Source organism: Aphelocoma coerulescens, chromosome 2 (assembly GCF_041296385.1).
Source record: "Aphelocoma coerulescens isolate FSJ_1873_10779 chromosome 2, UR_Acoe_1.0, whole genome shotgun sequence".
In the NCBI taxonomy this organism is placed as follows: domain Eukaryota; kingdom Metazoa; phylum Chordata; class Aves; order Passeriformes; family Corvidae; genus Aphelocoma; species Aphelocoma coerulescens.
Genome location: NC_091015.1, coordinates 95,713,282 through 96,001,639, shown reverse-complemented (window position 1 = coordinate 96,001,639; position 288,358 = coordinate 95,713,282).

Below are 288,358 nucleotides of genomic sequence, written 5' to 3'. Positions count from 1 at the left end.
CCATCAAGACCAAAAACACCTTAAAACAGACACAAATCATGTTTGCCATCACAAAGATTATCAATCAGGAAGTGAAATAGAAATATTTTTTTCTCTTAAAATTCAATACATAAAGAGAATTTGCAGCTTTACTTATGGAAATAAAAAAGGAAATTATTACATCACTAATATTTCTCTATGGATTGTCTATCAAAAGACTGCAAAGCTGATAAAATACCTCTACTAAATTGGAACCAGATCCCAGACTAAGATTTAAGCTTTCTGTGAATATAAGATAGAGATGAACTTGTACATTTATCACAGTTCAGGAGAAACCACAACAGAGGGTTTCATCCTTAGAGTAAGTTTCCATTTATTGTTAAATTTGCTGTTTTGTGTATCTCCCAAAAAATTTACTACAGCTGGTTGATCTTATTAAACCATGACTTTATCTAGCTGCTGTGGTCCAAGTCTTCAGCTCATCAACAGAAAATGCTCAGAAGTTGACTTTGTCCACCTTTCTTTATTATACCCACAAGGGAAAAATTATTCCTTAGGTTTAATAAAAATGCTGTGGTTCAGTTTGAGGACAATATTTAACAATGTCTACTCTGATACTGTCTCCCTAAATTTCCTAAGGGATTCCAAATGTATGCTATTAGTTATGAAGATGACATAAATGGAAGACATTATATATAATAAGCTGGCAGCAAAATAAGACCTCAGTGAACAGCTGAGTGATTGCACTTTGTAACTCAGATGGAGATGAAAAACTGTATAGTAATAAGCATTTAAAATGGCAGGGAAATGTGATCCTGTACTATTCAATTTTAAAACAAAATGTTCTGGTTCTTATTAAGGCCCACAACAACCTTTTTGGTTTGTTCTTCAATGAGGAAAGATGGCAGGAATCAATACAAAAATCATCTATCATTTACTTCAGTCACTCTTCAGCGTACGTGCCAGGCACCCATGGATCCACAATTAATTTGAAATTTCCATGTCTACAGGTGACCTGAAAATTTTGTTTATCATGACAAGCTACAGATTAATATTAACCAATGTCTAATTTCATTCTGTATTTTTTTCCCTGTATGCATTCCAACACAAAACTTTGTACAAAATTATAATCTACTGAAAGGGTATTATGTAAAATCTCAAGATTTAACAATTTATCCAGGGATTTATTAATTAGATATCCTGAAGTACATATTTTACAACAAACCCAAACTCAGTAATGAGGCACTTTTGTGTGTTTCATTGTGTCCTACTGCTGAATTCCAGATTTATTGCACACAGAAAAGTCAGGTGTCACCAGAATCAAACGTGAATTTTTAGCATTTCAGTCCCTTCCTGCGAAAGACTTTGCCCTCAAGAAACAGCTACAGTGATCACATCCTTCTCTTTAGTGGGGAAAAACCTGAGTGGGAAAAATAAAAGGTATTGCACACTAGTGTAGAAATAGTGTGCAAAATCCGTAGGGGACGCACTGAGGGATGGGTCTCTCTAAGTGCCATGTTACATGAACAAGGCCAGTCATTCATAGGAGGAGAATTGGGGATAGACCCAAATAATTTGGACAGAAGCCATTCTCTGACAATGGACCACTGTAATATAACGATAGATATACATTTAACATAAAGAGGAGCCATGGGTGCTTTGGAAGAAATTATTTTTTCTTGAGCAGAGAACAAATTTATGAATTTCCAATGAGTAACTCAAATTTTTCAAAGGTGTAGTTGTTCCTATTCTAAAGGTTGTCACTAAGTTCATGGCCAAATATTAAGTCTTTGAGCATATAAAAAAGGCAGTGGATCTGAAAGCTAGACAACAAATTGCGTGTTCTGATCAGCCTTGCAACATCTCAAAAAAAGACTTTCAAGGAGATGGCACTAAACTCCCCAGTCTCTGGTACATTCATAAGCATTCAAGCTTTCCCATTCAAATATCCAGAGCTTCTGGATATTAGTTGCCTTGCCTTTTCCTTGTCTCCTGTGGCCAACAATCAATAGTGAACCATTTTATCGTGGTGGATGCAGTTAAGTCCTGATCTGTGAAACTCTTTCATCCCTTAAGTCCTTATGTAGTCTAAAGAAGATCTTAACTAATTCAGAGCTATTCCAAAGAAAGCTGCAGGAAACACATGGTTACTTGCTTGTGAGTCAGCATGTGCACCCTCTCTGCAATCCATCCTCAAAGGCAAACAGAAGTAATAGTCGCTCACCTACTACCAAACACACAGGTATCTAAACTTTTCGAAACAATGTTTACAACATGGTCATTGTTGTCATCTGGAAGGAATGGACAGAGGCACCTGAAGTTACTTGTAATTAGGCCAAGCCTTTTGGAGAGGAGTAATGAGTTCCTGAATAATTGTTGGAATAAAACTGTTCCTGAAGAGCCAGAGCTGGGGAGCCAGGGACATACCCTGAAATATTGTGAGAGCAAATCAAAATCCGTCTCCTGGATAACTCAAGATTACTTAAAACATGGGAACTACTGCTATTGACTTTAATTTGTGCAGTGTTTGTGCATTTTGTTTTTGTTAGTCTGCTCATAGAAGGTGACCAATGCCAGTCAGTATCCTCAGGTGACTGGGGGAGACTTTGTCAGTCACTTCCACAGACCTATGGAGGGCTGAGATGGCTCTGCCTTTGAAAAAGTTGTAACTGGGATACTCTTCTTAGAAGCAAAAGCCTCTACAGAACTCAAAATGGGAGATGGAGAATGACTATGTTTTTTCTGTTTGCCAGTATTATATAAAGACTGAGGGTTATTTTTTTCCACTTAACAATAATCTCTGATATTATAGAAGTCACTGATTTTACTTCTAATGTTATTATATCTTCAATATCATTTGCTGTAAGAACTAAACAACATATTATTGAATATTTTTTAAGTGTTTAATGAGCTCAGTTTATTATCAAGCCCCGTAGATTTATCTGTATAAATTAGGGATGTTTCAAGACTCAGTCTCTCCAGGTCTGTGATAATTTAGCATCTGCTGTTTTCATATGATGCTCTGGAGTGCCAGCCTATGTACCTAAAAATATACTTATGGTTTCATGTACTCCAGATCAAGAAAATTGCCACATTTATTTCAGTCACATATAGACACAAAATATCTGTGAGGGCTTCTGAATCAGGTAAAGTTATCCCAATCTTTCCAATTTAAAAAAATGACAATTTCTTTCTGTTTCAAAAACCTGAAGAAAAACGGAGGCTGCACATCAAACTAAATAGACAAAATTCCATGTACGCATCAAGATGAGTATTTTTGTTAGAAAAAAAGCAATTACCATGAAAAACTGAGAATGCTAAATTCCTTCTATTTTCTGCGTACAGTCCAGAGAGAAGATTTATAAAACAACCATTAATGCAGCTTTTCATGAGAGCACTATGTAGGAATCAATATGCCAGCACAAGCCCAATGCCTTTATACAAAGCAGCAGGACTGCCTGTGATGGCATAGTCCTTCACAGCAGGGAAGAGATCAGAGCTGGGACCTGGCTGTTGTCGGTGGATATGGCTGTCTCAGCCATCTGCAGGATAGCAGGGGCTCTGCAAGCACCTGCCACATTATATCAGGAATGTCTCAAATCTGGAAATCTCTGAGTTCGATACCCACTGCTTTCAGGTGTCTAGACCATAGGCCAAAGCAGGCATGTCTGCTTCCTGCAGCTGCTCTTCTCTATCTGAGCATGCTGGAATTCTCAAGCTGTACAAAACAGCAGGTCTTCTTGTTGAGGGAGAGCTATCTTATTAATTTACTATAAGCAGGGTAAGGTTTCTGTGTAAAATAATAGGAGCACATTATAGGAGACCTGGAGATCTACTTAAACAAAAAAAGTTATGTTTTTTTATTTATTTTTTTTACATTGAAAGAAAAGCATTTCACCATTTTTATTTTTAAAAGTAAGATAAAATAACCCTATTCACTAAGAAAATTTCTTCTCAAACTTAGAGAAAATCACAATACTGGACATCACTGTGTAATTGTTAGTTACTGTAATACCTGGAGATACTATAACTGTGTCACAGTAGGATTTACCAGCATATACCTACTGTATCATCAGCTTGAAAGCTCAAAACCTGTGTACACATAAATTATTCTAATAAGTGGCAAGTTGACAAGGAACATCTGCTCTAGCTGGTGAACCCACTAATGTGATCCACCTGTCACTGTCTGGGTCATTATATAACTGTAATTCTGAACTACTGTAATATTTTTGGCACTTATACAAAGCTCCGAGTTGCACTAAGAGATTGAACTGAGATCGACGATTAATATACTTTTTTTGAAAAGAATGCAATATACATATTTACCGTACTCATTAAGGCCAATGGAAAAATACCATGGAAATTCATTTCAGCATGATTTTGCAGCCCTTATTTTTTAGTTAGAAGCATTTCAGAGGACATTCCACTGCATTTGCCATAAATAATAAGAAAAGTGTGGGGAGATAGTCGTCATGAAGTATTGATTCAGAGATTGTTTTAGAGCACTAGTTTTCACATCATGTCTTCCTATGTGTCTGTCTGTTTATTTCCCCCTCACTTTCTCCATACCAGCAAACCTAAAAACTCACTAAAACAAAATGCTTTCAGAATGTCAAGACTCAGAACTTAATCTGAATTTTTATATGAAAAATTCAGATAAACCAGAAATAACCTGGCTAAGGTTTCACTACTTTTAGCAAAGCATATAGTCATTAAGAAGGTAGGAGCTGACCCACCTTAAGCCTCTAAAATCAGAACATGGTTTATGTCATTTATGTCAAATGCACCTCAGAAAATAAAAGTTCTCTTGCACAAATGATGGTCGTTGTGCATTTAAAAGGTGAAATCTCTGATAACATTTCTACAGATACATATACGGATTACTGTTGTGTCTGAGGAGATGAATAACAAATCAGCATAAACCTATTAACATATTAAAGTTGAGTCTCTGGCCTGAAAACTGGAACATTTCAGCTCCTAATTTAGTTGGATAGTGTTTCTTTATCATCAACCTTTAAATGATGTTCAATATTCAAAGGGCTTTGTTTCCCTCTTACATGTATATAGTTTATGTAAAAGACAGTACATTATCAATAGTACAACTTCACCTGGTATAACCACTGGATGTGATACTAAATTCACCAAAGAAATGCACAAGCATAATCCAGAGAAAATTATTCTGAAGGTTTTACTATACCATGTTGTACGTTATCCACAGAAAGTATTTCAAATAACTTTCTACCTAGATTTTAAGGTTACATGTTAAATTCTTGGTCTATGTAGAAGTTAAAGCAAGGCAGACACAGACCCAAAATTGTTTCTTCTTCTTGTGCCCTTTTTATTTCAAAGACAAAACTCAGTATCCCACAAGTTTCTCAATCTTGCAAATTTCCAGCTGAGTAGACATTCATTTTATCCACTGAAAAAAAAATATCTGTGATCTGATAACTAAAAAATTATCAAAGATTTTTTCGGAGACAAGTTAAAAAACAAACTAAGCTACCCCAGCTTAAGTGAAAGGCGAATTAAGCTGCTCTTTACTGTCATATCTCTGGAGCTCAGTGGGAGCAATAGAAGGGGTTATAAAGAAAACACTACAAAAGCATAGTAAGTAGGGGAAAATTGGTGACTCTAATTGGGCTCCAAGAAATTTCAATTTAATACTTCTAAAACTTAAACTTCGAGCAGGTGGTATTGGATAAACTAGGACCTAAACATCTCTTACTGAATCCCAGTGGTAACCTCATAGAACACTGGGCTTGTTTCACCGCCAGGCAAGTGCCCAAACCCCAAGATATTGACTTCTCATTGGTGACAAATTTCTCTCTCCCCGTCCCACTCCTTTAGTATACCATGAAAATAAATTCAAAGAGCTTTGGGGGTTCATCTACACTACGGGTTTAGTCTGGATCAGAGATGAATGTCCCAGCTCTCCCTTCTTACTTGATTTACATGTTGAAATGATCTCAAGGCAACTGGACCAGATTGCTTTCATATGAAACTAACCCCTAGAAGTTGCTTGCCAACTGCCAATGGATGTTTAGTTCATACAACAAAATTAAAGCTACTGGGAAGTAAAAAAAATCCCTAAAACACCTACAATATGCATTTTCAGCTTCTCAGCACCACTGCTTTGTTCTAGAGCTCTGTTTCTACTGATCTGATCTACTTTGTCAGTATAACCAGTTTCAAAGTGTTAAAATTTTATCTGGAGTTCGTTCAGTGCTGGATAGCATTTTGGATTATCAAAGCTTCCAAGCAGATTTTCTTTTATACACATCCCTGAAATTTCTTTCTCATGCAGCCCTTTTTGTGTACCTTAGCAATAATCTGACAACTGATGGGTATTTCTTAACACTCCAATGTCTTTCATTAGTGTTCATGAAAAATCATTAGTTTTTAATCCTTTTAACTACAACCTCTTTGTTAACATTGAAATGTTAGCAAGATAATAATTTTTATTTTAATTAAAAATTAATTAATCACACATTTATTTTTAAAAAGGTAAAATCACACAAGCTAAAGGTACACTTAATTAAAAGAGTATATGAATTGGTAGAATGTACCTTTTTCCTTGATGTTTTAGTACTCTTAACTTTTTAAAGTTTTTAGGACAGTATCAAAACCAAACAAAATATTGTCCAAAAGATGGAAAGTTACTGTAGTAAAAAATTGATATATAATAACTATTGGTATGTTTATGTGGGAAATAATAAGGATCTTTTTTGCCTTTGTTAAATTTGCAGTGAGTGGTTTAGGAGACATGTGGACACCATATGAACAGAGAGCTGATTGGATAAAGGGACACCTGAACAACGACACCGCAGCAGCAGCAACCAATGAGTGCTTTTTTTGGGTAGGTTTTGGTTAAGTTCTGTTAAGGTTTGGTTAAGTTCTGTTGAGTTTAGAGTATAAAAAGTCTTGGTTTGTTACAATAAAACTGTCTTCTTTGGAGGTATAATGAGGTCTGTGTGTCTTTGTTCCCCATTGCTACATCTTTAAGTTGCTTCTGATGTTATTTACATTCATAAATGAAAGAGACTCTTAATCAAGATTTGTCATATACGTAGATAAGGTCCTGATATGAAAACCAAAAAATACAACAGGCTTGACATTTTTAAAGGTCCACCTTCAAATTGAAAGTCACTTTTTGCATGGAACACTTACTGAATTTACAGTGTAACTAGGGTAAGTTAATATTCCCATTCAGCCTGTTTAAGCTGTTGCAGTATTATTATCTGTATTATGCTACAGCCTGCCTGATAACATGACAATTAGATATTGGAATAATTTCACGTGTTTGAGTTGTCCCTATAAATTTTAAATCGGTGCCCATGTGCCACTTTCTGCATAATCATGGCATTCATACATAGTTTATATTTACCTTGAAGACCCAGGCAGTCCTCTCTCTGCCCTTCCTCAAGTACATTTAAAATATTGCTATTATAGGCAGAGGGGTTTTCTTTCCAAATAATGATACATTTCTAACTACCTCTTGTATTGTGCTTGTGTGGCAAGGCATTGGTAGCAGAGGGGTACAGGGGTGGCTTCTGTGAAAAGCTTCCAGAAGTTTCCACTATGTCCACAGGGCCCATGACCTTATAGAAATAGAAATTAGTGCTGAAGCTGGCTTGCTGGCAGTAATTACAGCCCTGTGGAAGAGTCCCACACTGGAGCTCATGAAGAATTCCAGCCTGTGGTAAGGACTCACATGGGAGAAGTTCATGGAGTGCTGTCTCCTGTGGCAGGGATCCATGCTGGAGCAGAGGAAGACTGTGAAGAGTTCTCTCCCTGAGGAGAAAGAAGCAGCAGAGACAGTGTGTGATGGACTGACCACAGACACCATTTCCCACCACACTGAGCCCCTGGAGGGGAGGAGGGAGAGAATATGGGAGTAAAGTTGAGCCCAGGAAAAGAGGAGGGGTAGAGGAAGTTGTTTTTAAGATTTGGTTTCATTTCTGATTTTATTATTGTGATTTGGTGGGTTATAAATTTAACTAATTTTCCTGAGTCGAGTCAGTTTTGCTCGATGGTAATTGGTGAGTGATCTCTCACCAGAAACGTATATCCTTTGTAGTCTTAACTACAGTTTATTTATGAACTTATACTGCAGCATGACTTACCAATGACAAAAAGACCCCCACACTGGTAATGGCCAAAACAAATTTCTCCAATTTTTTTTTTCTACATTTTTATATGAGAGAGAAATTTGGAGGATCAAACCAGTTGAGGTATTCCCACATATTTATATGAAAATAGGTCTGGAAGGAACATTCAGACATCACATTCTCTATGCTTAAACTCTACTATCGAGTTATTCTTTGGGTCTGAGTAAAATCAAATTGAACAAATAAAATGAGTTAAGCCCAAGTCATTTTTCTTGAGGTCCTTAGGGTGCCTGAATCATCACTCTACAGTAATCAGAGGTGGACAATTTTTGGCATTGATTATATAACACAGCAGCACTTACTGATCCTTCAATGCAGCTTTCTTGTTTTGAGCCAGTCATGCTTTTTTTTTTTTAACTTGAAGTGTAGGGTGAGGGTCACAGACCCCAAATTTTTTGCATTCAGAGATCAGATATCCCTCTGCAATTGAGATAGGTGCTTTGCAAAGGAAAGGCATTCCAGAAGTATAATCTAGAATCTTTTATCAGATTCAGTGGGAGAAACCTGTGACCTGGCCTATGGATTTCTGCATTATACAAATAATGTTTCTGGAGGAGAGAGCCTTCTTAGTGCTCTGAAGGACTTGAGTTCTCTAGAATTTTAAATTAATTTCTTAGTGCCATGCCTGTGCTCTCTGTTTAAGAAGTGTTAATTTTTCGTAACAGTTGTAAATGAAATTCTCTTACTATAAGATTTGACTGCATGATGCAGCAGGATTGAGGACTTAAATTGACTCTGCACATTAGATATTGCCACAGAATATTTACCCAGATGGGATTTCTGGGTATCACCTTCATTGTTTTGACAGGTTAGTGATAAATGAACATTGTTTCACAACTTTTTGAAAGCATATGGTGCTGCACAGTGATATGCGCTGTGACTGATACTCTGCAGACATTTTCAAAAGTAAAGGAAGCTTCTTGTTGGAACTAAATGCTGCAATGAATAGACAGAAATGTTGTAGCTGAATTGAAAATTATCAGCTAGTTCCATAAGATCAAATAGAATAAATGCTTGTAATATTAGGAATCTAAAACATCTATTTAAGCTGAAAAGGCTAGACATAAAGTTGTTTCTGAATAGATCAACAAATTATTATTTTTTTATCTCCTTTATTGTTCTGAAGTGTTTTGTTTGCAGCACATGCATCTATTTCAAACAAGGTCTGAGCATCTACCCTCACTCTATAGTTGAACTTATTTCACGACCTACAAAACCAGACTTTTATAGCATAGACAATAGCTATCACTGGTAACACTAAATTCTTGGGAGAATGAGAAAGACTGAAAGGGTAAAAACCCCTTTTGCAGGTAAAGAGGACTCCTGGGAAGTTTGAGGTGTCATGGACAGTTTGGGTACCCTAAGGGGAAAACGCAAAGAGAGTCTGAGAAGAAACACATAATCTTTCTTAATCTCAAGAAGATGCTTAGCATGCAGTTTTTCTATCAGGTAGCTTATTAAAGTTGAAAGGAAACACCAGACAAAATTTCTTTCCTCTCAAGAATATTTTCTGGACTTAATTTTGGTAACTAAACTTCTGTTTAATAATGCCCAGGGAAAGACTTTTGCCATACTGTATGATACTTGTGTTCTCAGTTACGAATGGAAAAACAAAGAGGATGTCAAAATAATTACTTGTGCACAACATGGTAACTACAAGGAGAAATCCCCATCTTTCATTCACGCTAGGACAAAATGCAGATCCTCTAAGTATCTGTTATTGATTTCTTTCATGCCACAGTGATTCTATTCTTGTTTAGCAAGAATGTCTAAATTATTATGTAAAGATAGAAGGGAATAAAAACCTGCAGTTTACTTTGGCATAGAAGACTGGTTCCCATGAAACAATAAATTTAGAGTATGAGTCATACAATAGACTATGCCACAATACTGCTTCTTCTGCAAAAGTTGATTCATACTGTACTTCATATATAGGTGATAATATAAAAAGGTACTAAATGTTGAAATTAAAAATTGAGAAAAGAAACCTAGTGATACAATATATCAAAGCTATGCAGTAAATGATTGTTGAATGACTTGTGTAATCACTCAACTTCAGAATGTTAAAATTTTTTGATGTGGTGCCTTTAATCTTGGAGATAAAAAGATGGTCTTTTAAAATTCTGTCTTACCTAACAAAACCATCATTAAGTGAGAAATCTTTAAATCACACAGAAAAGGTACTGTAAAATACCTTAAAATATCTAAGATATTTTCCATCAAAAATATTATATAGATGTGACTTCAAAACAAATGTGACTTCAAAATAAATGACAAGACAGGTTCTCTGATTTGGGTGACAAGTACACAAGACTTTTGATCACAGCACAAAAGAACTTCTATTTAAGCAATGATTGAAGATGTGCTTTCAGTATTATCTGAAACCACAGTTTTTAAAATTTTCTATACAATGATCCTTTGATATCTCAAGAGTCTTGATAAAGGAGATAATGACTGGAAATTGGAGATAAAGACACTGAACTTCCTGTTCAAAAAGAAATTCTCAGGAAGATGCTTTTACTCTGATTCAAAGACATCTTACAGAAAAATTGTATTACCAGCTCTGAATTTTAATAATGAATAGCCATGCTAGAAACTACTTTTGTCCGTTTCTCTTGTTCCTGGCTACTTTACATAATGCCAAACTTTTCAGTACATCAAAGTGAATATGAAATCTTGAAATACAGTGCAGTGTCACTGCTTGATTTTAGTAATGGAAATACTTCAACTGGACATTTCTGTTGAAAAAAGATAGCAGGAAAAGCAAAAATAATGTATTCAAAGATTTTACATGAATGATTAAAACACTACAGGAGTGGATCGTGAGTCTTTCCTGGATTTTGCAAACTTTTGTTCCATAGAAGTCACGAGTAAATAGCTCAGATTTTTTCATTATCTTCTGCATAGATTACAGAAAAAAAACCCCAAACCATGCAGTTTGAAAAAGAAATCCTGAAGAAAAAAAACAAAACTAAAAAAAAAAAAACCCAGCAAAACTTTCAGAAGGGATTTACACTCTTTAGATTTTCTAAATTTGTAAAAGAAATGTTGAAAACAACAATCCATTAAAATTCCATTTGTTTAGGTTCTTTCTGGAACTAATGATAAAAAAAGAAGAAAAAGAAAGAAAAACATCTGTGTGGACTCTTATGGCTGTGGGTTTGTTGATGCATAAGCTTAGCATTAATCCTGTGGTAATTTTATCTGCCTACCTGAGTGTCTGCCTTATAGCCCTGTTGCACTTTCAGGATTCGATTTTATGTAGGTCCAAGGCTTTGGAGCTGAGCTGGGGGGGGAGTTTAATGGATGTCCTAATCGGCTACTGTGATAGCTAAAGGCTTCATATGTACTCAGAGCTCCCAGGTTCAAGATGTTCACAGTGTGTTTAATGCCTTTGTGCTCTTTCATAGCACAGTTCCCATAACAATGCAGTGTGTGCTTGGTGGCAAAGTCCCTTCAGTAGTATGGAATGGACCTAGGAAGAAACAAAGCCCTTTCTTTTCAGTTGTGAAAAATACTTGAGCTACTGCAGCAGGGTTACACAATCTACTTGCAGAGAGGAAAAAAATGGGCAGATACAGATTGCCTGAAACAATTACCCTGAAATTACATTACAGTCCAGGGAACATATTACAGGACAGAGAAGTGACTGGCAACTGCTATGCAAAAATAGCAAAATTGTACGAAAGGGAAAGGGAAAGAGAAAGGGAAAGGGAAAGGGAAAGGGAAAAGGAAAGGGAAAGGGAAAGGGAAAAGGAAAGGGAAAAGCAAAGGGAAAACTTTGGCCATTTTTTGAGTGCTGAATTAATACTTTATAACCCAGAACAGAGTTAAACTAACACAGTTTGAAAACACTTTGAAATGTTCTGAAAATATTTGAAATGTTAACTGTTTAATGTTAAACACTTAGCATCTTCTAGCAAAATCTGTCTAGCTGAGCATGGAGATTGAGGACACAGACATAACTTTGAACAAATATTTTCGGCGCACATTGTGGAAGTGATAGTACTCTTGATTTTAAATTCATGATGCTTGCACAGATGCCTCTTTGAATCCTGCAAAAGTATCATGCCACATAAAAATTATCTCTAGTGTTTGCGGCAACTGTGTTTTTATGTCTGATTGAGTGTTCAGTAACTGCAAAACTAACTATATCAGTGTTATAATTTTAATTTCCATTCAGTCCCCTTATAAACTACTTCTAAAGTCTGGCTATGTGCATTGCTTTGTCAGGAAAAGTATCTCTACTTCAGCATTTTACCTATAATTAATGATGACATTCACCTTGATTGTTGCCAAGTTTATATTCCCTAAGAGATGGAACAAAACACACAACGTGTGAATTATTTATATTTCCATATGGAAGCTTATTGTTAATACTTTCTCAGTAATTCTTAAGCTTTGGATCTTAATGAGGAAATGTAGATCACTGGTGCATTTAGTTCAGAATATAAACAGAAGCATGTATCCAAAAGACGAAAATGCTCTGATACTTCGAAAATAAACTATAAAGAAGCCTTTCTTCCTGTACAAATTGCTGTGACAGCTTTCAGAACACATCTATACATGAACCTAGATACTCTTCTCTGCTATGTAATCTTCCTTTGCACAATGACACACTGTCAATACTTTGACAAGGAACTTCCGTAAGTTTTAGAAAAATAAAATAAAATCTCTGTTGTCTTGTGGTATCCCTCAAATTCCAGACTCAAAATCATAGATCACAATCTATGATCTATATCAGGTTGAATGAATGATAGGATATAACTCTTTACCTTCTAAGTTATAGCCCTACAAAATAAGTCCATTTTCTTGGCAATTTTGATCTGACCTTTTCTAGAACTTTGTACCCTCAGGCACACAATGTCATTCTTGGGACTGTCCTGTGCAGGACAAGGACCACAGATCTTCAGTGATCCCCGTGGGTGCCTTCCAAGCTTGGATATTCTACGATTCTATGATCCTTCCACTACTTTCCATAGTAGAGGTTATAATTATTTTCCCCTTCTATGTTTTCTTTTTTTCTTAAGTTTATTTTGTGCCTTTTGTATCCTTTTTGCACCTTGAATAATTCCCCTCAGCACAAAATGAAGATCCTCTTTTGATAATTGCAGATAGTGTTCCAGTTTTTCTTGCTCCTTATTAATAGACTGTCATAAATCAAACTCTGTAATCTGTAAATTTGTGTTGGGCAAACGCATCACTTTGCATGCAGTATTGCCTGTGTGATCTCATCCATTGCACTAAGCAGTATAAAGTAGTGATTTATTGGAATAGGGAAACCAAGTAAATTCCCTGTCTGGACTAATGTAATCGTTCCATTCTTCTGAAGGGTCAATGATTTCATGGTTAGTAGTTCTATCTCTTTTCTTTCCTACAAATGCATGCAGATATCTAAAAACCCAGCAATCTTATACAGTATATATTTAACATAATGAAAACATTTTCTTCACTCCATATTACCAAAACTTCATTTCCTGAATCAGTCAGGAAATATCCATGTCCTACATACATGTGCATGCCTTCCTGTCTGCATACCTGGAAGAGTGAATCCATACATATGAGAAAAAAAAACCCCTCTAATCCATAGACAAAGTAAAATTTATTCAAGTCATGTAATTCAGAGTAGCTAAAGACAAAACATATTGTACTGAAAAAAGCCTGATAGGCAGCTTTGTCTGTTGCAGTGGTTTGGTCCAAAATACTCATTACTGTTTACCTTCTGTGAGATAAGAATTAGGAGAAATGCAAAGCAGGCACAAAACTTAAAAGAATATAAAGAAGTTTATTAGCAGACCGAAAAAAAGGAAAAAAACAAAATAAAATCATACCACACCTTCAGAACACTTCTCTCCTCCCCGCCCCCCCTTCTCCCTTCTCCCACTGACAATGTAAAAAGACAACCCTTGAGATGTTCAGTCTGTTTACCACTTCCATAATAAACTTCTTCAGTCCATTTAGGAAGAGAAGTCTCTCTTATCCATGCTATGAAAACATTATCACAACGAGACAGCTGCCCGGGTTGGTTATCTGCTCGCACGTGAGTCCCTTCCCCCAACTTGCAGCTTTTCCCACAACTGCTTTCAAGGGTCCACTCTTGAAGGTTTTTGGGGTACAATTTTAAGGTTGAGCCGTTCAGAAACAAAAGTTCTCTTCACCCATCTCTGGGAGCATTTCATCTCTAAGAATAGAGGCCCTCCTACTTCCCTGGGAGCAAAGGGTCCTCCTCATCTTCATCTCTAGGACTATCTCTGGGAGCATCTCTAGGAACTGAGGTTTTCTCCTTTTCCATTTGGAGCAAAAGTCCTCATCTGGTTCATCTCTCCCTGTTCAAACTTCTCATGAAATTACAGCTGCGGCAGCATCTGCCTATCTCAGCGCAGGTGCTTCTGCTCTCAAGTACAAGTTGAACGCTCCACCCCCCACACCTTCATGAAAGTACAATGGGTACTCTGATATATCATAGCTTTACAACAGACTTTCAGCTTTAAGCATCTCCTCTTTCTTCTCCCTCAGGTTTTCAGCTCTTCACAGCACTAAAAGGGTTAATCTCACCTAGGCCTTGCAGCTGGAATGAAGCTTATCGCTGTTGCCCACATGATCTCTGCCAGAGAGTGGTGCAGCTTCAGCTGAATCTTGGCCGCAGTGGAGGGGGGAGCCGCCCATCTGCCCACAGCGGGGCTGTGGGGGGGTTCCACGGCTGGAACAGGCCCATGGCTCCAGGATGGCCGTGGCCCGGCCCGGCCTGGCCCAAGCTGGGCCTGGGCCGGGCCCGCTGGCCCCCGCATGGGTCCTGCAGCCACCTGTCCCAGCGCCAGAAACGAGAGAGAGAGCTGGGGGGGGCGGGGGGGTTAGTCTATTCTTAAGTGTGGATCACAGAGGCAGTCACAATTTTAAGTGGCTCAAAGAACTGTCCATATTCAAACTGGCCAGCTGATAGGTTCTGTCAGGTCAGGACCCAGAGGAAGCTGTAAGCACCCCTTTGCAAGAACATCACTTCTGGGACTATGCTTGCTAACCCATGACATCTGTTTTAGGAGAAAATTAGGAGACAAATGTTATGCACATTGAGAACAAACTATCTAAACACAGCACCATGTGCTTTACATGTCTTGACTGATGTCAGCAGTCATACAACTTGCACCTCCACATAAAATAAATAAGTATTGGCAAATTGTGTGCTGCAAAATCTGTTAAGTAAATTGAACAAAGAACACAAAAATACATTAATTTCTGAAGATATTATTCCAATAGATACAGTCCCTAACTTCCTAATAACACAGGAAGATTCAGTAAGAGACTATTAAGAGAGTATTTCTGTATACATTATCTAGCCTCAGAAATTATTTTCTCTTTAACTTGGCTGGAAGTAGCTTTGTATAACCCATGCTGGCTTTTGATCCAGGTATTTATTCCATGTAAATATTTTTCAGTTAAAACAATAAACAGTGCAAAACGATGAATTGTTTCAGATAATAATTAAAATATACACATGTAGCAACATTTGTTATTTCAATTTTGCATTCTATTGAATATTCTGCTTATACACTAGAAAATATTACACAGTGGGACAGTGTAATTGCTTAGCTTTATGAATTTCAAATATTCTCATCATTAAAAGTATGGTCTTTTATATATGTAAAGTTAGTAATAGTTGTTTCCTATACAAAGATTTAGGAAAACAAGTGAGCAAATGACAAGTGACTTGAAATTAATTTCTTGACAATCTTAGTTTTCTCCTTGTAAATCCATATCTGTTGGACATGTGCATGGGGAAAAACAGAACTTAGACTTAACTAGTCAAATTCTGCTCCACATTGCTCTGCTCTGAGAGTCAGTCACTCCCTGAAGTAAATTCATAATGTAGACTCTTAGCTGAGTATCGTTAAAATTTAATCAGATCATTATAATTTTGAACTTTAATACTCTCATCAAATGAATGTACTTCTGAAAACACATCAGGTATGGTCTAGAATCTCTATTTAGCTTCAGTTTACAAACTCCAAAAGCACCTGTTTGAACTATTGCAGTTTGGATTGACTAATGATGCAGTCTCTTTCCCTATAAATCTGTATTGAAGTTGGGCAACCAATGAAAGCAACAAGGAAGCAATTCTTCAGTTTTCTGGCAGCACATTAACTTTACCATATGAAACGATTACTGACATGAATCCATCACACGTTCTTAGCAGCAAATAAGCAAATAAGAAGGCAACATCCAGCATCTTTTCAGTCTTACAGAAAGAGTGAAATCAATTTGATTAATAAGAAAACACATAGCAAACAAAAAAGTTTGACAAGGTTTAGCAGTCCCACTGTGACTTCTGTAGTGCAGCATTCGCAGGACAACAGATACCTTAAATCATAATTAATTCAGTTGAAAAGAAAAGGTGAATTTTAGAATGCATTTTATTTTCCTCTCTTTTATGCTTCAGCCTACCAGAAAATTGAAATCTCTATCTCTGGCAGTTCTGTGGCACACTTCCAGCTTTATCTTAATGAAGAAGGAATTATTTTTGACGAAGTTCTGTTCTCCAAGTATCCCAAAATCCTCTAATTCATTTACATGAGGTAGAGAGGAAAAGAAAGGATGGAAGGAAGAGCAGTGAAGCATACAAATATTACTCAAAAAGGATATAGAAAAGTGTTTTATGCAAGGAAAACATGAGTGTTTTATGGCAGAAAAGTGTAGCAGAAAAGTAGAAAATCACATTTCCTTAAATGTAATGCTTGAAAATTCACCCGTTTATTCTTATATAAAACTATCAAACGAATAATAAGTGAATTTCACCAGTTTTGAAAATCAAATGAGAATACAAGGAAGCTGGAGTTATAAATTATTTCAAAGGAGAGTAAGTTTTTACAAACTGGAAACTGGTATTATATCCTGTCACAAGGCAGTTTTTATTTCCCAAAAAAACCCAAATGCAAGTCAATAGCTACTACAATGAAAAATTCTTACTGAAATTTAGACAAATTCCTTAAACTGACATGAGGGTTATTGGTTTCATGCAGGACAGTCTTCATAGTACCATGTGTTCCTCTGATAAATTATGGAAAAAATTATTGTGATGTCTGTGTTCAAAGAACATTGCTACTGAATGAACCAAACCAAACACAGATGCCTCAAGACCAAGCAAGCAGGACAACAGTTACATCACTTTATCCTTTATGTCTAAGGGCTACTATTCTACAAATTATATGTTTAATATTAACTATGTATGGGTGCGTTTAACTCCAGAAGAAGAATCTTACTGATACTATAATTAGTGGTACCTCTTAATAAAGTGCTGGTAGAAAACAATATTGCTAAGTCATGGTGGTTTAGCTTGAACAACAGCCAAACTCCCCCCCCAAGCCGCATGCTCACTCCCTTCCCCAGTGTGGTAGGTAAAAAGTTTTCTTCTCCACAGACTGCAGGGAACTGCCTGCTCCACCATGGCCTCTTCTAAAGGCTGCAGAGGAACACCTCCTCTTCCACGGAGGAACTTCTCCTGCTCCTTTGCCTTTGATGTACCCTCTGTTGTTTCTCTCATTTTATTTCCTTCTCCTCTTGTCCTTTCTTACATGCATGTGGTATTTTTTGCCCTTTCTTACATGCATTTTCCCAAAGTTGCTCCATATGTGGCTGATGAACTCAGGTGTCTCCTGCAGTGGATCTGTTGCAGGGATAGCTGGTACTGACTGTCTCCAGCTTTGGGCAGCTCTGGCCATCTTCCCACAGAGGCCAGCCCTGCAGGGCCCCTGCTTCCAAACCTTGTAATCCACACCAATATACTTGGTAAAAGGCTCAAAAATATTTTAAACATGGTTCTTGATCCAGCTCTTTTTAAATCTTGTAATTTGTAGATTTTATCCCACAGGAACATAATTTGATGATCCACCTTTGCATAAGACTACATCTATAAAACAAAAAATTAAAGTCCAGAATTCTATAAAAGCTCATGGAAATTATATCTGGACTTTGAATTTCTCCTATTTTCACTAATATGCAGACTTGCTAAAAATGTTACACATCCAGTGAGCTAAAGAGAGGGCTTCAGTGGATCGATGCCGTTTTTGTCCCTACAGGGTCCCTCGTGAACCGCTCAGGCGGCGCTCTGCCAGCACCCACGCGTGCTCACGATCTCACCTTCGCAGGTGGTCGTGAACAGCCGCTCACACACACGGTCTGTGCACAAACCAGAGACAAGAAGGTGAAAGGGATTCTCTGCATGCAGTTCTGAGGTGTTTAATGGCAACACCCCGAAGGGAATAGATGTAAGAACAAACAATTCAAAAGCCCGTGCCCGTTTTATCCCGAAAACTCCCAAAGGCAGGAAGAGCATCCAAAACCAATAGTCTGAGGTCTAGGGGGTAGAGGCAAGGTTGAATGGCATAACAGGGGCCAATGGGAAAAGGGATGGGAGGGGGAGAGGGCCAGTGGCCAGCAGAATTTAGACAAAGGGAGAACTTTCTAGCACACTGTTGTAAGGAGAGACTACTTTTAAGGCAACTTGAGGGGTGTAAAGAGGATTTAGCCACCGCAGCAGTGAGCTAAGCTTAAACTTTGACAATGATTATTTCAGTGTCAAATGAGCAGATTCCCAAATCTCTTTTGCAGTTTTCTGAGCTTTCAATGGAATAGAATGTCTAGTTGGAAAAGAGAAGCTAGGTTATTCAGTTATTCAGATTGTTCAGGATGTGTTTATAAAGCTCATTTTCTAATTATTCAGAAATTTCAAATTCACCAGAAACATTCATACTTATCTATGATACAGTTAAAATCTCTTCCTCAGAAAAAAGAAGAAATCCACAGCAATAATTCTTCTCTTCTCCAAGGGTGACTGGCCTGTTACTATCCAAGTTCACCATAACCGGGTGACACTGATTAAAAGCAAGAGTTGTTCTGCAGGCAATTTCTGATGTACTTCTTCACAGTTTTGCCATCAGCTTAGTTTCATGATTCCCAAGTTTACAAAAAAATCCATATAAGGTACACAGAGGCATCATATGGGAAGAGGGAGGTTTGGCAAAACTAAATTTTACCTCTGTATGCTTCGGAATTTTCCTTAATTCCTCTGTTTTGTTCTGATGGATTATGAGTATTCCTTGGAGTGTTTTATAATTGCTATACGGTACAGATCAAAGAATTTGTTATTTGTCACACATGAAATCACTCGTAAATGTAATTAAGCATCAACAACCTAATTTATTTTTTCTGATGTCAAATAAAACACAAACCCAAGTGATTTCAGTAGGAGTAGAAACCCCAAATCTTTTCATTGGGCTCAACTATTCATTTAATGATGTTTCATACAGCAAATTCTAGATTTCAAATCATTCATAAAATCTGATACTGCATATTCTTATTTCAGATTTATTTCTTTTGTTCAAAAAATTAACAGAATAATCACTTTTATTTCAGCCTCATAAATTCCACTTTGATTTTCATGGAGACAAACAGAAAGGTGTCCTGTCCTAAAGTGCTGTAAACATCAACATCTGGGATACCATAATGACATCAGATTAATTTTTTATTATGTTTTGTATGGTTTAAGGGAAACAAATTCTTGTTTAAAAGCAAGATTCAAGGATATTTTTATTATTCAACATTCTCCTATTAAAATAAGAGATATGCACTCAAAACTTCAAAATGTACAAAATAAAATCTACAAGCTTAAACAAACCTATACAAACAAACCATATAAAATTATCTACAAAACCATCAAGAAATCTACAAATAGAAAATTAAGAAGAAAGAGTATTACATAGTTAGTGTCCTAAAAATTTAGTGTGAATCCAGCAGGATAGTTCAAGTTATTTGTAGGCATTTTGCCATTTCTTAAGGCTGGAAAAGATGAAATTTTAATTTTCATAATAATATTTTTTTATCAATTTTATTCTCGTAAAGTGTATACTTTTGATTAAACTAAGACAATAATAATGTTACTACTTTGCAAGTACAACATTTGAATATGCCCATAATGCAGAGTTAGAGCCATAGAGAGGTTATTAACATAAATTGCAATTATGAAACTGATTGTCATCATTTACAACTCTTTTCAAATTACTTGACAGATTGTCATGGGAAAATTAGTTATGCAAATTTATTAATGTTTATGCAAATTGTTCGGCTTCAAGACTGAAGTAAGACTATGGATCCAATACCCTTCAGCATGTACTGTGAAAAGCAAAGGATACTTACTCATTTTACTTAAACTTATTTGAATTAATCATGGTAAAAACAAAATAATCTTATTTCTAAAATTGCTTTGATTGGAAAATGTTCCTGACTCATACAAATGAAGCAATTAATCTAGCAAAGTATCATGTAGACTGTGAGAGACTTCATTTTGGATGTGATCATGGACACATTTTGACTTAAGATCAGGAACTGTTCAGAATGCATAAAAATGAGGTAGTTAATGAGGGGAAATTGGAGAAGGATGTTATGCTGTACTTCTTAACTGCATTTTTTTAAAGTCTTCTGATTGCTTGTAAATTTTGATTTAAAATGCTTTACGTAATCATGTAAATACTTTGCAGGCTTCACCCAAGCCAAGCTACTTCTACAGCTGCTTTGCAGATTTAGACAGGAAAACACATCAGAATGTTTTTGAGATTTGACCATCAGCTTTTTTGCAAACTGAAAGTTTGCTCATTAACAAACTTTTTGCCCAAAATCATAAAGAAAAAAAGTTTAAAAAGTAAAAATATGATGATTTGTAAACCTTCTAGTTGAAATCATAAAGAAGAAAGGACAAATATGTTCAATGGGCCAATGAGTAACATCTACAGATGTTCCTGCCAGCACATGATTATGAACTTTTATTTCACTACTAAATAGAAACATGCTTGCTCTATTATAGGTTTAACTGCTACGTAATTTCAAAAAGACCATTATTCTTTCAACATCCAGAAAAATAAAAGGGTGAGTAGACCCTGTAAAACAAGACAGCAGGTTTCCTGTTCACACTGATACAGAATGAGAAGCAATGAGAATATTCCCATATTTATGTATCCTTCCAGCAAGATAATCCACAGATAATTTATGCATGTCTCCACAGAACAGCTGAAGTGTTTTTTTCTTTGCCCATTTAATTCTTCATCAAGAAAAAAGGTGTTTACCCCACCTTTAACCATCCATGTGACCAAAAAAATATACCTGTTCTCCATTTGGAGCTACTTGGGTTCTCTTTTTAATCACTTAAAAGATGTACTGTTTAGCTTTATGGTTCCTCTCTGCCACTACTTGAGAATTATCTCTTGCTGTCCACTGCCTCAGTAGAAACATATGACATTTCAGGGTGCTTAACCGTAGTGAAAACTATCAAATTTATAATGAAATATTTAATTATTCAGAAGTACACACAAACATGCCACCAGGACAGTAATAAACAGCCAAGGGCTTTTTTTCTTATACTAACATGTACATTTCGAACATTACCTGCTTATAACTCTGGAAGTCAAAAATATAAAAATAATAATCTGTAGAGGAACTGACTTTGCTTTTCATAATAAATTCAATTTCAAACCTTTGCCCATAGTTATTACAGGAAAAGAACATCTGAAGAGTAAAGTCAATTAGCTTTTATTTTGTCTGTCACCACTTATTATTCATTATGTTATACTTAGAAGTCTCAGCTATATTCTGAATCCTAATTTCCCTGTATCAAAAGGCTGAATATCAAAAAGGTGGGGAAAGAAGTACATCTGAGGACCTCAGATACGATAGAGGCCTGGTATTCCTTAAAGTCCAAGATACTAAAATTGGTAGCAATCTATGCAGGGAAAATCACAGAAAAAGGAGTTTTAAAAAATCTTCTGGAAAATAAGGTCCTAACTGAATCAACAGGTCCTTATGAAGGACTTATATGTAGACAGAAAAAAACCCCAAACAAACAACATGGTTAGCCAGAAAAATTATGCTTTAGGAATCAGGGCACAGAAAGGTAAGAGGCACAAGAGTCAGATCTGGCAAAGGTTGTTAAAACAAATAAAGATTCCTTGGTGTACAGAAAATAATTTTAAAAGTAAAATTACTATGAAGAAGGTTCTGAGTAAAGATTAAAGATAAACTTGATGTGGCTCTGAAAAAAAAATTAATATATAAATTTTCAAAATGATGCATTTCTTATTTGGGGACAAAGGGAAGATGAACTTAAGGACAGTAGGAAAAAAGAATCCACCACAACAAAACTGGAAGGAAAACAAAAACAGTTAGTGACCCCAAATTGGCTGGGACCAAGAATCTCCCCCCCCCCCCCCACATTGTTCGGTATCTGACGCATGAAATCAGTATAGAATCAAAGAGTCATTTAGGTCAGAAAAGACCCTTAAGATCATCAAGTTCAACCACAAACGTAACACAGCAAGGATTCATACAAAGATCTTGGGTTTGTTTTTAATATCTAGTGAATAATAGTTGTAGTACATAATAAAAGAAAGTTAAAAAAAACCAAACAAGCAGAGAAAAAAAACCCAGAAAGCAAAACAAACCCACCAAAATTCAAAAGAGAATTACTTGATCCAAACATTAGAACTGTTGATATAAAGATCAACAATGTGCAAGGCATTATAACAAAAATTTATGTCAAGAGCAACTATGGATATGGAAGCTAGAACAAATGGGGTTAGACATTAAAGGTCTTAGCAAAGATAATCTGATCACTAAAGTTCCTAAATCAGAAAAAATAGAAGAAATCTCATTTAATTGCACTTCACTGCATAGTTGGTTTGTGACATGGAAAGCTAGTAGAATTGGAAAAGGCAGAAAGTAATTGAAATGGATGAGAATCTACTGATAACAACCATTAACCTTCAGAGAAATACTGTCATTGAGTGAGATTCTCAGTAAGGGTGCCATTCTAAATAATGGGACATATCAAATTCATTTTTTTCAATGCCCACTTTTAATAAAAAGATTGGAAAACACTACTTGTTTTACAAGAGATTGGCATATCACAGAGAAAAAAAACCCCAACAAATCATCAAAATCAGGCTTCTTCAATCATTAGTGTAGTAATTATAAAATTGGCATGTAATTCAGGTAATAAAAAAGAGAGATTTACATGGATCATCAGAAGGAATGAAAGTCATATCTTTCAAGATAAGAATAAATGAAATATTTTGGCCTGGTAAAAGGAGCACTGAAACAGGATATACCTACTATCTATAAACATGTCATAGTAGAGAATACCAGTGTTGGAGTGAGCAGAAATTTAGAAACATGATCAAGAAAGATTGTTTTCTGACTGCAATTTCAGACGGAGAAGTGAGAGCAAAATACCCAACTACTCTGAAATGGAGCTTCCCACATCACACTGTGCAAGAGGCTTCTATTACTGAAATATTTCCTAGTCTATGAACATACACTAAAAGGCGGGAGCCTTGAATCTAAAATTAGTTTCATTTATTTACCCAAGCACATAAAGCTGGAGAAACTGGAGAGATGAAAAAGTATTTTTTAATTCTTAATCCATTTACCTAGATTAGTTTTCTGCCTTTCTTTTGGTCTTTGCTCTCTAGAACAGCTAGGACTCTTTGGTAGTGGCATTTTTCCTACTTGGTTACCTCCAGAACAAATACAAGTCGCAGGAATTTTGAAGTGCCCAGCAAAGCTTCACATTTTTTTGATTGTGCAAATGTGTTGGTTTTGTTTTTTTTTTTCTTTTGTTTACTATTTTCTAAAGCTAATATGTTCTTTTCTACTAGTTTGTCAAGGTTAACTCTTGTGTTTTGTCACAGACAGGCTCCTGCCCTGCCCTTCCTCGGTGTAGCTGTGTTCATGATGAGACAAACTGCAAGCTTTGCAGAGTTGCAGTGAAACAGCTCCCCCAAATGGTATCATTTAGCACGGAGATCCCTAAGGAAACATCGTTTAAATTCATTAAAATTCCTAAATGATTTGGAAAAACTGACCTTCGTAGTATGTATAACTTTTTAATAGCTTTTTATATAACTTTTTAATATTTAATAATAACTTTTTAATTTCTGGAAATCTTACTGAAAACCCTGCTGACCATCTACTGAGGTAGATATCCAGAAATCTACAGGTCATACTTTAGTGCTATGGGACATCTATCACGGCTGAGACTCAGAACTGTAAAGATGTTTTGGGTACTTTTTGGACCTTGGAAGATAGGCAGGATGAAAAAAATTTGTGGCTGAGAAGTGTCCATTCTTTGATAAAGCAACAAACAACCACACAGCAGAGGTAGAAATGCCAGGTAGTACAGAGGAGGATCACAGTACAGAAGGGAGCCTGTGGTATCCCAGGGAACTTGGTCTTCCAATAGTATCAACATGACAGCAAAATCAAAAAGTATCTTGACCTGTCCATGGAATATGCTGGTTCAACAACAATTTTGTCAGCAACATGAAAGTTGGTTGCTATTATTTTTTAAAGGTACAGCATTTTGCCCTTCAAGCTCATCAGTAAGTTCCCACTTCATAATGCTGGTTTCTTAAAGGCCTAATTATTTCTGAAAAAAAAAAATGACATAAAACTTCTGGTAGAAATAAAAAGATATAAACAAAGGATAAGATTATCACATGTAATTCCTATAATATTTGCCATGGATTTTCAGTTCTGTCACAGGTTAGCAAGCATAGTCCCAGAAGTGAGTCTTTTGCAAAGAGGTGCTTACAGCTTCCTCTGTGACCTAACAGAACCTACCAACTGGCTAGTTTGAATATTGACAAATTTTCAAGCCACTTAGAATTTTGACCGCCTCTGTGGTCCACATTTAAGAATGGACAAACCCTGGGAAGCTCTCTGTCTTGCTTCCGGCTGGGGGACGGGTAACTGGGCTGGGCCTGTACAGGGCAGGGACACAGCCATCCTGGAGCCGATGGGCCCTGTTCCACCCGCAGCCCCCCACAGCCCTGCTACGTGCAGACAGCGCAGCCCGGCTCCCCCTCTCCAGTGCAGCTGAAGATTCAGCTGAAGCTGCTCTGCTGCCCAGCAAAGATCATGTGGCCAACAGAGATAAGCGAAATTCCAGCTGCAAGGCCCAGGTGAGATTAACCCTTTTAGTGCTGTAAATTCCCTCCAGAACAGATGGAGCCTGCAGACATGAAGTAAAGAAAGAAGAGCTGAAACCCTGAGGGATGAGAAAGAGGAGATGCTTAAAGCTGAAATTCTGTTGTAAAGCTATGGTGGTGATGGACTATGATATATCAGAGTACCCGTTGTAATTTCATGACAGCATGGGGGGTGGAGCGTTCAACTTGTGAGCAAAAGCACCTGTGCTGTAATAAGCAAATGCTGAAGCAGCTGTAATTACATGAGAAATTTGAACAGGGAGAGATGGAAGTGATGAGGACTCTTGCTCCAGTCGGAAGGAGAAGACCTGTTCCTAGAGATACTCCCAGAGATAGTCCTAGAGATGAAGATGATGAAGACACTTGTCTCCCAGGGAAAAGGGGAGGGCCTCTATTCTTAGAGATGAAGATGGTCCCAGAGATGAGTGAAGAGAACTTTTGTTTTTTGAACAGCTCAACCTTAAAATGGTACCCTAGTAGCTCAAGACTGGACCCTCGAAAGCAGTTGTGGGAAAAGCTGCAAGTCGGGGGAAGGGACTCTCACATGTGAGCAGAGAACCAACCTGGGCAGCTGTCTCGTGATACTGAAGCCATGAGAGAATTTCTTGTGGAGATGTCTCCATAGCATGAGCAAGAGAGACTCCTCTCCCTAAGTGAACTGAACAAGGTTATTATGGAAGTGGTAAACAGAATGAACATCTCAAGGGTTGTCTTTTTACATTGTCAGTGGGAGAAGGGGGAAAGGTGGACGGAGGAGAAGTGTTCTGAAGGTGTGGTATGTTTTTATTTTGTTTTTTTCCTTTCTTTTAGGTCTGGTAATAAACTTCTTTATATTCTTTTAAGTGTTGTGCCTGCTTTGCATTTCTCCTAATTATTATCTCACAGAAGGTAAATAATAATGAATATTTTGGACTAACCCACTGCAAGTTCATAATACTACAAATCAGACCCCCCAAAGTGTTCTGATGCAACATACAATTGCAGATTGATGGATTTATTTATTTATATATCCTTGTATGGTTTTTATTTGCCATCTGTTCATTGAGCTTTTAGTTGCACATTTTCCAGCTTTTGGCCACCAAAATTAATTAATGAGGGTTTCGTAGTTATTATTTTTTTATTTTTAATAATCAAACTAGTCTATTTGTAGGGAGGAACTCCAGGGGCTGATTCTTAAAGAAGACTACCAAGTGACCTAAGACTCATACTAAAATTCTGGCAACACTATGCCTTGATTCATTCTTTTTTTGTTGAGTTTAAACACTTAATGGCAACTCACAGCAAAAGTAGGTAAAATATTTCAGTAGAAGAGAAAGTGTAAGGATATAATCTAATATTATTAATTTATTCCTAAAAAGAATTTATTTACAAAAGTAAAAGAAAAAGATGTTATTTAAAAAAAATTTAATTATTTATTAGTAGTCAATAGGTGTGAATTTCTACTTTTAGCTTAGCAATGAAAAAAAGCCAAACAGAACAACCTGCAATTTTAGTTCTTTCAATAGCTCCTATTTACTAATTGTGCCAGCAGGTATATTTTATTTGAACATAAAAACAATCTTTATTCACAATTACCTGTTTGGAGATATCTCTAGCTATTCTGTGTATCAAGTGGGTAATCATTGGAAAACAACAAAGAAAATTTGAAACACACTGGATGGATATTGAAAGTCCTGTTGCCATGTTAAAATAATAATACTAGAGAAACCTACAATACTGAATGACCCTTGCAAAAACACAGCCAGCTTTACCCTTATTTGATATCAGTGGACTTTTAAATTATTTCATGTAGACACCTTGCAGAATCAGGTCACAGATTAATCAGATTTTTGAATGTCACTGGCTGCATTAGACATGTTTGATAACACTGTGGTTCACATCCAGCAAATATACCAGCTATATAAACAGCGGCTGAAAAAATTGTCCTTTCTAAAAGACCCTAGAAATGCAAACACTGAACAGCAAATATCCACCGTGTGTCATTTCTCTTGAAGCCTGGCAGCACTTTGCATTTTCAGGGAGGTTATTTTTCCCAGTAGTTCCATCCTGACCAAATGGTGGTGGCAAACAAACAATGAACCAATACCATCAGAAGGAAAGGCTTGCAATAATTTTAACTGTTTTTTTCTCTAAGGAGTGGAGACCCAATGAGGAAATTACCAAAGCCACTGAAAACCATATTTATCCTTGTCAATGCTGAACAAAGCATTGCCTTGTGTTCCATAACAGATATTGTTAACTCACTGGTAAGGAACACTATTAAATGCAGTACAGGCCGCTCAGCTTTAACACCTTTTTAAATATGCAATCTGCTCTCTGTGCATCAGTCATGGACAGCCAGCAGTCTTTGCTAACAAGAATATAATCTCACTATGATGAGAATGATGCCTTCAAAGGGAAACACTTACAAATAAATACTAAAAACAAAAGGATGAAAGCATCAAGTATTTAGAAGTTAATTAAATAAATTATATTCACAAAAAGCCTATACCTTCAAGAAAAGAATTCCAGTGTAATGAATTATGACATGAGCTGCTAAGGCAAACCAATCTATTACCAATCACATGTTGTCTTTTCAAGTCATTCTAAGACAACACAGTAACTACAAGCACACGACTAGATTATAACAAAAGTTATAATAATAAAGAATATTTTCTTTAGTAATTATATGAAAACTTGAGGTTTTTTTAAATTTTGTCTTCTTCACAGTTTTTGAACTCTTAAACCTAACGTGTTTTGAAAATCTGGTCAATATCACAGGGAAAAAAATAAAATCTGTACCTCTATAGTTGGCAACATTCAATCAGTTTTATACATAAACAAGTCCTACTTTCTCTGTTCTGTTTCTGGTATTTCATCTGTGTCTCACTAATTCACACATCTCTCCTTCTTCATTTATACATTGCTGCATCAGTTTTAACATATAATATCTCCCAGATAGCATGCTTTTCCACACCTTGCTTAAAAATCCATCAATACCGTGTCACTTAGGGCAGGGCTTTTTTCCCAGTGCCAGAGGACTGCAATGTTTAGTGACCTTATCCACTTAAGAAGTCATCTTTAAAATTGCTTTTTCTCCTCTTGGCATGCAGAGACCTGGCTCATAGCCTCTGGCTTGAGACTCAGGGTTGTGCAACCATGTAAGCTGGTTTTAGCTATCAAAAGCAGCAACTGCAGAGTTACAGAAAAACAGTAATAGCTTAAAAGACATAAGCCCTAGGCCAAGATTTTCTAGCCTCACAGCACAGGCATGCAAGAACTAGTGGAAGGCAGGTGCTAGACATACCTGCCAGCACTTTTAGATACCAGACTGGCCAGGTAGTTGGGCTGGAATTCCACTTTTTCACTCCTGCTCTCCAAGGTGCAGATATTTCTAGAGTCCAACCTACACCCAATAAACCAAATTGATCTGCTGGATGCTGAGGCCATCGTGAGTTCAACCAAAATAGTTGCTTTATTATAATTTCTGTTGTGGGAGAGAAACCCAAGGAAAGTATATGAGAGAACGAAACCCTGTAACATCTTGTTCACTGAAAAACACATAGTTCCTGAAAGAGAAAAATCTCATACTGATGAACTGATAGCAGTTCATAAGGAATCAAAGGAAATTACTGAAGAAAACAAAGCTTGGTTTCAAAATACGTCAATACAAGCTTTGCCTGTTTCATCATATGAATTTTCTCTTCCTGCACATCTGAGCTATATGTATTTATTAACAATGCTACTCTTCTGTTTATTGATTATAATCCACTATCTCATTTTTTAACAAGTAGTACCCAAGATATTATAGATTGTTCTTAGAGATATTGATATTTTAATTAATTTTTAATTTTTTCTGTAACGGAACTAAATTTATCCACTTAAGCAAAAGTTTCCAGAAACTGCTTCCTGTAGAAAAGACCCATCACTTACAACAAATTTCATCACACTTCTTCGTCCTCATAGCAGAGAGAGCTAGTCAGGAGCAATGGAGAACAGATATACTCAACACTTAATTAAGACTTTTCCATAAAAAACACAGTAAAAACCCCAGTGTCACTGTAGAATTTTTGAATGCTATTTTTTTATTGTGCAAATACAGTAAAATGCTGCACCACTCAAACCTGTTACCTGTGAGTGTAATGTAAGGAGAAGAAATTATTCTGTGTTAAATGATTTCATGTGAATCACAGGCTTGATGATAGATATTTTATCATTTGAAAATATGAAAAGGAAATGAACAATGTAATGGCTTACCCATATGTCTTTAATTTTACTTGAAAGCTAGATGTTTTGAGGATCAGGTGTTTTGTGTGTTCATCCAAATGTGCTTTACAGTTTCTTCATTTGGCATAAAAAGAGAAATTGAAGATTTAGTTTCTATTAATATCCACCTCTTTGTTTCACTATTTCACTAAAAAAAAAAAAGGTTACTGAAGATATGATAACCCATGAAATTGTTTATAAAGCGTTCTCTACTGGTTGTGCTTTGAAATTCCTTTCATGAACTGTCAAACTTTAAATTTGGCCTGTAATACTGCATTGTGAACTCACACAAAATTGACAATTTGACAAATGTCAGCACAACATAACTTGATAACCCTGTTTAAGTTCTGTGGCACGCAATGACACAAAAGATGACATCTCATCATCCGCCATTGTTTGTTTTTTCTTTGCCAGGTTAATACAATTTTTTTTTGTTGTTGTTTTCAAAGTATCAAAGTCTCTCCTAGATAATGTACCACTCTCAGTCTTGGCTTCTTACCTTATACTCATTATTTTGGATGACAGCTTCAAAGAATATCAAAGGAAGTGAGCATTTTATATTATAGTTGATGTGAAATTTCACAGTGCAATTTCATTGAAGACTGAAATCTCACCTTTTTTTCTGGGTTTCTAAGAGAAGGTATGAACCCTGCTTTAGGGCTCAGATTGAAGCTCTTAGGGATGCAGGATGTTCTTTCTTGCTAGATTTGTAGCAGTTTCTGGTAGAGACAATGGACGTATCTTGTTCCCATGGAAGTCAAAGCTGGAAGGGATGTCTGTCCTCCTCAGCATCAAGACCTTGCTCAATCTATCAGATGCTGAGAGTTAGGTGAGATAACACAAAGAAATGAAACAAACATGATGCAGATTGAATTTACCAATTACTGTCAGCATGCACAGTTCTACTAGTTCATACAGTTATTACTGTTCTACTTGTAATAAAATTAAATGGAAGTAGCAGGGGGCACCCACACTTTCACAGCTGAAAATCTTTGGTGTCTGGTATCTCCTGAGAGACAAAGCATTCTCATCAATAACCAGGATGGAAAGATTAGAAGTAAAGCAATATGCTATTTCAATACCTTACCACATGGGAGTGTTGCCATAACCTTTTGCAAAATGTAACTTTTTCCAAATGCTGTGAGTTATAGCTGCCTAGACACCAGATGTCCAGTCAGAGAGGTTAATTAAAAACTTTTTCTGAATCTGGAGGCTCAGTAACTTGTTTTTCAGTGGCAAAGGAAAGGCAAAAATAATACATATTAGGTTATTGCACTGTTAAATCAGTGTAGAAAGATAGACTGGGAAGTTCAGTATTTGGATCAGAGAGCTCAAAGCTAGCCAAATTTCTCTCTTCATTTCCCTACCTCCAGCCTAAGGGTTTGATACTGCACAGAAAAGACATGGAGACCAAAGTTTCAATGTTGAATTTTTGATTTCTTACTGCTGGAACAATTGTTGAAGATTACATGTTCATGAGGGTATTTTAGGAAGAACAATGACAACTATGCAGACAAATTCAAATAAGTAGTTGCTCATACTCATGAATGTAATGGCCTAGGAATCAAAAAATCCCATGGTCCCAGAAATGTAGTCCACTCACATGCAGACCTTTATATCTGTCATGGAATTTCATCTTGCAGATCTAAAACCTTATTAAAACCCTGACAAAATAGGGTCTGAATCTACACTGAAACCCACTATCTACAATAATTCTATTACACAAGGTTTTCATTCTTTCACATTACTTCATAAATGCATCATGCATGTCATGGTGGAGAATGATTTATTAAGATCATCCATTAAACAGAATCATTGGGCATTCATAGCATTCAATACAACACTGCATATCCTAAACAAATGGGGTACATTGAATTCAGTGCTGTTGACCAAAAGGTCAAACTCTCATTCATGTTTTTACACCCTCTGTTTCTAACCACGCTTAACAAGAACACAAATTGAGCAGGATACTAGGTCTATTTTAGCAGTTAAATACTTCAGTCCATTTCAAACTTAGGTAAAACCATACCTCTCTTGAGAGAATAAGAACCCTGCAGTCTTTAGCACTCAAATTTTCTTTTTCTTAAATTGTCCATTTAATTTGTAGCAGAAAAATACAGCTTTTAATTTCACTTTCTCATAAAACAACCAAACAAATAAAACCAACAGGAGCTATTGCAGTATTAGTCTTTGAAAAACTCAGAACTAAGTTGTAAAAACATATACAAAGATATGTTATTCCTATTGTAACAACTTGTGCTTCAGGGTGATTAATCCCTTTGTAAAAACTAAACCAACCAGAATAGACATACATTTTGAACATATTTTCCATGAATGTAGAAGAATGTAATTTGTCCTCACTTGTATATTAATTAGATGTGTTATATTCAGCTGTATTTGGATTAGTTACCCGAATTATGTTAAATATTCTCCTTCTGCAGATTTGAATCTTCTAATATTGTACTATATAGTTAATGCTTCCATGATACATTGCTCCTTGTTTAAAATGAAATAATGCAAAACGACATAGGATGAAGTTAAGACTACATTTCTTTTTAATGTGATACTTCAATTAATTCATAAATTGTTTTAGGCATTTCATAAGTTTAAAAATCAATTTCCAACAGCATTTTTTAAAGGAGGATCCAGAGGAAAAACAACAAAAAATCAAGTCTTTAAAATCTGTTAGTAGCTAAATTACCATTCAATTTTTTTTCATACTTAGAAATATTACCAAATACTTATAATCCTTGCCTTTTGTATTACCAAGGACTGGAAAGTCATCAAAATTGTATACAGTGTGCTACTTTGGGCAAAGCAGATATATTATTTATTATTCACTCTAACAGCCTGAGGCTGTGGTTTGACATTTCAAAATATTTAGCCGTGGTAATGACATGGGATATTTCTATTTATTCCTACACTGAGACTGATCTAAAAAGAAATTAATCCATTCAACATACAAACTTTTCCTAATGACCAAAAGTTTTAGCAATGATAGCCTTGTACTCTAATAAACCTTTTCTAGGTGAGGAAATAAATAAGAAACCACTGTTGCAGGCTGTGCCAGTACACAGGGCGTGCCCTACTGCAGAATGGGCAGCAGTGGCTGTTTTTCATAGGTGTGCTGGGCATAAACACACAAACACATGAGAAGAGATATATACGTCCCACTTGAGACAATAGATATGTGTACAGAAAGGTGGAAGAGAAGAAGGAAAGAGAGAGGCCACATCAACCATTTTCATGAGCAGAAATTGTACTTGGGCTAGTGCTTCACTAATACAAAATTTTAGAGTGTTTTGAGTTTTTTCATCATGACAAGTGAAATGAGATTTCTGGAGGAAAAACATAAATGTTTTATGGATGTCTAAGGTGCAAATAGCAGGTTGATTCTGTATTTTTCAGTGGCAGAGGGTGGCATAATGGGAAACAGATCATCACAGCGATGCAAGTTGAATTCATGTTTGTGAGAAGGATTCCTGTGAGAATTGCAGCAGAGGGAGAGCAGACCATGTACAAAGCCATTTGGAAATGTCAAAGCAGTCAGGAGAAACTTGCAACGTGGCAGGAACTGCAAAAGTTATTCCATACTAAAAATACAAAACTTGGATTCTGAAGGGCAACCAAGAGAGGATCCCAAAGACTGAGAAACTGAGAAAATGCAGATCAATGGTCTTTAATGATTGGATTGAATATTGAATCTAGGCCTCAGCTAAAAAGACATCATTTGTGTCCATGGCTAATTTTTTTTTTTTTAATAAAAGACTTCAGATGTGTTGCTAAGGCAGTTTTCTTCAGGAGCTATAATTAGATTCCTGTTATTGTTTCTCCAGAATCAGATATTGCCGCTTTACATTCTGTTGTTATTTTCAAGTTTTGAAATTACATAGGTGATCAGCTAATTAACTGCAGAGATAACAGGCAGTTAGCAAATCCCGTGCACTATATTTACACAGTGGATTTAACATCAAATTCATGGTGAGTGCAATTCATGCATCATTCACGCACCACTGAGTCCCTTTGCATTTATACAGCAGTTGGTTCACTGCTCACACTGTGTCCAGGGCTTCCCTGACTATGAGGAGGTCGCTGTCTCTTAGATTAATGCTCCATTTCCCAGGGCTGTCTTTCTGTAAATACATCCTTGGTATTTCAAAGATCTCTGTAAACTCTCTTAATGGCAGTGTCTCCTGATGACTTTGAAAGAATTTCTTAAAATAATATGGCTGGGAATTTACAGAGATAAATTCCTGCTTCCTGAACTGCACTGTTCATGTTTTCAGAATAGCCTTCTGTCCTCATGTTTTTGTCCCTCTTGGGTCTAGCACAGTGCTCAGATACTACAGTTAATGGTATCGTTCAGGCAACTATGCCAGGTTTTGTTTGGGCTTATTTTAAGTCTTAGAACACTGAGGTGCAAAACAGTTTAGTTTTCCATTTCAGTCCTAACACTTGCAATACCGGTGCCTAAAAAAACAGTTTTGAAAAATATATAAATAGAAAAAATTCACCAGTGAAACTACTCAAACTGAATTTTACCTTGGCTTATTAATTTTTAAGTGCAAAAAGCAGAATATTGGAAGGGTAATAAGAAAAATCTCAAAAAAATTCATATTATTATTTTATGACTGAATTTAAAGCAGGTATAGAAGGGATATTTGAGTTTTAATTTTGTTTCCAGAATCTCAAGCACTGTATTTCATAATAGCATTTTATGCTGCATTAACAGAGTTTTATGCTGTGTTAACACCATTTTATAGCATAATGGAAAACAAATGGGTACAAGAGACAGGTAAAACAGAAAATAAACTGTAAAACTTTTTTTTGCTTGTTCCTGTGCTGTACACTGACAACATTACCAACAAAACAACAATAGCTTTTCAAACATCCTCTAATTCAACTTCATTTTGAAATGAGCATTTACTGAATCATATATTTTCATATAATGGTAAAGAGACATACTGAGATCCCTATTTTGGAGCTGAAAGCTTTCCAACATGAGCACTTAAGCTTTATAAATTTAATTTGGCTTGATCCTCAATACAAAGTATGATATATTATGAAAGGCAACTATCAAAGATTCAAGAAAGTGAAAGAAAAGAAGAGGCAAGAACTTACAGCTAGTAAAGGGGTTTACACTAAAATAGGAAAGGATTACTCTTTAGCAATTAAAATTAAACAGGCTTCCTGTTCTGCTCTCTGATTTTATTGACCTTTTCCTCAAAAACAATGTGTTCTCAGCTGGAATCATATACAGCTTTAGACATTTTTTTCAAGAAAATGTTCAGTGGGAAATGGTAAGACTCAAAGGCTAAAAAGAAATACAGGCAAAATGGAAGGTATCAACCTATTTGGACTGCTTAGACTTGGAAAGAGACAGGAAAGCAAATACAAGTCTAAATTCTAGGCACAAGAAAGGAGGTGAAAGGAAATCATCTGGTATCTAGGTACATAGTAAATAGGGCAAGAACAAAACAGCTAATAATACAGAAACAAAATTTAAATCAGACATTAAAAACCCCTACTAATTGCAAAATCCGTAAGAAATTGAGTCGTTTGAAAACATCATTAACTTCATCCTAGGATCTTTAAGAAGTTCATGAAACATGCTGGGAATAAGTGTACTTGCACTTGCTATGATTAATTTGATTTTGCGTCCCATGGAGAATAAAGAGAACTTGGCATTGAACTTTGAACCTTTTTCTCCCGTAGGTTACCTTTCAATTAAACAAGTTCCTTGATTCATCTCACTGTGCAACCATCCCAATACTCTTGCCATCCAAATGGCTGGGGCAGCACAGAGACAGTAACTGGCTTCTGGAAGCAGGGAATTAGAATAGCTAAGTTTGGAAGGGACCACAGTGGTCTTCTGGTCCATCCTCCCTGCTCAAGAAGGGTCATCCTAGAGCACATGGCACAGGATTGCCATGTGGAATTCCTTCCTTTGGCAGAGGTGCTTGGCATATGCAAATGAAAGATATTTACAGAACTATGCCTTCTTCTCTTATTATACCATGGTCTATTTGGAGAAGACTTTTTTTTGTTGACAACAGTAATGAGATGGTCCTGAACTATGTCTGAAATTTCTAGGTGTAGTAACAAATTGAATTAGAAAATAAAAAGGTACACTAAAGTGACTGAACCTCTATATATCTGGGGTCATGTTAGAACTCTTTTTAAATTCCACACACTCAGGAAATTTTACTGGTTTCACAGAATAAACAATGAATACAAATGCCATTTGTCAGATTTCTAAACAGGATATTTGGCAAAAAGACCAGAAGCACTAAATTCCACTTATTTAGTGTTAAGACAAGCAGAAATCTTCCATCAAAGAAAATCCTGGTTATAGGCAAAGCAACTAGTATGTACACATCTATCAGGAGCTTTGAATGAGAGCAGTGTTTACTGAAGGCAAAAGGCAGGAGAGCGACAGATTTATGGAATTTAATTATTACATTTATTATTACATTTTTTTCCTCTCGTGTTTCTAAAAAAGGTGATTTCCAGCATTTACTTCTGCTATTCCATCTTGACCAGCTCTCAGTGACTAATCTTTTCTCACAAGCAGCTGTCAAGACTTCAGAATTTTTTTGGGGGGCTACTGTTTGGCATCTACAGCTACCACTTTCTACAAGTCTTTTTCAAAATCTGGTGTCACAAACCAATCCATTCCACTTAGTCATCACCCTTCTTTTCATGGTTTTAGTGCCTTCCACACATCTGAATATTCACATTTTCTTTTAATTTTATTTCTCATATTATGGGCAAGAAAAAGTGGCTTATTTTTTAATTTCTCTGCTTTCCAACTAACATAAATCCCACTCTATGACATTTTTACTCTACTATCATCCATGTAGATGGGAACTGTCCATGGATTTTGAGGATTTCTCAAACAGATAAGGTAATTTTTATATGTCAGAGGTACTTTATTTCAAGAATAAATTTCCAAAGATAATATATCCTAAATAGATGCTCTATTAATAGTAAAGCACATTAATTTAAAAAAAAACAACAACTGGTTTGCATCTGAAAATATATGAAGTCACAACAATCATCTACTGTACTCATATAGGAATCATTATCATTTGATTAAAAAAGGAAAAGAAAAAAACCCATGGGAACATCATTTAGGATTCCATATTAACCATTCATGTGCATGATAATGAAAACTAAAGAGCTTTTCAAGTTTTCCAGGGCCTTTGTTTTACAATTTTCAAATTCAGTGTAAGACAAGTAATAAAAAAGAGCTCAAAGCAAAAAGGACAAAGAACTGAAAAAGAAGAAGTACAGTGTTCTTATAAGTCTCCAAAGACAGTTTTGAAAACAGCAGTACATGATAGCTTATAAAATGCAGTCTGGTGAGAATTTTGCATATTGTAAGCATTATTAAAAGCATAATTTATTTAAACAGAAAAAAAAAGAAGAAATTAAAGGATTCAAAGTGTAATTTACAAAAGTGTAAAAATTACTAGGGACATGAAAGAATTTCATATGATGGAAATGAAGAGATCTCCACTGTAAATTTAGAAGATAAAACCTGATGAATGTATACAACATAAAATACAGTAAGGTGAGGATAAATTAGGCACTTTTGCATTTCTGCAGTACAAAATCATAGGAATATTCAACAAAACTTTAAGCCAGAAAAGTTAGGATATATAAATGGAAATATTTTTGTGTTATGTTAAATTATTCTATGAAGTGTGTTTAAGTCAACAAAATAGGTTTTAAAAAAGAGACAAAATATGTCTATAAATAAGCAAAGAATACCTACAATTACCAAAGATCATCAATAATTACAAAGGTAGTGAACCACGAAATAACTTGTTCTGTAGATTGTATACCTCTCCTCTGATCCTCCTCTTCAATTTTTCTCTTTAATTTGCAATGAATGTAGGAATGCATTCTCTTACATCATATATATTTAGTGAATTTCATGTCTTCCCAAGGAAGTACTGGATTAATTTAGCTCAAATATGTCAAAATACACACCCTATTGATAAAACTTGTCCAGTCCTTTAAAAAAACCCCAATCAATGGGATTTAAAGAGGTTCAGCATATACTTAGTAGATGTAGGCAAATTCCTGTTAAAAACCTCACTAGCAGGTTGTTTACATGAGGAAGAGTTTTGAAATTGCTGTCCTTGTCTTTCAGAAACACACACAGGTACTCCCAAAAACCCCCACAACACAAAAAGCAAACCCACAGATGTTTTCTTCCACTTCCTCCTCAGGTGGGTTTTAAAAGGGAACCACATGACACAGTTACAGATGTATTTACTAATCCTGTTTCTGCACGTTCTTTCACAATGTTTTATTCAATGCCTTTGAGTGCCAAAATCAGCCAAGAAGGAAGTCTAATAAATGCCTGTAGTCCAGTAACACTGATTCCTATTACCTAGAAATCAGGAACAAACCATAAGACAAATATCTGAAAAAAATCCCGAAACGCAATTATGAGTGACTAAGCAGCAATTTGTATGGCAGTAAAAATCCCTACAATTCAAACTCGGATGCTATCCATGTGCAGTAATTAAATAATTAGATTATGTTATTGTTATTACTACTCAAACTTTGAAAATTATTTTTCGTGTTACTTTCAAATCAAAGAGATCATGGTGGACATGCTAAGAAATAGGAGAAAGATTGATTTACTGGGTTTATGATTTTTTTGAGAAAAAACTTAATCACACTGCTAAAAATAATAAAACTCCTATAGGGTACAGTTAAGGCAACAAAATAATCTTTCCAAATTAAAAAAAAAGTTTAAAAATTTTAATAACAATCCATACTAAATGAAGAATAAATACAGTTGAACAAATAGAACACATCATTTACTGATCTAATTTAAAATTCTGTTTCTATTCATGGAATGTCTGCGAACATCTTATAGGATTGTTTATTGTACATTACCATTATCTGAATTTAGTCAATGACATTTAAAGGTACTCTTTTGAATCTGAAGATTGTCATCAGATTATGATTAGGAACAGGTATTTTTGAAAATTATTACTAGTCATTATTGTTCAAGTGCTAATTAGTCATCCCTTGTATTTGCATTAATTTTATTTTTGGACAAATCACACTGTGTGACACAGCTCCATTCCCTGACAGGACTGTTAAGTTTTTCCTAGAATCTGTGTTCTGATATGAGTCTTGTAAAACTAGAAAGTTCTATGAATATGCTGTATTAAGGCTTACCTTATTTCTAGACACACAATCATTTTAAAAACTCAGGTGGGTCTGAGGAGTTGTGCTTTTCCTTTTGTTACTCAGCCTCTTGTCATGTTCAAGGAAGAGCTCTGCCCTCTGTGGCTGAACTCTATCTGTGGGCAAGGCAGAGACTTCCTCACTTTGCTTGTTGGATCCTTGTTTCCTGCACCTTTTTTCTTGCCCTTTATTTCATATGCACACTGCCCTTTGTGTATGATCTGCCTTGCTCAGAAGATTCTGACAGCTCATTCTGTGCTACATGGTTGGCTTTAACATAAGGATTTTGGCTACCACTGTTCCAGTTCTTAAAGACTGTAATTCATAATGACCTAAAGGCCTGCTGATCTCCAGGAGGAACATCATCTGAGGCTTCACACTGAATGTCAATGCATCCTTCCCAATATTGTAAATATTTTCTGTAAGCTGCCCAAGAGCACTGCTAGCGTTAGTGTTTAAGCTCAGCACATACCTCAACTGAATTTATGAAGAAGAGTATACATGCAGGATGAAACTTTTGCAGTGTATCTTAATTATACTATTGGTTTTAATTTGGGAAAGGATATGACTTCAGAGAATGGACATTGGTTTACATATGCTTTGTAAAAAAACCCCCAAACTGCTTCCAAATGTGCACCAGTGACTCAAGTACAGGTACCATAACGCTGGAGCATATGATCCCATATTCTCATTTTCTCCTGTAGCAATGTCATTGGTAAGGTTGAATGCTTCTAACAGTATCCATAAAATGTTATCAGTCTGCTGAAATTTGGTCCAAGTTTGATGGAATTACGTATGTCCACTGGGAACTGCTGTTCTCACACAAGGGAACTTTCAACATGGGTGTTGGGACAGGCCCACAGGAAGCCAGAAACCACCCTAAAAAACAGTGTATTTGCAAGGCATATTTCTGTGAACTACCATCTCCAATGTAGAGATACAACAAAACCATATTGTCTGTTAAATGTTTGCTTCTATGTATGTAATAACATATCATGCTGTTATAGCAATATATCTTATTATATCATATAGATATATACACAACTAAAATATTAATGTATAAAATATCTTGTCAGCATGGAACATGTATTTCTCTATTTATACAGAACATATAGCATATATAAGTGTAAATACAGGTAAATTTAAAAGAGCAAAGTCAAGACCTCTGCTGAACATGGCACCTAGAAAGGTGACAAGAAAACAAATCAATGAAAGGTGTTAATGAAAGGTGTGTCTACAGCACAGTATCATAAGACTGAGGAATCCATAGACAGTGAGTCCATATCCATGGATTCTTCTAGTGTTCTTTATCTTTTTAGCTGAGACATCGTGAAAGATATGGTTCCTCATTTTTCCTGGACCTGAAACAAAAAAAAAAAACAAACAGAAGAGAAAAAAAAAAAGACTGGAAGGCATACTAAGCAAGTTGCAGACAAAACAAAACTGGGAGAAGCTGTTGACTCCCTCAAAGGCAGGGAGGTCCTTCAGAGAGATCTCAAAAAATTAGAGGACTGGGCTATCACCAACCTTATAAAATTCAAGTTTTCAAGGGAAAGTGCCAGATTCTGCACCTGGGATAAGGCAGCCCTGGGTGTATGGACAGACTGGGAAATGAGATGTTGGAAAGGAGTGCCACAGAAAGTGACCTGGGGGTCCTGGTTGATGGCAAGTTGAACATGAGTCAGCAGTGCCCTGGCAGCCAGGAGGGCCAAGGGTGTCCTGTGGGCATCAGGCACAGCATCACCAGCTCCATAGGGGAGGGGATTGTCCTGCTCTGCTCTGCACTGGGGCAGTCTCACCTTGAGTGCTGGGGGCAGTTTTGGGTGCCACAGTATAAAAAAGACATTTGATTATTAGACAGTGTCCAAAGGAGGGAAACAAAGATGGTCAAGGGCCTGGAGGGGAAGCCGTATGAGGAGCAGCTGAGCTCACTGGGTCTGTTCAGCCTGGAGGAGACTAGGAGAGACCTCATTGCAGTTACAACTTCCTCATGAGGGGAAGAGGAGGGGTAGGCACTGATCTCTTCTCTGTGGTGACCACGACAGGACCCGAGGGAATGCCTTGAAGTTGTGTCAGGGGATGTTTATGTTGGATGCTAGAAAAAGGTTCTTCCCTCAGAGGGTGGTTGGGCACTGGAACAGCTCCCCAGGGAAGTGGTGACAGACCAGCCTGACAGAGCTCAAGAAGCTTTGGATAATGCCCTCAGGCACATGGTGTGACTCTTGTGGCTGGTGCTGTGCAGGGACAGGAGGTGGACTTGATGATCCTTGTGGATTCCTTCTAACTCATATTCTGTGATTCTGTGAATTCAAATAAAAATTAATTTTTGACCCAAATAAGTGATGGAATTGGCTTATGTAAGTTATCCACTAGTCTTAAAATTGCCAGAAAGTTAGCAATTTAACTTTTTCTGAGTTTATTAGGGCTTAAGTGCATAATTCAATTTAATCTCTGATGAACCTATACGAATCTGTGATATAATACATTTTAAACAGTGACTACTTAGAAAGGCAAGCTAAAAAAAAATGAGGTTATAACACTGAAGAACTTGGGCTCATTGCTGAAGCTAACTTACATAACCCCATGTCAATGTACACATAATCATGACATTGAAGTTAGTGAATACTAATTTGCTTTTGAAGAACAATGCTTAATTTTTATAGGACCCTATTAATTCAAGCATTATATCATATTTAAGTATGGAATGTATTCAAGTCATCCGATCACACCTTTATACAAGTCAAACATAAGCTTTGTTTTCAATTACTTCACCACTGTAAAAAATCAACACAAGATCAGGAGCTGATCTCATAGCAAACTGGGAGAGATTTTCATCGATGGTCCACAACTACATAAAACATGCTATTTCAGGAAAGAAATCATATTTATTGAGGTCAGATAATAAGGATATGGAAGCTACCTCAGCTGATATAGTCTAAAGTATTATTTAATTTGGAAGAGTACCTAGAATGAAAGATTATTTTAAAGGTAAATTACAAAATTAAAGACTGGTAAGAACAAAGCCCTTCCATTTCTTACCTGACGCCAGTTTCTATTACTGCTGTTTTAGGGTAGAGTTGCAAAATGTAATTATATTAATTAAGGAAAATAGAGAACAAATATTATGCAGATATTTTTGCTAAACTTACTACTTCACATAGTAGAGATGCCATGATCCTAAAAGAGCATTATTAGGTTGTGAAAGTTATACTCTGAAAATTAAGGCTAGGCTATGTTTTCTAGTACAGCTCTAATTGTGTCCTGTGCGCCTGCATTATGGCAAGATTTTAATTACCTGATCACACTTTTGCATAGGATCTCTACCACTGCTGGTGCAAAACCTTCTCTAAAGAAAGAGTAATTAATTTTTTTTGTGGATTTTCATGTGGTGGTCATGACAACAGTAGGTGAAGGCTTGATGAAAATTATTTGTCTTCTCAACATTGCTATTTTTTCTATCTTAACATTTGCTGCATTTTGCACAGCCTTGTTCCTGGAAAATACTGGATTGTTCAGAGTGAAAGTAGCTAAGTATAGCCTGTGGCAGACACACAGCATGGAAAAATTCATACCTAAATTTAAAGTTTTGCAAAGTTTGAAACCACTGAAAAGAGGATCTATTAGGTGGAAGTGTTAAAAATCCTCCATAGTAGATACCACAAGCAATTTCCCTATAATATGCCCTTATTCTCAACTGGCATCAATTAGCTTCCATTGTGGGGACTACTTAAAAAAAGAGGCTAGACAAAATTAAGAGAACAAAAAGCAGTTATATTTATTGAAAGGCTTTCAGGTACAAAGTCAAAGCCCCCAGGGGCTACACCCAGAATGGACGATGGGGTCATATGTTTCCATACTTTTATAAGTTTGGTCCATTTGCATATCGAGGGTTAATCCTCCAATTACAGCTTCAGGTACTGAAGTCCTTTACTCCAAGTTTGCTCTCCCCCAACTCCCTTCTGTTTACATTTCTTGGGGCCTGAGACAGTAAGGTGTCCTTGAGTTTTAGGCCTAGAGAGGAATTGTTTCATCTGACCAAAATGGGAGAACAGTAGCTAACAGCCTATATGGAGTTTAGAATTATACACTAAAGAATTACAGGATATGAAAAATTTAAAAGCTAAAATCCTAAGGCACCAGCATGGATCACCTCCATGGACTGCAGGTGGATCTCTGCTCCACCATGGATCTCCAGGAGCTGCAGGGGCACAGCTGTTCCATGATGGTCTGCACTACGGGCTGCAGGGGAATCCCTGCTCCAGTATCTGCAGCCCCTCCTTCTCCAGTGGCCTTGGTGTCTGTCTGCAGACCTGTTCCTCTCACAAAGTCTCACTCCACTCTTCTCTGGCTGCAATTACATCTGCACAAGAACAATTTTTTCCTTCTTAAATATCTTATTAGAGAGGTGGTATCACCACCTCTGCCTGTCTCAGCCTTGGCCAGCAGCGGGTCCATCCCAGAGCTGGCTGGCATTGGCTCAGTCAGGCATGGGGGAAGCTTCTGGCAGCTTCTCACAGACAACACTCCTGTAATCCCATCACTACTGAAATCTGGCAATGCAAACCCAATACCTACATATATATATATATAAAAAATCAATATCAGGTTTGTTAAAGGATCAAAATTCAAGTTATCTTACTTTAAGCAATTAAATTTAATTCTTATCAGGAGACTAATCCTCTTTAGTATTCTAATAAAAAAGGGGGGAAAAAAGGGAAAAAGGAATAGGTAATGATTTTGTGATTTGAAGATTCAGAACACATATGATTGAAGTATTTCTTGTTGCATCAGTTACCAAGTATGATTAAATTAGGGACAGTGAGTAAGTGCTTAAAGTTAGGCAAGTAACCAATAAGCCATGCACATGGACAGATAGTGGGAACTCCTCTCTCATCCAGGACTCATTTCTTACAAGATTTTGATGCACTTTTGTAAGAGACTGTCTGAAGATCCCTCATCTGCCTCACAATCATCGTCGAGGACAGAGACTGAACACAGGAGTCCTGGCCTGGCTGAGGTGGGAAGTCTACCAAGTGTTGCCTGCCGGTGTGCCCACTGGGAACTGGTACGCATTCCTGAGGAAAATTAGTGCAGGTCCCAATGGACTGTGCTATTCTTGTTGCCCAGGCGGGAAGTACTGCACTGAAGTGAAAAGGAACGACCTGTCCTGTACACCTGTCCTGTACCCGTTTCCCAAAGCAACAGGCCTCATAACAATGGTTGTAGATTTCCCCACCTCTTGGCCAGTTGCCCCTCATTTTTGAAAAGAACTATAAAGGGACTTTCTAAATTAACCAAGACAAGATCTTCCCACGGAAAGAAGACTAATCTATTGGCAGAAGACCACGAGGACTTCGTCTCATTCATTGGTAGCTAGTCCCCCCCTTTTCTTCCTCTCTACCCTTTTACTTTGTTTTTCTTTATCTTTCTCTCTCCTCTATTGCATTACTGTGTTGTGGGCATTTAATAAAGGTGCACTGTTTTGATTAAAACTGAAATCCCTTATGTCCTTTTACACTCTGAGATCGATAAACGAACCATCACAACCCCCGCTTGCATTAGCGGATCGTGATGACATTGAACAAGAAGTTCATTTTTGTTCAAATAAGTGGTTTCCAGAGAATGAGTTTTTATTATTCCTGTTTTTTAGTCGCAACGCATTTCTGAAACAGCACAGGTGCAGACAGGTGAACTGGAGGTTTTTTCTGTGAAAATACTTCTGTATTCTTTTCACCCTACTTCTCATTTTTATCAAAGTAATGAGGTGAACAAAACAGTATAAAGTCATCACAGTTTGCACAAACTTATAAAACGGAGAGAACATTGGCTGATTAACACCAGGGCACAAGACAAAACAACTGTTAGTTTGTCAATTATTTAGACACCTACAAATACTTGATTCATTAGTCTTTAATTTGCTCTCACAGTTCTTTAAAGTGTATTCTCTGTATGTGCTGTCTTTTCACTTTCTGTGGTCTGTATTTTTTCCAACAAAAGAAAGCAACCTAAATGATTGTTGTTTTATTAATGAATAAAAAACGTGCATCAGTAAGGCTGCAGCTCAGAAGGAATATTTAACTAATTAGCAAATAAAAGAGTATTTTTCTTGCGGGCTAAGTAATTTAAATAAGGTACTGATAATTTAGACACTACTCAGCTCTTGCTAGCAGGCTTTATAATGAAGTTATGTGAGTATTTAAATATTTCTTACTAATTGTTCCCTACACATAGTGAAAATTGCCTGTTTTGTAATAGATTAGGTGTCAGGATAACTGATCTAATTAAATTAAATTAAGATTTCCCTACCTAGCAGTGTATGTATTGTAGCTGCTCCAGGAAGAGTATGCAGCAGCTCACAGAATGATGATGTCTAAGGCTTAACTTGCAGAAGTTCGTGCAAGCCAATAAAAGTTATCTATTCTATATTTTAGTCAGCAAATCCACAGCCTATAAATACGAATGTTAATTTATGCAACTTACCACTTGAATTTACCTAGAAATCTGTGACATAGAATATGAATAATCTTTCAGGCAGTATTACTGAAGTATAATGTATAATGTTTCCCCTAGTCTCAGAATTTGTTTCTGCAGATGCTGCAGATTTGATTCTTTCAGAGCTCTATTTTAATCACATACACATGAGCAACAAAATTAATGACTGCATGGGCCAAGCGGGACTTTTCAACCAGCTGCTTGTATTTTGGCATACTTGCATGTCTGAGATTAGAATTAAGGTTTAGGTATCTAAAACTGGGGTTTAAAGTTTTGCAGACAGTAATAGCAGGAAAAGAATGAGCTCCCAGACAGACACTAATCTATCATTCTAAAACAAGAGCTGGTTAGTCATTTGTTTTTCCCAAGACAAAATGCCCTAAGGCTTTCAGAAGGACATATGACATACCTTTGCTTGTATTCAAATTCAAACACAAGCAGTGGAAATGACCATTGAGTGTCCCAAATCCACACCAGAGAGTGAGGGGTTTAGTTAAACCTTTTTTCCTTTTTCTTAGTGGCGATTATCACAAAATCAGACAGAATTAGAACTTAAAGAATTTGCCTTAGACACCAGTTTTAATCTCCTCTCCCTGGGAAGGAAAGTAAATTCCAGTCCCTTTATTTTTTCTTTCAATCTCCGTTCATCTTGTTCTCAGCCTCCATTTAAGATAATATAACCAGCTCTTCCCTATCCCCACAGAACCACACAATACACATCATACTGTTTGATTTCCCAAAAGAAATCATACAGCCTTCTACAAGGTATTTTTATCATCACTTTTTTCCTATCTTTTTTTAAAGGAAAAAATATCAACAAAGATAAGAAACATACGGTACCTAATCCCTCCATGCAATTATCTCCCATTTTTGTGAAGGCTGTAGAGAGGAAAATACCACTGCTAAAGGAAATATCTTTCCGTATTTTTGTTATGCACCTTTTTACATTAGACCTAAATTGTCTCTGAAATACCAAATGCCTTCTTGATTGGAAGGGTCACAGACAAGCATGATGTGAATTACTAATATTTTGCTATGATAAAGGTCAAATAAGAGTCTTCTTACAAGGCTTATTTATCTGATTATTTTTTTATGTTCTTCAGGGCAGATCTCAGCTGGAGTAAGCTGCCCTAACTCCAGGAGCCCTGTTAATTTATCCCAAACTGAGTAGTTCATCTTCAGTTTCTAAACACCAAGCTTTCCAAAATGGAAATAGAGATAACAATTACATTAAAGAACAGAGGCAGTTGAAAAAGAGGGTGTCTGATGTGACATTTCCACACTGTTACATGACATTTGCATTGGAAATAAAGCAGAGTAGCAGCTCTTACTACCTACGCTCTATAACCACTAAATGTTATGCCCCCCCTGCAAGCAGGCATGACACCTTTTTGCTATCTGTCAAAATTGTTCAAAAGGGGAAAAAATCGTCTGTAGCTGCAGAGACTTGTTTGGGCTACTTCCATATGCACCTCATACAGAGAGTCAAAAGGACTGTGGGACTGCATCATTAAACACTGTGTCCTCTTCCCACTCACTCTCAGTTTTGCTAATATCTCTGAGAACACAGGTTTTAAAGGAGATCTCTAGTTTAGGCTGTGGTGCCTAATAAATATTAATGCAGCAGGCTGAAGAAATTCAGAACTGGAAACTGGGGATGGTCATTTTGAGAATTTTAGAAAATTTTAGTTTATTGTTTTAATCTATTAAGACTGGATAAAATTCTAATTTTTAAAAAGTTTAAAACCTAAAGGGTAGAGGAAATTAAAGGCATTTTGTGACTTCTCATGTTCTGGCTCATTTTATATACTGTTTAACCAGTTACAACTGTGAATAAGTACTAATGCTTGAAAAGTTTGATGAACTATGTCAAATGAATATGATTGCCTTATCCTGATTCATCACATTAAAAATATGCCATTATGAAAGTGCATGCAACACTAACTGAAAACTACTGTTCTTTTCCTCAGAAGAAAGATAAAAGTTATGCTTTACAGTTGTAGACATATTCAGCTCAGAAGAAGAGTTTGTAGATAAAAAAGTTTCAGGTTATGCTTTTCAACACAAAGTGGTAGGAAAGAATAGACATGCTGCAGCATGTGACTTCACAGTGAATGTCTTTGCACAAGGAAAATTGCAGATTACCTTATTTTTACTTTTTTCAGATTACCTAGTTAGAGGATTGCTTGCCCTACGCAGAGGATGTTTTTCCTCTGAGTGCAGAATTTTACAGAGTGAATGTCATAGCAACAACAGGGTGGTGTAGCTTCATTTTTTAGAATTATTAAAAAGTTTGAAGTACATAGAGAGAGTACCCTCAGACATAGGACTCAGTCCTTGCTCTGGTCTATATCCTGTTGTCCTTGAGCCTGAAAGGGCTCATTCAGATTTTGCAATGCCTGTTTCTATTCAAAAACATAAACAGGATAATTTATGTGATCTTAACCAAAGACTAGGAATTAAAAGGGAAGCATGGATTTTCCTGATATTTTCAGTTTACTAGGCTGGCTAACAACTTCATCAAATAAAATTTTGATTTTTCTGATCACAAATCCAAGCAGAATCCTATTTGAATTGAGCTTAACCTAGTTGCTATTTATCTAGCATTAAGGGAAAAAACAGCAAAAAAGGTTTTCCAGTTTAATGTACCATAGCCTATGAAGCTATTTGTAAGCTTGACTGTACGCTGAGGATCTCTTGTGAGAGACAGACAGTTGCCAAAAAAAGATAGCAATATTCAATTGGCTACTTTTCCTACTACATCTACCACTTTTTATTTGAATTTCACAAAAAGGAAAAATAAATGGCAACACAGACAGTTTTGGGCACAGTACATCACCGAATAATATTCTCTAAGAATATTTTGCATATGTTATTTATGAATATGTTTTTATGCAAAAACTTATTTTAAGAAATGATGCGTGAAATGTACTGTACACAATGAAGGCTGACAGGGTATCCTACAAGGGGAAAACACCTTTTCTCCTTAGGATTTCTAATGTTTTGGAATATTTCAGGTATCTTAACTTGGAGACAGAAATATAATCACATGCAAAGTCTGAATAATTAAACTGGCTAGGTTGACATTGACCTTCCACTATCATAAACCATAATAGTTAATAAATGTAATATTTCATACATATTAATTATTTCATATTTCATGTCCAGAAGCCAAATTCTATTTCTCATTGCCTATGAAAAGACAAAAGATTCCAACTAAAGTCTTAGCCATCCAATAAAAAAATAACTAATGCTTGCAAACTGACTGATAATTAAACACAAAGCGTAAGAGATGCAGGGACAGTACATATACAAAATGGACTGTGCTAATTAATAAGAGGAGTTTAGCTTTAGTTATTCATGCAAATACCTCAAAGCATATTCATTTGTGTTTTGCAGTACATTTTGCAAAACAAGCAATTTGTATGCAACTGTGATACAATAGTTTGTGAGGGCCAGTACAGTTAAAACACATTCTGTGTAATGATGATGGAATCATATTTCTCCTCAGTCAGCAATAGATGTGAAAACTCCTAAAAATTACAATGATATTTGGGAACATAATTTCATGTTATGGCATTTGCCAGGTTTATATAAACTCACATTTTTTTCATTTGTTTTCCAAAAATCAAGGAACAAATTTTGACCATCTGCATCAGGCATGGTTTGGGAGTGGAAAACAAAACAAAAACAAAAACAAAAAAACCGCTTGAAAACTGAGTCCACTAAGCATGAATCACAGTCTCACAGAACTGTTAGGTTGGAAGTGACTGCTTGAGACCATATAGTCCAATCCAATAGTGAAATACTATTGTTATCCTGAAGAGATAATCTTCAGGGTAATCACAGTAGCTGATTCACACAGGCTGAATTGCTACTGTTGCTTTTAGACAAATATTAGGCTTTTTCATGATTTCTATAAAACTATAAAAAACTGTAGCACAAAGATACCAGAAAAATACTTTCTCTAGAAGACAAAGGGATGAAATAACGATTCCATAATAGTCTGTAATTTCCATAATAACCTGTTTTTTTAAATCACTTTACCAAGAGTTGTAAGACTAGATACGAAAACAAACCAGGAAGGTAGAAAACAATTTTCTCTTTTGAAGATGAGCTCCCAAGATTTCCTGTCAAGTGGTCAACATTACAAAAGAAGTCATATTCTTAAACTTCAGACTTGGCTGCATTTTTATCTCAGTTGTAAAACTTTTCAATTTATGTGGTCAAAAATTTCTTGAAACAGTTGCCCGTGTGTTTTCATTAGTTTATTTTCCATAATATAATGGCAAACTCACTTAACAGCTTCTGTGGAAAAGGTTGTTCCTTCAGAAGAAATATACATACAACTGCATGTCATCAGGAGACACTTTAAAGAGGAGGACTTCCTTTATTTCCTGAACGTAACAAAATTACATCTACACTTCAGAAAACTGACCATAAAATAAAATATATCTGTCATAAAAACTTTCTTCTTACCTTAATCCCTCAGGAGATTTAATCTCAGAAGAACTACTGACATTGTTTTGTGGTTTGGGTTTTTTTTTACTTTTCCCTGCCAGTCCAATTTCTAGAATCACCCATTCAGATTTCTTCTTCAGCAGTATTTTTGATTTAAAAAGCTGATAAGTCTGAAACCAAGTATAGTCAAGGAATAACAGTGTTTATTGTCACTTATGACTGGCTGTATCTACACAAAGCAGCTACTTTTTTTACGAGATTATTTATGTTGAATTCCTGTTTGGATGCATAAACACTGACAGCCAGTGAAATGTTCCTTAAAAATCCACTCATCCTTTCTAACTCCCAACTTCTTTTTAGTTTGTTTTCTTTTTTTTGGTTATGGTTCTCAAGGCTCCTACTAGATGGCAAAAAAAAAAAAAGAAAATGGCAATACCCGTAGATGTTCTACACTGATCTTAATATAATCATTTTTTGTTACCTAATGGTGCATCTTCTATCTGGGCTTTTAAACAGCTTTTCCTTAATGCTAAAAGAAAAGAATTTTTCATGATGGGTAAAAATTGTGTCAGTTGAAAAACTACCTAATTTTATTTTTTGGGGGGTGAATATGCATTTCTGCTTAATGCATAGGCTGGTTGTTTCTCCATTTTACAAATGGCAGTTAAGACATTACTATTGGTGGAAATGCTTTTAAAATCCCCTTTTGTCCCTTTTACCCTGCAAAGACAAAATGATGATAAATTTTAACCTCTCCTTTTCCCCACATTCTTTTTTCATGCTAAGCTTTATATACTATCTAGAACTTTCGATCCAAATTCACCTCTTTCTATCTTCTCATAAGACTTACTAACCAGTAAAATTTAAAAGGATTTAACTATTCCTCTTTGTCCATGAAGGGGCTGACCTAAAGAGAGTCTCAAAGTTTGTTTAAAAAAAAAAAATGCTTGAGAAAATATTTAGTAACATTTACATCCTACATAGAGATTTCATAGAAAAATACCACATTGTGAAATCTATGAAGAGTCCAGAGTCCAGATTAGTAGAAGACAGTATGGCCTCTCAAATTAGCAATTTTACTGACAGCATTTTAGACAAGAAATAAATTCAGAAAATACTGTATTATATTTTGATTCCAAAACCTGAAAATTATCTTAAGTAAACCATGACAGTGAATTATCATACAGTGTATAAATTGAGCTGGAAAAACTGTTAGAAGCAAATAATAAATTTAAATATAATTCATTTGCTTTTCTGAATTTCAGAAAGCTCTCTGCCATTGAAGTTAAGTGAAAGAAAGAAAAGAAAACATATTCTGTATCATCACTTTCTCTCACCGAATGTTTTCTTTCTCTTATCCCATCTCTTCAGGTAATAATTTGAAAGGCAACACTTCTCCCTTTGTTGATTTGTTTCTTTGTGCCCCTTTCTACCACAATAACTAGAGGAAAGTACCTTACTAAACTAGCTGATAGCTCTAAAAGCAACCAAAAGCATTTAAAATCATTACCACCTTTACTCCTATTTAGACTGTGCTTTCTCATTTTAATTTAATATATTTTACATTTTTGGAGGATGCAAAATGGGAAGATTTTTCAAAAAATCCTGAGCAGTTGAAATAACATAAGCTGAATTAGAAGTCTAAATACTGAAGATGAGTATTTATTGAACAGCTGGTAGCATTTTTGAGTCATATTTTTCCATGGGAATTTTAGAATGAATAGTTTCTAAAGGATTATAATTTATAATGACTGATCAGAATATTTATATACCATAGCATAATACCACCAATTTTTACATTTGAACCCTTACATGGAACAAGCAAAATAGAATATATATCATAATATGAGAGTACTTGAATTTGCATTTAAAATTTATCAAAGTATTTGGAGTATTATTTATTATGCCCAATGGTAAATCTGTACTTTCATAATGGAATGTTCGGAGTATGAGGCAAATTAGAGCCACTGTGACAGAGACCTATTACAAACCCTACGACAAAAAAGAATGACAATTGAGTGTACATTACACAGGTGCTATAACTACCACTCAACTCCAAATTGCTTTTTGACTACCATTTGCATACGGTTTTTATATGTTGTATACGGTATTACAGTATTGTTGGACTACTTTGGGGTTTGGGACTCCAAATTAGACCAAGCGGATTTTCAAGATATTTAACTTCCATAGGTGCATTTCCATAATGTAGGATTTATTGCCGAAACTAAACTTTGCATTTTCCAAGTTAATACTTCCTGAGATTTGGGGACTTTTAGTCAATTTACTTAAAACTGGTAAGATGACATTTTTATTTATTCACGCCTTTTCTTGAAAATTTCCAGAAATATTTGATTAAAATAATCAGTAGAAGTATATAAAGCATATAATATTTCTATAAACTTTAAAGATACACAGTAACAACAAAGTATCTTGTAAAGCTGTAGTTCTTCTGTCCACATTAATCATTGATTGATTACCCTTCACCATTCTTATGTATCACAGGGGAGCTCCTGAAGGGTCATGCTGGATTTCCAGGTACTTTACACTGAAGCCATACCAGAGACCTCAGCACAAGGGGTAATCTCAGTTAAGTTGCCATCTTTTAATGTTTCAGTCAATTCATGTGATTTTTTTTTTTTTTTTTTTAAGTAGTGAAATCAAAAGGAGATAGATACCCATTAGAAACTGCACAGGAACATGGTGACCTCAGGTCTACTTATCAAGCTGGACTGAAAACTTGGAATGGGGAGGGCAGGTATGAAAAGGTAGAAGAAAAGAAAGCAGGTTTACTTTTAACGTTGACACAATATTGCAGTGAAGATTTCAACTTTGGTTACCAAATGCATGATTTTTTTTTTCTTTCATATATCTTAGACAACTTGCTCATTCTTTTTTTCAGCATACGATACCCCTGGATAAGCAAAAAGTGGACAAGAATATAAAGGCTCCTGGAAGAGTTCTGTATTTTTGATAGACTTTGGACACACAGATTTAAGGAACTACAGAACTGACATGATGGAAGACTGGTGTAAGAAATTTTATATGCTTGTGGAGGACTATCTAAATAATGTTCCTTCTTTCTGACCCAGTCTTAGGACAGGCCAAGAAGGCTTTCACCACAGAAATTACTGCTGAGTTCATTCAAACACCTGCTGAGTTAAAGTCAGTCACTTGTTCAAGTACAAAAGGTGAGAGAGCTGTAACCTCTTAAAATTGGTTTGAGAAAAAGCAAACAACCCAGAAAATTGGAAGTTTTTCTCTTTGTCTTTTCTAATTGTAGATTGCGTCAACCCTCTGAATTTTAATGAGATAATTTTCATGACCTTTAAGTGAAGCTGGCTTATAAGCTTTGAGCACTTGAAGTCTGCATGCTATTCTAGACATAATTTGAACTGTAGCCTGGAAAAACCAAACAGAGAAAATAAAGCTAAATCAGAGGTCTCAACTTTAAGCACAGGGCTCAAAAGAGGGTTATACCAATCTGAGTTATGAAATAAAAGGTTATTTCATCCAAAAGAAACTGCCTCCATCGACATGCACATTAGGATTCATACTGCCACCTCCTGATGAGAGTGCTTTTCAATGAAATATATTTCTGTAAGCTTAAAGAACACTCCAGAAAGGACCAGAATGTCATTGCCCCAGAAACAAAGGAAACCAAGGTTTGTGGAAAAAAAATCCAGAAGGTCCATATTCCTTCAACAAAAAGCTGACATGACAGGTCATTAAAACCCACCAAAAAAAAAAAAAAGGGCATATTATTTCCCTCCAAAAGCAAGGAATAATGACTTGGAATTACTTCCACTTTTAAGTGTAGCATTTCAACAGAATTCTTTAACCGAACTTAAACTGAAGTCATGGTCTTTGCTAGCTACTACTTACAATACTTTCTAAAGACCTCCATTTGAAACTTGCTGTCAATTCTCTGCAACGTTCTTCAGTTTGGACTAGACCCTGATTTAATCCCTGTTCCAAAGGCAACAAGAATTCTTCAGTTTGGCTGCACTTGAAAGAGTGTGGTCAGCCGGTCGAGGGAGGTGATCCTCCCTCTTTATTTGACACTAGTGAGGCCACATCTGGAGTGCTGTGTCCAGTTCTGGGCTCCTCAGTACAAGAAAGACAAGGAGCTACTAGAGAGGGCCCATTGGAGGCCACAAAGATGATTTGAGGTCTGGAATATCTCTCTTAGGAGGAGAGACTGAGGGAGCTGGGTCTGTATAGGGAAGAGAAGACTGAGAAGGGATCTCATCCATGCATATAAATGTCTCAAAAGTGGATGGTGCCGAGAGGGTTTTGCCAGAATCTTTTCAGTTGGTTCCTCGTGACAGAATGAGGAGCGGTGGCCATAAACTAAAGCACATGATGTTCCATCTCCGTGTGAGGAAGAACCTCTTTACATCGAGGGGGGCAGAGCACTGGAACAGGCTGCCCAGGGAGGTGATGGAATCTCCCTCTCTGGAGACATTCCAAACCCACCTGGGCACATTCCTTTGTAACCTGCTCTGGGTGACCCTACCTTGGCAGGGGAATTGGACTGAATGATCTCCAGAGGTCCCTTTGAACGTTAATGATTTTGCGATTATCTGAAAATGTTTAAGCAGAACATGTTTTGGAAAGGCTTTCTGTTCATGCAGCCACCTCAATCCTCATTTACAAATACTCTAGACCTTAGAATCTTTCTGGCCTCCCTTTTATTTATCCATAATAAGTCATAGACACATAAATATAGTTAAACTGAAATCCTTCTGTGATTATAATTTGAACCTAGATAGTGGGTTTTGCCCACAGATATGTTCAAATATAATTTTTTCTAATTTCTGCTTCTTTATTCTTCTTTGTGTTGCCATTAAGGGAAAGAGATAAGGTTGTCTTAAACCTGTTAAGACTACCTTCTGAGTTGATTTCCTCCTTTTTTTCCTCTGGGTATTGTAGATTTTTCAGGATAGCCTTACCTCTGAATTTCTTAGGTTGAATGTTTGAAACATGAGATACCATCCTTATCTTCTTTTTACCTTTCAGCAGTGACATGAGTTCACAGTTTCATTATTAAGGCTAAATGGTTTAGTTGGGAACTCCTTCTGTTTTTAAAAACTGTACAAGATGTCAAAACCAGGAAACAACAAGCAACCCAGATGAAAACAACAAGCAACTCAAGTGATCAGAAGATTTATAAAATCAACTGTAATTTCTCTCTTTATTTTATATTTCAGAGACAGCTCATCAGACCAGTACAAAGCACTCAACACAGTTTGCTATAAAGGGATTTTTTTCTCTTGCAGAAGTATCCAAGAAAACAAAGTGAAATTGAACTTCAGGGGGGAAGGCCTTGTTCAAAATTGTTGCACTGGATTAAAGCCGTGTTATACTTTCAGATGACCACAAGCAGACAATACACTCTTATGAACCCAAACCCTAACAGAAACAATTAATCCACATTATTTTATTTAGTTAATTAGCGGTAGACTTACAGGGTTATGGACTGAGAGGCATTATATGTGGAAAAAAAATGCATATGCATCCTTAATTCTATCTGGACACATTTGCACAATATTCGAAAGGCAAAAATAGATCTCTTCTCACAAATAGGCTAAAGGTAAAGGCTTCATCGTGCATGCTCTCTAAATTGTGTGCCATCACAGCCACAGAATTAGCATGACAACCAACAGTCTCTGCTTTGAATGATACCAGAAAATGCTCTTGTAGAATAACAAAGATGTGGTCAGTGGTTAAGTCTCTCCCTGCCTTGCCTTTTTGACACTTTCATAAGGTACTTTCCAAAAGTTAAGATATACTTTGGCATGTAACTCTGAGACCAGTGCTGTGAGCCACAGAAGCTGGAATTATTAGATCCACCTGTGGAAACTCTCAGCAAGTTTCCACAATCTCCCACCCGTCTGTTCACCACAACTGAGCATTTACTGTGTTATGTTGCTAATTATTTAAAGCACCTCATAAATGCCTTTACAGTACTTTCGCCAACAATTTGTTCTTGCCTACTGCTCTATTTTCTTTATTAATTATCATGTTGACAAGCTGTCTGCTCAGTTCAATGGATCATCTTGGGAGGAGAGACAAATTTAGGAACACATCAGCAAATATTTTAGTGTTTCAGTATTAATTTCTATTGTCTCTAAATATCTCTGGGAAAGTGGATTACTTCTAATTTTTAGGTAAGATATACTTACTTTAAAATGGCTGAGGGATTGATTTGTTTCATTTTTGACTTGTCCATGAGCAAGGTGTGAAATGACAGATAAATACAAATTAAATCAAGATCTCTGCACAATTAAGTGTGGGGTATGTAGAACTCAAAGCAGCCTAAGTGACCCAAGAATAAAAGCTCTTTAAATAAGCCAATTGTTTAAGCCTTTTAACTGTTACATGGGACATAAAAATTATGCTGTGTTATACTGACATGTTGCAACACCTAGAAAGAATGAGTCTCGAAAATCAGCCAATGTGATGACCTTTCAAGTGGAAATGCAAGCTTGGATTAAGCTAGGCTCAGATCCAGCCAATAAAATTTAATGAGCATGATAACAGTAGACCCAGTTAAAGTGAGTTGCTGACTAATTTCTTCCTATGACTTACAATGGCTAAATAAAGCCACTACTAATAATTTAAATTACTTTCAATTAAATGCAAACACAAGGAAGTAATTAAGTTATTATTTTGATGGAAATAAAAGATTGTCACAGATGTCAAATTTCTTTAATGGTAAGTGTTATGGAGATACAAGATACCTCCCTGATATCATCTCTGAAAGGAGAGAATAATTCCCAATTCTGAATCCCTGGTTTTTTAATACATAAACCCCTACCAAGCTAAATATCACATATTTTAAAAGCATGTTTCCTGCTTGCTATACCTCACGGTATAAATTAAATGAAGACTGAATATTATGTTTCAGAAGATTATGGATATGACAAAGGTTATCATTATTCAAAAAGTTTTTGGAGAGGAGAAGAAGTTCAGGTCTCCATCCATATTACCATTGCTATACTTAACATTGATGAACAGAAACCAAAAGAGAAACACTTTGAGAATTCATATGATTTTAAACAACAGAAAAGAAATTACTGCCATTGATGACTCTACTAACAAGCTTTACTGACAAGATAGTTGCATACATGACTAGACCACTCCAAAGCATAAAAGCCCTGGCAGAAATTGTAAAGATTAATTAGGTAGACAGACATGCTAGCTGGGATGTTATGTTTTAATTTAAACATGCCTTTATGCCATCAGTACAAACCTGTATTTTCAAGCACTTTTGACTTTCGTCCTTACATTTTTGTTTGCAAGAACCTCACAATAAAGTTATCTCATGCATAGGAAGCATAACTCTCATACTTTTCAGAGGACAGATATAACTAGCTCATGATTTCTCTAGTTACAAGTAATGACTGCAGAAACGCTTAAAGACACCCTTAAGTTTCTTGCTCCCTAGATTCTTTTGTAAATTCCATCTGTAAAATAACTGAGGGGGGAGATATCTAGAACCCAGATGGCAGATGGAAGAATCCCAGTTAGAAAAAAGGAAAAGACTGACACCATTATTGTGTTTAAATATGGAACAGGGGCCCAGGAATGCTGCAAAATCTCTGTCATTGAGGGCATCCAAACATGATTGAGCCAGGCACTGAGCAACCTGCCCTGACTGAGACAGCAGTTCCTGTTCTCAGCAGGAGCTTGGACTGGAGACCTCCAAGCGTCTTTATCATCAATCACTGTATTGCTGTGACTTTTTGAATGTCATCCTCCCTGCCTTGCCCAAATTAGAACCACCCACAGTTTGTGGAAGGTGGCCTTTATACCACCACCATCCAGTTCCTTGCTTCAGACTATCACTACCATGGCTGACTGGCTTATCACTGACCCAAGGCACATCACCACAAGCCTCATGGGTGTGCTTTGTTCTGCTGATCACAAGGCAGTGGCCCTCACTTTCTGTCCTCTACCTGGCCATGCCCCCTTTGCTATTCTATGTCTGGGGTAGAATTGGGTAATAAACAATACTACTAAATGTGAATGCACAGCCTAACAGCCTGCTGTCTGAAAAGTATTGTTGGGTTGTCGAGATGGAAATGATCCATGGAGTTTGTCAAAACAAGATTGCTTTGTTATAATCCTTTGCCCATTCAGTACCGGTAACTCATGCACTTGTGAACTCTAATCTTTATGGAAACATTAAAAAAATGAATTTTTCCTACTTCAAACTCTCAGTAGAAACTCAAATTCATAAGAGATTGAGATAAGGGGTAAACTAGCCTGAAGGAGTCCTAAATACTGGGTTTCTAGATACGAGGATGCCATGCAAAAGCTACAACTCTGATTCAGATTATTTTTTTAAGAGACTAAAACCTTCTGCTCTGCTAAAATTATCTGCACAAAATTGTTCTTTGTGTGGCATTATGTACACAACTATTTCTTCCTGTGAACATTTCCAAACCACACACATTTATGCATTCCATTGTAAGATTAGTTTTGCCTTGCATAGGTGCTTATACCCAAAAAGCAAACACACCTGTAATTCTTCTAGGCAGAAACTCTCTAGGCAACATACATCTGTAATGGAAGGCAATTTCTCTAAAAAAAAAAAAGTTTTTCAAATATAATAGTCCCTACACCTGAAGGTAATTCTTTTAGACTTCAACAATTATATTGATTTCGCTGAGTATGGTGAAACTTTCTGATTCCACAGACAAAAGCACTTCTTTTGAAAATAACATTTCCTAGTCTTGTACAGCCTGCACTTCAGCAGAGTAAATGAACAGTTTAGTCCAATTCCAGCTGAACAGGTGAACCAATTATGGTATCACATTATGAACTGACAAGTTCCTATAATAGCATTCCTAGCAGACAAGAATAAAGAGATGAAATCTAAATTAGTCACAGCCTTAGGCTTTCCCTTCACAACTAAAAGGCTACTAATGGGGCAAGCGACAGAGTATTACCTGATCCACCTGTTTATTTGGTTTTGGTTTTTCTTCTTTTCTAATAGACTATCTTCATCAAAGGGAAAAAAAAAAAAAAAAGAAATAAGGTAAAGAAAAACAAAAACACTTGAGGCTGAACTGAATTCACCTGATGAAGAAACAGAGAAAAACTTTGTAACAAAAAGATGGAATAAAACAGTACTGTATTTTTGAGATAAAATAGAAGGGGAAAAAAACATAGGATTTTGAAGGTCAGTAAATAAATTATAGACATGTAGTAAATTCATAAAATGTCTCAGATCTGTCACAACATTTAAGACACATATTCCTCTTTTATATTTTTATGAAAATCTAGACATTAGGTTCTATATCAATGGTAAAAAGAAAAGTAATTTTATTTTGCATATGAGTTTTCTAAACAGATTGAAACAGTGATTCTAGACCATGATGTATAGACACAAATCTCCTATACCTGATAGCTCATTCCCACTGAAGTCAGTGAGGTTTCAGCAGCAAGGCACAGCAAAATCTGTGCTGCACTGGGCTCCATAAGTCTTATGACAGACTTCACTTGGGAGCTTTGCCATAAGAGAACATAGAAACTATCTCCTTACATTGGTGTTACCATGATGGAAGCCAGATTTTTCCTTCAAACTGTTCAGTAGACACCAAGCTGAGGCAACTATCACTGCAGCATCTTGTGAAGAACACCAAAAGGTTATCTCTCTTCTGCTCTGCTTTTGCTTGGCTACATTGCTTTCCCTTCTGCAGTCCAACCTGTCCTGTCCTGGCTGGACTGGGACAATTCCCACTGTCCAAAGTTCCCTTTGGACACCTCTATTTCCGCTGGCACACTCAGTGCTTGACTAAAAGTTTGGAATCTACCCTCACTTGCTTATATCATCTGTCCTCAGGAAACCTTCTTGACTTGATTCTCCCATTCATAAAATTGGGATCATATGGGGATTCCAGACATTCCATTCTTGGCAAAAAGGTCTGGATGACAACTGCTGTTAGGATAGAAGGCTAAACATACATAGGGTGCATGACTGAAAAGCCAAAATTATTTGAGAGATATTTGTCACCAAATTGATCATGTGTGAGAGGAAGACTGTCAGATTTCAGAACAACCAGAGAACTACCAAGAGACTTTTGACAAAAGAAATCAGCATAAAGAGAAGCATAAATGAGGCATGAAAATCTGTGGCTGGCTGTAGAGACACAGGAGTAGCAGTGACTGCAGACATGGTCTGACTGTGCATTCCTCATTGCACTGCAACCCTACAAAGGGGTGCAAAGGAGCCTTCCCAAGGGTGCTGCATCTGGCTTGGTGCTGGCAGTGTGGGGCAGCATGTGAGACCCCCATCCTAAGTTGCCTGGGGCTGTGGGGATTTTCTCACTATTGTTATGTTGACAGGGTCTGAGGAGCAACATGAGCAGCAGCTAGGCTGGAAAGATACCAGGGACATAAGAATAAGAGTATATAGGGTCACAAAGGGGAAAGAAGCCTGGAACCTAAGCGTGCTGAATGGGGGGAGAGGAAGGTAAAGACTTTTTGGGATTACTTCTATAATAATGTTAAGAAATGCATTGTCTTAACAGCTTTAAACGTCTAGTATAATGACTTATTTGTTTCATTACTAATGCTGAATGCATAGTTCATTGAATGCCATTTAATTACCAGTTTTAAATTAACCCTTATCTTGCTTCAATCCTAATTTGAATTACACAAAAGCAAATATCTTTCTGATTGTATGGGTGAAGAAGTAATGAGACCAGTAAAAGGAAAAGTGAGACTTGGCCAGAGACAGGCACAAGACATACTGTAGTTTACCTGTAATTCAAACCCTTACCCTCTGTTTTCCATGACTGTAGATAACATCAGCCAGGAGTAACAGAAATAATTTAAATTAGCTTGTTCAATGCCACAATATGTTTGACAAATTCAAGATGTAGTGGCTGCACAGGTTTGGACAGATCACCTCCAGACACGCTCATGCACACAGAGTATTCCTTTACAAGGACAAAGACAAGGAAAGAAAAAGTAGGAAAGTTTACAAATAGGGGTCAAGACATTTGTCTCTAGAGACTTCAGCTACTCCTCCATTACCCATAAAAAGAATCTGTAAAAGAAAACTGCCCAGGAACGTCATGACCAACTTGCAATAGACAAGAATTTTTGGAAGTCTCCAGCTAATCGTGCAAATAAGGTGGGGGTTATTTTGTTTGGACTTTTTTGTCAAGTTTTGCGTGCTAGCTCAAAGAGAGCCCGGAGGTCTAGCCGCAACCTGACTGCACTATGGCAGGCACAGACACACACAGAAGCGCAGGCAGACGCGGGTGCGGTCCTCACCTGAGGGAGCCGTCTCTGAACAGGGTGTGAAGGCACGCAGGCAGAGGCAAAGAAGGGAGAGAGAGTGGACTCTCCATGTAATTTCTATGCAGAAGGTTTATTGAGGTGAGGCAAAGAGGGGAGGAGGTGGAGAGCTAAAGATCGGAGGGTGTCCAGGGATTTTACAGTGGGGATAGGAAAGGCGGGGATAAGGGATACAGCAAATGGGATACTTGACAGGAGGCAGGGTTGAGGGCAAGGGAACAAATGGAAAAAACACAAAGGAGGAATTTAGGGAAGGAACCAATGGGATGTTGAGTACCACAGAATTTTCTAGAATTAATACATATTAAATTTGGGGAAATGAATATTAACAAACTTATACATAGAACGGGGAGGAGAACATATGAACCTATCACATAAAAATATGTAAAGTGCAGAAGTGGAGGATTAGGGGCTCTCACCCTAACTGCAGAGTGAGGGATTATGCTTCAGTGCCTGACCACCACAGCTTGATGTCTGTTGGATCTTCAGGGGTCAGGGTGGCTGCAGCCACTTGCACCACCACACTTTTTTGCTATTTTTTATTGAGAGCCAGAGGGAATATCTTCAACTTCTTCACTGAACTCTCTGAATGAGAAAATGAAGTCTGGATGTTGTAAGAAAACAGCCAGCTTTAGACGACTGGAGGATGTCAGAGGACCTCAAAGACACAGCTAAGAGAGTGCCCATCAAGAAACTTGCTCAAGGAATTTGAGCAAGAAGATAGGGGATCAGAGACCTTTGGATCCAGCAGATCAAACTTCTAGTTCATCAACCACTGAAGCCTGGAATAAAAATACTTATCAGCTGTGATCTAGATAGGATCAGACACCAATATCTACATATAGGCACACAGGCATAAAATTTGCTACATATTTAATAATTTTAAGTAGGTATATATAAATGTATTATTGTAGGAGACAGAGGAGTAGAAACTCCTGCAATTAAAGGAGGCTTTGATTTACAACCCTGGAAGAGACTGTCTGGCTTAATTGACAAAGATTTGTGGACTTTAAGCAGCAGGATTACAAACTTGTGTTCCTATCATTATAAGTAGAATTGTACACTGGGTGTTTTGGTGAAGGGTTTTAAAATATAATAGTGTGATTTTGTATAGTTTAAGTTAAGAATGTAGATGGTATAAGAGAGACAACTGTGTGTACGTGACATGAGAAGTTATTGGTCAAGACATAGCTGCATTGCAGTGAGAAGTGCCACAGGTGATAGGTCATTAATCTAAAACAAAGTGTCGTTTTAAGTATCTATTGGATTAGAAAGTTATAAATTACGATGTAACCCTAAATCTTGTGACTAGTCGCCATTACTCGGATGTGTTGTAAAAGCTCACGCCTCGACTGACGCGTTTGTTATTTTAAACAATAAATTTGTGTAGTTGCATAGTCCCATCCCTTAAAGTTATTTTCCTCCGACACGTGAAAGCGCAAGAAGCGGGTTTTCCCATCCCTGGTATTTAAGCTTCATAATGCTAAACACACTTTTTACCACTAAAATTATAGGCTAGTGTTTCAGTCTCCCTCATCTGAATCTGTAGTGGTGATGCACTTCATGCACATGGTGTGACCCTTGGGGATGGTGCTGTGCCAGGCCAGGAGTTGGACTCGATGATCATTGAAGGTCTCTTCCTACTCCACTTATTCTGTGATTCTGTGGTTCTGTGATAGTCAAGTTTTTCAATATTACGTTAGTCTTGTTAAAAATTGAGAGTTTGCAAACAGTTTGATGGGGCACACATTAACCTACACTATAGTGTTGTCCAGCAATATCAACAACAACAAAAAAAAATAGAATAGACTACAGCTCATAAAAAGGTAGGCTTTGAACTGGCCTGTGGACTATAAATTATCTACACTTAATCTGTTTTTGTTAGCTCCCTTCAAAACACAATTTTCTTGGCAATAAGTCTGACACCCACTCACCACCCACCTCAAAGTACAAAACATGATCAGTTTTCTCAAGAATCACCAAGCAGCCCATTTAATGTTTATTTCAAATAAATATGTGATCTAGTAACAGCTAACATACAAGAAACAAGACTGAAGTTTGATAACAACATGATGAAAGAGTAAATAGCCTGTGGGCACAGCAATAGAAAAATGATTTATATCTCAGCAATCCATGGTGAAATAGGAAAGAATAATGCATTGGAAGTCAGCATGTAACACTGTCTTGAATTGAAAAGAAACATGATAAAATCATTTGCACTGGAATACATTGACTAAGTCTCTCTGTATCAGGTCATGCCATCTCATTATGAAATGGAGTACATTAAAATTAGAGCATTAGAAAATTTGATTGACCCAAATATCCTGCTAAGCTATTTGCCTCCCACAGTCTTTTCTCTCCACTAAATTTCTGAACATTTTACTTCATCACTCTGGTCCCTCCACCTGCGTAACCTACTTCCTCATTGATAAGTAATGCCTACACTCAGGCTTTTGCAGCACCTGGCAGCCCCTAGGTCAGACTTCTGAAACTCATCTAAAAGGTCAGGGGCACAGCACCACTCCTCTGTATCCAGCTTCAATAGCTCATTTAGGAAAGGTCATTACTGTTATGAAATAGAATCATACCATTTCAAACTTTAAAGCCATCAGAATAAAAGCACTGCAGTTTGAAGTTAAAAAAAAAAAAAAAAAAAAAAAGACCTACAAACAGCAATGGAAGCTGCTGAAAGCATTTTTAAAGCATTTAAGTGGTACAGAAAAGGGAAAATCCACTTTTTTAGCTAGATGATGGATGTAACTGGACTTTCTAGATGCAATAGGATCTGTAATTCTGTTCAATATAACATTCAGAAGTGAAAAAAAAAGACGAATTCAATTACTATGATGAAATTCTGAAGAGATTTTGCAAGCTTTTGCCATCAACAAAGCAAATGTCTTTATTGGGGCAGAAAAAGTTAGAAGTGGCAGATTTACTTCTGATACAAGGAATTAATAACCCAGGAGAAAGATATGTGGAAATCTGTTGTTAGGTACAAGTTACAAGAAAGTGGCAGCTGTGAATATGTATCTCTATATTCACATTCATGATCTACCTTAGAGCTGAGGTAGGACCAAGTAGTTTCTGGCTCAGCGGACTTGCACCACTTTGTCTGACTAGCTGGATAAATATTCTGCTGGTTAAACACTGAGATCCATACCAGTTGCCTTGAAAACAACAGTTAGTCCAGGCAACAGGAACAAATTAGAATTCAAGAGTATTTTTGTGACCAAAGGTAAAAGGGGGAGAATTGGTACCAAAAGGGTTAATTCCATTTTCACTATGCCTGTGAAATTTTAGCAGACAAGCAAGGCATGCAAAAGCTGCTTTCAGCAAGGACAGTTGGAAGATAAGAGGAAGACATCTGGCTCAAGAATGCGCTGACAGACAAAACACAGGACTGAATCTCTGGAAGTTGGGGTGGGATTTATTGTAATGGGTAAAATGCATGTAACAACTGTATATAAGCAATACACTTGTAAAATCACATGTCCACATAAGGCTGGGAGTATCCCCCGTGGGACCTCAGGCCTGAATAAATTATGTCCCCTTTAACACAGCTTTAGTATTGGAGAGTCTTATTCAGATTATTTCAGACATTTGGTAACACATTTGGCATATGATCTGTGACTTACTTATAGCAGAACTTGAAACAAACCACAATTTATAAAAAGAGTTAGATTTGTAACAACACTTAGAAGTAATTCTCAGATAATTTTTATTTAATTTTACTTACTTCCTAAGCAAGAAAGATATAGAAAACTGCCACTATGGTATTTTTGTTTGTTCAGAAAGAAAAAGCATTGTCCCTTAACACAGTGTATCTTTTTAAATCACTAAGGTTGAAGTCACCTGTCTCCAAAACTGCACTAAACAGCCAGGTACACTAGCTGTATTAGCTATTTTTCTTATAAGAACAGCCTAGCAGAATTTATAGGTCTATCTTTAAATGGCAAGTGGCTTACTGGCAGTGAAATGGTCACTATATGAAAGCATAGCAGAACTCAGCACCTGAATGTGAATGATTTTATACTTCATAGCTTTTCCAATATTCTCTAACTTGCCCAGAAGTGTGAAGTTTCTGGTGGAATTGGGGCATTAATTTTGTGGTGAACTTTTTTGTATGATCTAATAGTTCATAAACCTCTAGTAAGCACAGGTAGGTTACTTAGGTTACAAAAGAGAGCTCTTCACAGAACTGTCATGCATCAGCACATCACCAGTAAAAGGAAGACTGTCAATAAAGACGTGGAAGAAGCCTTGCTGCACAAAAAAAAAGGTGGCACTAGTTGAATGCATAAGATAATGTAATTCTGCTTAGAAATGATACAGAACATTTACTTCTACTAAATCATATCTGTATTCTAATCAATAAATTAGACAAAAATCATTAAAAATAAATTAATCTCTTCAAATATAGTCTACAAATTGAATAACAATTTCAATATAGAAATGTGTCATTTATAAAACATTTTCAAAAAATTTAATATATCCAGGTTACCTTTGCAGATTGTAATGCATACAAAAGACTCTAGTACAGGATAATTCAATTTTAAATATAGTCTTTACAATGATTCTTAATTTATAAAGTATTTACTGGAATTACTAGGAATTGGAGTGCTGACAAAGAGGCAGATAAGTTACATTTTTCATGCAGATGCAAACTCGCATCCCTATTGGGAGTTCCATGCTAAAACTGACTGATCAATCTTTGTATAAAGCATTTTTCTGAAGATATTAAAACATCTCCTTGATCCTTAAACTCTTCAAAGGGCAGTTACATACAGATCATTAAGTCAAAAGAAAGAGGAGGAAAAGTATCTCAGATTTATACTGTGGTAGGAACATCTTGTAAATTGCTGCTTCTGTCCTATGTCTATTAAGCACTTTGACTTCCTTCACTCAAGACAAAGGCAACAGATTCACAACTAGCTAATTACTCTTAAAACCACAAAAATCTAGAAGGAAACAAGTAACAATAAAGCATAAATTGCAGACATAGCATTAATTGTGTATTCTTGCATGCACCTTTCAAATGCAAAGAGCTTCGGAGCAACCATTTCTCCATGTTTCCTCAAACTAAAGTATTGTTTTAGCTGCCTCTTGTACCCTGACAATGGATTTAACCTACCAAATTAACTGAGGTGTTATGTTGTTACCTCAGTGTTGTTTGCCTTTGATGAAAAACAACTTGATGCACAGCTTGTACATTCCTAAAATACATCTTAACATCCCTATGTTATAAAATCAGGGCCCAAAGAGTAAAATAGTCATTGTTTCCTCTCACACACAGGAATTTATTTTAGTTCACAGCATCTTATTTTCAGTGGACAGGACGTAGAAGAATAATTTAGTGATGAATCACATCTCTGGTTGAAGTATTTCACTCCCCAGAGCAGGGCATATAGTATTTCATAAAGCACAAATGATTGGATGTTTCAGAACAGAGTTCTGAGGCTGCTCAAAATTATTTTGGGTGCTTGCAATAAATAATTCTCCTATTCTGTAACAACAGAAAAAAATGATGGCTTAAAATCAGTTTTGCACAGCCTCCTGCTCCAGCTCAGCTAGAATACAGTATTAGAATTTAAATTCCTTGTTTGTACCAAGGAGTGAGAAAGTAATAATTAGTCAATTTTTTAAGAGATCAGGATAAGATTTAAAGGTAGTGCATACTAGATTAAGTTCAATTTGAAAAACTAGATAGAGAAGTAGCCATATGACAACTTCTGACACATTGGAAACTGAATATAATTTTTCCAAATAAAATTTACTGAACAGTGAAGAAAGATAACAGTTTTGATATTGTGATATTGTGCCAAGTTGCTTTTGCAGTGGATATTTGGGGGATCTTTCTCACAGGCACATACCTTATAAGTGTTGCTTTTATATTGTTTTTTTTTTTTTTTAATATTTTCCTTGTTAAATTTGAAATTTTTTTCTGCTGTCTCTCATGGAAAATTCACACATGCCAGTGGATGCTTTTCAAGTTCTTCTAAATTTGGATTAGTCTACCAATTAGATTAGCCAAAGTACCTTAAGCTGAAACTAAAATTACATAATTCACAAAATCGAAATTTCCATAAACGCAAATCTCATCTGAGCTCTTAGTTGTACCAGTCTTTATATAGCTTTTAACTGTCCTTCATTTGTACTACTGTTTTTAAAAAAAGTGACAGAAATATTGGTCTTCATTCCAGATTTACCTGTAGTTTAGTAATGGTGTCTTTATTCAGGCACGACAAATTATTAGTGTTCCTTAAGTTTATACCACTGTGCATAGTTCTTTTATTCCAGCTACACAGTGTGATTCTTTCACAAAATTATTATATCTCAAAAAACAACTATAATATACTAATATTAATTTTTCAGCTAAAGGAAAGCTAGTTTATACTTGTCAGAGTTAAGAAAATCTGCTGCAATTATAACTCTGCAGTTATGTGGATGTAGAACACCTACAGCTCCTCCCAATGATTTAATTGACAGCACAGTTCATAGTATTTTTTCACATCTATTCAGAGGATTTCAAAACTGCTTGTGAAGTTTTGATTGTGAGAATTAATGATGGTGGCGTGCACATAAGAATTTCTACTCATGTGTGAACAGCAAAGCTGATGACACCTGAATGACAATATTTCTTCACTTTATTTTAACAAAACTAGAAGATTTTACTCCTACTCTACCTTCCATCTTTTAGAATCTCTTAATATTTGAAGAATTTTAATCCACAGTGGAGCTGCTATATAAGATGAATCAACCTTGTTTAAGATTGCATTTCAACACAGAGTGCATTTTCCTGGACACAGGAAATGAAACTATTCTTATTGTTACATATCTTGTAACAGATATACAAGGTACACCAAATTCTTAGAAGGTATTAAATATTATTCTTCATGCTTCCAAGATATCTCTTCACTCTATTTGAAATTAGGATTTCAACAGTATTTTATTCTTATAAGTATTTCTTTGGTTTTGATACAGTTTGTTATACATATTTCAACCTGATCTGTAATTTAAAAGATCTTTCTTCTGCTGCTCAGAAAATTAGAAGAATCTAATTTAGAAGGAAAAACCAATGGAGATTCAGGATTTTTAAAATATGAAGATCTATAAAGTATTATTGTGTACTGGTTGATATGTCACTACATCTAATTCCAGAACTGCAATGACAATTACTCTCAGCTCGTACTAAAGTAGAAGAAAATCAGAACATTTGGAGCAGGCATGGAAAAAAAAATAGGACAATTACAGAAATTAAATGAAACAGAGGAACAAAGAGACAATACATTTTCAATAGCATTTTAGGAAGATGATTCTTTGTTGGTGTTCGAAATGGTATAGCGTTAAAAAGAACCTTTGACATAGATCAGCTAAATTAGACTGGGATGTTTATGGTGCAATAAACTTAACTACAAACAAATAGAATGAAACAGAAGGTCAAGAGCACAGACAAGAAAAATTACTATAAAACTTGAAGATTTTAAAATAAATGTTGCATCCATTTAAATGTTCCTACAACTTAAAAAAAGGTAAGATGTATTTGAACCAATTTCTACACTTCAATCTGTATTTTATATCTCCCCTCTCTCTAATTTTTTAACCCACTTTTGACATGGTACTCTTTGAAAAGATTTTCACCAGATCTTCTTCAAGTATTTCTAGTCTAGGAAAGAAATAAAGCTTTATTTTCAAAATGGATAGGGGGTCTTGTATTTTCACTTTTCTGTAGGTTTTTTTCCCTTCTCCTTTTCTGTTTTTCACTCACAGGTCACTATTCTCAACGTTTATAAAATTATACAGTGTTATTTTATATTAAATATACAGAGCATATACACATACTAGGAATATTTGACTCTTCATTGAACTACACTACCAAGACTCTGGGCTTTTGCACAAAGTATTAAGAAAAAGCTATCTGGGAGAATAAACTTTTCTATAGAATTCTATTTGATCTACATAAAAAAATCCTGGAAACCAGAAAATCTGTTTTTCTAACAATTCACTCACTAATCTGTGTGGAATAAACACACTTTCTATACAGAATTATTTTCAAATTCACAGTTCTGGTTCTTATGCGCTATTTTTTTGTGTGTGTGTTTCATTCCTCTCCCCAACCTCCTTTAGTGTATTTTATATTCCTAGAAAACAATGACAAGAATTTAGAAAAAAACAAATGTTCAAGGAAGCAATTGTTTCTGTTGAAATTGTGATATTATTTTTCATGCTTGTTCACAGAAGCCAGGATCTCATTTAAAATTGTCAGTGTGGTTAAGTTCTATTATCAGACTTCTCTGAACTCTTCCAAACAATCAGCTAAACTTGTTCAGTGCCGCCTGTCTTATTCAGCAGATTTAGACTAGATGTTATTCTACTATTCTCTTTATTATAAACTTTCCACTTTCCACTCTAATAGCACTCCCTGTTTAATGCTTTATTATGAACAAAATTTCTACTTATGGTAATTTTATTTAAATTACTGATGCTGCAAAATTTTATCCACTAGTTTCAAAATAATTTAACAATTTCAATATTAGAAGGAATATCTCTGCAGGACATGTGTGATGACTTTGGGGAGATTGCAGCACTCAGTACAATACATCTTACATGACTTTCCATCTGAAGAGCTGCTCTGGATGTTTGTAGCTGATAGAGCTTACAATTCAGGCTATTCAATGACCTTAGCTTCTTAATCCCCGATACATTCTTACTCTGCAGAAAGGTACCTTGTGACAAATACTGCCTGTTAATATTGTAACAGGATTTGATCATCATCAGTATTGTTGCTAAAATGTGTTAGAAAGTTACAGAAATGTTACCTCAGATTCTAAGAGCCAAGAAAAAATTAACAGAAAACCTGGATGGTTTTTTGTTGATTTTTTTTTCTTCCCAGAATACCAATATCAGTTTCATGGAATGTGTTTTTGGTATGCAATTATTTACTATATTAAAGGATCAGTTTGCTTGTTTGTTTAATTTAATACCTCCAAGATCATTTTTCTCCATAATTCATTGTTTCTTTTCATAGGTAGGGTTGAACAGATGCATCTTAAGACTTCACTGAAGTACTCTTCAGTCTACTGAATGAGTACACCGTATATTTCTGGCATGCATATTCAAGTATATCAAATTATAAGATACTTTCTATAAATACATATACGGGTAATTTTAAAATCTGCTTGCCAGACAGGAAAACAATCATTTAAGTATGTGCAAAACCCAAATTCAGAAAAGAAATAAACATGGATGCAATGAATTGGTTTCAGAACTGGAATGCATATTCATCAACATATTTTACAATTTTCAAACATCCTACCATTAATCTCCACATTGATGAGCTGTCAGTCTGTTTAAGATTTGTAATCATAAACCCACTTATTTACATAGATGGTAACTTACGCAGTCTAAGACAGCTCCTGAATTTGCATATTTCCAACACTGAATTTAACAGCAGTACATTGAGAAACAGTAAAATTAACAAGGCTTCAGTTTCCTTTAAACCCATTTTTTAAAAACATTTTTGAATCAGGAGAGTTTGAGTCTAACAGTCCACATCCAAAAAATCCACACGTTTGCTGGTAGACAGCTGTATTCCTTAGATCCTCATATCTCTAGTGGCTGTACTATCTGGTTTGAAACAGGGAAGAAACAACAAAAAAAGCCCCTCACAGAAAGTGAAGAATGACACAGACATATAGGCTTAATGGATGAGATAAGTAAATTTTATTAGAGTTCCTCCCCTAACTAATAACTTCTCAGATTACTGGTAAATTCAAGCCCAACAAACTATTCTGAGTACTTTCAATGGTAGGGCATTTGGATTCTCATTATTAGCAATTATAATGGCTTATTTATGACCCAAAAAGCTCAGCAAATGTCAAGTAAAAAATAAATAGCTTCACTGCAGTCACTATCACTAAACTTTAAAAATTTATGTAATCAGTGGAAAATATATGAGGGAAAATCACTAAAACAGCAATACTCCAACCTTGCAGAAACAAGATTTAATATTGAATTTTTGCATGCTATTGAAGAATGTCTACACCCCCCTTTTCCAAGCTATATTCCTTCCAAGGAACAGGCATGATAATAAATGAAAATGTCTTATAAGTTTAATTACTTAGAAAATTCTCCCAATAATTATGTAGCAAATATTCTTTCAATCTTGCTCCTAGGCAAACCATTACAAGAGGAATACAGTCTGAGCATGAGAAGAAACCCACGATCAACTATGTTTTGAAGAAACTTTTCAAAAGACTTCATCAGCTGGAGCCCTGCTGCCTACTTAGAGAGAGCAGCATAAATAATCAGGAGTAATCTTTTCCTCAGGTCACCAGCCTTTGTGCTTGAGGAAAACAGTTCTGGTTTGGGTGGTTTGTTGCATTTGAAATTTACAAAACCAAGCAGTGCAAGCCTTGGACAACAACTTGAAAAAGTAAGAAGGAGGAAGTGTAATAAACAGCCAGATATGGAATCAATCATGTTATTTCTTAGAGTGTTCCACTTGAACAAGTCAAAGAGTACTAGATGCGTCAGATTCAGGAGAAACACTGAAAATAATTTTTTCACTGAATGTAGGGATTTGTCTGCCAGTAGAGAATACCCAGTAGCTGAAGTTTAATCTTTGAAGAGATATACTTTTAAGAACAATTTGGTTGCTTTTTTTCAGGGTTGACACTTCAGTAATGGTATTCCAAGTATTTCCACTATACTTCTCCTTTTTATGAAATCCTGACGTGTCCTGGATCTTAGTGTGATCTTGTGCCAATGTGTACCACAGATTAATTCATAACAGCTCAGGAAAAACTCCAGTGCAGAAGACAGAGGTTATACCTTGAGAACCACCAACACAAGCTCCACCTAGGACTGAAACTACCCAAAATGGAAAGATATTTTTACAAAGACAAGGCTTAAATTTCTTTGAATTTCAAGGACAGCACAGACTAACAGTAAAAGTACTTTTCTCTATGGTCAAAACTCACCAGAGCACTTGAATAATAGTCTGGGCTTCTTGTTATTGGGAAGATCACATTTTGAGTCGCATTCTTACTATCAAATGCAGTATTAAATTTAAGTATATTAACAGAAAGTACATTTTCTCTCTGCTTCCAATGATAGAAATAACTATTAAAAATGCTTTCCCTAACTATGTTACCAAGAGTTAACATTATGTATGCTTATATTAAAATATTATTGATTCCAAATTATGTGCTTGCACTTACTAAGAGGACTAACTATTTGTGTTGGTTTTGCATGGCCTGGTTTTTGGTAGCAGGGGAGCCACAGAGGTGGCTCCTGTGAGAGCCTGCTGGAAGGTCTCACCATGTCCAGCAGAGCCAATCCCTGATGGCTCTGAAGGAGGACATGCTGCTGGCCAAACCTGGGCCAATGAGCAAGGTTGGCAACACCTCTGTGACAACATATTTAAGAAGAAAATCAAAACAAAGTCACACAGTTTTTCTTCCAGCCAGAGAAGAGGAGGAGGTGAGAACATGTGAGGGAAAACAACATGGAGATACCAAGGTCAGTGAAGAAGGAGGGGGAGGAGGTGCTCCAGGTGCCAGAGCCAAGGTTCCTCTGCAGGCCATGGTGAGGACCATGGTGAAGCAGCTGTGCCCCTGCAGCCCATGGGGATCCATGGGGGATGCAGAGATCCACCCACAGCCTGTGGGGGAGGTGCCCATGCCGGAGCGGGTGATGCCTGGAGGAGGCTGTGATCCAGTGGGAGACCCAGTGGAGAGAGAGGGCCTTGCTTCCAGGCTGGAGCAGCCTGTCCTTAGAGGACTGCACCCCGTGGAAAGAGAGACCCACGGCTCAGCAGTTTTGGGAGGGCTGTGTGCCCGTGGGAGGGGCTCATGCTACAGGAGGTGCGGTGTGGCTGCTGCTCCTGAGAGTGGACCGATGTCAGAGAGGTTCAGGGAGAACTGCCTCCTGTGGGAGGGACCCCACGGCCCACAGGAGAGGACTCCTCTCCTGGAGCAGTGGAAGGAAATCTCGGTGATGAACTGACTAAACCCCGTGCCCTGCCTCCCTGTGCTGTCGGTGGCAAGGAGGGAGGGGCTGGGGGGAAAAGGTTTTTTAAGGGTTTATTTTACTTCTCACTATCCTCCTCTGATTCTGTTGGCAGTAAATTCACTTTGAAACCTTAAACTGAGCTTGTTTCACCCTTGAAATGTTTTCTTCCGGTCCTTATCTCAGCTCATGAACCCTTCGTTATTTTTTTTTTCCGTCTCCTCTGCCCAGCTGTGGCAGGGGAGGATTGAGCAAGCGACTCTCGCGGGTGCCTGGCATTGGGCCAGTGTCAAACCAGGACACTATTCCAACCTTTTTGTCTCTAAAGATGATGCTGAAAATTTTTGCTGCATCAGAGAAAAGGTGATTACATTTTGAGAACTAATAATGTGCAGCTGCAATCGACTAAAAAAAATTTCTATTGGTATTTATTGCTTGTTTTCTAGAGTTTTATATGTTCCCCAGTCCTTTTTCAAAACTGCAGAGTATTTACACCATCTTCTGAAAATATATACATGTAATTGGAAAGATAAAAGAATGTAGTGAGATTCTTCTTGCATGAAAGGTTTTCTCCTGTGCACAGTCTTAATGTTTCAACAGCAAATCTTAAGAAGAAATGCATTCAAAAATCCCCACAAGCTTTTTTCACTTCACATGTACACCTGTCTCTCCATATGTACAAGTACTGCAGCTCTAAAAATAAGCTTAGACAGAACACTATTTTAATGTCATCAAGTAAAAAAGACATCAGCAGAACTAACTGTTTGAATCAGTAGATGCTGTTTCCTGAGAGTACTTTCTATGCAACAAATCCCTCCACGGCTCAGGTGAAAGGAAGGGCTATTTTTTTATTTCAGAAGTTTGGGCCTTAGCAGAATACAATTGGATTACACAAATGTGTAAGAGTGTTTACAGCCATTTTTAGAGGACTATCCACACAGGACAGGGGGAAAAAATACACTTTTCACCTAACTGCTATGGGCCATCTGTTTCTATCCTGACCTGAAAGTGTCAAGAAGTTCAATATTTTAGTACTATGGGCCTGAACTACTAAATATATTAAAGTAGGTATTCTTGTACAATTTAGTTTATGTACTTCCAGATCCTAATACATGAAAGTAACAACACTGACTCTACCACTTTAAGCACAAAGAACTATGTTCTCATATCCCAGTTCCTCAAAGTCATTCACATGTGTGATTTTTCATTTCTTTTAAAAAAGGCATGGATCTTTTGGTCCACACCACTGTTCAGGTCTTGCAAAGAACACCCTTCAACAGGGATAAAATAGGATAATTTGAGCTGGGCAGCTTCAGTATCGTGGCTAAAAGCACATGGAAAGGAAACAGCCAAAGTCCAATGCTCTCTTAGTTTGGGTCTAATACATGCATGCTCTTCCTCTCTAGTGTACACAGATGTACTTCCAGTTTTACTAATGTATAAAATGTCCTGTAATTGAATATTACAATTAACTGTAGTTAATTACATATTCAGATCATCAGATCTTTTTTCTCATAGACTAATTAGAAAACCAGATTTGACGATTAGACCAAGCTTGGTGTACTAAGAGTATTGCAGCCTTCCTTTTCCTATCCAAATTCACGATTCAACTCAAGGAAAAAATTTTTAAAGAAATGTGTGATGAATCTTTCCTTCTGTGCTCCTTCAGTTGAATCCATACATTTTCCTGATTTTTCCTCATTTCCATTCTGTAAAATTTTATCAGTATATAACATATACCCTGAGCACCCCACTATACAGAGAGATCAGACCTTATAGAAATCCCTACAAAAATGTCAGTACCCAGCAAGTACACATTAATGCCTACTTTTATATTCAGCATGCACTTGAGGGAAGTAGCTAAACTGGATTGATTTCATTCATGTTTGACATCACATATGCTGACATAAGTACAACTTGAGTGATACAGAGAGCTTAATCAGAAAAAATAAATAAAGAGTAGACTTTTTGTTTATTAGTCCATAAACTCAGGGAATTTAAAACTTCCTTGTAAAAATTTAACAAGACTTTCTGTACTCGTAGCATAAGGAAGCATTACCAGAAAATTCAGAACCTCCTGATGGAAATAAAGGTCAAGGCTCACTTCCATTCATCTTGAACACTGTGCCAAGTTCTCTACATACCATAATTCATCAAATAATCTAATTAACTTGTTTAAAATTATAATTAAGTTAGGCATACTTAAGGTCATGCAATTACAGGACTGTGAAGAGAGTTTTACACCAACAAAGCAGCTGCAATCCAAATGACAAATCACACATCCTCTAATAACTCTCCATTTCCAGACAGCTATTAATAATGTTTTCTTATAACCAAGTTAAAAGGGAGTTTTGTTGCTTTGCAAGTGCTGTCTGTTCAGAAGTACCAAATATCAAAATTATTAACTCAGGACAAGGCTTCTTGATTGGAATTTGGAATCATCACATCCCAAAAACATAAATATTGTCATGAGACGTTGAGCTTTCCATTTCCTGCTTCACTGCTGAATTCACAGTGATTCTGTGTGCTTTTTTTTTCAGGAGTTTTTTGGTTGGTTGGTTGGGGGGTTTTTTTGTTTGTTTTGTTTTTGTTTTTGTGGGGTTTTTTTTGTTTTGTTTTGTTTTGTTTTGTTTTGGTGTGTGTGTGTATTTTTTTTTTGTTTGTTTCTTTGTTTTCCTTCTGGTTAATATTTTAAATTATCCTTTTCTCACAGTATGAGAGGACATACATTTGTTAGACTTTATGATTTTAGGATGTAGCCTCAAAAGAAGTGAAGGAAAAACTCCCAACTTATCTAATAAAGAAATATAAAAATCTGCCCAGCCCCTGAGCTGGATAATTTCACCAATATATGATGCTTTATCCATGGTGAAGATGCGCTGCTGTTCCTAAAAGGGATGGAGATGAGTAGCATGAAACTGTTTTGCCGTATTATTTTAGGCAGAGTCAACCAAGCTGAGGCATAGCAAGACCAGAACAAGCAGACTGTCTGACAGTAAGGGCATTGCTGTGTCCAGAAACCCATGTTCATGGAGGCTGTCTCAGAAATAAACAGAACAGAAAGAATGAGTATATGGTAGCAGTAAGAGTGTTGAGCTCAATTTTGCCTGTATATGATTTTGAAAAATTTGGGTTTGCCTGCTTACTTCTGTTAATCATCAAAAAATATTTTTTTAATTTTAGTAAAGTGCATCTGTCTCCTTTATCTGTCCCATGCTTTGTCATAATGTCAGACAGAAACACAGAAACACAGTCATCCAGGAGGAAAGGGAAAGATTCTTCCATGTAGGAAGTTCCAATGAAAGTGAGGAGTGCGGCCCTGAGGAGTTAGCTTTGCATGCATCTTTCAGAAAGCTAGTACTAAATTTACCATAAAATGATTTTGTGAAAATATAATTTTAAATTGTCCTTTTCTTTGTAGAATAATTATTTTTCATATTTGTGGAGATTTTTTTCAAAAATAAGTTGGTCTTGCATTTTTAAAAGTAAGAAATCAAATTAATTTGATTAATTTGATTTAATTAGATGGTAATGAGACCACAAAGGTTTAAGATGATGTATTAAACTCAAGCACAAATACTAATGAGAAATTGACCAGAGTACAACCTACCAGTTAGAAAACGTAAAAGGTTTCTCTTTTTTTGCTACATCGACCAGGAATACATTTACATCCACAGGGTACCTCCCTTTAGATCAACTCATGCTTTTATTATGGTCTCTGTTGTAACAGCAAAGGTGCAGATTTCCAATAAATGAAAAAATGCCACATATAAAAACTCTTGAGTATCACAGCTCATGACACAATTTTGTTCACCCATAACTGTCCAGACTTCACTTTGCCAATATTTTAGTGACTCTCCTGGGTGTCCAAGAAGTTAATATTACAAAGCAGGTTGTTCTGGGGTAGAATTAATTGTCTTCACAGGAGCTGGTATGGGGCTCTGTTTTGGCTGAACACAGGGTTGATAATACAGAAATGTTCTTACTATTGCTGAGCAGGACTTACACAGAGCAAAGGCCTTTCTGCTTTTTGTACTGTTATGCTGGCAAAGAAGTTGCAGGTTCATGGGAGGTTGGGAGGAGACAGCCAGGACAGGTGACTCCAACTGACCAAAGGGATGTTCCAGATCAAGTGACATCATGCTCAGTATATGAAGGAGGAGGGAGGGGAAGACATTTGGAGTGATGGTGTTTCTCTTCCCAAGTCACCATTATGTGTGATGGGCCCTGCTGTCCTGGAGATGGCTGAACACCTGCCTGCCCATGGGAAGCAGTGAATTAATTCCTTGTTTTACTTTGCTTGTGTGAGTGACTTTCTTTTTCCCTATTAAACTTTCTTTATCTCAAACCATGTGTTTTCTATCTTTTACCCTTCCTGTTCTCTCCCCAAACCTGCTGGTGGGGGAGTGAGTGAGAGCCTGCACAGGGCTTGGTTGCTGGCTGGAGTTAAACCATGGCAAAGGGTCACTGAAATTCATCCTTTTCTAATGCCTTCTGAAATGGTCTTTGTCAGCAGAAAGCATTGTAAACTGATTCACGACAAATGAAGTCCAGGAAGTAGCAAACAACTTGTATTAAAGAAATAGGTAAATACTGTCCTTCTTGTCACTGGGACACCACAGTACCTGTATGCCTATTTCAGTGAGAAGAAATACTGGCATCATTGAGGAATGTACTTCAGCAACAGCATATTTCTTACTATTTAGTATTTTCAATACAGTTTTGTTCTTATCTCAGAAATCTTACAGAAGTGTAACGTAGCGTGCAGATGGTTCAAGCACAGATCATATGAGACACAATAAGCATCTGCAGCATGTTGGGTGGTACTTGCAAAGCTAATGTCAGGAAAAGTGAGATTTCTTCTGCAGGAAAAGAGGAATAATGTCAACCAACAACAAAAAATTTAAGAAAAACCCCAAACGACAACAAAACCACACAAAAACCAACAAAATGCCCAAGCAAATGAAAAAACCCCACTATCTTTATCTTCTTTCTACTGCTTCCCATTTACACTGCAGTGATCCCACCTTTGAGGCAAAAGACTCCAGTATCACGTGCTGTTAAGGGGCTCCAGAAGAATGGGGTGAGAAATCCCAAAGGAAAACTTGGAATCAGCAAGAACAGCAAGTCTAGCAGTAATAGCCCCTACTGGAAATATAAGCATTCTGGTCTACCTGGTAGATCTTCAAAGGCCATATCAGCTAGGAAAAAACCTTAACTTGCTTCCTAGAAAGTTCCAAAATGCTATTATTTTTCTACTTGGAAAGTAGAAATTAATATGAGAAAATTAAAATAATGAATAACATAGTATTTTCTATCCCTTCTGTAAGATTTACTTTTTCTGTCTCTTATTTTCAATTTCCTGTCTTTCATCTTTTTTTTCCATTATTTCTTTCTCTTTACCAGGCATTTGTCTTTTTTCATATATGTAGCTCAATTTCTTCTTTTCAGCTTTGGTCAGCAAGTAGGTACTCATAGCTGAACCTCTCCAAATGCATCACATAACTGAAATATAGCTTCGAATTGCTCCAAGAAATTGGAAAAACATAGTGTTCTCTCTCTTTTTTAGGACTGAATGTCAGGAGCATATAAGCTATTCATCGGCCAGGGTCAGACAAGAGCATCCGAGCGGTCTTGGGAATGGAACAATACCCTGCAAGTGTTCTGATGAGAATTTTTTAAGATGTTACTTATATATTAGGCACTGGGAATATCAATGTTTTACTCATTGCTAATGAAATGCATTTATTAAAAAATATTTTTTCTCTTATGTTATTACAAATTATACTGTATTACTAGAAGGTGTAAATCAAAGTTTAGAAAGGGTGTAATTGTCTTTTTTTTCAACAACTCTATTTATATAAAGTTAGTGTAAGTATGTGGGTTGAAAAAAAATGCATGTACATGTACTTTTATAGAAGCAAGTAACTATGAGTTTCCATAGCTTTATGATCCCTTCTTTATGCATTTATTCAGAGCTCAGCAAGATAAAGTACAGGAAAACAAATGTAAAAGTATTTAACTGTTTGAAAGAAGATAGTCCTATTTTATATATATCTTGATAACACTGCATATTTGTCTGCAGAATTCCAAAAAATAAAACAGGATATCATGAATGGTGAAGTTTACCCAGAAACATCTAGTCCTAGAAAACATTTCATAAGCTGTCCAAACTAGAGTGATGTGGATACATGCACATCTGCAGGACAAACAGTTCAAAACTAATGGAGTTCCTCACCAGCTGTTACAAAATCTACCCCTTGCACTCCCACTGCTGGAAGCCCTAAAAAACCCAAAAGACCCCAAACATCTTCTCCCCCACAAAACAGCAACTTTCTTGAAGGAAAAGTTTATTCAGTATATTCACACAATGTTAAGGGGCAAAAAAAGTTTTCACTTAAAAGATAAACCTCCACTACCTATCTTTTCTTAGTTTGGATTTCTGGGGTGGATGTGCCATAGAATTAAAAGCAAAGGATCATATTTCATCATTATAAAAAAAAAGTCCAAGAGCCATCAGCACAGCAATACTTGAGTTGAAATGTTTATTCTCACTAGTTTTTTCCATGAACGTTAATAATTTATGTACACTGCACTCCCTTGGGATCTTTTAACACCAGTAAAAACACGTTATCCAAATACAAGCCAATTACATTTAACAGCAAAACTGCTAATGTTCCTAAATAAATGATTACTCAAAAAGCACTAGATTATTTTATGACACTTTGCAAAAAGAATAACATTTTTTTTTCATTTTAGATCAATCATTCCTGCTATTGGTGTCAAATTAGTGCCATTTAAAACCTGTATCTGTTTGCCTATAAAAGTTTTAAATACCATAAGAGGTATATTCCCTTATTTTCGTACTTATTTTCATTAATAATCTATAAATATGACTGATTCAAGTAAATTAGATATAATTTCCTCTCCTTCCCCATCCCCTCACCCCAAACCAGTGGAATCTCAACTATTAATCTAATCATCTTCCGTCATATGACAAAAGGATGCCAACAACATGTTTTGCTGGTGAGTTCCAGAATTACAAAAGTATTTTTATCACCAGTACATATCTTCAAAAGACAAGGGAGAAACAGAAGCACATCCAAGTTCAACTAGACCAGGGAAACCTTGGTTCACACCAGGACTGGAAATGAAAGAGAGGACATGTCAGAAAAAATCCCCACAACAACATAAGTTTAGTTCTCCACTGACCCACAAATTTTAATTTTTTAATTTTATAGATTCAGAAAACATGAATAAAAACAGCCAATCTACTGACAAAGAAAACCAAATTTGGAGGAAGGGAACTTATTTTCTTTCCTCTTTAATGTGGCATATCCACAATTTATTTAATATTTTGTTGTTTGGGTTTTTATTTTTCGGTGGGGGTGGGGAATGTTGTGTTTTGTTTGGTTGTTTATTTTTATCGTAAGTGGCAATGTGGTTTGTATTAGATTTCCATTTTCATTTTCATTTTTCACCAATATCTTGTATAAAACTAAATATCTACACTATAACTTGCTGAACATCTATTTTCTTCTGGATCCGTTCAATCCAAAAGTCACCAGCTTCTTGTGAACATAAGGTAGCAAAGAGGCATCATCTCAGAGTAATGATGATCTGAAAGACTGATTACTAGCAGCATCTGCATATCCAGGTGACTCCTCTAATATCCCACACTGTTTATAGTGAGAAGGTAAAAATTTCACTCTCATTCAGGTCTGAAGCCACCATCTTTTATTGTCAGCTCTGAGAATACATCTGAGCGGGTCAGGTTTTTTACAAAAGAGATTAATTTTAACTCAGTAGTTCTCAATATTTCAATATAAATTTTGAGGCCTGTTTAAGGTATCATTTCCTCTCTATGGAATGAAATCAAGTTATTCTTTATCAAGAAGCATTTGATTTCTCTCTATATGTAATGTCTCCTATATTTGTTCAATTACTCTTTAGAAATAGCAGGGGGCATGTAATTCATACAGCCCATCAATAATGAGGGCAAGACTGCCTTAAGTTTAATGGCTTATGAACAGGACAAGCAGTTGCAGTTAAATTCATACAGAGGGACTGAGAGGAAATAGACCATGGAGGGCAAACAAAAATCACTATGGAAATGTAGAGTCATCAACACATACATCTGCCATTACCATGAAGTAGCTCATTTTACAGTCTAAACATATTTCTTTCTGCCACAATCAAAAAAAATTTTCCTTGTAATCGATTGCAAATACTCACTGTCTTCAGCCCTTTGAGTGCTGAGTTTACCAACCTGATAAAAGCCAAAATGCCCTTACTGGAATTTGCTTAGGCAAATAGGATGCACTCAGGATTAAATGCTATGTGCTGTCAGTACCCATGGGCATATGACAAGAAATTTTCTGAAGGAAGTATTTCACAGGCATGGTTCAGTCAAAGCACCATCCACTTCTAAAGCAGTGGATTACAGTCCCAGGAACAAAGTATTACGTCAGAGACTTAACTGTGGGTTTATCTGACCCTACCACACACCCATTAGCACAGACCTTATCACAAAACAAATGAGAAATAGACTAATATCACAAATCAAAAGTGTGCACCAACCACATTGGTTACCAAACTGAGCTCAGGATGTTAAATACAGTTTAAAAAGTATTTCCTTTTCGGGAACCTTTGACACCAAGGAGAAACCTATAGTTCCAAATAAACTAGAAATTTTTAGGAAGATCTTTTCAACTGACTATGTTCTTGACATGACTTGATACATTGTGGGTCATGAAATCGTAGAATGGTTTAGGTTTGGAAGCAACCTTAAAGATCATCCAGTTCCAATCTCCCCTGCCATGGGCAGGAACACCTTCACTAGACCAGGTTGCTCAGAGTCTCATCTAACCTGGCCTAGAACAATTCCAGGGATGGTGTATCCACAGCTTCTCTGGGCAACCTGCTTCAGTGCCTCACCACAGTCACACAAAAGAATTTCCTCCTTTCTAAACCTACTCTCATCCAGTTTACACCATTCCCCCTTTGTTCTACCACTATAGGTCCTTGTAAAACATCTCTCCACCTTTCTTGTAACCCCACTTCAGGTACTGAAAGACTGCTCTGAGGTCTCCCGGTCACTTGAGTTCTAATTCTTAAATATATCCCTAGCAAAGTATTTCCTTTTATTTTGTTATGGTAACTACTGAGAAGTACTCAAGGTACCTGAAACTGTAGCAGTTATAAAATTGTTGTTCTCATCATTATCTAAGCCAGTGGGAAAAGGAGTGGGAGGAAGCAGCAGATCTGATTTATATACTCTTCACTTTTTTGCTCCAGCAAAACCTTTTGTCGAAGTTACGGCACAGGAACATGTCTCCCTTGAGCTTTTATACCTGCAAGCAGTACAAAAACAAATGCACTTTCCACTGGTTGTCCAGCACTCTTTAATCCAAAGACCGGGCCTCTGGGGTACCTTTCCCAGAACAAGGAAGAGACTCAAAATTAAGTGCTGGCAGTATACAGACCGGGATCCAGATGGTTTGATCTCATTTCTGGACATACTGCCACGTGTTATCTACATTTCTCATCAGAACTCGTACTTCGCATATTCAGAAATACATGTTGACATGTTTAAATGAAGTTGTTTTTCTGTCTAGATATTTGGCAGTGGGTCATCCTCTTTTGTCACCATATGTCAGATAAAACTGTCTTCATGTTTGGGGATTCCTGAGGGTTTTTAAATTTCTCAGCATTTACATGTGCAATAAGAATGTTTGTGCTTAATTTCTTATGTTTGTCCATTTAGAAAACACACAGCCCTACTGAAACTGCACTTCTTCCTCCTCACCCAGGGAAGAGCTGCCCTCACTATGTCATTGCTCAACAAAAAACCCCAAATGAGCATGCAGGAGTCCATCATGTAATGGAAACCACACAAATGTCCAGATTGTCCCTGAGCACAGTCCATTGATTTATGACCAGACGTCTAACACTGAGATAAAGCTACATGTGTGGGATGACCCCTATTCTGGGTGTGTGAGGCCCAGAACTGGAGGGTTTCCTCAGACATGTGCCTCCTCGTGAAAAGTAAAAGTGATTTTTTGCCAAGCGGTTGAAAACTCAAGTTCTTCCTCTAAATCTGCATTTCATTGAGTTTCTCATCATGTGTATGAAGGCTAAAAATAATTTCCAGAGTAAAATATATAAGCATTTTGGCTGTAAATCAGACAGTAGTTAGCCAAGTAGCTATAAAAATAAAATTAGAAAGATGAACTCCAGTTGATCAGAAAATAGACAAATAAACTTAGCATAACCTGATAATTCATGTTGACTGAGTAAATCTCCTGACTAGGAATCACCATGGTTTTGCTTTTCTTTCTGGTGGGGTATTGGGACTGGAGGACTGACTTTTCTCTGAATATTTTGAATTATACAACATATATAATCACAAGCCGACAGCAAATACAAACCTCTAGTTTTACATTTACGTCTCCAAAAATGCCTTTCTTTTCCTTCCCTTCTCTGCTATCTAATGTCATTTAAATAATCAGATTCTTCTGGCTAAAAACATGTGAGCTACAGTAGTAATCAATATCCTTGCATTTTAAATAGCACAGGTTAAGGGACTTTGACATTTCCTAAGCACTGTGCCTCTTCTTTTAAAGCATGCTTTCATTATAATCAAAGTACATGTCCTGTCCTCATACCATTCTCTTCTGTCATCTGTATATCACAAGTTTTCCACTTGATCACATTAAATAGTTTTTGAAAGAGGTTATATAAAAGATAATGCACGTATCGAATTTTTTTTCTGTGTGGATTTTAAAGCAATCAGTCTTGCAATAAACAAGAGACTCTCTTGATAGGAACTGTTAGTATTTGTCAGGCATATTTCCCTAAAAAGGGTTGACATGATATTAATAGCAATCTGTCCTTCTCCCTATCAATCAGGAATTGCAATCAGCCACAAACACACCCTCTAGTTCTCCTTCAATCAGGGAAGCAGTGCAGAAACTCAACTGCAAGTATTTAATAAATGCATAAAGGATAAAATCCATCAGAAATTGTTGGGGCCACACCATGATACTTCTATTTAACCTAGAATCTTTCTTTTTCTGTGAACAGTTTTATCATTTTATCAGATTTGTCAAGCATTAGCACAAGCTGCCAGAGGAAGTGGCTAAGACATCATCCCTAGAGGTATTTAAAAGATGTGTTGATGTGGCACTGAAGGACATGATTTAGTGGCAGTCTTGGCAGTGCTGGGTTAATGGTTGAACTCCGTGATCTTAAAGATTTCTCCAAGCAAAATGATTCTATGATTTTCTGTAGGTCTTCATCTGAAGGAATGAAAATCAAATCTAGGGCCATCAAATCTAGGGCAGAGTGTTTTGGCGAGTTTTAGGTTCACAGTTATTAAGAAAAAGAGAATCAGTGTTGAAACACTGATTAAGTTACCACTTAGCAGTAATGAAAATGTATCTCTTTTTTTTAAGTGCTTTCTGGGAATGGAAAAGTAGGTTACCTCTCAGCACTTCCCAAATAAACTCTGCAGCAAAGCATAAGAGCAGATTCCCCATTTCCCAGCAGTGAGGTATCATTAAAAAAACACCGTGGATTTTAAACCAGGAAGCTTAAGGTTTTTTGAAGAGCTTAAGACATTAGCAAAACAGTTGTTTCTCCCAATGGTATGTTTAAACAAGCAAGGTACTTTCAAAGTGTTACTGTATAGAACAGAACTTCACTTATGTATGCATTTGTGATGCCAAATACAAGCTTCTGAAATGCCTTGAAGATAATCCTTCACTATCAAGGAGAGACGTCACTAGGTACTACCAGGACTCAAGTCTCAGGGCCATATGCTTTGATTCCCCTATGGGAAATTTCCTCCAGGGACTGAAAATCCTATGAAATATTTAGAGTATGATGAAGTAAATTAATTCAAGGAAGTTATTATTGCTTGCAGTTTGCCTGTGATGAGAGCTGGGACTGCATTTTCTTTTTGGAGCTTGGATTTTAATCTATGTTAATATTAACATCAACAGGGTAGTTAATGAGGCCCAAGCTCATTTTATTATCTTTCATCTGACTGGCAGGTTTAAACAATAATAGAATTTTTTAGATTTAAAAAGACCACTGAGTCCAACAGTTAATCCAGAACTGCCAAGTGCACCGCTTTAACCATATGCCTAAGTGTCACATCCACATGTCTTTTTAATACCTCCAGGGATGGTGACTCAAACTCTTCTCTGGACAGCCTGTTTCAAAGCTTGAAAACCCTTTAGGGTTACTAGAAATCAATTATTTGGGGCTTTAGAAACAACATGAAATAGTTTGGGGGTAAGGATTTTATTTTTATTTTTCCACCAGGAAGATTACCCTAAAACACAGTAATACATTCATAGTTGATACATCACATCCAAGAATCAGAAGAAATATTTGTTCAATTTGTTTTAAATATAAGATGCAGTAACTATAACCTAGACTTAAAGTCCTCAGAGATCCTCGGGGATCTTTCTATTGGCTCTAACTTGGTAAGTCTATATTACTACTGATTTAATTGTAAAATTGTTGTAACAATCAGGAATATGTACATATTCCTTAAAAGAAAGAAAAGTATTTTAAAGCCAAAGCATTTTAAACCAGAGAATTTTTAGAATGAATTCTTGAAAAATGCAAGGTCAAAAAATTACTTTTAAGGTATTGCTACCTGCAGCACAATTCTGTACTCCAATTGTTGCCCAGTGATTTCACTGCCCTGCAAAAAAAAGCGTCTAATAATCTAATAAATCTAATAATCTAATAAAGGTCTAAAGCATCTAAGCTGAAGTATCATAGCTCTGATGCTATCAGAGGATGTTATTCTTGAGCTAATTCATTTTGGGACATCAGAACAGGAAAGCAGTTTAATGTTCAGAGTAAAAAAAAATGGTTTTTGGTAACCTTGGAAGCAAGAGTAGAAGGAGTTCTAAACTCTGAAATTGTCAAAAATTGAGTTTGGGTAAACCATAGAACACTAGTTCTCCAGAAGAAATGTGGAAGATGAGATATGGGGATGTGTGTGTATCAAAATATAAAAAATTTGAAGTTAAATATTTATCCTACTGTGAATATGGTAATACAAAGTTTCTCTTGCTTAATGTTAGGTGTCTACTAAGTATAAAGTCTTCCTATATTTGTTACTTCTTAAAAGCTACCAATGATCTTCCGACATGTCTCTTTCAAATACTAGCTAAATATTCTAGAAAAGGTTTAGGGTTGAAGTTGTTTTACTACTTTTGAACAAAAGATACAAATGCACCACAGAATTGTCATTAAAGAATTGAAATATACCTAAAAGAGAAAGAACTAAAAGCCAGAAAAAGAATTTTCAGATGAACAATTAGACCCAAGTAAAGTAAATTACACTGACTTTTTAACATTAAATTCCAAGTCTTAAAAATATCAGATTAATACTGCTTTGATACCATGCTAACTAACTGACTTTCTAAATTATAATTATATTTAGTAAGAAATTTAAGTCTCACACTTAATGTATCAATAAAAATTATTTCAGTCCATATTTTGGTAAGTTATGATAAGCATATTATTTTGAAAACACTGTATAAAAATGCAATAATTTAGAAGATTATTTTACAGGAGTCATACAGGATGACTTATTCTACTTAACATGTATACTGTTTTAGGAAGACATTAAGCTATTCTGCACTGCTATTTGTCTTTCAAGTTTACTTTTCATCTGCTAGGCAGCTAAGAAGAAAATATGTCTTTGTCTCTGCCCTTGCTTTCCTTGGCTCAGTGTATTACAAAAATCATATATACTAACAATCATATGTATTTAAATATTCAAAGTGATTTTACTTAATTCTAAGAAACGGCATCTGGATATAGTGGCACCACTGGGAATGCACCATATGCCTAAATTGGGAAAGTACCTGTAGTCTCCCTGATTGTCACTGAAATGCTCCAACTTGATGACAGAAAGAGCCAACAATGTCACTTTACAAGCTTGTAATACTCCACGGCAAGAAAGTTTTATTCTTAGAATGGTATCCTTTTGTTCTGAGGCAACTAATGCCAGCTGTGCAATCAAATGCTAGAGATAAGTCACAGACATATCAAGGTGATTGCACCTGAACCCACAGGAATATTTTTTATTCTTTTTATCTGTATGTTTCTTTGAAAATAATTTTGAAAATTGTCATACTTCCGTAGCTTTAAAAATAACTCATTTATTAAAAAGATGTGTAATTTTTCTGTAAATGATTACTATAATAAATGTGGTGCACTTGAAGGACAGCATTATCGAAAGACACAGAATGCAAAATAAAATATGGTGATTGAAGTAAGAATCAAAGCCTATGAAGTCCAGTAAAACAGGATCAACATTTAATTAAATTGGATTTCTCATTCTGGAATTGAATGATAAATAGCATTAATGTATTTTACAATGCTTTAAATCATGAAACATTCCCATATTTATGTTGTTATCAAGCATGTCTAGACATGACTGCAATGAAGTTCTACGTTTTACCCTTTTAATTAGGGCTTTTTACTCTGCTTTTGCTAACAGCTCTGGCAAGAGTAATTTGCTTTAATCAAAAACAAACGTATGTATTAAAAGTTCAATTAGAAATTCACTGTCGTTGTGGCAATACAGTTTTTGCATTTAATAATACTGGGACTGAATTTGACCCATTGTTTGTCATTTGTATTAGAGGGATCGAATTAGTAGACTGCCAGAAAAGTTACCAAGAGACAAGCCAAGAAACTAATGACCAATTTTTCATGGAGTCGGTAAAGACTGAGTTAGCCAAAAGCAGCCTGTATTTTTAGCATGGCAAGCATCTAGGTATGCATCAAAAGTAGAAAGAAATTAAAACCAGTGCAAAAGAAATATCAAGTCTCTATCAAATTCATACATTTCATGGCTCTAGAAAAACATGCATTTTGTTCTATATGCAACATTTTCATACTGGAAATTTACAACTGACCCCTGCATTTTTTCCTCTTCTTTTTTTCTTTTCCATGTGTAGATGGTTTCTTTTTAATATTTTTTTGCCTTCCAAAACCACAGAGAAGTTTCAGAATGGCATAAACGAGTCTGCCTCACCCTCATGCTCCATCCTCATTCACTCACACTGCTGATCCCAAGCTGAAACTTTGGACACACAAAAAAGAATCTCACCTTTCAGATGCAGACTGTCAAACTAAATCAAGTGTCAAGCAACATTTCCTATACACTGTAAACACGAGGAATAATTAAAGAAAAGGACTCCTAGAAAGGAAACAAGCTTTGATTCCTCCTGGAAAGAAACAAACTTTGATTCTTTGCCTTTGAAGCCTGAATCTCTTCAGATGAAGTTACTACAGAGGAACATTCTAAAAAAATCATGTTTTGTAAGAGAACTCAAAGAATTCAAACATCTTGGGTAGGAAGAAGCCAGATTTTAAGGTAACAAAGGGTTTTTTCCTGTGACAAGAGGGAAACTGGAGGTTAAAATGAGCTTGGGTTACCAAAACTGTGCAGAGCACCTGTGTGTATGTTGTTGGTTTTTGAGGCACAGCGGATGTGCACCCTTGTGAATGTACCTACCACTGTGTTTGCTTCAGTCAATAACAAGGAGCAGATCATTTCAGGACAATTCTTGTAAAAGGAATACAAAAGAAAGACTCTACAATGAAATATTGTTCTCCAAGGCCATCTCAGCCAGCTTGCCAGAACATCTTTACGAGAAGAAACTGCAAAAGCAAATATATCAGCCATTTTCTACCAGATATTTTAAGCCTTGAACAAAGAAAACAAACACCCATATGGTGGCTAACAATTTAAAAATGGACTGAAAATCAACAATGGAAAAGTGAGGACCCAGTTTAAGCTTGTGAAAATAGTGTACACAGAGCTACTCTGGACAGAAAGTGGTGGGAACAAAAATGACAAGAGGGATTTTTCCTATGAAACAGAGAGTAGCTGACTATAATGGAGTTATTTCGACTATAATGGAATTATATGGACTTTAATGGAAGTTCAGATGTCTCCACCACATAGAAAAACATGTCTTTTTATGTCAACCTACTAACACCTCATCTAGAATCATGCACACACCATCTCTTCCTCTCAAATCTTTGTCACCAATAAAATATAAAATATGCTTATAAGCATAAAAACTTCGAAAGCTTACCCATATTTTAACTTTCATGCATGTTTGTGTGTGTGTGTGTGTGTGTGTGTGTGTGTGAACAGTAGGCAATCTTTATTCCTATTTCCTTGCCTTTTCCTATATGGGAAATGTTGCACTTTTAATGATAACTAGAATATAATAGTTGTATTGCATTTTAAAAAGCAGGTATCTGTGTTTCAAGTTAAAAAACCTTCATTTTTTATTCTAGGGCAGCCCTCTATAAACCTACTGGTATGTTTCTGCCAAAAAGCTGAATTTCCTAGCCAAGTTTCTTCTGAGTGTGAAACTCTGTTCTAGCAGCTCAAACTATACACCCTGTAATAAGCAGAGCTTGGTGGAAATAACTTTAAGCTCTCTACCAATTAGTTGGGAGCAGGTTATTAGATGCAGAAAATCATTCATTTTCCTAACAGACAATTATGTTGTTGTTACATTTGGTCTTACATGATCCAAAACTTTATGTTGCTTAATGACTGTTTAGACCATACATGGAACTGGTCAAAATATGAAAAAGGTTCATAGAAAATTTTAGTTTCTGGATCTTTCAGTCTGAGGATTGGGAATTTTTTAAGTCAAGAAAAAAGACACTCAGTGGAAAAATTTTATGGGATGAAGCCTACCCAAAAGTGGTGCTCAGGTAAGTAAAACCTTGACTACCTCTGCCCAGGTCTAACGTCTGATGAATCTGGTATGTCCCAGTAAAGCAAGCAACATTCAGGCAATTGCTACAGGAAAACCTTTCTGAAAAACTCTCTACCCTATCTGCCCCTGTTTAACTATTCATGGCAAAGAAATAAAGATGAACAATGAAGTTTGAACAATTTTAGATGCTTATACGATGTTTCATTATAGTAACAGCTACATGGTTTAGTTATGGCAAAATCCAAGAAAATTTGCCTGGGGTGACCAACAAGGCCATGAGCTGCTTATGCCAGCCACCTAGATTGGAAAGCAATTAGTGGTGGAAAGAACAACCCCTTGGGAAGGCCTATGTCCAAGAGCAAGCAGAAGGCTGAACCAAATCCACTGTGTGTAAAGGGCTGGCCACCAGCTAGGAGCCAGACTCTTCAACTACCTGGAGCAACTACCTCTTTCCCCAAGTCCATGGGGCTGTTTACTTCTACCACTGTGCAGAAGTAATTTGATAGAAGTCTTTGGGTTTTATGTCTGAGTGTGTAGAACACAAGTCATCATACACATGGTAGACCAATCCCACTTATTATATAGTACTATATAGGTTTTAAGTTGCTGAGTGGTGTAGTTCTGCTCTTTTGGCTATCTCAGCCCTAAATTCTCCCATGGCTGAATGAAATCTTCATCTCTCTCTCTCTCCCTTTCTTTATACCTTTGGAAAACTTACATCTTGATTGAGCAGCATAAAGTATTAATAATCATAATATTGACAGTAATTAAATATTTCATGTCTGTGCTCTATTAAGGTATTACCGCAGACCTCTATGTTCAAAACTCACAGTTCAGCCTCATCCTTAGGCCTTATTATAATACTTACAACATGATATAACACTTCAGACTAGATAAATTTGCAAAGAGAGGATATGCATTGTATAATTATAGGGTGAAATGGATTTAAAGTTGTGTTAAACACAGCAGTAAAAATCAGTTTTAATAGTACATACATTTTTCTTATTAGTTTCTTATTTATAATTTGTCAGGATTAATTATTCTTCTGTTGCCTCTGATAAGGCTACATAAAGGGTAAAATGAAAAAGTAAAAGGTGAAAACAAACTTCTGTATTCTATTTGACATTTCCAAACTTTATAGGTTGTATATGTGCAGAATAATTGCATGACACAGGCTTTATTTGCTCATTTATTTGGTTTTCTGTTTAACAAAAAACCAAAACCAAATCAAACCCAACCAACCAAAAAAAAAAAAAAAGCAAAAAAAAAAAAGGCAAAACAAAAAAAACCCCTTCAAAAACCAAACAAACCAATACAAACAAAACTCAACCAAACAAAGAAGAGTTATGCTATATTCAACATGGCAAAGCCCCTAGAGGATAAAGATTTTTTTCAAAGCATGTCACTGAAAACGTAAAATTGACTTAAGAAACTACTAAAGAATTTCTTTTTCAGCATCACTTTCTTAGCAGAAAAATGGAGGTAGAATGAAATTAATTGACAAAATCAGGTAGCATAATCAAATCATTGCTTTCTGCTTCTGTAAACCACACTGACTTTATTCATGTCTGACTGGTCCGCAGTGAACAGTCCTTCATGATCCATTTAAGCAATTTACAATGTGCAAAGTTTTCAACTTAGAGCACATAAATATAAATAGGTCAGAGCTGGTGAAATCTAAATATTCCCAAATACAACCAAATATGTATTTCATGTATGATTTTCATGAATATATGGAATTAGGAGGCCAATTATATTCCTAACTTCTTTTGAATAAATTATGCCATAGTTTTAGACAATTGTGGCTTCAAGTATGTCTCAACAGTGTCTTGCATTATGTTCAGGTTTGCAATGCAAGTGAGTCAAGAATTTAATCCAGTTCCCAAATTTCTGAATCCCAAGCAAGCTCTTTAAGTACTGCAAAATTAAACTTTCCTGTGTCTATGCAGACATCTGAAAATTAGAGTAAGAACAAACCAGCTTTTTCTGATATTTTTAAAGTTCATTTTCTTTATCCCAGACAATTGAAAAATGCAGTAACTCAAACCATAATAGGTACATTGTGCCCTGCACATCACATTTATATTTTACAGAAAGTAGGATTTTGTTGTTTTGTTATTCTGTTACTCTAAAAAAAATCCTAAAATATCTTAAATATTTCTTCTTATATATTCAACAGAGAGGTGAAGTTCATACTGAAAATATGCACTCAGATTTGCATATGGATGTTTCAACTCCCTTTCCTCCTGGCACAACATGCTGTGCATGCACAATATTGAAATTTAACAGTAATGTGCCAAAGCATTTCATTCTCCTGTAATTCCTTTCAACACTGAGATTTGTCTACTTACTTCTTTAGCATAAATCTCCAGCATTAACAATTGTTATAATAAAAGAAGGAGCAAGAAAAGAGCCAGTTTGAGCCTCTAAACATCATACATCTCCAATACGCAGTGCACTTATTTCTTAGTCATTAGAACTGACATGGTGTGTGGGACCTGAAGGATCTGTTTGCAAATGACTTTCAGAGAATTTGAATATGTAATCAAAGTAATTTATGAGCTTGCTGCAGCAGAACTCTCTTGTAGTAGCATGAACTGTATTCTCAGTCAAAAAATGTCACTGATACTGTTCTCCACAAGAAGCCTCTCTAATGTAAATGCCTTTGTCAGCATGGGGGATAGGAAAGAAGGAACACGACAAATGGGAGTTTTCGGTTATCACAGCCCTCAAGAAAAACATGAAAGGCAGAAGAGTTTTTACACACAGAGTCAACATAAAGACACTAAGACTCAGGTATTCAAATTACATGAAGATATTGCATGTCTAACTGCAGTAAAGTAATTCTACAGTAAAAAGTAAGTGGAAAGTATAAATTTAGGGTCAGAAAAAACAGATATAACTAACAATATGCTTTAGTATTTATGTTAAAACCAACAGAAACATATACATATAGATAAGAATTCACTGACAAATTACATCAAACGTGACAAAGGTTACTGCATTAGCCTTATTTTCTCATGACCCATGGATTTGCTTTGATTGATATGCAGTTCAGTTTAGTGGGGTCATCCCACTTGTTCCTTTCTAAAACCACTTCCAAAGTCATCACCATTTTTTACTTCAAATATTTTTAAATTTTGCTTAGTTCAGAAAAAGAGAAAATTTTCCAAAGTGGACTCTAAATAACATTTACCTGCAAGAAATTCAGAGCTAACTTGCTTACTGATATTCACTAGAAAAATTAGCACAAGCCCTGTGCTATATGCATTAAAACCACGTGTAATGACAACAGTAGCCAGTGGCTGCTTGCCTGTGTTTATAGAGTAAATCCATCAGAAACCTAATAATCTCAGACTCAGGATTACACCTTGCTTCCTTTCAGCTTCCACTCTTGACTTTAATCTCTGCAAGCCAAACCCATTCCATTATTATAATGATAGCTCTGATTGTCGTATTGGAACAGCTCCAAAAATTGTTCAGAGGGAAGAAATTATGGATTCTCTCTCCCAAATTTTGTTATATTAACATGGCTTGATTTGCAAAGGTTTGTGGCTTCCTGCTTCTGCCTCTCAGTTTACAAAGCCCAAAGATTAAACAGCAGTAGAGTAACCTAAGAAAGAAGGAAAGTTGATATATTTGCTTTTAGAGGGGCCCCTGGGAAGCTATTTACTCAGCTCCAGTAAAAGCAGGAAAGTGCTGAGCTCCATTTTCTTTAAATATCTCAGAGATTATCCTAGCTTTCAGAAAGAACTGGAAGTATAGTACAGGGTAAAGTATATAAAAAAGGTTTTTTGTTTTATTATGACAACTGGGAGTTAATTTTGTCTTTTTTTTTGAGATGGACTATACTGCATAGGCAGACAATTTTGTATGAGATTGTCAGCTAAAACAAACTGAAGTCATTAAAAAGAGTAGGAAATGTGGGAAACAACTCTGCATCAGTAGGGACAGGCCAGTCCAATGTAGTTAGCTCTTTTCTATTTATGACTTTGCAGGAAAATATACAGGCTTAGATAAAACCTTTTTTTTTCTGTGCTCATGTGTAAAATTCAAATTGTGATTCCTAAAGTTAGTATAACATCCTTATGCGTAGTGAAGGAAAACCAGTAAGTGGAAATTCTTGGTTTATGTTTACCAATAAGTGGAAATTCTTGGTTTATGTTTAGGTATTTTCTTCATATTAAACTGACCTTCCCACAATGTGGATGTCACAGCTACATTATTTTCTAATAATCTCTTGCCAGGAGGTGTTCCTATCCACCGTTGCTCTCTTTGATATCCTATCAAAAAAAAAAAAAAAAAAAAAAAAAAAAAAGCTATATTTTTCTTAACAATGTTTCTTCCTTTTCCTCCTCCCCTCCTTGCTATTATTGTATTGATTTACTGGGAACTTAATGGAAATTCTGCATCTATCTTCTCTTTAGTAAACACACTATTAGCTCCTTCATCAACTTTTTCATTTTCTTCTAGTCCTCAGGTAGTATATCTCAGGCAGCTCACATTTTTACTTTCGTTGAACACCTGCTTGAACGCAATCATAACATTTACAACAAAGATTTTCCAGAATCTGTTTGTCCAGAAGTGCATTTTCATCATGTGGTCTTTATATTCTCTCCATAAATCCAATAAGATAACTAAAACAACCCACCTGCCCACATCAGTAACACTTTCTAAAAGGCCCATTTCTGCATGACAGCCTGCAGAATGCTCCACAGTGAGTTTCTGTTATTATCCAATTATTACGTTTATTGAGAGATGCCTCTGCCCAAATTAAGGTGCAAAAAGGACCATAGGTTGAAGTCAATAGTATGGATTTTATTTAACAGCAAATGTGAGGTAGAGAGATGGAAAGAAATAAGAAAAAGAGAGAGGGGGAACACAAAGAGAGTGACAGAGAGAGATTAAGAAGTAAGATAATCACCCCCCTGCTGTGGGTCCACTGGCATCCCACTGATCCTCTTCTTCTGGTTTTCTCAGTGGGGCAGGGAGGGGTGGGGACTGGTTTCCTGCAAAACATATAGATGAATATACACTGGATTAATATACGTTCATGTATACATGGCAGTGCCCAAGCACCTGCCCTGTGGGGGGAGTTCTACACTGTCTTTTGCAATGTTCTCTGGATCTGTTGCAACGCTTTGGATCATGTGCAGTCCTCTGGTGGAAGACCTCAGGAATGAGTCTGTGGGGTGCTTCGGGGGTCTTTGATGATAGAAGACAACATCTAAGACATGACAGCAGCCTTTCACGTGCATGTACCTTGTGAATGTGACCTTCATGGCAGGGGTGGAACAGGGGAGGGACTTTTAAAACTGAGCCAGTTTCTGTAAGGAAGGACTCTCCAGAGGGTCTTCTTCTTATTTGGCTTGTAACCTCTAGTGATGGGGGTTCACCTGTTGTCAGAGACTGAAATATTGTATTTTATGACTTAAACATTTTCTTAAAGGACTTTAAAAACTGTATTACAAAAGCTGCAAAGAAGACTACTGCACCCTGAATGGGGCCCTGACTGAGGCCTTACACTGCTCCCTGATGAAGATAAGATAAAGTAACAACTCAGGGCTGGGGACATTCACAAAGCACAGGCTTAACACTTCCAAAGGTGGAGACCACAGCCGCAGGTCTATCAGCTGCCAGGCTCCAACAGACCCTCCACCAAAGGGTGGGGGGAGGAGAGGCTTTGGGTGTGTGTTGGAAATGCCTCTGGTCAGAGGTGCAGTGACTGCCCATCCTCCACTGTGCAGAGGAGCCCAGCTGGAGTCCTCACCGGTGGGGAGGAAGTTTATCCACAACAGAAGGGGGTGACATGGCCCATCAGAGGAGCCCCCCCCCAAAGGGGTCCCCAGACCCTGCACCAGAGATGATGCAAGAGACCCTCAGTGCTGCAAGGGACAGTGTGTCAAGCCAGCCCCTGCAAGAGAGACATGTGGGCGTTCCCACCTGGCCCACAGCGTATATTAATCCACAGAATTCTGTACTCTTCGGCGTGTGGTGTGGTGGCATGTGACGGCGTGGCGTGTGGCAGCATGTAGCAGTATGGTGTGTGGCGGTGACGGGGGACCCTCATCACCATCAGACCAGATGGAGGGGAGCAACGAGACGTCGTTGGGACCCTCGGGTGGGTGATTGCTTCCACCTAACCCCTGTCACCTCTCCCTGTTCCTCCACCCCCCACGCACACTTTTCTTTTTCTTTCTTTCTTTCTTTCTTTCTTTCTTTCTTTCTTTCTTTCTTTCTTTCTTTCTTTCTTTCTTTCTTTCTTTCTTTCTTTCTTTCTTTTCTTTCTTTCTTTCTTTCTTTCTTTCTTTCTTTCTTTCTTTCTTTCTTTCTATCTTTCTTTCTTTTTCTTTCTCTTTCTTTCTTTTCCTTCCTTCCTTCCTTCCTTCCTTCCTTCCTTCCTTCCTTCCTTCCTTCCTTCCTTCCTTCCTTCCTTCCTTCCTTCTCTTTGCCTCTCTACTATTAAATAAAATACATCCATTTTGTGATGACAATATTTAATCTTATTTGGTTTTAATCTCGTTTCTGGGAATATTTTGAACCTTCTAAGTTCTTTCTAGTTTATGCTCAGAGACTTAGCTTGCTTTGCTTTTCTGGGTTTAAACCGGATCGTAACACCTCTCTGTACCACAGGTTTCACCATCACACACCCAAAACCTCTCCTTGACCCTCTTGGTTGTGGGGAGAGAGTGTGTAAACTCAGTCTCACCAAATGATTCTGAAGGCTATGGCCTCCCCCTCAAACCCAGCCAGAGCTGATTTTCAGTACAACTGCTGGGTTTGGCTTTCCTTGTGAATACATTTGTCTCCCCCAGCCTTGTTTACTTCTTCCTAGACCTGAGATAATTGGAGAGTAGTGCCACCTTTATCTTATCTCAAACTGCCCTGGCGTCAGGTGGCTTAACTTACTGTCCAAATTCCCATCAGGAGGCATATTCGGGAGGGTGGGCTTTGATGATCCCAGATGAGCAGTTGCTCCTTTGCATCGTTTGCTACAATGGGCAAAGTCCTTTGACGATTTTAACCATGTTTGAGCCTTTAACCATTTCAGTCTCTCAGGGTTTCCTCAGCTGCTAAAGAGCACTCCTATGCTAAAAACTCCTTCAGGAATCCTGAAGTAGGGACCCAGACTGTGGAAGGTGCAGGCTTTACCCTGCTCTCCCAAGGTTATGGATAGGAGACCATGCCTGCAGGAAAGGAGACAGATCTTCTATCACTTTACAGCAGTTGCCCTGGCTGGTGTCCCTGGTGGACCTTATGACCCAATCAATGGTTTCCAATCCCCTTGATTTATTTAGAGACTGAAAGTGCCTTTCTTGCTATAAAAATATCTCCACATCAGATTTTTTGTTACCATGATTACTCTATCTTGGCTTATGCTATTCAGCAGGATTTAATACAATCTGTGAATCAAGAGGTCATAAGAAATTATTGTATTACAAGATACAGACTATTCCATCCAAAGTCAGCTCTGCATGCATACTGACTATTATACATATCAAGGAGAAAGAGTGTTAAGATTTTGTGTATCTTATGAGTTTTGATAAGAGGGGGGAAAAAAAGCAATTACAAAAATTGCCCTCTGATAAAAACTCTGCAAGATAGGCCAATGAAAGCAGGACTTTTCAGCGGCTTCTCTACAAGATAAGGAATGCACATCTGGAAAGATATATGAATGCAGCACATTCATTGCACAGATATGCTGCACAATATTCAAATTCATAGGTGTGAGGGGAAGGAATATTACTCCACAAATGCTCAGAATGTATTAAATTTTCTTGTTTCATTTCTTTTCTTCTTTGCCTCTGCCTTTGGAGTTCTTTTACTCAGAGTTCAGATTGAAACACAGTAGGTGTGGAATTTTTCTTCAGACTCAGATGTTTATTATTTCTTATTTATGGTACAGGTGCACAGAATGTGCCTCTAAGTTAACAACATGGAAATGGCCCCGAGTTCTACCTTCCAAGGTCTTTTAAATCCCTAACTGTCCAATTATGGAATGCCAACTAATTTTTTTTTACTTATAATCCAATAACTAATCATTCGGGTTCCGCACTGTGGGTTTTTTGAAGCAATATCGTATCACCCAGGCTTGTGAAGAAGAAGCAAGAAGAAGAACTAACCTACACCCAAAATCCTCCATCTTGTTACATGCATATTACTATATCCCAGAAACCTAAATTCTCTGAACCCAGGGTTCCAACAGGAATGAACTCACATTGGATGACAGGTTATTTGGCCACAGAGTACAAAACAATTACAACAAATCTCAGTAACTTTCACCTGAAACAAAACAAGCTCTAATAGCGGATTCAAAATCCTACGCAAATACATTAATATTACCTTTAATATCATCATGAACTGAATATCAGTTGAGACAAGTGGACAAAAGAATTTTGCATAATCAGAATTATTAAAGGTTTTTATGCCTCATTTTTTTTACCATTATTAAAGATTTTCTACTATTTATACTGCAATGCAGGTATGAAAATTGTGTTTCTGTAAAAAGTTGAATTCAGTTATACTCTTTCTGAAACATGTCTGCTTTTGAATTTTCCCCAAATAAAACAGTAATGGTTCTAAATTGCAAATATATTGATTCAGCTTTTGTACTGTGGACCACACAGAATACCACATAATTTTGCCCCATTTTCTTTCTTCTCAAAGCTGGTGCATCTTTACCAAAATGCAGCAGCCCACAGTATCACAGAGAATGTGATGTGATCACAGAGAACTTTAACAGAAAGGCAGTATGAATCATAGCCCTTGGGAAACATTATGACAGCTTTCAAAATGAGAAATGTATGTCTCTATAGACAGAAGTTGAATTTTGCGTGGAAATCTGTACCATTTTTATTGCTTATGTTACATTCACTATTTGCCATTTGCTTTTTGACCTTCCCGGTATTCTTTCTGCATTTTACCAGTGTCTAAAAGTTTTAGGCATAAGAATATGGGCTGTAATAAATCCTAAATATTTAATTTTAAAAATGAAACACACATTAAAGAAGTATCTTCATTTGTTCAACAAAGCAATCAATAAATGTGCTGATGGTGGAGTAGGATAATTCCCAATAGTACTAACAGAATAATTAGCAGCATGTAGATTGGGGAAACATTTTTTTCCACATCATTTACATCCCTGCTATTCTTGTTCATCACAGAGCATCCCTTCCCTCACAGCAAGCTGCTCCTTGTGCTGCTTGACCGTGAGCAATAAGATCTGATCTGAGGAGAGGTTTCAACTAAGTTACAGGGACCTGAGTAACTTTAAATCACCTCTAAGTAAGGAATATATAGCACTGAACGTAGTATTTTTCCATGCTTCAGGAAGAAAACCCTCACAGAGAGGGACAAGCATGTCCATCCCCACCTCACACCCCATGGCACCTACTAGGCACCAGCTGCCATTTGCCCGCACATGCACAAGGAGCCTTCCCTGAGCTGCTCCTCAAGGGCCCCCTGGTCCTTGTACAGAGAGACAACCAGAGCACATTCGATCAGCACCAGAAAAGAGTCATTTGCAGTCTGTAATTGGCCTTGAGCTGTTCCAGTTAAAGCACGTGGAGCAAGCAAGGCACAGCACAGGACAGCACCAGAGGCTTGGGCAACAGCCTGGCAGCTTTTGGCCAGGGGGCAAGGGCTGAAGTGTCATCTGCCCACAGTCTAATTCCTTCTCTGCCATCCACGCCTGCCAGCATCCTGTTTTTTCCCTCTCAACTGCCCAAGACACCACCAACCAGCTCCTCGGGCATTTCCCCTGCCCCTGTGAGGTGGCTGTCCTGGTGGCCTGGCTCACCTCTTGCAGGACTGAGGTGCTCCCAGACTGAGGTCCTCCCATCTCTGCCATGCCCATGCAGGGATGCCATGGTCCCAGTGAACTGCTAGCACCTGAGGGCACATATAGTGTGACATGGGCAGGGCCACGGCTGCCAAAAACCTTAGCAATCCAACCACATCTTCTTCCACCCCTAATTACTTGATCCTTAGAAGTTGACAGCAACGTTTTCCCTTCCTTCCTAAACACTGGCACACTCCTTTCATATACAGAGGGAGTCAAAGGGTTTTCTTTCCCCCACTTGCATGACATAGACTAATCCATTAAATTTCAGGCTACTAGGTTTTCAAGTAGTACCATATTAAAGTACTAGAGTTGTGTAGTGCCTGTAATAAATTCATTGCAGTCTTCTGCTGAGTACATACAGGAAAAATAGAATTTCTGTATTACAGCCATAGAGGATGTATATTAATTTACATTTAAAAGCAAACAGTTAAGATCCCTTTCAACTGATCTGAGGCAAATTCTGTCTGGCTACGTTCAGATGCACTCATCAGAAAACATTTGAATAGATACTCAGTGTCAAAGCCACACGATGAAAGATGAACATTCATAGTCAAGTCTCCATGAAAAATCCAAGAGAGGCCCATTCTCCAGTCCACCAAAAGAAGCATTTCACTGAATGTAATTGTCTAGCCACAGGCTTCACCTACAGTTCTATTAATGAACATATTCATTAACATCATGGTGTCTCATAAAATGAGAGTTCTCAGCACCCTGAGACTGCAATAAAAATAGTGCATGAGAATGCATGCACACAAACAGCACGTGTGCCTGAGTGAGACTGCCAGTGTGCTTTTATTTTGCGCATAACCACAGTCAAAGAAGGAGGTTGCAATTTTCTATTATTTTGTTTGCCAGGAAGCTCTCTTTTAGCCCTAAGACTCTGATTTCACCTTTACCAACATGGCAGTATTTGAAAATGTCAGCAGCATACAAATAAATATGTTGATAAATTCACTATGAACACCCCTTCTTCTTGGCTTTTCACACAATGGTGATTTTAAGCAGATTAGTAGTATGCACAGACCAGAGGAAGAGTCTGTATGTTTTACAACACTTAATACTTTTTACTGATTTTATGCTCAGTAATGTTATGAAGTTGCTAGATATTGATCACTGAAGACAGTGCATTGCACTTTGATTAAAATTGTCTAAAGGGAAATTCACTATTTACTACCAACAAGACGGGAATATAAATGAGTAACATTTTTATTTCTGATATTTAGTAAATCTAATTTCTTAGTTTATTTTCCTAAATAACTTTAATTCAATCCCTTGCAAATATTTTCTATGAAAAATACAGCATTTTCTAATGTCATGGGTTAGCAAGCATAGTCCCAGAAGTGATGTTCTTGCAAAGGGGTGCTTACAGCTTCCTCTGTGACCTGACCTGACAGAACCTATCAGTGGCCAGTTTGAATATGGACAGTTCTTTGAGCCACTTAAAGTTGTGACCACCTCTGTGATCCACACTTAAGAATAGACTGACCCCAGGCAGAGCCTCTCTCTCTCTCGTTCCCATTGCTGGGACAGGTGGCTGCGGGACCCGTGCAGGAGCCGGTGGGCCTGGCCCAGGCTCTGCTTGGGCCGGGCCAGGCCAGGCTGGGCCACGGCCATCCTGGAGCCGATGGGCCCTGTTCCACATGCAGCGTCCCCCTCCCTCCCTCCCTCCTCCCCCCCCCGCTACGTGCAGACGGAGTGGCCCAGCTCCCCCTCTCCAGTGCAGCCAAGATTCAGCTGAAGCTGCACCGATGTCCTGCAAAAGATCATGTGACCTACAGTGATAAGCAACATTCCCGTTGCAAGGCCTAGGTGAGATTAACCATTTTAGTCCTGTGAAGAGCTGAAAACCTGAGGGAGAAGAAAGGAGATGCTTAAAGCTGAAATTCTGTTGTAAAGCTATGATATATCAGAGTATCCCGTTGTAATTTCATGAAGATATGGGGGGTGGAGCATTCAACTTGTACTTGAGAGCAAAAGCACTTGCACTGAGATAGGCAGATGCTGAAGCAGCTGTAATTTAATGAGAAATTTGAACAGGGAGGGATGGAAGAGACGAGGACTTTTGCTCCAAATGGAAAAGGAGAAGACCTCAGTTCCTAGAAATGCTCCCAGAGATAGTCCTAGAGATGAAGATAAGGAGGACCCTTTTCTCCCAGGGAAGGAGATGGACCTCTGTTCTGAGAGATGAAATGCTCCCAGAGATGGGTGAAGAGAACTTTTGTTTCTGAATGGCTCAACCTTAAAATTTTACCCCACTAATTCAGGAGTGGACCCTTGAAAGCGGTTGTCAGAAAAGCTGCAAGTCATGGGAAGGGACTCACATGTGAGCAGAGAACCAACCTGGGCAGCTGTCTCCTTGTGATAATGTTTTCATAGCATGGATAAGAGAGACTTCTCTTCCTAAATGGACTGAAGAAGTTTATTATGGAAGTGGTAAACAGACTGAACATCTCAAGGGTTTTCTTTTCACATTGTCTGTGGGAGAAGGGAGAAAGGTGGGGGGGGGGGGGAGGAGAAGCGTTCTGAAGGTGTGGTATGATTTTTTTTTCTTCTTTTAGGTCTGTTAATGAACTTCTTTATATTCTTTCAAGTTTGGCACCTGCTCTGCTTTTCTCCTAATTCTTATCTCACAGAAGGTAAATAGTAATGAGTATTTTGGATCAAACCACTACACTAAATTGGTGTTTCTGCCCAGTTACGAACCGAACCCGCTACATCTTTTTAAAATGGCAAGCTTTTTGATAGTTTAGGATTAGTGCTAGATTTAAAGTTTTTAGTTTAAAATTCTACAGTTAAGAAAATAAACTTTTGTCTTCCCCTCTTTCCCAGTCAGGCTTGAGATATTTTTCCTGCATCATCTCCTCTGAAATCACAGAATGATGAACAATCATTTAAAAAAATCATGCTGAGAGACACACTCAGCATTGAAATTTTCAGTCTGAACACTTGAGGCTTGGCTGTGTGACAAGCATTTTGAAATCAAAGAAATTAAACATTTTCTTGATACAGAGAAATGACATCTTTAAAATAAAGTCATTCATATTTTTAGCCCTGGTCACCTTTTCCCTGTGATATCCAGGAAAATAAACCTTTCTTGTCATGATATTTCAGAAAATAGAAGGAATTAGTTGTATTAAGATCAAGTATAAGGAAATTTACTGAAAAAATACCTGGTGCTCCATGTAAAAAATGCATAGCAGTGGGACCACAGCTGAAGAGGAATTTTGCAGTTTTCACAAATAATGTCTCTTGCAGACAGTGGTCTTATTCAAGTCAAATTGTGTACCAATGGAGAAGTGATTCAAGGTCCATGTAGTCTGTTCCTACTCACCTCTTTCCAGTCACCTTTAAACCCACTTGCTAATATCAGATACACTTAAAAGTATGGCAGAAAACTAAGGCACTATTATTTACCATGGGGATTTTCAGCTGGATAGAGGGCATGCAAATTAGGAGAAACTTAGCCTTTTACAATAATTTTGACAGCTGTAAACCAGTTTATTAGGAAGTGTACAGACACCAGTCAGTAAGTCACCTTGTATACAGGGATGCCAAGGCCTGTTTTCTCTCTTGTTCAATGGAAGAGCAGGAGCTAAGCTTATTCTTTGGGGAAGTTTTGAACCAGGGAGACAGGATGCCATGCTCCATTTGTTTTGTTTCTCACAAAACAACCTAACTATGCCACATCATACAGAAAGATGAACAACACCGCAGCCACTTTCAGTACATTTTTATCACTTTATGTTTATAGCGCTATCTCATTCACATCAACAACATTGTATCACACAAAGTCTCTGAGTCAGTTAGAACTATCTCCTCTTCCCTCCCTTAAACACTTTATTAAAAGACACTTTAACTGTATGAGAGGCTTAAAAACTTGATATAACTTGATTACTCCCTGCAATCCTCAGAGACAGCTTTCCAGAGCTACCCTGTATTTGAAATAAGCATGTTTGTATGGTACTTCAAGCAATGAGAAAATCAGTTTTCTGTCTACAGAGTTGCATGAATAATGCTGAATTCTCTTGCTATTCTATTTTGCAGAATATGGATTGAAAAGTAGGTAACAGCTTTTTAGGGGAGGACATTACTGCAGGATTTATAGAGAGAAAGAAGTGTGCAGGAAGGAAGCAGCAAGATGGGAGATTCAACACAGTTCTGTAAGCACAAAATCATTTAGTGTTGTACTCTTCAGAGTCCAGGGGAACTTCAGTGACTGAACAATTTAAATAGACAGAAGGGCCTCTGGACAGCTGTCAAAAGAAGTTTACAGAACAATATAGGATCACACCCTATATAGTTTGTTAAGTCAGCACATGATCAATCTGTAACACATTCTTGTAAGTCCAAGCAGCTCTTACTGGCCTGCATTTCCCAGACGTATTTATGCACTTCTTGGCTAAGAGATACGTTCCGTAGCCTGAGATAGCAGCAATCTCTGATCTTCACTCTGTGAAGGTTTCTTCTTTACAAGTTAGTTCTTTGTTTATTGTCTTAAAAACATTAGATAGCCACTCTGCTGACAGGACTGCATGGATATTAGCTCTGTCAGTAAAGAAAAACAATGTGTTTAGAATACTGATACCCTTTAAAGTGTCTTCAGTGCAAAGCATACCTCTGTATGTACATATGTACATATTGAATAAGTACCAGAAAAACAATAAAGAAGCTTCTTTCTGTATAAACTGAAGTATCAACGTTCTTTTGAGAGAGATGTCAAAAACTCACTGCACAGAACAACAAAGGATCTGACAAAGAAAATTTTGTCTGAATAATCTGCTAGAACAATACATTAGTAGCCTTTTCAGTTCAAGCCTATGATTTCCAGATGCATGGATTTAAGGGTTACGAGCTACAGAAATTTAACTACGGATATTGACAGAGTTATGCAAGTCATAAATATTAAATAGCTTGCTTCTTGAAGAGGGGTATCCACTAAAGATAAGCAGAAGCCTCATCTACAACTTTCCCTCAGAATATTGGACCACATATTGTTTAAGGTCTTAGATCATACAGAGCACAAAGTACAGTTGTTTCATTAATCGGAATCTAACATTAAGGCAAAGAAATAGCTTATGCCATTACAGCTGCAATTCCTACGTGATAACTAAACAGCGAGTTCAGTTCGTAAACTGGGCAGAAACACCAATTAGAGTGTAATGGTTTGGTTCAAAATATCTAATACTTATTTTCTTTCTGTGAGATAAGAATTAGGAAAAAGCAAAGCAGGTACAAAACTTAAAAGAATATAAAGAAGTTTATTAACAATCCTAAAAGAAAGGAAAAGAAGTCAGACTAGACCTTCAGAACACTTCTCCTCCCCCACCTTTCTCCTTTCTCCCACTGGCAATGTAAAAAGACAACCCTTTGGTGAGGGAAGACATGCAGACAATCAGTGTGACTGATTAAGCAAGCTTCGTTTATTGGTAATACAGAGGCACTTATATAGTATGAGTATACATGCTTGTCAGTTCTTGATTGGTTTAAACTTATGAAAGCGCATTCTTGTTTCTACATAATTGGGTTAGATAAAAGGCTACATTTGGCAAGCTTCTACTATTTATGTTTTAACTTGAGAAATCAAAGTTCTTCCTCCCCTCCCATGGTCAGTACATCTTATCAGCACAGCACTGTACCTCCTTAAAACTCCCTTTTGGTTCTCAGGCTTGTTTCTCAAGCAGGCATTTTCTCATGCAGGCATTTTCTCATGCAGGCATTAGCTTGTACAGCTCTTTTATTGATCTGTACCCTACAGTGCCTTTGTGTCCTCTGGGAACAGTTCCCACTCAGCCCGGTCAGCTCGGGACACAGCAGGCTGCGGGGGCCAGCCTCTGATATCGGAGGGATCAAAGGTCTGGCTCGTGGGTCCTTCCAAGGGACCGCGGCGGTGAAGGCAGACGGCGGAGGAAAGGGGGCAGGCTCAGAGTTGGGTTAAAGCCAGAAAGTTTATTGGACCTCCGAATGGGGGGGACCTCAACTACCAGGGGGGCCCAACTCTACGCACCTGCCGATCTCGTGCAGGGGATTTTATGGGGGGGGGGGGGGGGGGGTGGGGGGAGAGACATGGGGGGGAGTACAGATCAACCAACCAGGGAAGGGAAGGGTGTGGCAAACAGAACGAGGGACACATAAGGGAACCAACTGTAACAAGGGAAGGGAGGGACTTCTTTCCCAGGACCAATCACCTGGCCCCCTGGCTAGAACTTTCCAGAAGCCTGGGAGGGGTGCCAGAGTGACAGACAGGGTCCTGGGAGGAGACAAAACTGTCATATAGGGTGATTTAAATAAAACAGGGGGGGCGCCAACTGGGGTACACCAAACTTAAGGAACATAGAGGGGAGACCCAGACTGAACCAAAGCAAACACACTCCCACACTACAGCTCTATCAATGATCCATGTCCCTGATCCTCTAACCATTCTTCAACACCTTGAGATTTCCAGTCAGTTTACCACTTCCATAGTAACCTTTTTTCAGTTCGCTTAGGGAGAGGAGTCTCTCTTGCTCATGCTATGGAGACATCTCCACGAGAAACAGTTCTCTCATGGCTTCATGTCACAGCGAGACAGCTGCCCGAGATGGTTCTCTGCTCACATGTGAAAGTCCCTTCCCTCGACTTACAGCTGTGCCCACAACTGTTTCCGAGGGTCCAATCTTTAGCTAAGGGGGTACCATTTTAAGGATGAGCTGTTCTGAAGCAAAGGTTCTCTTTACCTATCTCTGGGAGCATCTTCATCTCTAGGAACAGAGGCCCTCCTCCTCTCCTGGAAGCAACGGTTCTCATCAAATTACAGCTACTGTCATTTGCTTATTCCAGCACAGATACGTTTGCTCACAATTCCAATTTGAACGCTCTACCCCTCCATGCTTTCATGAAATTACAACGGGTACTCTATCTATGTATCGTAGTCCATCACCATAGCTTTACAACAGAATTTCAGCTTCTAGGCTTGAAGCATCTCCTCTTTCTCCTCCCTCAGAGCTTCAGCTCTTCCGTTTTTACTGACTTTGGTGTCTTTATGGTGTTTTCTTCACCTGCCTCCACCTTTCCTCTTCCTCTGACTCGGGAGAGGATTGATGTCTGCAGGCTTCATCTGTTCTGGAGGAAGCTTACAGCACTAAAGGGTTAATCTCACCTGGGCCTTGCAGCTGGAATTCGCTTATCGTTGTTGGTCACATGATCTGTGCCGGGCATCGGGGCAGCGGCCTCAGATGAGTTTTGGCCGCACCAGGGCCTGCCTGCATGGAGCAGGGCTGTGGGGGAGCCGCAGATGGAACATGGCTGCACTACAGCCGACCCGGCCGCGCCGAGCAAGGCCTGGCCTGGCCCCGCTGGGCCGCCTGCAGGCCCCCCCCAGTTACCTGTCCGAAAGCTGGAAGACTAGTGAGCTTTCCCCGTATTTGTTTGTTCTTAAATGTGGATCACAGAGGCGTGTCAAGCTTCTTAAGTGGCTTAAAAAAGTTGCCAATATTCAAACTAGCCAGTTGACTGGTTCTGTTATGTAATAGAGGAAGCTGTAAGCACCTCTTTGCAAAAGAATCACTTCTGTGGCTGATGCCCTCTTTACTGAAAACCCAAACTATACTAAACCATGACACAAGATATAGTAATATTTTTGCATTTCACATATGTCTATTTTAATTTACTTTTAATATACTATAGTCTATACAAAGACTTTCTCATAGATTTGGTTTTAAACAGTATTGATTTAACATCATCTTTCAAGGAATAGTTAAACCCTTTTTTCCTCTCCTCTCTGACCACACTGTACTAACACATCAGGGTAAAATACACAAAATTAATAAGCAATACATTATTATTGTTATTTCTTCCAGTTAATCTTTTCTTTATCCTGGACATTCCTATGGCTGTCTTCAGCCACATATCAAATTGAAGCCAAGCATATTCACTTAAGCTCACAAGGAAGAAAGAATTGAGAGTTGTAAACTGTAAGTGTCCTTATTCTGGCTGGGATAAAATTAGTTTTCTTCCTCATGGCTGGTACCTTCTCATTTAGTATGAGGATAAAATTGGTAACACACCAATGTTTTAATTGTTGATGACATTGCATAGCCACTGATAACCCATCACTCACAGCCCTGCCTCACTTTAAAACTTCAGCACTAAAAATCACCCAACCAAACAATAACCCACTACCCAGACTCTACGCACTGCAAAAGCATAGGTTTCAAGAACTGACATCTTCCCTTCTTTAAAGAGCTGATAAAATACAGCTCAGACCATTTGATCCTCATCTGTGTGACATATTGTCATGTTCAGCCTTTGCAAATCTGAGTGGGCCTGAGCGTGTGGTATTTCCCTTGCTGAGTGGGAGATCTGGGGAGTTTTCATTAACTCCTTCACTTTTTTTTTCCATATTCACCTGGAAGCAGTGTAGAAATGCAGCACATTTATGTCTAACAAGTTAATACTATACAGCAGGACCTACATACATCAATTCCCCAACATACTAAGATAACCACCCTTATGTATGTGCAAATAATCTGTAACACTAAATTACTTATATAAAGAAAGTATCATTGTATTATAAAGATTACTATAACTAGCTTATGGCATAATTGCACTTTTTCGTTTTTCTACTTTAGTGCTCACTTTACAGCTAGCATGTAAAAGGCACTTTTCTAGTATATTACAGTGGATTAGAAGCTTTTCAATAAACTGGCAAACGCCCCTTTTTTGAATGTGTATGTTTATTTTATTAAGCTTTGCCTATATACTATCGAGTAAATAGAACAAACATTAGAAAGAGCAATACAGATTTTATTAAAGAAGCAGCCTGTAGAGATTTATACTTTGGGTTGAAAACACCAAATCTTACGCTTGACTAAAAAAAGAAACCTTAAAAAAAAGCTAGCATGTTTTTCTGTTGGATTGGTGAAAGTAATCTCATACTTCTGTCTTGTGCTGGATTTTTATGTGATAAAAAAAATACTTGAAGTAGCTCTTGGACAATCAAAAGAATTCTAAAACCTCAGAAATTCAAAATCTTCCTGAAAGAAATAAGCAATATTAGACTTTTCAAAGGCTTAGCTTAAACCATTGAGGAAAACTTTCATTTCTATTCAGCTTTAAGAATTTTTAAAATTTATTTTAAACATAATTTCAATGCAAATGGTCTTAGAAATCAATGAGAAAAATTAATATTTGTTTTTATTTCCTTTTGATGAAAGTGTACACATGTCCTAGAGGTTTGGAAGTAAAATGTCATGAGCTGCCTTTGGACACATTTTTATTCAAATTGGAGATCTATATTGTTTCCTTCCCCACCTGTAAACTCGCCTGTCCCCACTTGCACAGAAGAAATGCATTTCCTTCAGCTATCTAAGTAAGATAAATATTTGAACGGTGGTGTTTTCAGAAGAGTGAACACAAGGATGTTATAGGAATGACTGTGGAGAACGGCAGGGCTTGATAGGCCACAAGACAGAGTACAGAGCTGCATGTAAAATATAGTGAAAAATAATAATAGGAAAAATAATGATTTTCCTAAATATCCAGGTAATCTGGCAATATTGTTGCTATTAAAAGAAGTTTTTCTTGAAATAGCTAAAAGTCTCCAGTGTGAATAAGCCTTAGCATGCCGTCTAGCAATCTTGATATTTTAATATCTTCCTCACATATTTTTTGCAATTGACAAAATAGGACCTTGCAAATTACAAGAGAGCCAGAAAACATAAATTATGCCCTAATCATGCCTTTGCATTCTACTTGCTATCACTGTCTGTGCCCTACATTTTCCTGCTCTCTTGCTGATGGTGTGTGCAGCCCTATTCCAAACCACAAATAGTTTTAAAGATCAAGTTTCGGTATACTGCTAATTTCCCTATATAATTCCACATGATGGAAAGCAAAGAGTTGCAAGTATTAGAAGATGGAGAACCACACAGACAGGTACAAAATAAGACTTTAAGATGGTGCTTTCTTTTTTGCATATTGTCACGTTGGAAATACTCTCTTTTTCCTTTCTCAAACAGAGCGTAAAAATTGAAGACAATGTTCATGACATTAAACTCACATGAGTAAGATCTGATACAGCTGCACTAAATTACCTAATTCCTTTGTTCTGGTCACATTTTGTGTGCTGCTGATGACTATTGCCAGGCACACAGATTCACTGTAAAAATAGTTATGCATTTTAAGACTATACTGTATTAGCAGGTTAGAACTGCCACCTAAATCTTCATAAGTTATATTTCATAGTAACAGGGCAACCCAAGAGTGCCCTACAGTGTTTATGGGTTCTCTCCTAGTGTGTTGGTCTGCTCTCAGCCTGCTGAGCATCTTTGTAGTCTGCTGGAACAATAAAAAAGGAAAAGATGGTGCCCTTCTGCACAATAATTTATTTGAAAGCATAATTTCACAATTTTTGTTCCTGTTTAAAATACAGACAAAATGCTGGAAGATTTGTCTCTGTAGAGTGTAAATCCTTTTAAAAAAATATGCCAAAACATACAACACCCTGCCTTATGCTTAATATATCAATCAGGTTTCAAGCAGAAGAGATTTTAAAAACAAAAGCAATAAACAAAACAACCAAAAACCACAAACAAACAAACAAACAACAGCAAAAACCCAATTCAATAAACAACAAACATGCCAGTAGAAAATTACAATGTACAGATATGCTTGCAGGAACAAGCGGGGAAGTACAATTACAAGTTTTAAGCAATCTAGTCAGCATAATATGTCATTTTATTACAACTGGGTGCAAATCTGTGTTTGAACAAAAAAGTCATAGAGACACCCCATATGAGAATCTTCCTCCCACATTTGTAATAGCAAGTGCAGTCAGTTCAAATTCACATACGTAGGTGACGACATAGTATTTAAAAGAGTGGAGCGAAGGAATAGAAAATCACGTACTCTGCCCCCAACCATGTCAGTCTGTTACCTACAATGAATTCTTGAAGACTTATACCCCAATTTGCAGTAAACACATCAAATGAAGAGCTACTGAGTCCTTCCTATGTGATTTATTCTCTCAAGATACAAGCAACATATGATATGTCCTTATACTTTGCCCTATCCTCCCCACTTGAACGCTTTCTTGATTGAGTCACCAAGAATTAAAAAAAAAATGCTATTCTTCTCAGAAGGAAAAGGTTCATCAGTTTTTAATCAACTCTGTTCAAAATAATCAAGAGCAAAATGTACCTCAGCTCTGAAAAATGTTGATGTTTTCCTGTAAGAATTTATTGGTTTGCCATTTCAAAGTGACTTGCCAAACAAAGAACATTTATTTATTTGAGCTTGATTGCTAAGGAAGTGATGCCAATGTGATTACACTAAACCACTGCTGTCTCTATGCATTTATGAAAATCCTTGAATAACTTTTGGGACAGTTGATGACTGCAAACAGGTTTGACAAAAGCAAGAAGGAGACCCAGTGGCTATAAAGATCTTGCAAATCTATGGAAAGAAGGTACTCCTAAAGCGGGGAAATATACAGTTCCTGACTGCAGAAAACCATTATTTGCAGCTCCTCTTTTCTTAAGCTGCAAAGCCAAAGGAATTCTTATGTAGCCTTACCTCACTTAACCTCACGCCCCAGGGTCTGACTTACTTTTTAAGTTTTTAAACTGGGGGAAAAATAGAGGTTATGTTTTGTTTTTTTATTTTAGCATATAAAAATTAGTATCCTGTCTAATTGAGAAACATTTAAAATGTAATTTTACTGTTAATTTTGGTGTATGGTTCTGTGTAGAAACAGAAGAAGAATGTGAAATACCAGACTTTTCTTTAAATAAGTGGGGAGGAAAGCCAGGCTGTGTTCTGGTCTTAATTTTGAGCTGTAAAAAAGCTGACAAGTAGAAAAAATTTTAAAGCATCACTAGGCAGTCACAGATGGTGGGGACCCCTTTCTTGAATTCATAGCAGTTCTTTAACCCAAGCTAGCTTAGACAACTGAGAGAGTGCAGAGGTAACATAGAGGCAGATATAACTTGAGACCACTTCTGCAAAGAGGTTGCTGCAGTGGATTTGTGATGAATGAGGCAGCCACACCTCTGTTTGAGATCTCCTATGGCATGTTTAGAAGTAGAAATAGTATTACAGCAAAGGTTAGAAATATTCAGAATCAATACCTGACAAGCTGAGTCCCTGAATCATTCCTGTGGCCCTGCACCAGAGTTGGTCCAGTCAGAACAAATGGTTTTGCACTGTCAGCCCAAGTACCAGACCCAGGGCTCAGCAGAGGGAAAGGTTCTGCTCCCTCAGCTTGTTGACAATTCTCCTCCTCATGCAGCCCAGGATGCTGTAATCATTCTCTGTAGTTCATTACAGTTCAGTTCTTTCCTGGTGTCTATTCAAGAATCTAGTGGAAAATAAAACCATTCCTTCAATAAAAACAGAATCGCATTTATGTTCAGACACAGTGGCCATCTGTGTAGTAGAATACTCTTTGTGCATCACATTCTGAAGCTTAGATGCTAAAGACCTCAGCATAGGGGTCTCATGTTCTACTTTGAAATGTAGCAACTTCACTTTGCTCCAGCAACAAACATATCACAGCCAGAGAGAGGAAGCCATCCTACACCCAGACAGCTGCAGCCACCATGGAGTTCCTTACAAAGCAAGGAAAACTAAAATTACAGACCAACTAAAACATCTATATTATCTAATGACACTTGAGTGTTGAGGTTTTTTTGGGGGGGTGCAATTGTGTCTATGCTTCACGGCTTTCAATGATTATAACTTATACAACTTCATTATTAGAATGAATAATTTTAGGACAATTATTACAGAAGCATTCTGTATACAAAATGGTCACACATATATTTTTAGCACCAAGCTCTATCCCATTTAGATGCTAATAAGAGAAATTCTTCCTGGATTTGCCACATAGTGTGCATATATATATATAAATGGTCATGTGAGGGATAAAACTGTGTGAGGAATAGGAAAGACTGGATTGGTTGGCCTGCTGGAAATTCGGCTTTCATTTGTAAAGCTTCTTAAAAAGGCAAATCATGACTGATCCCATAATTCTGAGTTGAAAAGTCCAGCACTGCTCACCTGAATGAAAATAAAAACTGCTTCATTTTTTTTTTCTAGACAGTACATACCACTAACAAAGTATCTGCTTCAATGCTGTTCTTCCTGTCATCAGTGCAGCAGAGCAGCAGAAAAATAAGATTTTTATTAGAGGAAGATTTTTTTCACTCACAGATAAAGTAAAAATAGAATAATTTCTGCAAATTCTTAAAATTATTTAATAAGGATTTGACCTAAATAAGGTAAGGCAGACACCAATCAACTTTTATTTTTTTTAAGTCTAATCTTACCCTTTATTTTTTGAGGTAGTTTTGTGGTTTGTTTCTTTTTAATTTGAGAGACTACATACTTCTAGAATAGTTCATACTTTCATGACTGGAGACAGATTTCAGGCAACAGATCCCACAGACAATAAACAGTTGTGGAATTTCTAACTGTAATGGAGATTTCTCAAGTGAGTTGTGAGTAATGTAATGTCTGCATCAATATTCCATGTAAAAATCACCAGAATTACATTATTGATTTGACTAAATTTATTGCTATTCTGATAATTCTAATCCATTGCATTTGAAAACAATTTTAAATGACTAGCAAAACATATTCTAGGTAATATGCTTCTGGGAGATTACTATGCTTCTCAGCTGCTTAAATCCACTCAGCCTTCAGTGTGGAGCTGCAAACACTTCTAAATTGTGTAGCAGTCTTCCACAGAAATCATCAAGAGTCCTGTCTTATTGCTTTCATAAAATATGGTTTACACCTCTCTAAGTAATTGAATTTTGCTAGCGTTATGGGCAGGCTGCATATTTGTGTCCACAAAAATACTATGCAGTCCTTAGGAAAAAGCAGTTCTTTCTATTGTATGAATTCCAATTAAAGATTACTTTATGAAATTTATGCTGGACATTTTTCACTCCAAAATGTTAATTAACAAGGAGATGAGCTTTTCTAGGAGAAAGAAAAGTCCCATAGTTACAACTGCTCTTAGAGAAGCTTGGAAATGTTTCTTGCATATCATAGAAAGTCTCTGACTGTCCTGGGGTGATGTTATGAAGCCACTTTATTCCTTAACCGTCCGCTTAATGCCCAAGGACTCTGTGCCTTTGGGATGGACCCGGGGGCGGGGCCACGGGACCCGAGTGCGGGCGGTTGAACGGCTGAGCCCAACAGCTCGGGGGCTCCAGGGTCTGGGCAGGGCTCGGAAGGGAGTGCACTGGGAGCACTGTGCTGCTTTTTGGGTTTCTTTTGTGTTCCAGATAGCTGGGAAAAAGTTCTCTTGGTTTTTCTTGTTCTTTTTTCCCTCCCTTTCTCGTTGCTTCACTGCCTCCCTTCCCTCCTCACCAGTCCGGGGAGCCCGCGGGGTGGCCCCAGCTGGTCCAAGCCCGGGGGTCTGTTCCCTCTCTGGACATTTGTTGTATTTTGAGTTGTTTGGGGTTTTTTTACCCTGTTTTGTTTGTATGTTAACAAACAGTTTGGTTTCTTTTTCCCACTTTTACTCCTTGTGACCCGTTTGTCTCATTGATGGAGAAAAAGGGGAGGAACACTCATTCTGGAGTGTTTCCTCCTGAAGTTTTGTCTCCAAAACTGAGATACTAACATATTCTAGCACCAGCATAAGTATAAAAAACTCTCTCTCTACTGCCAAAATAATAGTAGTAGTAATAATAATAATAATAATAATAATAATAATAATAATAATAATAATAATAATAGTTATAATTATAATAACAAAAAAAAATTCTACAGTCAGATCAAAAATCTGACACCTAATAAAGATCACAAATTAAAAATGCATCATGCCAAGTGCATTAATGGGGCTTTCCCTAATGTGAATGCATGCTAAGAAGTAAAAAACCATCAAATTATTTGCAGCTATGCGTGAACATATTTTGAAGCAAAGTAAATGATAGATTAGATAGATAGATAGATAGATAGATAGATAGATAGATAGATAGATAGATAGATAGATATCCACAGTTGCAAATGTGAGAATGATTTAACAAGCAAAGTAATGGGAAAGCTTCATCACACATGGTAAGGGGAACAGGTACAGGACTAACATTACAGTCAACTTGTGACGCTCAGCAGACAATACCTGTGAAAGAGCTTTTGCTCACTAATTTTTATGGGTTATGCTGAAAAACCAAAATTCACTAATTTTTCTGCCCAGACTGTGGAAAGAACAACACAATTTTTGGCTTGATACTTAACGTTTTTGGCACGATACTTAACGTTTTTGGCACAAGAAGGAGAAAACAGCATTCTTCCCACGAAACTGTAACAGTTTGAATAGCCAGTTGTATAAAACAAATCAGCATCATATCTCCCCTTGTGATTACAGTGCATGTTTAAATTAACTAAGTCATTGAGTTACTTAATCCTCTCCCTCATTTTCATTAGTCCTGTTTTGCTTCTGTTAGTGTCCTGCCAGTTTATTAAAGATAGTATTATTCAGCAAATAAATCATGTAAAAAGCTACAATATATTTCCTTAAGTCTTAAATGCAATCAAAGCTGTCATGCTTTCAAATGTTTATATTGCTACTTCTCTTCCAGGAATACCTTATAATTTCATATATCTTATCACTGATCTAAATATCACCTTGAACACTGCATTTCCTCAGCTGAGGCCAGTGTTGCTTGGAAGGCTGATGCAGACTGCTGAAGAAATGCAATGCCTCAACTTTGAAAACAATGCTTAAATAAAGGCAAAGTTTGCGTATTATGGAAATTTTAAAGAATTCCACTTTGTTCCAGTAAATTCAAGACATGACAAGCTTGTTGCCGAGTCACCTTTTCTGAACAGAAAACATGGTAGCAACTGTCAAGATATTAAGGTATAATAATTTATACATTATACTTCAAGAGCAACTTATAATACTTTAATTCCTCTGTCGCCACTCTGTCTTTCCTAAAAAAGCAGATGAAACACCACTGGAGCAGATTGAAAGCATTGTAGTTTGCAATTTCTGTGTATTCCTTGGGAAATCAAGATTAAGTGATTCACTGATGTTTAAATAAAAATCAACAAGACAGTATCAAGATAGGTACATTATTTTGCATGAACTGTGGCTCTGTGTGGCTCTGTTTAAAGACATCTGAGGCTGATTAAGAATGATGTAACTATCTGATAATTTGCAGATAACAAAGGGAAAAATATATTCTTTCATATGTTTTGTTTTGTTTTGTAAGGGTAAATTGAGATGCTGCAAGAACAAGAAGCACAGAAATTATGTCCTGGCAACCTAAGAGAGACAAGGGTCCTTTTTGCCTGGCAGAAAAGCTGAATGCTGGGATTCAAAACAGTAATAGCCTAACCAGACATGCTGGGCAAAGGTCAAAGAAGAAATCATGGCAAAGGGAAGGGAAAAGATAAATCCAAATGCTACATCTCTGAACAATGACAAGAACCCTCCCCATCTCCCAAGACCCCACAATGTTCTTTTCAGTGGTATGACTAACTACCCTTCACCTCATCTACTATGGACAACATCACTTTAACTTCTGGGAAATTCTGTTTGGGTAGAGTGAAGACAGGTAGGATTGATGCAGGTTGCTCTGGGTTTTCTGGGAGATTTTTGCAGGGAGGTAGTTTTGAGCTTTTTCCTGGGATTTTCCAGGGCCCAGCAGTTTGGTTTGAAACAACACACAAGCAGCAAGCTTGGATCTTCAGGGAAATATCTAGGTCACATGCAAAGCTAATGTTGCCAAGAAGCATAAGACGACATTTTTTTGACCTATGTGAACCAACTGAAGTAACTTAAGAAAAAATTTAAGAATAGTCACGCAAAAAACAATAAGGAAAAAAAAAATTCAATATGAGCAAGTTTATAGGAGCAGGGTTCATCAGACACTGTCTTGATTCTAGAACAGCAGCAAGGAATTACAGAGCACATTAGGCCTGTGCAGGGCCCAACTATGCATAGCAAAGACAAATAAAATGTCAACAAGCTCATATAACCTCAATATGAGTGTTCATTTGAAGAAGCACTTGAAGAAAAACTAGCTACCCCTTTCTACAACTGAATATATTGAGGCATTGGCCCTTAAATTTAGTTTTCTTTTTAACAGTTGCATCTATCATGGTGCTCTGAGGAAACATAAAGCTATCTTTTAGTTGAACTATTCTCATGCAGAGAAATCCTGGAAAGAAGCCTCAAGCAGTGGCAAAAATTTATGCTTCACAATAACCTGATCACTAAGACGTATCTGAGGAAAGAAAGCAAACTAATTCTTACAAACTCCCCTTTTTTACAGCCCTTGCATACTAGTGCTGGTTTCAAAATATGTCAGGCACAGTAGCAACTGTCCTTCCACAAATTGTTTGAAAAATTTAGGTATGTCAATGTAAAAGCAAGTAAAGCAGTAAAAAATATTACAAAACAGCCAATATTCCAGTAGCCACATGGAAAATTCAGCTCTAAAAATGTGGTTTAGTATTGCATATCTCTGTATATTCTCAAATGAAAGGAAATTCTAATTTGTAAAGTTAGATTTTCATTCTGTTTTTAGGACAAGTAACAGTAGAGGAAGGAAAATGCAGCAGTCTTTGGTATTCATGCAGATGGGCTGTTTAAAAGCACAGCTTATTTTACCCCCTGCATAGTCTTCAATCCAGCTGAGTATGTTTCTATAAATTGTATTTCAATTTCAAAGAATAAAGACTAAGCTACTGGATCCCTGTTTTCTCCTCTGAAACCTGTATTTTAAATTCAAGCTTAAAAAAGTTCACCCTCCCTGAAAGTGTGATCACATCTAATAATTCTGTTGCTGAGTCTTGCCATGCTTTGGTGACATGGTTTGTTACAATTCAAAGGTCACGTTCCACTCGTATTTACACTGGGGCACATCTGGAACTTGGGGGTGCAGAATAAATATGATGTGGATAACAAAGGAAGTTTCATATTACAATTACTTTTATAATAAATATGTAGAAATAATAAGGACTAAACACGATGCTGAATTGTAGGTAAATTTTATTGCTTTGGGCTGAAACAAAAGAAGTCTAAACAACTATGTATGTGCTGAGCTGCATTTAGCCTTTTTTGTTATTTGATTAGAATTCCAGAGCCAGATTCTGATGTCTGCCCGAACCAGTGCCCATTGGTCTCTGAAAAGACAGGCACCTTCCCACCAGTTGGGACACGGAGAAGGAGGGCACCTCGCATCCTGCCCATAACCATGCAAGGGGGTTCCAATTTGAAATCTCTTATACTCACCAGAGCACTAAGTACATTAACCCCCCTCCTTGCCACCTTTGCACCTTGTGGTGCATGATTCTGATTTCACAGAGCTCAACTGTGGATCATTTTAGACTTAGACTGAACAGAATAGGGTTCCATGGTGAAGTCATTTTCAGGCACCCAAGGATGCAGTCTCCTTTTAGAAGACAAGGCACACACCCAGAAAATCTCATGTCTCCATCAAGTGAGTGTGTTATTACTGACATTTCCTCTTTAGTGAGCTTGCCAGAGCCCTCTGTCTCAATCGGTATGTACTAGACTCCTCTCTGCGTACGCCTGGGACACTGCTGCCTCAGCATGCTCACTATGCACAAATACACTGCACAAAGCAGGCTGCAAGAATGGAGGGGTGTTACAGGCTTGTGGGGCTGCCCTTTGAAGATTTCAAAGGGGACAAGTGCAGCCCTGGCAGGAAGTTTGCCCTTATTTCTTGTCTTTCTAACAGTCACAATTTGGTCACGCTCAGGACAAATCCCAGTTTCATGACTGTCTAACAAAGGTGGTCTTCTGATCCCAAACATCAGCTGAACTACACAGTTTCACTTAAAAAAAAAGTAGCACCTTTTGTAAATGTACCCAGAGAGAGGTTTCAATTCTAGAACTGCTGAACTTCAAGTAAAATCTCTGTTTCAGTGAAGAAGTAACTTCTCTTCAGTCATGCCCAAGGGCTCTATGGCAAGATGTTAGGAGAAAAATTGGAACACGGAAACGTGATAAAATAAGAATATTTTGTGGGTTAGTTCCAAGATGGTTGTCTGCAGTTATAGCTACTTTTATTTTGTCACTATGAATTGCAAACATGATACAGCTATGGAGCAACATATTCAGGTAGATAGAGCCTAACATGTGGGGGGAAAAAAAAGAATTAAAAATAAAAAGAATATTTCCATAATTTATTTTTCAAATACCTTTCCTGAAATGATGAATATCTCAGTGTGGAAATAATATGTCATAACAGGTTCAAAAATTAAATTTATTATTCAAGAAAAACGAATCTTCCAATAACAAAATTGGCAAATCAAAAGTCCTTATAAATATATTTACATTAGAACTGCTTGTCAGTGATTAGTTTCTTTTTAGAAACCGTAATTCTTTCCCAAATGAAATATTACCTCTATTATAAAAAAGTGCATATATGCCATGGAGTCTCTGTAGTATCTTAAATATTCATCAAAGTATGTTTACATATATGAACTTCAACTTCCTCTCCAAAGTAGTTCAAGTTTTATTTTTTTGACTGGAGATTTAAGACTGAAAATCTTTTCTCTCCTAATATTTTCAGAGAAAGTAGGCCCCCTATTTTTAGACAGTATGGCAATATTATGTAATTAATTTAGATGTGAGGGTGCATACACACATTTGACTGTCTGTATTGACATTTAACTGTTCACATGATGTTCTTCTTGCAAGCAAAAAAAAATAGGTTTTTTCACTGTTTCACTTTGCTGGCAACTTCTGCAACATGCTTTTTTTTAACTAGGCCCAAGTGAAAATAGGCTCAGCAAACTCCTTCTCCAAAATAGTTGTGTTGTTACCATAAATGTCAGGATACATCCACTACATAGGATATGAAACACAGTAACCTCAGAAAACTCAAATAAAATACATTTGTCTGCTAAAGAATTCATTCTATTCTCTGTCCCTTCTAACTACTTAAGGCAACAAGTGTCCAAAGTAACCTTTATAGAAAGAACCAGAAATGGAACTGAAAAGCTGAACTTGAAAAGATTCAAAGAGGAATAAGAAAGGCCCTTAATAGACTATGGAAAATAAACAGGAGCATTTCAAGTAGTATGAAAGAAAACAACAAAACCGGTCAGAAGAAAAATCTACGCAAAGGAGCAGCCTTAAAAAAATTAAATAGGAAGAGAGTGTCATAATTCAGAAATATGACATTCAGCAAAAGTAAAAATCAAATTTATTTTCCTCTGGCATACCAACATTTAGAAAAAAAACCCAACTAGTTTTAAAAATTGTTGCAGACTTTTTTTTCAAGAAGAGGTAGCAAAGGAGGTTATTGAATAGAAAGGTCAAATAATGAGAAATCTTTGTCAAGGCTTAGACTTCAAAGTGAAAAGTATTGGAAACAGGCAGACAGAACTGTAAAACAACCAGCTTCAAATATAACACCTGCTCAACCTTTACCCACAAATACAGAGCAGACCTAGGGAAGGTATACATCTACAGCTGGACAGCAATTTCAAAATCTTTCTGCACCCAGTCTGATTATTTTGTGTATGACTAGTGAGGAAGAAACCCTCACAATATTGCTGAATTTACAGCAGAATTAGCAATCCTTATTAAGGAAAACCACTTTCCATGGGATTTGTCTATTTTTAAGGCAATTCATTGTTATGAGTTGGCCAGGTTCCACTTTTAAACAAGGAATGAGAAAACAAAAAGTTGTTTTAATCTGAGGAGACAAAGAATATGAAAGAGCTAGCATATCCTCTATTAGTTTTCCATTGAACTTGCAAGAGAACAAGCTGCAGTTCTCCATCTGGGAGAGGACTTCCAGTTACTGGGTAGAAAATAAAGTAATTTTGAAAAGCTGTGGATTTCTCTGTTGAACGCTTTTGGTGCACAGGAAGAGATAAATGGTTTGTAATGTTGAAAAGACATAAACCACTTCTTTGTTTTACGAGAAAATAAGCAGATTAGCAAATTAGTTGTTTAAAAGAAACTAGAAGGCCTTTATGTACATCATTATTCACTACCTAACATATACTTCTGCAAAAAAGTAGAGCTGCAGTTGATTTGGTGCTACCAGTTTGCTGGGCTTGATATTAATCAAAACAAACAAAAAAAGGCAGCACATCAGTTTTGAGCAAAAAAGTGATCTCAATGAAACATAGAATTTAAAGTAGGATTACAGATACACCTCAGTTTAGTCAGCCAAAGTATTAAGTATACAAGTATTTTACACATCATAATGACAATTATACTTTGGGCTAAGTTCTTGTAAGAAGGTTTAACAGTTCAGAGCATGGAAATTTTATCAGAAGTCACTCTATAACCAAATTTCCAGAGAATTTTTTTTCAATTTTATTTTAATATAACATGCAAGGCAAGTTACTGGGGGGAAATATTGATAAAGAAATAGAAATTTTTTGCCAAACCAATAACAGTTTTGTAATTTTTCTCTTAACTGTAAAAATGGTAGTAGGTAAGAAAATCTTGCACTGGTCACTGCAAAGTCCCTTTGTAGAACAGGGGGATAAATAATTTGACTGGCAAGGGATTCTGGAAAGGAACTCTAGAAGACCTCTCATCCAACCCCCACTCCAGTTACCACTAATATAAAACAGCTTGAGCAGGACATTCCAGTAAATTTTGATTTCTTTCCCCAAGGACTGAGTTTCTACCCAACATGAAAGATTCCACAACCTCTTTAGGCAATGTTTTCCAGCTTTTGACCATACTCATGGTCATACTCTTACACCATGGTGTAAGAAAAAAATTTAATCCTACTATTAATTGAAGTTTGCCAAATTTTGTGTCTGTTACCTCCTATCCTACCACAATGCACCCTAGAAATATCTGGGTCTGTCTTCTCTATCCTGAATATGCATTAGGAAACAATAAGATTCCCTTTTGGTCTTCTTTCCTTAAGACTCAACAAATTCAGTTTTCCCAGCCTCTCTTCTCATGTCCCGAGCTAAAATTCCTGATCTTATGGTGGCTTTCTGTCAGGTTTGCTTCAGGTTGTCAGTATTTTCCTTGTACTGTTTTTCTTATTCATTACTCTCATTTGAAGTAAAAGAGCTTCTTGCACCAAATGGCCTACTAAATTTATCACAGGAGTATTTCAACAATAAATTATGAAGATCTCTAGCTTTGTTAATAAAAAATATCCTCACAAGATAAGTGATTCACTAAGAGAAGAAGAAGACAGTGAAAGAATATCCTCAGTTTGTGGATTTCTAATTTTATTTTTAGTTCTAATATTATGTGAGGCTGTAGTAGAGCTATGACATTTATACTGACTGAGGACTTAACCCTGAGACAGATCTAATGTGAATCGGAAGACTACTTTTCAAAGCCAGAAAAGAATCTGGTAGCCAAGCAACCTGTTCATTTTATACCACAGAAGAGATTTGTGGCCTTCTGCAGAATTCTTCCATCATAGTCCTGTTACACATGCTTTAGTTCCTACTGAATACAACTTTTTTTTTTTCCTGGAAATGGAATGAGCGCAACAAATTGAAAAATACAATATCCAGTTACAGAACTGAATCTCAAATACTGCTTGAACAGAAACTGTAAATGAACCTAACAAAAAACCACAAGCAGTGTTTGCAGTGAAGTTGCTGCTCAAATATTTTAGTGAAACAAAAATAATTTTATGATTGTCTTATTGAAAAAATATTATTTGATGATCTTATTTAAAAATAGTCCATCAGTAACAAAAAAACAAAAATTGACAAAGTAAAAAAGAAATTATAGAGATCATTATATATTTCATTTAGGAAAAAAAATTACAGTCATCCATTGTCAGACAACATGTTATTGTCACTGTTAGATGTACAAAATATTCTTATTTTCTCCCTGTAAGTGAATTAAGGCAGGCCTGACAAATTCTAGATTTGGGGTAAAGAACGAGAGCAGAGTAATGAATACAAACCAGCAGTAAAATCATCTGGGTCAAGACAAAGTTAAGTCCAGTAAATTCAGTAATATTGGTCTGAAACTGATCTCAGGGCACAGAAAGACTTAGGCAGCCATGGTTATCAGGCAGGAGAGCAGGAAGCAGGACAGGGCTGCTTCTCGGGACCAGAGACTCAGGCAAGCCAATGGGCTCGGGGAATCCAGGCTCCCCAGGGAGACTCTCCTCTCCTATGGCTGAGCCCCAGATGCACAGTCTGGGCTTAGTTAGCATCCTTCTCAACCCACCTCTGCATCTACACTGTGTTGTTTCTCTCCTTTGTGTGCAAGATGCTGGGACAGCACCTTCAGTGGTGAACCATCACCATGTGGGTCTAAAGCCACACAAAGCATGAAAGACCGTGCTCACTAATGGAGCTATGGAGGTACAAGGTGTTGGGTCATAATGTGGAGAATTACTGTAGAAAGCAGTACTTGTCCCATGATCTGTGAGGAGAAAAAAACCCATTTCTGAAGATGACAAATGCACAACTGCAAAAAAATTAGTTTTTATTTTCAACAAATTAAAATGAATTTAGTACCATTTTAAGACTTATAATTTTAATATTTTTCAAAGCCTTTTCTACTGGACATGATGGAAGACTTTTATAGCATGCCTTCTTACTTTCAGTGGCCAGCTTGAAGGAAGAACTAATCAGTTTCTGTCTTCTTGAGAAAATTAAAACATGTCAGAGTCTGAAATTTCACAATTCCCTTTGAAATTTTACAAAAAGGAATAGTTTAAATCCACTTTTTAAATGTGACTTCAGAAGACAGGCACCTGAAAGTGGACATTTTTTCAAGATTGGCCAAAGGCATTGTTACAAAGCACATGCAGAGAAGTCCATCTGTTCCCAACAACTGCACTTACATCACGTGCTCTCCTTGCAAGAATTCACAGACTTGCCATTCAGACTGCCCCTCAAAGAGGGAAATAGTATTCAGTTATCTTTTAAAATTGTAACTATTACTACAAGATTATGGGTTTCTCACAGCAATTGCAAGCAGGACATTGCTCTAGGCCAGAGAGGTAGATCTCCTGTTTGATCCTGGGTCTTGCCCTTTCTCTGTACTTGGCAGAAGATTACTTGTTTTATCCTGTTTGGTCCTTTGGAGCCAGAGGACAGCATATAATATGTCTCCAAATACCAGACTGAGCATTCCAACCAAAAGGATATTGAAGAGGAGACAAATTGACCTAATCCCCACATCACTCAGTGATCATTCAGTGTATGTGAAACCATCAAGCTCATGTTTTCAGGAGCCTCTTCCTATTTCCACATGAAGTGCCTGGAGAATGCCTATGTCCTCCAGCTGGAAAAAGACCCTCATTCTTTTGGATTTTGAACTACCCTTGTGAGGATTATGAACTAGACTGCTCCATTCTTTTTTGACCAGTGTGTTTCTCAGAAAACACAGAGGCACAGCTATGCCCATGTAGCAGACATAAAAATTAATATATCTATCACTTGAATATCTGCAGCACTAACCAGCATGTAAAGCTTCAGTCCAACATAGAAGACAGATGTCTTGGTATGTGAATTTTAGAGTCTTTTAAAAGTGTTCAGTTTATAGGACACATGTTCAGACTATTTAAAGAATCTCATTAAGTGTCAAAGTAATTTTGAATTCTGGATTTAAATGTATATAAATTAAAAAAAAAAAAAAAAAAAGAAAATTACTAACCACAACGTAAGTTCTTATTTCATAGGGATGTAGGTCAAAGAACTAAAAAATGTTCTAACATCTAGTCCATATCTATTGCAGAAATTGCTAAGGGTTATGAAATAGTATAGAGAAGAGACACAAAGTGACAAGATTCACTCCTTTTCCTTGAATATCACCTTGTATCAGAGACAAAATAGCAGACACTGTGGATCACTGCTGACAAAAATCTCAAAATGCGAAAAGACATATTTTATTTTTTTGTTTTAATCTCTCCTCAAAAGCTATCTAGAAAGTCCCATGACAATTTTTGGTATTTAAGTAGTTATTTATCCTATGTACGATCCACTTTCCATTATTTGGAAATCACATTCCAGTACCTACATCTTAGCACCTACATTTCAGCAACGTAAAGCCAAACTTTTCCTTTCCTAACAGAGGCTCACTATTCCTCAGATCATCCCCAAAGCCCTTTCTAGCTCCGGTTAAGCAGTGTGTGACAGAAACACACCCAAAAAATCTTGATAAAATCTCAGTAGCTTCTATACTACTAGAAATTCTTCATCTGTTACATACTAAAATTACACTTACCTTTTTTCTTAACTTATCATTTTGGTTTCTCATTCATTCTGTCATTGCCTCATGCTTCTTAAGTCTTTCTACTCCTGTAGTTATTTCTGTCCTTAAAGACTAATAAGAGGAACAACACAACCTTGGGCCTTTGCCCTAGTGAATATAATTATATTTCTATTACTCTCCCCTCCAGGTGACCCTATTCTTCTATATGTTATTCTGATCCTCTTCTCTACTGAGGAGCACTTAGAGCTTTGTGTTATAAATAATGCTCTCTTACTTTGTGCTCCAAGGTCCTTAATGAAATTAAATATTAAATTAAAACTCTCTTCAGGTTCATCTCTTCCTTTTCAAATAATTGCCAAGCTGCTTTTGAAGATTTCATCCAAGGAGGTAATAAAGTATTTCTATGGCACACATTAATTTCAAGAACTACAAAAGATTGTGGCATTTTAGAGTAACACCATAAATGCTGCAGAAAAAAAAATACATTACTGGAAATACATTTTTAAGAGATGTAATTAAATTCCTTATCAAAGAATTTAGCACTGTAGCAGTCACTTTTAAATACAGAAATTAAGGGAGTAGGTATAGGTGGGAGATGAAACACCATGGAATTTCATGACCAGACCTCTGCACACACTAAAGGAGAGAGCAATGCTGAGGTGTCATCCATATATTTCCATGAGAAAACAACTGGAAGGAACCACTAGGTTTTTTTCTGGAAGAGCTCTTGTATTAGAAGACACAGAAACTTATCCAAGCTCCAAATATATCCCTTTGCATGAGCACTAAGTTGAAGGGACTTTGCCTATGACACCAAACTCGCCTCTAATGTCACTTCTAGTGGTGATGAAATACAGGAGCAATCATTCCCCAGTTGCTTCACTCTACCACAAGATGCTGAACCCAGTGATAGAGCACAAGGGACTTCCAGCTTCCCTGATTAGCACACACAGAGCCCTGATCCCCTTCCACTCTGGCTGCACCACATCCTCCCACGTCCTTGTGCAACTCACGGCCACATAAAGATTGTACTAACAAGGAATACAATCACTTGTATGTCCCTGGGATGTAGGGACAGCTTCCCTGCCCTAAGTAAACTTCTTCCCCATGCCATACAACTGGAAGTTTTGTCAACTGAAGTCAGAGGCAAGAAAAGAATTATGAAAGAACTCTGCACCACTTTTAGAAACAGCGAATATTCTCTCTTCTATTGAAGCTAACAAGAGAACCAGTAGCTCCAGAGTCTCTGGGGTGGTGTGAGCTCCCCCCAGCAAGGGATTCTGCCCACCCCACCTTTGAGGCTGACACAGTTTAGACATTATCTTTAATGTAAAAGTCAGTTATTCACTTGCCATTATTTAACCCCACTTACCAATGAAAGAACAAAAAGCCCCAACTCCCCCATTACCCCCCTGAAAAAAAAGGGACATGGGGCAATTGGGTAGTTTCTTGGGCACACCAATTATGGGATGAAATATTCAAGACATTTAGGAACCATCTGAACACAAACCTGTGCAATGTGCTTTAGGATGACTCTGCTTGACCATAGAGGTTGGAGCAGATGATCCACTGTGGTCCCTTCCAACCTGAGCCATTCTGTGACTCTGTGAAGTCCAGATTATTCTCTCAAGATGGCAGACATGGGTCTTTCTCCACAGAGACATCACAGTATTTCTGATCAACCTAAATCTTTAGTTATGATTTCATTCCATGCGCTCTGCAGAGCAGCTTGTTAAAAGAAAAGTTAAAAATAACTGAACTCTGCATTATGTCCTTATCATCTATTAATACCAACTCTCTCATGAAAACGTTTCTTCCCATTGCAATCAGACTAAAAGAGAGATTGACGTGTCTTGCATTCCATTTAGTGTGTATAATCAGTATAGTATTAAATTGATAAATCATTCTATTAGGCACAGAAAAATTCTAGTGTAGATTTTTGAAATATAAATAACTAGCACGGGGAAGAACAATTTTCAAGGAGTTTCAAATGATACAAATAATGTTTATTTGCCTGAAAAAAATTAATTAAAATAAGTTTGCAAGTGAAAACTGCTGGATCATCCCATCTCTCCTGTATCACAACAGACAGAGGAATGGACATATGATTCAGGAACAGTGTTTTTCCATCTCTCCCTCTTTTAGTTCCTGGTATTGAATAAACCATATGAAGGGACTATAATACTTCACAGAAATACATAACTATAATTATATAAGGACAACTGATCAAGTAAATAACCAGTTGTTTAAACAGAAATAAAAGTGAGCATGAAACCCATAGCAAAACCAAAGTGAAGGCACAGGAGCTGGTAAGAGAATGGCAGCAATGAAGACAAATAAGCCTGAGACACCACAAAAAAACCCAAAAGGTAAAACATGGATAAGGAAAACAGAAGGTGGGGAAATTCATACCTAGCTACAAGAGATTAATCACAGATGTAGACCCTGAGAGGAAAAAAAAAATAGAACATGAATTAATCTAAAGTGTTCATTTGAAATGTACAGTAACAGAAAAAACTACTCAGGAAAAGGAAGAACTTAGACATAGATATTGTTCAAATGGTAACTATTTCAGTTCTGAAAACATTCTTGTTCCTACTGTTATCTCAGAAGTGCCCATTAACTTTATATTTAGGCCACAAGATAGAACAAAAATTATGGAGCAAAACAGGAGGTAAGAAGGAAAATGAAGAATATTTCCCTGCCCTAAAAGACTAAAGTATTTCCAAGAGAAAACATCATTTCAATATATTATCTCTCACAGAGCAAGGTTTAGAACACTTCCAGGAAGACATTTTCCATCTGTCACCACTGACAAATCAGAGAGAAATAAACCAGAAGAAAACACCACCCACTTTCACACAAACACATTTCAACTGGGTAAATTAAACTGCAATACACACGATAGGAGGGTGTCCCCCACCCTCCATTCTGTGTATGCATTTCAAGATAAAAAACACAGGTATGCACTATCATTAATCTGAAAAGAAATCAGTCATCACAAAAGATTAGGCTGCTAAATGATATTGAAACATAGAACAGATATATGGTGGTGTAAGTCTGTAATACTAAAAGTGTGGATAAGATATCTTTATATCTAAAGAAATTAGAGGACAAAATTTTAAGAAAACTTTTTTTTTCTATGTTTGGCCCTTTTTCTTTCAAGAAAAGATAAATTATAATTTTCCACTCCAAACTTCTGTATCCTAAGAGAACATGAGGGTACAGGCTGAAGTGAGAGTGCACTCCATTTTCAGGGTGTTTGATCCGTGAGTCAGACAAGGGTCTGACCCTTGCCTGTACCTTTCTCTCACTCCTCATGCCCTGCTGTAAAGTGCTAATGTCAAATGAATCAGGAAAAGCTTCAGAAGGCCTAAATAAAGATAGGGCAAATAGAGGCAGGTCAAAGAGCCATGCGTCAATCTGAAGCTAATGCTCTCCATGTTCACCATTTATGTTTTGAGTGCAGACCTCCTTTAGCTTTACATAAAATGCAACTCTTCAGAACGTCCATTGGCTTCTGGTTGATAGAGGGCATCCTTGAAGCACTGTCAGTGCAACTGGTGGTATTTCTTTTGCACAACAAAAGTGAAATTTGTTTCGAGTGAAACAAACAAAACTGCTGCATCAATTGCACTTTGTCAGTGAGTCAGTGCAAATTCTCTTGTGATTTCAACTGGTCATTAAATAAAGGATAAATCAATGAAACATCTACAAAAACTACTGGCACCAACAGGAGTGCCAGCAACTTCACCGCATAGGACTTGTCCCAGAGAAGATAACTTAGGGTCAGGTTGCTAGATTACGAAACCAGGCATCTAGAGACATATAGTCTCTATTTCTGGGTCTTGCACTGACTCATAGCCTGACAGCAGATGGGTTACAATTGCCTCACTGTGCCCTGTAAACAGAGAAAACTTATTTTCCCAACGTCCAACAATTCTCTGAAAATGAATGGGCACCACAAATTAAATTTTTGAAGTACGGTGGTGATGCCTTTTCCTGGTCTTAAAATCAAGAGTCATACATGGTTAGAAGGGGAAAAGGGATTTTACCTTAGTATTTATTTTAAGGATCCTTAGGTGTACACGTCCAGGTCATGTGCATCGAGATGCACCCTGCCGAGTCTATCTATGTGTCTCCCCCTCCCCAACATTGGGTATAACATTATAGGTTTTACTAATTAGCAGATCTGTCAAAGATTCCCCAATGAGAGGTTCAAGTGATCCCCCCTCCCCAAGGAGCCTTCCCCTGGATGGTTCTATCTTGGTTTACAGAATGTGTTCTGGAGAGGACCTTGGGGTCTGGGGCACACTGATCTCTGGCTACGAAGCTTCTGAAATGTTTAGTCTCTTAGCTTGACAAACAAGTCCAAGAATGTAGGGAAAAGGCACTAAGAATACAGAAGTTGTAAAACGGTATAACGGGTGTAAAAGAAAAGGCAAAAATCTTCATGGCATCAGTGGTCCAACTATTTCTGACAGAGTCAATTAATCCAAAAGGGCAATGTTAGAGTTGGTGTTCCTCTTACAATAACACAATTAGAAACATCATTGGAAAGAGAGACTGGAGATGAAATTAAATAGCCTTTCTTGATTAAAATAAATTTATAAAACTGCCTAAATTGAATTTACATATCAAGTATAGTAAACATTCATTTTTTTCCCTAACAGTACTTGCATTGCAAACTTCTCTGTCCCCTATTTGCATTCCTGCTGTTGCAAAACTTTAGATTTTAGAGGTTTCATTGCAGTTACTAAAAAAATACTTCTGACCAGACCAACCCGAGTGGCTTCTCTAAAAAATAAATGAACATATGTGCTACTGCCTGTTCCTCATAGGTTTTTGTTCATATACTCAAACCCTCAGCTCTTTTGGGGACAAAATTGTCACTATGGGTAGTTCAAACATGCAGATAGCTATAAACACAAAATATGACTCACCAGTTAAGTAGAGCAGACATTATACCCTTACAAAACCTTGTTAGGCCAAACAGATGTAAGGAATCACTGGATGACCTTAACCAATTTGTTTGGGTTTGAGTTAGGTGGGTATTTCTTTGGGGTTTTTTTGTTTCATTTTGTTGTTTTTTTTTAAGGAAGGAAACAAGACATAACTGATTTCCTACATTTCACATTAGATTAAAAATAAAATCATTAAGCAGAAAACATAATTCAGGGAACTTAAAATAAAAGGTTAAATTGCTGCCTGTAAACTCACTGCTTTTTTGACAGATATTGATTTTATTCTGGTTTTGATTTTGTCTGTGTGTGTATGTTTGATATCATTTGTAATGGCATTCAAGTGACCCAATTTGCAGAGAAAAGGCTTTCTGATTGATATGTCTGGAAATGACGACTTATATTGATGTAAGTTAAATATCTGATCTCCAAACACACGCAGATTTCAAAATTCTAAGTTCAGATTCAGCTTCTGCAGGACTGAATTGATGGATGTCTTTGGTCTTTGGCAGCACCTCCAATTCTGTTTCATGAGCCAATGTAAGAAATGAGATAATTTTGATTACATGCAAGAAGAAAGAAGTTTGACAAAGACATTTAATGGAACTAGCAAGATAGAAATGGTCTGGCATAACTTGCTAAAAATAAACCTATCATTAATAAAAGTGAAAATAATCAGAAGATTCACACATAATTTTAATATTTATTAAAATCCTCTGGCAACACATTAACTCTTTTTTTAATTTTAGTAATAGCCTGTCTTGACTGAAAGATGTAGGCACTTTTCTAATAGACTGAAAGGTTTAACAGTTCTGTTGCAATTCAGAGAGCATCTATCTAACCCCTGCTGAACTCTTGTCTCTGCCTCACTGACTGGAGATCAAAAATGAAGCCCTGGTACTCTGCGCTAAACCTTGAAGTTCAAAGATCTGTGCTTTTCTGCTGTTTCCATAAAAAGAAGAGAGGCTGCTATTTTCCCTCTTGTTGTCTATTCTGATGGGTGTGATATCACCACTCATTCAACAGGAACAGAAATGTAGTGAAGAAAAAAAAGCACTTCTGGGACTCAGATTGCATCTTTAATTTTTGCTCTCAAAGATCCAGATTTGTATTTTTCCTTGAACTGACAGAGACTGAAATACCCTCTATGAGCTGTGATACAAGGTTCTCCCCAAAAATTAACATTAGCCCAGTAAAACCACATTCAATGCTTTTGACAAGGTTTCCCATGAAGAACCTCTTGGCATGTTCCTCGGATCTAGAGGTACAGGGTCTTTTTCAACACTAAGAGAATACCAATGAATTATTTTCCAGGTAAATCTTAATGAGCTCACTTAAAAGATGGCAGATGGAGAGCAATATAGCATCTCTCCATTCCAGAGAATATAGCAATCTCTCCAGAGAAATGACCTGCACAGTAGCCAACTGCAAAAGACACTTTTGAAGAGAAGGCACAGGGATGGATCACTGAGGATCACAGAACCAAGTCTTGGAGTCTTGTAGTTTTGTTATCATTTGCACACTGGAGAACATAGCTTTAAACCAATGATACTTCAAAATCACCATCTACATTTGCAGACAGATACACAGCTTCTTTTCATAACTTGTCTCTTACTGCTGCTCTGTTGGTTTTTTGTGTTTGTTTTGTTTTAAATATTCTTCTGTAAATGGGAACATCTTTGATGTCAGAATCTTCAACCTACCAAGTCTTTACATCTTAAAAATCAATAGCACTTTGTTAAGTGTTACTTAATGCCATCTTTGGGCAGAGATTCCAGTTCTCTACAACAAAGTTCCACTGTATATTGTTGGGAACCTGGGAGCATTTCTACTCCACTGCAGGTAAGATACCATCATGGTTAAACATGTTAGACTGTGTTATGTCAGCTATTTTAAATTTAATAAATTTAATAAATTTAAAACATTTAATACATTTAATACATTTAACAAAAGGATGCTCAGTGATTTCTGTTACAAAATGCTGCAACTGCTGAGTAAAATGTTTGCCGGAACCTATCATTTCTCGTCTTTCCTTTCATTTCTTCCCAACCTACACCCTCTATTGTCATCTTACTGGAATTCTGTTTTAAACTTGATTTTTAAAGGAACCTCAGGAAAGTTCTGCAAGAGTGATATTTCGCTAGAAGACTGGAGATATGTGTCATTAGAAGCAATGTGTTCAGAGAGGCTAATCAGTCTGGTTGGCTGCTCTAGATGAGCACAACTTCACTTCCATGTCAGTACCAACATAAAAGTCCCATGGGAGCTGCGAGCTTCTGCCCTCCAGGAGCTCTGTTTATCTTCTACAGCACTGTGATCATCAGTCCCCTCTGTGGAACCTATAACAGAAAGCCGAAACTAAAGAAGGCAAAAGTCCATATAACAGCAATCCTTTGGACGTGAAGTATTCCCCCATGGAAATACTTCACATGGCAGGGTCCTGCTTTGTCAGGCTGTCAGACAACCCAGGAATGTGAGAGCAAGGTCTGCTCCAGGGGTAAAGAGTACTGAGAGGCAGTAGTCAAGAGCTGGCACCAAGACTTCGTGCTGATGTGGGATGAAGTAATCTGCAGAGTTCAGGTTAGACTGATCCAACATGTTACTGAGCCCAAGGCCTTTCCTTGAAATAAGTCAGTTTCGAGGCATCCACTCTGTTACTGAGCTGCACAGACTGTCTTACACTGCTGATTAATGTTCCACTTGAATACACTGGAAGGTTTCAACTTTGTGTCATGCCTCACCAAGCACCTGAGGGGTGACTAAGCAGCACTGGCACACAGTCTGTTACGTCATTGATTAATTACACTGGCACACCTAGAACTTGTTTGTTCCCTTCAATTGCTGTTTCTCTCAATACCTTGTTGCTTCTGAGTGTGTGATATACAACAACATGACTTCATAAATGGGGGGCAATGTTTTTCATGTGAACATCATAAATTACATACATCAGCACTGCTCATAAGAAAAAACACAGAAATGAAATGTTTCATTAAACTTCCTCATTTCTTACAGCTTTCTTACCTGACAGCTACTATTATTTTATAAGGGAGTCAGATGGCAGATAGAAACTTACATTTATATTATTTATGATGGCAGCAGGCTTCAGTCCTTTTCACATTACTTTGTCATTCTCAACTCACATTGTCATTTCTCAAACAGTAGATTTTTCATCACACAACAAATCCATCCAATGACACATAACTGCAACACCCAGACAAGTCAATGCTCTGCCCGCTCAATTTCTCCAAGAAAAATTGTGGGTGAGATCTTGAAAAGCATGTCATGATAACAGTGCTCCAACTGGTCCCTTTAAGGCTTAAAAGAAAGACACCACAAAGAATTCACCCCTTGAAAATCTTATGATGTTCAGGAGTCCGAAATGCCAGACTCCTTCAGCACAAGTACTCTGAGCCTAATTTTGTGACCTCAACAGATTTTTTTTGCCTTCATGTTGACAGGAAAAAAAAAAGGGAAAAAAAAGGCAAAAAAAAAGAAGATCCAGGCTACTTGTACGTTAAAAGGCAACTTTGGTCTGCTTTGTGAAACTTCTGACCTGCTGGCTTTATGAACAGGAATCTCTTTCTGTAAGTTTAAAATAGATGCCATGTATATGTACCATTAGGTCTTGGACTTTACCAGGCATTTTGTCAATGTAATTTAAAAATCAATATGAGCTTTGGAATGATAACCCAATTAACATTAAATTGCTGAGTTTTCCTTGTCTATTTTATACAAGATTGATCATCATAATTTTTATGCTTAAATTAGTGAGATAGAGCAAATTACTTTTTATTTTAATGGGCAGCTCAAATGGTTCATTCAATTTGCATCTCCAATAGCTGAATTACTCACCTGCTTTTCAGCTAAACCTAAAAACTTCACAATCCTTTCAACTGTGTTTCTCAAGGAAAAAAGTATTATTTCTCAAATGCTTCAAGGTGGGGATGGAATCCATTCAGCCTTTCAGCTCTTTCGAGCAATCAGCACTGACTGCAGATTGAGAGTCTCGGATGTATATACAGGATTTGAACACTATCTCTGTGCACAGTTCTCTGATGTGGAAGAATAAGCTCCAGCACACAAATTCCTGGTCACCAAGCTGGGAGGCTAGCTGGATGGGGAAGGACAAGCAGGCAGAGAGAGGAATCACCCGGAGCTGCTGCTCAGAACACCTGTTTCTGGAGCAGTCCTCAAAGCTCCTTGGAGGGTCCAGGGATCCCCAAGCAAGTGACAACTGCAGCTTTGCTGTGGAGGTTGTACTTTCTCAGGACTAGGTCCCAGGGTAATTCTAAGGATCAGGTAGCAAGAAAGAGACTTACAGCTAAGAAAGATGGGGCACGTATTCTAACATTTATGAATTATTAGCTGAGTAATGCAACACCATAAAGAATACAATACTGTATTGTTCTGAAATTGTCTTTATTGTAGTGCTGTTGATAAACACAGTCTAAGAACTCTTACGATTTTCTTCAGTAAAAGAGATCCAGGGCAATCCAAAGAACTGCTTATTTTGAATGGCAAACCCAAATTTTAGTGATATTAAAATACAAACCTGAAAATGCTACATCCCTGGTTCTCAGTCCCATAGAGACCTGAAATATCTTCCAATTGCATCTGTTACTAGTGAGACATGAAACAGTTTTTGGCTTTAATTCCTTCAATTTCCTTTCAATACATTAATTTCTCTAAGGTCTCCAAACATCAGTTTCCACAACTACACCTTCCACTTAGAAATCTTGCACTTGGTGAAATTAAGAGTTCTGATGGCAACATCAGATATTGCTGTGCTCTTGCTGCCAAACAAGTCCAACAAGTCTTTGTCCAAACAGACTGCCAAATACCCAGAAATCCCATTAAAACGGCTACTATGAATGTTTAAAAAAATCGTACATAGTACACAAAAGTATCCAGCCTTTCTAGTCTAATCTGGTCCATGTACAGCTGGTCCATGGATATCCTAGATGTATCAGTAATTTTTAATGCACCTGCAGTGCAGGTACTCTCTGTATACTCACATAGGACAAATTTTTTGATACACATATTTGTATCTGAGAAACCTTTCTCACCACTCCATTTCACAGCCTACAACTCTGTTTTTGCCCTGACTGGGAAAGAAAATTCTGTAAGAGAAATCAAGACAAAAACAAGTAAAAGAAAAATTAAAACTCCAAACATGAAAATACTCACTTTTTAATGTGCATCTCTATTGCCTGACAGTTTAGTGTTTTAATGTTTTAAATGCATACATATTCTGTGTTGCTGCTGAGATCAGTATGATCCCAATTTATATCAAGTATCTATTGATATTCTCAAATGTACTGTTTTTCATTCCATCTCACTTCATGCTCCTTCCAAGACTGAAGGTAAATAAAACTGATTACACAGGTGCTGAATTTTTATTTCAGATTTCAGGTAGTTTTCCTTCCCAGGGGTAGGAGGTGCAGATTTTGAAAGCACCAAAGTTTTCATCTCTCAGATGCAGCCATTTCCAATTGTAGCACTTTTGAAGAAGGTCAGCAATGGAACAATGTTTATGCCTGATGAAGCATGTGTTCACAGTCTCATAACAGCTTCAGGGAAAAAACAGCTGCATGATATTAACTAAAAAGGAAATAGTATGGATTATTCTCTTAGGACTAAGGAGAGTTGCCCAGTATTTCTGCAAAACAACCCTTTGTCAAGCAAATACAGTGTGACCACTCTTACAGTAAGTTTTCTGTCAGTTTTTAAAGTGTTTCATTACAGTAAGGAAAGAGAAGCAATTTAGATAATTCAACCCCGTTTTATTTTTATTAATAAAACTGGATATCTGCCATCAAAATAACCATCCAAACTACATTAAAAAGATTCCACATGCAATCAGGTTTTGAATGTTAAACATCACCCAAAGTTCCAGCAGCGGCAGAACAGTATCTATGTAAAAAGAACAGAAAACATTAACAGCTGCTACAAGGGTAAGTAAGATTTTAGGAATAAACTATCACAATTAACCAAGGACCTGAATTTAGTGTTTGATAAGATAGCATCTTAAATTAGTATTAAATTCAAGGCATAGATTATTTGACAATTTTCTTTTTGTATTTACCCAGTTTTTAGAAGTGCGGAAGAGTTTGCAGGCATACAAAAGGTTTTAAAACATTATATTATTGATGAATTATTACCTTTATTTTACATTTCAATTTCTTTTCCCCCTTGAAATTTCAAGAGAATGAGATTTAGTTCTAATTTCTATACCAAATAATCCATTATTATTTTTAGCACAGGTGCCTACTACAGGTCAGACTGAAAGACTTCATTTGGGCTAAGATAATTACATTGGGCTGCTCACTTATCACAGTGTTTATGGGAGTCCAAGTTTATCCTCAGACCCAAATTAGAAGAAAATAGATCTTAATTTACAAGACATCTAACAGCAACCAATAAGCAACCAATCCTGTTAATGCCTCTCAACAATCAATTTCCATTTTAATCAGACTTACTGTCCCGGAAGATTGACACATTAATTACTAAACCGTCAAAAAATTTATGTCATCCCCTCCTGAAGAGCTCTCATGAAGTCATGTCACATCCCACCCACTCAATCACAGCGCCAGAAACTGATCTGTGACCATCAGTGTCACCTCCTAACTGCACCTTGTGATGCTGTCACAGCCCATCCCTGATGACAAAATTACTGTCCCTTTTAAAACCAGCATTCTACCCATGAGCAAACAAATCCAAGAGCTGCTGCATCAGCATTAGGCATGGTCCCCAAACGTGGACACTTCTACTTCCTCCAGAGCTTCTTTTGCTGACAGGCTGACAGAACAGCTAATTTTCTCAATGGCCTCCAGGTTGTACCCCACACATGAGTTATTAAATTGACAATACTTTACAAATTTTGAGTGCTTACAATGCAGACATTAAAGTTATCATCCTACTGCACTGGAAAGAGAGCACACAGTTGGAAATATTTTCAAACAGCATGGATTTCCTTATTACCTTACTACCTTGGTTGATAGTTCATATCAACCAAGAGACTACTCTTATGCTCCAGAGATCATATTTTCTCTTAGTTAGAATTTTCAATTAGCACTTAAAAATCCTTCCTGAGTTGTGAAAGAAACTCCTATCTCAACTTCTGTTGGAGGCTCGAAACAGATTTTTTCTTTCTTCAAATCCAACCAATGAAAACGGAACAGACTTACCATTTTTAGAAGGGGTTTAACACCTCAGCAGGCTCACAAAAAGGCTACTTAATTTCATCTTAATAAAATGTAGTGCACAGGCTTTGAAATAGAGGCAGCCTTGATTCAAGATTCAGAACTCCTCCAAAGACCAAAAGAAGGCAGAAATGCACCCTCCTCTTCTGGGGCCCCAGGGCAGTATCTGTAGCACCGAATAATGTACTGCTGTCCCATTTCAGATGGTTTCTCACTCAGAAGGGAAGCAGGTGGCAAGTGAAAGAAGAGGGGAAAAAACTGATGCATATAATGACCTTTTTGAGTCCTTAAATCTACATTTTCTCTCAAGTAACACAGCTATTTCCCAAATTAATCAAATAAGCAGTAAAAAACAGTAGCATGAGGAAAATCAGCTTGTGATTACTATATAAAATTTTGCACATTTTATGCTGAATTGCTCAGAACCTGGAAAAAATATGGTGTTATGACATGAGATGCTTGAAACCAAAACTAAATAAAACTCAAATAGCACTGGCAGGAGGATGAAAGTTCAAAATGCACATTGAAGAATCCTGATGCAGATTCCTTCACCTGCAATAAATGATCTGAATCAAATTTGTAAGAACAGGTAATTCTTGATTTCATTGATGTAAAGGTTAGATACATAGGCAACCTTGAGCATCATATATTCATTTCCCGTTACTATGACAATTTTCCCAATTTGTAAATAATTGCACAAATGTCTACAGCTAAGCTCAACCTCAAGTTGGATTGTTTATCAATGGGTGCAACTATTGAAATTAAAAGAAAATTAAAAAAAAAAAAAAATCAGAGCTGTCAATAGCATTCATTCAATTTTTCAATCATTCATTTTCAGCAATTGCAGAATGAGACATTTTCCTGAAGTCCTGAGGCTCAAACATCTCAGTCCCAAACATCACCTGTACCAACAAGCGGACCTTAGGCACAGAGGCACATCCTGAACATATCAGAGATTCCTTGTTTTAAAATACATATAGAACTTTCAAACAAAAGCTGTAGTTTTTTGGTCAACACAGCCCAGAATTTCTAATAAATACAAAAGCAGTTTCCCAAGTTGCTAGAAAGATGGAATCCCCGTCTTAATTACAGCTACAGTTGCTGAGGAACTTGCACCCTGAGGAATGTACAGATGTCATACTGAGCCCATATTTTGCTCCATTTTTTTGTATAAACATTCACATGGTGGCTTCCATATAATCGAGTTTAGATGAGTATGATTATGATATTAATTATGAAAGGTAACATAACAGTCATCAGTCTTCAGGTCTAGTCTACAGTAAATTGGCTGCATCACTTAAAATTAAAAACTACTGTGAGTTCATGCGATAATTACAAGACATTATTTATGTGAGGCCTGAAATTAATTGTGCTAAAACTCACTGATCTCTACATACAGTAGATCTACAACACCTCAAAAATATTGCTACAACTGGTCTTTCAACAAGTCATAGTCATAATACCTTTAAAATGGAAATGAGATGCAAGCAAATTAATACTAAACCTAATGTAACAAATAAATTCTGAGATCACCATGGCAACTTCCATGATGTGAATTATCTTCCATGGCATGAATTATGTGACAAAATAATTATTACTTTCATTGTGGCAATTCAATATATTTAGAATTGTGGCCATACTCCTTTCCCAAAATATTTCAATGAAGATTACATCTAGAAGATAATTTTATAGTCGCTAATTTCTGAGAGTCAAATAGAATTATAATAGCCAAAACAATAAAACTGGGTCAGTGTAAAATGATCTTAGGCTACATACTAGCAGATATGTAACATCTAATTCTGGAAAAGAAAAGACAAAAACCGACTCTTCTCTCCCTATCCTCTTTCAGGTCTGAGGAACATTATTCCCCTTGAAGTTCTGCCTGGAGCGGTAGGTAGTGATGGATGCAGCATATCTTACTAATTTTTCTACATGTCCTTCTGACTTTATCAAAAATGTTTCACACATTGCTCACACAACAAGTGGACACAGAATTTTAGAGATTAAGATAATACCAGAGATTGCTTCTCCCTGCTCTGCCTGAAGTTCTCCAGTGAACCTGCTTAGTCCCTTTGATTCCTGTGTCACACTGGAAACTACTGAGAGCTAAGTCTCTTCCAGAGTAAACCTTCCTCTGACTACAGGATAGGAGCTTCTACCCATGGACTTATATCTAATACTGGACACCCAACCTTATATCCAGCTGCAGTAGGACATAGTCTGTGTTCCAAAATCTCCAAGTTATCTAGTTGATATTTCCTTTTTCACTATTTTCATTCCCCCAATGCCAAAATTTCTCCATCTTTATAGTCTCTTTCATAAAAGGTAAAAGACTCAGCTTGCTCTTCATCTATTCAGTCCTCAAGTATTTTAATACTCTAAGCTTAAGATAAATGATTTATGCATATGAATTTACAACTTCTTCAGAAATTCCCCACCTCTTCCCATTGCACAATTTGTGACCAGTATTTCCTTTATGTAATTACATAAAACAGAGTAACTCCAACATTTCCATTATTTTTCCAAAATCTACTTTAGACTAAGAGTCCTGTCATCTAGTTTTAAACTATTTATATTCAAGCCTAATATTTGCTTAGTATTTCACACACTCTTGAAAATCATTATTAATGAACTAGAGCTTTGCTTTTTCTCAATCCTTCTACAACTTCTGGAATGAATTTAAGAAGGGGATTGCTGATTAAAGTGAGTGCAACTTATCTGGGTTTTCATTAATTTTTTTCTGCAGTTCTTAAATCTTAGATTTATGGCACTTAACATAAGAACCATCTTGATTTTGCTTAATATACAGTTCTTGTACACATCTGGCCTAATTTGTCTTCTAAAATGTTTGTGCTCTTGCTAGACTACTAACAGTTTACAGTTAAAAAAAATAATTACGTCTACTTTGCCCACTTCAGCAATTACAAGAAAATACTTTTTTTGATATCTAAAAAGCATTCTTAAATATTTTTTAAGCATTGTTCATATTTTGTCCTCTTTAAATAATATGTCCAAAATTATTTGCCTCTATTGTTTTCAGCTTTAGATAAGCAGCTCTTTGAAATTCCAAATATATTTGCTGTTTGTTTGCATTATATTCTGTTTGCTAAAAAGCCATCTAAGGTCAAGTCTTGATGTTTTCAAATTACTTGTCTGTGATACTCTGTTCTGAAAATCAATTTCTCCACATTTGCTAAGATCAGGTCTCGGTAATTTTATGACATGTTGGATGCAGAGTGGAAATAGAAAGTGTGCTTTAGAGCACATCTTAGTATTTGCTGCATGAAGTTTCTACCATTATCACTTGAAGAGAAGCCCTGTACTTACACAGCCTTTTTTCCTCTCCCGCCATTCTAATCTGTAATTATAAGACAGACTGGAGGCCTGAAGCAGTCCCTAAATTGTAATCCATCATGCATATTAACTGCTATGACATTTTCCCATAAGCAATTAAAGATTGTTTATGCTTATGACTTGTCAGTTCCTTGAACATGGTAATGTCTTTTTTTTTTTTTTTTTGGAACAAAATATGTCCTTCTTAAAAAACACTGCAATGTCCTGCTAGCCACACCACCAGACTGTGGTTACACCAAAGTCAGCAAGTACCAAGCTGACCTCAGGGAACTGACTGGACACCTCCACCATCTCTCTAAAATCTCTTTCTGACCTCTGGTGACAGCAAAAATTTTGGAAAGGCCACATGACATTTAGCACAGCAGTGACACTTGTCTAGATTTCCCAAAAATTTTAGGAAGTTCTCTTGCTTACATTATCTAGACCTACTCTGAAATTCTCTCTGTAGCAGCAGTGCACACCTGAGGTACCATGTCTGTAGGAGCTCTTGCTAAGGCAACGTGCCTCAGCGCCGCGCTGCAGACACGCTTCAGCCCAGTACGTGTTTACAAGGGGTGTTACAGACATTGCTGGATATCACACAGATACAGTGCAATGGTAAAACATGCTAAAACACAAAACTACAGAAAATAAATACTTTTTTCATTTATACATTGACTTTCATTGACCAGCTAACTATCTCTCTATTCTATAAATACTAAATGTGAGACATAAACAGTTTATTAAAAAAGTTTTATATACTTATCTGCAGAACTCAAACCAACTTTGATACCTGTCAAGAAGGAACTGGAAAAAATTAATTCCAAATATCATCAATTGCAATTTTTTTCACTGTAAGAACAATCTAGGCAGTACCAGGCTTAATCAGAGACCAAGTTTATAGAGGATCATGAGAAATGTCTCTTATATCTCACTTTTCCACTCTGCAGAAGCTGAATAGCTTTTCCTTTCTTTGGGAATACCTATTTGGATATTAGAAGCTAACTCTGGTACTAACATGAGAAAAGTGCAGGTTACTATTTTTTCTAATTTACATTGTAAGTTAATCTACCGTGGAACAATCACCATATTTTTAAAGAGCTAGAGATTATTAAGCTTTAAAAAGTTATGCAGTTTATTAAGATGTCAACATACACATACAAAATGGCTAAACACATCGTGATAGGTGGTCAGCTGGCCCATGGGTTGGACACAAAGGGTTATAGTGAATGGGGTGATATCAGATTGGTGACCTCTCACTTGTGGGGTTCTGCAGGGCTCCATCCTCAGCCCCGTCCTCTTCAACATCTTCATTACCAACCTGGACACAGGACGGGAAGGGCTACTAAGAAAGTTTGCAGACAATACAGAACTGGGAGGAACTGTTGACTCCCTGCAGGGCAGGGAGGCCCTGCAGAGAGACCTCAACAAATTGAAGGGCTGAGCAACCACCAACCATGTGAAATTCAAGAAGGGCAAATGTCAGATTCTACACCTGGGATAGGGCAACCCTGGATGTGTGAACCAGCTGGGGAATGAGATGCTAGAAAGGTGTGGCACAGAAAGGGTCCTGGGGGTCCTGGTCGACGGAAAGTTAAACATGAGTCAGCAGTGCCCTGGCAGCCAGGAGGGCTGACTCTGTTCTGGGGGGCATCAGGCACAGCATCACCAGTGGGGCAAGGGAAGGGATTTTTGCTCTGCTCTGCCCTGGGGTGGCTTCACCTCGAGTGCTGGGGGCAGTTTTGGATGCCACAGTATAAAAAAGACATTAAACTATTAGAGAACATCCAAAGGAGGGCTATGAAGATGGTGAAAGGCCTGGAGGGGAAGCCATATGAGGAGTGGCTGAGGTCGCTTCTTCTGTTCAGCCTGGAGAGAGGAGACTGAGGGGAGACCTCATTGCAGTTACAAGTTCCTTGTGAGGGGAAGAGGAGGGGCAGGCACTGATCTCTTCTCTGTGGTGACCAGGGACAGGACCTGAGGGAATGGCCTGAAGTTGTGTCAGGGGAGGTTTAGGTTGAATATTAGGAAAAGGTTCTTCACCCAGAGGGTGGTTGGGCACTGGAACATCTCCCCAGGGAAGCGGTCACAGCACCAGCCTGACAGAGTTCAAGAAGCATTTGGACAATGCTCTCAGGCACAGGGTGTGACTCCTGAGGATGGTGCTGTGCAGGGCCAGGAGTTGGATTTCTGTGATCCTTGCGGGTCCCTTGAACTTTGTTTATTCAGTGATTCTGTGAAAATAGCCTCTCATTGGAAAAAAAAACCTACACAGTGTTCAGCTACTCTTGCAAATCTTGCATCCTTTTAAATGGGTCTCTGACTGAGTCCAGTACACTTTATATAAGCAGAACTCACAATTTACACAGATACTATGCAAGTTAGAAAAATTAATACTAGAACTTCATAATAGAATTGTAGATGTATGAAGTCAGCAGAGAGACACATTTGACCTAGCCATCCTGTACTGGATGGCACTGCCACCTGCCTTCCTGCCTGCAGTAAGTTCTGTTCAGTTGGTATTGATGAATTTTAATAGTCAGTTTTAAATCCTCTTAAAACTGATTGTTCCACTGAGTAGATATTTCAGGCATACTGGACAGCTGTATTAAATGTTTTTCTTTGGGATTTGATTACTTACAGTACATTGAGTTTTAATGCATCAGCCTCTGTTAACACTGGATTGATAGTATCTTGACTGGTTGCAATCCAGAGTTATTACAACATGAATTGCAGGCTGCTGAGAGTAAGCTCTGGATTCTGCCATGTAAGTTATCATAAAGTCAATGTTCCTACATATCACAGAAGAACAGAAGAATTCCATATAAAATACAGCTTTATCATACAGCTCAATTTTCAATAGGAAATATTACCTAAAAGTAATGAATAAACACAACACATGCTAAAGTAGATGAAGTAAGTATGAAGATGAAGTAAAGATGCATGAAATAAAAAATACCATTCCAGCTGTAAGTCTTCATCTCTATACAAACCTTTTCAGTGCAGAGAACCACTATGAATTTTAATGGTTAGTCCTCCTAGTGAAAGACATTTGCTTAGTTCTAACACCCTTAACAGTATTGAATATATGTACCACAGCAAAAGGACATTCTAGAAGGATGGCACCATCACAGTTCACCACTTTCTGGTTAAGAATGCTTCTCTTTACCGTAAGCGTTGTCATCTCCCTACTATCCTCTTATTTCTCCAGTCCAGTACTAATGTTGTATTCAAGCAGTGCTTATTTACAATTCTAAGTAGCTACCTATAGTCTCAAATAACATCATTGTCTTATCAAAGGGAAGATAAAATTGATCTCTAGTTCTAAAGAGAAATGCTGAATTGCTAATAAAAAATACATAAAAATTTAAATGTAAGCATGCCAAGAGATGCTTATGGAATCATAGACTCATTAGGGTTAGAAAAGACTTCTAAGTATATCAAATTCAATTGTTAACCCAGCACTGCCAACTTCACCACTAAACCATGTCCCTCATTGCCACATCTACACATCTTTTTAATACACCCATGGATGGTGACTCAAACACTACCTTGGGCAGACTGTTCCAATGTTTCACAACCCTTTCAGTGTAGATACAAAAATGCTGCTAGCAAGGATTTTCTTGCTATTTTCTAAGCCCGTGAGAGACTGTTCTCTCTCACAGAAGAGGTAGCAGAGTTATGTAAACAATCAAACACCTGCAACCTTGTTTATGGTACGGTAGAAAAATATTTTGACAATGGATGTTTTAGGATTTCAGCCAATCACCCCAAGGGGTGGCTGATCCTTTGTCCAATTAGACTATGAAGAAAAAAGTCTATAAAAGAGTTTGTAAAATAATTAAATAAATCAACCTTGCTGCACAATTCCTGCCTGCTGGATCTTCTCTCCTCCTCCTCCCTATGGCTGCGGGACACGGTGATATACCATAGGGCCTAGGCCTGCAGTAATATTTCAGTGGAGACATTTTTCCCAATATTCAATCTAAACCTCCCCTGTCACAACTTGAGGCCATTTCCTCTCCTCCTATAACTTGTTACCTGAGAAAAGCGGCTGATCCCCACCTTGCTACAACCTCCTTTCAAGTAATTGTAGAGCTGCTTGGATGGTTTCTAACACATCAATAAGCCTTGTCTCTTTGCTGCCACATGCATCTCCATCCCCTATTTCCACTGAGATGGCAGGCCAAAGGACCTTCCGAGCACACCCTCCTTCAAATATTGGTATGCTGTTCCCAGGCTTATGTCTGTCAAGGCAGGTTTTATTCTCCTCTCTCTTCAAATTGAGTTTAAAAATCTTCCAGTGTCCCTGTTAATTCCTGAGCAATGATCATTTTCCCTCTTTGAGACAAGTGTACCCCATTTCTTGCCATCAGGCTTGGTGTCATGCAAACTGATCTGCCATCAAAAAGCTGTAGAGAGCCAGTGACACCCGGCTCAGAGACAGGTCTTGGTGTGTTGGCTCTTCCTGCTTCTTTCTGCATCACTCCCTGCAATTGGAAGGATAGAGGAGGGCACTGTTTGTGCTCCTGGTGCTTTAACCAGTCCTCTCAAGGCCCCAAAGTCTCTCATTTGCCCTAGGACTTCCTGCTGGGACTTCATAGCTGCCTACCTGGAAAATCAATAATGATAACAATCTGAGGGCTGTACCAGGGTGAGAAACTTTCTTTTCAGGTCTTTAATCTGGGCTCCAGGTAGGCAGCAGACTTCTCAAATCTGATGTGCGTATTGAGCCTTCTGTCCCCTCCAGAAAGGAGGCTCCCGTGAAAAAGATGCATTCTCTTTTTCTACAGAAGGAGTGTTCAGGCAGGGCAGAGGCCCACTTACCTTGGTAGCCAACACCTCTTTTCTAGATGAACCATCATGCTCATCATTGTTTGGTTCCACTTGCATGTGGAACCATTTTCTTCATGCAGAGGCACCATGAAAGGTGGGGCAGTCCCAGAGGAGACATCAGATGTCTGCTGCATCAGGCAGTAACTTGTAGCCATTGGCCCCTATCCTCTAAGTCTCTGTGTTTAGCCAGTCAACAAAGTAATAGAGAATCCTGCATATTGTGCACCCTTTCTACATGTTGAGCCTGTCTCAGGGAATGTCTCAGTGTGAATGGTTATAACATTTCATTATATATTGGGCTGCTGCTAGCATCTAAAAGTAATGTAGACATAATTTTAAAGTATTCCTGTAAAGATATGTTTATCTTGGGGAATATTACACAGAGAAACACTTATTTCACTGATAAACCATCAAAAAAGTTAACCAATTATGTTCTGTGGGATTTTACGTAAACTGAAATGATTCTTTACCTCCTAATTTCCAAGATGACATTCTGTCCTGTGGGACAGGAAGAGTGAGATGTCAGCATTTGAGCATCTCAATTGCAGCACTGCACTAATACAGCCCAAGTCTCACCACTGAATTAAAGAAGAAAATTTGAGATTTTTTTATATTATGCTATGTTAAATCAGTATTGATTAAAAATACTTAGCTGACTTACTATGATGAGGAAAAATGTAATAAGAAGCTATTTCAGGCAAAAATCAATAGTATGTTGTCAGCAGAAGAGAATACAGACATTTAAGTCCATTTCCATGACAGGTTTTTTCCTTCTCATATGATAAAAATAAATTGTATTATCCAGTAGCCATTCATCCACTTTCATTTCCAAATGCATTTTACTTCTTCAAATTTAAGGACATAGACATCTTCTGTACCCTAGTTTTGAAAATTTGAACTGCAAGAAACAAAAAATGGCTTTTAACTGGAGTGATATTCCTTGGCTTATACCCTGAGCCATTACGCTATTACACAGAAAAGGGATGCCATTGATTTACTCCAGTTTCATTTTTAAAGAGCTGAATGAACACTAATTATTTCTCTTAAAAAAAAAGCCCAGGCCTTTGACAAGTTGGATGTGTAGCTTTTGAACTGGCATAAAAGCATGTCAAAATGCCAGGCTGAGGTATGAGAGACTATAGAAGCTATTTTGGGGAATTACAAGGTTCTTCTATCTCATTATTTTCCATTTTGACTAGTTCTGTACAATCTCACACTGAAGTGCAGTAGTGTAATACATGTTACTATTCACCAGTCTGATATTTTAAATACTACTCTGCAATGTCAATACTTTCCAAGGGCCACATAAGGAGTAGAGGAGTTTTAAATAAATATTCTGCCCTGTTATACTGTCTGTCCAGATCCTTCAAATTCAGTTTTCCACCCCACTGCATAAAATGTATGGAATTGCTGCCTGCCTGTTCAGGCCTTGCAGTTCTGTAGCTGCATCACTCATCAGATATGCACCACTTACCGAATAAAATGCTGTGCTCAGTGACTCCCAACAGAATGCAAAAAGTTTCTGGGAAGCAAACTGCTCTCATTACTAAAATTATTACAGTTCACTCAAAAATATAAAGTAAATAGAGACTGGTCGACGATTTTACGCATTCTTTGTCTTACTTCATCACACGTGCCTGTCCTGGATAAACGAAGTAGGGATGGTTCCACTATAAACACCAAGCCTTGCTGTCCAAAAGACCCCAATAAGAAGCCAAAAATTACCCCAGTGTTAATCAGCAAAGCTGTAAGATCTAGAAGTGCTTAAAAGCCACAGTCAAGCAACAAGGCAAATGTTTTTAAAGAGTTCTTAATTAAGACACATTTTAAGTAGGACCTTACGTGAATTTTGAAAATCAGATTTTTCCAATAAAAACAGTAGAGAAAGAAACTTGTCAGTCTTCACATTTTTGGCATTTACCACCTTTGCAGACTGAGCAAGCCCTATTCAAACTGAATCAATGGAATGTTCATAAAAACCCAGGCTGCAGGTGGTGAACAAAAAACATTATAAACATCCGAAATTTAGGTGCTTCTCTTTATGCAAAATTACTTTGTAGCACTAAAAGCTGTCAAGAAGCAATAGAGTATAGTCATAAACACAAAATAAACAATGGCCCAAGTTTCAGTGTCAACTTCACAGGAAAGTGCACCAAAGCAACGAGCATGCTTCAAAAAATCAGTGGGAAATGATATTGACAAAACACCTTCTCTATGCAAACAGGAAATTTTTCAGAAAAACTCAATAAAAAATACTTTACCAGGAAATAACACCAAATTAATATTTCCACAATCTATCTTAAGTGCATGCCAACTTTTGATTTTTTCCCTTAAACAAAACCGGCACTTAAAAAAAAAGTTTTGTTATAAAAATCTGGTTTTTCAGAGCAAAATTACATTTATATAGTCACTGCATCTAAGCCTTAGGGATTCTCAAAATTAAGCTGCCTCCTCCCTTGTGAAACCTGTATTAGTATCAATGAGAAGCAAAGAAATTTATATTAAGATTTTTTCCAGACAAAAGGGCACATCAAGCTGCTTTATTGCCCTTGAAGGAGGAATAAGACATATTTCATCCATTCTCAAAAGGACATACACAGGTTTTCTATGTATCAGAAGTACTGGCTCTACCTTATGACAAGAGAGGTATATTAACACTGTGCAATGCTTAAGAATGACTTCAAGAGAAAGTGATCTTGGGCCAAAAAAAACTTTCAGAACTGTCATTGAAAAAGCCTTTTCCTCTTCTTAGAGCCCCTTCTCTCAACCTTTGCATAACTCACATTGAGACAAATATGCTCAAATCAGTAAGAGCCATCTTGGACAAAAATTAAATGCCTCAGTTCCTAGATTTCCCCAAAACTGATTTACAGCAAACAGTCCAAGAATCTGAATGCCTACAAAACAGCTGGCTTGGAGGCAAAAACAAATAATAGAGACTTGCAATTGAACAATTTCTCTTTAGGCATATGGCAGATCTTGGAATCTGCATTAAAACTATTATTTTAATAATAATATTCTCTCAGAAATCATTAAACAAATATGGCCTATTCAACTGAAAATATGTTCCTTCTCAGTTACTCAGTTTTCTTCAGAAGGAATGAGAAAAGGATACTCTTCCATTTCATCTTCTGCCTTCCTTGCACTGGATTTCCTAGCAAAGGAGGACAGTTGCCTCCCCCTCACAATTACTGGCATGGAAGTACTTTTAAGTGGGATTTAACTCTGGAGCAGGCCCTGCTTTGAACAAGTGATTTGTACTAAATTGTTTCCAGAATTGCCTTCCAGCCCATATCTTTCCATGCTTCTACTGAGCTTTACCAGTAGTAGCCCTACCAAATATCACATGAATCTTTCACTTGGAACCTTTCTAGAATCTGTGTAACCTGATAAATACCTATCTTCTCCTACCTATGGCATTCTTACAGTGTATGTACTATATCACCTCATATAGTAGAACAGATTTCAAATATTTTGAATATAATTTTCCACTGCAAAATGGATTTTATCATTTGTGGGACTTTTCCTGTCTTTAGCTGACAGTAAAATTACCAGATTTTTCAGGGAGACAGTGTTCAAGGTCAAGAAAACACACTCCTATGGTACATGACAATCCAGGAATACTTGACTCGTTTACTACCAGTTTACATTTCCCTCGCATACTTCATCTATCATAAATTCATACTAGCTGGCTACAAAAAACAAACAAAACCAACCAAACAACCAACCAACCAAAACACAAAACAAAAACCAGCCAGCCAACCAAAAATCCCCTCCATTCACTCTATCAGCATTCTAATAGTACTGTTTTTATCTTACACAAAATTTACAGGTAAATAGTAATCACCTAAATATTTCAGTGTTGACAGTAAAGACTTCAAATATTGTTAGTTTGACTCTGAAAGTGAGACTTACAGATAACAGTTGTCAGCCCCTTTATTATAACTTGGCAATTTCCACCAAGTTTGAAAGAGTGGAAATTTAAGGTTTCCACTGTGAGGAAAAGCAATGCTGTGACCCTCTCTAACTAGCCTTTCTGATTGAAGATAGTGACTATATTGCTTTGAAAAGCCACAGCACTTACTACATCTTGCAGATTCAGTAGCTCACATGATGGTGGGTGAGGAAAAAAGCTGAAAATACTGTAGGAAGGAAATACAGAAGATGGAAGATAATTGGGAAATCAGACGGTATAAATGAAGACAGGGATTGATTGAAGGAATGAACACAGAGTGGTGCAAGGGCAGAGAAACAAATTCTAAATGGAATTAGATTATTGCAGCTAGAGTGTGTAACATAAACTGTAAAATAAACTTTTATTTGGTTACTGCAGACATACTCCAGATAACAGAAGCATAGTTATCAGGTGTCTTAGATAACTTCTATCAGAAACATTGTTCCAAGTAAGTTAACACAACCTTTAACATGTCTTTTGAAAGTCTTAAGAAGTCTTTAAAACAAAAGAGTATTTCCTGAGCAACAGAAACACTAACATAATGCTGTATAACAAGGATCACTTTAAAGGAATAATCTCTCAACATTCTTAAAATTACACCAAAGAAGGAAGGAAAGGCAATTGTTCAAATAAATTATCATCTCCAAATTTTATTAAACAATTAAAGCAGCAGCAACATGCTCAGCTTCACAGAAACAAGTCTTATAAACAAAGACAGCTTTACAAACATGAAGCTCAAGCCACAATTCTTAGCTGTCATATCACTGCAGATATATTCTTGCAGTTGGAATAGTTTAATTTCTCCTCTCTGTACAAGGTGGAGCAGGATTATCTATTCTTGCACTGAGCTTCTTGTTGTCATCATGGTGGATTCAATCACCTAGAAATCAGATTTGTATAAACTCTGTAAAAAAGTATTACTGTTCTCTCTTCATTCCAGGGCACATGGCACAGCCAGTGAGTGAGCACTTTGCAGTCATGCCAGAGTTGTTTCACAGACAAGAAATAAATACAAAACTTCCAGATCCAGATCCTGTGTTTCACCTTTGACCTCTCTGCCACCTTCTCCTGCAAATGTTTGAGTATCCCTGCTATTCGTCAGGATAACAGCCCACAGAGGTGATCAATCCAAATGTTTTACAAACACTCTCCTTTGGTCAAATAGTTATGACCTGCAGGTGTTTTCTCCTCCTACAGCAGCAGGACACCCTGCATGTAATCCTCTATGTCTAGCCAAAATCTGCTGTTCCAACAAAATAAATCATAGTGGGAAGACATTTAACTATTTAAAAGCATCAGCTCTGTTTGTTCCTGAAGATTGATTTGAGGTCTTCTGGCGTTGCCACCCCCATCCATAAGGCTGGGTGTACACTACCCGGCAACATCAGCGTGACTTTGCAGGCTCTCCCTTTGGGTCACCCTGACTTGTATTTAAACACATTGTTTTACTTTTTGCTTCCCTATCACCAGTATAAACAGTATGTAGAAAAATAAATTGATGAGCTAATATAATTGACCAGAACAAATAATGCCACTGAATATTTTTATTGTATAAAGAGATTCCAACCACATAATCCAAATATTTACAAGATGGGATGAGTCAAAGTTAATTTATCATGGATACCTCTATAAAAGGGAAGTTTACAGGAAAGATTTGAATAATGAAAAAATTTCTGGCTTGCCAATTGTGTTTGGAAAAGACTGTGGTGGAGAAACACTTGGAAAAAAACCAGAGAGGTACTTACAACATAACACAGCTGAATTCGCAAAGATGTACAGCAATTAAAAGTCACATTGGTATTTGAGAGGGCAAAAGAGATTAGACACCTGGAAATATACTTATCATATGGAAATTCCAGGGAGAAGTCTTTGACCCATTTTCTGACTAGCAAAACTAGCCACCTTCCCCCTCCCCTTGTGATTAATCAAAACTGGAACAATTTCCAACTGAGTTTCACATAAATTTTATCAGAATAACTTTGAATTACTACAATTAATGTTCTTACACACACATTTTGCAATTGATTTAATGTCATTCTTGCTTCCTGTGAATGCTATAATTAGCACCACAGCATTCAGGGTTACTTGTGGTAAAATTTGCCAGCAGTAGGTCTTTATCTTTGTTGACAAATGGACAGGTGTCCTTCCAGTAATTGGTGAAGGACAAAGCCATGGCAGTTGCCATACCAAGAAAGGAAAACAAGCAAGAGGTAAGGAAGATGATTGAAAAAAGGGTGAAAAAGTCTTGTAGGAGAAAAGCCACTTTTCTTACTTCTTGCCTGAAAAAAAAAAAAAAAAAGCAATGCAAGGGACTGACTTAAGGCTTGGGGTTCTCCTAGGATGTGCTACTTGCTTTAAAGCAGTAAAACAGATGGAACAGATGCCTGAGAAATTTTTTGATTTTCATGGTTAACAGCAGAAAGACAATGAGACAGCACAAGGTGCAACTCTAAGCCAATTTTAAAACACAATTTACTGCTAGGATTTCAAAACAAATGCCACTGATAGGAGACCAGAAGGCCAAATTTACAGTTGTGGTATCATGAAAGCAGTACTGGAAGTCACAGGTTTGAGTTTTCAGTCAGGCATACAGAGGACCCTGTCACCTTACTTGGGCAGTAATCCACAATAAAAAAATACATCCCTGCCACACAGGACAGATCGAAACATGCCCAATTTAGAGCCTCAATGGTGAAGGGAGTGCATAGGTAATTACAGAAATGGCATAAGAATTCATAGAACAAGCCCTGTATTCAAGGTTACGCTCATGAGTGTTTTCGTCAGGATATTTCTGATGTCAATGTTTCCAGTACGTAGCTCAAAAACCCTTACATCTTTGCTGTCCATGCAAGCATTAAACTGTTAATGAATTCCCCTCAGGCATCAGATGTTTTTATCAATTTTTTTTTTTTTTTTTGGTATTAATCTGCGATAATGTAATTGATTCTCATTATCTTATTGTACAGCCAGTTTTAGTAACCCCATGCTGTTTGTTCAGAGTTACTGTAGGACTTTGGTATATAACTATACTCCATTACTCCATATCACAAATTTAGTGAAATAGTACATTTTAAAATAAAGTGTATAAAAAAAAAATACTAAAGTCTGTTCATTCATGTCTCCATATCATGAAAATAGAAGTCAGCTTAAGACATATGTTGTTCGATTTTCATGTTCAGTATAAAGCAGTATTTCTTCATATGAAATACTATTTTTAATAACTTATAAATATAAAATGTATTCATCCACCTTGTAGTTAGCACAGAACAAAAAAATAGTTAAAATGAAAGCCATAAAATTAATAAATTTTTAATTATTTCACCCTTACCAGTGAAGATCACCGAAAGATCACTGGGAAAATTAGGTATGGCAGCAGATGCTGGAAGACACAACAGTCTTCCCAAGGTTGCGCGGGTTTTATGCGCATATCCACATATTTTAGCATATTTAGCATTCAGTTATCCACTCTCCTAAAAAAAAGAGACATCAGTGGTTCTCAAGTTTTCCACTAGATATTTTAAGTGGAAGTCCCAGTTGATTGTTACTGTGTAAAAACATCACCAACCAAATACTTTCTTGGTTGCTGACAGAAGACATCACTTTTGAAACCCTATCACACACACCTTCACAGTGAACAGGGCAGAGAGACATAAAACATCTCTGCTCATGGCTAACATTAACTTGAACTCACTTTGTCTGTTGTTTCACACAAAATATTTCCCAGCAGAAAAAAACTTTATTAAAATCAGGAAAAAAATCTAGATGACTGGTAGCATGTGTCTGTGCAAATGAATCCTGAATGGCATTGCATCTGTCTTTTCATATGTCATTTACTCTGTGAAATATTTATTAAGTACATCCCCTGAAGTTTATTTTCCTTTTCAACCATTCACTTCTTGCTTTACACATCATCGTTGGGAGATTTTTTTACCTCTGCTTCCCTTCACTGAACTAGTAGAACATATGCACACTCAGAATTTCACTTTTATTTTGGGGATTATCTTATTAAACTTCAGTTTTAAGTTCATAAAGTCACAGATAAAGACAGTTTGAGTTGAAGTTTCCATAAGTCTTTCAAAGATTTCTCAAGGTTCTCTCACACTAAATTAACTCTCTTCTCCCAAACTATTTAAGCTGTCAATTCAGTATCATTTCAACCAACTAGGTCAGGGATACCTGAAGTCTGAACTGCAAACAGCAGATATTAAGGAAACAATCTTCTGAAGAATGAAATTAATAGGCAGAGCTTTCCTGTCACATGTTCAATTTCCCTTTTTTGTTCAGAAAAGAAAGATCCACTTTGAAGCCTGTTCTGGTCAGTAGTGCCTGACAACCACTTAGACATTCTGTACATGTATCATGAGGTTGAACTTTAGGGAGAGAGAAATTTTGGGTGTACACCCATTCTCCTAAGACAGTAGAAAAGCAAGCAAACTCATATTAAAGCCACAGTGAGAAACAAGCAATGCAGTTATTCACAAGGATCTTCTCTCTTTTCTAAATTATGTTCCATAAGATAAGTAGGTCTATTAAAATTATGATCCCAGAGGAAGAAAACTGATCAACAACCTACAACAGAACTTAATGACTAACGTTTTTCATTTTAAATAGTGAAGAAATTGGTTTATCTCAAATTCAGTAATATAGAAGTTATTAACATTTAAAAAGCAAGAGGTTATTTAAGAAGTTGCATGTGAGATGAACTTGGAAAACCTAACTTTGCAAATAAATTTACTAGATCAGCTATTTCAAGATATTGTTATTTATACTGAAAAAATTGTTTTTAATCTGTTGCTACCACTGGCTATCCCTCTAAAAAGCAGCAGTAATGACAAAACCAGCTTCTACAAAATTAGTGAGGATGTTCTATTAAATTAGCTTCAGACTAAGAATCATATTTAAAACCACATTTTGACAAATATATTTTACTCAGATTTATCCAGCTTGGAAAGAGATATACCTGCTTGGAAAGTACAATGGAAGACAGATGCAAGTAAAATTGTAAATTTTAAGCTGCCTATTTAAATTTCATCATCTTCTCTCCACTGCACTGACAGATGAGAGTGGTCTTGCCACCTAGGAAAAAGCTGAAAAGGAGCAAACTACTCCCTGTGGTGCTTCATTACAAACGTTGTAAAGTTGAAGCATGGAAGAGAAGGCTATAGCAGAGGGTCAACACCCCCAGGAAAGCAGGCTCAGCCCTACAAATTAAAATCAGTCCATCATTTTACTTGGGCTCTGCTACAGAAAATATCATGCACTCCATATCAGCCCCCCGGTGAGTTTTACAACACCAGAACAGATTGTAAATATCAAATTATTACTTGTTGAACCAACTGGCATTTTATTTGATTAGTTCCAGTTTTAATTGCTTTCTCTCACATAGTTTCTCTGTTGGGGCATATCCCACTTGCTATAGGATTATTCCAAAAGTAGCTCCTGCATATCAAGGCTTTCCCCAGGAGTTTTCTTTCATTTGCAAGCTTTGTCTACACTGTCAAGTCTGAAGGCTTTGATTACCAGAGTTTTCAGGTGCCACAGCTCCTTTTCATTGGCTACATATCTCACTTGGAGCCATGACACCTGCCAGGCTGAGTCTGTAGCAGATTTGATGTGTTGCAGGTGAACTACAAAGCCCATGCAGGTGCAAGCATTCCCAGTGCTTCCAGGACAAGCTGCACACCCGTGCTGAGCACTGGCCACCTCTGCCTTGCAGAAGCAGTGTCCACATGTGAACATATCTCATTTTGTACTTCCTGGAACTAACTGCTTCTATCTTTTCTAAATATTGCTCACTTAGTGCATATAGGTATAAAATGTGCAAACTGAAATAAACCCCCTACTGTTACACTAATTGTCTCTACCCTCCCTCCCAACATGCCAAAATAATTAAAGGAGTCTTCCAAATTGACCATTGTTTTAGGAGAAGTAGAGGAAAAAAAAAAAAAAGAAAAAAAAAAGTACATATAATAGCTTAAAAAGTGCATCAAAAGACCCAAAACAATGTTCCCAGACTAACATAATATCTGCAATATTTAGCCAAAAAGCCACATTTCAGCTTCCAGCACCAGGTAATTATATACTTGTGATAATTCTTCTTGAAAATTAGATATTTTCTCTTTTCTGCTTTCACTGACTGAAAGATTTTCCTGTACCTTCACAACCTGTACAACCCTAAATAGGTGAAAGAAATTATACTTAGCTTGCTTTTTGAGGAAAGGAATAATTATTCTCATTTAAGATGAGTCAGTCTCAAGGCTGCATATGTGATTTAGTCTCTTAAAACAGTCATGGGATAGGACCCAAGATTCAAAACACGTTCTCTGCATTAATCATAATTTTTAAACTGCAAGCCTTGCAGGATTGAAAACTAAGTAATTTTCTGCTCCTCAGTGTGAGCACCCACTGCATTCATAACTGTTAGGCAAATCTCTTGTGCAAATTCCCTTGTGCAAGCTGTCTACATAAGGAGACAACCACACACTTCTCTTCAGTGAAAATACTCCAACTCTAGACAGAAAGCATTATGAGGGTAATATTGTTCAGAATGAGAATACCCTATTGCAATGCACTTAATTTAAGTGTGAAGGAAACTATTCAACAAAGCCGACAGTAATTCCTAACATTTGAAGGTTAATTTCTGCTATCTTGGATTCCTTTAACACAGCCTTTTTTATATATTCAGATGTCTGCTATATATTTCAGAAATCTGCTATTATTTCTAACATAACTGTTCATCATTTTGAATACAAGCCAATCCAAACCAATTCATTTGGGAACAAAATTTCCCAGGTTTCCTGTCACCCGGAGGAAATGTGCCTGTCCATAAATAAAATGTGTGCAGGCTGGATGATTTCTCATACCCATGACATGCACTCTGGCATGCACTGTGAAACTCAGCCTCAGGTACTATGTCCTGTATACCCCTACATCTGATTAAAAAAATAGCATTAATCACCCACATTAGGATTGCCAGGCTTTGTTTGGAGGAATAACTGGCTTCTGATGCACAGCCAGCTGTCACAATAGGAGCTATACGGAGTTGGTGAGATTTTGCTGAGACAGAGAGGGAGCCTTTGGCATCCACTAGGTCCCCTGTAGGGCTCAAGGTATTCACTTGACCTCTGTTCTTCAAAGTGGGTGTAAGTCAGCTTAGAACACCTTCATTCATAAGCTACGATCCAAATGTATAGGAAATCCTTTTGCACCAGGATGCTACAGATTTCAAATTTTTTGGCATTCACTCCTTGTTAGTAATGCAGTTTAGAAGTGTTTGTTTTAATGAGTTAAGGGTCTTAAATACACAGAATAATATTAAAAAAACATGCAGAAGGAAAAAAAATAGTAACTTGAATAATGGTTGACTCAAAAAAGTTACCTCTATTTTCAATACTAATATGTTTAAAAAAAATTTTTAAGGGGGCTGAGTCATCTTGACTACTTGATTTTTGTAGGGAGGTCAGGATTGTTTTCTAATTTTTTATGGAGTTTTTTAAGTGGTTGGGCTTTTTATTTTGTTTGATTTTTTTTTTTTGAGGAAATGCAGCAAAATTTGGTGCTTAGAGCAGGTTTCTGACAGAAATACAGTCGCTAATGCTATTTCAGCTCAAAGCAGAGTAATTGAATAATCATGAATATGCATTCAGATTTCTGACATAAGTAATATATGAAGTTTCCAGGAGAGACTTCCTACAAAGACTGATTACACAGAAGACCATTTTAGATTAATATAATTTAGAAACAGTAAAAACCCTTTAGGAAACTGTCTTCTCTGTATTTCCCAAGGACAATATACTATATATGACTCCTGCCAGGTTCAGCTTTGTCTTGCTGTTTGACTGAGGCCAAAAGCAGGCAATAAATTAATTGTTAAAGGACTGAGCTGGAGAAATCTCTGCTACACAAATTTGAGAAAGCAGTGACTGTCAAAACAGACTGCTACTTTGCAATCAAGGAGGATCTTTTTTTACAGAAGAAAGCAGACAAATTGCACAATGCTCATAGATGCAGGCAAGTTATATCCATGTCTGACATATTTGGAGGAGGTGCATCTGCATTCTTCAAAGACACCAGCCACGCACCTACATTGAAGCAATAGATTATTATGTCCCAGTTGCTTGTAGGAACATTTCAAAAAGCAATAATATACACTGAGCAAAGTGTCTAAATATATTTGTATTCAGTCCTTCAGTTTACATAATTCTTCTATCAATCATCTTCTAATATACATGAACAGCCATAAGGCTTTCAAGATGTACATTCAAAAGAAAAAAAAATCAGAGGGCTTCTCCAATCTAACTTGAATTCCATAACCACAAAATGTACACAGTTTTCCTTATTAAATCCCTTAAAATTAGTTTATTGACTAGAATCCTGTGTTGAATTGAAGCAAATTCTACAGATATGGGTTAACCACCCAGATAAATTGACTGAAACATGTCTCTAACTAGGCTATCCTCAAAATGATAATTAGAGCACATGATGTTTTTGTATGTTTCTTAGGTTAAAGGATGAGCAATATACGAATAGAAGCAACAATAGACCTAGAGAATTTTAAAATAATACAGATTACTGAATACTACTAAAATTTGGAAATTTTTCATAAGCTGCGAGTGAAAAGACTGCAAATCAATTCAAATTCTGCATTTTGAGCATCAGTTGAAGTGATTCCATTTATTTATTTTTGCATTTGGCATCACTGGTGTAACCCAGATGAGTTAAATTGCATTGGTGTTATAGGAAACACTACCCATTGACTGTTAACATTGTCCTCCTCCACCTGTGACCCAACTAACATCCAGAAAATGTACATGATAGATTCTCTCCCAGCAGTACAGTGCAGAAGAGTCCTACGGTAACTCAGACTCCACAAAACTATCTGGAGCTCATCAGGGAACAAAACATAAATAAACATAAAATACTGAGTATCTCAACTTCTTCTTTTAATGTTCAGAAGAAACTTTAACCTGCTGATTTAAACGGAGCTACAGGACAAGTACATTCTACATGCAAACTGCTCTAATAAAGTTTGATCTACCTACACAATACAGGATTCTGTCCTGCAAAGTTAATGCTAATTAAAGTAAGCATTTACTTTAAATCACATCAGAATCTATCTGCCCATTTTACTTGCCAAGAGACAGACATATAGCATCAGAGGAAATAATTTCCAGTTTTTCCAGTGAAAGCTCTGAGACATGATAGTTGCCAATAAGAAACTTTTCAGACCTGAAAACTTTTCCTTTTTTTTCAGTCTTTCCTGAAATTCTTCTCTTTCAGCAGGAACACTAAGATCATTCACAGATGCATTTATCACACCTAATGATCTTCTTCCTGGCAGTCAAACTTTCTTTCAACTTGAATTGGTTTTCTTTGAGGAATACAGATGTGTCTGAAAAACAATATATCTGTTCTTCACAAGAGATAAATTAATGTGAAATCAAATACTGCTGTTGTTGAGCTGTCACATTTACTAGGATCCTCAGTAAATGTTTTCAGGATGTGGCTTGTCTAATAATCCAAATATAATGTAGTATCTCACATCCCATTCTTGCAGAATACTAACACACTCCGTTCACATATGTAGGTGCTTGCTTTGTGGTTCATACAATTTCTAAAGTCTACCAGTGAAAAGAGACATTCCACTGGAAAATGTCTTTGTGTGAACAATATCCTATAAATTTCTGTAGGAGCAGTCAGGGAGCAACCCTTTTTTATTGCTTTTAAAGGGCTTTTTTCACTGCAGTCAGAAGTTTCCAAGTGAAGAGATGGAAACAGAGATTAATTGCCTCATCCTTTCGGGATGTAATTCCCTTTTGGGGAGTACCATAAAGCTTAGAAACCTTATTGATGGAGCTGTTTTTTTCCATAGAAACACTGTTAGCTTCTTTGCAATAGACTTAATCAGTTCAACTGGGTAATTTCTGACTGGCATTTTATTAGTTGGAGGAGTTACATGCTGAAACAATCTTTCTACATCAGGACTGAAATTTCCTTATTAATTTGCATATGACTGCATAGTCAAAGTCTTTCAGGAGAAATCCAGATGAACTTGGAAGTTTCAGGGCTTTAATGAAAAGAAAGTTTTCCTTTAACTTCAGACAGTGTTTGAGATTTTGGTTTTGTTGTTGTTTGATTGGGTGTTTGGGTTTGTTGTTTGGGAATTTGGGTTTTCTTGGGGGTGGGAGGGGAGATGGATCTAGGAGGGTGCCTTGGCCTTATGTAAGTTCATAGCTATAATTATGTTGACTTTGGAAAGAGAAGATGGTATTTTGGGTAGTGCATCCAGCTCTGGGGTCCCCAACACATGAAAGATATCACACTGTGGAAGCAAGTCCAGAGGATCAGCCCCAAGCTGATCAGAAGGATGAAGCATTTCTCCTGTGAGGAAAGGCTGAGAAAACTGGTTTTGCTTAATTTAGAAAATAGTAGATTTCGGGGTAACCTAATTCTGGCCTTCCAGTAGCCAAAGGAAACTTACAGGAAAGATGGAGAGGGACTTTTCATAAGGGAAGTAGTGTAGTCACAGGACAAGGGGCTATCGCTTCAAACAGAAACCAAGTAGGTTTAAATTAGATATTAGAAAGAAATTCTTTACTATGCAGGCAGAGAAGTACTGGAACAGGTTGCCCAGAGAAGTTACGGATGCCCAAACCCTGGAAGTGTTCAAGGCCTGGTTGGATGGAGCTCTAAGCAACCTGGTCTCTTGGAAGGCATCCCTACCCATGGCGAGGGGGTTGAACTAGATGATTTTTAAGGCCCCTTCCAACCCAAGCTGCTCTATAATTCTATGATTCTACAGAGTAACTGTAGCACAATCAAACCAAATTATACAAACCTTTTCTTTTGAGCAGAATATTGGAAAATCTGAAAATTAGTGCAAACCTAGCCAGCCTCTTAACCAAAATACTGCACCATTCTCTGGTTCCACAGTTCTGATTATCTACCAGAGCTCAGCAGCTTTGTGCACCTCACCACAATTAAGTCAAAACCAGACGTCATTGTACCAACTAAAAGCTAAATAAAAAAGGAAAACAATGAACCTAAGTATTTCTCTGTAACTCTTCTCTCTTTAGCATATTTTAATTATTTCAATTGATCTGATTGTACAATATAAAAAAATATACTGCAAGTTCGTATTATGAAAACAAGAGTTAAACACCATTTCCATTAACTGGAGAACAACTCATTGGTTCATGAGAGGATAAACATTTTGCATTATACATGATATCAACAAGCCATCTTTGTTCATTATATTTTTCAAACTATTGATCAGTGAATCTTGGATAGCTTTTCTTACCATCTGTACTGAAAAAACCATTTTCTGAAGAGATTATTCCCTGTAGGTAGCTAAGTTAAATGTATTCATAATTCACAAATGTATTCACTTCTTAAGCCTAAGACAAGTGTTATGTCCTAATAGCCTCCACTTGCATTGCTCCAAAGGGGCTGAGTTGGACTAGACCAGCTCCACAGCAAATATTCTGATTGTTAGGTAAAAGGAAAATTTAGCAATATCAGCATTTTGCAGAAGCAAGCAAGGCATGTTCCTCCTTAAGAACCAGGAAACAGGATAAGAGCAAACATACGGGTCTGCTGTTTAGGATTATTTTTGAAACTAGGTAAGGCACAATGCTTTTGCAACCTGACTGTGAAGATCAGCATTTACTTTTCTAATGGGCTGTAAGTATTAAGACTTCATTATCAAGTTGAGATTGACTTCTGGTTTCTAAGCTGCTACTGTTCAACTGATGAAACATATCAACAAAATCAGCATACATCAGGAGCTCTTACACTCCAACTAAGTTCCCCTTGACAGATTCTCCTTCATTCACCATTGAACATGTTATAATGCCAGACCAGTGAATAGTTAATAGAGTTATACAAAGGAAAATGGCAAGGGAAAGCCTTGGACTTTCACCCTTTACTAAACTCATTACAGTGCTCTGAAGTGGATTAAAATAGCACAGAAAGCACCTTTGATCCTCTTTCAGTCACAGAAATGACCTTTGAATTTTATTGTGTTTACAATAATCTTCTATGCAGATAGGTGTGAACTTTAGCTAAATTAGTTTGACCTATTGCAAATAAAGAAAAATGATTTGCATTTAATGTTTCTTCCTGGAAAATAAGGGCAAAATGAAACCATAGAGCAGCATATCTAGAAAATGCTTAAACAGTGGCGCTCATTCTACATCAGGAATATGCAAAATTCACCAGAGAATCATAGAATCTTAGAAGTGTTTGAGTTGGAAGGGACCTTAAAGATCCTTTAGTTTCAACTCTCCTACCAATGGCAGGGATGCCACTCACTAAATCAGACTGCTCAAGGCTCCATCCAATCTGGCCTTGAATATTTCCAGGGATGGGGCAGCCACAACTTGTCGGGACAACCTATTCCAGTGCCTCACCACCCTCACAATAAAGAATTTCTTCCTAACATCTAATCTAGACCTACCCTCTTTCAATTTAAAATCATTGCCTCTTGTCCTGGTACTATTTGCTCCTATAAAAAGTCCCTCTCACTCCATTTAATAAGCCCCATTAAGGTACTGAAAGGCTGCAATCAGGTTTCTCTGAAGGCTTCTCTTCTCCAGATTCAACAGTCCTGGCTCTCAGCCTATCTTCAAAGAGAGTTGTTCCAGCTCTCTGATCAACTTCATGGCCCTCCTCTAGACCCACTCTAATGAGTCCACATCTTTCTTGTGCTGAGGTCCTGACCCAGATGCAGAATTCCAGGTAGGCTCTCACCAGACTAGTGAGTAGGGCACTACTAGTAGGAGTAGAAGGGCAGAATCACCTCCCTCAACTTTCTGGGAAAGATAGAAGTAATTTCCTTCCATAGATTTTTTCTTATGCAAAATTCCATATCAATGACCTGTCTTATTTGCATTTTGAATTAATATATTCAAGACATACACAGTAGCCTTTTCTCAGCCAATATAACAGGAACAGTGCACAGCTGCAGCCATACAGAGAAAATCTCAACTGAAGTGCACTCAGAACCTCTAGAACAGCAATTTTGGAAGTGGGATGGTCTGCACCCCAAGCACTTTACTTATTATTATGCTTTTAGTCCCCTGACACAGTTTCACTATCTCAGTGCAAACTAGAATGTGAAATTGGGTTTTGCTTACTTCTCTAAAATACCATTCACTGCACCCATATGCTCATATACAGGCTACCATCCAAAGACAGGTTGGCAGAAGTTGGATATATTTATTAGGAGAAGGATTTATCTCTCTCTGTCCTCCTTTCTCATTATTCCTTGAAGGATATGCTTTTGTCAGAGATCTGCTATTAGGTTTAAGAAGGAGCTTTGGCCCAGACACCATTACATCCCTTACATCTCTTTGCCTGTCACCACATACCCCTCAGGTATGCAGACAATACTTCTCCTGCTGCAAAGCTGTCACCATCACCTCGTCAAACCATCTTAATGAGGCCAAAGGCTTCTTTAAGACTAAAGGCTTTGCAAGCTTTATAAAACAAAGTAATTATGCAGTCTAATCTAATGCTTAGAGGTGCAAATGAATAAAAACTTTATTGACACTCAAACTGTCCTCTATAAACTATTCAGAAGTCTTTATCACTGAACACTTCTGAACACATCCATGAAGAAGATGAGAATTTTTACAGTCATTATCTCAAACTCTGCATTAACAGACCCAAGAGTCCATAAATACTTGGATGAGAATTTAGTTCTCTATAAACAGGCCTACAAATTTCTATCACGACTGTACACTTACACATAACTAAGATTCTGAGCAGCTAGCAGGGGCCACATACTACCATCTTTCCTAAGAGATTCATTTACTTACTATTAAAAGAGAATACCAACAATCTGTAAACTTCCTCACATTCTGTACAAGAATACAAAACTTACAGATGTGTGCTAGGTGATAAAAAATGCATCTGCTCAATAATAACAAAAAAATATCAAGAGGAACTAGTGTACTATTATTGCCAAAATATAAAGCTCAGCTGCTAAAAACATGCCTGTCTTTGGAACTCATAGAATCATAGAAATGAATCAGCGAATCTCAGTCTGGGTTAGACTTTTAAGGTCCTTGAGTCAAACTATTAGCTCAGCACTGCCAAACCCACCATTAAACCACGTCCTTAAGTGCCACATCCATGGTGACTCAAGCACTAGCATAGGCAGCCTGTTCTAATGTCTGACAAACCTCTTGGTGAAGAAATGTTTCCTAATATCCAATCTAAACCTTCCCTGGTGCAACTTGAGACCACTTCCTCTGGTCCTATCACTTCTTACTTGGCAGAAGAGACTAAACCCCAACTCTCTACCATGTCCTTTTAGGGAGCTGTAGACAGCAGTAAGGTCACCTCCTTTTCTCCAGGCCAAGCATCCCCAGCTCCCTCAGCCTCTCCTCCTCAGACTTGTGCTCCAGACCCTTTGCCAGCTCCATTGCCCTTCTCTGGACCAACTCCAGCACCTCAGTGTCTTTCCTGTAGTGAGCAGCCCAGGACTGGACACAGGATTCAAGGTGCAGCCTCACCAGTACTCAGTAGAGGGGGCCAATCCCTGCCCTGGTCCTACTGGCCACACTGCTTCTGACTCAAGCCAGGATGCCACTGGCCTTTGCCGCCTGGGCACCCTGCTGGCACACATTCAGCTGCTGTCCACCAGCACCCCCAGGTCCTTTTCTGCCAGGCAGATTTCCAGCCACTCTGCCCCCAGCCTATAGCACTGCATGGGGCTGCTGTGACCCACGTGCAGGACCTGGAACTTTACCTTGTTGAACCTCGCATAACTGGCGTCAACCCAATGATCCAGTCTGTCCAGATCCCTCTGCAGAGCCTTCCTACCCTTCAGCAGATCAGCACTCCTGCCCAGCTTGATGTAATCTGCAAACTCACTGAAGGTGACCTTGATCCCCTCGCCCAGGTCATTGAGAGAAATATTAAACAGGAATAGCCCTAATACTGAGCCCCAGGGAACACCATTTGTGACCCGGTCCCACAGCTGTGCTCACTGCCACTGGCCCATACTGGCATAAGAGCAAGGCACATCCTGCAACCTGCAACAGGGGTGGCAACATATTCCCATAGGAGTCTTTGTGGTAAAAACACAACTGTCTTGGTGGTAAAAACACAACTGTCAAATCAACTCCCCTGGAACACATGCAAAGTACAAGCAGCAGTTTAGTAATTTTGTTCCACACTCTAAAGTATTCTGAAAATTAAAGGGGGAAAAAAGAACACATTATTGATACTATATTGCAACAATAATCTAAGCAATTGATAGAAGCACCACCTCGTCCTACAATGTACTCATACTTTTTACAGCACCAGGTACTTTAAATCCATTCTGAAAAGCCTGAACTATTGTTCAACCTGCAGGTTATCCATCCATTATTTACAGAATTCACAAACATTCTCAAAGTGAGATGAGAGAAACTGAACACATGGGTCTTTTCATGTCCAGCAATACCAAGAGACAAGAGAAAAACTTTTGCAAGGCTGGATGTTTTGTTCTCTGCACAATGGAATACTGTGCTCTTACATATGTGCAGAAGGTTTTATTAGCTGAGGTGAAGTTTAATTAACAGGTATTATTTGAAGTCCAGTGCTATAAAAGACTATATTTTCTAATGCAACTTCATTTTCATTACAGAATTAAAAAAAAACCCCCAACAAATCCAGACACAGAAGAAGCTAAAGCAAGCCCAGGTAGAATTACATCAGTTGCACAGGATTAGGATAAAATTTTCCTATATTTCCCCCTTATTCCCTCATTGTTATTGACAATCAAGTACTGCACATTCACAGAACAGGTTCCTAACTTTAGTATTCCTTCCCTTTAAATCATAGGGTTGTTTTAGAATGGATAGATGCCCAGTGGGGAAATTAAATGGTTACCATGAACCTCTTGATTTTGTCAAAGAAGCATAAAGAACTGTTACACAGCATTTAGGCAGGGACCAAGTGATGGTCATTGCTGGAGTTTTAGGAGCTCTCCTGGTTTTTCTTCTGTTAAAGGAATTTTGCCCATACATGTTGCTGGGGGAGCAAATGGCTGGGTACTTAAGAAAAACAAAAAAGCTGGGTATAGGGTGGGGTACATCTGGCTACTCTTTTGTTTTCACCTGAGTGTGTGGGGGCAGTCGGTCTCAGAGTTTGGACAGAGAGGGAGGTTGCTTTCTTCTGCTGCTTTTCCTTCTGCTGGAGAAGCCCTGGGATCCCAAAACCCGCCTTCCCTTCCCCGCTCGGAGCCGGGCCGTGGCCGCCCTGCCCTGCTGTTGCTTCGAGCCTTCGCTGCATTGTAGCCGTGCTCGCCCGGCCTGCTCAGACCTCCAGGGGGTTCCCCATTTGGATACATCTCGTCTGCCCTCTGGGATTTGTGCTCGTCCCTGCCGCTCCAGCCTGCTGCTCCAGCCCGCCGTTCCAGCCTGCTGTTCCCGAGGGTCTGGCCGGACACCGGGATCGGCTGCCCAGTGGTTTGTGAAGCCTTTGTTCCATCCCTTCCCCGGGATCCCAGGGCCCCAGTGCCGCGTGCTCCCCGAGCTCGCTCCGGAGCGCCCCCTGCAGCCGCGGGGGAACCATCGCACCTGCCCTGCTCACCGGGAGCCGCCAGCGCCCCTGCTGGCTGCGAGCGGAACTGCACCCGAGGGGAAAGGGCCAGACAGCCGAGAAGGCTGGGACTGGGTTTGGGATTGTTTGCTGTTACTGCCATAGTTATTGCTGTTTGTTTGACTGGTTAAATATATAACAGTAAAGAACTGTTATTCCTATTTCCCACGTCTTTGCCTAAAAGCCCCTTGATTTCAAAATTATAATAACTCTGAGGGAAGGGGGTTGCATCTGCCATTCCAAGGGAGGCTTCTGCCTTCCTTAGCAGACACCTGTCTTTCAAACCAAGACAGTCATGTACCTACAAGAAAAATAATCAGAACATGTGAAACTATCTATCTTCTGCTGTGGAAAAGAAGCTTGTAATATAATCCTTCTCCCCTCACTGCAGCTGAAGGGGTGGAAACCTTAACAACAAGGCATTCCAAGTGGCTAATCAAAGCAGAAGGAACAAGATAAACAAAGATGTATTCAAGTTTTAAAAAGAACCTGCTCTTTAATCACACTCTTATACTGGGCCTGGCAGGGATGGAATTAAACCTTCTTCGTAGTTGCTCGTAGAATGCCATGTTTCAGATTTATGACTAACACGGTGTCAGTGACACACCAATGTTTTGGCTAGTGCTGAGCAGCGTTTTCACAGTGTCAGAGCTTTTTCTTTTTCTCACTCTGCTACCCTTCCCACGCCCAGCCAGTGGACACCTGAACTGAAATGGCCAAAGGAATATTCTACACCATGTAACACTGAGTAGCAATAAAAAACCTTTTGTCTTCCAGAACAGCCATTACTCATAGACTGGCTGGGCATCAGTCTGCTTATGGGAGGTGATGAATGATGGCCCTTGCATCACTTCTTTTTTCCTCTCTCCACTTTCCTTCACTTACTAAACTGACCATAATCAACTATCAAACATATGTCAAGCACAGGTAACTCTCATGATGCCCATAAATTTTACTAGTTTTTACTGAGCACGTTATATTATATGAAGGTAGAACAAATCATAGCATTCTCTAAGTTTAAAGCAAGACTGAGGAGGCTAGTAGAACCCCTCAGTAAGTGTACAAATGAAGACCTTATTTCTTTCGAAAATAGATGGGGCAAAAATTACTTTTTCTGTATAATGGCTTCCTTTCATTCTGAATAAATGAGTAACTGTAAGGAGAACGGGGATATCTTTTTTAGCATGTCAAAACTGTGCTGACTGAATAAGCATTAAAAAACAGCATTGTTTACAGAAAAAGTAACTGATGTCTTAAGTCTGATTAAATATACAAATGAGCTAAATTCTCTGATGATATGTGGACAGCTGCGTCATTTCTGCATTTCATAATGCTAGTTAACTAATATGATAAATAAGGTCATATTTATGCTACTATTTGTAAAACAAAGCCACTTCTTACAACTTCTTCCAATGCATGACACTTACAACTAAAAATGTCTAATGATAACAGTTTTCAGAGACAGATAACTAAAAACCCCTTTATTATTTTATGCTGTTGAGAAGGACCAATATATATATGCCTCAACATATGTCACAAATGAGGCGAAGAAAATTCCTATAAAAAACTGTGCTGCCCTGTCCCCCAGAGAGGCTTCACCTGGCAGCCAGTCAGGGCAGAGAAGGCTTCCATGATTAGACTGCGAGCAGCTCCCTGCCCACACACACACACAGCTTGCTGGTGAAGGCGAGTACCCAGATGCCCGCCAAAAATGCCCGCCAAAAACGGGCCTGTGAAGCCAAGTTGGGGGAGGATTTTGGGGCACATAAAAGCCGCTAACTGCAACACCATGAGGCCTGTCTTGTCTTTCTGCTTTGGGTTGCTTGGAGGGTCAGCTTGGCCCCTTCTGCTCCCGCCTTCGCGCCCTCTTCCCTGTGGTCCCGTCTCCCTGCCTGTGCCTGCTTCGCCCTGCTGTGCCCATTCCGGGAACTAGCTTGGCACCACGAGGATCTCGTGTTCACGGCCGCCGCCCGCACCCAGCTCGCCCCCGCCGTCTGCAGCCGCCGCCCGCACCCCGCCTGCGGCTGCTGCAGGAGCGCGCCTGTAACACAGCAGCCTGTCTCTGCCGATGGAAGGGACACGCAGCCTGCTGCTCTTTAAAAATCGCGCCCAGCCTGCCATGGAATCTACGCAAACGCACCGCGGTTTGCAACAGGCACGCCCCGTCTGCCAAACTGGTCCTGACAAACAGCCGGGGTTCTGTGGTAACGCTGTCCCCTGCCTTCTGTTTCTTTCCCCCTCTCTTTCTTTTCTCTCTCTCTGCTCCTTTTTCCTGTTCTTCTTCCCCCCCCCCCCCCCCCCCCTTTATTTTTAAATAAGAACACTTAGGTTTCTTTTTTGTTGTTGTTTGTTTGTTTGTCTGTTTTTTATTTTATTTCAATAAATGGTTTTCAGCTATAATATTGCCATGTTAGTGCTTGATTTTTCGTCAGAAAAATCTATCAAAAGAATCCTTTTCCATCTCCCCCTTTTATAGTGGGACAGGACAGCTGGATAGAGATGTCTCTAAATTCATCCTGATTAACAGTTATAAAATGAAAGAATTATATTTGTTAGAGCTTACAAAAGGCTATTTGAACTAGATCCTCTTGTGCTTGTTTCAAAGCAAATAACTAAATATTCTTTGATTGCAATGGCAGGACAGAGTGCAAGACTTGCAGAAAGCATAGTCAGTAATGTGTTACTACCCAAGTCAGGCTTACTCAATAGTTTCCTTTTCAAGGCTTGATTTTCAGTTACTTATGGCCTAGCCAAATGCAGCTATTTAGATATTTCAGTCAAACTCCCAAATATAAGATTTGTAAACTGAATTGCAAAGGAAATATAGTTCAAGTTTTACCAACAGGGATGTAACGTAACAAGGGTTTGACTCCACAGTAGAAATCTCCATATTTCCTCATCTTGTGGAAGATAATTCTCCCATTTGGGTAAGCTGTATTTCTCAGATTTCAGTCTTCAAAGGTTTTAGCAAGTGTTTACAGATGCATTATTCAAAAACTTCTCTGTGTTATACTACATGCCTTTGAGAGCTGCAGCATACCATGTCCTGTATTTAAAGCATATCTGCAGTGATATTGAACACAGAGCTTTAGAATCACAGAATCATAAAGCCATTTAGGTTGAAAAAGATCCTTAAGACCACAGATTCCAACCATCATCCCACCACTAAACCATGTCCATAGATGGCTTTTAAATACCTTCACGGACGGTGACTCAATCATTTCCCTAGCAGCCTGTTCCAATACTTGACAACTCTTTAATTGAAGAAATTCTTCCTAATTTCCAAACTAAACTTCCCCTGGCACAACTTGAGGTTGTTTTCTCTTGTTCTTGTTCTCTTGTTTCTATTGGTTACTTGGGAGAAGAGACCAACATGTTTTCAGCAAATGAAGGAATTGATCTCGCTGCTGTCTGATCACACCTTGCTCTTAATGTCTTTTCTCCATCCTATATCCCAAGTACAAAAGAGAAAGGTAAAGATATATCCTGCACTGAACAATGAATGCTCCCTGCTGCAGGAGCTCAGGGAGTGTAAAAGCAGCAGCTTGGTGGTATAGTTCAAAGGCAGAGGGAGAACAGAAATTCAGGCACATAGGAATCCATATTAAAATGGGGGTCAGGGGAAGACAGGACAGATGAAAAGAAAAGAGAGCAGAAAGAAAAGGAAATCAAGTAATTCTTTCTTCATGGCTAACTGGATCATTTAGTTTATGGCTAATTCTGGCTCCAGCTGTTAAAAAGCTCTAGAAAGAAGCTACTGCCAATGGTCCCACTGCACAAATCTGTGCACATGCCCTCTCTGCAGGCGTGAGCACAGTTCTGCTCCAGAGCAGGAGGGAACATCACTGCTGCTCTGTTACCACTTCTAATCTGTCACCTACCTGCGTGCTCAACTGCATCAGTCACACATCTTTAGTGCAGACCAGGCTGACAGAAGTGCAGTGAGCCATACAGATAATGTAATGGCAGATAAACTTGCAGCTAAGCCTCAGAAACCATCCAAAAGTTTATGTCTACCTTATAGTCACAGCTGCATGGCACATACAGAAAATGAGTTGTAAGTAGGAGAAGGAATACAGGAAAGGATTACTAAAACTTAATTGGCAGGTTGGTACCACTGAGATATAAAAGACTCTAGTTTTTCCCTCCTTTAAAAGCATGGTTGCTTTATTAGCTCTACTGCTATCCCTCCCATTTTGCTCCTAACCCAGTCAGGTGGATAAAGATGGAATTTGTCATATAGCAAAGAGATGAAAAAAAAAAAAAAAACCCACACTTTTCATAAGTTGATTTGTTGATTTGAAGCATTAAGTGTTAGATCATCCTGGCATGCTCACATTTTTTCTGCAGTAGAAAGGTTGGGATGAAAAAGGATGGATTCCTTGGGATATATACAAGATGTAAGTCTATGGCAGACTCAAATTTCCAGAGATTTGTTCAGAATGATGGCTCTTACTTTAATAAGGTTCTATATTTTTAGAAAGTATTATTGTCATGTTTTGATCAGTTAAAGTCTCCTGCCTCTGCCAGAAAATATGTCAGTTCATCATAAAACTTGCTGCCAAAACATGTCTTTATGGAAAAATGTTTCTCGACATCTCTCTGCAATGTATATAACCTTCCTCTATCTGTAATCCTTATATCCATATAAAAAGAAAAGACAATTTGGAAAAAAAAACAAAACAAGAGCTGTCTACATTTTAGCAGTTATATCAGGACCATAAAAAGTGGTATATTTACACTTGTATTGCTCTATGAGTTAATCAGACATCTTGAGGAACCTTTTTTTTTTCCCCTTTTCTTTCCAAAATCCACTCAAATAGAACACAGTTCTCCCTATTTTATCTATCTCCATTAAGAAAAGCATCTGTTTAGACTGGGAAAGGGTAACATTTAGGATAATAAATCACGCTGGTCAATAACCAAGCCTTGAAAAATCAGCACATTAAGAAAACACCAAACTATTAGCCCTTTTTCTTGCCTACATTTCTGTGGACACATCTTTGCAACTTGTGATGCTGCACTGGGGAACTCCGATAGTCTGCCTGTACGATGATGTTACAGAAATTATTGTATAGTTTTCCACTGTTGAATTATTCATCGTTTTCTGCTGTGGAAAAGGTTGCTTCCTGTGATGCTGAGAATCAGTTTCCTATGTACACCTATACATGTACATACTGTCCGTATCCCAAACACCACGATTCAGTTCAGTATACGAACTTAGAGACCGAAAATGAACATCTGAAACCATCACCTCTTAATCCCTTCTTGGATCATTTGGATTAATGCACCCAAACTCAGTTTAGGGTCATTTAAAATTCTTCACTTTCTCATTATCAGGCCAACAACAACAGCAAACAACCACAAAACACAAGGAAACTCAAGGAAAAAAAATGAACACCCTCCTCCCCCCCCCCGCCAAAACTAACTAAACAAAAAAGCCATCCAGCTGACTCCTTCCCCCTGTAGCCTAATCCTGATACAGCTGCAGAACTGTGTCTTGCTAGTAAACAGACAAAGCAGTGACTAAGAAAGCAGACAGATGGGCCAACGTTCACGGTCTTTCCTTTTAGAAATAAAACCATTGCTGCAATCCCTATAAACACTGCAATAGTATTCCCTTCCTTTCTGGGCATTTGATGTGTTGAAACTTGGTTTCAGCCATCACTTACAATTTTCTGCAATGGGTTTAAAAGTGCTTTACCACACATCTTTCGAAACACATCAGGGAAGAAAGGCACCCTTCTCCAAGACCCTGCAGCACAATGCCTCACTACTTAGAATTAAGTACACAGGGTGGGGATGGGGCATGACTGCCAAAAGAGTCAGCTCAGACATTTTAAGCACGTATGGGTAACTAATAATTTTGTTCTCCCAGTCACAAGGCCAGCACCAGATTTCTCTGTCCTTGTGTGAGATCTTCCTTATTTCTCCTGCATCTTTTATCCACGCAATAGTTCTGACACCTGATAGCCCCTATGCTGCCCCAAGGAATCATTTTAGGTTAATGAGATCCAGACTGAACACTCAATATAGTATTTGCAAATAAATACGGAGACCCAACTGCCAGTTTCCACCGATGCTGCTTGCACTTTAACATACCGCTGTCTGCATGCCCACTGGGAGTGTCAAGCTTGCAAAGAGAGAAGTTATGAAGGCATGAGAGAAGGAAGACCTGAGCAATATTGCACTCACTGAAATTACATTTCTAGGAAAACATGAGGGGGAAAAATAAATCTCAAAAATAATGTTTCATTTTGACATTTTATTTCAGAAGTGGTCTCAGTCTTCAGTAGCTCTCAAACATTTCCCATTTCAGACAGAAAAAATATTTTTTTGTTCCTTTTAAAATTTTTTCCTTATTCAGGAATGCTGAAGTAGCATATTCAGGTAACTGGCCCCCACACCCCCCATTTATTTATTTATTTATTTATTTATTTATTTATTTATTTATCTTTAGTCTGTTAGCAGTAGTTGCAAGGTCAGCCTTTCCTTATCCTTTCCAAATAGCCCTTCTGGTACAGGATCCTCTAATTCTACAGCAATGTCCACTACCTGAGGTTGCTTGAGATATTTGGTTGATTCCCAGTGACTCTGAAAGCTCTCCCAATAAAGTAGGCCTTACCAATTATTTACTTTTAATATATTATTTTCTCATGTCTTATAATTACCCTAGTTGTACAGCAAGCTTAGAGTTCACCAGATTTATAACATAAAGTACAGCTCCACAGCTACATTCTTTTGGCTTGTCCTCTTCTACATAATTTCATTAACTACACACTCAAAACAAACAAGTCCCCATTACTTTTTGGATTCTCTCCATGAGATCACGAACACCTTGGGTACCACCCTCCAAGGCGAGATTCTCACCAGTTTCCCTTATTTTGGGGTGGAAAGGGATGAAAACCCTTCAATATTCTCTTTTACATTGAAAGACTGAAATTTATTTTGAAGTTTTAAAACACCACCAAAGCTGGAAAATTAAAGCACATGAGAGGAACTTTAGGACAACCATCTTCCCAACACATTCATCCCTGACAGTCCAGTACACTGATAGTGAGTTACACGCAGGTAGAGGTGCAGTCCCTGTCTCAGAAGGAACTTGAATCACAGGATACTGATGAATACTGAAATATTAAAATGGGAGAAATCTTGTTGCACTCTTAGCTGTCTACTGGACCTTATATTTGATTCAAGTTAATTTTATGTTATGACATTTAAGAACATATATAGGTACAGATTTGAACCATAATGTGACTTCTAAAATAACCAAAGCACACAGCTACCAAAAAGGAGCTCTGTAACAGAAGAAATTACAACCTGTATGTAGGCTGAGCCAATATTAACATACACCAGACCAGGTCAATTTGACAACCACAGAAAATCACCCATTCATTTGTCCTGCTGTATCAGTAAAAATGCAGAAGAAGATAGAAACAGGACTGGCAGTATGCTGGACTTGCCAAAGTGTCTAAGAAGGCAAAGAACTGATTGCATACACTAATTAGAAACCTACTAAAATCAAGTGGTGAGGACAGGAGAAGGAAAAACAGAAGAAAGATGGTCCTAACGACATCAGGAAATATTGCAAGGATCTTGACATCTACCAAAAAATCAGCCTTTCCAGGTTACGATTTACTTTCATCAGACTTTGCTTGTTTTTACTCAGTGCTAAGACTATGAAGTGTATCCTGCTGGCTTTGACAATGAAGTTGGAGCGGGAGACTCTGGAAGCAATATATAACTCCATTCAAATCCTTACATCTTTCAGCGGTGAGCAGGGCAGATTGCTCCCTCGCTGTAGGGATTGCTTTGATGTTTTCCTGTTGGCAGCAGGCGGTGAGAGCTGAGGGTCACTTCCCCAGGGCCTACAGGGACACAGGCTGGGGAGTGCTCCCAGAGACGGCAACCAGGGCTAACAGTCCTTATTTTGCTTGCATCCTTGTAACTTGGGTGTTGGTCCTGCCACTTTGTTAATGGAAAAAAAAAAAAGAAAGCTTTCCCCGATGTCCTCTACAGATATAAGCTGGAAGCAGGCATTTTCTCTAAGCACAGACATAGAAATAACAAAATCTCTACTTTCAGCAGGAGCATGAGCAAAACTGCAGTTATTTGATCATTTAAAAATTATCTTTATTAGCTTTTGAAAATACAATTAGCATTTCCTTTAGTTATGAATGATCATTAATACACCTAGATGTGTCTACAAGTAAGTGTACACAAGATATAATAGCTTGAAATATAATTGGATATCAGAGCAGCATGTCTTTTTCAGAAGAAAAAATAGCTCTGGATTTCATAACCATGAAATTGAAAAGAAAGCATTTTCCAGCAAAATATTCTTGTTATAATCAAAAATGATTTATTTTACTGCACAAAATATACTGTTGTTTCCCTCAGTGTTTTTTTTGAGTAGTAGAAAGACTATTTGAAATGAGGCAGTTTTTTGGGGTTTGGGCGTTTGGTTTTTACACTGTTGGTTTCTTGTTTTGGGGCGGATTTTTTATAGGCAAATCCAGCTTTCTCTGAACATGACATAGTCATGATGTTGGAGTTAGAAAGATCAATTACGAGCTGTCAGATGCAAGACTGTGCTTGATTAGGTTGGACAGGCATTTTAATTTTGCTTTCATCTACTTCTATAAGCAGCATACAAACCATATTTCTTTTTTAATTAGGACAAGGACATACAAGACTTCATCATGAGCAAGATATTTACCCCTCATGGTTGTGGGTTTGATTTTAATAATAATAGAGCCAAGGGCTGCACCTTACATTGCTTAAGTGCTACACTCCTGAACATGTGGGGGGAAAACATGGAGAATTAGATGGAGCTTTATATAAAAAATCAAGGTTGTCTTAGCATGAAAAGTCATAAAACTCAGAATTTATGTCCTCCTTTAAAGACCCATTTCCTTGCAGCAGCTGCTTGCATCATCTCCTTGCCCTGACCTGAAGGGTAAAATAAACATTTATACTAGGAAAGCAAATTATTCTTAGTCTGGACACAGGACATCAGATTTCTGTCTAGTAGAAGTCCCCATTTCCTCAGACTAACACATATACGGGCTGAATCTATGATACCTACTTCATACGAAAAGGAAGTGGATTCCAGGAAGGACATGTTTAAATCTGGACTACTCAGATACAAATAAATCCATTCAAAATTTTTTGGTGCTGTTTAAGGTATAAATAACAAGAGATTAGTTCTTAATTGCTTTTTTTTTTTTTTTTTTCAGTTAAAATTTCACAGCTCCTGTATTCAATTTACATTTCAAAATTCACTTCTTTCTTTGGTCAGCCTGGCTCAGGAGTGCCTGGCACCTCAGTAAAAGTAGATACTAGAGGAAAAGACAAAGCAATAAGCCATGATCTTATGTTTGATATTTAATTGTAGTGAAGACAACTAAGCGGGAAGTTGCTACAGAAACTTGTGCCACTTCTGTGGAAAGAGAAGTGTATCCAAACATGTACATGAAAGCAAAATCTATCAGCAGACCAGACTGTGAAACTGCTACTTACCCTAACTGCAGGTGGTTTAAAATTACAGGTTTTAAAGCTATCATTTGGAAATAAAGCAAAGACTACTATCATTGTTTAGCATCAAAGAGCTTTATAGGATTGACATGCCATCAGCAAGTGAAGCATGCTTGCTTTAAAGCATATCAAATATAATGCAAAGCAGTCTACAATTTGGAGGGGTGGGGGAGTGGGCAGGGGTTCAGAAACAAAAAGCCCATGAACCCACATTAGGCAGCTCGCTATGTTATGTTTGAAATACAAATGCAGGTGTCAAGAACTGTACTTCTTATAGGAAAATAAAATTTCACTGCAGAACCAGAAAACCTAAAATTAGAAACCTAAAATTAAAATGGGCCCAACCAGAGTCAGATCAACTTTTGAGGTAAAAATCCAGACCACAAATAATAGAAAAAGTTTTCTCATTTGGACAGTCTGGACTATGAGATATTTAAAAGCATTACTCAAATGGAAAGAGTTAGAAGATGTCTGGAATTACAGGATGGACAGATTAACTGTTACCCCATTTTTGTCTGCATACACTGAATACTTTCTACCAGGAGTAATGCTTCCAAACTAAAATGTAGTCCTTGGTACATTTACAGCCACCAGTAGGAACTGTGGTCCTGTGATGACACTTTAAAACCAAAACACAAAGAGGTTTCCTAGTTGCTGTGAGTAAGGGACTGTAACTTTCAGAAAGAACCTGTGGGAAAAGAGCTACAAAAAAACCCTTAGAATAGGAGTGCACAATGCTTTATCAATACATATTGCTCTGTTTATTTCCATATTGACAGTAAAAGCGAAATACAGAAGATATGCTTGTAGTAAGAAATTACTGCTTTAATTATATTCATATTTCTAGATAATGGCATTTGCATGACTTTCCATAACAATTGCATTCAAGTTTGAAAGGATAGACCTGGGAAAACCCAGAAACATTGGCAGAAAACCATGACTGCACAACACAATTAATGACAAAACTCAGTAATTAATTCAGATTTTGTCTCTGCTGCATTCAAAATTCTCTGAAATGAGATACTGTTTTTCTCAACCAAAACAACAATAAACACCAGTGAAAAAGTATTAAGGTTCTAAATTATGATCACTTTCTAAAGTAAGGATTAGGATTATGTGGATTCCTGTTTGCATTCTGTTTGTGCTTTGGATAATGAGTAGATTTTTTTTAAATTTCAAATCCAGATTATGAGATTCCCCTCTCAAATTGCATGATTTCTAAGTAGCACGTTCAAGAGTATTTAAGGTACTACCTGAGCATTTCTCTAACTATTAAAATTGCCTTGAAAATACCTTGAGGAAGGAAAGAATTAATCAGAATTCAGTTTAACCTTCATTATCAGTGAGGGGAAAAAAGTAAGTTGGCTGCAAATGCCTAATATTGAGAAGTTATTAGTTGCATATCAGCAGAGGACACATTTGTCTGTTTTTCTGGGACTAGAGAAGGGAATCAATATTAACTTTTTCTAATCTGAAAAGTTGATTTTTCTCAAAAGGTCTATATACACTTCTGATATCTACATATCCCATTATTTTCCTGCTACATCTAAAGACCCACACTAACAGTGGTCTTAGACATTAATAGTACACAGCACAAACATCTGCTCTACATGGCGGGGCTGCAGCTCAGAATGAAATCTCCCAGTGTGGTGCCCTTCTGCAACAAACCATTCCTCTCCTGCAGGAAAGCAAGCCTTGGTAGCAAGCAAGGTTGCACTTTTAGTGGCAGAATTGCACTGATGGTGGCAGGTAATGCTCTTCTGGTTGTCAGGCACTCAGCGTTTGCAGCTCCACCAGGTGCTGCCCCATTAACTTGCCAGCGAGAAAAGGAGGAAGCAAAAACTTAAATATAACCTCAGGATACATCTGCAGTTTTAACCAAAGATTGTAAAAACCCACTACTGCCTTAGTATTGGACTTCTATTTTGAACCCAAAGTCATTTTATGTAACCTTTACATCAATTTGAGACACATTTTAGCTGAGTATAAACTACTGCAGGACAAGAAGCCCTGACAAGGGCAAAGGTTAGCATTCTTCTGCCTGCTTTAATTAAAAAGATAACTTGCAATGAGATGACTAAGTAAATACCAGAGACAACAGGGTAAAATCACTGTAGTAGAAGGACATCTTGGAGAAGTCTTTTAAATGTTTTCAAAGTTCTTGGATTTATTATTCCAAGACTTTTTCCAAGAACTCTCCAAGCTATTCACAATAAGAATTGGTGAACATGGTGGGAGATGGTAAGCATCCAGATGAAAGAAAAACAATAAATATTTCCTCCCCTTAAAAAAAAGGTTTAGGAGCAATGAAGATACTGTAGACCAGCCATATGAACTTAAATTTAAAAAAAAAAGAGAGAAGCAAATACTTAAACAAGGTAAGGCCTTTAGAGAAGAAAAGAAATCAGGTGAAAGTAGTTTTATCATGCTAGATAAATCTAGGTTCCTTCTATGAAACAAGTATATCTTTAAAATGTGGGTAAATAATTGAAGTTGCCTCTCTATCTTAGCAAGCTTTTGATGTGGTCGTGTCTGAGACCTAATCAAAAGTCAGTCATGCCCTTCATGAGGCCATTATAAGGGACATGCATAACAGATTGGAAATATACACTGTCTTCCTTTAGCACACTTAAATGTAATGACTCATGACAGACAGGTCTGAAGAGGTCTGTTCTACCTCCAGCATCAGATATTATTTTCATTAGTGACATTACAGGTTTAAAGCAGATGAGAGAACAAAACAAGACAAAAATGGAAAAGGACCTGAAGCTAAAGTGTCTTGAGAAAAGTAAAAAAAAACCACAAATTACGACATCTCTTTAAAATTGTAAGGAACTTTTAGTCTTGTAACAATAATTCAGTACAATTGGCTAGGTGAAAGCCCTTAAGGGTCATAAGTTATAATGGATCCCAAGATAACGCTAAGTAAAGCATCATGACTGAAAAGTCAATCAGCCTGACAACGCACAAAAGGTGAAATACAACCTAGAGGACACCTAAGTTAGTCTTTCCTTTGTACCAGCCATTAACAGAGCTATCAGAACAGTAACATCCAGTTTGAGGTGTCACATCTCAAATCAAAGGAGTAGTTTGAGAGAGCTTAACACAGTGGAGCAAGAATGTTGAAAGGATTTCAGTGGCACAATCTGTGAGAAAAGAGAATATACATCTCAGCCTGAAAAAAAAGAAAGTCTTCAATACATCTCTGATAGAGAATGCAAATTATATCTTATTCCAGCCTGGAATACAAATAAAGAGAAACCTGAGTTTAAACTGGAACAAGGGACATTTAGGCAAGCTAAGAAAACCCACTAGCTGAATAATTAAACAGTGCCATAGCTTTTCCAAGAGTGTTGTTGTAATATCATATTTGGGGCTAACTAAAGCAATTAGACAAACATTAGCTCAGGACAAGTTTGCTTTCTATTTCAGTAAAAACTGAATGCAGACTTTCAATAGAGACAGCAATACACATCTTAAGAGCTCATTTTACTGAAGTCTACAGCCTTGGCAAAACATTTCATTACTGCTTTGGAGCCACAATGTCATTGAGCACAGCATAAGACTCTCTCAGGCCTAAATCCCAAGTACTTTTTTTTTTTTTTTAATGAGCTCCATTTTCTGTACAACCCAGAGTTAAATAATCACAGTCTTTAATTTACCTATGGACATAGATTTATGCTTGGTTTCACTCACAGATGCCTGTTCATAGTCAGCATTCCCAAATCAATGAATTTTTAAAATAAACTAAAGAGTAAAATAATTTGATAAAAAAGGAACGATAAGCATTAACATTCAACCCAAAAAGCTAGAACATATTCAGAACTGTAAAAGTAGCTGCTACAAAACTCGTATGCAAAAGGCATATCATGGGGACAAATTTCAAAGTAGTTACAAAAAGTAAAAAGTCAGACAACTTTAAACTTTATTGCTGTTTTACAAAATTAAATAACAGAATTTAAGAAAAAAAAAAAAGTATTCTTCCTGACTTGTTCAGATTGCATACTTTGGGTGTTTATATCCTTTTGCACTTCTTCCCAACATACTCCTACACCCAACATCCATTCTGCATATTCCAACAATCCATTAGAAATAAATAGGACAAACTTACAAACTTGCAGCTTTGTCTGTTTTTGAGAGACAAATGCTTTCGGATAGTACTTTCCTACCAGGATGTCTATGAGAAAGTCTTGGTTTGACTTTATTTTAATCAAGGGCTTTACTTCTCTCAATTTTAGGTTCTGCGTTAAAATTTGGAGTTTTAATATTGCCAGAAAACTTTCTCAGAAATTTTGTCCCCAGCAATTCTAGTGATAACTTAATGACAATAGAGTTATCTTGAGCATTGCGAAAGTGGAAACTCATGATCAATTTAAGAAGAAAGACTGTTAGCAAATGCATATTTTACCCCCTTTTTACCAAAGTGCTTAAAGGCCTCTGTAGGCCAAGCAAGAAGAAGAGACTTAGCATAAAAGTCTGATGTTTCATTCATACCATGAAGAATCTTTTAAGAACAGAAATACCCACCAGCCAAAAGCTCATAAAGTCCTCTACTAATAGAACACTATAATTTCTAAAGCAGAGCAATTTAAGTCAAGACTTTTAGGAATGAGATTAAATACAAAGTAAAGATTTCAATTCCCAGTCAGCATGTATGCTTTTTAACAAGAGAGTGGCCACAAAAACATGGACTTTTAATAAAGAAGGAAGAAAGAAAGAAAAGCAAGCATACAGCTGCTCAAAGAGGAACGATATATTTTGGAAGTAGAAGACTGAATACATACTTTGGATTTCAAACTATATATCTATTTCAAACCTTGAAGCAACTTTAGTTACAGCAAAACATTGTGCATATCAGTGTAATATTTAGAACTGTGTAAACTAATTTGTACATCTTTGTGACTTTTTGCAATTTTCAAAGCACAGTGTTTCATGAAGTTCAGAAGCAATCTGATATACACAGAATCCTGTATTAAAATCTATATTAAAATAATGACTGCTGCCTATCCATTGACATAAAGCAACTGGGCTGGATGGACATGCCCAAAGAGTGGTGGTGAATGGAATTAAATCCAGTTGCCTACCAGTCAAAAGTGGTATTACACAAGCTGTAGTATTGGGGCCAGTCCATAGTCTGGATGAGGGGATTGAGGGCACCCTCAGTGTGTTTGTAGATAACACTAAGTTGGGTATTACCCTCAAGTTGCACCAGGGAAGGTTTAGATTGGATAATAGAAAAAATTTTTTCACTAAAAGGGCTGGTGAAACACTGTAACAGGTTGCCCAGGGAAGAGGTGAAGTCACCACCCCTGGAGGTATTTAAAAGATGTTTAGATGTGGCACATAGGAACATGATTTTGTGATGGACTTGGCAGTGTTGGGAAAATGTTTGGCCTCAATGATCCCAGAGGTCTTTTCCAACCTAAATGATTCTATGATTCTGCATCTCATAGCTGTAGCAACCTTCCTCACAGCACCAACTGAGAAATGTCATCTGTCATCCAGAGTGACAAACCATTCTTTAAACATATTTATTATTAATAAATAACATTGTACACATTTTTCAAAGCCTGGCCACTCTATATATCTTACTCAGTTGAGTTCACACTTCTTTATCAATTACCCTTGTACTAGACATAGCATGACAAGTGGAAGATGAATGGAAGCAGCAAAGCCAAATTCTGTAAGCTAGACACAGCACAATGCCTTGATGAATACATAAGATGAAGACATTATTTACTTTGGAAGTTAACAGTAGTATTAGAGTAAAACATCAGAATAGCCATGTGCCCTGAACCAGATGTGGCATGCTTCTAGAGCTCAATGGGTTGCTTTCAGGAATAATTCATATTCATTCCTAGTTCCAATGCTGTTACAGGGCTGTGTTGCTATAGGATATACTTGAAGTGAAGCCTTCATAATCTCAGAATGAAGTTTTTGAAAAAGCACTGTTTTTCTCAGAATTAAATTATTACATGAACTGAAAGTTCATTCCTAGGAGATGACAGTACTCTACAATATTGGAAGGACAATAAATGACAGTTTAGGAACACCAGTCTACTACAAGAAGGTTCTGTGATTTCCTTTTTTAACCTTATTAAAACCTTATGCATTCTATGACTCAAACTGGGATCTTAGAATTCAATTTTTTTGTATGCTGTTACATAGTACCACAGAAACCATGTACAAGCATGTTCATCAAGACATCTTTCACTACTTCCAAGTCATGCACTGTGAATGCTTGCTACTATATGATGCTCAATATTCCAAAACATGGGTTTATCCATCTTGAAAGCAAAGGCTGAGCCAAAATATTGCTTCCTGACTTTAGGCACACACTTCTTTATCTGGATTTTTTTGCAATCCTAAATTCTTTGTCTCCATGGACTACAACAAGAGAAACAAATGTATTTAAGACTAAGAAAAGCCACCAAAAATCAACATTATTTTCTCTTTTCTTTCATCACCTTAGTCACAAGGAACATTGCCTTGATAATAACTAATATCCTTATGCATTCTACAGTCTTAAAATAAATTCTTCCTATACCTACTATACAAAATATTATGGTAGGAATGGGGTTACTGATGAAACAACAAAATCTTAAAGCAAAAGAACTCCTGAAAATCTTCTGTAAGGTTTTCCCAGATGGAATATAGTGAGCATGTCAGAATCCAATGTTCATAAGTTAGAATAATGGAAATAAAGAGAACTATTGATCTGTTCACAAAATAAACCCACATCTATATACACACACATCTATAATCCATGCGCCTCAGTGGAAACACTGTCAGACACAAATGATAATGTGAATTTGGGGGTTGATAGGACAAAGTATGCTTATACTTTTGAGAATGCACATAGGGCAAAAGTAATGGGGATGGGGAAGGGGAGGAAAAGGGAGGAGGTAGCAGAGAGGAAGTCCAGATACATCTGAGTGTAGAGGAAGTATCAAAAATAGCAAAAAAATTCTCTGAGAAATTATCTGCTGTTATTTCACAATTGCCATACTTAGAAATGAGCTTAAAATGTTTCCCACCTGTTTCAAACAGGCTCTTGAAGCTTCTCCCATTGTTTAGAGATTACCCAGGATGGCAAAACCTTGAGGTAAATGCAAAATTAGAGGGAAGGCATATTTCTTTGCTACAGTAAAGTCCAGCTGATCTTCAATAGGCTGGTTTCCACCCAACTGCTCTCCATTTCCAAGCCAGAACATGACACTGGGATAGCCGTGGATCTCCTACCTAGCTCTATATACTATACAACTGCTTCTGGTATTTCCATCAGAATCTACTAGCAGTCTCCCATCACTCAGTGCTGTTACTTAGAAACTTTGGATTTAGGACTCTGAATTCACGATTTTTAATAACACTGCAATGTGGGGAGTTTTTCTAACTATTCCATAGATGAGCATGATAAAGTTATGCTTTCATCCAATGGAAAACTCTTCTTTCCTTCATTCCTAGCCTTTGCCTTTACAGTAAAATTCAGAAAACTAATCAAAGTACTGAAAAGTCAGTATTAAGCTGTTAGGCTGGAGATTAAAAAAAAATATATATATCAAGAGAGTAAGGAAATGAAACTCATTTAAAACAAAGCCCCAGCACAGCATTTCTCTTCAGTGTTTCAGCACAGCTCACTTTTCTGTAGTTTAAATGGGTCATCACAGTTGCAAGATATCAAGTTGTAAGAGAAAGACAGCAACACAGTGATTGCCAGGCATCAGAATTACCATGGGAAGCTACTTTAGGGTGCTTAACCAAACAAGCACATTGTCATTCATGTGAAAATCCATAACAAATGTTATTAGCATGCTTTAGAGTCACTATTTCCTTATTACTACAAGCTCTCGAAAACTTGTAACACTACTCAGTTAGAACTTTGAGGAAGTTTGATATATAAGTGACTGTTAAAGCATATTTCTCACTTGTTATTCCAGACAACAGACCAATACTTGGTGATACAAAGACAGACATATTGTGTTTTCTGAAACATTTAACCTTTACATCAAAATATTCACAAATAGCCTCCAAAATGGTTGTTAAAGCCTAATTTAACAGGAGAAAGAAAAAACATAATGATCTTGTTCTGAATTATTGTTAAATACAAATTTTCATCATGCTTCCATCTTCTCACAAATTGTCTCGGTTTTGGAGACAAAACTTCAGGAGGAAACACCCTGGAATGAGTGCTCCTCCCCTTTTCTTCCACCAATAAGACAAGTGGGTCACAAGAAGTGAAAGTGGGAAAAAGAAACCAAGCTGTTTATTAACATACAAACAAAACAGGGTAGAACTGGATAAAAAACAAAACAAAACAAACCAACTCAAAATACAACAAATGCCCAGAGAGGGAACAGAGACACAGGCTCGGACCACCTGGGGCCACCCCCACAGGCTCCCTGGACCGGTGAGGAGGGAAGGGAGGCAGTGGGGCAAGGGGAAGGAAAGGGAAAAAAGAACAAGAAAAAAGACCAACAGAACCTTTTCCCAGCTCTCTGGAACACAAAGGAAACCCAAAAAGCAGCACAGCGCTCCCGGCGCTCCCTCCCGAGCCCTGCCCAGACCCTGGAGCCCTTGGGCTGAGCCGTTCAACCGCCCCCTCCAGCCCCTGGCTCCGGCCCCGCCCCCGGGTCCCTCTTAAAGGCACAGCGTCCTTGGGCACTGAGCGGAGAGTTAAGGAATAAAGCGGCTTCATAACGTCACCCCAGGACAGGCACACAAGTGATGAAAGTACAAGGTTTACAGTAATATTTTTAACTTAAGATTAAGCAACAGTTGAGCAAAAAAGATGGGCAATGTTCGTTTAACAAACAAACATACATGACTGAAAATTCAGTTCATTTTAACACTATGCAAGTATTCTTTTTAAACCCCGCATTGTTTCCACTGGAGACATTTATTTCTTGAGCTTTTTTTTATTTTGGAAACATTTATTTCTTGAGCACAAGACATACTGTGCCCACATAAAAAACATTTATTCTTATTCTCCAGCAGAAAATCTGAAGTACTTGCTCTTTTCTGGAGATTCAAATGCAAGGTAGTAAATATCACTCTTGTCTCAGCATAATGTATGCAGTTCTCGCTTCTCAAAATAATCACTATCTTTTGAACAATCCTAGAAAAACCTTCTGCAGTGGGGTCCATGTCACTCAAATGCTGTGGCCAATGTTACAAAACTTCATCCTGTATCATGCATACCTTGTGCAAACCATGACAGCCTGCTTGGCTAACCTGAGCATCCACTGCCATGCTTATTCTAGCCTCTTCAATTGTTTTGACAGAAACAGCTCTGCCAGATGGAAAGGGAAGCTAGATCAAGGTAGAGGCACAACTGTAGACAGAGAGTCCTAGACCTAAACATCATCATTATGCACAAATCTTACAACAGTAGCAAAACCAGCAGATTTCAGAGGACAGCCTGCACATTTAGGTGGAAATTTGAATCTGTTTATACAAATATTTCACTGTTATGACTACTTATTTTGACTTATTCTTTTCAGACAAAGTACAAGCTGTCTCTTTCACTTATGTTCAGTGCATTCAGTATCTCATGCCTCTTTACCATTCCAAAGTGATACACACTGACTAATAATTTACTACATAATGCTGCCTTCCTAAGTTCACTGTACTATACAAAGTGTAGGAACAGCATGCACCTTTTTCTATGTGAATTTCCATCTTAAGCAAACAAACCTTTACCGCATTCATTTTATTGAAAAATTAATACAGTTACAGGCTGCATGAGAGAGAGTCGACAATTAAAGCATTACTGTTCCTTAACTTTCACGTATGATAAGAAAATTTCCATGGTGCCAGGAAAATCCCCTTTGCAACATTATAGCTAGACATTAAATTTAGCACTTTTTATCATTTTATAGTCATTTAAATAACAATAAACCATACAAATATATGTACCTATTACATATGGAAGGATGGCACAGTCACATGCTACAAACCTTCGCCCACGCACTACAAATCCTCTCATTTTGTTGGATGCTCAGTTGGCTTGGTTTTCTATTTGGTGTCCCAGTAAGCCTGAAAAACACTAAGTTCATAAATATAACCAAACTCAGTTTTGAGCAGGATAAAACCTTCCTGTATTGCCAAGGGAGAATTTAACTCACTGGTGTTTGCTCAAAATGCTGAAATAGCTCAGGTCTCATAGCTAGAGTTTCTGAAGGACATAGCCAAATTATTTCTGTCCAGCTTCACATTTCATGAGAACCCTGTTTTATAGTCCCAATTTAAACATGATTATATTTGGTGTTTGGCTGGATGTACCACTCTGAAAATTGAGTTTTGATTTAGTACAATCATTTTAACTAAACACAACCTGTGGTTCAGGCACAGATGGATTAAGTGTGATACCTCATCAGCTAGTAATGCAATGTTAAGACTAAATTTAACATTCAAAGCTGATACTTTAAATACGTTCATTTCTCCTTGCACAGAAAATCATATACACAGCTACATTTGAATTTTTCTTGCCATCACAATCAATCCTGATCTTCATCAGAAAAGTAAGCAACTTGTTCAGGAAAGATTACCATCTGTAATCAGCACACATAGTATATGTTCTTCAGCTGTCAGCTAGAAAAAAAAATATAAATTCTATAATTTGCACTAAAAAGTGAAAGACTCTCTTCTAAGTTGCCAATTGAAAATATTTTTTTTACTGATCCTACTTAATGTTTTGTTTTGTCTAGTTTGTTTTTTTTAAAAAAATGCTTATTACTCCTTAGAAGAACAACATTCCTTTTGTCATATTGTCATAAATATTGCATAAATACTAAAATTATACTACTTTGCCCTGCTAAAGGAAAATGCCAAGAGTTATAGGTGTATTTACTGAGGCTGCAAACTATAGTAAGCATCCTACCACCTTAAGCAGATATTATAAACACAGAAATGATTCAGCATCAGGAGAAGTCCAGGCACTAGCTTCAAGGTTAAGGTTTCCCAGGCTTTGCATTGAAGAGCCCCAGTAATGAGCCAGTCTTACAAGACTTATGGTGACCTTGCACTGAACAAAGCAAGCCGCATCCTTCTCCTAAGGATCTCACAACCTGCATTTTATACTCATTCATACTTTGTTAAAAACATAGCTGTCAAAAATTCACAATTAGCATTGCTGTTTTTCAATAAGTTCTTCATTTCGCCCCCCCCCCCCCCCCCCCACCTTAGACTTCAACCAAAATCACACAAAAGAGAGTAGAGGTTCTCTACACTGACACACTATTATCATGACTAAACCACAATTTTGAAAGATAAAGGGATTGAAGTTCCGGGTTCCATTTCACAAAGATAACTTTTAGGATGGTTTGCTCCAAGATACAGTTAACAGTAAAGTGTGGAATCTTGAATACACAAATGCATTCAAACATCTTCAACGCTCCATGTGGCCATAGCTATAATTAATCTTTCTATATTCAGAATTAATTCCCTGTGTTCTGTGTGTCTATTAAAGCTTGTCTTTAGTTTTATATATTACACTTGCCTCAGTCTCTAAGTGGGGAGATTTATTACACTTACTTGTTGAAAGACTTTCATTGTTCATGCTGTAGTTTGATTCATCCTCAAGTTTGTAAAGGTCAGCTGCAAACCCACAAACAGCTTGACAAACAACCAACCTTTGTAGATGAATACCAGATTTATGTGATATTATATCATTGTCATACTCTTGCAATTTGCAACAATCTAGTTCATGACGTGTCATTTAAAGATATGCAGGTCCTGAATTATTCATGGCTTCAACACCAATAAATTGTTCAGAACTATCCTCATTTCTTGGATACCTGTTCTCATTTAAATCATTTCAATTTCAAGTAAGCAATGGACAATTCAAACTGATAACCAAGATCACATCTGAATTTGAGTTTTTATTTCTCCATTACATGATCTCCAATAAAGTAGTTCAAAAAAAGGTATTCAACTGAAGTTATCTATATAATGACCATATAGCATAAGTTAGTTATATATTGATCACATTTTATTTATATCTGGAAGAAATAAGAGTGCAACATTATTGCAGCATTATAGTGGATATAATTTTCTTTTACATGTGTATACATACACATACACACCAGCCAAGAGCTATTTAGCATAAGTGTTGGGCTCTTCATACAACTGGAGATTAGCAGGTCACATGAAGAAAACCTGGCAACAGTAATCAATGATAATTTTCAGCTTACATTTGATAAAAACTGAAGGTTAACTTAGGAAGAAAGATATGCTACAATGGTAAAAAAGTTGGGCCTATGCCAGGTCTACATACCTGATCCATTAATTCTATATTTTCAAGCTTTTTCAATAGGAAAGCCGCATTCTTTTATTTATATTTTTTGACTGAGAAAAAGAAACACAAAACAAGATTTTACTTCTTTGATATGTGAAGCGAGAGAGTGAAAGTCGGACACTACATATTTATGTGCTTGCTGGGAAAGCTCCAGCTAAGAGTACAAAGAAGTTTCAATGATCATGGAATCATTTGACTAATATTTAGGATATTTACAATTAATACTTAGTTCATTGTATTCATTGTTCTACTTTTTTGGGGTTTTTTTTGTTTGCTTTTTTTTTATTGTAAGGCCTTGCATCTGTACAGTGATTAGTATTTCTCATAGAGCTTGCTTTTGTTTTCAGATGTCACTTGACCAGTTTCTCAGAATTGCTGAATGGATTATTGGTCTCACTTACTGTATGCTTGTGGTTGACATTGATCACTGCAGAATCCTTTGAAAGTGCTGTATTTCTTCAGTATTAAATTGACATCTTTAGACATTGCAGTATCAAAAAACCAACCAAAGAAAAGGTCTGAAATATCTGCAAAGGTTCTACCAGCAGCAACATCAGAATAGCTTTTGGAAATTGCTTAACACAAGTAAATGCTCTTAACAGCCCTGAACTGTGGCCAGCAAAGATTTTAAACACTAAAATAAGCCAAAGTGACAAACACATGGAAACAAATGACACTTCTTCACCTTCACATTACCTTTATATGAAGAAATCAATCACTTCCAAAAGAAACACGACTATGGAATTTCCTTGAAGGTTCATTAAAAGCATTGTACACAGCATTGACTTTAGGTTCATAAGCACTTGCAAGCACTCTATCCCATGCCCAAAAGCTTGGCTGTTACAAAAGGAGAGGGGATGGAGAAAGGAATACAATACATTGATACTATTGTAGTGCATATGCTATCATATGCTATCATTTATGGGGAAGCTTATTTTGTGGAGAGAAATTGATTTCCAACCCACGCTTGGTTTTCTCAGGAGCATAGAGATGACTTGAATTTATAAATTTACTAATGCATATTATCTCGTGCCTCCCCTTTACATTGTATGTTTTAATCCTATTCATTCTGAAGTAATCCTGGGACATATTTTTTATGCATGATAACTGCATAGTAGCTTTTATGGAAAGCACAAACTTGTTCTCATTTGCATTAGGAATATTTCATAGCATAAAAGGTAATCGTAAAGTTCTTTAGTTTTATCCACAGCAAGCATAACATTCCAAAATTGATTATGTTTTTTTAGGAAACACTTGGTGCTCTACCATTTTTTATCCCAGTACTCCAAATTGCTTCAGTTCATAATGATTTTTTAGAAATAAATAAATAACAGTGACATGGGGCTTTAATTTGTCAGTTTCTTAAATGTCATAAAGACAATTTACTCAACAAGACCAAGCTAGCATTGGTCACAATTACAGACAAAGATCAGGGGCACACCTAACCCATGGTTTAGCTGTTAGGTTATGCCTTTGATACATAATAACAAGATACTTAATTTCAGCTGAAACTTCTAAAAGGTGTCACTCGTTTTCAGCTTTCTTTTGCCATAGATTTCAAGCACAGAAGAGCTGACTGTCCAAAACAAAAAAACAAGGGTACAAAAGTTTTGTAATTAAAGGCAGAGGCAACTGTTACTCTTCTTTCATTAGCTTGCTAGGCTTCCTACCCGGAATAACTGTCTGACTGCAGCGTCAGAGGAAATCTGCATCTCATGGGAGACACAGCATGGCCAAAGAGCCAAAAGAGTAAGAACCAGCTGATTTAGCTTTTAAGACACATACCATTTTCAGAAATTAAAAACTTGGGTTTGTGATATTGCTTGTTTTGTGATATTATTGGTTTCATTGTTTTGCAGTACAGAGTCAAGAGCAGAAAAAGATGGACAAAAAGTCAAATTCTCTACTAACCTCTTCAGATAGGTCAGCTGGTTAAGGACACTCTTATTGTTCCTTTATTAAAGGAAAAACACTTTGAGTAGGCCTTTCAAACCTAGCAAATGTTGGCAGAGCACTCTTGGCTAGGTACTAAGGTTATTAGTGATAAAATGTACCCTGAGGCTCAGGCAAGTATGTGCATATATTTCAAGCTTACTGCTGTTACAGAAATTGGCAGCCCTGAGATCCAGCTGAATAAAGACTATCACTCTCCTCCAGATTTTTTCATTACTAGACTCTCCAGTTCCATTCCTTCAATACTTTTAAACCATTTGTTCTCCACACAGCATTTTAATATGCTTCTGTGACAGGGTACCCTAGAAAGGCACTACTATTATTGCAACTGCACCATACACCACTCCCTTCTACCTTAAAAAAGTAAAAATTAAAAAAAAATCTGAAGTACAAAGAACACAACTTTAAAGAAAGAGGTCACCTTAGATCTCTGTACAGAGAAAGAAGCCATTTCTGGAAAGCCTCAGCCACACAGAACACTGCTGCCACACCACTGTCCTACCTGCTGTTCCAATTCCACATACTGGTATTTTGGTTTTTGGGTTTTTTCTGCAGAACAGCAGTAGAACTAATAGAGAGCACACTCCTGGCTCAAACAAACAAGTTATCATGATCTTAATGTGTTGTGCTGCCAGACTGAAGTAGCCATCTGCCTGCATGCTTTTAGCCTACTTCAATTACGAGAGAACACAATTTAGCTTAATCTTCAGTGTAAAAGCTAAATGTGGGATTACATGATTTAGCTCAAATCTGAAACTAAACTGCATTATCTCTCAATTTGACAGGCAAAGCATGCACCCAACTAATGGATAGCAAAGGTTAGCTGAAGGGAGGAAACTTGTTAAGCCATTACAACTCAATCATGCTAATGAAAGGTTTAATTTAATGAGCTTTACAGCATATCTGCAGCCATAAGTGAAGTTAAGGATGCATTCAGGAACAAGTACTCCAGCTCAGATGAGGTACAATAATTCACAAAGCTGTGTAGTTCATTCATGATGCCTGACAGATCATATAACGTTCATATATATTCTAGGATGAAACATAGCTAGTTTCTAAGTTGAAAAAACCTGAACAAACATGTACAATATTCAACCACAAATGACCCTCTCTTTTTCAGGAAGCTACTAATCTATGGTTAGTAGACTTATATGTAGCTCACAAAAGATTTATTAAGCTTTCAAATATGAGGATCCTGTTTACTCAGCAAATAAAAACTACATCTAGTTTTACTGCAGAGAGTACATGGTTCCAGAGTCACATCCTGTGTTCAACAAGGTTGTGGTGAACTTCCATCACATGCTGAGACCATAAAATAATTGGTACCTGTAAGAAACGACAATTTTATTTTACACGTTTCTATACTTAAATTCAGCACACAAGGCATAACACGCTGTGTAAAACCATCCTTTACCAATTTTTAATCTGAATTTTAAAATATAAAAAAAAGGCAGCTCCTCTAGTATTAAGCTGCTGCACCTAGAAACAATTATGTTTCTTTCTAATGATTGCTATTTGCTCAGATACATTCTCTGAATTGAAATACCTGAAACTTTCCAACAATACAACATTTATATTGTTGCAGTGAAAAACACCACAACTTATTCTAGCATTCTGGTTGATTAATAATATGGCAAGACTTATTTTATTTTTAAATAAACCATAGCATTCTTGACCAAGTTCACCCTAAACTTACTTCACAAGCTTCAGCTACAACACAGATGATGCTGTTCCATTATGCCAAAGTTGTTTGGAGCCAAATTATGATGGATTATCGGGCAACAAGAATTAAAAAAAAAATAAAAGGAGGCAAAGCTTCTGTTCAGAATGAATACTGATAAAGCTAGAAACCACCAATACATATTACTACACCTGCAGAAAACTCCACTGATTGAGGATCCTGACAACCACATAAAAGAATGCATCTGTGCATTAATATTTTTTCATAAGAATACGTAGCTACCCCTTAGAATAATAGCATTAGTGTCTCAATTTTCCCCCACTTAAAAAAAAAATCATTAAAACCAAAAAAAGAAATTAACAAAACAAAACAAAAAAAGAAACCAACAACCCCAAACTTAAATATCTTTCAATAACCAAAACCCTTCCTTCTTCCTCTATGGGGGCTTTGCTTAAGTTAGTTGTTATCCTCCTGGTTTTTAGGTAAAGATACTTGCAACGGCATCTACCTTATTCTAGTATGATGAGTTTTGTTGGAACAAAACACATTTTCTAAGCATGAAATATTCAGATTCCTAAACACTTTTTTTTTTTTACAGGGTGCCTCAACACCATTCCTTTTCCTTGCGCCAGGTGTAATAGTCTTGCAACTTAATTCCATTGTTTTCTGTTTCGCATTTCAATTGTAACTGAAATGGTACAGTGTGAAAATTTTAACTAAAGCATTGATTTTCTTCTTGTTTTCCTAAGAGATTGCTTCCTTCCTAAAAGTTAGATATACTGGAGCTTGCTCGCTAAGCATTCCTAACAATTAAAGCATAACAAATGAAAATTGTTCAAAGAAAGATGCCATTAAAGAGCAATTATTCAGCATTACTAGTGCGTGTGAAATTATAAACAGGCTTTTGTGTTATTTATTCTTTTATTTACAGAACATAGCAGGGAACTTGTATGCTGCATTGTTCCATGTCATAAAATTTAAAGTTATAGTCTCCATTTCTCATATTAATTGCCCAATTAAGAGCTCAGAGATTGTCTCAATATTACCTGATCTACAGTGAAGAGCAGATTATTTCATGTTGAGTTCATCACTGGAAACAGCATTTGGGCAACTGCATGGGCAAGGCTGGCTACTTTGCTTTTGAAAAGAAGGAGACCCCCAAAGCAACCAGAAGTATATAATTAAATTTCAGGCTATTTTTTCAACTAACTAACTAACTAACACACCCACAGACAATTCTTTTTCTCCCCAATGGGTACAAAAACATCTCATGCCCAACATTAATTCTAAACTATTATAAATCTTACATTATGTACTACATCTAGACTTTTCCAGTTAATTTATTAAAACTCTACCTTTTGTTTGTATGACTACCTCCTCTTTGCCTAATAACATGGAACATTTTGCCATGTTGTACTCTTTCCAAAGCTGAAAGCATAATATAAGTAATAACAGGATTCATCACAGTCCATCAGGGATAGTCAAGTTTCAAACAGTGGAACAAATTGAAGTCATTTTAATGAGGATTTCTGGTGAACACAAGTGATGATTTTCTTGGGTATAAGATCACTAGGTATGAGCATCCACTAGATATATGAGAGGTCCTTTGCTGCCAAGATTCCTCAATTAAGAGAAGTAAAAAAAGAAGACTTCAAATTTAGCTGTTGCATGCCAAAGTAATTTGCATAATTTAAAATTTAAATATCCAACAATTGGCCAAATTAAGTTCCATCTTGTCAAAAATCATTTTGGTTTATGAAAGCATGACTGACCTTGAGATAACTTGAGCAGCTGCACTTGTCCTTGAAATGCTTCAGCCAGAATGGATGTCCTGGGCGGGAGCAGCACTAGCATGGGAGTCCGTAAAGTCATATGGAATAGACCACATCTCACATAGCTCACAAACATCCAACACCTATCTCAAAGACCATGTTTTTGTAATGGCAGTCTACTCTTCCCTTCTTACATACTCTACAATTTTTATGGAATTTACCAGTAAATTTGCCTTTTCTTGCTTCTGTTTCTACACACTGCAATGTATATATTCCCAAAGAAGCTTAACACAGCACTTGCAGTGACTGGAGCTTAAACGCACATATGAACAGAGTGGGAAGAGCAGGAGGAATTCTCCCTCTTAAACACATCCCAGATAAGGACCACCTTTATAACTTGAATGCCTGACACTGGTTATTCTAGAGCACATTGCAGTAGCTTTTAGAAAAGTTCCTCCTAGCCCAAACCAAAATTTTTAATATATGTTCAAGCATGTGTATATGTACCTTTGCAGGAGCAATGAAGACTTTCAGAAATCCACCTCTAAACCCTATACTCACAGGTTGCAGAATATGTGGCTTGATCTTTCTGAATATTTGAATATTTGACTACCCAAATTCTGCAGTAAAATCTCTGAATACTCAACAGACAGCCATCTACAACACTTAAATACAAATTAATGCCAGGGTTTGAAGGCAGTTGTCAAGGTCCCTTAAATCTTGGAGGGTTGAGTGGGCATTAAGAAAGAAACTGTCTCACACGCAGTTAAAACTAATAAAATTAAGCAGAGGTTTCTAAAGGACAGAATATATATATTCTAGAGGATAGAATATAGAATAAGATACAACATTTTTTTTGGTAGCATTAAAATAAAGAGAAAAAAATTTTGTATTATTCAACTCAAATTGTTTTATTACCTTACAGAAAAATTATTACGAAATCCAAGCAATATATGTTCTATAAAGCACAGAAAATCACAGTTAAGAGTCAAAGTATTTTCATATGATGCAAAAGTTAAGTGCAAAGTAGTAATATAGATTCTAACCAATAGCATCCATGAAAAGGAAGTTTGCAGTAAGTCTAGAAACTAATCCTCGTGCTCTTAAAAATAGAACCTCTGTCAGTTTCCAAACATTTTTAAAAGGACTAAAAACACTTGAATACATCAAAGACCAGTTCTGCTTAATTTGTTCAAATTCAGAGCTCAGGCCAAAATTGTTGTGTTACAATGATGCTATGTATTAATTTTCTGTATTACACCTTAAAAATCTTTCAGTCACATTTAACTGATGCGTTTGACTAAAGATACAAGATTTCTTAAACTGTTAACACATTTATTGGTTGCAGCTGTAAGACCCGCAATGTTATTCTTTTAGAATGTCTTTTTAATTAAATCCCTCATGACAAATAACTCACATTAATAAGATGGTTCCACAAAATGATCGACAACATACTTAATGATGACATTTAAAGTTGATTTCACTTGAAAACAGTTGTCATACTTCATATATTCTGTCTACAGATGATTTCTACATCAGGTGTCCCCAGCTTTCAAGTGCAATTACTTTTCTCTTATTGCTAATAACAATAAGCTCCCAAATTCAAACTTAATCTAAAGGATATCTTCTGCTTTAGAAGATAAAAACACATAACATCTAAGGTCCTAGAAAATATAGAGCAGCTATTATTTTGTTATTTTTTATGTATAACTGTTTTATATATAGGACAATGAATGTTTCAAGTAGGAAAACCTGTCCTCCACTCTTTCATATAAAAGCCAAAGTTAACTAGCTAGAGCTAAGGGAATTGCTCGGAATTCAGGAGAAAATGTTTGTATTTCCCTCCCCAGCATTATCAGTGGAGCTAAACACTTGCAGTATGTCTATTGATATCAACAAGACTTCATTTGCTTTACTTAGAATTGTAGAATCATTTACTCAGAGTAGTAAGTCTTTTCCTTTAGGAGACTAATGTCTGACTGTAGATACTGAAGTGTTGGTATTTTGGCCAGATACGAAAATAAAAAGTCCTCAAAACATGTAGGTAGGTATTAAAGCACTTTATGTGAATTTTGTAACTACCCACAACCTAGGCAGTAAGTTAAACCTATGTTCAACCTGAAAAAACTCTACTTTAAAACCTACATCTGCCCTTACTTCATTGTCTCACAGTTCAGTGAGTTAATACATAAAGTGGATGTAAAGCTATTCATTTTTGCAGATGTACGAGTATGAAGGCACAGAACCTTCGTCAGGGCACACGTCAGGCCTAGGTGTGTACCTCAACGGGAGCTAAAATGGGACCCCTGCTCTTATGGGTCCAGTGGGGATCCTTGGTGAGGCTGTTTAGGACAATTAATGCTCATTAGTGCTCTCAGGGCACTCATCTTCAGCTGTGTACCTATGAATCAAGTAGGGGTTTTTTTCCACCAGAGAGTTTTATAAAACATACTTCTGTGTTTCCTTCACACTAAATTATTTTTGTTTAATTCATAACTTCCTATCTTTGCTCAAAGGGAAAATGGAGTTTCTGCTAATGTAAAAAACAACCCCAAAATAAAACATACCTAAGCATACTACATCTTTATCCTACACAGAGTGATATAAACCTTATTGCTTTCCAGAAAAATGTCATAACTAACACAGAAATTAAATTCACCACAGCAGTTATAATGTAATGACACAGTGTAACAAATTTCAGATGCTACACAAAACAGCTCTGGTCATTAGAAGCATTTTTCACAGCTTTAATTGCATTTTTTCATTTAGTCCAGGTCACGAGGATAACTATTCACCTTTTCTTCAAATGAGCTTCCTCTACTGAAAATAGATGGCTCAGGGTTGAGATTGGGCTTTTTTCACCTTCTGGAAAAAATCCATTGCTTCTCCATGCATGCCTGAGCCACAGCCTGCCTGTCCCTTAGTAGGTATTTCCAAATGAAAGGAAAGAAACAGACACCAAGGAATGAAAGGTTGATGAGCCTTTTGGCTAGCCTGAGAACCATTAATGAGTTCCTCTTCTGTTGGTTCCTGCTCGGTCTGCCTTAGTGCTGTTACAGCTGGAGAATAATGACTCATTTATTAATAATAACCTTGCTAATCTTCGCAACAACTATTAGTAAAAGGTCACTTTCGCTCTGAAAATGTTCGTGTTTCCCTTTTCTCTGTTGTAATAAAATTTTGAACTGATGAAAAGCACAATTTAAAATGCTTTCTTTTTTTGTTACATAAGTTGGAATCAAAATGGGATTTGGTTTGCTATGTAATGTTTGTCTCACTAGATGAGAGAAAAGTAATTCTACCTAATTTACCAAAAGAGTAACATGGTCTTATAGCTTATGTCGTACATTTTAATTATGTGTATTTTCAAAGAAAGAACAAAAGAATAAGCAGTAGGTAAGAGGTGAACTTTCATAGTAAAACTGTGAAAGGGTATATATAAATGTATATAACAGGGAAATTACTGCATGAGGATGGTGTGCTGCTGTAAATCTCCTAGGTTCTGTATAGTTTCTACATCTTTAATTTTTCTACCTTTGAATGTCATGGCTATGTCATGTTTTTATCATATTTGGTGCTTTTTTTCTTTTTCCCCAAGAGTAATTCAGAGTTGCTAACTCTTTTTACATGAACTAGAGATACTATCAAGTGCTGTTCCTATAAAGAGTGAACTGTAGACACATCAAATTCTGGCACAAATGAATTACACCTTTTTAAAGAATGGACACTTGAAAAGTAGGTGGTCTCAAAAATGGGGATCATTAAATATGCACGAGAAACAAAATAAATTTAAGATCAAAATACTTAAGGTTACTTACTTCTGAGGTGAATGTAATTACAGACAAAATAAAGAATTAGGTATAAAAGTCTCTACACATATTTCAGAACAAACGTAATTTTGGCAAATATTTTAACAGAAAAAAATACCATGTGCTATAAAACTGTGCTTCAAGGCATATTTATTCTTTGGCAAAGTTATTCATAGTAGAATGTAGGTCACCACAATAGCTGACATAATAAAGGTTAACAGCATAGAAGCTCAGCATTGCAGTGCACAAAATGTAAAGTAAGGATATTTCCATGCAATCTGCATAATTTTCATGCTTTGCTTTAGTCTTCACCCATGCAACTGTCTTCCTATCTCATGTCTATGTTTGATATGGGGGCTTTCTATGAAATGTCATTAAAAAGTAATTGCTCAGTAAAACATCACTGTTCATGTTCTTCAATGCAAGGTTTTTCTTGAAGAGACAGGTAAAGACAAAACAGTTTTAAAACCGAAAGAAAAGCTACAGATCTTGTGTGAGGTACAAGAGAAAGAGAAAGAGAAAGAGAAAGAGAAAGAGAAAGAGAAAGAGAAAGAGAAAGAGAAAGAGAAAGAAAGCCAACATTATTTTGTGTTTATTACCCCTGAGCATCAAATCAGGCATTCATATTTTAAATTATTCCCTGTAAGGATACATGCGGTTGTAACAACTTCATAAGCGCAAGAAGGTGCCAAAGTCTCATCGAGTCTGGCTGTTGTTGCTTCTGACTTGAAAAGGTATCTAAATTTGTTTTCGAAATATTGATGAATTATCTTTTCCATGCCTGCCAGCTTTCTTTTCCTCTACATGCTTCTGCTGTAGTAACAATGTAATAATGCTGCTCCCAGTCTCACAAAATAAAAAAAAGTACTCTTTGTATTCGTTAGTATGTTATGACACCAAAGAAACACTTTGGGAAAGATTTTGTAATGCTTATGCAACCATGCCAGCCTGGGTTATCCTCACCCTCTGGAAGTATCCGAATGAAAACAGTGCACAGTGCTCTCATGTTTTTTTCCTTTGTAAAAGCAAACTCAACAAGACCTCGTGCTCCCATCCCGCACTGAACCTATGAATCGGGCAAGCTTATTTGGGACCCTGAATTAGTCCAGAACTTTAGAGTTGCAGTATGAAGGGAATGGCCCGACCTTGAGAAGAGCATCCCAAGAAGGCGGCACATCTCCCAATAGACAGCGCTTATGCCTTTAGTGCACCAACCTTAATTCTCAGTAATAAGTCAGATTCCTTTTTTATGAGACATGGCACTACAGCTAAACATAAGCTTGTGTTCACATAGCCTGTCTTCATTAGTATAAATGTCTTTTCTCCTCTAAGAGGTGGCTGTGTTTTCTGCAACATCAAAACTCTTCAATTTCCCAGAGAGTGCATGAAAGTTGAAGTAGGTGGTCTCATGACAAAGCTGTCGGTATCTGGCTTTGATAATAAAAATTGCTGTCCCTCTTTCATCCTCCCTGAAAAAAAATCTTTACATATTATCAGTCAGTTGATACAGTTTTAAAAATTATTAGAATGATAATTTTTTATAATTCCAAAAGTTTTTATTTGGTATCAGAGACAGACCAAGTTAAACAATTCCTTCTATTAGAGTACTGAGAAACATTTCCTTTCAAAACAATGGAGTGAACTAATTCCTACTGCAAAAGACAAACATAAGTCTTACTTTTCCCACTGGAATTTTGAACACATTAGTTTGCTATTCACCCAGGAATCACACCCAGTTATGCCTCCTCCATTCTATTTTTTCAAGTAGAAATGATGAAACATTTGCAATAAATACATGCCAAAAAGGCAGTTTATTGTTGTTAAAATAATTGGAAATCTACATTTCATCACTCATTGACATGTTTCTTATTATCTGTCATAGAATTCAGAAAGTTATATATTTATGACCAAACCTGGCAGTGCTCTCCAGATTTATATACCAAACACAATCTTTTCCAATTTACGGCTTCAGTCAACACATTTAATACAGTGCACACAATTCCCATTATTCTTCCACTGTAGCAAGGCAAATACAAGCTAAGATGCAAATTAGCTGCTAAACATACAGCTCAACCCTGCACCCAGAACTTTCATTAGATCACTCTAGAGAGAAATTTATAGACCAAGTTAGCTGACTAGTAATTGACTTATTTTAATTTTTTACAGGTTAATTTTGCCAAGACCAGGAACACATCTGTTTCAGTTAATTCAAGGTAATTCACTTAAATTATTATCCACTCTGAAATGAGTCAGCAGTTTCAATGAGTGTTCCTTATGCATGCTGTCTGTGGAAGTAATCCCATAATCAACATCAGAAAACTCAACAATTTAACAACCAAACACTTAAGGCACTGATAATTTTTGAAGGACTGGTCTTAGATCAAACTGAAACCTATTGGGAGTTGGGGGAAGCATTCTTTCCAATCTTCACTGAATCAAAACATGAATACACACAAATTTTCTGTAAAACACATATGACAGCATATCTATCAATATACCAATTAATATGAGCACCTAAGAGAACTTTTGTGTTAAATATTACGATGTACATTACCCAGATAGTTGAACTGCTCCACAATTCTCTCTGGCTTTCCTCTCCCAGAGTAATATTTTATCACTTATATCTATCATATTCTAAAAGTGTGGTTTCCCAAAAAATACTTGAAATTCTGTTCATGTTGGTATCAGTTCCCAGAGTTAACAGCATGACTAGAAATGTGAGGATAAGAACAAAAGCAGCATTAAGTAACCTGGAGATTTCAGTTCATTACATCCTAATACACTTTTCTTAGGTTTGTATGATTTTTATAAATAATACATAATTAAAAATTAGTAAGGTGAAGGAAATGACCTTGCATGGCAACCAACCAGGAATGATTGCCATTCTCAACGTAGTACTGAATTTTTTCAGGTTCAGAAGTAAACAAATATAAAACATATGGGTTTTTCCCAATCATTCCTCTTCACAGTAATTTCTTCTCCAATATATACAATATTTTTGAGCTTCTTTTGAACCAGAATTTCCAGGGTTCTGAAGCAGATCAGATATTAATTTCAGCAGCCTAAAGATCTGTTTTTAAAAAACAAGAGGTATTCATTAACACCATTAAAACCTGAAAGCTGTTTTTATTTGCCAGATATTTCAAGATATATTTCCATTGATAGATTTCAATTATCCTAATATAAGAATCAAAGCACATCAAACTTATATAAATGTCTCATACTTAAACCTTATTCCAATTCACACAATTTCCTTCAAAGAATTCAGCAATATTGCATGGCAAATCCTTCATAAATCTAGTTCAGCCTTTTTCAGCATTTGAATGATAATCTGCCTTTTATTACTCAGGGGTGCTTTGTCTTGACTGTTTCACTGACAATGAAAATGACATTTTGAGGTGCCTACAAAAAATGAATTCCAGTTATAAGAGTAGCAACCCATGAGTCAGAACAGTTGCATTTTATTCCCAATTCTTTCAGTCACTTTCCCTGCAAACTAGGGCAAGTCACATCAAATCTCTCGTTTCTTTTGTTTGCTCTCTTGATTTACCCTGCTGGAAGCTCCTCTGAGAACAGACTTTCCATGTACCTACCAGTGTCCAAGGAGGCCTCACTCTCACTGAAGTCATCTGGGTCTTTCATGTTAGATCCTACATATTAAATTATGAATAGGAAATAGTATTTGTTTGTGTTTTACAAATACACATGGGCAAAGTGTTAACTTTTCTCTCTAAAACAGCCAGGATTTTCAGAATCTCATATTGTGGGACTACCACAGACAAAAAGAGTACTAAGTGTGGAGGAATGATACTCAGTTTTAGAGTAGTAAAATTAAGAGCACTTAATTTTACTACTCTAAAGAAGAGGTTCTTGCAAGAAAATTACAGATACAGAGAAAGAAAAAAAAGTAAACTTGTTTATGTTTTCTCTTCCTGTTCTTGATGGTGTAAGTGTCACAGAGTAAGGACCAGATCTGAGAATATGATTATTTTGTGTCGCTGGAAAAGAAATCTAGCTTTAATTTTCATTTACAAAGCAGTGAAGCTTCCTTGTCACCAAAAAAATAGGAGTGCAACCATTCCTGTTCAAAAATATGTGTATTGCTGTACAGTGTTTTGATCTCAATTATGGAATATGCTGATTGCTCACTCATATTATAATGACTTCAATTTTTGCTTTACTCAACCCTCAGATTTCCAAGGAAATTCTCAGCTTGTCTGCATTAAGGCAAACTGTGTTGCTCTTTTTTTCCCCAAATTATTCATCTTACTAAGGCTAAATGTAACTAAAGCATCTCTTGAGATAGTAGTGGTGGGGGAGAAGAAACATGGGCAGAAAAATAATAGAAGATATGAGAGAAAAATAATTAACTCTGTCCACAGAAAAGCTCTGAAAACAGTTATATTCTCATATAGACTGGGAAGGAAATATTACTTTTTGTATGCAACACAATAAAGCAGTAAAATTTTTAAATGCACTTGGCAGGTCAGTGGTGTATTTTCTGTTACCAGGTACAAAACAAAGAGCTGAACTGTTTGCCTAAAGGACATACTAAGGGTTTTTGCAACAATATTTGAGGATTTTTTTTCCACTCTGTATGGGAGATCTGGTACAGAAATAGTCTCAGAATCTCCCTTAATTCTTAGGCTCAAAATAAGCAAACCCTTACAGACATGTTTAATTAATGGATTCAAGAACATTTAGATTAACATTTAGATTAACATAATAAAAAGAAACTACCAAAAGCAAGCTGTAAAGATAAGTTTTAAGATAACAAAGACAAAAAGCTGTAAATCTTGAGTATTTTCTAAAAAAAAAAAAAAAGATATTTTCAGTGAACAGCTCAAATATCAAAACTAAGCAATAATTTAAAATAATATAAATTCATCCTCTAGTGTAATTCAGTGCTCAAACTTCACAAAAATGAGCTCTGCCAGACTGAATAAATGCTGTTCACCTGACATCTGATGTAGAAATAGATTTGTAAAACGGTACACATTGGCAGACCTGAACCCTTTCAAAATGCTGTACCAACAGGGGCATTTTTGTTAATAAATAAGCTCTGATATGAAACAGAGGATATTTCACAACCGTGAAGATTTTTGTAAGCCTGGGCTGGCCAAAAGTGAGGAGCTGTGGCTCAGGCAACTGCTCAAAGTAACAAGATAGGAACCTAGGAAAGGGGACTGGGAAAAACTGCTTCAGGAGTGTCAAGTTAGCAAGGAACTACCCAGAAGTTTCCACTCAGATAGCAGAAATACACACTGAAGAGGCAAGAGCAAAGGTTCTCCAGGGCAGCCAAGAGCTGGGACAGCAAGATGAAGCACCACAAGCATGCCAAGTGCAGGATGAAGCAGTCAGAGTGCCTGTGGGAGTGGAGACTTGAAATGCAGATAGCGGCTGCCAGCATCTGGCCTGGGGTGAGGAGGCAGGGACCTGAAAATCACAAACTGAAAGAAGATTGCGGCCGAAGCAGTGGGAAGCAAAGAGCAGCCCCACTAATAGCCTTGCCAAGGAAAGGACTATATGTAGTTTTAGATTTCAGGAAAGCAATTTTAGGGATGGCAAATCATCTCATTGCACTCTAAATTATCCTGTTGCTTTTACCCCTTGATAAATTACTTTTCATCAAATCAATCGATTCACATCTTAAAGTGAAAAAAAAGCAGCAACCTTGCAGAGCTCCAGAGAGACCGGTTTCATTTCCCCAAGGTTCTGGGGAAGGCTGAAACTGACATTTATCAGTGATCCACAAATTTTCAGTTGGGTATTTTTGCTGCCAATCAAGTCCTAGACTAACTGTATTTATTCCCAAATCCACACAGTGAAACAGAATATTTGATTCCTTCTTCAAACTAAAAAATAAGGCCATTTCATTGAAAAACGAATATTAAGGCAATCTAGGCAGAATTTGAACATTTTTGCTTTTTAATCTTATTGTTCCTGGCCACTTAAATTTTCTCTACTTGCAGCTATGCACTTTGGGGTGGAACTGCCCATGGTGCTTTCTTACATCCAAGCTTGCCTGAGTTCTAAAATAATACAGTGGGGGTTTTGGTTTTGCTTTTAACCAAAATGCTAATGGGCATAGAAGCCCTGGTAAGGATTTTTAGACTAAGACTAGAATATCAGTATTTAATGCAATACTTGAGTACATGCTGCTGTTTCTCAAAACACAAGGATACATGCCCTTCTTTTAACATCTAACCTGAAAGGTAGGGGGGAAAGGTTTTTCCCTGGAGAGTACCTAGCAACCTTTCCTGACCTAGGCAGGCATTTTCCACTATCTTTCTTGGTGTTTCCAATGGCAGATAAAAAGTTGGTGCCCAGCTGGTGCAGGTGTCTTTCTCTAGCCCTTATGATCAAGAACAGAGAATTTTTTGCTCCAGATCCCTGTGTTAAATTAATGTGATTAAATGAAACTAAAGCAAATTACAGTAACTTCAACAGGTGAAATGGAAATTGCCTCCAAAATATTCTATATTTCTGTGCAGATGAGGAGGAAGATTCTGCAGCAAAATAAATTGATTTGGAGTCTGTTTCTCCTGCTTGAAAAACTTTTTAATCAGACTATGGGGAAAGAAGAGAAATGGCCATCTGGCATTTCCTCCTCTACTCACATTTTAGACGACACATCCTTTTATTTAGATAATGGTGATAGTTACTGACTTTATGGAGATATTCTCAGGCTGTGAGTTCTTGCAGTATAACAGAGATTTCAAAACCCAAAGGAGTGAGCTTCAAAACGAATCCAAGGAAAAGCACATGCATTGTCCTATGGACCTTGAGCACCTTGTGGCACTGGAAGAACATGGGTTTTGTTTCTGCCTCAGGTAACTATCAATTAAAACCTGCAGTTCTCTCTTTTTGCAGCACTAAACATCTCTTTTCTTTAGGTTTTGGTTAAGTGTGCCAGGAAACAGAATGAGCAGGCTGCTTCACAGTGGAGGCTGAGCTGGGAGCTGAGAGTGACTCAAGCACAGGCCGTGCCCTCCCTGATGGGGCACCATCTGGGCCACTGGTGGTGGCAGAGCCTGCCAATAGTCCAAGGATCATCACATTCCTTATTACCATCATTTAGGAAGGAGAGAGAGAGAGAGAGAAAAGAATGTATGGTAAGACACTGTTCCCCAACCCAATTAGGATGAAGTAGTAATCAGGTGGTGTACATGAACGTGGACAAAACCTGTACAGGAACTTCACACTGATTGGATCTGTATTGCTGAGAAGATGTGGAGGTGGTGTTTTCTGTCCTGGCTGGATATAAGGAAATTCCAATAATTTTCCCAACACACAAAGGCTTGAGTTGAAAATTAAGGCAGAATAGGTAATAACAACAGTTAATGGGGTTTGGAATAGTCATTAGTAAGCTACTTGCTAACCTAAGCACCAAAATAATCTTTCCCCACAGTAGTTATTTATAATCCTCTGTGAGTCTTTAAGAGCATTTCAACATCTTCCATTATTTACACATTTTTTCTTGTAGAAGTTGGGTATAGGAATAAACTATAGATAAAATGTAAGGGTATGGAACATTTTTCAGGCTCAGGTTTCTTCTACAGTCTCCACAGAGCACTGATAAACTGCTATACTGAGGAAATCAGTTCCTTTTCAGTCATTTGCAACTGCCCTTATTCTAGATAATAATATTGTTCCTAAAAATGGGAGGTAAAATAAGAAAACAAAACATAGAGAGAAAACACAGACTAAAGAGAGAGGCATGTGAAGAAATTGGAAATGTTCCCATAAGTGTATTAATTTGCAATCATGAGATGTAGGAGTACTCTCTACTGAAAAAAAAAAAAGAAAAGCCAGTGAAAGTCATAACTGTGGTGGTTCTCTTGCTGGGATTGGGAAAAAAAGGGCTTTAAACATTACAGAGTTAAACCTTGACAAATTGCATAGTTCAAATGACAATCTGGAAACAATAACTCCATGAGAAATCATCCTGGGATGAGGCACTGCAGTCTTTTTAATATCTACTAGATAAACAGATACAAACACCAAAAATAAAGGCCTGCGTTGTCATGACAGCATTTCATCACTCTTTTGCAGATATCTACATCAAAGAACTGTGAAAATGGCATCAAAACTTCTTAGTACAAATCACACAGCAAGGAACATACATACAAAATGGAACATACATACAAAAAGGAACATACATACAAAGCAAACACTGAAAATGTAAGGGGGTTTCATATGCAAAAACAATAACTTGAAAATGGAGGTAAAGAAATGCAAAGCTTGTGTATTTTTTAATTGAAATCAAAAATAGCTCATAATATTTTGGCTTGCTCAGTTGAAACTTTAACAACTGTATATTTTGGCTATAGGAAAAACTCTATATTTTTTCATTTCTGTATCCTTTGTTTTGATCACAACTGCCTTAATAGAATTTTGTGTAGTCTGTTACTGGTCTTTGAGAGAACGGCCATGGCTAAGGGTATTTTGTAATTTGTACACTGGCTAAAGCATAAGTATCAAAGCTCATGGACTATGAAAACCACAAATATCTCAAAAAAGTTCTTATATTTCAGCATAGAGAGATTGATAAAGAGATTCATAGATTAAAAATACATCCTTAAGCAAAAATTGAGGATCGCATTGTTTATGTAAGTGTTAGAAACAAACAGGCTTTGCATAACTGACTGTGCTTTGGAGGTTATCCACATGGAAACAGCATCAGTAATATTTCCTGTCTTCTTGGATAGCCTGTGAGGGCAAGTTTGCTGGCATGTCTTTCTTTAGATCAGTGACATACCATGTCACATAAAGACAACCTGGTGGTTGCAATGCTGTTAGTTATTTTTGCAACACAATAGTTCTGATTTAAAATATTTTCTATAACAGTAATGGATTACACACATAGAAAGCAACAAGAATAAAATGAAGACATACTCCAGATCTCCAATTTTTACTAAATACACACATACAAAAAAGTCCAAATGATTATTATTTTAACATATATTTTTCTTTTTTACTGTTTTATTACAGTAGTTATTCTTACTGGAATGATATTATTAGTTGACATCATAACTTATCTCAAGTCCCCTATCAGTATAAACTACAAAGATAACTTAAAATTAGACTTAAGCCCTGCCTACTTACCACCTATACTGGCTATAATTTAATGAAGGACTAGCAAAATGAGGGATAGATTTTATAAAATACCAGAATTTGTTGAAAGGGACTCATAGCCATTTCTGAAGATTCAGAAATTTTTTTTCCTAGATTAGGCAGTTTATTCCCAATAGATAAAATGAAGTAAAAAACCAAAAAAAAAAAACCAAACAAAAAACCAAAAAAAAAAACAACCTGAGAGCTTGGTTTTTTCTTCACTAAAAATGTAGTTATGATGCAAATATGACAAGCTGAATTCTACTAGTTAAAAAATCTTGAATTGCATAGAGTAGACACAGATTTTTGGCATAATAAAGCACTGTCTTGTCACTGATAAACACTTTTTAATAACTGCTGCATATTCACAATTAATTTTTATTTGAATAGTAGCTTACTGACTTTATTTTTATTTCCATTGTCATCTTAATGCAACACAGTGTAAGAACTAAATACAAGTCCTGAAAATTACAAGCATTGGAATTCACTGATAATATAAAATCAAGATTTATTGAAAAAAAAAGGTTATTGGGTTAGGTTGTACATACTTGGGAAAAAAAATGTCCCAGGTTTTTTTAAACTTTGCATGCAGCTCTTCACCAATTTAGTAATACTGTTTCCTTGGTGGAAGAAAAGGGAGCAAAAAGTAAAAACTAAAAAGTTGTTGTGTGAATCACAACTTTGCATGTTCACTAATCTGTGGATAAAGTAGATGGTTTAAGCTACTGGGACTAAGTCAGTCCTCAGTAGTGATCTATTTATTCTTGGGTTTAGGCTACGCTAGTGGCACACATTTCAGCCTCTGTGAGGTAAATCCCAGCTACCCCTCTTATCATATATAAAATAATGTGCCCTGCTGCTCATTGCTTACTAGTTTATTTCATTCTGTTTAGTCTCAGCTTTTCAACAAATATAAACTATTTGAATTCCATAAAGTGTCAGAACATGTTGCGACATGTCACATTCAAAGAATTCAATTTTTTAAGCAGTCAGTCAAATATTCCTTTGACATAAGGGACTTTTATGCTTAGTTGCAACATCCTGTGTGGAGACTATGTTGCTTAGAGGAGGATATATGTGAGCAGTAGGATAGTTGTCTTTGACTGTGATTAAAATCAGTTCCTGAGAATGAATCACTCCTTTGGCTTAAGACATCTGAAATGAAAGCTGCTGTGTATACTCCCTGTTTCCCTGCATCGTATTTTCACTGCCTGGTTTCTGTAATGAAAAGGAATCAGTTTAATCTGCAATCAAGGACAGCCTGAATCTCTCTGAAAGGCCTTTGTGATTATACCTTGCAAACCCCTGTTTCAAACCTACCACACCCAATACCAAAGGCACAAAAACTGTTTTTACTTTCACCATGCTAAATCTCAGTCCCTTTATCAAGCACTGTTTTTTCTTATCACCATCCTTTGGGAAAATGCAGATGTACAGCACTATCTGTTAGGAACTTACACAAAAGAAAAGACAGAGATTGCCCAGATGATTACTTAGTAAAGAGCCAAAAATACCTTAATCTTGAAAGATTTAATATACTTGCAGACTGGCGTATAGAGGTATTAGAGTCCTAATGAAATTTTGCTAGCATAAAAATTAATCTCCTTGGCAGCCCCACCCAACTTTATATGGTTTATTTGTATTCTGTGAATACAGGGGAAAATATGTGCAAGTGAAATGGTCTCTGAATTTTATACTGCACCTTTCATATGTGTGTCTTCAGCTAATGGCATCTAAATGTACACCTCAGTGCATCACCTGACATCTTTTGCTAGTCTTCTAAAAACGTCACCTGCAAGCATTTTTCATTGTGTCATTTATATGCACTTTTCTTAAATAAAGGAAATGTAATGGCCTGTTGACCATTTTACTTCCATAGGCATCCAAAGAAATGTATTATAGTAATTAAATTGTACTTGTCAGGCCTGGCTCCTAACTATATTTCTGAGTTGATCTAAAGATATGTGAACAACATGAAATAAACAAATGATAAATACTAAGTTATTGGTTTATTCTAATTTATATAATTACAGATTGGTTTTACCTCAGCTATGTCACTGGTTTTCACATGAGTCTCAGTTACAAAAGGAAATAATCTGCAATCTTTCCATCAGTTTGAGGATGATCCATCTTATCGTATTGCCGTGTGTCAAAGTGCCTTAATATTGACTAACTTGCCCAGGAAAGGGATGAAATTACTATGTTAAATATTCTTCTCTGAAATTCAAGATCTTCTATTCCAACTGCCCTCAGCCTGCTCCTCTCAGATCTCTCCTGCCCAGGGGACCCAGGACCTATAGCTGACCAGCTGGCCAGGGATCATGGTCCTGCAGAAAACTTAAAGAAGAATGCTCCTTATAGTAAGAATAGAGAAATTAATGACTAACAGAAAGGCCTCATGATGTCACCCAACACTTTTTTTCTCCTCTTTACAGAATTATATTGAATACAAAAAGTTTTGCTATGAATTTTCTTTACAAAATCTGGAATTGAAAAAATCTGCATAAGAGGTACAACAGGAAAAATTAGCAAAAAGGTAACAGAGTAGGCTGCTGACTCAGGGAAACATATAGGGGTCCTTGTATTTAGGTGTTGTCTTTGTGTTTGATTCCTTTTGACCACGTGCGAAGGTGCGGCACCTCTCTGCTACGGTACTTGCACTAGATGTGTGTCACCTTCTTTCAGACGGTGTCTGCCTTTCCTTCCTCTGCAGCAAAAATACTGCATATGAATTATATATATATAAAAACATACATCTGTGACTTATTCTGTCATAACTTTATATCCTCATTGATACATAGAGTTCTCTAGAGAACAGTACCATATTCAACTCCGTGAAACTGTATCTCCCTTAGTTTAGAGCTATGTCAGGACCGTCATGTGGAAAGTATGCATTTTGCTTTACATTAAATTAGTTGTGTGAGACAAAAAGTAAATTTGGAGCTGTATTTATGTTCTCTCTCTTCAAAAATAATGAGTAAATGATCAATAAACTCAAAAATTACCTACACACAGGAAATGTTTTTTACATTTTGCTTATGAACTTTTTAAATTACCACAACATATAAATTGATTTCAAGATCTTATAAGGATTCTAAAAGTATATCAATAATGAATACATCCCAAAGTGTAATAAACTAAACATGAAGGCACCAATAAGTAGCAATCATAAAATCTAGCAATTTTCACCCAGGCCACCTCACCTTTCAAACTTCAACTTTTCTGCAAAGCAGGTTTCAGAGTTATTTTAAACGAACACAGAAATAGCAATGTTTTTATGTACGTTAATAGGCTTTGAAAAATTGTTTCCAGACCACAGTATTATCGTAATAAACTCATTTATTAAGTGAGTATTCTTTCTTCAGGCAGTTCATCTCATCTGCATTTTAATCTTCCAGTAGAACCAAAGTTGTTTTATTAAGACAGCAAATATATTAGCCAGAATTCTACACTAGAAAGTAATTTCAGAATATTTAATTCACTAAGAAAAGTAGTATATTAGTGGTATAATAGAATATAAAAGGTAAAATAATAAAAATAGAAGTTACTGAAACTTCTTTGGTTAAACTAAAAAAATAACAGTCTTTGAAGAAGAGTAGTAATTACTATACTTCATTCTTACATGGTCTTTTCAACAAGCAAGTCCCAAAGCACTATGGAAAGTAAGTCAGCATCATTACCTTTGCTTTTCAGATAAACAAAGAGGCTCAGAAAGGGGAAAGTAGCTTCATAAAGTTTCCCCACACACGGAACTGGGTACATGAAGAAATATCTTGAGTGTGAGTGTAGTAACAAATTAAAGAGGCCACACTGCTTTGCCAAAGGTATGTTTGAGAAAAAGCAAACAGAAGCAGCTATACCTTTCAGAGCCAGCTTGTCACACTGAGTTTTAACTCATTTCACTGTACACAATAAAAATAACAATCTAAGTCATTTTTTACTGAAGACATTATGAGGATACTTCCCGCTTGTAGGAGAACTTGCTTCACACACAACTACGTGGAGGGAGACATAAAGACAGACTGAAGTCAAAGATACCGTTGTTACTCACTTTATTCTGAATAGATTGTGCTGTGAAACATAAGGTACTATAATCAAAGAGAACACTGAGGCTGACAATTATAGTGATAAAATACTGGTATGTTTTTGCCACAGAAAAGCTAATAATTATTCTCAGAGCTACATGGAAACTATCGGAAGTTCTGTAGGCATAACGTATAATTCCCAGTTGCAGCGAATCCCTTATTATTATGACTACATTTATTAAAAAATGGACAATGTTTATACAGGATATTGAATTCAGATAAAGCGTCAACATAAAGCAAGTGGTTTGCTTGTGTTATGCTTCAGCTTCCGTTTGGGGAATCTTAGTCCTTATTTCCCATAGCAATTTGTTATGCTAGAATTTAAGAATGGGAGAGGAGAATCAAGCCCTCTACAGGAAAACCCCATCATTTCACCCATACACTGCAGTGTAGGTGCTCATTGCACCTAGGCTTTGAGACTTTCACCCCAAAGACACTCAGCTACTCCTACAGCAGAGGACCCAGCTCTCTAAGCCAAGGCTCCTAAGTGGCATTCAGGCCACCTCTACATACTGTCATGGCTCAATCACAGTGTGGATCTTGGTCAGGTTTAGTAATGCTGCATGACAACCTTGCTGATATTATAAAACTAATTAATGGGATACAAAGAGATAATGCATTATTTCTTTTAAATATTGTTCTTCAGAAAAGTAATCTGCCCTCTTATTTTCAACCTCTCTACTTTGTATATTAATTCTTCTCATTAAAAGTGTGAAAAGGATTTTTTCTCACTAGGATTTTCAAAAATACCTGTGGCTATTAAGTGCCCAGTCTCCTTTAGCCAATTTTGAAGCACTCAGTTACAACCTTTGCCAAGCCAAATCCAGAATATCATGTAAAATAAAAAGGTATTTTAAGTCATTATCCACCAGTTGCTGAAACAGAGTATTTGTATTTGATGATGCCATTACCTCTTCATTTTGTGTGAAAACATATTCTTATTTACATTATTTTAGCCCATTGGATTATGACAGATCTGTGGCTCTTGCAAAAAAATCATGACAAAACCATCTTTAGCCACTGCTGAAGAAATAGTGAGATATTCCTCTTGGAATCCCATTTAAAACAGACATAAAAAACTGGAGAATTATTGCTCATTTTCATTCTTGACTTTCTTCAAGGCCTCAGGGAACACACTCATTCATAATCATCTGCTGTTAATAGGATATTAGTGCCTCATTTTCTCAAATGTACACACTCTGTCTCTGCTCTCAAGTGTTTTCCTTCACAGTACTATACATTTAAAATATACAACATCTCATCGGCTACCATAACACAGAAATAAATAATCTTCCTGTGCAGCAGTGTCATGGAAAGTCAAAATCTACTAAGTCTTAGGGCAGCCTTTAAATTCCTGGCATAATTTTTCATTAGCAAATTGTTGTGTATGTGTTTTTGGCACTCAATAAGTCTAAAATTTCCTTTAGGGGATAGCTTTATTGTTTAAATTTAAATATATCCCACTTCCAAAATGGAGGTAACCCTGATCAGGGAAAAAAGCTACCCAAGTCATTCCTATTACTTATGCTAGACAAAGACCATGGGCTACATACAGTGAACAATAATTAGCATGATTAGGTACAGGTTTTACAAGAGTACCAGGGCATTTATGAGGCTGCTGTTGTGTAGATCACTGTGCTGACCTCTTTGCCTAGACCCTTGCTATTTGCTGTGCACTAGATGGTTTCTCCTCTCCTCCTTGATCCCTGCCTGGAAACTGGAGTGATCCTACTGCTGTCAATTCAGTGCTCCATCAACAAAAGAGTAGGTTTTTTCACTCCTGTTTTTTGTACTTTTTTCCCCCTTACCAGTAGTTCTCCTTCCCTGACAGTAACAAATGTGAAGTTGGTGAAGGGGCCCTGTGCTGAGATGCAGCCACAAGTTATCTTTGATCTTACAAACTTTTACCTAAAAGGAGTACAATAGGACACTTCACAGCCTTCACAGCCTTCACAGCCTTCACAGCAACAAATACCAAGATGTTAAAAAACAGGAATCCAGGCTGATATTCCCAGATAAAGCCTTAATAACTACTATTTCCTGTTAAATCTCATGGGAGCTGAAAGCAAACTCACTAGTCAGAGCTTTCTTTTCTCTTTAAGTATATATATATAAAATAATCTCTTTAGGAAATGCGATTATCTTCTTAGAGATAAAAGACATCTGGTATATTCAATATCCAAAATTAGCTATTCTTGACTTTCAATCTGAGATTAGACTTTACTGAATGCTGCAGAAATTAAAGTGATAATAAAAAGTATAAAATAAATTGAACTATTGAAGTAGATGAAAAACATAAGCTAACTGTAGAAGATACACTATTCATATTTCTTAACTGGAACTATCTGACCAAAAACTCCACAATTCTTGTATTCTTCTATCCAAGAGTTTAGAAACCATGGATAAAATACTTGTAATATCTGTAAATAGCTGCAAAATAAACTGAGAGCTGAGGCCACTTGGCTTGTTCAGCCTGGAGAGGAGGAGACTGAGGGGAGACCTAATTGTGGTCTACAAATACCTTATGAGGGGAAGCTGAGGGTCATTGACCTCTTCTCTCTCATGATCAGTGATAGGAACAGAGGGAATGGCCCGAAGCTGTGTCAGGGGAGGTTTAGTTTGGATATTAGATAAAGGTTCTTCTCCCAGAGGGTGGTTGGGCACTGGAACAGCTCCCCAGGGAAGTGGTCACAGCACCAGCCTGACACAGTTCAAGAAGTGTTTGGACAATGCTCTCAGGCACAGGGTGTGACTCCTGAGGATGTTTCTGTACAGAGCCCAGAGTTAAACTTCAGTGATCCTTGTGGATCCCTTCCAACTCAGGATATTCTATGATTCTGTGATAAACAGTTGCAAGTATCCCCTAAAAGGTTATAAGCAGTGCTTGGTCTCTCTCCAGGCCTGACTGCAGTTTGAATGCTCAGCACCATCAAGTCTTCTGAAATAATCTGTCTGGATCTCATCCTTAACAGCACATCCACACTTCATTCCTCCGGCGTTCCTTCACATGTAGGTGACACAAGAATTTTCAAGGGATTTTCTATAGGAATAGAGGTCTTTAACCTCCGAGAAAAAGACCATACTGGGGTCCTAAGCTTTACACAGGCTTCTGCAAGGCACAGCAGAAGTTTCAGAACTTCTGCTGAGGATCAAACAGCATTAAAAATTTCCATTCTTATCACTTTTTTTTGTCATGCATTTGCATAAATCTAGTGGGTTAGAAAAAACACACAAAAATTACCACACCATGTGTAATTCTAGCCTTGACTTTTGTAAGGACTTTAAATCATTCTTGACTCTTCCAGAAAGTCCTTCAGAAGCTCTAGGCACTAAAGACCTGTAGAATGACATGTAAAACAAAGATGTCTTGTCCTATCCATCTTATTAAAGCCATTTCAGAAAAAAATTGGGGGTTTTTTGAAGGAGAGCTTGCAGCTCTCACTGATACACACACGTTTTTTTTCCCTTCAAGGATGCTTTTATTACTAACATATCTAAAGTTATCTAGTTGATTTTATAACCAAAAAAAAAAAGATTGTACTAAGGCTTGGAGGCCTGCCACAAGGGAGCAAAGAAATGCATTTTCCATGGATACATCAGGGCTAGCCATCTGAAATAGTACATTGTGTACAGAAGTTACAAGGTTACACTGCCAGCATTTTTCCTTTCTTCCCCCTCCCTTTTTTCCCTCTTAATTTAAAGTGAAAAAGGTCAGTTTGAAATGGTTGGTAAATCCAAACCAGATGCTAAATTTCCCTGACTAGAGCAGCTGGCAGACTTGAGCTACTGGCAGTCCTCACCACTTCTAGAGAGATAATGCCCTAAATTCAAGGGTAAAATTCTACCTGTGATGTGGCAGCCTTAATTTCTTCTGGATTGTTCTTTCTTCTCAGAAAAAAAAAGAGAAAAACACTAAAAAGAAGTTCTGCCATATTCCCTTGCCCTACCCTGCATAAATTCCATATTTCTAATTTACTATATAGTGTTATTAAGTTCTTCTAACAATTCTAACATGGAGGAATACTATATATATATATACACACACACACACACATACATATGTATATATATATATGCATGTGCATGTGTATCCTACAAAACTGTGAGCATCAGCACAACTTTGGCGGTGAATGGTGAATGGTGAATGGTGAATGGTGAATGGTGAATGGTGAATGGTGAATGGTGAATGGTGAATGGTGCCCCACTTAACTGGCAGATGGTCACTATTGGGTTTTCCCAAGGCTCAGTATTAGGTCCAGTCTTATTGATGATCTGGATGAGATGACCGAGTACACCCTCAGTAAGTTCACAGACAACACCAAGCTGGGTGGCAGTGTGGCTCTGCTGGAGAATAGGAAGGCTCTGCAGGGAGATCTGGACAAGATGGATCCATGGGCTGAGCCCAACTCATCTGGTGTCTACCTGAAGGAAGGCTGTAGCCAAGTGGGTGTTGGCCTCTTCTCCCAGGCAATTAGCATACTCCATCCCTGGAGGTGTACAAAAAATGACTGGATGTGGTACTTAGTTCCATGGCCTAGTTGACCAGGTGGTGATCAGCCACAGGTTGGATTCAATGATCCTGGAGGTCTTGTCCAACCTAAATGATTTTTTGATTCTGTGATTCTGTGTAGACAATGTTTTTATAACATCACCTTTGCAATAACAAAAACATGGCTCTGTCCTTTTTCCTTCCCACAACTGGCATTCTCCATATATTCCTATAGAGGAATAATGACCACTAGAAGGGCAGTGCATTCAAAATACCACACTCAAATCTTGCAAGTAGCTGAATCCCAAGTAAGTTTAAAGCAGAAGAGCATGCAGTGCCAGGGGCGAGATTCAGTTGTCCTCAGTTCAATCTCTCAACATATTTGTCAAGTCTGAGCTGGTCTCTTCACACTCCTCTGAGACAGAGTGGAAAGACCTTTAGACATAACTACCTTCAGAGTAGTCAAGTACATTGTCTGCAAGCCCCTGCTGCTGATCTAGAAAGGAAGCCTGGAGCAGCCAGCTCAGATTTCACTGTCCCATCTTAGACAGACCATCATATCACAGCCAACATATCATCCACAAAATCTGTTCATCTTCCCTCAGACTCTTCCTCTTCTGCCAGGGTCCCCTGAACCTGCACTTGTGCTCCTGAACTGAAAGGTCAGGCTTCCTACACAGAGAATTATGCCATGCTCCCTACTATCTAGAAGACTTTTAAGACATTTGGGTCTGTGGTACCTATAGGTCTCTACAAACACTGACTCAGGACTCCTATAGAGGCTGCAGAAGTTGTAGAGAAAGGTTAAAATGTGGCCTGGGTCTGTCATCTGTTACTTCACAAAGGGCAATGAAGTTCTTCTGCTTATCAAAAGCAGGGCCCAATGAATTTCTTCCACAACCTTTCTTTAACCCCTCTCTTGCAGCTGAAGACATGCAAGGTATTCCACTTTAAACAGCTGGTTTTACACAGAACTTGTCCTGACAGCATGGTAGTGGGAAACAGTATGAAACTAGACAGGGAAAGGAAAAGTGATTATTTAATGGATAGTGGTGCTATTATCTCTATCCTCATTGACAGAATAGACATATGATATTGTAAGAAAGAAGTAATTCATTTTATTCTCTTCAAGCAAAAGTTTTATCCTTTATTTATAAACCGCTCACCCAATATGCTGAATGTCACATAAAATAATAAAGAAATACTGCCTGTTAAATAGTCTGTTCAGAGTAAGACTAAAAAATATATACCTTTTAAAAATGAGAAAATGAAGCTGCTGAAGAAATTTTATCCTTACTAAAGGACATACAGCATAACAATCATCATTTATGCCAGAAGAAGTAGGTGACAGGATAGAATTCATTCATTTGCTCTATGATTAGTAGCCCCTGCTATATGTCTTCTGTTAATTCTTCTTCTTGTGAAAAAGCTTATCTAATTTTTTCCATTTTGTTAAAAATAAATAATATTCAGCAGAAAAAAACCCAAGGTGAGATTTCCTTAGCAGAAGAATATTTAATAGCTTCTGTGTATGGAACTGCAGGCCAGATCTCAATGTCTGGCCTTTTAATAAATCATACCAGAGCAGTGTGAATGACTCTCAATACTTTCAGAGGTACCAAATAAATATAAGGTCATACTGGTTTTTGTCAAACAAAAAATAGTTTATTGAAAGCTGATTGAAAGTCTCATTTTGTAATGTCATACTAAATTATGCAATATCCAAAGTAGAAAAAGAGTAAATCTTACATAAGCATTGCAAAGACAGATTTTTGCAGCATAAAATTAACCTTCACAATATTAAAATATGGGTAAAAGATTAGAATAAAAATTAATGAACATTAACCTAACTCAATCTATACTGACAAAATATTTACAAAGAAATGATCAATTAAGTAATTTGGAAATCTAATATAATCTCAGTTTTTTAATATTTTTTGCCAATTTTTAAGTACATGTGGAGAAGTGGTTAGCTTCACTGTTCATTTTGAAAGAATCCTTAATTCCTGAGAAGTATGAAAATATGTGTTTGTTCTTTTCTTCATCCTATCAAAACACACAAGTTTGTAGCTCAAGAGGGAGGAAAAGGTCCTTCCTTGCACATCTACTCCATGAACATTTTTCACTGAGGACTGAAAAGAAGCTGGTCCAGAAATGGTCCATCCAATGTTATTCAGTTTGCCCCACCTCTCTTAGAATTGTTGACTGTTGGTGAAGGTGTCTTTGATTAGTTACCCTTCCCACAAGGAGCATTCCTTATTATTCGGCATCTGATTTATTTTACTCTCTCAGTCTGCAGCAAGATTGCTGAGGTAGCTTCAGCACTGCTCAACCCCAGCAAAAATTCAACCCAGACCATGTTGGTTGTGGATCACATTTGTTCTGTTTGCATGGAAAGAAGCCACAATCACCTGCGAAAGAGCAGTCGGCCTTGGGGACACTAGGGCAGGCACATAGGTTGTGCTATCTACACTTAGGCCTGCTAAACAAATCAAATGTGCTGAAGGCAGGAAATCTGATACACAGAAGTTTTTCAGCAGAAAGGGAGAGCTACCTCTCCTCAGATTAAGGTCGTGCAGAGGACAGCTAACCCCAAAAAATAAGCAACGCTTGCTTTGGAATTAGGACAAAACACAACCATTTGTGTGCTGAGTGAGTATACATCTCTTCCAGCTTTTCATGTGTATTTTTCCGATAGGTATCATGGGAAACTTACAGGTGTCTTCCAGAAAGCCCTGAGACATATCTACCATGGTATAATGAGATCAAGAGGTCTGAATTCAAAGGGCTTACTACTAACGAGCAGAAGAACATATACACAGGTAGCGTCCTTTAAAAGGGGGTATGATAATCTACTCTTCTGTATTCACTCACATCTTAAAAACATGTCAATTTATTTCTTGCTGCATATGAATGAAGAAATCCATTTCTCTAAGAAAGTCGGTGGTTTTTTCTTGTATTTTTAAGCAGATATTCTAATGAAAGAGGAACTTTATATAATAGCACTATTTATCCATATGTCAGCTTTCTCCAAATAGATTTTACTCCCTTGGCCAATTTCAATAAATGTGACTGAGGCAGAAGTCTCAGGGGATGAGAAGCAGGGAGAAGGCAGAGAGCTGTATTAATGTCCGAAGGAAAAGGGAAGGCAACAGGAAGGGGAAGGGAAGGTGTAAGCTCTGTGACTCCTGCTCTCACTGCAGGCAGGGCGGGCAGAAGCATCACCCAGCAACACCCCCTGTGGCACAGATTCAGGCACAGGCCCTTCAGCCAATGGTACAGCTGGACAGGGAAGGCAACTCGGTGGGAAGGAGGAGAAATAACAACAGTGGTGGCAGGATGTATGGCAAGGGGACATGTAGGTATGCCAAGAAGGGTTGAAAGAGGACAAAACAGGCATCTGGATTTATAAGGGGGAAGGCAAAGGACAGGACACAAATCCAACAAAAGTCATTAATTCTGCTGCTCCTGAAATGATTGGGCTTTTGGGAAGCTGAGGAGGGGAATTGATTTCCCTCTCAAGCTAACTACCCAACATAAGGGAAGTCTGTCTATTAAGGACTTAACAGATGAGGATTAAGAGCACAGGAAGTTTACCACAAAATTGAAAAGAAGTTGGGAGAAGTCTCACTGGATAAACTCTTGCTTCTCTGCAGAACACACTCACTATTCCACTGGTGTCCTCTGTAGAAACAAACCAATTGCATCCCCTGCTCAAGCACATAAAAATATAATTAATCTTTTCTTTTCCCAATTGCCTTCTTCTCTGATGAACAGAACTATCACCTCTGGATAAAGAATAGGGATTTTCTGAAATATGTCCTTGAGGTAATAAATGTCATCCTCTCTGAAAAGTAATCTCACCTCAAGATAACTAAATCTTTTTTCCATTTATCAAATATCAGAAAGATAACTATCCTTGCTTGCTATTTAAATTCCTCTGCAGAAATTGAATTCTTACCTCACAAATAAAGATTGTTGCAATCATCTTCTCAAATAGTAAGCAACATCCCAGTTGAAAAAAAAAAAAAAATCCAAAAAAACAAAAAACGCGGTGGAGGGGTGGAGGTATAGTGGAACAGCATAACCTGCAGGACTGGGGGAACAAAGCCATTTTATACTCTGGAAGAACTAGTTTCTTTTTTTCCTCCTCTTTAGTTTTCTTAGTAGGGCTTTTGGGGCGTGGGGGAGGGGAGAGGAGGGGGAGGGTCATGGGGTTTTAATTGTTTTTTTTTCTTTTGGAAAGGAAATAACTTTTCCATTAACTGAATATGTTTATTAATAGCAAATTTTGAATAAGGTTCTTCAGTCTGCCAAAATTCAGATCAAAAAAAAATAGGCTTATTTATAGCTCTGGTCTGCATCTGCATGCCACAGATGCATATATGTGGTGAATTTGCATCATGTATATATCATTCTAAAGCAAAGCACTGATTTGATTCCACTCCAAAACTCCACATGAAAAAAATCAAACTGACTGGAGTTATAAAAGCACGGTGGTGGTCTGAGCACCGTGAATCCAACCCTATGACAATTTTCTCTGACAGGAAACAAAGTAAGAGAAGTCTTTTCTTTTTCTACGATCGGTTGTTTTAGAGAAAACAGTGATAAATCATCTCTAATTCAACTGACATAAATCATTAAAAGCAATCTACCTTCATTGTCTGAAGTCTCAACAACAGTTGTGCTTCAGAATATGCTGTCTCTGAAAAATGTAAATAGAAAGGATGTGTGCTTCTGCCCTTATATATATTCGTCAAATCATTTTTCTTAAGTGCTATGAAAGAGTTCTTTGTTCTGTTAAGATTGAAGCTTGATATAACTTCATACTTATAGCCTTCTACAAAACAGAAACAATGACCATGCAGTTTGCCATCATTTTTTTCCTTGTTTGTTCAGGCTTTACTAGTATTGACAATACCATTTTCAATGAATTCTTTTAAAAATAAGGTAGCAACTGATGAAGTCACCATATGAATTGACCAAAATCTCTCTTTTTTTATTCTCCATAACTTCCCCTTTTCCCCCTTCTGTTTTAATAATTTCAAAGTTTGAAAGGAATATAAGTTCTCCCCCATAAGCCACTATTTGCTCATACAAGCCTGTTTCAGAGCTGTGGCACACCAAAGCTTAGGCTGCTTAGGCCATGCAGCCTCTCCCAGCAAGCAAGACCTTCCCAGAGATAGACAAGAAATCCTGGCTTTTTCTGAAGATATATCTACACCTCATGGCTCTTGCTTTAAAATGATGCTGTCACATTTTCTGCTTAGTTGCATAACTGCGTTTGAAAAAAAAAAAGCAATTTCAATGTATCTCTAGAACATTTCTATAATGATGACAACATCTAGCCAGGTTGCATTACAGAGACTGGGATTATATGGCAACAAAATAGATATGACAAGGCATTCCAGGAAGGATGCTTCTTCCCTCATACACAGGGAGGATCTTAACTGGATAGGTCTGAGAGTAGGTCTGTATTCTCTAGCAGTTCTAAGATGGGTATTTAATTACATTTGAGCTAAAGAATAAGATAATCACAACTATCTCGTCAATAACCTCTGTGTCATTCTTCAGGTGTGCTAAAATTATGAGGTTTTTTCAGGTTTCCAGGACAGCTTTTTTGTTGTTGTTGTTTTTCTGTTTTGCATACATTACCATTATCTCAAAGAGCGTATTGGCTTCATCTCTGAAGTTTCAGTCAGCTCCTGGGGCGATATCAGCAGCACACAAGTGCTTATAATGAGCTTTTGGAAAATGTAATGAGGAGGATGATTTCTCTTGGCTCAGTGCTAGAACACAACAATGGGATGTCGTCAGAATAAAAGTTTGAATCACGACGTCTCATTTTCTTCCTTACATCAAAGTTTGGGGAGGAGAGGGCTGCTGTGACAGCTGGTCAGCAGTGATTCAATTATATGCTCCATTCTCTGGACTGTAGTTCAAGACGTCCTTTGGCAAGCTAAGCAACTGCTTGATGACAGTTTTAATAGCTAGGATTTGATAGAGTATGAAAAAGGACATGACTAATTTTGATAAACTTCTCATGCTGCATACCTTTGAAGTTGTACTACTAGCTATGGAATATCCATTTCAGCAACATTTCCCATTAAGTTTAGCTCTTCTCTATCCTATGCAGTGAATGTGACCTGTAACACATGCACACCCCCCTTGGCATGTGAAATTTTATAGGTCAAAATGAGAGGAAAACCAGGCACACAAGGGCTAAGTACTCAGAGTTGAAACTGTCCTGATATAATGTTATTTTGGTAATGGGAAAATCTCAAGAACGAGGGAACATTTCGCTAAGGATGTCACATCAGGCCTGCAACTGTACAGGAAAGGTCACAAGGGACCCCCAAGAGCTTCAGTAACACCACTAAGCTCGGCTGCCTTTGGGTGCCTAAGGCAGGTGAGCTTTCCCTTTCTGTATCTGACCATGCTTGACTGTGCAAGAAAATAACTTTTTTCAGCCTTTAGAGTTCAAAGAACCTTGGCTTAGAGTTTTCCCACCCATCTCAAATGCAGAGTTACTGAAGTCAGTCTTCTGAAAAATGAAGGCAATGGAACAAATAATCAGTCCACAGAATCAGTGAATATGCCTAGCTGGAAAGGACCTAAAGGATCGAGTCCAAATCCAGGCCCCACACACCATCCCCAAGAGTGACACCCTGGGTGCAACAGTATTGTCCAAATATTTCTTGAACTGTGTCAAGCTTGGTGCTGTGACCACTTCCAGGCTGTTCCACTGCCTGACCACTCTCTGGGTGAGGACCCTTTCTCCTAGCATCTGGCACAAACCTCCCCTGACACAACTTCAGGCCATTCCCTCAGGTCCTGTCCCTGGTCACCACAGAGAAGAGATCAGTGCCTCTCCCTCCTCTTCCCCTCACGAGGAAGTTGCAGACTGCAATGAGGTGTCCCCTCAGTCTCCTCCAGGCTGAACAGACCCAGTGACCTCTGCTGCTCCTCATCCAGCTTCCCCTCCAGGCCCTTCACCATCTTTGTTGCTCTCCTTTGGATGCTCTCTAATAGTTTAATGTCTTTTTTATATTGTGGTGCCCAAAACTGCCCCCAGCACTCGAGGTGAAGCCACCCCAGTGCAGAGCAGAGCAGGACAATCCCCTCCCTTGCTGGTGATGCTGTGCTTGGTGCCCCCCAGGACAAGGTTGGCCCTCCTGGCTGCCAGGGCACTGCTGATTCATGTTCAGCTTGCCATACACCAGGGCCCTTGGGTCCCTTTCCATGGCACTATTGTCCAGCATCTCATTCCCCAGGTTGTCCATACATCCAGGGTTGACCCATCCCAGGTGCAGAATCTGTCACTTTCCCTTGTCGAATTTCATATGGTGGGTGATTGCCCAGCATATTACCTGAGTAATGTGAAGAGTTTTTTGGTCCCAAAGTTTTTTACATTGAAAAGCATTCCTTCAGCCTTCTAGACAAAACTTAAATCAGAGCCTGAACAAATTAAAGATCTTTTAAAAAGGTTTGTTTCCCTAAAGAAGGTATGTGCCCTGCATTACTGAAAGGATTATTATACATAGTTACTCCACTGGAGGATTTCTGCTTTATACTTGACCATTTCATAACTCTTTCTTCAGTATCAAAGTAGTTCAAAACTAGGCACAATAAAGTAAAAACTTTAGATGAAGCCTTCTGCTTATAAAGCAGAAAATGCAGAGATGAAACGCTATTGTCTCACTTTAAAAATTAATGTCTGCAATATTACACAAGCACATTTTGCAAAAGTGAACATCTAACAGGTGTTGGCTTCCCTGAGGAGTTATCAGAGTGATATGAAAATAATGAACTAAACTACAATGATTAAAGAGACATTTTGATAAGACTCTAACCAATCCAGTGAAATAATGTCATGTAAAGAAAAATCAAAGTTAAATAAAGCTAAATATAAGAAAGATGGTATTAATGTAACACTGAGGTACACTGAGTAAACTGAGTTAAAAAGGCAATCTTTATGTAAGAAAGTAAGAGCAATAAAACTGAATATTTAGAACTGACAGAAGTTTAATAAAAATAAAGACTCTGAGTCTCTGTTTAAGAAAAAAACTAGCATTTTCACAATGTGGAGTTAGATTTCCCTATGGTATACTTTTCTATCCTTACTTTTAGAAATGCTTTGCGACAAGAATTAAAAATAAATACATCAAAAATGTTTGGAAAAACTGGCATTTTCTAGAAGATTTCATGTAAAAATACTCCTAAGTGACTGCTACCATAAGACACAGTCATAACAAAGTATATTTAAATAGCAGTTGACAAAATACTGTATGTTCGATATGTAAAAAATACAGTATGTTAGATATCACAATTTGCTGTTCTTGCCCAATTGTATCTTGTTATTTGACATTTTTCAAATTTATCTATTAGTACACAAACAATGATTGTGATTTAATGAAAATACACAGTAATTTTCTCTCAGTAAGTCAAGCTCCCCAAGAAATCTCACTGAAATGTGTATATAACCTCAGGGCATCAATTAGATAAGAATGATATATTCCAAATATCTTCAGGAATGTTTTGCAAAATTATGAGCTCATGGTAGCAAAATTCTTTTGTAGCCTTCAAGCACTGTGATTCCTAATTCCCTTACACTTTTTATAATAGCTTCTATATTACAATAAGATTTTGTTAAGCTGGCTACATTCATTAATAGTTTCAGAAAAAGACCTGTCAGTCTTAGGTGTTTATGGTTCTACACAAGTATGAGTGTACTTTTTTCCATAGCTTCTACACTAGTTATAGCACAGTATAGTCAGTACACTTGTTACTACAGTATTGTTATACTATACTGTCTTAATCACACCTCTCCTGTTAAATGTTGTGCTTAGGATGTGGCCACAGGAAGTGCCGTGGCTGGAACTCACAGAAATGAAGTCACCAACAGAGTCCTTGAGCCATCTCTTGAGGCTGCTCAGAGGCATACTGTCTTGAGCAGCAAACACAACTGCAAAAAATTCCTCAGAAAAGGTTGATCAAATGTCCTCAGCAAAAAGTTTAGACTCTAAACAGCTGATCTCCTAACAGGAATTAAGTCTTCTTGCACAAGAATCAGGGAGGGAGTAATAGGTTTTCTTCTTCACTGTTTCTTTATTTATGACTGGTCATATCATAAACAGATGCAAATGCTGTGGTTTGAAAAGGACATGACCGCAAAATGATGTAGCACATTGTTTGCACTTGGCAAGAAGTTTTTGTAATGAAAACCTCATATGCAGTTCACCTGCTGATTCACACAACTCCTCAACAATCATCATAGGTACCCTCTTCTCCCTGCCAGGACTGGTGTGTCCTGGATCACAGCTGATGATATGAAAGATACACAAAACCTGAAGGTAATGTGGCTCTTTTATAGTCACACTCAACTGATGGTAACAAGATAAAACCTAGGAGATGGTAGAATAATTTTCAAATAAAATTAATCAAAATGCTGGGTTTCATTAGAGTGTCTTTGATGGAGCATGGGTGCGGGAAGGGGAGTTGATAACTCATGATAATTTATAAAGAATTAGATTCCTTGCTCTGGATGTACAAAAAGCCATCAAACATGCAGAGGAAGACATTCCTTCTGAAATGTATGGTTTTTTACACAAACCTATTTACAAGTCCTTCCAAGTGGATCCTACAAACTGCCACACAAGGAACAGAATCATATAACTACATGATTCTTTTAAACTGCCAGAAATTTAACTTAATTTATTTATTAGTGGCAACTAATAAACTAAATGACACCTAACAGCTTCATAATGATCTCAGCTGCTCTGCCCACGTTCTGTACTGTCTAATGCTTGGAAACTGCTGTCTCTCTCACCCATTATACAGATATAAACATGCAGAACAAAATATGGTTTATTAAAACTTTCACGTACTCAAATCAAGGACTCAGCTAAGCATGCAACACAACAAGTTATTCTTATTACAGTCATTGTTTCAGTCAAATCAGACAATGAAGGGTTTACCCTGTTATAGAGACAGGAAAATATTCTACACCTGTTTTTAAGTCTTTTTCTTCAAAAACAGCACTCAAGCACAGGAGCATACTCCTTTCCAAAAAACACTCCATCATGACTGCTGAAGAGGAAAATAACCTTTGCTGTGAAACACATTTTCTTTACAAGCCTTTGCTCTCAAAATACTTTGTTGCTGCCCATTTTTTCCAAAATCTTCTGAAACAGATATGTAAAATATTCACTGTAATTGCTTGAAACAGTTTGTAAGGCCTAAGTGAGATTAAAAATAGATGTAATTGAAGAATATCAAGCTAAATGCAGAAAATATTAAAATCTCTAAATTCAGTCTTTTTCACAGGGTGAAGGGCTCTAGAAATTAGAATCAGTAGCTTAGAATGGCATGAAGTACTATGTTTTTGTAATAACTCATGCTTAAATATAAGTGTACAAGAACAGTAAAAAAGGAATTTTCCCACTGTAATCCATTTCTTTTTCTAGTCATCTCCCTTCATGAGGCAGGAGTCAAATGCATATAGCTCTTCATCTTTGGTATAGCAACATTCAGTTTTGCCTGTACTGCTGAGAAGACACAAGCCAAATCCAAAAAGCAGTAAGAGCTTGACAGATCTAGTTTGGATGCATGTGTAAAACACTGAGAGAACAAGGAACAGACACTTTGACAACAGTCCTTAGGACTTGCAGGAACCAGAGCAGGACTCCTCTAATTTCATGCTCAGAAAAGCCTTCATCCAAGATCCCTTGTTGAACCAATGCTGCATTTTGTTCTGCCATGAACACACAAAACTCTCCCCATCTAGAAGTGCAAGCAACTCCTGGTTGAAACAGCAGCTATGCCTTTTGTTGCACACAGCTTTCACAGTTTCACATATTTCCATTGGAGAAAGATTGCAGGTGGGAAACAGCGAGACAGAATGTCAATGATCAGAGAAAATCTTTTTAGATATGATCCAGCTTTACAGAGAGAGTCTGCTTTTATCGAGATGGGCCAACAACTTTCCAACCTCTAATGCATGCCTGTAACTTCAATGCAAAGTTGCACCCAAGGGCTAGAAATGCTTTCCCTGGTTCATGTTACAGATAAAATTCCAGACTATATGACAGTACAGGAAGCATAACATTTACTTCAGCATTTTCCAATGAAAAGATACTATAGTCCTCCCATACTTTTTCTTTTACATCATTTCATCAGGCAAAGTGTCAGCAGGAGCATTCAGCATTCTAACCTGTGGATTACCCATATCAGGTGGGATATTCATTCTATCATGATTGAGGTGAATTTTTTTTATATTAACAGGAAGACAATCAGAACAAACACAAAAGCCCACCTAAAGTTTCTGAAAAAAACCTAAGCCCCCTTTCATTTTTAGCAATGGCAATGGTAGGAAGTGTCACTGAGTTTTAAAGAAGTTTAAACTCTTAAATGCCTTACCACATTTGAAAAAAGGACTTAGACTTTTAATTGACTCAAATACATTAGGAAATTATACACAGGGCTAGGATAGATATCCTATTTTTTTTTTTTTTTTGTAATTCACTTGCTCCTCAGAACCATTTTAAAACATATACCTCTTGGGTTTCAACTGAATATTTTTTGTATAGCATTGTTGTGAGCCCACTGATCATAATTTTTGCTCTATTGCTCCCACCTGAAAAGAATGAGCCTGTAATTGAAAATGCAAATTTAGCATTTATATTGGTAATAACACAATCATTCTCCCCAAAAAGAATTTGATCATTATGGTGAATCATATCTCATTGATAAGTGTACAGAAGGGAAGTAAAGCTTTTTCAGTACCAGGTCCCCATGATCCAAGTCATTTGTTTTTTGAGCAGAGCCTTGTATTGTGTTGTAACAATTACCTTTGCTCCGAGATATGATAGCTCTTTGAAGCAGTACCTGGGAGACATATGTGATCTGCATTAGCAGAGGAGAAACACAGTGCTGGCTGATAAACTAATCTCATTCGCTGTGCACCTGATATTTCATTGTTTTGGGGATTTTTTCTCATCTAATGGTGAAAGCCATCGACTCTGGTTTGAATGATTTAACCAGAAGAATAAATTACTTAAATACAAAACGCAGCTTGAGATTATAAATTTCTTTTAGAAACTTTTGTTCAAAACTTAGTGCTTTGGCACTTTTTAGCTTGCAATTAGAACAGAGTTTGAATAGAGTCTTGCTATGCCAGCAGGTTTGTATGTATGTTATGTATTTTATTCCAGGACACCTTTTCAGACTAAAAACTTTCAGTAAGCTCCTGAATCCCACTGTGATTAGAAGAATGGAATGGATAAATGCTACAGCAAGGCAGTGAAACTGTCTTAATTTGTCATAAATTACAGATAACATTCGAAGAAAAGACACGTGAAATACAAGATGAGAGAATAATTTCCAATAAATTATTAATATCATAAAGTCAACAAAATTACAGACTGTCACAAAGTGGTTTGGCTACTTTTCAATATTATATCTGCAGAGTAAATGTGCACATATACCCAAACTAGAAAAACAACCCACTATGTAGCTCTAGCTATAGGCTTAGAGAAGTATTTTCTGAGGTAGCATGAATCGAAAAATATGTTGTTGGCTAGGATTATGCTTCAGTGATTTTTGTATTTTTTTTATTGACCAATATGTATTTGTGATCAGTAAAACACTTGATTATTTTGTAAAGAAACTGTCTTTTTCTGCAGTTATCTCATGAGTTATCCCAGGTATCTCATGAGTTCAGAGCTGAGTAGTACATGTTGCAGGAGAATAGAAAAAAAATTAAAAAGTAATTTTAAAGCTTCTATATGTTCATATTCAAACAAAAAAATTCATACAGATTCCAGTACAAATCTCTCTTTTGCTGAGCCATCCTCTGGTTTTATTCATTGAATAGGTAAAAGTGGGTCCACTGAATTCAGACATTGATCAATATGCCAATATGCTTGATGAAAAAACTTGTGCCCTGAATATTGAATAAAGTTATCCTGACAAAGACAGGAACAGATTACACTGTTATACAACTCCTTGGTACTAAAAAACCTAAAAGCTTTTATTTCTTTCCTTTTCCCTGGAGAAAATGAATAAAATAGAACAATATGTTATGCACACAATGCTCAACTTTGATACATTTATGTGCTCAGAGAAGCAAGAAGTGGAAACACTTCTTTCACTAGCCATGGTTATCTAGCCTGCAGAATAATATTCTAAGTGCAGAGACATAAAAACCACTCAGATAAGTAAATGGAGACTTCCATCCTCTTCCATATCCACTGAGTTGTTTTAGGCAACAGAGTTTTCTGTGTACTCATGGCCACTAAATGACCTCTCTTGGATGCATCTGGCAGGTACCTCATTTATCTGCATGAAACTTTTTTAGTGCTATCCAGTTCACTCCTACCTCACTTTCCTGGGTACTGAAAATCCAAAGGACAAATACTGAAAGGCTATTCACGTGCCAGTATTCAAGCTGTGCCATTTGTTGATCATCTTCTCCATCAGTTGCCATTCCAGCTTTTATTTGCCTGGGCAAGGCAGCTGCACACTGGACAGCAGAGATGAGTTTTTTAAGAGCTTCCCATGAGTCTACTTCCTTCCTGAATGCTTTGTGCTGGCACATCCTTAAAACAGACACTCACATATCCCAAGGTGAAGCCAATAAATCCTGCATATGGCACCTTTTCTTTGTTTTGCTTCAGAGGGCACTGCATGATGCCACACTTCAGTTGTCTTTGCTGATTTTATGTCCCTGCTGGGCAGTGCTCACCACTCTGCTCAGAGGCACCTTTATGCATTTCACAGTACTGAGGCTCAGCAACAACCCTGACAATGATGGTATCTACAGCCTAATTCCTCTTCCTTTGGGACTTTTAGGACCAGTAGCTCTTTTCAGCCTCCTCTCTTTTTCTGTCAGGCAAGCCAATCATTTTGAGTCTCCTGTTATAATTTATATGACCCTGTATTTACAGTTTTCTAAAATTCTCCATCCATTTCATACTCATTCTCCTCTGATCACTACCAGAAGAGAAAAGAACATTCCCCATCCCACACAGCTAAAGGTCTGATCATCATACAGGACTTTTAATTGTGTACAATGTGAAAGACAAAGAATAGTAGGAAAGAAAGAATAAATCAATAGTTCCATGAAAGAAAATACATGCTCATCCTGATGCCATCTTGTGTCATCCTAGGCTGCATGCTTCAGACTCTGCCCTAAGTTGGTAATTGCCCTAAGTTCAGTACCAGTGTAGTATGACAGACAAGAACAAGCAGCCTGACAGCTGCAGCAGCACAAAAGGTGGTCTGAATATGGTTTGAAAGTATCACTCTTGTTTCCAGACCCCTTTAATGAAGTTTTCGATCTTGATGGTTGCTCTCTTTGTGCACTGCTGAGTCGCTTTCTAAATTACATTACTGACATTCATACTTCTGATAGGAACAGTAAATTACTAGTAGTTATCTTGTGAGCTCTGCTAAATCAGGCACTGTCATCGTACTCCATGTGGCACTCCCATCAAACTGTATGTACTAGAGGCTGATACCAGCCTTTATAGTTCAGCTTAATCAGAAAGAACCCCTCTGTTTTAGAAGAAATTCCTCTGTGGGCTTCTCTTCATGTTTCCTGGACAAAACTGAGATTTATTAATCACATTTATGAATATCTGTAAATTACCAGTACACATCAGATGTGACAGCCCCTCCACAAGCATGCAGAGATCTTCAGTACGCAGGTAAGTGGATTAAAATGTAACTTGTCCTTCCCGAAGTACCAGAGAAAATTCTCTTCAAACTCACAGAAAGACATATTAGCAATCTGTTTGCTGGTGATGATTGAAATTAAACTTTAATCCACTTGTTCCAGGTAAGAGTCATTATCTTCAAGGAAAATTCAGACAGAAGCACATTACCACCCAAGAGGTATCTTTTAAGCACAGAAGCAGAATCCTGCTAGAGAACTTTGCTCTACAAGAGCAGTTACAATAGTAAATTGCTCACAGGGAGGTAAAAGTCATCACATCTATAGATGTGGACAAAGATGTTAATGTGATTTCCAAAGTATTCCTCATTAGCTTGTAAGGCATACCAGACTGACAAGATGACTGCAAAAGAATAATTTTTCTTCCAGAACCATATGGTCTTTGGGAAAAATGTCCAACATATGTGGTTTTCATATGCCTTTAATAACTTTGGTGATCCATTTAAAAGTAAATCTGTGAAACAAGTTTATTTCATAACTTTAAAGTAGGATTGAAATATGATTTGATGAAAAAAAGCTCCTCTGGCCTTCTATGGTTTGCAGTGAAAATTCTGTCTTCTTACATAGATCACAAGATAATGAACCTACAAACAAAAATAACCCCAGGAAAAGCAATACTCCTTAAGGAATCAAACTCTTGTGGTAGGCAGGTATGCTGAAAAATGCTTACAAATCAAGCCAACAAAGTACTGTGAGGAAATCTTAGGGATCCTTCCCAAACAGCAGCACCAAAGGGAGAGTGACTGCACATATTTTTGTAAGGCACTGCATATTACAAGTGTTCTGCCCAGTGTGGGATTAGATTTTTGTGCTCTTGCATCTTATTTACTCTCTGTGATGGAGATACTTCATACAGGGTGTTTACTTGATGTTTATAAAACAGTACACACACTATGCTACTTTCATTTCAAGGAATGTATTTCAGTGATGCTATAAGGCAAGAAACTGTTTTTTGTCCTTGAAGAGATCCCAAAATATCTGTTTTTTGAAATATTTGCTAGCAAAAAACCATTATGAAAATCCCAAACAGTCATTCTAGCCTCCAAAGTTCCCTTGCCTATGTAAGGCACGGATTGCAAAAGCTTCTAAGAGGAGGAAGTGTCTTTCTAGGCTACTGGGTCAGTTTTGACACTTAAAAAGATAATCCAGACAGATCCTCAAGGGGATTGGGGAGGAAGCCAACAAGTTGATCCTCCTATGGAAGGGAAATAACAGCAATTCTTTCCAAGAGCAAAAAATCTCCTTCTTGGAAGATTCTCAAAGGGGATAATCCTCAGCTAACCTTAGTGTGCTTAGTATTTAAAGCACACCAATAGAAAAGAGCTGCTCTGAAATAGTGCTGTGGTAGAGTGTATCAATCCAGAAAGCTGAAACCTGCAAGCATATTATAATTACAAGAGGAATACAGCTAAATGTTGGTACTAAAGGCTACCTGTAAATAATTGTTGTAATATATATTCAGGGGGAATTCAGCATTCCAAGCAGCCATAAAACAGAGTTCTAATATTCTTACAGCAATTAAAACCATGTACACTGCCTACATAAAATGCTGGAAAATAAACAAATTTTTTCTGTCAGCAGTGTGCAGCCTGCATTTGATTACAGCTAAGTCAATTCCTTTAAATAAGTACTGAAGCAATGTCACTGTTGTTGATCCTTTCTGAGGGACTCCATTAGAAACCACATTAGTGAGTGAAGGAGTAGAAGTACTGACCTGTATCAGTCAACTCAATGGGAACTGATACCACATTATTTCAGCTGGTGGGGGGGTCCGTGGCTCTGACCCAGGAAGAGGTGACTGGTCCGGAGAGATGGTCCCGAAAGGGATCGCCTTCCCGAGGCCCAGTGTCTTCCTCTCAGCTGCTGGCAGGAGGGCCCTTGCAGAGGCTATCAGCTCTTTAGTGATTGTCAGCTCGTGATTCCAGCTCAGCTCTGCAGGGCATCCTCCAGGCCAAACCAGACCAGAGAGAGAGACGAGAAGGCCCGTGTGGCTGGTTCCGCACAGAGGAACCTTTATTGTTGGTTCCCTCCGGCGAAGGGGAAAGCCAGGGACGAGCTCTCCCCCTCACAGAGCTAGGTGGCTCCCTTTTATAGGGATACAGGGGATCAGCAGGGGACCAATGGGTTACAGAGGGTCTGGGACAGACCAATGGGTTACAGAGGGTCTGGGACGGACCAATGGGTTACAGAAAGATCTGCATAGGGTCTCTCAAAGGATTGTGGGTCCACTTTTCCTCGCCATGACCCAAGAAGCGGCTGCCCCTTTCAGGGAGTCCTGCTGGGGGATTGCAAATTGTCTTGTCTCAGCAGAGATCCCTCCAGGGCAAGGGCTGGGCATATCCCACACCACATCGCAGAAAAGATGATGTCTTGACTTTTGTCACCTTGAAGTCTGCAAGTGGTCTAGGTTATACTTAGCTTCTGCTTACTGAATATAATCTTATTTGCTTTAGTTTCTTCAATAAACCTGTTGCAAAATAGGACAAGCAGGGAAAAATTGTTGCATGTTAATGATATTTATTTAAAGTCATTTTAAAAAGCACAATCATTTCATAGAAAACATTGATTCAGGAAACTAATTTTCACAAATCATTTTCTCTTTTCTCTTTTAGCATTAATCAATACTTAATAATGAAAACACGGAGTTTCAAAATTATTTCTGATTCACATATAATTTTATTCCTTATTGTAGAAGACCTAAAGAATTATTTCAAAATAAATAATCCAGCACATAGTCTTCATTTCTGTGTCAGTATTCACTAAAGCTGTGGATACAAACTCATCTTTTTTCTCTTGCAAGGTTTCTCATATAGTACCCCGAAGAGCTGACTCACTTGCAGAGAAGTTACCAGAATTTTTTCTATTTGCTTTATACTACAGCCCTTCAGTACTTCTGGGAGCAGTTAGCTAGTGCTTTTCTTTCACTCCAATTTTCCTGAATCCAACTGAAATAGCAAAGCTGATAGATACAGAAACCATGCAATTCAATTTCCTTGCCTAATAACAACATTGCTAATTATTACACGCCATCATTTCTAGTACTTGTTTAGAATGGCCAACCTTTTTGGAAAAGCTTTAGTATTAAAAAGCCTAACTGTAAATTTCTTCAAAAGAACATTTTCCCTCTGTTTATTTTGGATGGGTAGTAAAATATTTTTCACCTGACATAGGTGTCTATAAATTTTACATCCTAAACTTAGTAATGTAATCAAAAATGAGCATTCGAATATTTTTAAGGAATAAACCTCTCTCATTGGGGAAAAATATATTTTAAAAAATCACCTTTTGCTTATCAGCATCATGAACAGTGACATGAATCGTCTTTCTCATACACACACCTTTACTCTAGCTACTGTTTGGTTTTTTTTCCCTTTATTACTTGATATTCCGACAGCAGTTTGCTGTTGTTCCAAGCTGTTGTTTACCTGACAGGTTGATTTTCTTGTCTGGTTACATTAAAAATAAATAACTGGTTTCTAGCTGGACTGAAAACTAGCTTGGGATATGCCCAGTCATATTTATTGTATCCAACTCTTCAGAGAGCTCCTTGTGACAGAAGCTGAATTTTCATTCATGTAGGTGCAATAGCTTCGACCAGCCATATACCTCAAACATTCATTTCATTGTGACTTGGCACCAAGCAACAAAACAATGTTCATTGTTCAAAGCTAAAGTATTAATGTGCCTGTAAATTACACCACCTTCACATGTACAAGCATGAGGCTGTCCTGTAATCTTCCTTGCCTTCCTGTTCCATGATGGAAAGGAAAATACAGAAATGTTCCACCTTGGAAGTACACAGCATGTGCAGTTGGCTCAAAAAAGTGCAAGTTTCAAGTAATAGCTGAGCATATTGAGGCACTCCAGTCACATTATCTCATCAGGTTATTTTTCAAGAGGATAAGACCACTTGGAGAAGAACTCTAGGCAGGATGGCCCAGAAGCTGAGGTTAAAAACCCAGGGGCATGGCAGAGATAGCAGGACAATGGGATCAGAACTGCTGGGCACCTGAAAGACAGCTTGAAACTTGTCTGCAGGACATCCTTTCCCATTCAAACTTGAACTTCCCTCCTGGGGTAGCCAGTTGAAGCATGTCAAAGCAGAATCCATCTCCTCCTAGTTTAGACAGTGTGGATGAACTCATAAAACAGGGAAAGTATTACTGCCCATGTAGATCCATGGCCACTCCAGACCCTTTTGAACTATAGCTTCCTAAAATTGTAGCCTTAGAAATGTCTAGGAATAAAAAGAAAATTAAGATCCAGGATAGGAAGTGATCTGCTTCCCTTTCCTCTCCTTCCTTTGATCAAAAAGCTGAAATTTTAAATAGGATTTGGGAAATGAATGTTTGACTAAATTATAAAGGCTTACGGTTTCAGTTCAACATCTGTTGCTTCCTTTGAGAGGTCTGGGGAGTTGTCAAGGGTTTTATTTTTTTAATTGAGCAGTTTAAATTTTTTTTTAATTGCTATTGCTTTATGATATTGGTATAATTTAACACATTAGGATGGTATAATGACCAGACACTGCACTGCTGCTTCACAGAAGAATAGCACGCAGCTGCCTGTGCTTTGTGCAAGTAAAGCATTCAAAATAATAGCCTTGTGATGAAAGCACATTGAGCTGTTAATCACTTTCTAATATTCTGTGCACAGAAATATTCTTGAGATATCTGAAATTAGACACAAGATGCAAGAGAAGGCATCATTTTGAGTGGCCATGTGACAACCATGGCTATCTAATGAAATGTATGTGTGTAGAAATTGCTCTACTTGAATCCACAGTAGAAAGAATACCTAGTCTTTCCTTCTTTGACATATCTGTCAAATCCATAATTTTATTTTCTGAAAAGTAAGTCCCAAATAGTACAGAAAATGATTATTCAGATGCGCCAGTGTTTAAAATATATAAGTTATTTGTATCACTCCAGATACTGGGGAAAGTACAAAAATGTAATATGAGATATGTAGCCCAGAAAAGACAACTAAAGGCAAAAACAAGAAAAAAAATCAAAAGGTTCTGTACAGATTCAGAGACAAAAAAGTGCATTTTCTCTCTATGGCTCTACTGTGAAATATTTCAATCATGAGGTCATTTCCAGATAATTTACCCTTCTTTAAGTTAAGACAGCTTTTATCTTACACTGATCAGTGTCTTGTGTGCATTAGAAAGAATGATTTGGACAAAGAGTAAAAATCGAGTTTCCTATAAAGGACAAGCATTCATTAAAATACTTCTGTTTATTGGAATAATCTCAAGGTTTAAGATAGAGAACATGAGAAATGTCCTACTGGACATGGTCCATCCTTCCCTGCACTTGCTCTCCAGTAATGACAGATGTTGTATACTAAAAGCATACAAGTCTGCCCACACTGTTTTCTGTCCCCTCCACACTTTCCTAGTAGCCACGATGTGGGTTTGGTTTTTAAGTGAGGCTTGTTAAAGGGCACCCTCCCTGCTTACTTCTAGCAGTTTAGAAACCTACTGCATATGATTATCTATCCCATTTTTTTCTCCAGCCTGCCAATACATCCTGTCTCCTGATCTTTCTGTCACATGACATTCACAAAGCTCACTGCTACAGAAGGGCAATAGTTTCTCTTATCCATCCTGAACAGCTCTGCTAGTTTCCTCAAGTGGTCCCTGGCTGTAATACCGTGGCAGTTGATCAACAGCAGCTCAGCATTCATCAGCTCTTGTGGGTTTTGAGCTTCAGCCACACGGCTCTCCTCAGGACTCTCCACTCTAAACTAAGCTCTCTTTTCCTTATAGCATAGCTATTCCAAGCTCTTAAACCAATTTAGCTGCCCTTCTCTACCTTTTTTTACCTGTGCTACATCCTTCTTTCAGTCACAGGCAATACAAAGTCATACTAGCAGACCCAGGAGTCACGTGAGGGCCAGCAGACAGCATGTTTGCAGAATAGCAGCAAGCCAGGGGGTAGCAACACGGGGGCACTTGGAGCATGCTACATCCCATGCCTTCCAAACACCAGACTGCCAAGAGAAAAGGAAGGGAAACTTTTGGTTGAAGAAATATGCATATTTTCCTATTTTATTATATAAAATAAACTTAAGGATGGGGCTGTACAAGTTGCCCATCCTTTCCCGATGAGTTATAAATTCTAGACTTTAACACATCAGGTGTCTGCATGCACTATGCATTGCTACTTCCTGACCCTCAAAAGTTTTCCCGCTGTTTTGATTCTGAAATCATGATGAGATGAAGTAGAAAAAAATAATGTCTCAAATTAAAATGTTACATATCCAAACTTGTCTTGCCTGTGGGGTGAATGCCAACTCAGCTCTGTAACTTGCTGTCACACTCTCACTTGATAAGTTTTCTATAATAAGCCAGATGACTAACCTTAGAAGAGTATTTTCTCAGAACAGCCTCTCTACTTGCTATTACCTGTGACTTCCAAAGTTAGTAAGACAAATTCATTGGGGGCACAAAAGTCTAGTCCCGCAGTGTGGTATCTTTTCTGATACTGCATTCTTAAGTCTCAGCTTACCCTTCTTTATGGGTGGCTCTAAAAGATATAATACAGTAACATCAACTTTTCCAAAAAATTAGAAATTAAATTGACTAGCACACAATCATTTGCAAATTATTCAAATGCATTTGTAATACATGGCTTGAAATTCATGCTGCATTACTCAGTCACCCAGCTTATTCATACAGGAGTAATGAAACTATATCTGACTTGCATATTAACTAGTCCAATGGAGATCAAAGTATACATCTGACTTTCACCTTACAGTTTTAGATTGAGCTGCAAGTTTCAAGATTATGACCAATTTAAGAGGAAGGTGATTTGCAAAACTAGCCACCAGAGCCCTACTTGTAAACTTTTATAGTGTGCATGTAATTAAAAATTTGCTTCCAGCTTTGAGCATTCATGCTTCAAAAATGTGTTTTCCACACTTTTTGTAACAAAAAAAATTAAGCAGTTTAGGACAAAGGTTATTACAGTCAAATTAAGACCAATTTCCAATTCAAAATCCACTGGGTATATTGTAATAAATCTGAAGTATTATTGAAATTTGGGTTTCTTTTAGAACATAAATTTCATGCTTAATTTGTCTAGGGTATTCTTCCATGTTGACTACCACAAAAAGAAACATAAATAAATTTGAAGTAAGCTGAAAGAATGGCCAATCTTCATGGGGTTTTTATCAAACTTGAAGTTTGGTCAGACTATACAAACTTTTTGAACAACAGCTATTTATCTGCTGTGTGACATAGCTTACTTTTACAGTGCTGTTGCTTGTGTCACCCAGAGAGAGTGTACAGTCATGCAGGCAGGCCATTTTCTGCAGGTGTCTTAACAGCAGTGCTTTATTCAAAGAAGAGTACACAAGAGAAGTTGTAAATATATACAAATAATGAAAAAGCATTTAGGTTTTGCATATTTTTGGCTTTTAGAACATTTCAGAAGTTCCTTAAAATGTCAACATAAATGCAAGACAACTACAGAGTCATCTACTTAAAAGGCTAGTAGAATTGTATTTGGCTACTGCAGACGGTACCACTGTATTCCAAATACTTGTTTTCCTCTACTTCCATCTAATAAAACTGATATCAGCATTTCAATACAAAACACATGATGGATTTGGGAGGAAATAAAAGAACATATCATGAGATCTCAGTATATCTGTTTGCAATTTATGGTTTACAGGACACAATTCTGCTTGCAAGATCTTCTGATAGTCTCAACTACAGGAAATTAAATGGCAGAAAACAAAGCTAATAGCATTTCCCAGAGTGTCAGTGGCTCAGCATTTCAGCTTGTGAAACAAAGGAGCACAAAAATAATATTGCAGGGAGCATTAACTCATATACTCACCAGGCATCTAGTATGTGTGATCAGGTAGAGAAAAACAATACCCAGCTATAATTCTTTTGTTAATGTTTTGCTGTTGTAATTCGGTACAATTTGGTGCCAAAATGCTTTGCAGTGAGAAAGTAAACCACTGTTAATAACAATAGAGGAGAGTTTACTTGTGAAAGATGAGCCAGGATATTGCCTGAAACAATGACTCACAAAGTTGATGTCAAAGGCAACATTATTTACATCAAAGGCATCAAAGATCCCTCTTTCCTTTCTAATTCTTTCTTTTGTTCTGCATGGCACCTTTAATAGACTGAAAGACATTCTTCATCCTTGTGGGAGTGTGGAGTGCACGGAGACAGGCAGGAAAGACACAACACTTCAGAGCAGGAAGAAATAAGTAGGAGTTTTCGTAAGTCCTGAGTTTTCACAACAACAGCCCAAAGCCATCACCTACGAAGAATACACGGAGGATATTTGAAATTTCAATCCACAGTTGTAGCTGGGCTTCTATGTCAACACTGGTCGCAAAGTTGGAATTTGTTCTAAAATACAACTATGAATAAATGCCAAACTCATCATAGAGGAAGTAACTCTAGAATGTATGGGTCAATCTCTGTCTTCTGCTGGAGACTATGCGTGGAGACTGGAGACTACACAAGTAACAGGCAACAGCAGTAAGGGCCTTGTTTCTGCTCCATTCTGTATTTAACAGAGATAGTGCAGAATGTCACCATCTCTTTGCATCTAAGCATTTGAGTATGTATTAGTCAACTGGTTAGTTATGATACAAGCATGGAGTTACACAAAAAATATAAGCAGAAGGGTTTACCCTAGATGGATTAAAAAATCCAGGGCAGCAAAGAAAACCAACTCTAAATGAAGAATTTATCTTTGCTACTATAAGCAATGAAGTGCATCATCCATTTGTTGCAGACTAATGTCACTTTTTAGTCTGTCTAGCCAACAAAACCAAACAAATGTATTTTGTGGTGATGGTTTATAATGTAGGTAAAAACTAAAAGATTGTATGCTGCTGTTCAGACAAAACCTGGACAGGGCAACTCTCAACCAGATTTTTCCTTTTTTTCTGCCCAGAATCATTTAAGGTTTTCCTTAGCCATCATTAAAAAAAAAAAAAAAAAGGAAAGTTATGCCTTGTTCAAAAAGGGGATGGCAGGCCCAGACCCAGACCTGTGGGTTGAATTCCAGGTTGGTCTCACACTGGCTCCATTGCTGCTGTGTTTTCTTACAATCTAGGCTTGTGGTTCAATCTGGCTGTTGTTTTCAGGTCTGTGTTACTTTCCACTTAGGAGTGGTGGGACAAACCTAAGCAGGTAAGCCCTGTGCTCTACAGGAGTGGAGGTGCCCCTTAGCTCCTGACTTGCCTTGCTTTAGGCAGTAGCCTTGCTGTCCCTGCTTCCTGGAGGCAACCTTCTGTACAAACCTGGTATTTCCTATTTCAACATATTGCTTCCTGGTGTGGCACAACAGAGTATTTCACTCACAGCTGGAGCTTAGATGGTAGCCAGCTATTCTATTACAGGAAGGCAACTTTTTTACTGTTTGGCTGGGGGAAGACTGCATGTTTATCATGTTTATTATGTTTATTATGTTCATCCCCCTCCTTCTTTTCTTTACACAACACACTACAGTAAAACAAATTTTACTGAGAGTGTGTGCTTATACATATATGCACTTGAAAAAGACTCCACAATTCCCAAAGCCTTCTTAAATAATTTGCAATTTCAAATTCTAATGGTTGAGATCAGCTCATGCATTTATACTGTTCCACTGAGCTAAATAGGAGAGCAATAATAGTTGTAGAAAATAAAATTTTGTGCATCAAGGAGCAATACGTGTATATGGGACAGTTGCCATAAGGATTGTCCCCACTACCTCAGTCACCAGTTATTGCTAGCTGGGTCTAGAATGACAGGCGAAAAAAATCCCTCTCTTAGTATTAGGCCTCAAACAGGAAAAATACTGGAAGACTATCATGGCAAGTCCCCAAAAATAATCTGCAGGCCTTGGTTGTGTAAACACATGCCACAGCAGTAATGTTAGTACTTCTAGTACACCTTGACATTCTAAAAGGGAGTTAAAATTAGCAGCATGCTGCATCTGCCCTGGCAACAAAATACTTTTGTATGCAAAATACCTACTTGTCAAAAAAAAAAAAAATTAATCATGATTGTATGTAATATGACAACACGCTAATTTCATAATTTTAATACACATTCTCTAGTGCATCGCAGTTGAACAAACATTTCAACATCTATCAATACATAGCCTTCAGTTTCTCATTACATTAGGCAACATATTTCTCATTCTGGGCAGCCAGCCCTTACTGTTTTGTGCAAATCTTGTCTGAAGACGGTCAGCTAGAGCTGCACAATGTTTACATGGCTTTACAACATCTGCTTGGGTCAGCTTGAATGTCAGCAGAAGTTACTCCTGTGCCATTTTATTAAATTCTTCAAGGCAACTGGTTAGCATTTCTTCTAGACCAGATGGAACCTAACAGGGCACGATATCCATAGGTTTAAACCTCATCCTTTTGATAGACTCCAGCATAATGACGAGCGTGTGAGGCCCGTTGTTAGTTCTGTACCTGTGGATGTTTTGGCTCACTATACCTGCTGGTTAATGGGACTTGATGGATCTTTAATTTTCTGCATCAAGCTGGAGGAAGCCTTCCCCAGCCCCATTCATTTATCCACGTAAGTGAACAACATAGCTGTAGTGTTCAGCAGCGCTCCTCAGGGGCAGACAGGCTCACCTGAGAAAATAGAGATGAAGAATTAGGGCTCCACTTGGCTTGTTTAAGATGAGTTGGATTAAAACTTTGCTTTAGCCTTCATCTTCAGTCCTGTAGCAGCAAACTCAGTCCCCGTGGATACTTAGTCTTAATGATGTTAGAGGCTAATTCAGTCACAAAGGAGCATCATAGCTGGACCATGCTTGTCTGCTGCTTCTCAAAGTTGGTGCAGGTGCTGGAAACCTGGCACAGGTTCTGGTTTCTGGCCATCACTCTGTGCCCATGTGGATTGTCAGGCAAAAAACTATTAACCTTGCATTTCACAGGCTAAAATATTTCTTCCCTCTTATTATTAAACACTGACTGCAACTGCAAGTATATAAAGTATACGTACAGATTCTACAGGTGTTGAATTTGAGAAAAACCTCTACTATTTCCATTGCAAAAAGTTCCCATGTGCCTCAGGCTAGGTGAGAGTAAGATGTGCCCATTTAACTTTTACTGCCTATACCTGCTATCCTACACTGCTTCATGGGTGCAGAATGTGGGAGTGTGCATTTAGTCTTGCCAGGCTGATATCTGAGAGGTTTTGACTAACTTTCACAACTTCTGTCTGGCTGAGCCCACTTAACCAAGTTTGGACCTGCCTTGCATTATGTGCACCTCAGTGAAAGAGAATTTTCCAGACCACAGGGGACATGAAATCAGGCCTTTGCCCTGTGAAATAGAAAATGCACATTGGTATGAGAGCAGCTGACTATTCAACTTCAGACTAATAGAAGGAATTTTGACCGCCAACTGATTCAAGCTAAAATTTTAGATGCAAAAGGCTAAACATTCAGACACCAGAAAATGCCATACAGACAGAACTATAGCAATGGTATCCTTTTACTTTTAGAATTAATCATCTAGTTCTTATGGATTTCTGAGTGTTACCCCAGTATTCATGTCTCAGGGCACATTTTCTCTGGGCAAGGGAAATGCATTTGTCCAGACTGGCCTTCTTTGTGCTAGCTTGGTTACTCAGCAACTCACCTTTGATAAATGAATACCAGGAAGCTCTTGCAATATCACTCTGTTCCAGAAATGTCAGATGCTATATTCCATAGATTCAATGACCCTAAATAATATTGCACCTTCTGCCTAGTAAATAATTGATATATGTCTGATAAAGCAAATGGAGCAGGAAGATTTCTGTTGCATGACTCTTCAGGCTGCTGTATATTTTCTGAGGTTTTGGCAACACTAAACCAATTAAAAAATATATATTCACTACAAGCTCAAGCAAGTCTTACATTCCACACATGAAAGAAAATTAATTATACTCTCAGAATGAAGCAATTCAGAGGGTTAATTTGCTGTTGTGAGCCTTATGATTCTGAAAAGCCAGCAGATTACAACAATTTTAACAGGAGATTTAATTTTTGACATTTCTCAAGGCTTTGTTAGCATTATACACAAATAAAACAAATGCTGAAAGCATTACCTTTCAGCTAATCAGAGTTCTGAAGTGTGTTGTAATCTTAGTCTAGTAACAATGATGAAGCTATTCCCTTCATTTCTCAGCACTTTTATTACAAAATTGAGATAATCAGTTGCCCTTGAAATGTAAGGAGGCATAAACAAAGGTTAGTGAATATCCCTCTGTAGAAGATCTTCCTATTGTTATATCTCCAACCAAAGTATTAAACACTTCTGAGTGCTGCAGCCAGAACATGCACAGAGTTTCACCACCCTTTTACTTATTTTCTCTCTTGAAGATGTATTGTAGAATTTAAACCCAACACAGGAAATCTATGACATTGTAATGTCAGCAGTTAGTTAAACCTAGGAGAACTACTTCTTCATGAAAAATTAGCATAGAATTAAAAAATAATATAAGGCAAAGTTCCCAGTTTAAAATGCAGGACTGGACAATTCAAATTATATGCTGGTTCCTCTGGAACCCAGTTCTGCTGGTCTTAAATCTTGCAGCACTTTTCTTTCTTTAACAGACTTACAAGAAACAAATATGTATGTTGCTCAGACTGAAGAGCAAATTATCATGCGCCATTCCAGAATTTCCCAGAACGTCGTTGTCACTTCCTGTGTTTGTTAGCTGCCAGATGGATCTGAGGGATCTCTGCCAGACCAAAACTTCTTAATTCCCATGCTTCTGTGACTTTTGCACAGGACTACTGTATCTCTGCTCTAGTACTCCAGCATCACAGATATATTTACTGCTTTTCCTAAAAGAAAGTATTCTGGGATATATATGTGGCAATTTGAAAACTCAGATGATGGTGGCTAAAAAAGCCTTTGTAGTTTCCATCCTCAGTTCAAAACATCTCATTTAAAACAATTACTAAACTGTGTGTAATGGAACTTTCAAGTGAACTTCATGTGTTATATTATATAAAGTGCTGAATTCTACCATTCTATTCTTTTACCTTATTTTCTTTCATCTTCAGTCTTTACTAATCCAAGTCAATGTTATTTCATAGAATCATAGAATTTTCTGAGTTGGAAGGAACTTACAAGGATCATTGAAGTCCAGCTCCTGATTGAAAGAGCACATTAACAACTATTCTCACAAAGAGAATATTTTATACCGATTCAATTTTTCATTTTCACCACTGAAAATACGGTAATTGGAGTAAATGCAGTGGTGAGAACTTAGAAAATCATCCAGTTTTATAACAAAAGTAAAATGATCTGAAGATTTTTACTTGCTTATATGAAATCTATGCTTTGTGAGATATTTACATGTTATACATTACTATGTGAGTTATGTCTAAATTGGGATTATCTCAGTTGGTTAGAGAATGGTGATAATAATGCCAAGGTGGCAGATTTGATCCCTGCATGCACCATTCACTGAAGATATGGACTTGCTGATCTCTGTGGATCCCTTCCAACTCAGAATATTCTGTGTTTCTGTGATTAAATAATCCACACAGACTGAATTCTGAATGACAATCAGCAAGCTTTGCTTGCAGCTGTTTTTATGGGGGTCAGGTTCTCAGCAATGCAATAAAAACATGTTCATAAGTGGTGTTCTGATTATCATCAGTTTCAAAATCCACTCTAGATATATGTCCATGCTAGTAGTGCTTAAGTACATAAGTAACCATTAAAAAAGGGCAGTCAAAATTATCTCTGAAATTTTAACAAATATTCCAATTAAAACAATTTCTGCCATTCCCTAATCTGTAGACTTCCACATACTTGGAATTGGTAAAAACTCCTGATGCCAGGCAATGTGTTATGTGATCTGTTTCTATATTGAGCTAATTTGAGCTTATAGTAAGGGAGTTTTGTTCATTTTTTAAGACCAAGGTATTTTTTACATTATTTCAGAGTTCCTTCTGAATCCTTCTGAAGGATTACCATGCAGTCTGCTCTGAAATTATTAACATTACATAAATTCAAAGAGCACGGTTCCCATCTTCTTTCTTTTGTATTTTTTTCAGGCAGATTTTAAAAAATAAATCTTCAAATACATATGCCAATAATATCTTTATATCTTTTCCCAAAGTGACAAACTGTCCTTTTCCCTGCACAGATATGAAAAGATGTGGTCTTGCTGCTGGTGATATTTGCTCTGTGGGAAAGAAGCTGAAATAATGTTCTAAATGCAAATAGGGTATAGATGTCTTAGGCCTTTTGAAAATAACTCTGTATTGATTCACTTCAGGAATAAAAGCCTATAGAACTGATTGAAAGTCAGGAACAGAGGAACTGCTGCCGATTTTTTGCACAAATGGCTTGAAGGCTCTAAAAAATGTCAGCTGTAGATGGCAGGCAGGGGGGAATTACCCAGCAGCTGTGTATCTCCCACCCTCAAACCTTTTTAATTCCATCTCTTGAAGATATTCAATTTATTTCAAAAACAACTTCTTTCTGTTAGAGGTGAAGGTTTTTAAAGTGCGGATGAAATAATTATTTAATGAAGTCATCATCCAAGTAAGATAAAAAGAGAATGGTGACAGGCATTTTAAGAAAATTTTAAGAAAATTTTTATACTTTGGTTCCTTGAACGTACCTCTAGTGGAGGAAAGGGTTTTTTAAAAGGGACTAAGTGTGAACTCATTGTCTAACTCATCACTTTAGAGAGAGCACATTGCCTCCAGAGCTCTTTATAGAGAGGTTAACTTATTTTAATTAATATTTAGCATGAAATCATATAATTTTAATTTCCTGTAGTTAGCCATTTGCTAGCCTGTTTGCTTTTCACCGTGTAGGCACAGTTAACATTTATCCACACAATTTCACAGTGTGAGTATTCACACCCCCAGGACCTGCACATTTCTGTCCAAACAGGAGTCATGTCTAAAGACTGCTAAATACAAGCGGTCACATATAGATTTAATAGCTATTAATAAATAAAAGGGTCTGATCCAACTAAAATACTTTTCAGCAATTCAAGCAGTCCGCTACTGGGAAAGATCGAGAACCCAGCAGGAGACTTTTTCTTAGAAGGAGACAACTGCAAGAGGACACATGGTATAATTTCTTTCTGACTGAATTTTAAAAGTTGATGTTTCCTGCTTCTTTGAGTCAAGTTTGATCAAGGTTTTAATATTTTTCATTATCAAATTCAGTTTGGGATCTTACATAAAAGCCTGAGTACATTGTCAGATCATCTCTGATAGTGATGACTGGTGGAAAGTATCCTGTTAAGTTGGTACTGATGTCTTCCTTGGTGTGGGGAGCAACTGAAAGGCATCTTTTTAGCCTAGTTTAACAAATACCTGTTTGATACGACAAGGTTGTGTGCCCAGCATTGTATCATTTGAATACCGTAGGCCCAGCAGACACTAAATTCACTAGATTTCATCCAGATTTGGGCATGGTAGATGTGATTGTTACAGACATATCAGCCAGTATTAAGAGCCTCTACAAGTTTAGACTACAGGCCAGGTGAACGAGTCTTTGAGATAAAACTTTTTTCTCTCACTGTGTCTAGTTCCTGTTGACCTCACAGAGATAGAAGAGAATAGTAGTGCTTACTAATGTCTATATACATTTTAACCTACAAAAATCAGTCCAGTAGGTTTGTACAGTTCCCAAACTGATGTCATAAAACCCACGTCAGATTCAACACCACTCAGCAGTTGTAAAGAAAGGAATGAGCACAAGGGTTTAAGCACCTTACTGCAAAGACACCACAACTAACACACTTTACACTGTCATATGATAGTTTTAGTAGTCACTTTAAATACATGTTTACATTAGTAGTAGTAGTAAGATACATTCAATATTCAGGCATGGAAATTAGATATTTTCCTCTAAGAGACAGTTGGGCTCCTCAGAGTAGACTGTACACAATAAACAGTTACAAAGCACAACATTCTGGCTGTTTTAGCTTCTGTAGCAAACAAAAACTTGATTTAATGAAAGGATTTCAGTGGAGGGAAGCGTCATCCCTAAATGGGCAGAAAAATCTGGCAATTTTTCCAGGGTCATTAACAGGGCCTGTAAGAAGTACTACTGAACAACAGAAAACAAGGAAGGAGATTGAAAGCCAGCTGTTAAAGAATGCAGTCTCGTTTGAATTCCTGGCAAGACAGGCTCTTCTGATTGTGTATCTCCTTACTCTGATGGAATTGCTGAGGACTGCTGAAGATCAAGGAGAAGGAATTAAAAAACCCACCAGTGGAAAAACTCAGAATGCAATTATGCATTTCAGCTAGCGTTTGCAATTCTGCTGTCCCTAAAGAGAATATGGAAACTGTCAAATTTTCCCATGCTTATGGCCCCACTGAGAAGCTGATTTAGGAACAGAAGACAAACAATCTGCCTAAACTGTGTAAAAGTGTAGGGGTACAGAAAGAAGTGATATTAGCTTGCTAGAGTATGAGAACAACTTTTTGATCAGCCAAAAACAACAGAGCAAATGAAAACTTCAATGTTATTGATAATGAAAGTATGACAGCAGTGTAGATCCAGACCCAGTAAAAACGGTGTTGATATTCAGGGCAGATTTCAAAGTCATGAGGAGAATCGATGAATTTCTCTGGGAAAAGAAGCAAGAGCTTAGACAATGCAAATTCAGAATTCAAAACAGATTAAAAGTGATCTCTAAAATTCCAAGAAAAATGACCTTAGAGTTTAGCTTCAGATTAAAACTCGGAAGCTGTTTTGAGGAAACCAATGCTTTTTAAATGATGTAGGCCCTCACAGACCATTTTAAAGACCACAGTCAAATGCTTCCAATTTAGGAAACAAAAGCAAATATGATGGATTTCTTAAGCTATTCATTTTGTCTTTAAGGAAGAGTTATATTGCATCATGTAGGCAGTATTTGCAGTAAAATACTGCACTGAATTATTTCAAACCCAGCCTATACAGTTCCTCTAGTTCCTGGTAGGAATATTCTTTTTGTGATTTGTATATCTGAGTGGCCACTGGTACATTCAAAATCTCCAATCACAAAATGAAGCAGTGCTTATACCTTTCTGATAGGGCACATCTCCCATTCTGAAACAGGAGAAATATCTTTGTACAAAAGCCTCACAACAGCACTGTTTCGCCCCTCAACAGACATTAATCTTGGAGCAGCAGCATTACTGCTCACAGCTACCTGACAGATGGCCAGCAACTGAGAGGAGAGCCTGTCTCTTGGTAAAGGGATGGTAGCTGCAGGACTGAGAAGTGCCCTGGTGGGATTTATCATCAGTAAGGAACTGGTTGGGTGCTGCCAGATCATGACTTTGAGAAGCAATTGAAAGGAGGATTGCAAGAGCAGGCTGTGACTATCCCATTTTGTGTCTATTAGGTAAAATAGGAGAACCTTCCTTTCTGCTGTGAAACTTAGCTGGTAGCTCAGGGCATTCAGAAGATATTCGAGCCACTAGAATTGCATTAGAGGAACAAGGAATGGCTAAAAAGCAGAAGCAATGGCAGTTGCTGGTCACTGTGCTGATTGTGCAGTGATTGGAGAACAAGAGACATTCTGTGGTGTGATATTAGTAGGAGGTGATACAAGAGCAGGATACCTGACAGACCTTATAGAAGGTATGATAGCATTCTTGCTAACTACCCTATCTTCTCAGAGCACTGAGGTGGTATTACTAAAGGGGAAAAGTGACCTTATTCTTGCATACAACATGTTTTAATGTGTATGTTCTTATTGCTTATTTGAGAGAGGGAGGCTTGTAAATGAAAGAAATGTTCAAGGAGAGTAAAGAAAGCTCTCAATGATGAAGCCACTACCCATCTAATGTAGCAAGTTGACTGACTAAGAACAGCCGATCAGAAAATTATGGCTGGCAGAGGCCATCCACAAACTGTGAGCTGCAGACTGCAAGAAAAATTTAAGCATAAAAATTATAGGACCAAGTACTGACTGTGAAAGAGAAGACAGTACTCTTCATTACCTCCTTTTCTAACAGAATACCTGCATGTTTAGCAATTGCTTTTTAAAAGGACCCTTCTAATCATCAGAATCTTGTGCACCATCCACCAATGAAGATAAAACATTGGAAATCTGATCTTCTCTGGTAGTCCCCTGTCTGGGAAGATTCTCCTCCCTATCCATTTCTCATGAGCAGTAATTTTGCTTAAAATTCAATACACACATATTAAAGCTTTATTAAAATGTAGCTGTCTGAGCAGAGCATCAAAAAGCTGCAAAATATAAGGCTGACAAAAGGAAAAGATCCATATATGAGCCAGTGACAGTAATTGCCAGGTTTAACAAGGATGAAGAGTTATATATTATATTCTTCATTTGCAAAGAAAGTAATAATCTGTGCTGGTTTTGTTGATCATGACATTTATGTATTTTTCTAAGTTCTTAAGAGAGTTCTCAGAACCATTTTTTTGTTTCCCTGACAATATAAACTGAATGCCTCTGATGTACAGTGTTCTATGATTTTAACAAGGATGATCTGTTTTTGTACAACTTCTTTTTCACATTACAGATTTTGTCACAAGTGTGATGAATCCATATTTGGATACATGCTTTCGTTTAGGAAAGACAACAATAAACATCCAAGCTTTTGCTTTCTGATATTCTTGTATTTGTTTTCTCTCCAAGTTACCATCTTCCTGAGGTTTACCCCTACCCCAGGAAAGTAGACTAAATGCAGTAACATTCTGAAGAATCTGTTACCTGGGGCAGAGGCTTGCTTATGATGTATCAAATATTAAAATAATGAAGCTACCTTGCTAAACAAAGACTGTGGCATTGTATTTCAATGAGAAAAAAAGAAAACAAACACCCCTGTTAATTAGACTAATGTCAAGTGTAAAACTGCTTCGAAGCAAGGAGGTTTTGTTGTTGAAGTTGTAGTTTTTCTGTATTTTAAAGGTAGAAGTAGGTTTTTCTACCCTTGCTGACATTCAGTAGCACCAAGCACCGTGAGTAGGTCCACTGATCTTCTCTGTATTGTTTACCTTGACTGTTCCAGTGCTCTCTGTGTGTCACAAGAACATGCACACAAGCTGCTGCCACAGAGCAGTTGATGGCACATAGGCTTTCATCCCTGCTTGTTCCCCCAGTAACTTGTAGCAGCAGGCAGAGGGCCAGCTGTTTTTCCAAGGTTTCAATTTTTAAGTGTCTGCCTTGTGGTGGTAAATTGATGACACAGGCACAGATGTTTTTGTAACCATGAAAGACTTGTGATTCTAAAGATTTCTTCTGTATCTTTTTCCCTTTCTTAGGAACAATTTGCCATCTGAAAAGCAGAAACTTCTGTGAGCAGTTCAATTGCAGCACCAGAAAAATGAGGCATATGCAACACCAGGTGGGTTTCTTAGTAAGCTGTTTCATCTGTTGGTCTTCTGCCTGACTTAATATATTTACTGTATCTGCTATTTCTTACTCTTTACTCTCTACATTTTCAGATTTTTACTAACCTTCATGAAATTCTCTTTTTCTAAGGCAGGCCAAATTTGTTAATGTGGATTTTCTCCCTATGCATATGTTACAAATCTAAATAAATCCATTCTTCATGTATCAGTTATATTTACAAATATCTGATACATGCATTTAAGTTACTTTAATATGGGACAACACCGCCTTGTGCTGAAATGAGTTTAATGAATTCCAGTAATAGCAACTCAACTTCTCTTAGGAAATTGAAACACATCTGTTCACAAATTTTTCCTCCTACACATTTTGAACATTTGCTGTCAGAGCACATATCTGTAAGCCAAAAACGGGTTAAAGGCCAACGTTTTATACTGTCTGTGAATTTGACAAGTCTAGTGTTAATTACAGTCTTGACATCCTTGGACAACTTAAAAAAAAGGAATGTGTGGTTGACTGGTAAAATTCAAGAAATATTGAATATAAAAAAAACCAATTCACAGATATTTACATCATGATTTCAATAAAAATAGATTGAACCAGGAAGTAAATTGTACAAAGGAAGCTGGAGAAGAAATAAGAATTTGTTAACATTACTCTAGTTGTTTTGTGATCATAACTCAGAATTTCAGGAATAATACACTTCTCACACTGGAAAAGATCTTCACTGGAGAAAAGGTATCTCATCCTATTCTTTCTTTAACTCCAGTAGCTTGTCTGCTTTGTACTTAATCCAAAACCAATCTGAACATATAGAATCAACTCTCCCTGAAAAAATTTCAGGCCAGGCTCTAAAGTGACTACAAAAAAATAATTATAACATAAAATTAGCTCAGTTTTAGGAATATATTGCAGATGGCATTTGGCGTTTTGTTTCTTAGATGTATGTTTTTCAAATTTGTGAACCTATTAAATAGAAGTACAGAATTTAGCATATTTTTACACTTAAAACCTGTAAAATATTTCCAAATTATATTGATTTCTTTATTCACTTTGCACATCTTTCTCAAGCATTGGGCTCCAAATATGTGGGTGTTATGTTATAGGATTAATTTACCAGTGTTGTATATTTAAGTCAGTAAATTTTTGTTTCTCTTTATTTCACTGAGTTATATCAGCATTAAATTGATATAATGTAGCAGTGGATATGGCTCAGAAATTATGCAGAGTTTATTGTGACTTTATGCTAGATAAAAATAAGGGAATCGAAACATTTATATTCAGAAGAAAGCAGTTTAACTCTGATAAAATGAAACTCAGCAACTTTACTTTTGTAAGAAAGCATTTGTTCCTTTCAAAAATGCCAAAAAGTAAATTACACTTAATTAATCAAACTTTGAGTGATTTCCAATTAGCTTCCTACAGTTCTTCTATGACAGCTCTTTCCATTATTACAGTGTGAAAAAAACAAGCAAAAGAGAATGACAATACATAATAACCATGAGAAATTCAAGCATTATAACTTCATAAAACACTTTGTTTTTCATGCTCTGGATGCTAACTTATAAGTGAAAAAACCCCATACTTGTAAAGTCCAAAATTAAGTTTGGGTACACAGTCCAAGCAACATCTATTAATAATATCTCTGGCACCTTCCACAGTGATGGAACTGTCCCAGGTAGTCACACAGAGTACTCCTTTGCCCCTGTGACTTACTATAGGATGAGAAAGATAAAACACTTCTCATTTTAACTGAAATCTTAATTTCAATGTGTTCTAATTTCCCTAAGCAAAAATAACTCCAGGGCGGAATTCTGTTCTTGTTCATCCTTGTCTTTCTTTTAAAGCAAGTAGAATCAGAAATTGAGCCTCAGTGTTTTCCTTTCTATCTAAACCAAGACATTTAATCTGAGAAAACAAAACCAGCCAGGAAATAAATATAAAAATATAACTCATAAGTCAGTACTTCCACAAACAATAGCTAAGCTGAAAAAGATAAGGAGATTTGTAGTATCAGGCCCATTCTTCCTACTGCATAAACTGAATTTGTAGTTATTCTTTGTAGAATGTCAGCTCTGCCAGTGTAGGAGAAACATTTCCAGAGCAACCTATAATTTCTTTCTCTGTGTCAAATGTTACTGGTGTCTCTTACACAAGCAGATCACTGATGCACTCATTTTCAATTGCATCTTCCTGACTATGAGATTTCTCTGTAGATATTTAAACAAGTGCTTCAGCAAATGATGAGGAGAAATCAGTTTGTTTTAAATAGTATAGTGTGCTATTATATTTTCATGCATTTACTTCTTATTTTTCTAAAAGCCAAGCCAAAGTAATTCTCAGTGGTTCTGACCTGCTTCTCTCTGCTTTTTTTCTTAAAAAAAAATCCCGCTTAAAATTATATTATCTTGAATATAGCCTATTTGCAGAGTATTTCTGATTCTCAATGCTCAATCATTGCCTTCTTAACCCTTGGCTGATTTTAACAGTAGCACCCTTTGCAATATTGTTCTGGTTCCTGTGGTGAAACAGTTAATTACTATATGGACTTCACATGTGCTTGCAACCATCTCAACAAAAAGTAGCATCTGGAAATTCAGCTTTATTTTTTACTTTGTTCCTTTTACAGGGAATATTTTATATCACACCCTTCTGTGCTGGCAATTTTCAAATCTCTATGTCATTGACAGCTGCTGAAGCCTAGGGAGGAGGCTGCTGAAAACACGTGCATTGTAAGACATGCACAACTTCTTTACTAAGCACAGCTGCTTGCTGAACAGTGTCTTTTCAGGGAGCAGAATACAAGAACATGGAAAATTACTTGGGAGAAAATGGACAAGAGAAGGCATGTGGTGGAAACTCACAGTTACCAGAGATAATACTTCACAAAAGGTAGAGGGCTGGTAAAATGCCTGGCAAGTTTCTCAGATGGATAGTAACACGATAATAGTTATCTGCTGCTTTTCGCTGTATTTTCTATCATCTCTCTACTCAAGGATAAACACCAAAACCATAGCAATTGAAGTGGTCTAAGACTTTCAGCACTGGAATTTTCCAAAAATTTCATCTCAGCTTAGGATGGGACAACTTAGGTAGCAATCTCCAAAGAACAAAAATGCTGTGCAGTCACACTATGAACAGTTAGACATAGAGGCAAGAGTAACAGCATATCCCTCTTAGAGGTAAGGAGCTCTTTCATACAGGAAATAGAGCAGGTAGGGTGAGAGGCAGGAATATAAGTGAGTTGAACCTACAGAAATAATCTGATATCTTCAGTGAAAAAAAAGAGAGTGATTTATAAAATATTAGGCTTTGACCATTGTAAAATACACAGTCAATGAAAATACCATTCAGTCTCCAAGCTAAAAATGACATAAAGTCATAGTGGCTGCATTTTACTATAAAATTTGTTTGCACTTCAGTGCAGTGCTTGTTGCAAGGCCGAGGTAGTTCTGTACATTAGTTTTTCCTGCTTGAAAACGGTAAGAAGGGCATAACTGACTAACATAGATTCAAACTGATAATAAGAATTATGATTAGTCTTAAGGGAGCACCTGTCTGAAGAACCAGGATTTCTGCAAAATTTATGTGAACCACTCTTCACACTTTTGCACTGGAGATGTTAGGTGCAAATTGGGATCAGACAGTAGTGAGATCAATCCTTCCAATGGTTTCAAGCTGGGAGGAAAAGTGTCTGTCTCTTTTCTCAAGTAAAAAAGTGGTAGACAAGAGGAAATGACCCAAACTGGCTGCAGGGAAGTTTAGTCTGGATATTATGAAAAAATTTCAGTACTGCAACAGTCACAGCATTGGAAAAGGCTGCCCGGAGAAGTGGTTGAGTCACCATCCCTGAAGGTATTTAAAAGGTGCGTAGGTATGGCACTTGGGGACATGGTTCAGTGATATTTTTGGCAGTGTTAGGTTTATGGCTGAACTTGATCTTAAAGGTCTTCTCCAACCTAAATGATTTTATAGTTCTACTCTTATGCTGCTGCTCGTGCATGCGTGAGTGAGCTGGAAACTCCTCAGGCAGAAGAGAGAACAGAGTGATCTGGAGTTTCACCTTATGGCTTCAAATCTGACACTGAGGTATTCTTTCATCCAACAGGCAAAATCACAGAAACAGCTTTAAGAGGAAGTCAAGAAGTAGCAAGGGTCTATATTTAATTTTTAGCAAAAAATGAGCGCAACTCATACAATATAGGACATAAAAGTTTTATCTCTGGGAGACTGTGAATAACGCTGGACTTGCTTCAGACCCAGCTATTCCTGGTGGTATTGTCTATGAAAATCTTTATCTTGAGTTAACCTAATGTTGTTATCCTTCTGTTTCATACTTTCCAATAAGCCTGCAAAGGATGTTTAAACTGCATCTCAGAGCTACAACATTTAACTACTCTAAGGAGTCACAGACCTTCACAATTAATTGAAAATCTCTCCTTTCCCTAGGAGCTCAGGGATTTGAAGTTGTCACAGCGCAGCTTTTTGGGCCCCCTAAAGTCCCAAAAGGCGGTACTTACCTGCAGTCATCTTAAACAGGATTACAAGTTGATATTATCATGAGGCCTATTTAGTCTGATATTCTTTCTCCCCTCTCCCCATCACTGGTTCCAGGAAGTGGGGAAACCCCTTTCATAAAGTACCTTTATTACGTGAAGCTCTTTAAAAGGTGTTTTTGATCAATGGGCTCACGTCTATTAATGAAAATCTAAATTGTTTAAAAACCATAATCCGGAGAACTCTTTTTCTATATAGTATTTTCAGAAAACACATTGTAAAGCAAGGCTCTAGCCCCATATTCTGAAAAGAAAACAATTGATCTTTATGCAAGTGTCTGTTGGAGAGCAAACCCCTTTGGGAAACATGATTTTGTGTACTTCCTAGCTGCCACTGGTCAAGGATGTGCCCATCTGAAAGAAGGTTGTATCCAGGGGGCTGGCCTCTGCTCCCAGGCAACTAGCAACAGAACAAGAGGAAGCGGCCTCAAGTTGCGCCAGTGGAGGTTTAGATTTAATATTTGGAAAAATTTCTTCAGCAAAAGGGTTTTTGGAAGCATTGGAACAGGTTACTCAGGGAAATTGTTGGCTCACCATCCCTGGAGGTGTTTAAGAAAAGAGTGGACGTAGCACTTAGTGCCATGGTCTAATTGACATGGTGGTGTTCAGGCATAGGTTGCACTCAATGATCCCAGAGGTTTTTTCCAACGTAACTGGTTCTGTGATTCAGTGAAATGGATCAAATATAATTCCTCAGAAAAATTTTAAAAGCAGAAAATACTACTAAACTTCTGATTCCTCCAGAATTTCTAGAAGCCATCATAGAAACAATAGTGAGCATGAAAGGGGCACAGTAAACACCATCAGTCTGAGGAGTTCCTGTAGCTGGTGCTCCAAGGCCAGTAGTCATGCATGGTTTTGAGGGCTGAACATACAAGATTTAGCCAAGTTTACATTTTTACATTTTTAATTCCTTTGAGTGGCACAGTAGAGTTGAAAATGTGAAGCAGATCTGAACACTCAAGATTCAGCATGGATTTGACCTCATTATCAAAGTGATTCTGAATCCCTACAAGCTGGCCAAACCTAGAATCCTAGGAACATGAAGTCCTAGACATCACCTCCAGTGTGTGCTTAGTAGGGATGGTTTCATCATTCAGCTAAAAAACCTGTTGAGTTCTCCATCTGACTTAAGAGGCAGACCCTGTGCCACCACATATTTCCATTGCAGTTTAATCAAGTCAAACAAAACAAATAAAATCAGGATATTTGGCAATAATTTTTCAAAAGGAAAACTGTTAGGAGACCTAAAATACTGGAAAATCTCCTTTAAATTCATAGCATTAAGGATGGAAAGAATATCTAAAATAATTTCAATCAGATCTAGAACTACCATGTAGAGGATTTAGTACTCAAATACTAGGTCACTGTATGGTGAGAAACAAAGAATCCAAAGGGTCTTTTCACATGTCTGGGGTCTAAAATGTCCCTCTCCAAAAATGAAAACTCTGGGCCTGAATGAAACGATTGGATATTTTTGACATACCAGTCAAACTGTAGATGATGAAAAGGAGAAAGAAGAGGGAAAAAGAAAAAGAAAGATAATAGATTTGGAACAATATGCTAGTCTGTGCTTAGCAGATAATAATGTCAGAAACTCTTTTAAAAGAAATCTTTAAAAAGTGATGTTATTTTTTTTCTGTGCCTCTTTTAGAAAGCACCTAATTCTTTCAATTAATTGGTTTGAATGACAGTTGTAAACTAATGAGCTACAGATGTCCAACTCTATAAGCTGCAGTCAGGAAAACATGGTTTATTTATCAGTTCTTTACAAGGGGAAAGAAAACCCAAAAACTTTTTATCTTTTCTTTTTATTTGTGTTTAGTTCCTTCTAACTTTGCAAAAATCTCTAGCTCCATCTTCAGAGCAGTAATGTGTCTGCACCTTCAAAGCAGAGGCATTGGAATCTGTTAAACATATCACAGTGCTCTGGAAAGTAACACTGCCCAAATGCTTTGAAATAAGGCTAAAAACAAGGGAGAATTTAAACCAAGTGTGAAACAGAAAACCTTAAACTACAACATCTCCCATGGATTGGTACTGATTATGGAAGTTGCTTGTCCTAAGCTGGTTTGAGGAGTACTTGTATGGCTTAAACATTTGTTTGAGTAAATACTTGCCTGAACAAGGGTATGTTTTACTAACATGCATCTAAAAGATCACTGAAAAACTCTTGGCTGGTTTAGGGGAAAAGAGTAGGGAATGCAGGAAAAAGTGCAGTAAAAAATGCTGATGTATTTAACCCAGTAAATTAGTGAGAGCAGTGCTGAGGGACTTAAATCTGCTGCTGAAAGTTGACACTCAGCTGTTGATAACAGAGGCCGAATATTTAAGAGCCTACCATGTTTGAAAACAGGAAAGCCATCATTTGGCAGAGTTAATGGGCCTGTTGTCAGCTGCATGATAGTTGGATTTTAGAGAAGTAAGGCTAAGTCAGAGGACTACAGAATAAACTAACTCTCAGCTGAGATTATGGTTGCTTTAAATGTCAGTACTTCAAAGGCATTTTGTCACTTGGAAGTGCCAGGTATGCTTTTAGCAAAGGGGTTTTTTCCCTCCATCCCAACAGTACAGCTTCTGTCTGAGATCAGGCAGGGCTATGACCTGTGCTGCTGCAAACTTTGCATCTCCCTGAACTGCCAGTAAATCTGAGCAAGCTTATTTGCTTTATTACTGTTTCGGTTACTCAGCTTGCAGTGTTTTCAGCACCCACTTAATGCAAATAACTCTTGCAGCTCAGTAACATGTTTGGGATCCAGTTTTACTGTAACCACATGGGTGTTGTAGAACAGACTTAAATCCTTACAGGTTTAATGTAAATATACACATTCAGTTGAAAATGCTTCAAGTCCAACTTTAATAAAACAGACTTCCTCACCTCAAATTCAGCAAAGTATTACCTACTGTAATTAAAAAGCCACTGACACTAAGAACATTAATGTTTGCATTGTTTTTTTTAATAAAGGCCAATTAAAGCAAATTTAAGTTTTTATAGTAGCTAGGAGAATAGTACTTAAGACAATTCAAATTAATCTGGACACATTATTTCCAAGACAAGTGTCCCAAAGCAACCCTTACTAATTGCCAATTGTCCTCATTTCTGCAGAATGTAATCCTTTCAGACTTAGGAAGATTCGTGTTGCCCTGGAATTCACTTGTTATCTCTTCATCTCTCCCCCAAAGTCAGGCTGCAAAAAGAATAGCTTTAGCACTTATGGAACTTGCTCTTACTCGCATTGATTCAGGGTTGTGCAAAGAATAGTTGGACTGGTTCAGCAAAACATTAGAAGCTGCTATAACCATAACAAATTTCTGAGTTACCTAATAAAATCTGCTCCTGAGGTGCCTGTTGCTATTGATCTTTTTCTTCATGAGTTACAAACAGCATGTTCAGCTCAGCTGGTACTTTCTTCTTTACCTGTCAAATGCAAGTCTGCCTATCAATGGAAGGACAGATAAGCTGACTCAATCTCTCTAATACCAAATAAATAGTTAAAATAGAAAGTGGAGGAGGAATGTGCATGATGTGTAAAAACAGCAGCAGCTCTGGTCCCTCAAATTTATCCCTCAAATGTATCCCTCTATAGATGCTGGCTTGCACCAGATACTGTAGGGACTACATTAACTTGTCCCTAAAAAGTAAGCAGTACCCCACAAATTAAAAAAGGCAGCAAACATGTGTGAGTGTTCTCCTCTAGCCAGCAAAAAGATGTTTCCTGAGTACATTCCAAGTAATCTTCTCTGCCAGTTATTCAGGGAACTGAAGGGTCTTAAGCAGAGGATTGAAGGTCACTTTTCACAGCCTTAAGGGACAAAGTTAGAATAGGAAATACAGTTGCTCTCCCAGTCCTACACTAACATGAAGAAAATGCACAGTCTTTTAGGAAAACACAAATTCACATGACAGAAGACCTGGCAATACCAGGAAGTTGTAATATAGCCTTCAGACAATTCCCTGCCCTGAAACTGAAGTCAAACCATAGACTGTCCTGGCCAGCAGAGAGAGCATTTCCCAGGATCTACCCATTCTTATCTCCTGCACTGTACTCTAAGTTAAGGTGTGTTTATAGTAATATTGGCCCTTCAAACATGCCTAGAAACCTGAAATTAAACAACTCTTCCCACATGTAAAATTAAGTAAAGGAAATAAGAGTGATTGGAAGAGGGGTCAGCTAGGCAAATTATTTATGTTCTGTGTGCATAAGTGTGATACTCTTAATATTACCTAGACTTTGTAGCTGGATTTATTTCTCAGTCTTGTGTAATGCTTTTTCTTAGTAATTGCCAGTCATTGTTTCTACTTTATTTCTGTTTATTTTTAAGAATATTCTTTCTAGAAAAAACTTGGTGTTCTCTAGTTCTTAATCTGATTATAATTAATCTGAACTGCCAATCTGATTGTGTTAGCATATTAATGTAAAGCAAATGGGACTCACAAGTTACAACTTTTAGCTTGACGGCTGGTGGGCATTAATAGATAAACTTATGGATGTATTAATTCTACTGGGATCTAGTTCATGCCTAGTGCACTACAACTGTCTGCTCATACTTCCAAGAGCTATTAGAATTTCATGTCAGAAATATCACATGGGTGGCGGAAATAAGACATTTTATACAGCTGTATACAATAATCTTAACGTTTTGCTGACTAGTGGATTTTGGTTGGGAGAAACATTCTATAAGTATTCTAGAGACACAAGGATGTAAATAATGGGGTTCAAATTGCTAAAAAAAAATGCTTGTCTGGGACAACACTGCTAAATACAGCATACCAGGTGTTGGACTCAATGACCATTCCAACGCAGGATACTCTATGATTCTATGATTCTATGACTCTATGCAAATTCAGGCACAATCAGACTAATTGAAACAGTAATTTTTATCTTTTCTCTTAGATAAAAAATTAAAATAGGGAGCAGAAACTTCATGGTATCACCTTTCCATGTCCTGTGTGAGCCTGCGAGCTCTCTTCTACAGAGATGTTTTCATACGGCCTCAAATTTTCACCACTGCAAAAGCCTACCTTCTCCAGTACCTAGGATGCATGGCACACTAGCAAAGTCACAAAAAAGGAAAAGCAGTGACTCACTGTCCTGCTGAATTTTACTGCATTTGGGCTCCTGCAAAACTGCAGTCTCTTTCAACACAGATGTTGGTAATTTGAAAATTAGCTCCAAAATCTCTAGTTCCACTGTCACAGACTATACTGATAATGCAGGTTGGTACAACAGCTTGATAAGACAGTTTTAAAGAGTGTAGAAAATGCTTGTTAGTTTTAGGAAATACCAAAATATAAATATTTGTATCCTTCAGGCCCTTGATATTCCAGGATAAAAGCAAAATAAAATCTAACCGTTCAGTGGGTTATTTCTGTTTTGTACCACCACAAGTTCATTTTTACTTGCATATCAGACAGCATTTGCTCTCTGTCAGTTTGAGTACTTTGAACAGGAGATGCAAAAACTATCCTCATCCATGTACAGAAGAAACAGAAATCAAAAGATGTGAACCAATCTGGGAAAATTCATGATGGAAATCACTCTAATAAACAGGAATGGAACATTGGTTTAGTAGAAGAGAGGTTCCCTATTTAGCAAGCAATGTTGCCTTTCATTAAAAATCCTTTTAGAAAGTATGTCCTAATTCACTTGTTCAAGGTTACTATGACAATATTCTGTGTTTAAATAATGCATCTACCTCATAATATATTATCCATACTAAGCACGAAAAGGATGACATTATTTACTATCCACATGTGAGAATAAACTGATTTTACATACACAGCTCTAGCATCCATTTTCCTGAGGGGAGCTGTAAGCATTTCATGGATTAAATGGTAAAAATTAATAGAAGCTAGATAGTGCATAGTTTTACCTACGCTGCTCTTCTACATATCATAATGTGTATGTATAGAACACTTTGTCCCTTTTTTTCCCTTGGTAAGGACATAAAAATAGGTGTTTTTACTAGAGTTCTCAGAACCAGCTTGTACTACTAAGAAACAGAAGTTGCAGCAAGTGCATAATTGCTCTTTACCCTGCAGAATTTATCTTTAGAGATTTTACAAAGCTCAGTTTTCTTGCAAATATGGAACTCCTTTTGTTGTTTCCCCTTGTTCTTACATTGTACCATGCATCATTCCATTAGTCCACAGCTTAGTGCTCATTGACTATCATCATTCTTTCTGTGCTTAATAATGTTTACTAAGATTTTAGCAGCTTTCCTGCACACAATAGCTGTAGCTAACAGATGAAAACCACAGCCATTTCAGTGCAAAACAATTAGCTTACATATCCTTGAGACACTGCTTGTGTTATAAAGTGCAAGTTAAGAAGGAAGAAACCATGCATGATAATTGGAAATAAACAAAAATACATTAGTGCCATGTATTCAGATGCAGCAAAATGTAGCACTTAAGCACTGCGATTAATAGGTTCACTTCATAGGGAATATTTTCTTGCTTTATATTCTTGCTTTAGAGGTCTGCATAAGTAATTCTGATCATCACACGTAATTCAGGATACTCTTGCAGTACCCAAGAGGCTGACAGAATATGTATATGCCCCTTTCTTCCGCACTGTACCCAAGCTTCCTAGAGCATCACTGTTCTCTGCATCCATACAGGCAGTCTTCCAAGTATGTGGCTGGGCATCACCAGGAGTTGTCCAGTACCGAGCTTTCTTTGAAGTCTAGTAGAAAATCTTTTCAGAACAGTCAAAACTCTTTTCTGCAGAAATCGAGAACAAATCCAGGAGACAAAAAGTCGTTTATGTGGCCAGAAAGTGTTGCTTGTGAACGCAGAGGAGGCTGGAAGCGTGACAAACTGCTGCCACCTGCTGCTGGTTCATTTTCAGTCACCGAAGCTCCAGCAAAACCAAATTCAATCAGCAGCCAGCAGAAATTGCAGATCATCTCTTTCTTTAGGGGAAAAGGGAAGAAACAACCTGCTATATTTATCCCAAGAGAAGGAAAGCACTGATTAGACCTAGGGCACCAGTGCCAGTGCTGTGGTTGCTAGCATTCAGTACCTTGGCTTTTCTACCCTGCAATTGCCACTCTGTCAGTAACTTAAATGTGTGACCTTGAAAAAGCAAATTAAGCTTCTTAACGCTATTTTCCAAACAGTAAAAGGGAAATAAAATTTCTGAGGTTCTTTCAAGTGTTTCTAAAGGCGATGAATATATTCAAGTGGTTGTTTAGGAGTGTGCTTTTTATTAATATCTTCACATCTTAATTATTTCAGAAGGCTATTTTAATAAAGCTTCCACTGTAATAAAATTTTCAGGCTTTATTAATAAGCAAGAATTAATATTGAACTTTAAGGCAGTTATTCTGCTCCAGTTGTATATATAATAGGGAAAAAAAGAGAACAGTCTGGATTAACAGGGTGAGGTTAGATAATGTAATGTTTTTGTGAAGGTTTACATCCGTGCATTGTATGTGGCTCTGTGCCATTGTCAGTGAGGCCATGAAAAAAATGACAGGGTGTATCCAGAGACCTGCTTTTTAAATACGCCAGCAATCACTGAATTTCAGATCAAACTCAGGGCTCAAGTAACCCCGCTCCATGTTTACTAATAGGTGCTGATTCATGAAGCCCCACCGTCCACTAGAGGCAATAAAATGAGTATAATATATGCTAGCCAGATAGCTAAGATCTCTGACTATTTTTGCCACCTGTGGGTATCATATACTTTTGAAGGAAATCCTACCCTGCTGGTGACACTGTAATGCAAATTGTCCTGATCTCACAGCCAAGTGTAGAAGAGTGAGCCACAGAACTGGAACTGCCAGCATTTGATTTTCTGTGATCAAGATGAGTGTCTTCATGAGGGGGCTTTGATGGCCCTGGGTGAAGATGAAGGGAACTGGTTCCCAAACTGGCAGCTCTCTCAGGGGCAGGAGCAAAATCCTTGAGCTCTCAATGTTGGGGATGGCTTGGAGCCTGATCATAGAATCATAGAATCATTAAGGTTGAGAAATACTTTCTAGCATCACAGAGTCCAACCATTAACTCATCACCACTATATTCACTGCTACATTAATATCCCTAAGCATCACATCGCATGTATTTTGAACACTTCTAAGGATGGTGACTCAACCACTTCCCAGAGCAGCCTGTTCCATTGGCTGACCACACTTTCAGTGAAGAAATTTTTCATAGTACCTAATCTGAACCTGCCCTTGTGCAACTTGAGGCCATTTGCCTCATGTATTGAGGGACCCAGAAGTGAACACATTTGTGTTGGGTCTAGCTGGGGTGAAGTTAATTCTTTCCACAGCAGCCCTCACAGTGCTGTGCTTGGCATTGGCAGCTCTGAAGGTGTTGATGACTGTCTTTGGGTGACTTTATGGTGTGTATCCCATATTGCTGCCCATGCCCAGGAATTAACTTTGTGCCTTTCTATGCCTCTAAACTGAACCTGAGAGGGGGAAGGAAAAAACTGAGCAAAACCTTTTCAAAGCAGTTTGCAGCTTGTTCAAGGTCACAAAGAGATAGCATTTTTTTTTCCAACTGTGGCTGGGGAGGGAGGAGGCACCCGGCTTGAGGCTTTCCAGTCAGCTTTCGGCCAGTGGTTCAGCTTCTTTTTCTCCAGAGAGAGACAGAGAGTTGAATTTTTTTTTTCCCCTTCCCTGGAATTTCAGATTTTCTCCCTTTTCTACTAGACTGCTTTCAACCTCAGAGCACATCAGGAGGACTTTCCACCAGGCACAAAGGGCCTGGCCCTGGGCCAAGCCCCAGCTTCAAGGAGACCAAAGGGAGGACTCTAACACTTTTTCCCAGGTTTTGTCTCCACAGCGAGAGATTTTATTATTTAGCATTATTTTCCTTATCCTGTGTGTTTGGTAAATAAATAGTTTTATCTCCTTCACTTTCCTTCGAGGGAAATTTAGTTTTCTCGAACCTGGTGGGGGAGAGGTGGTTGTGCCTTCTCTCAGAGGATATATCTCTAAATTTGGCCAAACCGGAACAATGACACACCGGTGTTTTGGGTACTGCTGAGCAGGGCTGGCACAGCATTGGCGACGTCTCCACCATTCTGCCCCTCCATCAGTAGGCTGGGGGTGGGCAAGATCTTGGGAGGGGACACCACTAGGCCAACTGAACCAAACTGGCCAGAGGGATACTCCATACCATGTGACATCTGCTCAGATATAAAAGTTAAGGAAAGGGAGGAGAAAGAAGGAGCATTAGTTTTTATGTTCATCTTGTAGAGCAGCTACTAGGTGCCCTGAATCTCTGCTTCCCAGGAAGTGGCAGAACACAACCTGCTGACGGAAATCAGAGAATAAAATCTCTAGTTCCTTCCTTAGCTTGCACGCGTGCAACTTTTCATTTTTGCTTTAGGAAACTGCCTTATATAGACCTACAAGTTTTTACCATCGCATTTTCTTCTTCTGTCTTGATGAGGAGGGGGAGTGTTTGAGCAGCTTGGTGGCACCTCGTGTCCAGCCAAGACCAACTCACTGCAACAGTATTTGAGGTGCGGTTTCACCTGTGCTGAGTACAGGGGGACTGTCACTGCCCTGGTCCTTCTGGCCACATTACTGCTGATACAAACCAGGATGCCACTGGCCTTGGTCACCTGGACACACTTTGGTTCATGTTCAGCTGGATATCAGCAGCACTTCCAGATCCTTTTCTGATGGGCAGCTTTACATGTACTCTTCCCAAAGCCTGGAGCAATGCATAGGGTTGTTGCGACCCAAGGGCAGGACCCAACATTGACTTTGTAGAACCTCACACCATTGGTCTCAGCCCGTGAACCTAGCCTGTGTAGATGCCTCTGCAGAGCCTTCCTACCCTATAACAGATCAACACTTCCTTCCAGCTTGGTGTATTCTGCAAATGTCTGAGAGTGCACTTGATCCCCTTGTCCAGATCACTGAAAAAGATATTAAACAGGACTGGACCCTGGAGAACACCACGTGTGACCTTCCAACACCTGGATTTAATTCCATTCATCATCACTTTCTGGATCCCTCCATCCAGACAGTATTTACCCAGGAAACAGTGCACCCATCCAAGCCATGAGTAGCTTGAACACTCAGGCTCTTATTTAGTTATGCTTCTGAAGGCTGCACATGCTCGCTACAAGGCAAATATTCTCCTGATCTGAAAAAGACCAAAATAAACATGAAGTATAATAATTTTATCTACACATTGTCCACACATTTTTAATCATTATTTCAGCCCCAAATGTTTCTAAGGTTGGGACCATGGGAAGATGCTCATATACATGTCTGTTATACATAAAACAAACTGCACATACAAGACATTCAGTGACTGCTCATGTGTGTGATTTTTGTATTGGTTTAGGCAAATGAGCAAGTTGGACCATGTAGTGAGTACTCAATAGCATTGGAGAAAGCACCCTGGAGATAAACTGCCCACTGGCAATGTGCAGTGTGCAGCTACTTCAGGGAGCTGAGTTTCTTATTTCCCATCTCTATATAAAAAAACAAGGCCTGTGCCTCCGTTGCTGCTTTCATTGCTTGAATTCTCAAATATTCAGATACAAAATTGTATTTGAGTGGTGGTATTTCTCCCATGTGGTTTTTGTTTCACCATAATCAAAAGGAGTACATGGAGGTTGCTGTCTGTGATAATCTTATCTTGGAGCCTCTTGGCTTTTCAGATCAAAATTAACTCCAGGAAATCCCAGGGACATTCATGGTGTAGAATCAAACTCTGACACTGTAAAAGGATGAGTTATACATTTCTCAGTATGACAAACTCTGCTGTAACTTCTTCTTACTTCCTTAAAAAAATATGAGATTATTTTAAGAAACAAACAACATGTGCTTCTTCTTTCTACTGTGAAAGAAGGGTAATTCATCCCCTATGTACAAACAAGTGATAGCAGTGCGTCTTTACCCTCAGTCAGAAAAGTTTCCATTAGTCAGCTCAGTATAACAAGCTAGAAATTTAATCTTTATTTGAAGAATGGCTGGGGTGTGAAAAAATTCTTGATGCTGGTTTTAATAATGGTTTTTGTTATCTATCATTGTTGGCCTGACTGTGAAACAAAAACCTTACTCAAGATTTTCATTAAAATAGAGATTTTATATTAGGACAAGGTTATTAATTTTTAATGCTTGAATGTAAACTAAAGTGTACATACCATATTTTTGTTTTCAGCTTGAAGCACAAATACAAAAAATAAGAGACAGAGGCTCCTTCTGTTTGCTGGACTAAGGCATAGCCACTCTCTGCTGTCAGCCACCTCCCTTACCTTGAATGAGTCACTTGATTTTTCAGTACTCGTGTTTATGCAAGAAAGAGACAAGCCTACATCACTTTCCACATAAATCTCTCTGAGAACTAAATAAATACTCAAGATTCCCTGGTTAATCTGTGAAATGTTCTAAGGCCTGTTCATGTGATACTTTCACCTCAGCTGAATATTAATAAAAACCAGAAATTCTGAGAAAATACAATCCTTTGAGATTTTCATGGAAACTGGTACTCACATGCCCAAACGACTTGTAGAGTAGTCAGCTAAGACAATGATATATCTCTAGTTTCTCATTTTTAATCTTATTACGGTATAGTTAGAATAGTTTATGTCCTCAACTTGTAGGTCCATAGAAGAACATACTTGTCTGCTCCCTCTGGAGCTGGAAACGGTACTTTCCAGAGGGAAAGTATACACATACCAGTTGTTGGACAGTTGTGCTGGGTCTCATTTCTTATTTTTCCTTTCTTCTTTCCACAAATCTTACTGATAATGTCGTGATACAGATTTTTTTATTTCTGTTCCCATCAAAAAATCATATAATGATCCCAATTCATGAGAGAGGCAGCAGAACAGGATGCAGTATTGACATTAGGCTAGCCTACTACAGGAAATGTGAAGATCTCTGGACAGTTGCAGATGGGTAGATTAACTGGAGTAAATCAGAGGTCACCTCCTTCTGTTCGAGTCCTATTACAATGGGTTACAACACGATTAGTCACTGAGGCTGAATGGCACATCTGGAAAGGGTCTAGTCAAACCCCTCTGCTCAGAGCAGGGCCACCAAGAGCAGGTTGCTCAGGGCCATGTCCACTTGGATTTTGAACTATTTAAAGGATGGAAGACAGTTTTGTTCAGTGTTGAACCACCCACACCGTTTAGATTTTTTCCTTATGCTTAGGTTGGGATTTTCATAATTAACTTTGTGCTTATTGTTTCTCTTGTCCTGTCACTGATTCTGTCTAGTTTCATCCATTTTTTACCACTTCTCACATCAGGTTCCAGCTCACTCAGCCTTTTCTCATACAACACATTTTGAGTGCCTAAATCATCTTTCTGACCCTTTTCCAAGTTTCTCCAGAACATCCCTGTCTTCCTTGCACTGGACCCAGGCTCCAGATGTGTCTCACCAGTGCTGTGTAGAAGGGGAGGCTCACCTCCCTTGACCTATTGGCAACAATTTTCCTATCACAGGCCAGGGAACTACTGATACCCTTTACACCACGGGTGAATTGCTTGCTCATGTTTGTGTCCACCAGGACACCCAGGTCTTCTGCCAAGCTGCTTTCCAGTCACTCTGTCCAAACCTGTACTGTTGCACTAGGCTGTTCCCTCAGGAACAGAACTGGGCATTTTCTTTTGTTGAACTTCATGAGGCTTCTCTCAGCTCATTTCTGCAGACTGTCAGTGTTCCTCTAAGTGGCAACATAACTGTAGTGCATCAGTCACTGCTCCAAAGTTTCATATCATCTACAAACATACCAAAGCTGCCTTCAGTCCCATTATTCAGGTAGTCAATGATGCTGTTAAATAATACTGGTCCCAGCATCAGCCCCTGGGGTACACAACTGCAAACAAATCTCCAGCTGGAGGTCCTGTGACTGATAACAATCCTCTGAGCTTGGCAGGTCAGGCAGTTCTCAGCCCATCTGGTGGTCCACTTATCTAGCCTGTTTTTCTCAGTTTGTCCATGAAGAACCTTTGAGAGACAGCATCTTGCAAAGTTTGAGATCAATGACATCCACTTATTATTTAATTATTTCAGTGTACTTAATTTGAAATACAAAATTATATGAGATGCCAAAGGGGAAAGCATAATAAAATATCATGAATTGAGATGCATGACCTTTCTTAGATTTGTTCCCTCCAACACAGAGTGTGTTTTGGGATAGTCCAACTAGCTTTAGTGGTATGCAAGAAATTGGCCCGATTACAACAGATGAAAAATATTGCTTAGGCAATTGGAAGTGAGAGCTGTCAAGGTCACAGTGCTGATTATGGAATGCTTTTCAATGTCTCTCTCCTTATGTGTTAAGTTCCTATAGTGATTATCCATCTGCTTTTACAGCAACTTCATAAACATCAAGGAAAACTAATCCATTTGCCTGTAATATTCATTCTGAATATTAAACTGTTACATGAAATAGGGTGATACTTGACACTTCTAGTTCATTAAAGGTTTCCCTGGACACATCTAAAATGATATTACAGGGCATTTTTGAGCTGTAGGCAAGAGTTTTTCAAACCTGATAAGCAAAGTAAGGAAGTTACATAAGTAAACAAGAACAGCAACTTGTACTGATAAATCTTAATAAGAATTTCTGAATGAAATTGTAGTCTGTAGTACATGTACAGCCAAAGGAAACACCACAGTGTGGTGTTTATTTTTTTCACGGCAAGGGTGCTATCATAGCATTAGCATCAATGCACAATTTGAGGATCATGTCTCTGTGCTAATTTAGTTAAGGAGCTCTGCATATTAAGGCCTTCCATCTATTAACCGCATAAAAGGCATAGTGACCTAGAAGATCCTGTAGTTCAAATATGTCTTAGTGGATACTGATATTTTTTCCCCTTATCCTGTTGCAAAGTATTGACAATAAAATAATAACTTCCTCAAGCTCTTGCAGAGCACTTTAGTCAACAGATATCCACAGAGTTTGCAAGGAAACACCTCTCTATTGTTGCAAACACAGTAAGGTAGATCCCCAAATTATGTTTAATTTCATGGAATTTTGTAGGTAGTCATGCAGATAAGAATATTATTTGTTTCTTTTAGAACATTGGCAGATTTCCTTTTAGTTCCTACCAGTCATATATTTTAACTTGAAATTACTTTGCATGGGACTTTGGAAATAATAGCTAAGGTTTTCAGATAACTCTTAGAAAAATAAATCATGCTGTGATATATAATTTCAATCACAAAGAGACTTTCTGGTTTGTGTTGTGGCTTCTTCCACAGCAGGGTAAATTTCCATAACTGGAGATCCTGAACATCCCTGTGATGCAATGAATAAATAATAGTGCCTGATCCAAAACCAATTAAAAGCAGCTCAGCTTTAATTCATGCTTAAGCACAGATGATAAATTGGGAAGAGATCTTAGCATCTTGCAAGATATCCAGCTGTTAGGTCCTGATAAATACATTTCTTCCTAGCCAGGCATTGCATGGCTTATAGGTTCACTTCAAGCTCTTTAAAAACATTGACTAGGGACCTCTCAAAAAGCAAATAAAACTTCTCCCAGTCCCTAAAATGAAAGGGAAAACAAACCAGACTCTCTTTTTGGCAAGTTGACAACAGCAGCTTGTTTTTTTTCAGCCTACTCTGAGGAATGTGAAACTACTGATAATGTTTAAAACTGTACATCTTCCCCTGATGCAGGAAGGCATCCACAGTGGAACTATGTAAAACAGGATGATGTTAATTTATTAGAACACTTAAAATACTAAAAATGTGATGATCCTTTCTTACAGATAAAGGCTTTTTAAGAAGAGATTTAAACCACTCAAGTAATTTACCTCACGTAGCAAGAACGCCATCGGAACCAGGATAGTGTAATGCAAGGACATGTATACATAAGAGCAAATCTAAAAATTCTAAAAAGCAAATCTAAAAATCTAAATGGGAAATTGTGGAACCTAAGGTCATATTCACCTTTTTCTTTAAGCAATACTGAAAATAGAAGTAGAAATGAGAGAGAAATGTCAGAGCTTCTCACTTACGCAGTCAATCCCTTCTTTACTTAAAAAAAAAAAAATGGCAGTGAGAATGTACCCAGAGAAATAAATACAGTGGTGTGAATGATGTTGTGTGGTGTTTGCAGGAGTTAGGGAGTAGGAAACTGGCATACAGAGCAGCAGAATACTTGGACATACTTGGACAAGGATCCTACGTACAAGACTGTGGATTTGTTTATGATGGATGGTCTAAGGGCTGATAAACCCAGGAATGTGTAGCCATCTAGCAAAGATAGCCAAGTGTTCATGTTCTAACAGTAGCAAAAAGAAGATGCTTGCAGGAGATAGGAAGAAAGAGAATAAGGGAAGAAGGGCTCTTAATAGCTCTCTAGCTTCTGTGACATCTGGAAAAGCATCTGGAGGCCCAGTAGAGAGAATATTTAGAAATAAGTGCAAAGAGGTTAGAAAATCAGACACCCAAGTGTCAGCACTGAGTTTTGTGATGCCTGCTTGGGAATGATGTCAACCAAGTCCTATAATAAAACATACAATTGGCATGATGATTTTTTTATTCACTGAGTTTGCTAACTAAAAAACACTACAAACCAAAGATGGTATAGATAACCTGCAGCTTACCTGGGCATGGACTTATATGTTTTTTTCAGATAAAAATTGAGTAAACTTAACAGCTTAACAATAGGACTCAATGGAGTAACTAAGCTCTCTTCAGGCAGGTGATAGATACAGTTATTGGGATAGATAACTGGGCAGGAAACTTCCTTATAACCACTCCGTGGCAACTCCTTTCTCTAGAGAATCAATATGGAAGAATATCCATCTTGTTATTCTAGAATGAGGTATTTACTAACCCATCCTGTAATTCAGAAATTTCAAGCAATTTTAAGAGACAGTGGCTTATTGTCGGCGTCTTTGTCGACAAACGGGATGGGGAGCCTGGCGCTCCAGGAGCCTTTTATTATTTTATTCCATTATCAGTCTCACATACCGAGTGGAGACAGAGATGGTACAAAGCTCGAGCTGCCGAGGACATCCAACAACTTCCTGATTGCAAAGCATTTTTAAAAGCTTCTTAGCCAATCAGCATGCTTCTAAAAGTTACAGACAGCTGTCTTAACCCATTCATAACAGCGCACACACAACTGTTGAACACAATTCTGGCTTGTTATGCCTTGACATAACAATACACAATATCCCATTAAAAGGCTCAAACTTATCTATCTTGCTAAGTATATTTTTTTGCAACTCCAAAATCTATCTAGGCCAAACCTAGAAACTCTAACCATTGTTTTAATGTCCTTGATACTGCATAACTCTATCTTCTTCTAGTTTTCACAGGCAAAGCTGAATCCTAAATCCTTTTGCTTTATTTTCTGAAGCCTGCTTTTATTTCTCACACCTAAAATCCTTTCCACCTTTTGTGTTTCCCCACAGCTTATCCTTCTCATTTAGGAAGAAAGATACAGATTAAATGAACCTATTTCAGAAAGTCTAATTAATTTTCTGGGTTTGGCTCTCTTTGTAGAGTGAAGAAGTTCCCTAAGGCCAGTAAGAAATAAAGCAAAATTGTCTGTTTGGGTTCACACTGGAAAAGTGAGTACTACACAGGCAAAATTCCTCAGACACAGATCTGAAAACATGGTGTGTTTGGTTTTTTTCCTATCCATATGAAGGAAGTGGGTTTTTATGCCTCGGTGCTTTGTTGTGGGTTGTTACACTCCTGAGCTGTACTACAGGCACAGCTGTTGCCAGTAAACAGCCTGAGCCTCAGTCTCACAGCCAGATGAGTACCATTAAACTCTTACCTTTCACCCAGTTTTCAAGCTCCTTGCATTTCATGTTCATGAAAATAACAGGTATTTTTAGGTACCTGGCTCTTCAAAAGGCTATTTGAATTTACAAACATGTGCAGTTTAATTCACAAAGAAGATTTAGATGGTTACAAATATGCTTTCAGTTACAAAATCGACCTCTGAAAATTAGCTATATTAGATAAATAAAAGATGGTAAAGGTTTGTATTGGCAGGAATAATGCATGGTGGGGTGTGAACTTTAACAGCTTTAAGAGCATGCAGGCCTCAGATACATTGATGAGTAGAAGGCTGTGAGTTCACTTGCACTAGAGAAGAGAATCTAACTCATTGTCGTGCTTTAATCCCAGCCAGCAGCCAAGCCCCACACAGCCATTTTCTCACTCTCCCACCAGCAGGGTCAGGGAGAGAATCAGAAGGATAAAAGATAAAAAACTCATGTGTGGAATTAAAGACAGTTTAATAGGGAAAGCAAAAGCCAAACATGCAACCAAATCAAAACAAGGAATTAATTGACTCCTTGCCATGGGCAGGCAGCTGTTCAGCCATATCTGGGAGAGCAGGGCCCCATCACACATAATGGTGACTTGGGAACACAAACATCATCACTCCAAACATTCTACCTCCTCCTTCTCCCCACTTCATATAGTGAGCATGATGTCACTTGATCTGGAACATCCCTTTGGTCAGTTGGGGTCAGCTGTTTTGGCTGTGTCTCCTCCCAACCTCCCAAGCACCCCCAGCCTCCTCCCCAGTTTGGTAGTATGAGAAGCAGAAAAGGCCTTGGCTCTGAGTAAGCCCTGCTCAGCAATAACAAAAACATCTCTATTATCAATCCTGTGTTCAGCATAAATCCAAAACACAGCCCCTTACCAGCCACTGTGAAGACATTTAACTCTACCCCAGCCCAAACCAGGTCACATATTAGCACCACAGACACATGCACCGTGGCTGCTTAGAGAGACAAGCTGTTTCCACTGTACTGACCCTTCCAAGAAGTGTAGGCTTAACATCTCTTCTGCTGGTCCCTAAAATGTTAAGACCTTGTGGGAAGATATGTCATAGAGAAAATCCATTGATATTGCCTTCCCTGAAAATATCACCCTGCCTGGAACTAATAGCCACCTTAAACTCAGCAGCAGTGAGCCTGTGAGAGCCTGGCTGTGTCAGCACATGGCCCCGGGGGCCTCAGCAGCACACCTTAGGGCAGGGAGCAATCCAGCAGAATTACTTTGACTCACAAGAGGAGCTAACACTGTCTGTGTGGTATGGTCCTGTCTAGCTGCAAGAATATCAGGGGTCATTGACACCAATTTTGTGGGCTCTGATGTCCTTTCACGGACAAGACCAGATGAGCAACATCTCACATCACAGTTCCTGCATATAACAGAAAGCAAGCAATACAAGTGTATCAGCTTATCCCATTTATGGTGAATCTAGAAGAGGGACTTTTTCAGCTTCCTAACCAAGCAAGCGAGGAGCTGAATGATATGCAATATTGTTTACTGTAGGAAACAGTACTATGTAATCATTGGTCATGCAGTTTGCAAAAACAAATAATTGGTGTATTTCCTACTTCTTTCAGGCCTAGCCTATATTTCTGCAGTGGAAAGACGAACAAATTAAGCTATTCAGCTGACAACATTGGGCTTGGCCAGGTCATCTCCCCAAATCTATTACTCAAAGGAGAGGCAAACACTTTTCCTAGCAACAAGTGAGTACCAAAATCTATTTTCTTCACTTAATTGCCTCTGGGAGACACCCATTTTAAGTCTGGTTGCTCAAATTTGGTGGTCTTGGTCATTGAATCATAGAATCGTTAGGTATGGAAAAATCTCCGAGATCATCAAGTCTGCCCTTTGACCAAATACCACCATGCCCACTAGACCATACCACAGAGTGTCACATCTATTCTTTTTTTGAACTTCATTCACTTCCGTGGACTGTGAATCCACCCTTTCCCTAGGGAGCTCATTCCAGTCCTCTACCTCTCTTTCAGTGATGAAATTTTTTTGACCCTGGTGCAACTTAAGTCCATTTACCCTTGTCCTATCGCTACTTGCCTGGAAAAATAGGCTGACCCTTTATGATCTCATATTTCCTTATATTAAATTACACTTCAAATTGGACATCATCTCAGTGAATACCCACTGGTACGTTTGTCACCTGTTTTAGATTAACTCCCTTCCAAAAGAGTAGGATCAACGATGTGCACTGTGTTGAGGCCTGATGCTAGAATCCTGGCAGTCAATTCCATGTTCAAAAAAATGGGGAGGATGAACTTTCATGATGGCAGTCTAAGCAAGGAAGTCTCTTTTTCTGCAGCTGTCAGAATGCCACTCACTAAAGGAACACAGCAGGTAATGTTGAAATTGTGTCCCTTAAACTGGCAGATACTCACTTGAAACCTGAACATATTCTACTGTCAATCACACTGGTAAAAAAAATTTTTTTAAATCATAGTGCTGCTAACTCACCTTTCCTGCAAGGTCACTCTCTATAAATAGTTAAGTATTTTAAGAGTGCTATATTTTAGATTGAGCAAAAAAAGGAAAGGTTTACCATTTGCTTCACATGGAACACAGTAATACTGTCTGGTTCAAAGTCTTACCTGGACTTAAACTCATGAGTCACACATGTCAAGGCTTTGCTAAATTTTCCAGGGGCTGACTAGGAGGTTTTTTGGGCTGCAGATATTCTGGACCATAAGTAGAAACAGCTTGGGACTGATGAGAACTACTAAGCTTGAAGGCTGCAGACAGAGGGCAAGTTAGAACAGAATTACTGCTTCTTTTTTGTAGGGTTTGAAATAGTCTGCTCTCTCCCCAGTGCCTCTAGTCACTGGCTGTACATGTAGCCTGTGTACAGGTCTGAAGCTAGCAAAGCATTTAAGCACGTTGTCAGAGTAGGTTGAGACTGCACATAATTCACAGCTGATGACAGCATAAAAAGAAGTTACTTGCAGACTCAACCTGCAATGCTGACAGTCTGAGCCAAGAGGGTCAGAGAGAGGATTACTTTAATCAGATTCAAGTTACTCACCTTTTCTCCTCTGCTGTTACTAAGCAGTGAAGTTGCTAGTCAGGTACATTTCAAGGAGTATAAATGAGTCAGCAGTTCCATGTTAGGACTGCTTTCAAACTAATTTTCTTTCTTACTAGCATTGCCATTTTCCCAGAGCTTTCTGTGGGATGTTATTACTTTTTTTTTTTTTTTTTAAATACTCCAGAATCATCTAAGCAGAGAAACTAAGGGCTGTTTGCTCTGTCACAGATAAGGTGAACGGAGGAAAGTATCCCACACTAAGGGTCTGTGCTTTTGTCCAGCTGCTAGTAGAAAAATCCAAAGTTCCCCCCCAAACAATAAAAATTAATAGTACCCCAATAGTACTACATTTATGTTTCCTGCTCCAGCCCAGATTTTCAAACTAATCTCAGCAAGTGACTGAGCCTTGGTACTTTAAAACGTTCGTAAGTAACCAATTCCCAAGAATTTCAGCAGGAGTAGTCTTTCACTGCTTTGTGGTTCTAGGATTTAGCTTCTCTATACCTCACATCTTCATTTGTGAAATGGAATAAAGAGAATTGAGTTCCCACTGTAGCCTCCCCTTCTTAGCATAGCATTATGAGGCAGAACAGTGCAGAGCTAGTTAGCTGCTTCTCTGCAGCAGAGGAAACTTCCTGGGCCTCAGTCCCTCCCCTGCCTAACTTACCCTTCCACCAAAACACTTAAAGAACATGTCCAAGTACTTTTCTAAATCACAGCCTCTGGTACAAATTAGGAGGAGCAGCTTTCATTACCTTCCTCAGACTCCTGAGAAAAATGAAAGGCAATACCAAGATGAAGTGACTCAAATGAGGAGATAAGTAATCAATATCACACAGTCCCAGACTACTCCCATCTGGAATTAATACACATGGCAATCATTTGAAAGCAGAGAAGCTGAAGGTTGAAGCAGTGGAAGGGAAAGAGGAGAGAGTATATTTCTATCTTTGAGATCATGGAATGCAGCAACACAGAAGATGGGGAAGCTTAATTTGCAAATAAAAAATAATAATGTGCCTGCAAGTAAACTGTACATTAATCAGCACTGTGCTTCTCTATAGCAAACTTTGTGCTTTTAGTCACTGAGGTTTTTTTCTACACTTGACAATGATATACAACTACTGGGTAAAACCCTTGAGTACTATTCTCTAAATCTATATTTATATTGGAACAGATAATTTATCTTTTTGACAATATTAGTCACCCAAAATATAATCTGTAAATTAAAAATTGTATAATATTGTTACCCAGAAATACTCCATCCAGCTGAGAACATTTGTTTTCTGTGTTGCTCTTCTAGTAGAAAAAAAGTTACTATCTTATTCATTTAACTATATCTGTATTAATTATGTCATAATTTTGCTGTAGTTTTCTCAGTTTCTGTAAATTAAATGAAAGAGTTGACTCCTCGAGAACCTCTTCAAATTCTATGTTTTGAAGATTTATATATATTGCAAAGTGTTAGAATATATTTTGTCAGACATTTTAAAGTCTAAAACTCTTTACTAAGCTGGACAAAACAATCTAATACAAAGCACATAGCTTAAAGCTCCTGAGTAGCTCTGCTAGTTTACATAGTCGTGGGCCACTTGCACACCAAGAGCCTGGTATGAATTGTTTCACTAATACACCATAGATGCTGTTGTTATTTTGCACAGATTCTCCATTTTCTCCATTTCTGCCACCAAAAAAAATGTTCTGTAGTTGGATCCAAGAAATGACCACCTGTTGCCCTAGAGCAGTCAGCCATGGCAGGTTCCTTCCTAGGCATCTGTAGTTCTACCACACCAAAATCCATGAATATATCAATGGGAAAGGAAAAGAATTACTTAAATTTTCAAGCTCCTACCTTATCTCCAGAATCACCTGGTAGAAACCTTGAAAGATTTTCCTTTAAGCCTTTAAAAAATAAAAAAGACAATAGACAAAAAGGAAACACACTCCTTAAAAAAACTCCACTGTATTAACACTCTCCAAATCAGTTATAATTTTATATGTAGCTGCACTGTAGAATTTGATGTCTTTGTAAACCTAATTGCAAACTAGATTACAGAGAAAAAGTATGATTCATTGTAATCCTCAGGCCTACTGAACTAGATAAATCCTGATTACATTAAATTCTTTCCTTTTTTTTTCATTTTAATAGTAATTTTTGGCTGACAGATATCAAAGCCCCCTGAAAATTTTGCAAAATAAGAATTATCTCTAGCTCATATACTATGTTATGCCTATAGGCTAAAAACTTTTATCAAGTGCCATGTAAGGTGACACATTCTATTTTTCTGTACTTTTAAAGTACCAGCCTCCCTTTTCAGATAATTTACTATCAATATGGACATATTAATTCTCTAGCATAAGGAATTGGTTAGCACTGGAAAACATTTTTCACTAAGTCAGTTCTTTTTAATTTTTAACCCATTAGGACCATCATTTGGAGTGCTTCTGTTGAATAAAATACTATCTCTGCTTTTCAGGTCCATTTCAAAGACCAAGTAGGAAGCAAATCAATAGAAGTCAGGTTTCATTTGTTTATCTACTGAGAAAGTGAGGTGGTTCTTTTCAGATATATTCACATCTGTATATGTATATCATATATATATATCACACATATTTATATTACATCTATATAACATATAGATGTATTCACATATTCAGCTCCATCTCAAGCTTTTTCAAAGTTCAGTATCTGCTTTTAAAAGATATTTTGACTTTGTTCCTGCTGTTTTGCCAACTGACAAATGCAGGATCTTCATGTTCTGCAAGTTTTCTCTAGGTTCACAAAAGTCAACAGAATTTGTTCAGCCATTAAGGGTGTGCCAGATTTCAGAGTTTGGACAAAAAAAGCCACTCTAAAAGACTTAGGTCTCTTTTTCTATTCAAGGTTTTGTCCTTCTGTAAAAGCTGAAAAAGAAGATATTGTCCATTGAAAGCCTAAATAGACCAATATTTGAATCCCTAGCATGCCATAAAATATGAATGGTGCTAATACCTTTCCATCACTACTCTTGTGTATTTTTGACAGAGCCTGCTGAATGGGACATGAAGGCTCTCTACCCAGTAATCTCAATACTATATTTTCATAGCATGCTCTACAGATGAGAAATTGAGCTTGGTAGTCTCTCTGAAGTTCACAGGATGTGTTTCAAAGAACTGAAAGCATATCTCAACCAGATTGTTGAGAAACAATTTCAAAGCTACCTGTAGCTGTCAACTTTTTTCCCTTTTAAAATCACTTCTTTCTTCATTTTGTACAACAAAAAAATAGTAAATGCCTATTTCATTAATTACCTACATTAGGTTGATGAAATCAGTGATCATTTTACTCTGTTTTTTCTGCCTTCCTTGGTCCATCTTTATCCAACCTTTCTCACTGTACACCTTTGGTCTGTACTCAAGAATTTTATTTTGATGTGACACTCAAGGTGATTTAATTATATCAAATCACTGTTTTATTATTTTTGCTCCCCATGAGAGACTACAGTATTACTCACATGACTAGTTCTGCAAATCAGCAGTTCTCAAAATTTAAGACCTTATGAGGTCAGAAGTAATTTATGTATATTTCATTTTATAAAGTACAGTTATGAACTCTTTTAGTTACACTAGGCTAGTTTTTAGCATGTGTGTGTGAGGCAATTGGGTTCTGAATACAGGCCGATCAAAAGTCTTCCCCAAAAATTTCCCAGTAAATTCAATATCAGTTTTACATAGAGATATCATAATTACACAGAACACCAGGCAATCTAAACAGCATTATAAAACGTGACTTTATCTTTTTTCCTCAGATGTGAAAGAGTTCCTACTTAACTTGGACCAATAGAAAAAGAAATTTAACCACTGCAATGAAAAACAGTACCTGTGCATGTATTTGTCCCATCTTCTGTCAATATTTGTAAGTGAGAAAGAGAGATTTTTGCATATATACCTATATATGTATATACACACACATTTAAAAATGAGGTGTTTAGTGCACTTTGGTTTCATTTCACAGCTCAGCTAAACTGCAGAAAAGAAAATTTCCTATTTGCAACTACATAGTCAGTGTGAAAAGCTTTTAGTTACCCTTGTAGTTACAGAAGATCATACTAGAAGAGGTTCTTCTTGAATGCTCCAGAGATGTGTGTCCATATACAATACAATACAATCACAGAACTGTGAAATTATTGTGTAGGGACGATTCATACAGAGGCAATCTGTGGCAAATGTAGTCACAACTGCCTTAAACATGAAATGCCAGGAAATGTCAGGAAAAACAAACAGAATAAGCACATGTGCACTCAAACATCTCATGACAAATGCAGGATCTTCATGTTCTGCAAGTTTTCTCTAGGTTCACAGAAGTCAACAGAATTTGTTCAGCTATTAAGGGTGTGCCAGATTTCAGAGTTTGGACAAAAAAAGCCACTCTAAAAGACTTAGGTCTCTTTTTCTATTCAAGGTTTTGTCCTTCTGTAAAAGCTGAAAAAGAAGATATTGTCCATTGAAAGCCTAAGTAGACCAATATCAGGAAAAACAAACAGAATAAGCACATGTGCACTCAAACATCTCATGACTGGATTTTCAGAAAACTGTTTCATTTGGTTTGTTATTGTCAGAGTATTTTCAGTACTGTGTCAGTAATAACTGTCGTGAGAAGTTGTTCCAAAATACAGTTTTTCAGAACCTTTCAAAATCAGTACTTACAGGAAAGAATTCTCTTTTTTCCCAAGATTTTAATTTAGAGAAGAATAACAGCTAAGTACAGAAAAAGAAAATCTGTCTGCATCTTCCAGTGGGCAGCTCGACTGGTTTTGTGAAAGAAGAACACAGACCTGCCTTTGCTCCCGTGGATATAAAGGGGAGTAAAAGTCAGCTAAAAGACAGCTATATGGGATAAAATTTCAGCAACAGTCCTTACTCCCTGCTGGCTCTGTGTAAGGTAGGGAGTAAGATACTTTGGGAAAAAAGATTGTATAAAATCATCAGTTCTCCCTGTAAATCAAGAGTCGGGGAGAATGAGTAAACGTATGTTCTCTTGTCTGCTGCTCAGATGGATTTCAAAGTCTTACAATAGGCCTTAAAGCTTGAATGAATGTGACAAGGTAGCCCCACCTGAGGGCAGGAATATCTCAAAATATCGGAAGCAAATACAATGGTTATTTGGATTTTGAGAAGCTCATGTGTTTCTTAATTGGAGACTTGGGCATGCATCCACAGAACATTCAGCCACCTAAAAAAAAAAGAAATGAAGCTCCTAAGTATCTCTGATGCTGTACACACAGAGCAGGTATTAATAAATGCAGTGGCATATTAATAAATGAAGTGTCACTCTGCTTACAAGGAGTGGCTCCTGTTTAAATTAAATGGGATGTACTTGATCAGAGGTAAGTAAATGAAAGAGCAATGTCTAGGGCACATTAAAATGAGTTAGAGAGATGAGAAGAAGACATGAATCTGAGGTAACTATGTCTCCTTGGTTACATGGAATGTGGATGAGAGAGAAGAACAGCCAATTAGATAGACTTGTTAATTTGGGATTAATTTTAATAACGTTCAAGCTTACTCTTTCATGTGAAGATTCTGACCTATGTAGGGTTTGTTAGAAATTGTTATTTGTTAACTGTATATTGTTAAGTGTTTTAGAAAGTTTTATCTAAGATAAAGCAATTGTAACTTTGGATATAGTGAAGCAGGGGACTGGATTTTCCTGAGCTTCAAATTAAACTTTCTTTTCAATTCACAGCTACCAGCAAAATCTGTAGCCTAGCTGTTATGAAAAGTCTGGAGAAAAAGGCAGGTGTTTACTCTTAATTGAATTCCACTTTGAATTATAGATTTTTTTTTAATGCCAGCTGATTAAACTGGACTGATTTCCACTGCTGGGGTCTGCATAATACTACCAATTTACCTTTCCAATTAAGCGACATTTTTTTTCTTTGTTGGACTGAATTAAACATTCTGTAGACCTGTCAAAATAATCAGTGTGATCAGCAGATGGCAGAAATTTAGTTCAGGATTTTCTTTTAGGCTGGTCATCTGGAGACCAAGTAACACCTCTGACAAGTTATATAGATTTACACTGTGGAGGAAGTGTTTTATCCAATATATTTGATTTTGTAGATACTACTTAAAAACTGTACAGTTGGCATGTACGATTTTCTTTTACCCTTTCCTTCTGTTGGCACTAACTTACGACAACAAATTTTATCAAGGTGTCAGTTCATAATAGACCTGATTTTTTACCCTTGTAAATATTTTAGTCACCAAAATTCCAGTTTGATTCCAAGCTCTTCCATTTACACATTTGATAGAATATAGTTTGAAATCTGATTGGACAAAGTGAGGAAAGAAATCCCCTTATTCCAATTGTCTCGAAAGCCTAAATTATGGAAGACACTGCAATGCTGGGAAAATCCCTCCCTCTACTGAAAAGTTCTTGAAACCCAGGACTGCTTTCAGCTACAAAGCTGAGCAGGTAATAAGACATCATGGGACATATCTAACACAATTGGAAAGATGTCTCTACCTCCTAGTAAATCCTTTGCTCTTTGAATTGTCATTTCTTGTGAGAGTCATTTTTCCAGTATGCTGGGTTGACAAGTGGGGCTAGAGGTCAGAGATATGCTCTGTATTGTTTTGCTGATGCTGTCTTAAATATCAATATAAAAAAAAATATTTTCTCAAGGTGATAGTCAGTGAATTATCTCAACCCTCCAGGCTAAGGAGAGATATCTTTCTTAACTCACTCTGTTCTCACAGACCGTCCTTTGCTACATTCCTTTCTGTGTAAGGTTAACTAAGTTTTAAAAATATTTTAAATTAATTTAATGTTTTAATATCTAGTATTTTAAATTAATTGTAGAATAACAAAGTCACTTTTTCATAGAGATTTGATCAAAAGTAACTCAAATTGGCGTGAAAAAATGTGTTGAAAGGCATACCAAAGTTTCTCAGTGCTGAACATTGATTCAGGGAAGCATGACACAAAACAAAAAATATCCACAACAGTCACATTTTGTTATATCTCATTGTATGGTCTGACCACACTCTGAGGAGCAAGGATATATAATACTAGTAGGCAAGTACAAGACAGTGCACAGATATGCCAGCTCCTGGGCAGAAAGATAGGGAAGCAATTTTTCTTAGGTGATAGTAGAACAGAAATACCAGTCATGTAACCACAGAATCATTTGCCAAATCCACAAGACTCGACAAATCTGCACTCATCTCTTTGTCACTGCTTAAAAATCATGAGTTTTTTCAGCTGCAGTGTCTGTGTGTGATTTGTCAAGGTGTTTTTTAAGGCGTGGCTGAAAGTCAGTCTCCACAAATCCATTATCACATCAAAGTGACTGATTGCTGTCAAGCTGGCCTGAGTCAAGAGTCAGCAATGAGCTGTGTTTATTTATCATGACAAGGGGTGTGGGTAAGATGTGAGGCACCAATATACATGGAATGTGAACTCAAAAGAGTTTATGTGACAAACATTTTGCCACTTAAGACTTACCCCTCTACAGGCAAATGACTTGATAATTGAATCAATCATGGAGACATTCAAAAGGGTCTTTAGTAGTTACAGAAAGAGATAATGTATGATAGCCAGAAAACAGGAATATCTTATTACTTTCTGCCGATCTTGAGGAACAAACCGTCTTAAGAAAAGGGAAGAGAGACCTGCTGGTTTAGATCTTGACACAACTAGATGTAACATTACTCCTCTGCATGTTCCATCTAAGTATTTTGTAACTATAATGTCCATATTTGGAATTTGTAGCCAACTTTTATTGTCTACTTACCTTAATCCAGCTTGTGCTGCAAATGATTTCAAGGTCCCAGCAATATGACAGTGTTCATTCTGGCAGGTCAGTGATCCTCGTATCAGGACACTGGACAAGATGGCAGTGCTGTAGAGCACTCCAACAGATCCAACAGGCAGCTCCTCCATGTAGCTGGTAGATCAGGGAGATAATAAACATGGAGTTTTATGTGGTAGAAGTGAACTGTGGCAGTTCTGGAGTCAGCCTGGTGAACACAGAATTAGCAATAGGACAGTGTTCCAAGCTACCCTAGTGAGTTCATTTCACTGGGAAAGTGTGTGAAACAGCTGCTTTATAAATTAAAGCAGTAGAAGATTTTTAACAGTGATAATACTTCTAAGTACTACTACTTTAGAGCTAGATGTCCTTTCAGAAAGTGTTTTAACAGTGTGCTGGACAATTTCTCCTTGAACTCCTCTCCTTTTAGATTACTATTAATCCAGGTATTTTAGGACTATACACCTGTTATTACCCATCACTTATGAACGTCTAAACTATATAGATAAATCTTCAGCAGCTGCCTATGAGCAAATGGATTAAGACAGAGGTTGGTAGGTAAGGACTGTGCTGTGCACAGATGGGCTGAAACATCGGTCAAGAAGTGCTGTGAGACATAGCTCCCTTTACTGCAGAAAGGCATGTGATGTAGGAAACCCTTGGGACCCATCCCCACTGTTAAGTACAGATTGAAAGTATGATTTTTTATTTCCTTATTTTGAACCTGCCATCATCTTAGTTGCTTCACACACAACAACTTCAGAGATTACTGTGGAAATACTTGCAGCTTTTACCGGCTAGGCTTGTAGTTCAATGCCTTAGAAAGCCTCGGGCAGCCTAGAGAGGTAGCACGGGCAATCCAGCATTTCAGTAGCTCTACAAGCGGCAAATAGTAGCTGCAAAGCTGATACCACCAGTGGAAGCAAAGAGGGAGAAATATAGTCTTCAGCTTGCCTAATTCCCACAATTGGAAGCTTTCAAATAGAGACAGAGACTAGATGTTCACAGAAGGGAGGCAAGCCAAAGAGGGCGGGCCCCCTCTTGGACCCTTCTTTTATTCGGAGAAGGGGAAGGGGAGGACTGGGGGCAGACCCGGGGTGAGCGGCCAATCAGACACTGCTAAAGAGTTTGAGTTACATTTGGTTTTGCCCGCGCTTGGAACAAAGGGGTTCAGGAGCACATGGCAGAGGCAAGTCCTGGCTTGTCTTGGGGAGAGGGAAGGGAAGCTCAGAACAGGCAGCAACAGATTACAACCTAGAAATCGTCACAGAAAAAAAAAGTCATGCAGCAAAGCTGTGTGCTTATATTACAAACCTGACTTTCATCAATTAATACTTACATATGCATGCATATGTGCATATCTATCTGTGTGTGAGAGAGGATATTAAAATTATGTATGTACTATAGTTTTAAGTACCATACTTTAAAATAAAATCCCATCCTTTAAAATACTTCACATAGTATAATATAAAAATATGCATATATATGTTTTATTCTGTTCCTCTGGTTAGTATTACTCTTGAATTATGCAGCCTGAAATGAGAGGATTGAGTCTCTTGAGTGATCAAAGAGGGTGAAAAGGTGCTTGCTTATTTATTTTCTACATCAAACAGAGCTTTGTTTTTCTAAAAATGAGCTAGATTAATTTCAGCTATTTATTCTCCCTGTGAAAGCTGCTAACCACTTCTTTTACTATTTAAGCAGGAACTGCTTGCCATTTTCATTTACACTCATCAGTAATGGTAGAGAACTCTCTATTCAGTGCAATAGCCTCATTGCATTAGCCTCCCTTCTGTTTTGCATGGTTCTGTTCTTTCAAATATCTGTGTATCAAAAGGAATTTTCTTTTACCTCATACCTGAATCTCCTATAAAAGTAATTTTTTGTTGGTGGCATCATAACTCCCCTCACAAGGGGAAAGTTTTCACAAAGGGTTAGGGTCTTCACATTAATAAAACCTAGATTTAGGTATGCACAAGGAAAGAGCATCCATTTGCAATCACCCATCTTCACTAATTAGCCACTTAAAGAAAAACCAACCCCTAAATAAATGATAGATCCAAATGTTTTTGAAACTTGACTGAGTTCATAAGTTCACTTCTAAAATATTCATCCTGATGTCAAAATGGTAATGATACCAAGAAATTGTTTTCAGTGTCTATATCACAGGTATTGTATTTTATTTCTTTCTCTTTCTTTTTTTTTCTTTCTTTTTCTTTCTCTCTCTCTCTGTTTCTTTCTCTCTCTTTTTTTTTTTTTTTTTTTTCCAAGAATAAGCACATTTGAATTTTGGATGGTTATCTGCAGACCATTAACAGGACAACACATGCATTCAGAGGGTCACATAAGTGCAGTGATTTTTCAGTGACTGTAGGGATAGGACTTTTATTTAGTTCCTGTGACAAAAGTTGTAGCAATAAAGATTGATTGAAGACACTGATGATACTGGAACAGGACTTCAGCTAGAATGAACCAAAGCATCTGAACTGAGGACCTAGTCCATTATTTCAAAAAGTCTTTGTTCATTTTCTGTACTTTTGGTCTACTGCCAAATACACTTAAGATTGCACTGATAGAGGTTCAAGTTCAGCCGAACAGCTACACAATACCAAAGCACAACAGGTGACACAGAAGAGGCAAACAAGAAAATCTGTAGAGTTCATATGTGTGTCTGCCAAGTATGAACTTACCTATAAAATAATGGCTGCAGTGGCTGTCAGGATGTTACCTGATTGCAAGCATGTGATGATGTGTATGCTCAATCATAGTGTGTAGAAACCCAAAATCAGCAGTTTTCCTAAAACACACTCCTAGCCACTTCAATAAGAGCTTATAGAATAACCACAGAGGAATGTGAACAGCAGTGTAAAATACATTGTAGTGCAGATGTGGTGCTATGGATGCTCTGTTTCCCCTTTGCTCAGGGCACATCCTCATCTGCTGGCAACCACAACACATTAATAACACAAACATCTTACGTGTAGTGGTGTTGTAAACAGATGTCTTGTTTCACTAAGTTGAAAATGCTTAAATACCATAGAGAGCCTACAAACTGAAGAGATTTTCATATCATTGAAAGGAATAGAGCCTGTATATCCAAAGTTTCTCTAAAAGTTTCAGCTTTGTTTTCAAATACATGTTTATGACCTATACATCTACTAGGAGTATATTTATTCTTAAAGTATTAATGTGATTGGTAATGTGCATTATTCTTTGATTATTACATTTTAGTATATATTGAGACTAACAGATAAAAATAATAAATTCTCTGGAAAATATAACTCAGTTGTTCTACATGTATTTTGAATTTACATTGTATTTATTGAATATTTTTCTGCTCAAAAAAGATATTCCATCATAGAAAATTGACTGAGGAGGAAATGTGTGAAAACTTCAGAAAGCCTTGATGATTGTGTTCAATGGGGGAGGAACAGAAAGGGATGCAAACAGAATCAAATGGCAGCATTGCCAAGGCTCAGCTCAGACTTATTCTATGAAACTTGTTACATTTTTCCAACAAGGCCATAAAATCCATCACAGAAGCATGTGATTAGGATAAGCAATTAAACTTTGTTATAAGAGCAAGCATTTCTGAGTAACCAGAGAGAAGTGTGCTCCAGTGCATATTTAAATGCTAGTATTAAGAACTGCAGCACCAAGACAGAGAAAGAGAATGCAGGGGTTCAGCAGAACAAATTACTACACTGGTTTTCAGAGTATTTCACTTGTTTCCATGTTTCAATGTATGTGTGCCAAGGCTACTTCTATGTTCCCTTTTTTCTTCCTTCTGGCTTCCAACAAGAAAATATTTGTGAATACTTGTTTTACCTACTGGTTAAGAGGAGCAGATCTGCTGTCCTTTATAAACTGCTTTGCAGATCAATCAATAATACATGCAGTCAGCATCCCAGTAACTAAAAGGGGGTAATCATTTTTGCTTCAGCGACAATTAGAGGTAAAAGTACTATATTTGCAGCAATGAAATATTTATTAGTAAGTAACCTTGGTCATGTAAGTCCATTTTTCAGATTAAATACTTGTACATTGTGCATACACATACAGACGTCAATACGTACAAAGTAGGATGAAATAACTGTCCTGTCAGTGTTCTTATAGCAGCACGTGATGTATTTATGAAGCAATTTCAACAAGGGTAAACTATGAAATGACCACTTCAACTACTATTTTATTATGATTGCAAAGTCATTATTGCAAACCATGGGCCCAACCCTTCTGTTATGCCAAGACTATCAACCATTTCCATGATAGCTGCTTCAGGCTGACAGTGATGTACCTGTCAGAGAAATGAGAGCTTCTTTCTCTCTGACAGGTTCCTGTACTACACCATGCTATGCCAAAGCCCGGTAACAGCCATGAGCACAGAGCAGCAGCAGTGATGTAAACGGGGAGCTGCACAGCCCTGCAGCCTTTGCTGACAGCTTAAAATCATATTGATTGCTCCAGGGTAGTAACAACTTGAAAGCATAGCTGTATTCCCCTCTACCCCTCTTGCTGTATATCCTTTTCTGGCTTTTGAAAGCTAAGACTAGCTCTTTATAGGACCTGAATCTCATTGAGGCATTGAATTCAACTGGAATATAAATAACTAGTAAAAGTAATTTTAAAACCTCTATGAGGAAAACTTACTGTAGGTACAAAACACATTTAACTAAATCCTTCATATAATTCTGTAGTCAGTGAAGAATTTTACTGGCACTCAATTTAAAGTCTTATGCAGAGGCATAGTTCAGCTTCATCTTGGCCTTTCATACCTGTGAGATTTCAAACAAACTGCAGACTATCAGCCCCAGAATCTTGAAGCTTGTTAATCAAGGTATTAGCATATTCCAACAGGTTGTTAACAAAGCAGAGACTGAAAAAATGCAAACCAACATTAGAAAGGAGAGGTTTCAGCATACTTATGTTCTGCAAATGCTAAATAGCACTCAGAAAGTAATTGCTGATCTCGGACATAATCCACACATCTTGTTCTAGTATTAGAAGTGAATTGTGGTGAGTCTTTATCTCAGGAACAGGCTGATTAGGATTTTCTTGCTAAAAATGAAAGACTCATCACCTGTTGCAGTTGTCTTGCGCTTATTTGGCAGCTCCTAATCCTTTATATAAATTTCAAGTGAAAGGAATTTAGCAGCCAGAAAGGGTCTGTGCAGCTGAGACTGGTGGAAATGTTTATTAAAGGCACTCCAGAAGGTTTCCAGCTGTTTCTTCCACCTGCTTTACTCTAAAGCCTGGTGCAGAAAAATGGAAACAGCTGAGTCCAGATGCCCATTCTGGGATTCATTTCAGTGTAGATCAGCACAAAAACTTCTTGGACATATGAAAACTATGTGGCCAGTGTAAGGTGGCTGCCAGTAACTCCTTTGTGTCCTTCAGATGGCACATTCTGATGTTCATGCCAGGAATGGTGAGTAGAAATCTTAGCTGCTGGTACCAAAATCTTCACCGCGTTGGCCAACTTTAACATGGTCTCGATATTGCAGATTAATATCCTCATACTGTAGTCTGGAGGGTAAATTTTGTTTCCTGATGTGACGAGAACAAGAATGTAAGTGGCATGTTATCTTTTTAAGGACTTAATAAGTAAATAAATGGTCCTGCTGAATACAAGACCTGCAGAATAGAGAAAGAGCTAAAGAGTGTATGCAACTCCTTAGAGCTGGTTATAAAGCCATGAGTTCAGAGTGAGGTTCTTGCTGATGAAAACTGTCAAGAATAGCTGAACTTAAAAGGGCTTTCCTGGATGCAGAGAAACCTTTCTCTAGAAATTAAAATACCTGAAAGTGACTCCCATTCAGTATAAGGAAAAGTGGCAGCATCCTTATTTCAGCAGTCTAGATTGTGTGACTATTCTCTCTCTATGAAATCAAGTCAATTAGTGAAACTTTTAATTAGAATGGCTATTGGTATGGGCTAGATCATAACCAGGTTGCTGAAGAAAGCAATCACAATTACTTAATCTAAGGAGAATTATTAAATAGAAGCATAACATCTGGAGCTTCTTGGGAAGAGAATAATATTAACCTAAAATACAGGGGATTAGAAATATGGAAGAGAGTAAAACAAAGGTCATCACCTGATAGAAATCGTTTTTCATTATGTCATGACAGGCATATATTGTATTAAGGTAAAAGAGGAAAAAGCGATCCTTGCACTCATGTCATGATTTAACCCCAGCTGGCAGCTACCACACAGTCACTCTCTCACTTCCCCACCAGCAGCCCAACCAGCCCAAACCAGCATAACTTATCTTTCCTATCAGCAGGAAAGACACCTCACTGCTACCACCAGTAGAGCACGGCAAAAAGTTTTCCTTTTTCCTGGGAATGAAGAGACTCTTTCTCCTTCAGATCTACTTTCTCCTGCTTGACAATTTCTTTCTCTGGGTTTGTTATTTTACTTCTAACTTTGCTTTTCATTCTCCATTTTTAGCTGTTTGCTGAATTTTCCTTTTTTTGCCACCTTCTGTTTCACTGCCTAGTTTTTTCACACTCTCCTGTTGACTCAGCATCCTTCTCTTTGATCTTACATTTTTATTTTGCTTTCTGATCTCAGCCTTCTCTCCAGTGCAAAGTAATCCTTTCTGTACATAGAGAAAGAGGGGTTTAAACTAAAGTTGCTGGAGGAGGGGAACCTCATTCCATCCCACTCTTACCAGTTTGATGCCATTTTCAGAAAGAGATGCCCAGAGCTTGGAGAGGCATCACGTGTCAGGGGGAGAGCACCTGAAGAGCAGCACAGAGGAATTCCAGCTACTAGGTCAGCCTCTTGGGGGGCCCAACTCAAATACCTCTATGCAAACCCAGGCAGCATGGGGAGTAAACAAAAGGAGTCTAGAGACCTGCACACGCCTGCAGGGCTATCATCTCATTGACATCGAGAAGATGTGGTGGGAGGGCTGCTGTGACTGAAGTGCTGGAATGGAAGGATGCAGGCTCTTTAGGAAGGACTGGCCGTGCAGAAAAGGAGAGGGTGTCAATGACCAACTGGAGTGCATATGGATAGATGAGGATCTGACTGAGAACTTATGTGTCAGGAACAGGTGACATTATACTGGGGCTCTGCTACAGGTCACCCCAACATGAAAACTGAGCAGATGACAGATATAGACAGACACGAGCACCTTTACATTCACAAGTCCTGATCCTCATGGGGGACTTCAATCACCCCAATATCTGTTGAAAGAACAGTCCAGAAGGTTCCTGAAATTCACTGGTGTTAACTTTCTTTTGCAAGTGAGAGGAGCCAATGAGAAGAGGTGCTGTGCTGGACCTTGTTCTTACAAACTGGGAGGGTCTGATGGGGCATGTGAAGCACAAGGGCAGCCTGGACTGCAGTGGCCATGACATGGTGGAGTTCAGGATCCTAAGAGAAGTGAGGATGGCACTCAGCAAGCCCTCTGCCCTGGACTTCAGAAGAGCAGACTCTTCAGCGATCTGCCTGGTAGACTACTGTGGAATACAGCCTTCATTCCTACGGAGGGAAGAGAGACCCAAGAAACTGGGTTAATATCATCTCCAAGCCAGAAGCTATGACAACAAAGAGGAAGTCAAACAAAAATGCCAGAAGACCTGTGTGAATGAACAAGGAGGTCCTGGACAAACTCAAACATGAAAAAGGATCCTACAGAGGGCAGAAGCAAGGAAAGGTAGGAATACAGAGAAATTGTCCAAGAAGCCAGTGATGAGGTTAGGAAAGCTAAAGCCCAGACAGAATTGAATATGGCCAGTCATGTCAAGTGCAACAAGAAATGATTCCATAGGTTCATTGGTGATAAAAGGAAGGCTAGGGAAAATGGGGGTCCTCTCTGGAAGGGGACAGGAGACCT